The sequence below is a fragment of the Camarhynchus parvulus genome, chromosome 1A (genome assembly GCF_901933205.1).
Source record: "Camarhynchus parvulus chromosome 1A, STF_HiC, whole genome shotgun sequence".
Classification (NCBI taxonomy): domain Eukaryota; kingdom Metazoa; phylum Chordata; class Aves; order Passeriformes; family Thraupidae; genus Camarhynchus; species Camarhynchus parvulus.
In genome coordinates this window covers 19560070-19848427 of record NC_044586.1, presented here as the reverse complement: position 1 = coordinate 19848427, position 288358 = coordinate 19560070, and the positions used below count along the sequence as shown (strand labels likewise).

At 43.5% G+C, this 288358-nt stretch overlaps 4 protein-coding genes across 6 annotated transcripts; 1 reads left to right on the top strand and 3 right to left on the bottom strand.

The window, feature by feature from the left end:
- Positions 1-8952: 8952 nt before the first annotated feature.
- On the bottom strand, positions 8953-9519 carry ASCL4 (achaete-scute family bHLH transcription factor 4). The gene has a single exon (XM_030960814.1). It carries the CDS (start codon positions 9517-9519, stop codon positions 8953-8955), a length of 567 nt encoding a protein of 188 aa, XP_030816674.1.
- A 6317-nt stretch (positions 9520-15836) lies between these two features.
- Positions 15837-31918, top strand: PRDM4 (PR/SET domain 4). 2 transcript variants are annotated; one of them, XM_030960937.1, is made up of 11 exons: positions 15837-15900; positions 17437-17570; positions 18214-18399; positions 20402-21196; positions 24293-24442; positions 25603-25721; positions 26459-26544; positions 27505-27632; positions 28188-28502; positions 29621-29789; positions 30804-31113. In XM_030960937.1, exons 1-11 carry the CDS (start codon positions 15890-15892, stop codon positions 31111-31113), a joined length of 2403 nt encoding a protein of 800 aa, XP_030816797.1. In that variant the 5' UTR covers positions 15837-15889. The 2 variants fall into 2 exon arrangements, with proteins under 2 accessions (XP_030816797.1, XP_030816796.1); XM_030960936.1 differs by lacking the exon at positions 15837-15900 and having other exon boundaries at positions 17175-17570; positions 30804-31918.
- A 1683-nt stretch (positions 31919-33601) lies between these two features.
- Positions 33602-50238, bottom strand: PWP1 (PWP1 homolog, endonuclein). Its single transcript, XM_030960815.1, has 15 exons — positions 50106-50238; positions 49968-50026; positions 47659-47816; positions 47142-47227; positions 45459-45555; positions 43810-43920; positions 42919-43049; positions 42282-42352; positions 40083-40179; positions 39144-39205; positions 37320-37431; positions 35892-35982; positions 35401-35522; positions 34851-34956; positions 33602-34122 (listed from the first exon to the last, which is right to left on the bottom strand). Exons 1-15 carry the CDS (start codon positions 50169-50171, stop codon positions 34007-34009), a joined length of 1485 nt encoding a protein of 494 aa, XP_030816675.1. The 5' UTR covers positions 50172-50238; the 3' UTR covers positions 33602-34006.
- Positions 50239-63555: 13317 nt separating this feature from the next.
- On the bottom strand, positions 63556-231508 carry BTBD11 (BTB domain containing 11). 2 transcript variants are annotated; one of them, XM_030959343.1, is made up of 18 exons: positions 230551-231508; positions 137124-137273; positions 123663-123867; positions 113053-113205; positions 100911-101076; positions 97465-97554; positions 94207-94308; positions 93010-93103; positions 92762-92897; positions 90917-91137; positions 89323-89501; positions 82968-83039; positions 77660-77765; positions 76761-76863; positions 74918-74999; positions 73901-73969; positions 70866-70979; positions 63556-68447 (listed from the first exon to the last, which is right to left on the bottom strand). In XM_030959343.1, the coding sequence occupies exons 1-18, from the start codon at positions 231506-231508 to the stop codon at positions 68238-68240; spliced, it is 3210 nt and encodes a 1069-aa protein (XP_030815203.1). In that variant the 3' UTR covers positions 63556-68237. The 2 variants fall into 2 exon arrangements, with proteins under 2 accessions (XP_030815203.1, XP_030815204.1); XM_030959344.1 differs by lacking the exon at positions 82968-83039.
- Between the last annotated feature and the right edge of the window lie 56850 nt (positions 231509-288358).

Genomic DNA, 288358 nt, shown 5'->3' with positions numbered 1-288358 from the left:
TTTCCTAGTCTGGCTAGAACACAGAGCCACTGAGCCAGACCCTCCTCTTGAGTTCAGTGTTAGTGAGTGCCTAAATTCCTCTGTGCTCATGTGAGATGCTCAATGTGCCACTTGGCCATCTTTGTGTGCTAAGGGACAGAAGCTGAGAGAGCAGTGGTTGCTCTCTCAGGGTGGACCAGGGAAAGAGGCAGTGTTAGATGGCTGCTTTCAGTCAGGAAACATTCAGCAATGGTTGTCAGCACATGGGGTTTCATTTTCCTTTACTTCACACTTCACAGTCCTACCTGAAGAACCTCAAAAATCTAAAGATCTAATTAAAATGCTGCATGTCAGGGAAGAAAACATTCAAGGGAGGCCTTTGGTTTCAAACAAAACCCTTATGGATCAACCAGAAATCATTCTGTTCTTCAGCTACCCCAGTTTGCCATGGGAACTAGGCCTTAGTGGTGTGCCATAAGAAGTGAAGAGCCCTAGTCAGTGCCAGAGTCCATTTCCCCAGCCTGCAGGGCCTCTCATGACACTGTCCCCTCAGCTCTGCCTTTGCCACCTGCATCTACCACCCTCCCCTGGCTCCATGGCACCACCAGGGATGACAGGCTGGATTCACTGTGGTTTGTGTTCAGCCCACCTTTCACAGTGCCTGGTGGACCCATCTGCCCCCCTCCCATCTTTGGTGACTCAGCCAAAGAATTTTAATCTCCATGGTCTGTCTGTAGGTGTAAAATATAATACCAGTGGAATTGGGCTTTTTTATCCCGAAGCCATGAAACTGTTGTCAGAAGAAATTGATACACAGAGTGAGGGGAACAAAGTGCTGCTGGGGAGGATTTGACTAAAGACAGCACTTCAAATGGAAATTTCCCTGTTTGAAGTGGATACATCCTTCATCCCTACACCTTTCATTTCTGTTACGCTGTGGGAGCGAGGGCTCAGAGGGTCTGTTCACGGGAGGGGTGGCTCCTGCTCTGGCTCTTGTCCGCAGGAGGTTGCTGTCTCCTGGCTGTGGTGTCCTCACTGCTCATGGGAGCCCTGGGGAAATGGTTTTTTTGGGGGTGAAGGGGCTCCTGCAGCCCAGCTTGGAAGCACCTCAGCTACTGCCCTGCTGCCCCAGGGCTGCAAGCTGGGAGCTTTGCATGCCTGACCAGCTCTGGGCATGGGGGTCTGTCCATGTAAACACTGCACCTACCCAGGCACCTCAGATCAAATCACAGGGTCTTCCCCTTCCTTCAAAGACATCTGAAGCCTAAAGGAAATAGATCAAACATGTAAATTTGAACTGAGATTAATTATACATTTGCAACTGGAGGGGGAAGGGAAAAAAAGCCATTAAGGTTTGACTGCATTAACTATGCCTGTGGGGGTCTTTCTTTGTCTCTGCGTGTGATGATACTCCATGAGATACCAGGTCTGGTTCCACCAGATCTCTGGAAAAGCCTTAGAGGCTTCAGGAGACTCTGTAAATGTGTTTCAGCAGGAGGCAGACAAGGAGAAGGGAAGTGTCAGCACCGCCTCCTCAGAGCACTGGAGGAGCCTTTGTTGAGTGGCTGGAGGCTACTTCTCCACTCCCAGATTTCAAACGAGTCTAATTGTCAGTTGGATAGGGTTCAGGACACCGAGGGAGCTGCCAGATCTTTCATGAGGAGATAAGTTTGTCCCACTGAATTTAGGATTAAAAAAAAAAAAATCAGGAAAGAGGGATATAATTTAACCATGGAAGTGTTGTCTTACATCCATAATGAACCAGGTGGAATATCCTCCTAGTTCTATCTGGCAGCCTGGTTTATACACTCTTTTCCTTTAGAACATTTGTGTTGTAATATTTTTATCTAAAACCTGGCTGAAATGAAGAGGCACTGCAAATTTCACTGTAAAACCTATTCTCCAAAGAGCCCCATCCCAATGAGTCTCATTAAAAATTAGCATGTGATCTTCCAGAAGTCTCAACAGCTCTTCAAACCTTTTGAACTTTTTTTACTCTGCCCTACAAACTGCCTTTTCTTGAACTTCTCCAAGTAAATTTTAAGTAAGTCTAATGAATTTCCCATTCACATGTTTCAGGGTGTGGAAGCCTTAAGCCTTCAGATCTGCCAAGTCACTTTCCTAATTGTTGCAGTGAAGTCACTGTCAATATTTGAGCATACACTTGTGAACTTTGTTCTCAGCATTAAAAGTTAGGGCTAGCTGAGAGAAGGGAATGCTTGCAGAAAACAAAAATAAACCCAAAAATTGCCTCTGTTTTGTGGGCATGGTTCAATACAAATATATTTTTTACATTGTTTCCCATTATATTCTTCCAAACTGAAAACGGCCTCATTTACAGATTGGCAGAATAAAATTTTTCTTATCTGTAAAACTTCAGGTATAAAGTAAAACACACCATCCTGATGATTCCTGGACAGGGGTTGCTGCTGCCATTGTCACACCTGAGTCACAGGTAATAGCAGCTGACACCTGCCCATGCTCCAGGCCCCTGCTCTCCAGCCCCTGGTGCCTGCTCTCCTAGGTGCTCTATGGTGTTTGCCCCGCACAGATCTGTGCCTACACCTGCATGCCAGCCTTCAGTGCTACACTCTTTATCTCTTGCAATCAAGAACCATGTGGGAAACTCACCAGTGGCTTTCTCAGGGGTGCTCTTCTTACCCCCTGCTTCAGCCATTGGCCAGAGACCCCACTAGACTTTGTTCTTGGGAAAAAAATAATCCTGAGACTGTAAAAGTGCTCCTTAAGACAGTGACATCAGTGAAATTCCAGTAAAGTTTGCAGGAACTAACCAATGCTCAAAGAGTTTTGTCAAAAGTAAATTTAAAAATGTTTAAATGCAACATGTTTTTCAATCACAGAGCCAACTAATTTCACTCACCTCTGAAGGCACTGACCAATCGTACTACAGAGCAATTCAGCCGTTTCATGGTGGTGGCATTGCTGCTGTTCTGTCTTTTCAAAGCAAGCTCCCCCAACACATGCACCTCCAACTCAGCACCCTCATGAAACTTGCTTTTAGTAAAAATTGAACCAGCTGGTAACTGAATGAGCTTCTCAGGACAATATAAACACCACTTAATAACCTTATGCTTTATGGGGTTGTTAATGTAAATGGAAATTTTAAAGATCTCATTGTGCTGCAAAATGCAAAGCTATGGAGCACACTGCATAAACAGAGACAAATTCCTTGCATTTGTACTGCTTGTCATGCTGACAGCTTTGATCTGTCCTAACAGGGCCCTCAGGATCTGCACCACTGCTTGCAATGGGGCATTGCCCCTGTGAACCAGGGCTGCAGCATCACTCAGGTGTGTTGGGGGCAAACTGCTGGGGTTGGGGGGCTGAGGGAGGAAACAGTGGAACAAGGCAGGACTTTCCATGGCTTTTTGCCTGGCTTCAGCAATGGTCTGCATTAGTCAGCAGTGAAATGCTCATGGCAAGGAAGATGCCAGCAGCATTGTTGTTGTGACAGCCTGGTAGAGAGATTTATTTGTCCCTGCCCCTCTCACTGTAACTGTAATATAAAGGAATAGAATAGAATAGAATAGAATAGAATAGAATAGAATAGAATAGAATAGAATAGAATAGAATAGAATAGAATAGAATAGAATAGAATAGAATAGAATAGCTGCAGCTGCCAGCTCTGCAATACCAGAGCTGGGTAACTTGCAAGGACAGATTTTTCTACAAACACAGGAGCCCTGGGTGCTTCCACAGGAAACAAGAAACCCATGCAACCAGCTCCTAGTAAAGCATTACAGGGGCAGTCTGGTGATATTTTCCAGTGGGGCAGGATCTACTGGTGTTCCTAGCACAGAGGCAAGAGGTGGGTCACACTGTTGTTGAAACAGAGGCAAAGCCCAGGGCTGAAGTAGTCTGAATTTACCACTTGGCTCTTGATAGCAGGTGGGCTGAGCACTGTAATCTTCCCTCACTCCCCAGATAGAGCACAGCCTGCTCACAACTGCTCAGCACTTTGATAAAAAATACACTAGGAGGTATTTTGCAATGATGAACAAGAAAAGGTGAACAAGAAGTGATGATAGGTAAATAAATGTGGTGTGTCTGAGGTGCAGGAAAATATATTAAGTTGGTGAGGGGAGGGGGGTGGTTTGGATTTTTTTCCCCAGAACTAATCCTCCCCAAAGATGTCATATCTGACTTGTTCCTGTTTCCCTTGTTTCAGCCATGCAGCTGATATGGTATCTATCAGTGTGCTGCACCTCAAAACCATTTTCTTGTCCCACTCCCCTCTTCCATGCTTACTTATTTTCCCGTGCAAAAACACCACAACACCCACTCCTGCATTTGTACCTCTGGCTTATTTCATTTCCACATTACACAGTTTATTATCAGTTTCTCTGGTGAAGGCCCAGTGTGATTGCATGCCTCTGGGCGTGGGGACGCACACATCACCTCTGCATGAGCGATCCCTTGGGCTAAGCTGTGTGCAGCTGAGCCTGGACCTTCTTCAGTGCTTTGTGCATTTAAAAAGCTACATCAAGAGAGCAGCCTCACGCAGCAAAATGCTGCAGTACCTACATGAAAAGATGTGAAAATTCTGTTTATTTGTAACTACTTGTTCTCTTTGTGATCTCAGTGCAGATGGAAGAGATTGGTTAGGATTCAGTGCTGACATTTTATAGCCCTGGAACACAAAAATCTGCTATGTTTGCCCAGAACCACACCACATCAAAACAAAATCACGGGGACAAGCAAGCTGCTTTGTGAGCAGCACAGTAAATGCAGCTTGGCTTGGCTTTGTGCTATATAAGCTCCAAGGCTTCACTGCCCATTACCTTCCCCACATTTTCAACATTTCAGCCTCCCACAGACCATTTGTGTAGCTTTCCCCTTCCCAAAAAACCCCTTCAAAATACTTATTTGTTTTAACTAGCTCCAGTGGAACAGGCAAGAGGTGACACAAAGCACATGTGCCTGCTCACAGCTGGCTGGTGCCCATGGGCTGGCTGACCATCACGAGGGGCAGTGTTAGCTTTCCCCTCTTTAAGGACTCTACATTGGCACATTTTTCTGCTCTGGTGCCAGCAGTGCTCATGGACCATGTAGGAATTTCATGTCTTTGACACCTCTATCTACAGTCGTATCAGAAGTGAGCTGAGGGGGTCTCCAAAATTTTCAAGGGTGTCTTCACTCCTCTAACTTGTTCTCTCAGCAAAGGCAACTTGAAGAACTTTTCCACTGCTCTGTTAGTGGATATAGTCACAATAAGGCAGAAAAGAATTGTGTAAGGATCATGTGGGAAATACATGAGTGAGAATTCACAGTGGATTTTTACTTACAAGCACACCTTCAGGTGATGGAGAATGGGGGTTACTAGTGAGAAGCACCTGCTGAAGCTGTATTTGCTTAGACTATTTTGGAGAGGTTTACTAAGACCTTACTCAACTATTGCACTTACCTCAGCTTACTTCAGCAGGGCTCTCCTGTTACTACCTCTTCAGAGTCTCTCTTCAAAATGTTTGGATCTTGTTTTGCCTCCTGCCTAAGTATGCTGGAGACAAATGTTTTCAAAGATACTCTTTGTGTGTGTGTGTGTGTGTGTGTGTGCGGACATTCACTGCTCATTTACTCCAGTGAGATAAATTGGCCCTGATTGCTTTACTGTCTGAACATGACTTTTCTACCGGGCCTTCTGGTTTTCTTTGGCCACATTATTGACACTGGGTAATATAACATGAAAGGATTGAAGATGGGCTTTTACAAAGAAATAAGCTAAATAGCTATTAGAGGATTAAAAGCAATGCCATGGCCAGGATAACACATCTTAAAAATGCTGATAATATCAAGAAGCAAATGGATTTGTAATTTAATGGCAGCAGAGGGAAGACTTCAGATGTCTGTTTTTTCCAGATTTGATTGAAAGATTAAAGTGGCTGCTTTTGGTGTGCAAGGGTTGGATAAAACTGTAGCATGGTTGCCTACAGATAGCAGCATTCACCTTTCTTGTACATAGTAATTATCTCACGTGGAGAGAATTCTTCTGGTCAACATTTTTATTGAAGCTTTAATTTTCATGATGACAAGTTGGATCATTGTCTGCTTTAAAGTCTAATAATGATACACTTTAAGAGCTTTGAAAAAACCCTTGTCTAGACAGAAACAGCTTAATAAAGCTTTTGAAATGTGGCATTCACTTTAAACTTTTGCTGATGCCTGGACAAAAACACCAATATTTAGGAAATCTTGTTTTTTACTTGCTTGTGCTAAAATTGTGCAAGAGGTTTGAGTAACAACAGGAAATGTGAGAAATAAAATCATACTACTTTCCTCAAGAGAGGGGTTCAACCTGTGACAGATTTTTCCTACAGAAAGAATTTCCTTTTCATCCAGAAATTAATTTTATTTTATAAAAGTAAATTAAAATACATGTGGCATTCTGTTTTTTTGCATCTTCAGCATTGAAGTTGGATTGGGAGGTATTTTAAGGACATCTCCAGAGCTGTTAAAGAGATATAGTCTAAAAAAAAAGTAGCTAGACAGCCTAAAGCAGCGATGGCCAAGCACAGGCGCAGGGTGGGATAATTTCCACTCCACACTGAGGAACATTCCACCTGAGAGATGAAAAGAGGCAGAGTCACTGCTTAGTCACCTTCTCCAGCCAACTTCTCATGAGAAGGTGGCACAGTGCACCATCTCTGAGGTTTGGGAATCAGAGGGTTGAGGCTCCTGGATATTTATCTGTCAGGGTCAGACCACTGTGATAGCAATCTGACCTAAAAATTCATCTGTGGCCTTATTTGATGTGTCCTGCCCAGGAAGTAATGGTCACCCTGGCAATTTTTATTTTTAATGGTTTGGTTTGATTTGGCTATTTATTGTCATAATATCATTTATTGTCATTACATCTGAAGATGCTTTTTATCTTCAGAGTGCTTTCCAAAGAAGTTTCACAGAATTTGCCTCTGGTTTTTTATAGATAACAAAGATCTAATCTCTGCTTTGAGGGAGAAATGCAGTTCAAGCTTACTCACAGAATTACCAGCAGCAGTGCCACATTTCCAGAAATCTCAAAACTGAGTCAAAGAGAGAGACAGGTTGAATTTCTTGCCAGAGAAACACAAAGGAAAGAAGAAAAGCCAAGGAACAGTGGAACCCAATCTGACATTTGGACCCTTACCTTGCTGTCCTCTTCTTTCTTGGGTAAGAAATACAAACACTGCACAGCTGGAAATGAGTGCATTGGCTCTGGATCTGAACTGTCCAGGTAACTAAATCTCAATTTTTGAGTCTGGCAAACAGCCTCTGCAAAAGTAACAGCCCTTGGAGAAACAAAATAATCATTATAAAATGGAACTGGCTCCCATGTAAAGAGTAAGGACAGCACCTGTGACTGCCATGGACACAGGAGCTTAAAGTGTACAAATGTTAAGAATAGTCTTCTAGAAAGCAGCAGAGTATTTTTATACCAAATAATTTTTATTAGATGCCCAAAACACAAACCTGCTCCTTAGCTAAATTTTAAACTCTAGATTAAAAATTTATTTTTATAGGTGGAAGTTAATATTTAATCCCTTTTCATTTTCTCCATTTTTTCCTGAGAAGTTATTACTTCTCTACTCCTGCAACCAGAGCTGTCCTGTTATCAATTAAAAGCGAAAAAAGACACAGCCAGGATTAATTACATTTTTTTATTTAAAGGAAATTTATGGACACATTTTGAGGTATTTGATCAGTATTTCTTCTTACTTTTACATGAGTGTAAAAGTCAGGTGTTCAGTCAGCATGACACGAAGGAAAGACAAAATGATACAAAACCATTTCACCAACATAAGGCCAAAAAAGCAAAAGTTTGAAAGGTGTGTTGAAAGTGGACGAGTAAAAAGTTTACCCCATATTCAGAATGGGATTTAAGCCTTGGAGAAAAGCAGGTTTGAAAACAAATTGGAGAGAAATTGTCATTTTAAGTAGATGTAATCCAAATTAAAGATATTCCATAGATTTTCAGGTATTAATTTTAAAAGCAGTGTCCTTTGAAAAATACAATATTCTAAACTAAAGGAGAAATACCTACATTTTCATGCAGAAATACCTACATATATTCAACATTTCCCATTTTGTACACAGCAGTGCCTAACCATTACAGGTTCTGTTTCTAAGCATATCATTTCTGACCTGCCAAAGACACAATCAAGACTACTTTGTCCATGAACTCAGATTTCAGAAAAGTAGGGAAAAGGCTTTCATTTTTTCAGTATATTGAGTGAAGCTTTGCTTCTGAAGATGCAGTTTTACAAAACTCTGTATCCCTCTTCCTAGCATTGACTGGAATGTGTGTCCAGCTTTATTTTCCTGAAAATTATCCTTAGAATAATCACCAAATAGCCAGTGTCCAGTGTATGAGCTGTTTCTTTCACTTTAGAAGATGCTTTAAAAGAAATTAGTTTCAAAATATAGCTTTGTTTTTAGTCGAAATTTTGTTGTTTCATAAATAGAAGTATTTCTGTGAGTTTTCTGAAATATTCAGGGAAAGATATATATCTAAATCTTACCTCCCCCAGTCCAAGTGTTTGCAGTGCAGTGCATCTCAGGTTAGCAGTAAGGAAAAACAGACAGTAAAATTCACTGGACAAAGCAGGAGAAAGGGATGGGGAATTCCCCAAAACTGATTTATCTGCTTTTACTGTCTCAAGTGAAAGGCAAAAGAAAATAGCACATAATAAAAGCTGAATGAAAAGTAGAATGTAAATGTTGCTCCAATTTAACAGTACAAAGGAAGCTTAGTAACACAGCTGAAGCAACCTGCAAGATATGTTTGTTTACAAACCACATTTAAGTTTTATACAGCAAACATTTCAAGTCCTTTGACAGATTTAAAATACCTTTTTTTCTTGCCTTCCCTATCTGTTTTTCGTTTCCCTGATATTGATTTTCACCTGTAGAAAATTCCCCAGGGTTTGAAATTGTTTTTCAGCCAATCCTGAAGATTTCTGTGTCCAGAGAGGAGACCTAGCTGCCCATCTCCTCAAATTCACTGTAGGGGGATGACGCTGAAGAAGTTTTGGATTCTCCATCGCTGTTGCACTCCCGCGGGGAAGCCGGACTGGGAGTTCCCGGGCTCTCCTTGGCAGAGAGCGTTTCCTTACTGGAAGAGCCTAAGGGATGGCAGTCCAGCAAGCTCTGCAGGTGTTTGATGTAGCTTATTGCAGCTCTCAGGGTCTCCACTTTGCTGAGGCGCTTGTCGGCGAATTCCTTGGGCAGGTGCTCCCTGAGGCGCGTGTAGCCCTCATTGACGCAGCGCACCCGCTGCCGCTCCCTCTCGTTCCTCTTCCGAATGAAGGCAGGCTCAAAGGAATAGTCATAGATGCCCATGTAGCCAGGAAACGGGAGGTAGGAGACGCGACCTGTGTGCCCGCTATAGGCTTGCTCCCAGTAAGATGGGTCCAGTTGGAAGGGAACCCCAAAGGGCTCTCTCAGGGGTACCCCATGGGGGTGCATGTGGCTGTTAGCCAGGGACACAGACCCTGGAAATGCAATCCTCTTCAGTGGCTTAGCATCGTCTTTAGTGCTGTCCATGCTTCTTTTTCTCCTCACCAGTGGAGTATTAATTCCTGAATTTGGCTCCCAATGTATCAATCCAACATTTGTATAGGTACCCTGCCCCACAGGCTGCAGTTTCCTCCTGTGGTCTATAAAAACTCAGATCTCAAAGCAAGGCTAACAACTCATGAGGTCCACACTGTGCCTGGAAAGCCTTGTTGTTTTTATAGGTGTAGGATGCCAGTTAATGTACAGACAGGTTTTGAGGACAATCACTCCCCAGTTTCAACCCTTCTTTTCCTGTGATCTTCATATTTCAAAAGATAATAAGAGGGTTCCTGTGTATTCCTTTTCTCTCCACTTGAAATTATGACCATAAGAGTTAATGCCAAACATAAATAATCTTCCAGGTTCTAAACACTTCTCATGTATTGTAATCCATGATATCGTTTGATATAATTGTCTCCAAAAGATGGGTAATTTGCAAAGTTTATAGAGATCTTCAAAGTTTTGGCAGAACTCCTCACTTTCAGGAACCAAGGATCTTCTGTCATCTAAAAACTACCCAAAGGCTTTTCACAATGAAATCCAAAAGACAACTGCAAGCTTTGTTGTTTTGGCTGCTCTGGTTTAACTGAACCAGCTCACAGGCAGTTTGCAAAAGTTATATGGCATATCTGTAGCTTTCTGGGGAAGCTGAGACATCTTCAAAGGAAAGAGTGCTCTCTTGTGGTTGCAAGTCTTGTCAGATCAAGAATGTACTACGTGCAAGCCTAAAAGGAAAACTGCCTTCTTTGCCCTAAGAGAGGTTTTTCCAAGAAGTGTGAGTTTCACAAATTGAACATGAGCGTTTTCGCATTTTCAAACAGTTTTCAAGGTTTTGTGTGTTTCTGTTCATTGTAGGAATGTTCTGGTCATCCCTATGAGAACTTGCCTCAGATAAACAAACACAAAGGTGATGCCCTGATAGTCCCATGTGTAGCTATTACCAGATGTCTACATGGATATTGGCTTACCTGATGGACCCTACACACTGCTTTAATGGGAGAGCTGGAAGGCCCTCTTGACCCTGCCGGCTCTGTGCTGTGTCCTCCAGTTTGCCTGCAGCTTGCCAAATCAAAGAGGTGGACAAAATACAAGGACTTTTGGCAGTATAAAATCCTAATGTCCTTGTCTGTGCCTTTCCTCTGAGATACCCTGCTGTGTTAGGATCTTCCTCTGCAGCAAATTGACAGTCTTTGATTTCTCCCTTGTTGTTGTTCAAGAGCTCCGTTGTTACAGGGTTTTTTTGTTGAAAATACATTTTCAAATTAACTGAATATCCTTTTTTGGCCATCATCAGTTTGGGGAATTGCACGTTTGGTCTGGTAGAGCTGTGGGAAGGGACAAACATGAAAAGATACAGGTGTGTAGGCTCTATTAAAATTGTTTTTTTGCTCAAAGTGAAAGTATCCGCCCTGTTCAGTGTTTTATGCAAAACTGTCTCAGAAGTGTCAGTAACTGAAACAGCATTCTCCACTCTGAGAAACACATCTATGCCTCTGCTGAGTTAGAAACTAGCAGCAATGATGTGAGTAGCATGCATTTTTGAGTCAGCCTTTGTGTCTCTGCTGGACTATTCTGCAGCTTCAAAAAAACAGTGGTAATCTTCAAAGTACGATGAACATACAGGCAGACCACTCCAGACAGACATGAGTGAGAACACTCCTGGACTCTGGTTTATGTCAGGGGTAGAATCAGCACCAAAATGGCTCAAAAGCCTGAGCAAAAATTACTGGGGAATGCTCCATGGTATGTACAGCTCATTTCAGATCAAATATGTGAGAGTCCTTCTGCCTTTTAAAAAAATTTTGGAAACAGTTGATCAGGATGGACTTTTCAATATTACTTTTGCACTCTAAACTCCATTGTCCAGAAATGTTTTCAGAAATGAATGCTTAAAGGAAAATAGCTCCTTCACTGTAGCATAGGCTAAGCCAGGACTTCTACTTTTCTTAAAACAAAGAGGATGTTGATCTCTAAGCAAATACCTGAAGCAGGCAAAAGCCATTTGATCTGTGTTATCATTAGATTTAAAATGCTGCTTTCTGGCAGTATTCCTGTAAGGAAATGGAAGCATGCCTCTTGGGGGGCTCAGCTCCCAGATCATTTCACAGCTCTCCATGACCTTGCCAGCAGCCTGGCCATGTACAAAAGGCAGGGTTACGTTTCAGTTCTCTCATGTAGATGCACTGTGCCCTGCTACCAGACCTATTTTCTATGTTTACTGTAAATGCAGGCCACCAGCACTTCCCAGAGAGTCAGAACTGCAGCTGTGCTAATGACATCTCTTCTGACAGAAAAATCCATGTTGCTAATCCTTTAGAGAAACACATGAAGAAAAATTACCGGTAAATGTTAATTGTTGACCTGAATTATTGAAGCTGATCTCATATCAAATGGACTCTGAAGTCTGAATTTGTTTGTGTGGAGGAGAAATGAGAAAATATGCCACAGGCTTTTGATGAATATGGTATCTTGTTGACAATCTAATGTCACTTGCTCAGAAAGGGATTTGCCCCTGGGCAGAGAGCCAGAGCAAGGCCAACGCATCTCACATCCCACTGCAGGTCCTTGTTGAGAGCGTGAGCAGGATTAAAGCAATTTATCGTTCCTGTGCCGACTTCTGCACAAAGTCTCAGCATGTTTGCACATGCAGACACCGTGAAAGTAGCAGGATTGGACCACCAAAGGGAAAGGCTAATACAAATTCTTTTCCATTTTTACAGTAGGTTAAGACTACATTAATAATAGTCCTCTTTTAAGATAAGCCTTTGATCTTCTTTCTTACACTGTTTCTCCAATTAAATCCTCTTCACACCTTTGTCTGGATAAAGCTTTGACTCCAGAATGCAGTATCTGCCGTGCTGATACAAAGCAGATGGCCTGGTTTGCTTTTCAGGCAGTACAAATCAGATGTTCACTGCTCTACAATGGCAGATACCCATATTGTATGTTTATACTCATATTGTATGTTTAGCTTTTGCTTAGGTTTTTGGGTTTTGGCTTCATTGTTGTTTTGTTTTGTTTGTAAATACAAAGTCTAAATGGGAATGCTGGGAGACTCATACACTCCATCATCTACGCTATTCAAACAGGTTCTCTTCCTTTTCTTATACTTCACTATAAGCACCTAATTACCCAGCCTAAATGAATAGAAGTACTCTTGACATATCTAAAAATAAAACATTTAGGCATCTTCCTTCCAGACATAACTTAGTTGTGGTTTTAATTGCATATATCCTAACATGATATCTGTAAGTATGTAATTTTTGTACAAGAGAACCCTCAACATGTTCCCACTCCCACACGAACCATAACCATGAATAACAGTACTGACATTACAGAGTGAGTTTGAATTACTTTGAATTATTCAAAGAAACAGGTCCTCCTTGACCCTGTGTCCCTCTGTGTATGAAAAGAAAGTCATTAGTGGAAATATTGTAGTAGAAACACAGAGTCAGCTGAACATGTGCAAGTCCACTAACTTCCCAACAGAAGATGTCCTAGCTGTTTTATCTGTGAGCACATTACTGAAAAGGAAGAAGAAAATACACTGGGAATTTAAGAAGAAACTCTCACAACACTGTGCATTTCTTACATTGAAACTCTCATAATACTGTGCAATTCCTTACTGTAATTATGCCAAATTCTAGTATCTATTATACATATCATAGGTTGTCTAGGCTGCTGCAATTTATTATCAGATAGAAAAATATGTAATTAAAAAAACCCCAAAACCAGATTCTCTTGTTAACTGCTCACACAGAATTATAGAATAACTTTGCAGGAATACAGGATTGAGTAGGTTTGTGTCTGTCTTATCCTGTTTTATCCTTAAGCATGGATCATCTCTTTCCAAGCCTAGACCTAGAAGGGAAAGCTGCTCACAGACTACCTAGGCTTCCTACTGTGACCATCACCAAAATACTGGCCTGCAAAGTGCTGACAAGCCAATAAAAGGTGATGAGAAATTTGGATTTTTGGTGGTAAAATGGCTTTTTGCATAATCTTCATTCCAGTGTTACTCTGCTCGGTGTGAGAAAGAACCCAGGGTCAGGTTTGCAATAGCAGAAGAGAACTAATTGTACTGAGACATGGGCATGGTCCAGAAGGGACTTTGGCTCACACTGCAGGGAAGGACTGAAGCATGTTTACTGCCATCTCTTTCCCCTGGGGTTTCAGAGTCTCCCTTATCTTTCTGTGTATCTCGAGGATCTGAAGATGTCTTGAAAAATAGCTCAGCAATTTGTTCCTCATGCAGCAAGTACCGCTATAAATGTCAATAAACCAGGCTTTCAGGAGACATAGTGCAGTTGTCTTATCAAAACACTTCACATATAATGAAAGTGTTTGGTATATAAAAAAAAATATCTTTCCTTGCAGAAGAAACAGTTCCCAAATGTGTTTTATCACGATACCTTGGGCATGCAGCATACATCTGTGTAGACACAGATTAACTTCTCATTCAGTGACACTTCATATTATCACTGGCTTCCTTTGATACTTCTGCTTTAAACTGGTAGTTAAGATATCACTAGTTCAAGGGAGTAAAGTGACTACAAAAAAAGCTGGAATCTCAGAAGACTCATGCTTGACAGTAGGAAAAAATACTCTTATCTATGTATGACTACATCCAATCTGGCTCATAGGCTCAAAGTATTGCTTTCAGCTTAGATATTTGAAACAGCACAACGATTTCAGTGCCAGGGCACTCTGCTATAGAATTACACTATCAAAATTGAAATGAAGACAAGCTGAGGGCTTGGCATAACCTGGTATTTCAGGACAGAACTGAGATGTACTGAGTGTGACCATGAAGTTTTAAGGATGAAAAGGGAAAATGGAAGGTCTCCTGACATCTTCTATTAGGGAATGCAAAGTGAAGAGAGAGACTTTTGGGCTTGCAGTCATTCACGGTAGGTTCTAAGAAAAATGTGAAGTATTAGCACCAACATATGAATATGTGGGACTACACACACAAAAATGAAACAGACCTAAAGCCCCCATCACAGGATTAACAGTCATAACAACCTGAGGACTTGGTGAGTTCTTTTTTTGACTTGCTGAAATAATGTTTGTGGGCCAATTCAGATAGTCAGTCAGTCAAGGTCAGGTAAGGATTATTTGGCTTGGTGGAGGAGAGGTTGTGGGATATTCTTTTGGTCATGAATTACAGAGACTTGGACTTACTTTGCTGAAATGTACTCCTTTAGATGTTAGATATTTAGACTAAACCCATTATGCAGGTCCCAGTTTCAGGGCATAGACACAGAAAGGCAGCTCTAAAGGGAATTCTCACATATCTCGGACACCTACTTCAGGAAGAGATGAAGCACTCTCTGCAGCAAACTATTTCTCTCCTTCAGCTACAGAGAGAGCTTGAAAAACAAGTGTATACGAGGCATTCAACTTTCTGACAAAGCCAAAGGAGGAGAGTCTGTTTCCACCCCCAGAAGAATCAATAGGTTTGTACTGAACTAAAACGACTCTACATTTAGGCTCTTTAGATTATGGGATGATCCTTACAGATCCAACATTTAGGTTCTTTAGATGAAAAGAGAGCAGATAGAAAAATACTTTGAATTTCCTCCTGTGCAGACATCCTATCGAGGGACGGCTCATTTAATGAGGCATCACTTAAGTGTCAGGCACAAGCAAATTACCAAACTCCATTACAGTGCTCCAGGAAACAGCTGCTCGCCCCGGCACTGAAGGAACGCGGCGATTGATTCGAGCAGCGTACATGATGACTATCCACGTGTCGCAGGCGAAAAGCGAACTACAAAACCTCTTGCACACATCAAGAGATTCCTTTGCCATGTCACCTTAGCCAGAATTGCACATATGATCAACCGTAACTGAACGACGATGTCCAGGAGGCAGCTGGGCACGTACGGGCGGATGGTACGGCGGAGGACACAAAACGCAACACTCTCATGACAGCAGATACGAGGGTGTAATGAGAAAGCAGTGAGACAGCTGGGAATATTGTGTGGGAATACTGGGTGGAAAACCGGAGTAAGCAGCGCACCCTCCTGGAAGAGGCGGCACGGGAAGCCTCGGGCACGGTTTCGGGCACGGAGCGGCCGAGCGCCCGGGGCGGTGGCGCCGCTTCCTGGCTCCGGCTCTCGCCGGCGGAAGCGGCCCCGGCCCCCTCCCTGCGCCATCCCCGCCTCCCTCCGCCTCCCCCGCCCGCGCCGGGCCCGCGCCGCCCGGGTCCCGCCCATGAGGCGGCGGCGGCGGCGGCGGCGGCGGTGGGGGTTGCGGCCGGGCCGTGGCTGGGGCCGGAGCCGGGGCCGGGGACAGGCGGCGGGCCGGGGCGCAGGGCCCTGATGCGGCTGCGGGCGCTCCGCCGGCGGGCCCCATGCACCCCAGGTGAGCGCCGCGGGGCACCGGGCGAGGCGGGCGGGACCGCGGGGCGCACCCGGCCGAGAGGGCGAGCAGGGGAGGGGGTCCCTCAAGCGTTCGGCGCCTCCCGCAGGCCCCGAGGCTCGGCTCCGGGGCGAGGGTGGTGGTTCCCTTCCTCGGGCATCGCCATCCTCAGCAGCCGCCTGAGCCGGGGATGAAATGCCCTGCCCCGCCGGGCAGCTGGAGCCCTCGGCCCCGTCCCTGCAGAGCCGTCCCTGGCGGCGGCCGGGGTGGTAGGCAGTGCGTGGTGCCCAAGGTGGGCAGAGCCGAGGTGGAAGTCGGCGACTCCGCTTGCGGCTCAGCCCCCGGGTGGCAGGTGGTCTGCGAGGAGCTGCGAGTGGACTCGATGTTCCTTACGGGCCCCTTCCAAGCTGAGACCTTGTGCTGTTAACTTGCGTGAGTTTCGTGGATTCGGCGGTTTTTCCTGGATGAGTGGTACCTTTCCTTACCGGAGCGGCAGCCCAAGCTCCAGCTCTCCATCAGTACTGCAGCGCTTGGGCCTGCTGCTGGCAAAGGCCATGTGGGAGGCCTGGGTCAGCCTGGAGCATTGTGGCGTGTGTGGCTGCTCTGGGGGCAGTTGGTCTGGCTGGCCCCAGGAGCTGCTGGTCACACCTGGTGTGTGGGTAGGCGGGCTGGGGTGGGCACAGCATGGGTCAGGCACGGCTTGCAGTGTTTGACGAGTGTGAGTAGACTGTGTCTCCATGGTGTCCCCATCCCTGCGGAGTGGTTTGGGCTCATGTGCAGCTTGAGACCCCAAAGGACGTATGTGCTCCAAGCTGACATAGCTTCTTCTAAGGCTGAAGGTTTGGAGTATTGGACGGTTCCTGCAGCTGCTTGTGTGGTGTGTGTGTGCCCACTGGAGCAGTGCGGTTGATCACTGAAATAGGATGGCACCCGTGGTACCAGTTTTTAATGTGATGAGAGCACATAGAACCAGACTGAGGCAGTCTTTTAAAGCTGCTAAGGCTGTTTTGTGGTGGTAACTCTTGTCACTATTGGCCTGGTTCGAACTGGTGGGGAATTAGAGGTTGTGTGTCTGTTACCAGTTTGAAGTGATCTTTCCCCCAGAATTTAGATTTTGAATGTGGATGTGGTGTCCAAAAGTCATGAAATATAAATCAGGTGCTGTTGTCTGAGTATTTCTGACATTCAGCTTGTAAATGGATCTGTTTTCACAATAGTTTCATCACAATTGCTTTTATTACTAGGAGTAAGACTTTGTTTTCTGGATGGCAAGAAAGAAGCTGTGGTCTGATTTGTCTTTCTGAATTGTTTTTTAATCTTGATTATTGCTATCTAATATGATCAATATGTATTGATCATGACCGTGTGGAGTGGCTGATGTGTTTTATGCTTAGCTTCTTAAGGCAGAGTTTTTATATGCCAATATCAGATTTTGAGTTTGTTTGCTCAAACTTTCCTCACCACAGTACAGTCAGTAATCAGGAATGCTTTTGCATTCTCTTTCTTTTTCCTGCTCCACTCTATGTTCCTTGTCTCCAGAATGAATGAAATGAACTTGAGTCCTGTAGGGATGGACCAGCTGACCTCCTCCTCTGTGAGCAATGCCCTGCCAGTCTCAGGAAGTCACTTGGGCTTGGCAGCGTCACCCACTCACAACGCCATACCAGCACCAGGTAATGGGGGAGGGTCCCACACGGGGTGTTGTAGCTCCTGCTCTGTGTTCTGCTGTCACAGCAATGGTCCTAACTGGGCAGCAGTGCCTGCTCTGATAGCCAGTCATACCGTAGGTAGTGAAATGGTGCGGAGTTGGGGAAGGGGAAACCATAAATTGTTGCTTATGTGGGCAAAGCAAAAGGCACGAGTGCTTGTTGAGCTTATGCTTTAGTGGGAGCCTCGTTTGGTTTTAATGGGGTGATTTGCACTGTGGGTGAGTAGTATCAGAACTCTTTGAAATTAGGGCTGTAGCTGAAAATCTCTCTTCATCTATGTCTAATTTCTCTCAGGTGAAAAATCACTTGTATAACAAAACTGTTTTCATAGCTCTTCTTTCCAGGGGCCTGCACAGACAGAAGTCCATTACAATTGTCAAATAGAAGCAAGGGCTATAAAATGTAAAAGATCTAGCCATATTCAGGCATGCTTCTCACTTCTGCGATAACTGATCCTTTCTTTGATGCCTGGCACCTTACTTGGACAGTGCCATGCTGTGTTTCCTTAGGGCAAGAGCTCCTGGGGAATTAGTAATCTCTTTGTTAGCTTATGCGTTCATCAACTCAGGGAGTTCTGTTGAATTTAAATGGGCATTTTCTCTTGCAGGCTTGCCTGTTGCAATTCCAAACCTGGGCCCCTCCTTGAGTTCCTTGCCCTCTGCTCTGTCTCTGATGCTCCCAATGGGTATTGGGGATCGAGGAGTGATGTGTGGTATACCAGAGAGAAACTACACCCTACCTCCACCACCATACCCTCACCTGGAGAGCAGCTATTTCAGACACATTCTACCTGGTAAGTGCTCTGGTGCTGATGGATGGGAACAGTAAGAGCAACTGTTTTAAGAGCTGTCTGTTTCTGTCCTGAAGCAGGAATGACTGACAGTTTGACAGAGCTGTTGTTTCCTTGAGTTTGTCTGGAGACTGTTGTGCCATTTACACGCTTTATTTTCAGATATCTGTTTCTATATTTGTGTATGAAAAGAATTGCAGGGCATTTTCTATTTAAACCTAACCTTTGATTGCTCCACCTGCTTTGATTTTAGGATTAACAGAAAACAAAGCATGCCCGGTTTCTGTCTCCAATGGCTTGTAGCTTGGAATTTGCTTCTATTTTTCTAGTCCAGTAGTCTGAAGCAATATTTAATATGTGCATAATGGGAGGTTACAGGAGTTCAAAGTTCAAAGAGGGCATCAGCTGTGGTGTTGGGCACTTTCCCACCCATTTAACCCGTGGCACATTTTTTCTTCATTTTTCTTCAAGGTTGATTTCCAAAGGTGTAACACACTGACTTCTATCTTGATTCCTTCCTCACACGTGCTTTGGAGTATAAATGTAGAATTTTACATGTCAGTATGTGAAAACACAGACATTGAAACTTTAAATGTGCTCCCGGTTTTGTTTGGTAGCTAAGATTGACAGGGTGGAAGAGGTAGTTAAACTTCTTCAAGGTGACTCACTGAGTGTTGTTGGTTCAGCCTGGGTTAGGAATAAACTAGTGGGCCAGGTCTCCTGCAGCTACTTGTTGACTGATGGCTGAACTTTCCAGCTGCTTAGGAGTAACCTTTCCTACTGCACTGCATGCCTGCTGCTCAGTAGACAAGGAGACTGTGCACTAGGACCAAAGGTATTTGCCATTTTCTGAGCTGGAATAATCTTCCTGTGATGTTTTATACAGTTCTTCTGTCAGTCATCTTGCTGCCATCAAGGATCCTCTGTGTTCAAGCCACAAGGCAGCATTGCATGCAGAAATATTTCATGCAGCTGATTAAATTAAACGGTTAATTTTTTGGCTTCTTGTGCTGCAGAAAGAGTATCTGTGTTTGCATCCTTGTGATAACAAACATATTTGAATGGAAAACTCTTACGGAACAAGTGGCTCGTAGAGTTGAAGGCTAAAAAGAAACATGCTGAGTCATCTTGCAGAATCTGCAATATCTGCCTCTGTGTCTGCTGGAAATAATGTTTACTTGAATGTGCTGTTGCATTTCTTCCGAAGATTTTTGTTTGTTTGTTTTTAGTATGTAAACACAGTTTAGTGTTTCTTCATATCTTAAGTTTCAAGGTTGTTTGATGTTGAGAACCTTCCCAAAACTACCAGAAGAGATGGTAGGGTTTCTGATTTAAGTTCAACCAAGCTATTGTTTTAGGAGAAACAACATGCTTTCATGTTAGAAAAGAGAGCAGATGACTCATGAAGTCTGTGCGAGAACTTGTCTTTGTCCTCCAGAATTGCAATTGATGACCTCTGAGATGGACAGTTATGCCACTTAGTATTAGAGGAAGGAAGCAGTCATTGTTAAAACTTGAATACCTAAGCAAAAATTATGTGTCCTGGAGAATTGTTTCTGTTTCTAGCAAAGATTAACCAGGAATGACCAAATTATAGACTCCACTAGCAGTCCTTCATCCTTGTGAGCTATTTTTTGGGAATGAAAAATTAAGCCTAAAATGTGAAGAACCTCTTTCTCATTCGATCTTTGTACTGAGCAGCCTGGGTGGAATTCTCCCATGAACTTGGGTGTTCAGACTTTGAGAAATAACTAGAGACCTGCTCTATTGGGTGGAAACTCTGAATTAGTTGTCAAGTGGTACTTTGACAAGAGTGTTAGGCTGGCATGTGTTTGTAAGCCATATTTTAGAATCCATTTTAGTGGATTTGAATTGGAAATAATGTAGAGAACATTATTAGTAGTAGTCTTCAGGGATCTGAGTGTATCCTTCAACAGATTTTTATTCAAGATTTGAAAACAGATGTAATCTCACTCCCTTCTTTTTCTCCCTCTCTTCCTATCAGGTATCTTATCTTACTTGGCTGACAGACCACCACCTCAGTACATCCATCCCAACACTATAAATGTTGACAGCAATCCAGCATTGTCAGTCTCCAACAATCCCTCAGCCCTGGATCCCTACCAGCCCAGTGGGACCGTGGGGCTGGAACCAGGGATTGTCTCCATGGACTCCCGCACAGTGAACACACATGGTCCTCAAAATCTGCATCCTAGTGACAGCCACGAGGTAGCACTGGATACTACAATCGCCATGGAGAGCGTTTCCAGGGTAACCAGCCCCATCTCTACAGATGGGATGACAGAGGAGCTTACAATGGATGATGTAGCTGGGGATCATACACAGATCCCAAATGGCTCCCGGAGCCATGAACCTTTAGCCGTAGACACAGTGGGCAGTAACTTGACATCGGACGCTGTGGGACACGGTGCCGTCATTCCCATTCACGGTAGCACTTTGGAACTCCCTGTTGTCATGGAGCCTGACCACATTGCCGGGCGGGTGACAGGGATATCGGACAGCACACTAAATGACCCCATTCATACTGTGGCCATGAGCACCAACTCCGTGAGTGTGGCGCTCCCTACCTCACACAACCTCGGTTCCCTGGACTCAGTAGCCTTGCATGAAGTGGGCCTCAGCCTGGAGCCCGTGGCAGTGTCTTCCATAAGTCAAGAAGTAGCCATGGGGCCAAGCCATGTCGATGTGTCTGCAGACAATCTTGCCTTTGTACCATCATCTCTGCAAATGGAAGACTCCAATTCCAACAAGGAAAACATGGCAACCTTGTTTACCATATGTGAGTGGACATTTCATGCTTTTTTGGGCTAGGGTTTGCCATGTAGCTATTGTCTGGTGTGGCTGGACTCTGGGTGCTAGTCTTACAGATTTATGGTTATTTAACAAGTGCAAAATTTGAAACATTTGCAGTGCCAGGCTAACTGTTTTGAAACAACAGTAGTTGGAAGTAGTAGGAGACGTAGGAGGATGTTTTAGCATAATTCTCTTTGTATCATTTTCATCTTGCCATGAGGTTGGAAGCTGAATCTTGGTGAAGCTCTTGATTTGGTGGATATGCTTATTATCCTTTCCAATGAGACTTCTGTTTTTATGAAGTCACATCACAAGTGACTCTTCTTGCCCCATGAAAAATACAAACACCACCACAGGCCATACTTTCCATCAAATGGGTATAATTTTTGAGTATGACATTACATGATTTTGCAAAATTTATATTAAACCATGAACAATCATCATGAAAGTGTTATTCTAAATAGGAAAAAAAGAGCAGAGAGGGAAGGAACTTTATAATATTTCTAATTATTCTCATCAAAGGACTTTAGTCCAGAGGTTAGTAGATCTTATAGGAAGAAAAGAGCACTGGGTTTTGTATTGCCAGTCCTGTTATTATTCAAGGAGTGGTGTTTGAGAACTGAGAAGTTCTCATTTGCTGGGAGAGAGATTTGCACTTCCACCTGCAGGATGTCTGGCTTCCTGCTTACTGAAACATAAGGCCAGCTTTTATATTCACTTTTATTATCTGTGGTAGCATTGCTGAGTGCTGCTCTTCATCCAGTCTGGCCCTACAACTGCCAGAACCCAATGGCTTGCTTTGCCTGCAGAACATATTTTAAGAAATTGAAAGATACAGTGCCTTGGTTAGCAAGGGAAGAGATGCAGTTTAGTGCAAAGTGTCTAGTCAGTCAGACATTTGGATTGATTTGTTAAGATTTCATTCTGTGGGATAAAATACAACTTCAAATCAGGTGGGCATAGAACTATGATGAATTTACAACTCCTAGAGGAAGAGTTTTACAGTTGATGCACTCAGAGGTTCCTACAAGCATCTGTTGCATATTGAACAGATAATGATCCAAATACTGTGATATCTAACATGCTTGTGGTGAAATAACTATTCTTCCTCTCTTAAAAGTGAGATTTGATGTGCTAGCTTTTTGTTGTTATAGTTAGCATAGTCCTAAGCTGTTTTCCAGACGATGCTCCCCTTTGGTAGGACATTAAAATGGCTGTTGCATGCCTTGTGCTTGCATGTGATTTGCAAAATAGATTCTTGACTTGGAGAGGTTTAAATTTTAACTTTTTGTTGATGTTTTTAAACTTCACCTGAATTAACAGGAATTTGTGTCCAGACAGGTGACAGCAAGGACAAGGCGTTGTTTTAGATCCCCTTAGTGGTTTTTCCTCAGATATTAGGAGTCAGGGCCTTTTACAGAAAACTTTTTACTGTTCCTAAGCAGGAAATAAAAAGTGTGCCTTTGCTACAGTCCTGAATGTTTGCAAACGCTTTTAAGAAGCGGTTTTTTTGATCATCTTTGTTGACAGTTCTGGGTATCCAAATCAGAGAAATAATGACTAATTTTCTTTTTTTAATGATTTGGCATGTACAGTAATGGAAAGTATATTTAACTTTCTGCGGAATGTGAGATTTTTTGTTTTCCAACATCTTAAAAATGTATGAATGGTTGAACTTCTCCAAGTGGAAATGTCCCATGCCTAGAACTTTTCTTCCTCTGCCTCTCCATGGAGCTGGTCCACAGACCCATAGTGGGTGTGTGCTAGGCAATGCTTAAAGGCAGCTGTTCCACACAGTGGTTCTCATTACTCAGGTGTCGCTTGTTGCTGCTTTACTCCTACATGTCACCAGTGCACATGGAATAATGCTTACATAGTCTCTACCTAATAATTTTTTTAGTACTTTCCTATCTGTTAATGTGTAGTTGCTCAAACTGTATTTTATGAGGTCAAATTCTGGTGCCCTGGTATATCAAGGAAGTATCTGGAAAATATCTTAAAGCATGTAAGGATGGAACTGCTGTCTGAGTCTGCTGAAGGCTACTTCTGTCATAGGTCTTTTATACTGGAGCTGGGTCATCAAGAGGCCAAAGAGGGTCTTTGTGGAGATCCTGATTAATTACCTGAACATCTTTCTTCTTCAGAAGAAGAATTACTTATCAGGAGAGTGCAGAGTAGGTGTTGGTTGTTCCATCCACAGAGAATTCTAATGACATCCATCCTTTTGCTAGATTAAATTGTAATGCTATAGAGAGCATTTTATGCTGTACTTTCCCTCAGATTTATTAGACTGAAGACTTTCACTGGTTTCTTCTATAAGAGTACTTCTGCTGAATGACAGATTAGGAAAGCGACGCTACTGATTCTTCTTGGACTTTTGTTTTTGTTGCATTCAGTGGCATACTCATCCTGCATGAGTTTGCTGCAGTGAGACCTTCAAGAGCAGCAGTGAGGTCAGGTTTTTGCTACTGTGATTTACACATAGTCTGAATTTAAATGGAGGTTAGGGGATTTGTGGTTCATATTCGGAAAATTTTAGAAGGATGACCTTACTGGTTCATTTGCGTGGTTGTCCTTGAGGTTCTACATGCAAGAAGTGTTTCTGCTTAATTCCAAAAACATAACCAGTTAGAATATGTTTGGTTTTGTTAGTCATAGATTTTTCTGCCAGTAGAGTTCGTTTCACTTGCGATCAGAGTGAAATTCGCTTTTCCATCACCAGCACTGGGGAGGTTATCGTTCATTTTGCAGTAGCTTTGATGAAGAGTGGGCTCTGTCCCATTGCTCGATTCCCCTGTACGGATAATCTGGAATCTAGGTCATCAGTTTACCATCAGGAAAGTAGGTGGAGATCCTCACATTTGATCTGAACTGGATAGAAACTGACATGTATGTCAGTGCCCACCTGACTGTAAGAACATGGTCCATATTCTTCTGAGTAAAAGCTGATAAGTGGACAAGTTGAACATGACAGAAGCAGCCTTTGGCAGGAGCTGAGCTGAAGCACATTGGTAGGGAGCTGATTGCACTGTAGGAGCTGTTACATGTTTTTAATGCCTGCTGTCCCCTTCTGTCTCTGCAGGGTGCACGCTGTGTGACAAGGCGTATCCGTCAGACTGCCCGGACCACGGGCCCGTCACCTTTGTCCCCGACAGCCCAATCGAGAGCCGAGCCAGGCTGTCCCTCCCAAAGCAGCTGCTCCTCCGGCAGTCCATCATGGGAGCTGAAGCGGGTAAGGATCACATTACTGGGCACTTCCCTGCAGCACTTTAAAATACACTCGCTGCTGAAATCCAAAACCGTAGGGCGATTAATGTGGGAAAGAAACACCATGAGAGAGAGATGCTTCCCTCTTCTGTAATCGCCCTGACTTACATTATCCATGAGCTTCTTGTGGTCTGGTTACTGCTTAGACTTCAGCTATACCACAGGGCTGCTGCCATGGAGTGTGGCACTTCTTAAGGTTAAGCAAGGTACAGGTTTTTTTATTGTGCTAAACAGCCCAGGCACAGCTTTGATAAGAAAACAATGCTGCAATTGCGTTGGAAGCTGACAATTAGAAGTCATAGAGGAGAATTCTGTCTGCTTGTTCATGAGCTTGGTTTGCTACCTTCTGGGTGCTCTCATTGGAGTATTGATCACAAGTGCCTGTTTTTTTCCCCTCCTTCATTTACATTTGGCATGTAGACTGTGACCTTGCCACTGGATGTGGACCTTGAAGAGTACAGTGCAGTACCCTAAGGATCTGAAGGCTAGAGAAGAATGCGATTATTGGCTTGTTTAGTGATGCTGCTTGTTGAGAGTAGATGACATCTGTTCTTTTCAAGATGCACTAGTTTTCAGTTTATTCCTAAGAGCTATTCAGTGTATTCATGTAGACCTATATATATATATATACACATATACATATATATATATATATAAATGTTTAATAATAAATAATATACACGCAGGAATCCCTTTGCCTCTGGGGAGAAATGCAGAAGCTGCTTAACAATGCCCAGCAACAATTCTGGAAATTCCTGGGGATTAGGTAGGCAAAATGTAGTTACTGAAACTAGTATTTTCTGCTTCTGCAGAAAGTGCCATGAGACCTTTCATTGGTACAAGTGGCTAGGATGTTAGTTTTATAGCTTACTGAAAAATAAATTACTTGCTTTTGACCAAATAAATATTTGTAATGACACCAAAGCGGCTCCCATTAGTGTCATGTGGTGGTGGTGGTTCTTGTCTCTGGCATAGGTGTGTTTCACATGTGAAGTAGAAGCTTTGATGATCTTATGCATAGATATTACCTCTGGAGCATTATCTCATAAGCCTCCCACTTCTTTATTATGCATGATTAGTTATTTAAATAATTGATTTCTTCAGATTATGGTCTTCTAATGATAGGTGTGTGGACACGAGAAACCATTCCTGTGAGGACTTGTTTCGGACCTTTGATCGGGCAGCAGAGCCATTCTCTGGAGGTGGCCGACTGGACAGACAAAGCAGCCAGTCACATCTGGAAGGTCAGTGGTGTTACAGCTCACACAGCCTGCCAGCATGCTTTATCTGGTGAAGCTACCACATGACAGCAATATTAACATTATCATCTTTGCCAAAAGTCAAAAGTAATGCAGTTTAATTGTTTAATTCTTAGTATCAGCACAGGAGAGCTCTATACCAGTGTGCTGGTAGTCAGTCCTGAAGAACAATAAGCTTCTTTAATGCCTTCTCTTTTAAAGGGCCATATGTGGTTTCAGTATTTGTGTGGAATTGCTGCAGAGATTGTGTATGAATTACTAGGCAGCAGTTGTTTGTTTGTTTTGTATCTTTGTTCATTGAAAGTTCCCCCAGGTGATGAATGATTTGTTTTAGGAAAGTCAATTTAAAGCTTTCTTTTCCCCATCATTTCATTTGCAGAAAGTAAATCTGACCTATATAAATAAAACATGTACTGTTTGCCCAGATTTTGTTATTCACAAGACTTGGTTTGTAAGAAATGCAGCCAAATGCATTTCTGCTGGAAGGTAAAGGTGAGAAGGATGCTGATAAACAGGTTTTCTGGCCTCCTTGCCAACAGAGGTCAAGGTGCCTGTATGAAGAGGAAAGTAAGGAGTGAAAACAGGGCTGTGGTGTTGGCAGTGGCAATGTAGACTTCCTAGCTTGTTCTAGGTAAACACATCCTCTCCTAAAGAAAGAAGCTGGCTTTCACTGCATTTATTGCCGTGTTTTGTCCTAAGGTTGCATTTGTCTTTCCTGGTAGATCTATCACAACGGTGTCCTGGAGTTCTGTGTCATCACAGCTGATGAAAATGAATGTAACTGGATGATGTTCGTACGCAAAGCCAGGTGAGAGCCACCTGGACTGTGCTAAGGAGCTTTGAGTCTGAGCTGCAGGCTCGTAGAAAGCTGTACTGCAGAATGAAGGTTGACCTTCATTCAACTTAAGTTGACCTTGGTTGTCCTTTTGATTTTAATACTTTATTTACAAAGTGTCCCTGAGTTCTTTTGGCCAAGTTCCAAGCCCCACAGCTTGTGAGACCTGTCCATTTCAGTCTGTGATGGAAACTATCCAGGCTGGCTTAAGTATTGCTCCATCCATGGTCCACTGAGAAGGCTGAACCTCTCTTATTTCTCTGTGACACAAAGTAGATTTCTCCTGCAGTTCCATTTCATTGTTCCTATATGCAGGAGTCAAGAACTGTAATGTTTAATCTCCCACTGCAGTGGGGCAGACTTTTTGCTGGTTTCAGATACTGGGAACACACATATGCAAGCTACTGCTTCAAAAGATGAATGACCACGTCTTGGAACTGGTCCTCAAGAGGACTTTTTAAAGATAATGTTGCTTCCAGACATTACTGATATTTTTTCCATCATGCATTCTCTATTTCTTAAGGGATTTTCTATGTAAATGAATCTATGTGTATGAAGAATCTATGTGTATGAAAAATACATAGATTTTTGTAGTTTGTTAGGAGATCATAAACTCATTTCTCTCAGCCCACTCAAATATCTATTGATAATTTTCTCAGAAGTGTTGTGAGAAACACATCATTTGGTGGAGGACATTGACTCTCGAGGTTTAGTTTTTCTTTCCTTTAATAAAGAAGGACAGAAGTGACAGACATACAAGTTTTTATAATATACTGACAAGCGCTGCTGTTCCTATTACCTTTTTATAGGAATCTTTCCTTTTTCCTTTTCCCTTCCTTTTTTCTTTTCCATTCCTGTCCCTCTCCCTCTCCTCTCCTCCAAAAGTCATTACTTTTGAAGGGCTTTTTTCCTTAGCTGTTGTTATTGCTGTAGGAACCGGGAAGAGCAGAACCTGGTAGCTTATCCTCATGATGGAAAAATTTACTTCTGCACCTCTCGGGACATCCCCCCTGAACACGAGCTTCTCTTCTATTACAGTCGGGACTATGCACGACAGCTTGGTAAGTAAGAGCTCTTTTTTCTTGACTTTACAGGGAGTATCCAGCTTGAAATCCCTTTCAGTGCCATCTCTGGGCTCTGTGACTTGGGACTGCATTGTGTTCCTTTTCAGTTCCCATTGGTGCATGTCACAGTTTCCTTTAACATTTCATTACTACAGAGTACCATAATTTAAAAGAAACATTTCCCCACTTAATTCCACTGCTCAGAAGTAAAAGATTATGAAGATTTTTTTTTTTGAAGAAAAATAGTATTCTGTTCATCCAGGGCTAAGGGAATTCTGGAGCTGAAGATGGTCCTATCCTCCCCCAGCTGGGATTGTGATAATTTAGATTTGGGTGAGCTGTGCTCAAAACTGTTCCAGAGTTTGGCCCCTCAAAACATTTTAAATGACCTACCTGATACAGCTGGAAAGCAACACCAGACAAAGGTGAAAGAACAAAGGTGAAAATCTCTGCACCTGGCTTTGCTACCACAGACTAAATGGTGGTGGTCCTTGTTCAAGCTCTGTTAGGCTTTACTGTGCCTCATTACAAGTGATGTTTTTGTGCCCAAAGGTGTCCCTGAGCATCCAGACATGCACATCTGCCACTGCGGGAAGGAATGTGCTTCCTATGCGGACTTCAAGGCCCATTTGAGCAGCCATATTCACAACCACCTCCCCAGTCAGGGGCACAACAGCAACCACGGGCCAGGCCATGGCAAGGAGAGGAAGTGGAAGTGCTCCATGTGCCCTCAGGCTTTCATCTCCCCTTCCAAGCTGCACGTGCACTTCATGGGGCACATGGGCATGAAGCCGCACAAGTGTGATTTCTGTAGCAAAGCTTTCAGCGATCCAAGCAACTTACGGACACACCTCAAGATCCACACAGGTGAGGGCTTTCTACAGATGCCTGTGTGAGGTCAGGGGAGAGGCTGAAGGTCAAGTTACAGGCCAGTAGACAGTGTGGGTTTTTTTTTTCCACTATTCCTTATTGGGAAATCACAAAATTCTAATTAGAAAGCTAGAAAAGAAATAAAACTGAGAGTGAAGTGCTCTCAAGTCAAGCATAGGAAGCCAGGCATTTTAAAGGACTGATGAAATATTAATGTTGTATACACAACCACAGAATACTCAGTGGGGTGGGATTTCAAGTGGTTTTCAAACTTAGTCTGAACTCAGTAACGTGCTGGGGTTTTAAACTATTTTTGGCAAAGAATAACAGAAGTACTGATAAGTTGAAAAATGGGATAAAACATAGACGTTTTCAAAGGGCCACTGACATTTGTACCTGTGTGTTTGTTAGGTAAGAGAACTTGTTTTTGCAGACAAAAGCAATGCAGTGCATCAAATGTGGTTGGGCTCCAGTAAGGCATCAGAAACAATTCCTGTGGGAAATCAGTGAGGATAGGGGTGTACTAATATACAGTAACTAGATGGTTACCATGGTTACTGTTACAAAGGAAGCTACCATTGTTTTTACTGAAGAATTCTTCTTGGATAAGACTAGTCTTTTAAGTGTTTGCCTGAATCTCTTGGTGGAAAAATGTGCAGAGCTGCTGGGGGTATTTTAAAATCCAGAACAAGGAGGCACAGTTGGTGTGGACAAAAGAAGCACAAACCCCACCTCACAAGAAAGGCTGGCTGACCACAAGCACTGGAGAAACAAGCAGCAGTGTTTAGAAGGATGAAGTGCAGAAAGGTGCATCACACTTGCGCATCAGTGGTTTGAAATAGTATCGTGGCATTGGGGCATGGAATACGGGATGAAAAGCTTTGGGAATGATGAAGTCAGCTGTCTGGTTTTTTGCATAGCTAAATATAGATTGGAACCACGTAGGTCTTTATGCTGAGTCTGAAGGAACTGCAGGAGAAAACAAGTCCTGTTCACAAAAAATCTGCCTTTCATCACAGTAAAATTTAATTTTTCAGCAATGGTCAGGGTTGTTTGCTTACTGCATGTCTTGGGACACCAAATGTTAATCTGTGGGTGTCCCTGTGTACTCCTAGGTCAGAAGAATTATCGCTGCACCCTCTGTGACAAATCGTTCACGCAGAAGGCTCACCTGGAGTCGCACATGGTCATTCACACCGGGGAGAAGAACCTCAAGTGCGATTACTGCGAGAAGCTCTTCATGCGCAGGCAGGACCTCAAGCAGCACGTCCTCACTCACACACAGTAAGTGACTTCACAGGAGCTGTTGGACTGGCCAGTGCAAGAAATAATGAACAGTCCAAGACACAATCTCCAGTTTGCAAATAGTTTGGCCTAGGGAGCATAGGTGGGTTCATCCTCTGAAATGACAGAGAAGTCAGTTCTAGCATCTGCAGTATTTCCATGACACAGTAAATTCAAAGTGTGCTCCTTGTGTTGTGAAATGGCAATCTGGAGTGTCCATAATTTTGAAGAGAAAGAGGGGTTGTTTGATTTATATTTCATTATTTGCTGAGAACTGTTTCCATGTCCCAACGTGACCAAAAAAGACAAACTTCTCAATGCTATTGTCACCGAGGACCCTGTTAGTGAACTCCACCTGTTTGCTGTAGGGCTGTGGTGCCACCCTTCCCAGCCCTTTCCTCCCTTTCCCAGCCCTTTCCTCCCTGCAGGTCTCACTCACATGCTTGCTCGCTCCTCCTGTAGGCAGATTCCTATCCCACAGCCCTCTGCCAGGCCAGGTCTTTTGCTCTGAGAATCTCTCCATCCTGTACATTTATTCCCAAGCCAAGGTCCTCCATAAAAGCTGCTTGCCAAAGCTAGTCCCTTTGCTTATTTCATTTTCAGCATCTGGTTTTTGTACTCGCTTGGAATCCATTGCTGCTTCTGTCATGCTGCCCAGGAGCATGCCCAGGAGTAGTGCAGCCAGATGAGTGAGAGAGAGGCAGAAACACTGACTCGCTGTGCTGCTTGTTCCTACCTACCTACTGCTGGGAGGTATTTTGCAGTGTCATTACAGAATGTGTTGCAGTCTGGTAAGCTCCTCTGCATTTACAGACTGAGAGTTGTTAAAATGCAGGGGCCTTGTTTCCATACTTGTTCTTCCCTGCCTCCTCCCCACCTGCCTTTATGTAGAGGGGGAAGGAAACTTTTCATCAAGGGTGATATCTCTGTCCTTGCTAGAATGAGGACCTTAATCAGCATTTTAATACCAGCTGTCTTGTGGCAGGAGCAAACTCACTTTTTTATGTCTTGCAGAGAACGGCAGATCAAGTGCCCCAAGTGTGACAAGCTGTTTCTGAGGACAAATCACCTGAAAAAGCATCTCAATTCACATGAAGGAAAGAGGGACTATGTCTGTGAAAAATGCTCCAAGGCTTATCTAACCAAATATCACCTCACTCGACATTTAAAAATATGTAAAGGCCCCACATCCAGTCTGTCAGCCCCAGAGGAAGAAGAGGAGGAGGATTCAGAGGAGGAGTTAATAGACTCTGTGAGGACTGAAGACTGTAGGATTAACAATGGAGTCTATTCAACAGGTGGTGTTCTCTCTGGACACAAATGAAGAAGAGAGGGAAACTTTCTTGGATATTACTAGTAGCGAAGGAAAAAACCCTCTTCCTTGTTTCCCCAGTCACCTGTGTATGTCAGGTGAGGAGTTTTCCTTCTGTTTTTGTCTCCACACTACCACCACTTAATATAATCTGTAGCCAGAGCACTGAACAAGACTGGACCATGCACGTACAAATGAAGAGTTGCTAAGAAGGAAATGTGAGGCAAGATTTCTTTCACACACGCTGTGCTTACTCCTCTAAATCACTCAGATTAATCCATCCAGTGCCAGGACACGTGACACACCTCGCATAGCCCTTTGAGCAGAGAGCCACGAACCAGAAATGTAGCTGAGGGGTTGCAGTGACCTGTAAGCCAACTGTCCTTAACTGCTCAAGGTGTGACATGAAGAGAAACAAGGAAAAAATGGTGTTGGAACTTTTTAACTGAAGGATGTGGTTTGGCACAAAGCAAAGACTTCTCAATGCTCAGGTTTCCTTCTTAAAACAAAACCTTTTGGTTAAAAAAAAAAGGCCAGTGAAATCAGCACTTCCATACAAAGTATCCCACTACAGAAAATCAGACATTGGTTTTTGGGGAACAGTTATCCCATCTCCTCTTCTCCCTCAAGTTCACAGCCCAGAGAAGCAAGTGAAGAGATAAAAAAAGACTGTATGGACTCAGTAAGGAAGGGGCTTACAGATGATCAGACAGCGTTTACAGTATATGTTACTTATTGTGCTGTAAACCTTTTACCACCTAGAATGATGGGAGGTTTGCTGCTAATGTTATTTATGGAATGAAGATTATTACATTTGGTTGTTCTTTTAAAATAATTAAAAATGTGGCTCTTCTCTAATGTTCTTTTTTAATATTTACATATGCTGAAAAAGAATGTTCCTATTTCTGATAATGATGCTAAGAGAAATAACACCACCTTTTAATCATCTGCCTCTCCCAGGCTTTCCTGGGACATGGTATGTGTAGGAGCACCTCCATGAACTCTGATTTGCTCTGTCACTCCTCTGGCTGTGCTGCAAAAGAAGATTCAGCTGTGCTCTGTTCTCTGACAAGGTAATGGGAGGTTCCCTTGGAAAAGAGGCTTTGCTTTGGGCGCTAAATGGCCTAAGCTCTCCCTGTATGCTGTAGTTCCTAGAGAAGCTCCCAGGGTTCTTAAAATCTGAAAATGCTTGTCTCAGATCAGTATGTGACCAAAATGCTCCTGAGACAGGTGCTGCTATCTTGGTAAATTCAGGGAAATATGTGTTGCGTCCAGTAATGCAAGTTCTCCCCAAAACAAAAAGCAACTTTGAGAGCTACACTGCCAATTATATTACTAGGGGTAGAGGTAAGAGAAATCACTTACCCTCAAAGATCTTGTCACAAAGCATATATTTAAAATTAAAGCTTTGATAAACTTGGAAGTTTTCAATGGAGAGCAGTTAAAACAGCAGTGGTTCTCGTACATACACCTTCTTAAGTGTCACAAAAGCATTTGTTGTCCACACATCATTCTCTACTGCTTGGCAGAGACAGGATGGAGGCAGGAATCCCAGCACATCCGGAGTATTCTTGGTTCCTGCAGAGCCATGCTGAACACCTTCACCAGACTACAAATAGCTGAAGTAGTTTTAAAGCAGCCAGTTGCCCTCAAGGGATAGGAAGGAAAATTACAGACCGGCCTTTTCCCCTAGCTGCAGTTTGCAGGGACACAATTTGCCTGTTTTACCTCACCAGCATGAACTACAGTGAGTTAGGGTGAAAAGCAGTGGGAAGAGCTTGGCAGCTGTGAGTATGATCCTACGGCTGCTTTAATACCCAGGGCAATTTGCAGCAGGAACACTCTACAGGCACCTTCAGTGTATGCAGAGAGCAAGCGCTCAGTGGAAGGTAAGAGCATCCATTGTGTTCATGAGGTAAAGCAGGTGGATGTTACATTATAAATGCAAGGAAATTTTGTGAGTCATATCCCTTGATTAGGTTCCTGATTCTGCAAACAAGAGGCTTAAGTTGGTGGTTAAACTGATACTTAAAATTTTCCTCTGTGCCATCAGGTGTCAGGCAGAAATGACTGAACAGAGTTAAGAACATAATAGAGGTTTTCACCAGTAACAGTGACCAGCTGGGATCCCAACCCCCACTATGTGTCTGGACAGCCTCTCATCCTCCTTGAGTAGCAGCTCCTTATTTTAGTTCAAATTCTCTTGAAATACATCTGGAGTGTGAAGAAAAAAACCCCAATCCTATGTGCAGTGTCACTGTATTTCAGGTGCTGTGGAACCTGGACAAAGAAACCCCTAGTCTTGGTGGGATAGAGCTGGGTTATTTCTGGTTTGATACTGGTGATATCTGTGTTAGAAATACATTCCAGGATTCTGCTTGGAGACTCCAACTTGTTGCCTGAGACCTACTCTTAAGATTTAAAAAGTTACATGGAAGATCTGTCAAAATCTGTAAACCTAGCCTCAAATTAAGGATAAATTATTTATTTACACTTGTAATTTAAGTCAATTCAGCTTTTGTTTATTTATTACGCAACTGTTGTATGAAATATTTTTCCTTACGCCCTTAGAAGGTAGAAGATAAAACTCTTTGCAGTATTCAACAAACTTCTGTGGTCACAGAATGCTCTTCTAGTGACCGTTCCATTTTATGTATCGGCTTTACATCAGCCCCTGTTTCAGGGATCATTATCTCAGGCTAAAGCAAGTAATTCAGTCTTTCAGAGCTGGTAATAGAGGCAGGAGCTTAGAGCTTAACCACACCACCACCTTTCTTTGGCTGAGATGAAGAACCCTGCAGATTGCAAGAGTCGTTTCCATGAACTCTCACTGAACAGGGGCAGTTGCAGAATACACATTAGTTGTAGTCCCATTAATTACTTTGACTTTTTGATGTTTGGTCCATCATGATTCCATTGCTGTCTCCAAATCACTGCTGCTTCTGCTGGCTGTGGAGCTGGAAGCCACAGAGTTTGCACTAGCCAGGATGAGCCTCTCTCTGTTTCCAAAAACTTCATTCACTGCAACACAAACGGAATTGCTTACATGTTACTCTCCCAGAGGAAAGAGGAGTACAGCAGGGACAGCCTGGTGAGCACCATGGAACAGAAATCCCAACCTGCTGTGCTTTCAAAGCTCTTCCCCTTAGCCCAAGTATGGAGTTGAACCTAAAGGTCAGAAAATTGCCTGCCTATGATACTTCAGTTACAAGTTCTGTTATTTTTCTTCCAGAGCATCTAGAGGTTTCTTCTACATAATTCTGTACCTAATTACTCTAAAACTGATGAGGTTTGAAGACCACATCATTAAGTTTGAATAATTTATTTCTGGTTTTAGTCTCTGGTTCCCAATAGGCTCTTAAAAGCCTTCTGCAAAAAAAAAAACATGCTGTTTAGTTACAGGTAGCTACAAGTGATCAAAACCAGTCCTCACTTTTCTTCCCATAAGTACTCAAAAAATATGATACCAAATCACATCAAGACTATCAAGAAAAAAAACAAAACATAGGTATTGTAAGAAATAAGGTATTACACATCAGCTGCAAGAACATAAATTATGTCAAGCAGTTCTCCAATTTAGAAAAAAACCCATGTTTTTTGAAGCTGAAAATGTGACCACACATACAGTCTTGGAGTATTTAAAAATACTAACCTATGGTTTTCTGTCAGAGTCACAATGCATTACTGAATACAAATACACCCTGCAAGCAAGGGGAGAACCACAACATTCAAAGAAATTAGAACATTACCTGCAGAGATCTTGCTTATGTCCCAAACACGCAGCCCTTCCCGCTCTCCTCCAAAGGCAAAGACAAACGGGAAGTCAGGGCAGCAAGCTGCACAGAACAAAACTCCCTGGCAGGGTGGGAGACAAAAAAAGATAATTTTTTTTTAAATCTTAAAATTAATTTGTCATCTGAAAATGCTTTCACCAAGCAAGTTTTAACAAATTTAATTAAGTTTCTGAAACTTCCTTCATAAAAACATAAAATGAAAGTCAAGAGCTGCTAATTATAAACAGTTGTTCACATCTTTTTCTTGAATGTAGCAGATGCAAGCTGGAGCACCCATAGTTCTACTCAGAACATTGTATCTGGAATTTGGGACTCTAAGGCCTTAAAGCACTCTGCCAATTCCATATGGAATACTGCACTGTGATGAGAATGATTTACCCAGAATATGTTACTATTTTTCCCTATGAGATCTTAGGTAGAACAAGATTTAAACTAGACAGAAAAAGAAAAAGCAGACAGTTTATATATAAAACTTAGTAGAATCAATACATAAATATTACTATACCATTTTCATATCCCTGGAATGGACTAAACTTGGTCTGTCTCCCAGGATATCCCAAATTTTCACGTATTTGTCAGCAGATGATGTCACAAGGCACCCTTTGATCTGACTGCTTAGTTGAAGCCCTGGAAGATGAAGAGTGCAGCAGTGTGAGAGCAACAGGCAATCCCCATTTCACAGAGATTAGGATACATTTTGAAGTGAAGATACGAGAACAACCCCAATATGCCTCTCACACTAACTCCAGAACAAAGGAGCAGAACATTAGTGAAAGTTCCATGCTGCCACTTTAGTGAGGGCCAAGGGAACCATGCAGGCCTATTTTGCCTCCCAATCCCCTCAGCAGAGATTTGTTTCACATGCCTGCTACCATGATTAGCATGCACAACTTACTTGTTAAACAAAGAATCACTACACCTCAGTGCTATGGATTAAAGGCATCTTCCGGGTGTGCCTTGCCCACTTGGAACAAACAGGACACAAAGGCAATTTACCTGACACCTCTTCATCGTGAGCTTTCAGAGTAAACAGGGGCTTATCAGCGCGAGCATCCAGACAGTACACAAAGCCATCGTCCGTGCTTGCCTACGGAAACCACAGCATTCAAACAACAAACAGCCACCGTCACTCATCTGGGAAAAAACTGCCAGTGAAGTAACACCCACCCTCTGGTAAACCCCTCTGATCTGAGGTAGACACTGCTTCTCCCTAGGACATGTTACACTGTTCCCAGGCCTGCACCCCCAAAGTCAGGCTGCACCCAGCTGGTACCCCAGCTATCCTATGAACCTCAATTATGCTGCACCGATGACATGGAAGTTTTAATCCCATGCAAACGTCTTAAAGTGTATTTTGAAGAGATATGCCCCACTAAGTTTGGTCCTCAGGTCAGGCAATTAAATACAGAGCCTTCAGTCTCTTTACTGTCAGTTCAAAGTTTTGGAGCCATTAGTGGCTTTTGGAGCCATCAGTTTTTGTGATTACACCAGGAGAGATCCACATCATAAACCAACAGAGCTGAGCAGCCGCTTCTGTTGGCTGTATACACAAAGCAACAGAGAACTAGACAGCCATTGAGATAATAGGGAAGATTTGTTTTTAAATTCTGTTGCAAAGTTTTATTACAAAAGACTCAACAACACCAAGATATTTTTCCTTTATACTCAAGGTGGCTGTAGGTCTCTTCTCCCAGGTAATAAGCAATAGAACAACAGAAAAGTTGCACCAGGGGTAGTTTAGATTGGACATTAGCAAAAATGTCTTTACTGAAAGGGTTGTCAAGCACTGGCACAGGCTGGACAGGGAAGTGGTGGAATCCCCACCCCTGGAGGTATTTAAAGCCATGTCGATGAGGCACTAACAGACATGGTTTAGTGGTGGACTTAGCAGTGCTGGGTTAACATTTAAACTCCATCTCAGAGGACTTTTCCAACCTAAAGAAGTGGATCACTCCATACCAGCCAGGAGGACAGTGCCCTCTAGCGCTGACTTGAAACACTGAATTAATACTCAGGATCTTCGTTCTAATTAGCTATTTCTCAGCTGCAGTTCCTTCATTGCATGAAACACAACAGAAACTCTCTCTGCAAAGGAAAATGTATCCCAGCCACTGAACACTGCAACAACGTGACCAAGGCTGTCATCTCCAGAGTGAAAAAGCACCAGTGAAAAAGCAATAGCTTGTCTACTGTCGCAGTGAAGATACCAAGTAAGTAGCTGGTCTAGAGATACTTCTTGAAAAAACTACCTAAAAACATCCTCCCCCAGAGTGCATTATTATAATAAGCAGCACAAACTATCCAAATGTCCATCGGCTCCATTCTGATTCAGAAACATTATGAACTAAAACCTGTTCAGAAAATAGGTTAACACAGGTTAAATGACATGGCAACAACCAACCAGAACAGAAAAGCAGTACTCACCAAGAAATGGCAAGGTGAGAAATGATTCCAAATTACTCTCTCAACCTGACCACTAAACCGCCACACTCGATGGCTGTCCTGGGGGTTTCTGCAGTCATACAGCACTGCTGATCTAGGAGATAAAGGGACAGGAAATAAAATAAAAAAAAAAAAATCAGGGCAGAACACTTCATTACATAGTTTGCTTTCTCACTGACATCTACAGATGCTCCATGTAAACTATAATTAAAAAATTAAATGGAAACAACTTCACTACTTAGTCTTCTAATTCAGTAACAGATTAAAATCTTGCAGATAAGCGTAAGATTTTTCCATGTGCTTCAAAGTTTCATCTTGGTTACCAACAGCCTCTCTACAGAAACTAAGCAGAGCTTGAATTTACTCAATACATAAGATACTCATCACATAGCAGACCATAATTATGCAAATATATCACTTAATTACGAACAGACTTCAGTAAACTCAAGTAATGATGCATTAATTAGGAAATCATTTTGTCATACATATGCATACATTTTCAAATATGCTTAATAAAAAAGTAATCTCTAAAAATCCAACAATCTTAACAAATAGTTGGAGAAACAGTACTCCAGAAAGGAGAAAGAGTGGATGGCAGTCAGTGGGTCCTCTGGGATTCTTTACAGGCACATGCTCAGCTGAGTGGCTGCAGAATCTGTCCCAACTCAAAAAGCTCCTGGGTGCAAATGCAAGGGAGGAGTGGTCATGTCAGTCCAGCATCATCTCACCACTATCAATATCCTCAGTGTAACCCACTCCCACTCTATCATATAATTAAAGAAGTGTGATGTAGGTTTCCCAGGTCTTTTAAAGGCACTTGACACAACAGTTTCTTTAAGTCTGATTTCCAGGTTATGAAGGCATTGCCCAATGCTCACTGAATTGCCTGTGGTCCTGCAAGGCTTTGTAGGAAAAATCCACAAGGGCACTCTCAGTTTCTGGATAACACAGTAGTTTAGAGGTGTCCATGTATCAAAAGGGCAGCTAAAAAGGGATCAGCAGCTAGTCACTGCTTGGACTTAATGCTTCCTTTTATCAAAGTCGAGAGGGAAAAGACAGAAGCAGCTTCCTAACAGCAAAAGGTCCTCCTCCAATACTTCAGCAGATGCAGCAAGAACAAATAGAAGCCAGAGAACTTAAAGGCTTGGCTAAAGATTGGCAAGTCTATAAATTATTTTAACATAAGGACAAAGTCTTAAAAGCAGAATAAAAACCTCAAAGTAGGAAAATCATGGTGATATAATAAAATTTGAAAGTTACTCCATTGAGATGGGAGAACAGAGAGGGAGTTTTTTGGCTGGCAGGACTGACAAGAACTGGCAGCCACAGAGTAGACCAAGTGTGCAGACACAAACCATTTCCCAGCATCTCCAGGCTGCAATCACAGGAGACAGCCCATTACTCTTAGGCTGTGCCTACAGAGGCTGGAAGGAGAGAACTGGGATTTTAAAGTCTCTCGTGCCTCCACCCTGGCCTTACTGGCTGGCAACACTTGGGCAAATTTTCACAGGAATAAACAGCGACATGTTCCCAATGAAGAAAATGCCATAAGGCCAAATTAAGAAATAAATTTGGTTTGGAGCAGGCACAGAAAATGTCAGTCCAGATGGTTAAAGCATTTGCTACCCCTGAAAAAGAGGTAAGGAAAACTACATCCTGGCCATATGCAAACCTGGCTTCCTTGCTGGAAAAAATAACATTACTCAAATTGGCAGAGTTATTAAAAAAATGAAAGAAAACACAAGACTTAAATGAATATGAATACCCTCCCCAGGTGCAACATGTGAAAACATGATCCTGACATACTTATCAAACGATCCAGAAACGAGGGTCTGAGTTTCAAACGGATGAAACTGCAATGTCTGGACCTAGATAATGGAAGATTTTATGTAACACATAAAATACAGGAACTTTCTTGGAACAAAGCACAACCATCCCAACCCCAAGCTAGCACACAGCCCTCCCCAAAAAACCCTCCCATTAAGCTTGCTGATACTCAGATTGCTCAACATCAGTGCAAGACACGTGCATTATTTCAAACACCCCCACCTGGTGAAAACAAGATGTTGTCCAATATAATCTGACTGAACAGAACCCCATACCCCCTTTCTGCCCTAGATATTAAAAAAAAAAAAAAAAGCTGGAGGTAAAAGAATATCTGGTATCTGCTTCCAGTTTGGGGAAAAAATGCAGATGTTAACAAAAAATGAAAATCAGGAGTTTCTCAAGGGCAGTGACTTTGTTAGCAGCAAAATAAGGTTACAGCTATTAATAACTAACTTTTACATTTTAATTACTATGAGATTAATTCATTTCTGAAGTACCCATCACTACGGTATTTTAGTATCATTTATTTTAAACCTTTTCACCTAGAACAAACTGTAACTGACACTCATTGTTCCCTTAAGAGAGTTATAGTTTGACCTATGTTCAGACATCTATTTTTGTAGCTTATACCAGCACTATTATATTCCCCATCATTAGGGCCAATACACAAAGGTATTTTAGAAACTGTTACAAAGCTTTTTTAACTTGTTTAAAGAAAAGTTAAATAACATTTTAAAAAGCAAATACAGTGCTGTTTGAAAAAGCGACTAATTAATAAACTAAAACAATTCTGCACAGATGTCAGAAAATTAGAGGATTGTTGTTCTGAGGGTTCACTACCAAGCAGCAAATGAAAAACTGCAGTTAACATTTTTCTCTGTATTCTACAGTGGAAGAAACACAGTAATTATTCCATACCTTGTCTGTATGCAATGTCAGGCTGGCTGCTGGCTTACCCACAGCCATGTCCCACAAAATCACTGTGTTGTCAGCAGAGGCACTTGCTAAAACATTCCTAATAATGGAACAAAAATTAGTTTTAAAATTCTTTCTACAGATACAAAGAAATAATGGTCAAAAATCCAAAATACACACAGTGCTCAATTCTGAGAACAAGTACACTGTGGTCTATAGATGATTCCTCTCAAGCCTGAGGGATAACTCCCTAAAGGCAATTCTAAGTTTTAAGTAAAGATTATAAATAGGCTATATTACATTACATTATAAAACACTTATAACAATGACAGCTCTGCTTCTATTTCCCCTGACATTACTTACAATACCATTTACTCAAAGATTTCTCAAACAAAACAAAGTAATAAAGGTGTTGAAGCACATTCTTTCCTTTGACATTGAATAGTATTTTTAAACACTACCTATGCTACTTTGTTCTGTTTGCATATTCATGCAGCCAAGAACCTGACAAACCTGTTTGTGAAATATTTTGCTCTTTAATATCTGTTTATATTCCTACTGAAGACACAACACTATATCCTTTGTAGACTGTTGAACATAACCACTAAAATTTCAGTTAGTTTACAGACCCCATAATTCAACTTGAATTTGACCAACTGTGTTAACAGCAATAAAAACAGCTTATAAGTTTTATCAGAAAAAACAAATCAAAACATCCCTAAATGCCAGTCAAGCACACACTACATTTCCTATAACTGCTTCATTGCTCTTAAAATCACATTTATTACCTCAATATGTTGTTTCTGATTGAAACTGTTCCCTGTCCCCTTTTTATATTAAGTGTTTCTGACTGAAAGAGTTAACATTCTCCTGGAAATGCTGTTTTCCCAAGCAATGTTACAAAGGAAAGTTAAGAAAATGCATAGTGAAGGCTGTAAGAACATTTTACAGTAACACCACTATGACCCACAGGCAGAAAGTTATTTGTGGAGAGTTGTCACAACATGCCTTGCTTAAAACAAAGAAATGACAATAAAACATTTTATATACAAGCTGCTCCAAGGAGTTCCTTGTTTTCTCCATAAGCTGCCCACTTCAGGGCTGGTTTCATTTCCTGAAATACCTACCAGTATCAATGAATTTGTAACTCAGCACATTACAGAATTATGCATTTCAAACTTAACTACTGAAGCCATAATTTTTTTTCATCCTTGTCTGCATTATCACCAGACTATTCCTAGGTACACGAAAGCTCCTCTTTTGTAAGAGTGATGGACTGATCACTGTCACACTGTGCATATGTGTCTAATTTAAGAACACTGTACATTAAGAGTGCAATTTATATACATTTATTGAGGTCTGTGTGGGTGTTTTCTTCATCAGTATCTAGATAAGAACACAGTACAAGGGAAGGCTCACACCTGCTCATCAGAATATTCAGGGTTGTCTGTGTACATGTTCAATGGCAGAGGCATTTATGACAGAAGAAAAAAAAATCAGCCTGTGTCTAATTGAAGCAGTTTCAAGACCCCTGCTGAGGATCCTCTGACAGATGAACTGTTAACAACAACCTAAGTAATAAAAAACCAGCAGCATCTTTACTTCAGTCGGCACATTGTCCTTGACCTCTGCCCCAAGATGGGCCCGTTTTGTGTTGCTTCTATAGCAGCACTTCATTTCTAGTTAACTCAGGCAATTTTCTCTGCCTAGAGGCCAGAGGCATTTCTGTAACTGAGCTATTAGGGCTTTTACACTCTCTTTCCTGTTCACAGTTCTGGGGCAAAAGCCAGAAGGAAAAAAAAACCAAAACAGAATAGCAAGGACTTTCTTCTATAAATCTACTTGTCTTTGTTGAAATGGTAGTTTAGGCCACTGGCAGACCAGCATAGCTCAGGGCAGCCCTTCTGCTTCTCCAGCTTGAACAAGTGAAATGTAGACAATTTATCAAATGGCTCACACCCACCTTTGCCCTGCCCTCATCTGGACAACCTGCAAATCAAAAATGACCTGCAGCAATATACAAGTATTAAAAAAAACATAAATCAAGAACTCTAGTTAAAAAAAAAAATTAAAAAGGAGCGTATTTTTAAGAATGCATTAATTTCAGCAGTCCTTTCAAGTTTTTTGATTTTGTGTGAAAACTGTTCGCCTAATTGAGACTGCAATTTTCTAACACCCATTGTTATTCAAGTATTCTTTTACCTGCTTTGTTTATTCCATGAAAGATCAAGCACAGCATCAGTATGTCCTTCAGTCCCTTCTGAAGATAAACTCTGTGTACACACACAACATAAACAGACTTTTGAAAATTACAGCTTCAGTGCAAATCAAGCATTACTCCACATTAGGATGAATTCCCTAAAGCCTTCACAAACAGCTTCATATTAAATTACTCTCACTTGCTGCAACACAGCTTTTGAGAGAACCCTCTCTGCACCACCTGCACCCTGCCTCCTACCCCAGATCGCAGATTGCTCCAGCTGCTGGGTTTACAGAACTGGTTATTCCCTCCAGGCTAGTAAAAGAAATCTCATTATTTCCAGCTAATGTGCAACTTGTTCAGCTTCTTTCTAAACTCTCCTGGCAGTTCCCTCTCTCTCCTCCCAATTAACTGAGCTTGGGGCCTTGCAACTGCCAGTTCCTGCAACTTCCAATTTTAAATAGTTAAGATTCAAAGTTTACTGGGACACCACCCCACCCCTGTTCTGCTCTTAATTCCAGGCGTTAGTTATTTAGAGAACAATTAGCATTTTAAATATTGTAGGGAGGAAAAAAGAAGGCATTATCCCTGCAATAAATTTCCTCCATCCAACCAGGTAAACCTTTTTGCAACACTTACTTTCTTTCCTTTCTTTTTCTTCTTTTTCTCTCTCTTGCCTCCAAGAGAAAAGACTGGTTCCAAGGATTCCACTACATCAAGGTCCCAAATGTCAATGACTGGGGTCATGTTACCCACTGCAACGTAATTTCCTACAAACAAAAAACCAAATGCAACCACATTTATTTAGTTATGAAACAGTCTGTTTGGCAATCCAGCTGATCCTTATTTCTTTGGTTAAGTAAAATTTATGTGCCACAATCTTCTATTTGAATGTATTTATGTTTAAAACTGGCAAGGAGCTATTTAAAGATATCAGCTGACAGCAGATGTTGCCAGAAAAAAATTTACTTGCTCTCCTTCCCCTTCAGTACAAGTAACTGTTTAAACAAGCTGTATAAAGTTGCATGTTTTGTTTGTTTTTGAAAGGAAAAAAACAAACAAAACTAAACCATATCCCTGTACTATGGAAGAAAAAATATGAGAAACACAGGAAAATGTTACTAAATACATAAATATATAAAATATATGTAAATTTTGCTGTGGCTTACATTTAATTAACTGCACTGGACATAAAGAAATTTAACAAAAGCAACTTTTTGTTTGCAAACAGAAAATAAAGCAGATTTTAGAGATTGCTCAGGTCTGCTGACAATAACTTAATTGTTTGCAATAAAATCAATATTTTTTAAAAGCATTTGTTACAGCAGCATTACTGAGATGACTGTATCACCAAGCAAAAATACCTGATATTAACATCTTGGTTATCTCAAGTCATTATTATCTTGACATTAACATTGATTTTATTTCTTTGTACTGCAGGAAGAATTTATTTAGTGACAACATTACACTTACACGCTTTTCAAGCAAAAATTCTTTAACTGGACACTGAGAGTATCCTTTGTAATTTACCTGTTGATTCATCTGGACTAGGATCAAAATTCAACCACTCCAGACTCAGAGGGTAAGCAGGCAAGATAATGTCATGATGGACATAAAATGAGTCCTCTTCATGATTATAAACTGAAAAATAATTAAAGTTATGCAAGATATCAGTGAAGAAGGAAAGCAAAAAACTATGAGCAGGTCACTTCTACAAAAGGCAGTTGTGGAAAAAACAAAATTCTCAAGAAGATTTAGAAGGAAAATTCACAGAGTCTTCAGAGTTTTACTGTAGAGGTCAGACCCTCTACAAATGTTGTACCTCACAGAATTACACAAAATAAACATTCTTCTGTACTTTAGATAAAGGTGTGACAAGTTCAGTCAAGGTTCAATACTTTTACTTTGTTTGTAAGATCTCTTCATAATATGTGCTCCATATCCAGCACTTTCTGCATCAGGATACATTCATTTTACAGGATTAGCAATCAAAAAAAAATTATTCCAGATGAAGTTGAAAGGGAAATCAAGGTAAAAAGACAAACTAGAGGAAGGTGAAGAAGTCAGAAGTTACCTTTAGCAGATGGTAGCTGAGATACAGGAAAAGTTTTGGTAAAGCAGCCATTTACTAAATACAAATTCACTGTAGCCAGCTATTTTTCTCATTATAATAAAATAACTTACCAATTGGACAGCAGAGAAAACCCATTAATTATTTTAATAACATCCTATCACGCACACAAAATCACAGTGCATATGACAGATGTTCAGATACTAACTGAAGTCTCCAGTTAACTAAGTTATCTTAGTAGTCAACTAAGACAAGGTTACCCAATTTTAGAAACTGCAGAAGCCTTTGCTATTGTTCTGTAAGTTTATATTGGGTATAAACTTACAGTTAATAAAATTTGTAAACATCTCCAGACATAGAAAATGCCACATGCTGGTATCTGAAGAGATGCTTTCACACATTTTGGTCTTGTTGGCTGCTTACAGTGAAATACTCTGCCTACAGAAACACAGACCACAGCACAAGTGGCCAGAAACATTCCCAAAAAGAACCACAGTAAGCAAAGATGATAATGTCAGCACGTTCAGTAGTATTTATTGGCTGCAACAGAAAAATTTTTACACAGCAGAAGTAAACCTATTTCTAGAACAAGCAGTATTCAGGCCCTATTAGGGATTATCTCTCCTAGACCATGATGATAAAGGTGCTGGTTCTTCTAATCCCAGCAGTGAAAAGCCCACTTAAAGAAGCAAGGAGAGGAGAAAGCTAAATAAAAAAAAATAAACAACAACAACAACCAAAAAAGAAAAAAAAAACACCAAAACAAACCACTAGAGGATGCTTGCAGGATATGGAAAGTAAGACTGGAATGAAGAGCATATGTTCAGAGAATAAAAATGCCATCGTATTTCCTAAAAGTTTTAAGAAATGAAATAAGGAAATTTCTTGCTATACAGCCTGAAAGAAGCAAGCTATTCTTTAAATAACAATAACTACATAGGAAATACTCTAGTCCTGAAAAGTAGCTAAAGCACCATGATACAGACAAGGACAAAACACAAGGCAGAGGCGGAGAAAAATCCTTCTCAAAACCAACCCACTCCCTTTTCAACACAGCCACACGGCACATGCTAGGCAAGACATTTCCTATGTTCACTATTTTACTCACCATGGACCTCCAAACTACAGCAGTCTTTATCAACTCTGCCACAAAGGACAAGATTGTCATTGGGTTTAATCAAAAAGTCCTCCTGTTCATATTGCTCCTAAACAGCAAAAAGAGAAGACGAGGGGTGTTGAGCAAAGCACACAAAAGCATGAAACTACACATGTTCAAAAGCTGGAATCAGTAATTTTGAACCCCAGCTGAAAATACTCAAAAATCACACCAATGCCCACACATCTAAAACCATGTTATGGCGCTGAACAGAGAAAAGCAAGAACCAGACCCAATTCTTGGGAGAGTGAATAGTCCTTAAATTAGATTGAAGGACTTTATGTGAACATAGGTGGGTTTGTAGAGGTGTTTAATTATCAAATATAATTAAACAATATATATTATCAATATACACATATTTCAAGGCTATCCTGATGAAGCTGATTGCTGAAAGGAAAATCATCAGGAGTCCACAAACAAAGGTGATTTCCCTTGTGCTCCTGTGCCTTGACCACTTATATAATATAACAGCATTTTACCCAATAAGAATGCTGCAGCTGCTTCTCACATCCACGAAATACTTCCACTGTCTACTTCCTGGAAAATATTTCCCAAGAAGTACTGCCAACAGCACTACCAGGCATTCAGCTGTACCAGAACAGATGTAACCTCTTATCTGATTTTCATTGTTACTGAGGAATGGAAGGAACTTGGGAATTTTTGTTGTGAAAAATTAAGAACTGTACAGAAGTCAACAATCTTACACAGAGTACCATCCTTCCCATCTTCAACACATACAATTCTTTGTGGACTTCTCATTGTAAGCTTTTGTTTTGTTTTTTTAATTCACTTCAAGCATACTTCAATATTTGAATTCTATCAAGTCCTGCAATTCTTTGAATTCACTTAAGGTCACGCAATACATAGTCTTCAACAGTTCCAGTAGTAAATATCAAATGACAACAGAAAATGCACATTGAAGAACTTTCAGAATTTGGGCAAGGAACTTGAGCATAGGAAGAAAAGCTTGCTCTTCTTTTGAGAAAAAAGGTGTTCATTTTCTGTATGTCTACAAACCCAGCTTCTACAAAGATGTTCCCCATCTGACTGGAAACTAACACAGCCAGAAGCAGCCAATGACACAGTACTATTTAGATAGATAGATAGATAGATAGATAGATAGATAGATAGATAGATAGATAGATAGATAGATAGATAGATATACATACGTATGTACATACACACACACACACACACACATATCTATACACAGAACACTGATATATTAGACGCCTTGCCTGACTCCAGAGTCCACCTCGGCCTGATTCCTTACACAAACTGGTGGAAGGTGCAAGAGTCTTGTAATCTGCGAAATTTTCTAATTTTGGCCACTAGCTGCCTGAGACTTGTTATTTTCTATGACCCACTAGGCAGGTGAAAAACCACTCCATGTACAGAAGTGCATGGTTTAAGTAAGGAGCCAGTTCACCTTAACCTCCCATTTAAATGCAAAAGGCACAGAAAGAAGGGACTGCACAAAGCAACCTTAAAATAAAAGAGCACCATCCAACCAAAACTCTGGCACACCTTTGAAAAAGGACTGCAAGCATTTAAACATCCCAAGGCAGAGTGGAAAATTTAAGTGATTTTAAAGTTTGTGCAGTTTAAGATAATTAAAACTTTTAAAGTACTCACAGTGGTTTTTAGAGTGATGTAAGGATCGTTTTCATTGCTCCCATATACTGCCAGAGCAGCCAAAGAGTCTCCAAGTTTTAAATCACCTAGATGGGAATTTCAGAACACTTTTTATACATGTCTGTAATGGGCAAAGTTAGAAACTCCTGTACCAATACCTGTATTACCTATACAGCAAAATATCAGGAGTGGGCTACATGAACTTCCAGGTTTCAAACATAAGCATCTTGGTAAAATAAACTGCTTAGTGCTTTCAGGGACTTCTGCTGCTCTGCTCCAGCACTACAGCAGCCAGAGTGACCTTTCCAACATGCACTTGATCTTAGTGTCATCAAGGGGGACACTGAACTGTTTCCCTCAATAAATGACTTCCCATGATGGGACAAGCAAATCACTAAAACTGTGAATTTCTGAAACTTAACACAGTGTAGCCTTAGGATATTAAAGCGTTCAGTACAACAAGAAGTGGAAAGGTTCTTCACTTACACTGCACATCTGACACACAAATTTTTCTTACCCGTGTATTCCTCTGCATCATAATTGTCCAAATCATATTCATCCAGTTCATGATCAGACAGCTCTTCATTGTTTTGGGAAGACTTAGTGCTGCTGCCAGGCACGGGTGCATTTGTGTCACCTGCTGTCTGGCCCTCATCACTGCCACCAGCATCATCCCTGTGGAAAGATCACAGCCCTGAGAAACTGTGGCAGACACAAAGAACACTTCCAGGGGGCTGCTGGTGAGATTTCAGCACGCAGTCCCAGCTGCTCACATGGCTTTCAAGTCTTTATGCCAATAATTTCGAAATCCATTCACTCCTTCTAGAGCCTTTCCTAAAGTACAAGGCATCTGTAACTCTCAGGCTTTCAGAGGAAGTTTTCATGACAAAACATGGCATATATTTTCCTCAACAAGGTAAACTGTGTATGCAAGTCCCTTTCTCTTACATGTTTTTTGTGGATACAAAGCTCTCCACTTCTGTGTATTCCTTCCTTTCTTTTCCCCACTCAGAGGCATGGTCATGTGTGAGAATTCCCACATTTCTTCAAGCTTTTTAAGACCTAATTTCCTCATACTTCCAATACTTAAGCAAAGTAAAAATAACATAGATTAACATTCATTAGGTAAGGTCACACTGTGGATTCTTCTTATGGGGTAAACCATGCAACATCTAGAAAAATCATAAGTTTGTGGCATCAATTCTACATGCAAGGAATTCAGGAGAAGGAAATGCACACTAAGACTGTTTGAGAAGATATCAAACACCCAAGATGTCCCAATGGAGCATGTTCCAAAGAAACTCACCCCTGCTCAACATACTGTATTTCTGTCCTGCACACAAAATTCCCAAGCAACAATGAGCCAAGGCGGTTCTCAGATACAGCTTCTAAATTAAATATCAGAAAGCTAATTTTCCTAATTTGTTCAGTAAAATAAACACCTCACATTAGCAACACAGCTAGAGACGAATAACAAGGCAATTAAATAAAATAACTAAATCCAAGTGTGATTTGTGATCTTTGGACAGGGAAAAAGTGAGGTGTTGCAACAAATTCTGCAAAGTACAACAAATTATAAATAGATCAGCTGTTTCAGATGGTCCATCCTGAAGTTTATAGCATGCATAAAAAACAGCACCTCAAATCTTTCCATGCTTTTGAAATTGCAAGAGAAGGGAAATCACTCAGAAAACCAAAAGCTTACACATAGAAAGGAGGAACAAATAACTCCACAGAAAACAGAAACATTAAGCAGTTAAGAAATTAACACAATGTGAGAATCTTCCAAATGTTTAAGATTATTTTGGAACCATTAAATAACCAAAACCAGAAAAACCAGAATAAAATACATCCTGGGACAATACATTCTGTAGTGTATCAGTAGTGTCACTGATACATCCAACAGAAACACGGTGGACAATATTCATCAAACTATAAAAACTTTTTCTGCTACCTGTTGCATCTGTTCAACCACACACACTGTGGCACAACCACACACCCCACACAGCTGAAACACTCAGAAGCCTAAATCTATGAACAGATCTAACAGAAAATGGAATGAGACCTCAATCCCCCATTCTTTCTAGACAAAAGAAAGACATTTCTTTCTTGTCTTCTACTGTGTCTCCTAAATACGTCACTTCTTGCATTAGTTTTGTAAATACATCTTTCTTAGAAGCAGAGTGACAATACTTAACACAACTACATAACGAAGGGCTCTCAGTGCTGAGGGGAGAGCTGTGATGCCTCCAGTTTCACTGTGCAACATAAACACACCCCTGAGTGATGTTTTGCTTTTTTTACCAAAGCACGAATGCCCCGTCACTCTGATCTCCACTGTGCCCTCTCTGCCTAGACTGTCCTGTCCCACCCTCGGCATCCTTTTTCCCGGTCAGTTTGGGACTCGGTCAAAGTCTCGGTTTTGCCACACGTCCAAAGCAGCCACAGTTACAAACCCAGCGCCTTAATTCTCACTGTAGGCGGGAATAGGAGCTCCAGCGAGCGCCAGGCCCCGCCATGCCCATCACTGCCAGGGACAGCCCGCAGTGACAGCTGAGGAACCGCACGTCCACGACGGCAGCACCCGATGTTCCTCCCAACCTGCCGCACCCGATGTTCCCCCGCTGGCCCTCCCGGCCGCCAGGCTGCCCTGGCACGGTGTCTCCAGGAGGAATCCGCGCTGCCTGCTGCCGCTCCCCGGCCCTCGCTGCAGCCCCCGGGCTGCGCTTCCCCCATGCTAGGGCCGCCCGCTCCCCTCGCCGGCTCTCTGAGCGGCCGAGCAGAGCCCGAGAGTGGCGGCGAGTCCCTCCCGCTGCCCCGGCTCACCCCAGCCTGTCCTGCGCCTCCTCGATGAGACCCTTCAGCTCCTCCTCGCTCAGCTGCACCTGCGGGCGGACACAGAGGGGTGAGGGCGGTGGCGGGGGTGGGCGGGTTCCCTCAGCGCGACCCCATCCCCGGCCCCACCTTGTCGGGCGTCTCCTTGGCCACGCCGCGCCGCACCCAGGCGGCGCAGGGCACGGGGCCGCTCATGGCGGCACCGCCACCGCCACACGTGCGAGCGGCCCGGCGCGCCGCAGTGACGTCACGAGAGCAGCGGCCGCCCGCAACGGCGAGGAACGGGGTGGGGGCGGAGACGTCATCCCCGCGCGCCGGGCTGGTGGCGCGGCTCCGAGAGATGGGCGGGCCCTGTGGGGGCGGGGCGGGGCCTGAGGGGCGGGGCGGGGCCTGAGGGGCGGGCGGTGCCGCCTCAGGGGACGCGGGCGCTGCGAGTGCCCGTTGTGCGGGATTTGTGCGGAGTCCTGGGATCAGTTCAATTGCAATAAACCCTCTGAGAGCAGCGAGTCCAGCCTTCGCGTGCTCTGGGTCACGGCCTCCCTCGCTGCCCTGCCACCGAGATATCCCGGAGGCAATTCACCGACATGAGAAGTTCAGAAAGGCCTTTTTTGATATTGGTCGCTAGGATTTATCCAAGGAAAAGAAATCAGAGCGTGGAGTCAATGGCAACAGGGAGGGGCAGGGACTTGTGAGGGTCCGGCGTCTCCGCAGGAGCGGCTGCTTTCTGCTCTCCCACACGAGCTAACTCATTAAATCAGAGGAAATTAATTAAATGCCAGTTGGAACGTACAGGAAGGTACTCTCTTACTAACATGCAGAAATCACTGCTGTTCACATCACTGGAATCTTAATTCAGTGCAAAGTACAGTGATGGGAAGCTGAGGAAGGAGAATGAGTGTTTCTCAACTCAGTAACCAAACTGCCGCTGGGCAGATAAAATGGCCTCGTTATTCCATCCACAACACCACTGTGGCATTTGCATTATTTTTTTATCCTGATTCTTCTGTGGTTCTGGCATGAGAGAGAAATAAAAATCTACAAAATATTACTACCTTTTCACTTCCCCCTTCATTTCACCAATATGCTGTGTTTTTGTCTTAATGTAGGCATAAACATACCAAGGCAGAAGTTGGATCCTTCTAGCTTTTCCTTGTAGCAACCTGTGGCATGGACATCCTAGTCCTACCTGTAATCCTGCATTTTGGCATGCTTGCCTTTTTGCTGGGCTGTATTTATTTGCTTTGCTGGCCATCTTCTCTTAACAGTGGTCAAGAAATCCTTCTTGTCCTCCTGTGCGTTAATCGGCCACAGCGTGACCTTCAGTCTTCCTTCAGATTCCAGGGGAAGTTTTGTGAAAGTGGCTGCTATTCTCAAAGGATGGGCAGAGGGGAGTGTTAGGCAGCCAAGAGGAAGAAAGCCAGTGGCTGTGATTCCTGGATATTTGGAGGTTTTTTTCAGATGTATACATTTACAGCGTGGAGGTTTGCAGAACAAAGTGGGACCAGATTTGTTTTTACTGAAGCCATGCTCGGAGGGGGCACACAAGCTCTACCTTCTGTCCCATCGTGTACATAATCACAAGCTAGCAGTGCACTGTGGGGAGGCTCAACAGCAGAAGTACCAAAGAAAAGACAGCTGGAAAAGGAGGAAGGACGGAAAATAAGTAGCAATTGTGCACAGTGGATATTATAGCTTGGAGAGCTGCAGTTAGTTGTAATTATTTTTCTTCTAAGACCCAGTTCATAAATGCTGGGTGAGTCCAACACCTCTCTGTGTCATACACTTTCTGGGGGATGTGCAACTGTTTTTTTTTTCAAAAGAAAAATTATTCTATTAAAGGTATTAGTTTTCCACGGTGCCTTGGTAGTCACGGAAATGTGGCTGAAAGAGTGGTACCCCAGGCAGGAAGCTCCCAGCATATGGAACCAAAATCCACTGCAGCCCAGAACAGCCACAGCAAGGAATCCCCCAGGATGACTTATGGGACATTACACACCAATAAAAAATGGTCTTCTTGGTATCCAGTGTCCAAAGATGGCTCAGCCACAGAGATGGGAAGATTAGTGAATAAAGCAGATATTAATTTCTTCATTTGGATGGAATTCTGCCATCATTGGAGGAATTATGGGATGAGCCCAAAGAGCTATCCTAACTGGGAATGAGGCTGTACAGCTGACAGAAGTCTCTGAATCTTTGCTAGGTGGAAAAAATGGCTGCGAAGAAAGGTATGTGCAACAGCAGACAGGGACTCAAATGGCTGTCCCAGGAAGGGTGTGAGGACAAAGCTCAGATCCTGTGGAAATAAAAGAATTGTCATCAGACACTTTCACGACACAGCCTGTTCTGGACAGGCCTTAGACCTTTCCTAAAGATGATCTCCTGAAAGGATTCAGCTCCACTCCCCTGGCCCCAGTCAGAGGGTCAGACACAGCAGTGCCTGAATCTCTTAAACCCATTTCTTAACCTCTGACGAAGAGAGCTGTGATTCTTTTTATTCCTATGAATGTCCATAAAGGAAGGCAAGACTTGACAATAGCAATTTTAATTTTCAGTTTAGTCACTGATTCTAGTGTCAGAAACTTCTGCCTGTCTGAAGTGAAAAGCACTGAAACATTGTCCCTGTTTCTCGATCTGTATTTGACCTATCCCTGCTGCTTTTCAGTGCTTGATAAAAGCAAATTTCTGTTCTGCAGTGGATATACCAGGTAAAGAAAGGGAACCAGTGGGAAAAAATCAATGACTCCTTGAAAGGGAAGGTTCAGCTTCTTTTCTAGGGGACATGTCAAGGTGCCCAGAGAGCACCCAGAGTATTGTTCTTCACTTGAAGTCAGATGGAAGAGAGGAGAGCTGGGTGATGAAGTAATGTTGAAGTAGCTGGTTCCAGCAGGAGCTCTCCAGTAACTACTGGAAAACTTAAAGAGCTCCAGTGCCCAAGGGTCTGTAGAGACCTTGATATACCTTGAGTCATGAAAGTCTCAGAGACACTGTAGACATCTCATTAGTATGACAGCTGGAAGGTACTACAAGGCCAGGAAAAGATTCATTGTGCAAATCACACAGGCTGCAGGCAAGAAAACAAAGGGGATTTTATGTGTTTCAGAAGTTATTCTGTAGGTTTACAGCTGTGGTTAAGCTGACCTCTTCAGATGAAAAAAGGGGGAAGTGATCAATACACTGGCATCTCAAATTATTTTTTGTCTATTTTATCAAATGATCTGCAAAATACCAGTGTTGCAGTCCCAGGGATGCTAAACAGCTAGAAACAGGGACATAATCAAGAGAAAAAAAGAAAGAAAAGAAAGGAATAAAAGGAATAAAGGAAGGAAGGAAGAAAGAAAGAAAGAAAAGGAAGAAAGAAGTATTAAAAGTGACTTTGAAACACTAATGGCAGCCATCTAAGTCCTCAAAGTTACCTTTTGATTTTCTGTTTGCATTCCCTGTGTGTTTTTGTGAAACACAGAGCACACATAGTGGCAGGAAAGCAAAGAAGTATCAGCTCTCAGTAGGGCAGCATCTCAACAAGGGAGATGACATGCCCTGTTTGCACACTGCTGCATAGCCTGGGGGGAAGAACTCTTGAACTGATAGCTAAGCAGAAAGTTAAATTTTCAGGTGGTTAAACAAAGGCTGCTTTGGTTTTCTTTTATGCAGGATCTCCTTAAGGGGTTCTCTGGGAGACCACAGACCTCCTCAGTTTGAAAAATAAAACATCCTTGTGCTAAGGCTTATTCTCCCAGATCTTACTTATTGCTCTTGGTAGTCTCTGTTTAACTTTATGGAATAAATGAGGTCTATCACTTATCTTTTTGCTACATCTAATAAGTGTGATCTCAATGTGAACCAGATACATGTGAAAGACATTAAAACCTCACTGGGACACAGGAACTGCATTATCAGGAATGCGAGCTTGTGGAGCAGCTGCTTCCCCAAAATGTGTGCTAGAGAGTTTGGGAATGAAAATCCCATCATTCCTGCAACAACTGTTGTTAGCTGGACACCTCAAAACACCTGAGGGCTTGCACCTCTCCACCACCATGGGGGCAATGGGGGACATCAGGGCCAGTGTTTGTCTCAGAGGTGTCACATCTTTATTTCCTCCATGTCTTAGTGCGTTGTCCAGTGCTGTATGCTTCGAGTACTCGTTATTACTGGAGGACACAACAACTTCTTACACAAGCCATTGGCTTGTAGACCCGAGGGGCTAATAAGCTGCTAGGAAGGTAGCCAGGCTGCAGGGTTGTGCTGGGAATGGTGGCCTTCCAGCCTGCAAGGATATGTGCACAGGTTCTCAGACACCCTCTGCTTTGCAGTTTTACATCTTCATAGCAAAGCTTAGAGACAGCCAGCCCACACACTTATCCTGGAATATTTCCCATGAAAGACTTATTGGACAAAATAAAAGCCACTGTGGAAATGTTCTTTAAAGTGTAAGGCTCTGTCAACATAGAAAAATTTAGCTGATACTACCACACACCTAGAAATATATCTATATAAACCATTATGCAGATTTGGGAAAAAAATTCTGAGTGGTTTCAATGCTACTTCTATGTAATCAAACTGAGACACACAATGACTTTTACATTATACACATGCTTCTGCAGCTGATTCCCTCAACTGATCAACATCAAGCACTTCTGGCAGTGCTTTAGCCTCAGGACAAAACCTGAGCTCCTCTAGGTGAGTTCAACTTTGTAGCAGGGTGGGTTTAGACATCACTGTCCATTTCTGCCCTGTGGAAGAGGCAGTGGGCAAGACTAATTAGCCCAGTGAACGTGTGCCACAGCCTTCAGTCTCTACAGAAGACCTCAAGAACACAACTGGGAATGGAATGTAGAAAAAACATGGGTAAGTTTACAAAGAACCCAGAAGAATGGTGTGAACATTTCTGGCTGAACTTCCTTATTTTTATCAGTGAAGCATTAACTCAAATGCCCATGAAAAATGGTTTTATATTGTTTCAGTACCCACAGTTGGGAAAGCGAGAGAAATCATTCCAGTTTGCTACAAGTGAAGGCTTGCTTTGTTTTCTTCCAGATACTGGGGAGACAGGCAAGGCAGGCCTACATCTCCTGTAGAATTTGGATAACTGCAGGGTTCCCTGTGAGCTGCTTTTCAAAGTCCACTCCTGGACAGCTGAGTTTGCAAAACCTAAAGGCACCTGAGAGAGCCACCACCGGTCTGGGCAGTCACCCAGTGTGGTGTGAGTGGTGTCTCGCTACCACAACTTACTCCTACAACTTATGTAAAAGACATGAAAGGATGTCACCCTCTTTTGTCTCCTGAACTGACCTGTTCCTTCATAATCTGGAGAAAGATTCTAAATACAAAGAAAGAACTTGATTTCAAATCCACTAAAACATACAAGACAGAATACACTGGAAATTAATTTAAGGAGTAAAAGAGTAAAACCAAAAATATTTTTAAAACCTGATTTTCACACTCATGCCAAGGTTAATCAAGTCCCTCTGTTTATACCTGACTTCCCTTTGAGATACCCATTTCCAACTTATTTGTATGCACTTGCAGTAATGCTGTATAATGGAGCAAGCTTCCAAACAAGCCTTTCAGATCATCCTGCATCCAAACTCTGGCTCTAATGCACTTGCAGATGCTTAAATTTAAGTATCATGGAGCTCCATTCCCAGGTCTTATGTGCCCATTTTATGGCAGACCAGCACTCGGAGAAAGGTTTTTGGGAACCAACTCCATATCACTTCTTTATGTGCACAGCAAGCATGCTGATAGCAGCGTCTGTGGGAAAACAGCACCAGGACTTCCAGGTGTAAAATCCTGAACACGTGGTTTCTGGGAGATGGTTCTTGGTAGAAGCCCAGTCCTGCTGCTGTCTGAAATACATCAAGAAACACCTTAAGGGGACAAGAAACAAAAACACTCACAGCAGCCATTTCCTAGGCTAGAAAACAATGGAATTTTTATTGAACAGAGATGGCTCATAAACACACTCAAAGGAGTTCCACCTGCTGTTCAGCAATATTCATTGCTATCTGATAATAACCTATGGGGGCAGCTGTATAAAACAGGAATAAAATACTAAATTGCTTTATTCATTAATAACTTTGCCTTCCCAATACAGAACTGTAAGTATTTCAAGTCTGAAAATAGACCACAATTGTTAGCATTTAAACCAAACCAATCATATATTTATGATAACAAATATACAAAAAAAGGCAGTCAATATATTAAACATTTAAATCAATAGCATACATTTCTCAGAGGTAAACATTGAGCAAACAAAGCCACCAATGATATTCAGGAATCAGGTAAAAGTTTCACGGTCAAGCTCCAAACACTGTAGCTTTTCTAAAGTCGTACTGGTATTACACTTTTATCTAGCCCCTACATTGAAAACTATGTAGCATGAACATTTGAAAATATAACATTGGCTATCCAGCAGGCAACTGGGAGTTCCCTAAGTCCTCCTTGTGTTTATATTGGAGCACCTGTGGAGACAGAGGGCAGTAGGAGTCAAGCATTTTGTTTTGCAACGTTGGGGTTTGAGTTCTGTTCTAGATGAGCACAACAGGGTCCTCATACCAAACACAAATTCCAGCACTGATAAGAGAGTATTTGTCTGACAACCTGCATGAAGAATCAGCCTCGCAACTTGCATTAAACAGAATGGGACTTGCATACCCGCCTATTTACTGAAAGCCTGTGCTATTTCCACTGCACAGAAAAAGTCTCTTTCAGTAGCTGATCTAATGCCTGAGGTTGAAAGCTTGGGATACGTACATACACTCTAAAATAATGTGATAAATCTACTATCAACAACTAATAAAAGTTTGTATTGCCGTATTGCTCACAACATAAATGTACAATTTGCACAAAACATGGCTCTTCAACATGAATATTTTGCAAGCTACTATATATATATATATATATGTATATATAATATGTATAATTTCTTTTCTTAAAGAATTATATGCCAGAGTGCATGCAAAGAATTTCAAAGCAGTAGCACAACAGGAGCAATCACTTGTTTACAGGTTACTGAGACCATTCAATACAGAAACAGTGGGATATTAGATAACACACAGACAGGTTGGTAGATGTAGGTACACACTGCTTCTTCAGGGACCTTCCCGTGTGACACCTGAATCTCAGACCCCTTTGAAAGACCAAACAGGGCTCTGAAGGTTCTCACACTCTGACAATAAATCACTTCTGTTGGAGATGACAGCAAAGGAGGCACTTGTCCCTTAGCCAGGAGTAGAGGCAAGCAATCTTCTCCATAGCCAACATCTGTTCCAAATCCTGCTCCTGCATTTCTAAGCAGTGAGTGGTGAGCATCTATCTGTCCAATGTTTTAGCTGGTCCCAAGCAGTCTCCTGCAACCTTTACAGCTGGAAATCCAGGACTGAGAAGCCAGATCCCCTAAACAGCAGTGCACAGCACTGCCACCATTCTAGTCAGATATGTACAAGGAATGGCATGTATCCTCTGCTTTAAAATTTACATAGAGTATATACAAATAAAGCTATTCTATCAAGGTGCAAGTTTATTATTCTCTGGTGTGTTCCAAGGAAGATTTCTTAAAAAACTCTTTATACAGACCCACCAGGAGAGTTTACACAAAGTTGACATTTTGTCAAATTCATTATGTAGGCTTTCTTCTGCAAACTCCATCATTGGAACTCCTGTTACTTTCCCTTGGAGTTCTGCCTATGCACAGGGCTGGATTTGATAGACTACAGCCATGTCTAATATAATTTCCTTGATTTTAATACATTTTAAACTCAGATGAAGTGGCAGCATGTGTTTGTTTTTTTTCCCCAGGATGTCATCCATCTCTATGAAATGAGGCAGGACATGTAATTCGATGTTAGGGGGATTGTATTTAGTGTGCCCATTCCAGCTTCCCTTGCTTTTCATGGGACTGTGGTGTGTGAAGCTGGCACAGTTTGGCCCAATGTGTATGTCTGGAAGTCCTTGGTGCTATTTTACACTGGCTGATGACAGGCGATGCCCCCAAAAAAAAAAAAAAAAAGCCCAAATGCAATTTACTATACAGTAAACATCAGCCTGATGCACTAAACAGATGGATATGGAATGCAACTTGTCTAAAATTAGAATGGTTGTTTTCTTAGGCAGGTCTAAATTCATAAAAATCTTTCCCATCCCACGCAGACCTCATTCTGCAGCATGTAAATATATGATACTTCTAATAACAAAAGTCATTGGGAATGCAAAGCCTGTGATCAAGGAGGAGAAGGAAGGCCCGCCCTCTCCCATTTCTCTTCAGCAAAAACCTCAAGTAACATAAGTACACGTTTATGATGTCTGATGAAGAAGAGGGGCTGTGTGCAATGACAGCAGGATTTGGCCTTCAGCCTTCATGGTGTACCAACCACAACTGTGCAGATGACTGGATGGGAAATTACATCTGCTACTGCATTAAAAAACCATACAGCCTTGCAGTAACTCCCATTAAAAATTCCCACTGACTTCAGGAGAGAGACACAGGAAGAGAGCAGTCTTTAGCAAGTGCATGTTCTGCTCCACTGGAGTTATGTTCCTCAAAAATCTTTCTGTAATACCATTTTCTTCCATTTTGTAAGCTGATTATATCAAGGCATTCACAGCAGAGGCTTTGCACGTGTCCTCTCAAGCTAAGGGGAGCCTTTCACACTAGAAACAAAGATCTCATTAGTCTTTTTTCTTTTTCAGAGTAATGCAATAATAAAAATCAACTTGCTGGTTTCACATGCTGCAGTGCCTTTACACAGCCTTAACAAAATAAGATTTTTGTTGAGGCTGTTACAATGCATTTGTCATCTAGCAATGACAAATGAGTCGTAATCTCATTGGAGATTATAAAAGGATCAGCATCAGACAGACATTAAATGGTGTTTAAGATGACCTAAGGTGCACTTGGAGAAGATGCTGTGAGAGTACTTCAGCAATTAAAAAAAGGATTCAAAAGAAATTAAATACAAACATACCCTTTAAAATAATGTTCAAGTTGTGGACACAGTGGACAAAAGCAAACAAAGCTGCCACCTCAAATTATGGCTGAGCTTCTCTGTTTTTCATACATTCCCTTCTGCCTTGGTTCTGAGTGCCCTCAGTTAGTCTCTCCAGTGGAAGGGCTGGTGCTGGATCATTAACAGCACAAACCAGGCAATTTTCAAAAGCATCTAACACACTCAAGAGAATGACATCTTTGAATGAGCTACAGATGTCTCTCTGTCCTTTTGAGAAAAAATATTTGGTTCCAGAAACATTTGTATTTCTTAGCTATAATCTTTCTCAGTTGAAAAACATCTGCCATCCTATTGTCCATACTCTGACTCTGTTATTTTGTTTTTATCCACTGTAAATGAGTAAGCAAAGGGGAAGAAAGTTTCACCTGTGTTGTTAATTACAGATGACCTCAAACATGCCTGTGAAGCCACAAACCAGTATTTAAGCCACATCTGTGGGATGGAGGACAGGATCTCTGTGTTTGTTGATGATGGCTGTTGAGTTAAGTGAGCTTTCATTTCCTTCTCAATAAAAAGTGAAATGAAACCTTCACATAAAACCCCAACAAAAGATGACAGCAAACAAAACCACTTTGCTAGAAAAAAACCCCAAACCCAAATTTGTAACAACCATAACAAATGCAAAACAGTCATAACCATTCCTGGGTTTGTATTACACAAATTAGGAGTCTGCCTAAAACCAGCAAAAAATCAAGATCAGCCCAATGGTTCTGCACATCTTATTTCTGGCACATCCTTTCCTCTTGTTTTCACTTTTCTTTCCTAGCTTCCTGTTCCAAGACATCTCAGGGACTGGTGGAAGTGGATGCGAAGAGGCAGAAAGGAAGCAAAGAGCTGTCCCACAGACAATGCTCTTCTCTATTTACAGGATGCTCACACCAGGATTTCCTAATTTAGGTGTTGCTTTCAGGAGTGGATCATCCTCCATTTAAAGATCAAGACTGTGCTTTCTAATTACAGATATGCATTTGGCCTGCAAAGACTTCAAAGGTGACACAGTATGAAAGAGAGATGGAAAACAGACTTAATCCACAGACTAGAGAAATCAATGAAAAGGCTTCCAGCCATTTTAGTGGAGCAAATTTCATCATGCTTTCATGTTTTGGTTTGTGAATGATGTTATAGTAGAAACTTAACCTGTATTTTTTCATAGAACGTTCATACATTTTTAACATGCAAATTACTCCTTGAACCCTGTATCAAATATTTGTAAATGCTAAACAAGGTACAAAGTGAAACCCATTCGGGAAAGTGGAGCAGAGGGACGTTTAGCTGCACTAATGGATATTGCATTAATGCTTAGCGTGAAGGAAGGCTGACTGCCATTAACAAGAAATCTCATTACAAACATGATTTCATGCCTCATAACATATCCCGTAGATCTATTTACTGTCCATCTCACTTTCTTGACCATACACACAATGATAACTATAGACACAAAATCCAAAGCATTGCACATCCTTCATCTTTCCAATGAAAAAATAACCAAACCAACCAAAAAAACAAAACAAGCAAAAAAACCCCCAAAACCCCAAATCCCTCCCAAAACCAGCCAACCAACTCAACACCAAAAACAACAGAGAAACAGGAAATTCTCAGCATGGATGACTGGAATTGAATGTTTTACAATCTCACTTCTGCCATGAATGACTTAAGACGCTTTCCAGACTTTGACCTAATGCAAAACATGCTCTAAGGATAACCCATGTACAAATAGCTTTACAAGAAGCTTTCAGAGGAGTGGGACTGAAGGACACTCTAGCAGCCCACCTGTTACTGGTGGTGGGGAGGGCAGGTTGAGAGAATGTGGTATTTCCTGTGGGCTTTTCTTTTCCCTCCTCTCTGTGGTAGATGACAGAGCCAAGAGAGAGTGGGGAAGAAGAGCACTGATCCTAACTTGGGGCTGTAAACAGCAGAGATCCATTATTCAGCCTTACCCATAATACCAAAGAGATCAGTAGGAGGAATGTCCTGCATTGCAGAGAGTGGGATTTACTTATTTGGTGTCTGCATAATGCTCAGCACCTCTGCTTCCCACTGGCACAGCCCATATGGCTGCACAACAGCTGCAAGGCTCCAGAGAAATAGGGACAGGAAGCAACCTACTGGCCAAAATGCACTGATGGGACTTAAACAGGTCAAGTTTTTCTAGTACTAACTGGAACTTAGCCAGGAACATGAAGTCAAAAAGCTCTGAGATACATTCCTATAGTCCATGTATTCTTCAATGGAAAAATGTAACTCATAACTGAAGTAAGACTGCACATTTTACTGCATCCCCAAATGGCACAATTAGTCATTGGCTTAATAACTGCATGGCAAAAATCAGTTGCCAAGGTATTGAACTGACCGAGTTAAGCAGGGCATTTGACCGAGAGACTGCTTGGATGCTTGGGAAGCAGCTTTCACTCTGATGAGGCTCCAGGGGCTTCCTGTGCTCCTTCCTACTTTCTGCCCCACAACCAGCACTGGGGCACAGGAGGCTTTTGACTGTGCTGAGGGGCAAGTCCCAGCCTGCAGATGTGCTCTGAGCTCTTCAAAAGCTATGCAGAACAGAGAGAACCTGACTTTGGAAAGGCTCATCTGAAAGCCTCTCACGCAGTAAGCTACAGGATATTCAATTTATCCACTGCTGGGAAGGGGAAAGGGTAAGGCTGGACTCTCTTGAACCTGCAGCTTTAACAAGTCCAGATGTTTTGAAACATGTTAATCTGTCCCTGCTAGAATAAGGTGGTGACCTTAATTAATTAAAATGACCTCCTAACACACTGGATTTTCCTAAAGTGGCAGTCTCTTTTTTTTTTCTGAGCATCTCCCTTTTATTTTGTGACTTATTATTATATTTCAGCGAGGCTTCTTCCTTGTCTTTGTTTGCTTTAGAAAGGCAGTAAGAAAGAAGATTGCCTCTCACTGTGCTAGGCAAAGCCAAATAATGGAAGTTTTAATGGAAACATAGCAGCAGAGATGAGGGGGAGTGGAAAGACCAAAGTTAACCAGCAGCAGTGAAGATATTTGTAAGGACAAGAAAGTGCCACCAATTGCTTCAACTCCATGGCCATATTTGAGCATGGGACCAAGCAAACCCTCTGTGGGAGCACTGAAGAGACTGGAGCCAAGTGGAATGGTTGGGAATGCCAAGCAAGTGGTGGGAGATGGGGCTGTTTCTCCTCTTCCTGCTCTCCCCTTTGATTTCCTGGAAACTCTGAGTTGGGGAGCAAATGAATTAGCCAACAGTGGACACTATACCTCTGGAATCAGAGGGAAAGATCTAAGGTTATACATTCAAATTCTTTTACTTAATACTCTTCCCTTACCAAGGCCTCTTCATTAGTGTGCCATCCAGCATGGACAGAAACCCGTGCCTAAGCTAAGCATTCCCATTCACACAGCCTCTACAGGATGAAAGAACAAAACTGTCAGCTCAAAGAAAGGTGAAAAATGCCTCTGCAAAGGAAAAAGAAACTACAAAGTTGCTGTTCTGCTACAATCAAGTGGACAGATTTAGTCAACTAAACATGCAAAGCACAAGGTGTTTGTAGAATTTAACCTATCCAGCCAACACAACCTCTCTTGTAACTTGCTGCCATGTCTCCTGGGTGTTTTAGTGACAAGCAGTCCAAGCAAAGCACAAAACCCATCATCTAATGAGACTCTTGACTTTGAAGTGGTGAGATACCACATTTAAAGTCCTGTGCAGGCATCCAAGATAAACACACTCTAGGCCATTCATGGCTGTTCCATGCAAGAAGCCTTGGACAGAGCTGAAGGAATGAGAGCTTAATGGCAACAAAAATAAATGGAATGCCCTCTTCCTACCCACACTGAGCTTGCTTCCCCAGCTCAAAGGCTCACTGAAGGCAGCTGAGAAATTCCCATTAGTCTTTCTTTCTGCAGGTTTCCCGATTTTCCTTCTGCTTTGGGCACCACATGAATAATATTCTCAGGAGTGCTCTAATTGAAGTCATGGAGCATTGAACCACAGCTGAAGACTTAGCTTTGCTGTTTTTTGCACTTGAAGGCCAGTTACAAATAGCAGATCAGGTGCAATTGTACTGAAATGTGATCATTTGGTCAGAGTGGCCAGCCTCTGTTTTCACCCACTGAAGATAACAGGCCTTACCTCAAAATAAATAAAAAGTTAAAAAATAACATAATAATTTTGCTATAAACATATGGAAGTGCTGCAGGTTTGTTTGCTTATAGGCTGACATAGTAATATTATGTAATGTTCTCATCTATGGGATTTCAGATATTATCTGAGGGGTATTTCAAGGCTAACATCCTACAAACAAGTTTATTAAATTTTAGGCTAAATCCTAGGCAGTTCTTTTAATTCTTATAAATCTCAACACCTCTGTGCCAGAGGATGAAAGCAACATCAGGCCCCTCATTTCTGTAAAGCACTTGCAGAGCCTCACATGAAAGACACTTTGCCAAACCAACTAACTTAAAGTCTTTGGCTTTAGGTAACTCTCGTTCAGCAAAAAAACCCAAACAAACAAAACTAAAACAAAACACCAAAACCACAACCAAAAACAAACAAACAAACAACCCCAAATCCAAGCCAGTGGCTTCAGAGGCAGCTTTAGTGAATGCAAGTTTCAGGTTGTCATCTTTCAGCAGCATTTTTAAGACAGAGCCAGCTCCTAAGGGACCCCTAATATGTGCAACTGACTTCAATTAGTTCTGCAGGATTCCAGCTTCTCCCAGGATTTAATCCATAGATAGAAGCACTAGGAATGGCTGTGTTTTCTAGGCTGGCCTAATCCTCATCTTGAGTACGTGAATGTGTTAACATTAAAAAACCCCACTTAAAGAGGGTCCTGCATGCCTGGATCCCCACAGACCTGGCAGCATTCCATGCCGTTTACAGAAGCCTCCTCTGATTTTAGGCAGGTACAGCTGGGAAGAAGAGATGCCCTTTCTTTTTCATCACTGCAGCACCTCAGAGCAGTTTATTTCAGTGCAGACAGACAACTTCCCTTTTTATTATTAACCTTTAAAGAGCAGCACATTTTGCTATGCCTTGAAACAAAACTAGAATTTAAGAAAGCCCCCAGCACATCACACAGTACAGCCCATCCAGGACTTGTGCAATGTTTGGTATGAAGCCAGTGGATATTCAGTGGAAAAAGGCTCAGTGTCCAAAGCAGCATGTGGAGGATTCAGCAAGCAGCTCTCATTAGTGCCAATAGGAGCCTGGCTACTGAACCTTCACACCTTTTTAGAGATGTTTCCTCTGTCTTTTTTATGAATCTACTCCAGAGCTGGAACCAAGCAGGCAGAAGTTTTAGCTGGGGAAAAAGCAGTCTTAGCCTTTAGAAAGCTGGCCCTGTTTCAGAACAGAGAGCATCTGGCCACCAGCTGTGTTTAGAGGACAGCAGGCCTAAGGAATAGATCAGGGGAAAATCAGAGAAACAAGTAGACAGTGCTGAAATGTGTAATGAAAAGAATGCCAGCCTTCCCCTGTGATGTCCAAAACCTTTGCCCTCCTACATTCCCCATCCTTTTCTCTTCCCAGCTCTTGAGCCAATTATTGGAAAATCAACTATTCAGGACAACACAGATACCACTTCTGGGCTTGGGAAGGAATCCAGCAGGGCTCTAGAGTAAAAAACCTGGGAAGTGTGGAGACTGGAAGCACGTGAAGCAAAGTGGGAATGTGAGGAAATTCTGGAAACTAAGGGACAACCGTGTAGGGATATAAGGAAAGATCTGCCAAGGACAGAATGCCTGTAAATCCTCAAATATTACAGCAGTAGATTAGTATAAAAATGACAGATGGAAAGCAACTTCATTCATTAGAGGCTGGAAAATTATGATTAAAAAAGAAAATCCTAAGTCTTTCTAAGGATGTTGTATGTTTTTGCGTTTTACCAAAACTGGAAGCAATATTTGGCCTCAAAATTTGTAAATGATTGCAACTCATACAAGACTAAAAGAAGAGAAAGCTTTTTATTTTCTAAGATGATAACATCATGTCTGAAAAAAAATGCTAATAAAATGCTCTGTTGGAAAGAGCCTTATCTGATAGGGATGGTATTCATGGGCACCCACTGAAACTCACACTGCTTTTTAGATTAAAGTGACAAGAGCCCTTCCCCCCAGCCCCAGATTAATGGAATGAAGAATCCATGCATGAAGCCACATATAATAAAGGTTGGAGATTATGAAACAGGCTAGAAGACACGATCAGAATTGCAATTGATCTTGATGAAGTGGGGAAATTGCCCTGATTAGAGCAGAACAAATTTAATAAGGAGAAATTGAAAGTGTTATACTTTGAAAGGTGTAGTAAACAAATGCATAAATAGAGATGGAATTCCTGGGAAGGCAGCAGTGAATCCCTAAGGAATTATAAAACAGACTAGATCAAAGTCAGACATGGGATGTTCTTGCAGAAAACATCTGGGGATATATTTTCTGATATGCTTTACATAAACCACAGCAACAGTTTCTCTGCTTTGCTTGCTAATGTATAAAACTCCTGCTGAAGTATGGAAATTTGGGGAAAATGGGAAGCCATGAGGGGAATGACAGAAAAAATCAGAAAACACTATCAAAGGAACTAAGAATGACTATAGAAGTGATGTAAAGAGGGTAATTCCTTTCATACATAGAATAACTTTCTTGCAAGATCATCTGTTTTCCTGTCAATCAGGACTCGAAGGAAAAGTGGCTTGACTTGCAATGAAGAAATTCTGAAGTCTCTTAGGAAAACCTTCTGATTATGAGAGTGGTGAAGATCATGGATCCCTGTGACTGGATTTTTGAAGAGCCTGCAAACTGCACATTGTCTGGCGTGGCTCAGCTGGACCTCACCCAGCCTCACATCAGGAGAGGCAGACTAAAATCACCATTTCCAAACTCTGGTTTGTGGATCCACAAAGGTTTGCTGGCTGCTTCCAGGAGAAATGAATGCTAGGTTTACACAGGCTGGCTTTTCTGCTGGCAAAAGTCCTGGGGACCACTGGTCAAAAAAGAATTCAAAGTTATGACTCTTTTTTCTTAAGGTTTCCTTCAGCTATACATCTGTGATGTTTGGATTATCAGCATTTCCAAGAGCAAAAGTTATTCCTGTATAAATCCTTAGCTGCAGTCCCTTCCTTTATTAGCTCAGGGTGCCCAAACAGGTGACCACCCCATGGACAGCCACCAAAGGCCCTATTAACCCCTTTATTGCTGAAAGAAATCTAGTGAACTTTACCACAGACACCCTCAACTCAGAAGAAGGACTAGCATGGAGTTATCAGTGTTTCCCTCCCATTTAATACAATTATTATTTTTTAAAAAACTTTGCTGTATTAAATCATGAGGCTACAGGCTAAGGCCTGCTCTTAGCTAGTTGTTTTTGTCATACAAGGATGGGTTTCCATGGATGAGAAGGCACACCAAGCAACAACAAGCACCTCTGTGTGTTGCTGTTGTATTAAATATGGTCTTGCTTCTCTATGATCACAACATTCACTCAGAAGTAGCCATTACTTAAAAGTCCCAGACAACATCTTGTGTGAACATCTACTATGCAGAAAACAAGATCTAATTGACTCACATGCAGTGTCTCTGCAACATTAGTGGCAGTTTAGACATTTTGTCATTTGTTGCAGAAACTGTAGAGGCTTTAGAAGACCAAGCACAAGGGAGGATTTATACCTCAGAGTCATGAAACAGCTTCCTACTGAGTTGATAGCTAAAAACTGTGTTCTCTGAGCACATCAAAAGCTGGAACATGGAAGGGCACCTGATGTAGATGCTTCAACAAAAGAGGTTAACATGCAAACTTCTAAACTTCTTAGAATGGCACGCTAGAAAATAAATATATTAATGTCATTTTGCCATGGAGAAGGCAACATCTTTGCCTGCTTCTTACTGTGGTTTTCAGAGAGGGCATCCAGAATGCTGTGGCACATAGCAGATTTGTCTTGCTAACAATATGCTGCAAAATAAACAAAGCTGACATCTGACATTTAAATCACACCACCCCCACCCCACCCTACCCAAGCCCTGCATTGTAGATTACCTATACATTCTCAGGATACAGTGAGAAATCATTCTACAGTACATATTTAATTATAATTTTAAAAAGTCTAACTCAGACACAATCTCTGGCCAGTAGCAAAATATCCACACATCACTAAATTAAAGATCTGTTGTTATCTCTTCACTGCAACAAACAGAAATCAGCATCTCGAGAAGGAGCTCCAGGGGTATCATATTGCAGCCAATCACACCAGATAAAAAAATAAGCTAATTTCACAAATGAAGTTTGACAAGAAGTAACATTGCATTTGTCTTGGCAAAACGAAGCACGAACAGAACATTTCACAGGTACAGTTACCATGCAAAGGCATGTTGTTGAGTTTGTCATTGATTTCAACCCCAAATCACAAGTAGCATGCAGTTCTCCTGCCCCCCCAACTACTGTATTAGAGACAGTCTGGGTAATGTGCCTCTTTGGTGTAACCATAGCCTCTTAGGCAAGATTATACCACCCTAGGAAAGAATACAAGCAAAACTTGATCACATGTGTGTTTACACAATGTACATTTTACCATTTAAAAAACCAAAACATGTTACATAGATTCTCAAACACAACTCTGTTGAAAATGAAATTTTAAGCTTAAGAAATGGGTTTTAAACTACAAGGCCACCCCATTATTTTTATGAACAGTTTAAAAAGTTCCCACCCCTAAAAATCTGCCAGTATATTTCCTCAACTATAACAGTCTTACCCACTCTCTAATACAGCTGATCTTTGCTGGACAGCAGTAACAGCTCTTACATCTCTTAAATGCACAAGATAATGGACTCTGGGATAGATATAGTTCTTAACTGTATAACACTGGAACAAATCTGACTTAAATGATTAATTGGTCAATTCAGGTGTTCCCCAGCACTACTCTTCAGGCAGGGACTTCTGCAGTTCACTGATGTGAGTTCTGGCTTTTGTTGGCATCAAGCTCCATGAACAGGCTTGTGTTCAGAATGTGAGTACAAGGGCAATTCACTGGATACTCTGGTACCCAGCTTGCTCAAAACCAGGGAGGAACTTTGTTTTCTGTATTCTCTCATCCAGGCGGGGACACAGCCCCAGTGCAGCACCTTTGGCTGAAACAGAACTGTTGGGATGCAACGCAGAATTTTTTACATTTTCTTTTTTTGTAGTCATTTAAGCAATTGCAACAGGTTTGAGCAACTGCAACAGAAGACTTAACTTGCAGGGTCTTTGATTAGAGGGTTACCATCTTCCTCAGCTTTACACAATGGAGCCCTTTGAAGAAGACAAATGAATTGACTGAATCCTTGTGGCCAACGTCCTCTGTAAGTCCTCTAGTACATTCTGACCAGATGTTTCTCCATTCTTGTCATACAACAACTGTTTGAAAGCTTCATTTTCAATGAGGACCATCATGTTCTTTAGAAAGTAGCCTTCACAATAGGCAGATAGTTCTGTGACGCCGAGGAACTACAAGAAGTGAAATTAGAGAAAGATAACCATTCTGATAAAACCCAGGCAGCAAATACAGTGCGTAAGAGCTGCACACAAACAAATACACAAGCTAAGCCTTTTAGACAAGCACAGTCTAAAATGTGCTTACTTACAGATATAAATGCATGGAGAGGAAGGAGTTAATAAAACAGTATTTTATGCTGATGATTCTCATAATAATTCCATGTTAAAAGACCCTGGCTGTTGGGGAAACAAAATTCCACAGGCTGAAGCTTTGCTCCCTTGGAAGCTGATGGAAGTTTTACCACAGAGTTTACCAGACCCATGATTTCATGCTAGAAGTTACACCCTAAAACTATAGGTTTGGGCAAACATTACAGACCATGTTTCAAGAATGCTGTCCTTAGCAAGGATGGGATATATGATTGCAGAAAGCTGTCAGGCAAAATATGCTTTGAGGAGAAATGGAAATAATCAGCCATTAAAAAAAATCTCCCCAGGGCAGAGGTGGGCTTCCCAGTATTGGACACTTTAAGATTCAGCTGGGCAGGGTGCAGGGCCATCTTGTCTAGACCGTATTTTTACAAAGACAAGTTGGACCAGATGATCCTTGAAGTACCTTCCAAGCTGGAATTCCACAGTTCTATGAAAGCAATTTTAAAAATGGAATGCCCATAGGGATATTAATGATATCAGTACTCTCCAGTCAGCATTTGTTTGTAAATATGACCAAATTCACATTACAGAATCACAGAATATGTTGAGTTGGAAGGGACCCACAAGGGTCACTGAGTTCAACTCCTGGGCCTGCAAGGGACCATCCACCAAACTGTATCTGTCTCTCAATCTTGATGACAAAGGCTGTGCTCCACTTGTCTCTGGGCCAACCCGCTCACACATCCCCCTCTGGAAAGGTTGGGGAGGTCCTGCAGGTGCAGATGAACTTGCAAAGCAGCAAGGTCAAGAAAGATGTCCCTGACCATGGCTCTAACTAGATAATCTTTAAGGGTCCCTTCCAACACAACTAATTCCAGAAGTCAAAGATTCAGGCACAGCCAGGTTGGCTGTTGCTGCAGTGCCCTACTCACAGCACTGCCAACATGACTCTGGCTGTAAAACCCACCCAGGTACCCCATTTCCACTGCTTCCACTGGGAGGCCAGGCACAAATAACTTGCAGGTTGGGGCTCTTACAGGCAAACCAGGAGCTGGATTTAGCCACTGGGTTTGTTAAGTCCCAGAATGTAAGAATTTTCTTCAATGAGGATGTAAATTAACAGCCCCATTTCACAATTCAAAGAAAACATGATTTTAAAGCAAAATTATTGTTTTTGCTGACAGCAATACAAATTGAGAAGTTTGCACGTGAGCTACAAGACAAATCAAATATTTTTCAAATGATTCCTGCACTGTAATTTTTTTCCTCTTACATTAAATGGACCTACAGATACACCTCATTGCTTATTTTTATAGGTGGATCTTTGTGCTTTGTGCTATTTCAAACACTGATTGCATGTTATCTGTCCACGAAGACCCAGCATTACTATTCTCTGTAGGAAATACCTGATGATGGCAACGGAGGTCAGATCTCCAGGGGTTTGGAGCAATCTGCAGGATTACTCTGTTCAATCAAACCTCCATGTCACAATGCATCAGTTTTATCTTTTTTATAGACCATGCAAGTTAGACAAAAAATCTCTTAAGAAATGCAAGAAGAATATTTCACTGCACTTATTTGTGTACCATTTCCATCTTCCAAGTGAAAATCTAACTACTCCACATGAGGAGGGAAAAAACTGAAACTAATCAATGTGGTAACCACCTCCACCAATGCGTGAAAATAGGTTTTCTAGGACAAGAAATGCCATGCTTTTGTGTCTAATGACTTAGGCAACCTCACAAGCTAAGTATATAATTTGATTCCAATAAGAAACTCTCCAAGACATAAAATTCTCATTACCATCCTTGCAGGGCTCTGAGCCATTGCACTTACACAACATGGCATTTTTATATATTGATAAAGTGTCACCAGCATTGAGTGTATCACCCCACTGGGCTTCAGGCAGGAAGAAACAGGTAATGGAAATGGGAAAATGCATCTTGGAAGGTGAAAGCAGAGATGCCTACTTCACTTAGTGATTCCTGTAGAATCAGCTCACCAGTTTGTGCTGCCCATGAATAAGGGATAGATCTCCCACACAGTGGTACAGCTAAGAAGCTGCCACCTTGGACTTAGACTAACTAATTTTGGATTGTCCTATACCAGGTACCAATTTATCAGTCAGTCTCAGTAAATGAATGACAAATCTTAAACATGCAGCAAATGTACTAAGCATATGAGATATACATATATATATATAACTACTTATTACAAAACTGACCTACAAGAATGACAGCAGACACACAACATGCAAGCATATGCAGTTATTTTTACCTTGGCATGATTATAAATATCCACACAGTTTTCTGTATTAATGCTTTTTGCACAAATGATCTCACAGTGTCGTTGTAAAGCTTCAAGCTGGAAAAATTTAGCAGCGGAGAGAAGCTAAAAAAAAAAAACAAAAGGCATGGAAAAAAGAGTCAAAAACTGCTGAGTGATACAGAATCAGAGCTTGCTTCTTTACTGTTTCATTATACTTTTTTCTCTGCCCCTTCTTCAGTTAGCATGAAAGTACTGACAAAAAGTCAGAATGAGAAGATTGCTTGGTTGTTTTAACCCTCTGCAGTCTCTTCTAAATCACACAATGGGAATCTATACACAGAGGGACCACCAAAGGCTGCTCAGGTCCACATGCTGACTTTGGAATGGGACAAGGACAAAAAGGAAACAGCGGTTTGAAGAATATTTTGTCACTTTGCAAACTTGACTGCAATAAAAGACCTGCAAATACATCCCCAAAACTGAAAGTCCTGGTTCAACTATTCCCCAAGATCTTATAGAAACAGAGCACCTGGGCTGGATGTGAGGAAGTCAGCAGAAAGGTCAGGATCAAGTGTACAAAGGAATTCAAACCAAACGATGATGACCGTCCTGGGCAGTCTTAATCTAGAGAGACAATAAACTTCAAACCTGCCACCTCAGCAGGCTCAAGGGAGTGGAATCAGATCTCCATATGCTCCTTGTCCTAGCCTGTGAGCAGCTGTCAGGGGATGTCCACGCCAGGAGCACTGAAACACTGTCTGAGGTCCACGTTATTCCAAGGAACAAGTGCACAGAGGTGGGAACCAGCTTTGTGAGGCAATAGCCAGCATCTGTGTGAGTGTCATGTGTCGGTCACTGCTCTACCACAGCTCTTCTGACACCAGCAATGACCTCCCTCTTTGGGCCCGCATCTCCCCTGTGGCTACACTGCCTATCCCGGCACTGCCTTGGCATCTCTGCATGCCTATGGGGTGAAAATGGCTTGAATTTTGAGTACTTCAACTGATTTCAGCAGTGTTAGTATTTCCTCTATTGCCCTTTTTCTGTCATTTTACAAGAATGTAATTTAATTTTCTGGCTCTCCATGGTAGGTCATTGTCTCTGGCTCTCTGCTCTGCCTTCGAAAGCAGGTTGGAGTTCTTCATTGCTTGACGCCTTGCTGTAACCCAGCCAGACCTCAGATCAAGCTGTTCACGTGTTTAAATAGCACTTACTCAGCTATTCAGACTTCTACACAGCCCTTATTATTTGGGACTCATAACAAAAAGCTAACCTCTGCATCCCAAAGGGGCTCTCATGCTGCACTGGGGAACAAACAAAACCCTGAAACTTCCATGACATTATTCTGACTTCTCCTATGCAGTCTGCTCAAGATCTACTTTAATTCCATAAATAAATCCAAGTGCTGGAAATCTGCAGTGCTGATGTGACAGCAGCCAGCTGGCCCCAATTATGAATTGCAGCAAAGATTTCTGTGGAGTATTTCTGGCGCTTCTTGTTATCATATGTGTAATAAGGCAAGTTACTAAATGCAGTTTTGAAAGATAAAGCCAAATCCTATTCCAGTTGCCTCTGTGGCTCAAGCAGTCACGTGCTGGTTTGTAATTACTTTAAACTGTGAGGAACCATGGCCAGATCTGTTATCAAGAGATCAATCAATCAGTCATACATTCTGGAGTCTCAGAAATTTTGAGATGTCACAAAAGTAGAGCAAGCTGCCAGCTGAAATGCAGCACAAGCTTTTTAACAGCCTAGATGATAACACACACATCTCTATAAAGCCACAGCACTGCCTAGTCTAAAATTCTCTATTTCAGAAAAGCTTAGAAATTCAGGAAGTCTTTCAAAACTTGGAGAGAAACAGAGAATTAGGGAACTTCTCCTATACAGCTCAAAAAAATGATGTGGATATGGCTCACTTAAAAATCCACCGCCTGCACTAGAGAGGGGTAATCTCAGTCCTGATCAGTTCCATCCTCTGGCTGCCAGACTGTAGAGTTATAGGGACAGAATAACGCAGGCAACAGCAACAGGACACGAGGAAAAGGAAAGCAGCTGCACCAGGGGAAGTGCAGACTGGCCATAAGGAACAGGTTCTCCCCTGAGAGGGTGGTCAGTCATTGAACAAGTTCCCCAGGGAAGTGCTCATGGCACCAAGCCTGCCAGAGTTCATGGCACATCTGCACAACACTCTGAGTGATGTGGTTTAGCTTTACATAGCGCTGCAAGGAGCAGGGAGTTGGACTTGATGGTCCTTATGGGTCTCTTCCAACTTGAGATATTCTGTGATCCTGGTGGCAGACACTGATGATTACCAGCTGTTTAAGTAGCTCTGAATTCAGTATTTACTGACCTGCACTCTTTTTGGCTGCCTGAAAACTCCCTGAATGACTATCAAGAACTTGCTCAATATATCTTAATTCTGTATAGCTGGAGTGGTTTTGTTGATCATAGCTGACAACGATGGCACACAGTATTTGGAAGGGGATTACTTAACATCCATAAGGTTGTCGTTGCGTGGCCGGTGGCTGTGTGAAGGTTCAGTCAGCTCCAGCTGGCTTGGTTTGGCTTTTGCAAAAGGCCTCAACAGCACCTGGGCGTTTTACATCCAGCGAGAAAGGGGCAAAGAAGTCTCTCTATCTCAGGGAGCAGATTATGGTTTTATTCATAAAATTTGAGAGTCACATGTTTGAAATTGAACTGAACTGTGTGTGTCTCCAGTGGACTTCTCTCATGGTTAAAGCCCAGCACGTGCCCAAGACCTCTCCCATGTGACAAACCAAATTGGATGTTCTTAATGCTGCTGAGATAGGGAGGATGGAACACTAAGTCACTGGAAATTGGTTCCAGCTTTGCCTCTAAGTAGGTATTTGCAAAGTCTCCCAGTCTCCTGCAGGACTGCAGAGAGCCTGGGCACTCCAGGTGAGGCACTGCTGGCTCTTACAGGAGTGCTCATGTCTTGCCCAATGGCCACATGCCCTCGGGTGAATGGCACACAGATCAGTCAGCATCGCTCCCACTGCAATTAAATAAATGTCTCTTACCTCCATAATTTCATTATTTTTAATCAGGAGTGACTCTGCACCACCATAATAAAGATACTGCATAACCAGCTGTAAGAAAACAAAGGGAGTGTTTATAAAAACCAATCCAAGACATAGAGGAACAGGGGACAATGCAGGCAATACCCGAGGTTCTCCTAACACCACCACGGATTGGTAGATAAAAATGGCTCAAGCCTCCTGATTTCAAAGATATACTTGGTTATTCTCTCACTCCGCAAAGTTCAGTGTTTCCTTCTCACAGGTAGTCTAATGTCTCAAACCTCACCCTCAAATTGTCTGGATTTCCTGGTAAGTTCCAAACAGTTTGCAGGAAACTGATTAACTCATTTTGAACTTTCAGTGTATTTCCCAGTCTGTTAAGTACATCACTGATTCAGGCAAACACAGCATATACAATGGCGATTCCCTTATCCCTTCCCTGGCAAAGGCCACCTTCATCCAGCTGTGTGTGGGCATGCATGGAAGGTAAGAAAGAGAAGGAGGCTTTGCACTGTAATACAGGGCAGCTAAGATCCCTCTGTGGGGAGCCCAGTTATTGTGGGCAGCTGGGATTTATGTGCAGCAGTAGCAGTCAATACATGGAGCTGCCTGAGCTCCAGCTCAAAGCAAGGGAAGCACATCCATGCTACAGGTACAGAGAGCAAGCTCTGCCTTTTCATGCCACTAAATTGATTGGAGAGCACTGCTAAGGAAGGGAATGAAGTGTGTCTCTTCCAAACCTGTCCATTAAATACAGAAAGAGCCAACTACAGAAAGAAATGCCTTATGCTGACAGGCAGTGCTTTGTGTGCACAGCCCATGTCAGTGAAATGCTTGTTGCTGTATCTGCTGAGGCACATTTGTAATCAATAGAACTCTGCAGTGCTTGAACAGAGATGAAGCCTGTGCTTGTGAAACCACTGCTCTGGTTTGTCAAATACATAAGTACTAATTTGGACAGGGCATGCATGGTGCTCCTCTTACAAGTTCCATTCAAATTCAGTGTGGGGACTGTACCTGAAAGATGGGGTACTTCACATAGTTGATCTCAATACAAGTACTATCAGATGAGGGCTTGCTAGACAGCAATGCTTTAAACCTAAATAAAAAAGAGCAAAACTGAAATACCAGCCCAATTATCTCTGTGGAAAAATGCAGTAAAAACAGTACAGAAGTGCAATGGAATAACAGCATCAATTCTTGCAAAACCAGTATATTGAAATGAACGTATTTGTCACCAAAAAGCATCCAGATTTAGACACTAACATAAAGTTCAAACCAAAAGGAAGAAGCTTCTGTCTGTAAGATTTCAATTAGAAATTTCTGAAAAATACATATAAAATAGAGTAAAATGTACATCTGAAACTCAGATTCTGTAATGACACATATTACAGAACCGTTTTTTGTTTTTCTTGAAGGCAACATGATCTTATATGAAGATCTGCAACATTTAAAACCTGAATGTTTTCCTTTTTTGAGTGCGATAGATTTTGGCTTATGTCCATTACGCTGGTTTAAAAAATCTTTTGGAACAAAACAAAAAAAGACACTGAGACTTTTAATGCTCCCATGCATGCTCAGTATAACTGTGTGAGAAGAGGCATGAGAGAAACTGGATAGGTTACTGTTCTCTGATTATCATAACCTGAAATTCAGACACAAGTTTCAGGACAAAAAGCTCACATATTTTTAGTTAATTATTGCAAACTTATGTGAGATATATACATATGTAACAATCTACTTCTCAAACCCAGGTATTCCCATTGATCAGAAGGTGAAAATGGGAAATTTATTGCCAGAAACACCTGCCCTTGTACCTTCTCTCTTTGTTAATTCATCTGACCTTCCAGCAGTAGTTCAGAGCTCAGCTTATCTATCAAGACCAGCATTTGCTGGATGGTAACCTTTCCCTCATCATGACTGCATCTTGTTAATTAAAATACAGATAACAATTTACTTGCTTTCACTAGTGTCAAACTCTATTATGAACGCAATTTACTAGGCTTAAAGCTGGAGTTTGGAACGTATTTGTACATTACCAAGAAGCTCTAAACACCAATATCCATTTCTTAGTTGAGGGCACGGTCAGCTACTGCAGTTACTTCATTCAAATCTCTCTACTCTGTGATGTGGGTTGGCAGCTCAACTAGCATCAATTCCCATATTGCTTAAATCATCCAAACTCAGAGCTCTGTCCTTCCCACATCTCAAAATAAGCTGTTTTGGTGGGCCAGCAAGATTTGTTTAAAGGTACACCTTGAATTTTACAGCTGCACACAAATAATGTTCGTGAGCAACTCTTGGGTTTGGTTAAGCTGGGAAACTCACATTCAGCCTTCTGAGCACAGGAAACCAACTATAAATACTGCCTTTGGATACAGTATGGTATGTTTCACAGCTATTTAATTTCATTTAAAAGTTGTCGAATGCTGTCAAGAATTGTGTGATAGTAGCTTGTTTTTCCTGGAGACTGCTGAAACTGATGCAAGGCAGGATTTAACTCCTCACAAGAATTTACCACTCAGTAAATTATTAATAATCAAAGTATCATGCCTCCTGTATGGTTGAGAACTGAGTGCAGTAATGAGCACCATGCCAATGTGCCTCAGTGCAACAAAGTCAGATACATGGCCAGAAGCATGGATCATTCACTGGATGAAAATCTATTGACAGGAGCACTTGTTAAATATCTGGCAGATCAACCAGAAACAAGCTGTGGGGATGTTCTGATTAAGAAAAACTTGAAGATTGGGCCATTAGCCTTTAAAGAACTGGGACAGCAAAACAAACAAACCAACCCCACAAACCCATAAATCAAATTATATTTTTGTTAAAAACCAGAGATGTGTCTCTATTTTACCTTGGTGATGCAGTAAATAGCAACACTCGATGTGCATAAAATGGTCTTCCTTCCACCAGAAATGTGACATCTGACATCTCTTTATTGTTAAGAAAATGTGGATCTAGAATCACAAAAAGAAGGAAACAAAAAAGTCAATAACTTTAATTTGGAAGAGGTCTGAAACATACTGAATATTTCCCTGTTTTGATAAAAGAAAGCAATAGAATAGAAGGATATTGTTTTTAGTGAGTAAAGCCCATAAAGCTATTTTGGACAGCCTGAGACAACCACACTGAGTTCAGACAAAGGGAATTCACAGCTCTGAAGTCTGTGATGACCTTTGCTGAAAAAGCAGTCAGCCGTCCCTGCCGTGTGACACTGGCACAGCCTCCAGCTCTGCTGCCCAGAGCAAACTGCAGCTCAGCAGATCCTGGGGGGCCCTCTGCTCATTTATACTCTATTAGGCCACTCCCTGTGTGAGGAAGTCTTTGTCAAGGGAAAGAGGGTCCTGGAAAATTGATTGGCTCTTCTCACAGCCCCATGAAAACATCCTGGGCTCTGCTGACCAAGCTGGGAGGGCTGTGCTGGTGCAGCATCACCTGCAGCCAGCCAGGGTGGTTTGAGATCCAGACAGACACCTTGCTCCAGGGCCAAGGCTTGGATCCCAGCCTAATCAGCAACACAGACAAATCTCTGCAGATTTACGGCCCCACTCCAGTGCACCTGATGACCCTCCTGATGTCAGTGGGAGTTTTAGGCCACGTTTAGTTTGGGGCCCTTCCTTTCTCTAATTCTGTCTTTCAAATTTTCTGACTTTGAGATTTTTCTGACTTGCACCCTGCTCAGGCACCTGGCCAGCCACAGCCTTCCCACAGCTCTCCCTGGAGAGCCGACGAGGATCTTGCAGTGACTCTTACCCAGGCGGGAGGTCTGCTTGCGCTTAATCTCCACGAGCTTTGGAATTGGGTAGGGTCCATAGCAATGAGTGAAAATGACAGAGAGCTGCTGGCTGATCACCTCGTTCTACACAAAAGAAAACAAATACACAAAACATAAGATCAGTATGCAAAGGACATGTTACATTGTTCTCCACAGGCACCTGTTTTAAGATGAAAAGTGTGACTGTTGAAGCTTTATTAAAATAAGAGCTTACAATTATTAGCATTTGTTAGAAACTGCAGTTCTCATTTACTTGATTGCTGTGTCTCCTGTACAAATAAATTTAAATTAAGAAGTGTTCTCCTTGGATGACAAGTCTTTGCCTACAAAATGCCATAGCCCAGTCCCCTCTGCAAAAACAAAGTTCCTTTACAACAGTGAGTTCAATTTATTTGCAGACTTACTGTACTGGAAAATGATTTTTTTTTTGCTTTTTAGAAAATAGTCACTGATCATGTCTTAGAAAACCCGAGCTACAGACAGATGTAGCTGCACAGCCTGCACACATTTGGAAGTGCAGCAGTCTCACACACAGATCCCTCCTCTACAGAGTGACTGAGGCACCAGAGCCAGCCACTCATTTAATCCCAAATGTTTCTTTATGGGCTCTTATACCTCTGGCACCAGTGTGGGCACCACTGTGCTGTGGAAGCCAAACCCTCACAGAACCAGGTCTGGTTCCTCGCCTTTACCCTTTTCTGCCCCAACTTTGGGGGCAAGGCACCCATAGGATGCTTTCCTAAGCACCTTGAATATTTGTATGCCTAAGATGCAAGGGTAGTGAAATGTATTTAATGCTTAACTACCTAAGTGCCAGACAAAAGCAGGATTTAAAAGCTTTGGCAAATTTTATCCCACACTTTGCTGATAATCGGAGCAAGTCTAGACAAGTTCAGGAGCGCCACACTGCTAATTCATGGTGACATCTTTTAACTACCCTGTTGGCTGGTGAGCCTCTCCACACCATGAAACTGTGAAATGGCAAGACACTTAGACATAAGAGGGTCAAATGCCAAGGAAATAAGCAGGTGAGGGGCAAAACAAAAATCATAGTATAAAAATTTGAGGAATATAGTTGTTATAGTAAAAATATCTCCAGGCTTTAGAAGCAGAAATGGAAGCTTTCCTTGCTCTGAGCACATTTCAGAAGTCCTCCTTAAATCCCACGAGTGACAGGAGGAGTGGCAGAGATGCTGTAATGACTCTCTAATTGAATCTAATCAAACAGGGTGGGAAAGGGTAGAGCTGTTCCCTCACAGGCACATGCTGATGTCAAAGGAAATTACACGCACTCGCCGCAGGCAGGAGTTGGCTTCTATTACTACGTCAGATGTAGCACTGAAAGAAACTCTAAGATAAGAGAAACTCTCATACTGAGAGACACCATTTAGCAGGCACAGGGCCCAGCCCTCAGAGAGGGGCTCACTGCTGTGGCTCCGAGACAAGAAGGGCGTCTCACCCCAGGAGCATCTCACTGTTCCGTATCCTCCTGTCGGAGCTCTCACAAAGGGAGTGAATCACAGGCTAAAGAGAAAAGGAAGATTTAAGGCCAGATTTCAAGAAGGAAGTGACTCAGCTGCTGGGAGGGTTGGGAGGGGAAGCTTTAGACAGACAGGGCAGAAAGAGCAATTTCTTCTCTGCTTGGAAGGGCTGTGCCAAAGCGCCAGGGCCGACTGAGTCAGGCAGGGAGGAGTGTGTCCAGAGGAATGCTGATTACTAGCAGGGCAGCTCCCAGCTGGATCTGGCAGATGCTAGAAGTCAGAAAATACAACAGAAGATGGGGACAATTCCATGGTTAGAGTGGAGGGAAGCTTCTGGGGAGGAGAAACAATGCCCACCTTTACCTGCAATGAATAAAAGCAAAGTGCACTGAAGAGGAGAGCTCCTGGCAGCCCCCTCTCCAATCTGCTGGGGTGCACAGGTCCTGTCTGTGTCACTGAGGTTTTCATGGGTTCCATGAACTCACCACTCCCAGCCACAGATGTGCCCATGCAAGAGCTTCTTAAAAACACACACATGCATCAATAAAGACAATGAATCTCCTCCTTCCAGGGTGTCTGGGAATGTGCTGATGGAAAATCTGGGTATTGGCTTTGCAGTGCCTTGTTAGGAGCTGGAGGTCCCACTCACCAGACCAAACCACAGCACACAGACCAGGACATCCAGCTGCACTGAGACCAGAAAAGGACAGGCCAAACTCAGCCACCCAACTGGGAGAAGGGGAAGTCCAACTAGTAAGTCCAACCAACATAAAGAACCAGTCATGCCTGCAGGCAATCCCACGGGAGCCTGCCTACACGGGCAAGGGGCTGCCAGCTCCCTGGGTCACCAGCTCTGTGATGTGCAGATACAAGCCCATTACAAAACCACTTTGCCCACAAGCCCATGAAAACAATGGTGTAAACTAAGCTCTAATTAGCTCAAAACGTGATATATCCACATCAGAGATGCTTAAAAACCCCAAGACATGGAACAGAGATGGGACAACGAAAAGAGACCTTAGGATGGACACATCAAAGAAAGAGGGCCGTCAGACAAGACAGTGGCTTCAGACTTCCCATGCAGAACACTGACCTCATTTGGCAGAGAGGAGGCTGGAGAACCTTGGTTTCTACTGGTAACATTAAATACTTACATCTCATACCATCCAAAGACCAAAAAATGTGCTCAGCAAGAGCTGAAGCATGTGCTTATTTAGAGTCATTGCTAACAAACAGCAGCAAGGGAGAGGATTGGTAAAGTATTACAGCACACCAAGTTTTCTCCCCACACCCCCAGCACGTAGCCAAGCTCACAGGATTGTGGCACAGGATCTGCTCCCCACACTGCCTCTGCTGACTTTTACCAATAAACCAGGCAGAAATAGGAGAGGGAAAATGAATACTTCATCTGTAGCTGGATGGCTGGGGAAAAAAATGGCTTTTTTGAGCCAAATCCTGCTCTTGGAGGACTTGGGCTGCCTGTGAAGTGTCTGGGAACAACTGAGAAGCCCATGACCTGGGGCACAAGCATTCCTCCTGCAAACAGGACACGTTCAGCCTATTCAACCTTCACCTTCACACAGTGCCCACCACTCAGGTACCCACACTGAGATGCTCAGAAGCTCCCACTTAAGCACCAAGATGGATAATTCTTCCCTGTTTATCCTTTCATCCTATCAACCTGTGAAAGCCCAGCTGTAAGAGCTCACTGCAGCAGTTGTGGGCAGCAAGATTAACACTGGAGGAGCAAACCAAAGTTTGTTTTCTTGCTACAGTTTGATGTTGGAACACATTGTGCCAGGATGTGTGAGACTAGCACCTGGAGAGAGGCCAGCCTCCCTTCAGACACGGGCGTTCATTTGCACTCCAAGGGAGCCGACGCACATCTTCTCCTGTGGGAGGGGGAAGAATGCTTGGCACAGGACATAATAAAAATATTTACCTGGCCATGGGATAGTTTACAGATAGGAAAGAGGGAACAGGGAACAACAGCGAGTCTTCTGAGGGAGATGGTGCTTCCAGCAGAGAGCTGGTTGGTGAGCAAGCAACTTTGCTTTGTAGATACAAGCAGTCCCCTGACTTGAAAGCATTCTTCAGCAGAGATCTAAAGGAATTCCCCAGTCCTGCTGAATGCACTTGAACTGTGAGGGGAATTTATAAATTCTTTTGAAGCAAAGCTGGAGGCTTTCAAGTTGTTGGACCAGAGATGCCTTGTTGATTGATCTGAGAAGAGGTGAAGACCTGGGTGGGAAGGGCAGGGATGTTTTTTCCTGAATGTCCCTCTGACAAAGGTCTGTGGCAGGATTCATGGAAGTCTCCACCAGGCCTCAGCACATGCCCTGGGAGAGCTTCCTCCATTCCAGGTTACAGGGATCAATGCAGCATAGCTATTCTGGGATGTGTTCCTACAAGGTACTGGACACAACTAGGAAATACATAGCCAATATTCTCCAGTGCCTGTGCAAGACACGTGTCTATGCCCCAAATTCTGCAGGGTGAAATGTGTGTTGCAGACTGCTCAAATCCCACTGCTTAGTTCTTACCAGCCTACAGACACCCTACCATCTCCACGTGGCTGCCATGAAGGGTAACCTCTTGTTAACAAGTCAGGCTTCTTTCCTTTACCTCTGAAATCCCAAGCAGTGTTTTGGGGTTTTCTTCTCCTGATGCTACATTCACCAGCACAGCTCCATTAATGCTGTTTTAACCTAAGTCTGCCAGGCCCTCAAATTCCTCTACTACATAGCCCAAAAACCAAAAGCTCACCACATGAAGGCAGAAAAAGTAACACTTATTCTTCTGGGCTTGGTGTCTGCGTGTTAATACTCAACTCCCCAGCAAGCTGAGAAACCACACTGCTCAGAGAACAGGAGCACTGGCAAAGTATCTTCTCTCTCTGGTCCTGAGGATGCTTGGGGGACCCATTTCTCTGCTAAATGCCGAGTGGCAGAAGTGCTGTTTCCAGTCAGCCATCTCACATGCAGTCCCCAGCAGCCGTAGTCTCGGGATACCCCGAGCCCATTGACGACTTATCCATGACACGCTGGGATACCCTTGAATGAGTCCTCTATTCATGCTCCCCATTCCCAGAAAAAGATGATAAAGAATGAAGTAACAGAGAGGGCTTTTTGCTGTTCCCCATTCCTGAACACTCAAACTCTGAGGCCTTCTTTTCCATCTCAAAACTGTCTCCACCCTTGCACAGGTGATCCCACTACCATCCTCTTGCATAATTCACGCTCAGCAAACGCCTCAAAACTACATAAATGCCACTTCAGATGGTCACTCCTAGATGGTTAAGCAGCATACACAGAATTAATATCAGTCAAACAGCTGGAAAGGGAGGGAAGCCCCAGAGGTTGGAGCTACAGTTAGAAGCAGTAAACTGCACAACAAAATGGGTTTTGTTAGTGCTGGGCTCAAGCCCCTCCACTACAAGCACAAACGGAAAAGAATTAATCACAGGTAAGGCAGAAATGGACTCTTCCGTTGCTTCTGGGAAAGCTGCCAAGCCTCCTTTTCAAAAGGCTCTTTATATCGCAGCTGTGCATTGTATGTAAAAAGCTCAGATCCACGGGCACAGTCTAATCCCTGGGTGAGAGCCCAGAAAAGGGCAGGTGTCACATCCACGGCATTTATTTATTGTAAATGAAGAAGGCTTCTGCCTCTGGCAGGGGAACATTTTAGAAGGTAGCAGAGGGTAGGAACAAAATCAAACCTGTGTTAGTAAGTACCAAGCTGAATGTGTGTTATGAAACCATATGAGATGGGGTTAACAGTGTGTTATTAGCATGCCACTCAGTACCTGGCGCTCGCATCTCACACGCAGAATGCAGGATGTACATGTGTGGATAACCTGGCTCCGGCTTGCTCGGAACTGTTCAGACACAGAAGTGCTACAAGTGACAATGGGCAATGCTACAGATCACTGCAGTTGCTTGAGAACAGTGAAACCTGACTAACAAATCACAGCAAGTCCCAGCCAAAAGATGGATCACGGGGTGCGGGCTGGGCACTGGATGACACACAGAAGGACATCAGACACTCCATGGGATCCATAAGGAGACCCTTTAGCATACTGGATGTCTTCAGGGCTATTTTTAGTACAGGTTTTGGTGTGCCTGTCTCCTCTGTTTTTCTTCAGCTGAAGTATTTCAGTCGTCAGCCAAAATACTCCATTTTCAGGTGTTGATTTTTTCAAGAAAGGTAAAATATTTTGTGGGAAATAAATATCTTTTATTGTAATGAAACCTTTCATTACAATAAAAGCTCAGTTTTCTGTTGAAAAGCAGCTGAACAAGACAGAGAGGAGTCTTTTCTGATGGTGTCCAGGTAAGAGAAACACGGACAGCACTCTCCCAGGAGAAGACTTTCCTTGGGACATGATTATAACAGAGTGCCAGTCCCAGTGCTATGCAGGGCTCACCTCTCCTGTCTACCCTTAGCCCTTCCTGCAGAGCAGGGCACTCTGGCTTCATGCAAGAAATACAGCTTCACTCAAGCTCATCTGAAACATTCATTTCAGCCCACCACGAAGCAATGGGAAAAAGTTGAATTTTCTAGTTCCTTTGTCTTCCAGTGCCACTTTCTAGGTCATATGCATACCCGGGGGAAATAACTGATTTTTGCTGACCACCATGCCTGGACTTAACAGAACACACATATGAGCTGAGCCTGTTGACATTCTCCAACATTTATTTTATAAGAATCAAATCTAGAAAAACAAAGAAATCAATCCCAGCAACAGAGAAACTGAATGCTCATCTCAAGCTTCAGCTTCTGAAAGTTTTCTTGGAACGTAACAGCCAGATGCTTCATTCTTTCCTGCTGCATTCTGTTTGATGGAGACACGAAAATACTTTTTCAGTAGTTACTGCATCTGTGACAGAGGCTGTCTCTGAAAAGACATGTTTTAAAAAACATCCCCGAACCTTCCTTTTAAGAGATTTCGGTTTCCAAATGGAGAAGCTACTGCTGAAAGAGTACCTGAGCTTTAAACCATATAGGCTAGATTTCTCAAGATACCCACATGCCTGAATCCTTTTGGAATTTTAAAACTGGTTATTGTTCTGAATTGCTATTTGTTCTCAATAACTGTCAACACCAGACTGATGGCTGTTATTCAAGCAGCTCAGCCTTCCAAAAGAGTCTGTGCACTCCTGCACTTTTCTTCAGCTGCCTGTAGGTGCATTTTTAAAGGTTCGAAAGCTGCAGGAATTTTAAATCCTGAGAAAACATCTTTATAAAGTAGTTTCCTGCATCTTTCAACAAGCCTGGCTGCCCAACACCTCACTAATGGGCCAAATATTAAAATAAAATAAATAAAATAAGCATGTTATCATGGACAGAAATGGATGCGAAGGATGGAGAGAGACCTTCAGAACGCAATGAAGGTATGGCGGTGAAGGATTGCTCCTATGACTTCTCAAGCTGATTTAGTCTTAGATAATACACTAGCAGGAACACTTATAATCCTAAGCCAAGTTTTCCTGGTGTGAAGCACCTCTAGGAGCTTCAGACAATGCTTCAGCACATGTGCTCAATGCACATGTAGACTCACACATGCCCTTCAGCAATGCATGGCCACACAGGATCCAAAGAAATGGCAAAGAGCTCCTTTCCTTACTGGTCCTATGAGGGAAAGGGAGAAAGCTGTAAGAGAGATTATTTGGAATTAAAAGATTGTATATTTTCTCAAAAAAATAGGCCAAAGACAAGCTGATATAAATTGCTGTGGGCAGAAAAAGCAGTGGATGAAACTGGCTCGTGACCTCATCCCACTGGCAAAGGTGCTGGCTAATCTACATAGATGGATCTGGGTGATTTAATGACAATTCAGTCTTATGCAGAGCCCTGGAGTGCAAACCTAAACTCAACCTCCTCCAAAGGCCAGATGTGCTTAACTTCTGAGGTTGTGGGCTTCAGTCTGTCTTTTTAGGTTGTGGAAATGTCAAGATCAAACTGAACAGCTCCAGGATTTTCGTAGACAGAGGACACAGAAGCATCTCTGCACATTCAGCGTATTATCCTTAGGAGAATCTCTGCAAAAACGGAAGAGCTGACCTGCGAGCCTCACCTCAGGTACTACAAGCCCATGGACCTGGATACAGCCCCCACACAGCTCTTTTAAAAGCTTCTGTTTGGTGGGGGGCACTCCTCAGGTAAATATGGTCCTCTGACATGGGGCAGGTGGGCAATCCAGCTCAGAGTCAAGCTCAGGCAATGCAAACATCAACCTCAGCTGGAGGGAAGGGAAAGCTTCCAGGAGGGAGTTTGGGGGAGTTTTCCTGGGCCATGAAGAGCAGAACACAGATACCGACAGGCAGGAATTCAATTGTATCTTCCTATCATTCTTCCATTACAAGATCTCCAGCATCATTTTAATTTTGAGGGACTCAACTCTGCTCTACACAGCAGCTAAAGTTTAGCTCAGGGCTACTCACTCCCAGAAGTGACTCTCTGGCTTCTGCTTCACACAGCCCTGTCAAAACCACTTCTAGCAGGTTAATTTTGTGTGCTTGTCTTCTGAAGAGACTGAATCCATCCCTAAATGGTAGTGCCTTTCCTACCCATGCAGTGTCCCAAAACCATCATGTGTCATCGACATTTTTTAGGTTGTTGGGAGTTTTCCAGTTTGGGTTTTGCTTGCTTTTAAGAGAGGTGCCTTAAACTGAGCTCTCAATGTCTTTACCACAGATGTTGCTTTTTCCAGAGTGCCTTGACCCTGATCTTTAATTTGGTAATGACCCAAACTCACTGCAGGACAGCAGGAGCTGCAGAGGGAGCAACTGCAGATGGATTCTCTGTCTGTCCTCACAGCTCTGCCTCAGCAGCATGGAAACACTGCTACTTCCCCACTCCCCATGCAATTCTCAATGGTGTAGCTGATAGAAGACATTTAAAGGGATGAAAGGAAATGAAAGAGCTCCATCCCACTGGAAGCCACCAGGAGCTGGGTATCAAACCTTCAGCTGTGCTTTTGGAAGACTTCCTCCAGGGCTTCAGTGCAGCAGTGAATAACCCATGTGCAACCTACACACTGTTCTCCCCCACTGACTTCACAGCTTGAAGAAAGGCAATAAACCCAGAGACTTGAGCTCAGCCAGTTTTGCCTGACTCGCCGAGTTTTGTTGCTGTTCTGTGTTACTGCATCAGACTTCTGCAATTTTTAAAATTTGTTTCTACTGTCAGCATCCCAGCACATAGATGGGAATGGAGTTCCACCCTGCCACCCTACAGGTCACCAACACCAGTGCTAGCAGAGCTCCCACACAAACCCTCACATCTGTATCCTCTAGAAACAGGCATTTTATAAACCATCTGTAAGAAAAAAGGGATTCCTCATATCTGATACTGTTCTTGTAGGTATTGGTTAAATTTTCTTTAGTATTTTCATATCTATAGCATTTGGCCTTTTTTTTGCATGGCCTGGGAACCTGCAAGAACATTTCATATGACAGTGCAAAGCAGAAGGTGGGGGCAGAAAGTTTGCTTCCTACCCTGAGAGCTGCCCTTATGTTTCCATGTGATTTTTGGGGAGCTTCTCTGGCCAAATTACTCAACACTATGAATTGCTGTCTGGCTTATCCAGGTTATCACAGCCTCTGAGACTGGGACTGTCACTCCATGAGACACTGAAAATCTGCCTGTTTAATTACCTCAGTTTCCCTGTTGGTGAAGGGAGGATAAGATCTTCTTTCATGTCTCAACTCATTAATATTAGTAAATTGTTCTGAGATTATGGGATAGCTGGAACTATTTATAGGAACACAAAATGCCATTTCTACTAGGTGCCAGTTGCCATGCAATTAAAATATACCGAGCATCACAATATGCAGCAAATGGGACATCTTGTTTTACATCAGCAAAGAACTGCTAAGTGGCTCTCTGCTTCCTAGTTGCTTATTTTATACTTTTTTGCCCTGAAAAACTCATTAAGGAAATGTACTGGGCCAGACTGTGATGTTTAGCAAGAGTCATAATCTCTCTCAGAGTTTCCAGCCCACAGGGAAAAGCATGTCCATGTGGGCAAATCAAGCTCCTCTCTCCACAGCTCTACAAAATGCAGAGCTTTACAGTTTGCTGTCAAGAGAGAGGGATGTGAACCACAGTTATGGCCCTTCTGCACCTCTTAAAGGAGATTTCTATTCTATGGATATACACAAAAATCTCTGCTCTCAGCCCTTCCACAGAAGGAGAACAGAAGATCCTTTAAATCTCAGCTCTCCTCAGCTGCCTTCTATGGAGTGACCAGGGAGAACTTTTATTGGCTCATTCTCCTACAAATGAATTTATGTAGATTCCTTCCAAAGGGCTGCATAGTCTCTTTCCTCATTTCTGTCTGGGAGAGCTTGTAAGAGGCCATTTGGACAAGACCACCACAATAATTCATAACATTTGCAGACAATTTGTAAACCCTTACAGTGTCCCAGAATGATAAATTATTTTTTCTAAGACTATGAAACACTGTGTGAGTGTGTGTTTGTGAATATGCATGAACACAGGCAGTTCCCCCAGGCCTAGGGGCAGGCATAGAGATCAGCACAGATTTCTTCTTCATCATGTCGGGTTTTTGTGATACTTCAGTTTTTTGCCCCTCCAGATCTTAGGTTTCTAAGTGAACTCAAAGCAGAAGGTAGCAGTCTTATTTTTTTCCCAGGTCTCTTACAATAGACTGTGGAAGATGTAGATGTACTAAATATATAATCCTATGCAAATGATTTATTCTAATGATGATTGCTGGCCTTGGCTTCAGCCACCCAGGAGAAAAGTAAAGTCACCCCTCATCCTAAAAAATTACAAGGCCTAAACTTATTCTCTGTTAAGTTTTCAATATGATTAGCTTCATATCAACTTTCAAACCAAACAGCACTTTGCTGGTAGTTTCTGGATGAACATACATCAACCCAAGTGAGTACAGAACAAGAAATCTACAAATCCTAGGATCTGGAACAATTTCCTAAAACCTATCTCAAAATATTCTCCATAAATACTCATCCAATACAAACTAATTGCAAAGACAAGACTCATGGGAGCAAAAATCAGAACAATACTGGAACAAATATGCAGGATTTGCTCAAAACTCTAGTCCAAGCCTGCTTTTGCAGCAAGATAGAATAAATAAATCCATGTAGGCCATCATTAGCTATACCAAGTCTGGAATATCTAGTATTGAGTACCTATACCAGAACCTGTCCCCTTTTCACATTATTTAGGCTATTGCTAGAAATTATTTGCTCCTTGCTGTTACACATAGAGTTGGGTGATAAAAGTTACTTACTTTCAGTTTAATAATTAGAAGGCCATACCGACATGTATTGTGGAGTATGAGGAAAAAGAACACCAATCAAATAATTTTGATGCTTCTCATCACTACAGTGTTATACTGGTAACAGTAGACTGTGACTGGGCATTCCTTGGGAGTGACTGACTCTCAGGGGAACCAGTAAAGAAGAGACTATTGGTTATAACAAGTTTTAAATTCTTCACTAGGTAATACATTTCCCTCTCCTTGCCAGCTCCACAATCATCCCTTTTGCCATTATACTTCCATACCCAATGGTACCTCCTTGGAAAGGTTTTGTTATTCTGATTTGCTTGGCTAAAAAAAGGTCAGCTGAAAGAATAAATCTGGGGAACCTGCAAGTACAAACACACACACACAGAAAATTTTCTTTGCTCATAGAAAACAGTCTCCTCGCAAGCTTTAGAAGTCCAAATCCCACATGAAGGGAAGATAAAATCATGACAGGCTAAAAAAGTCCAATAAACATGAATATTAGCTTTGTTGTATGGCTCTGTAAAGCAAGCTGGGTGAAATTACTCCTTGGGTTGGCTTGGTTATCAACTACTCTTGCCACACTGCCATGACCCTTTTGACTTTAATTTCACCACTATGCACCAGCTTTTGTTGTCTCTCCAGCTTACTGTTAGCACCTGTGATTAGGCTGTTCTAGTAGGAGCAGTGATTAGCCTGTGTGTTTATAGCCCATGGTTCCACAGTGAAAAAACCCCGAGATACATATCAATACAGATAATAATAATCCTGTGTAGTCTAAACAACCTTTGGGAAAGCTGTTCAAAAATAATATTGCAAGCTTTTGTGACTTAGAGGATGAGAATATGGCTGATTTGCTTTAAAACACGCAATTTCATCCTACCTTGCTGGCCTTCAGTATCTCAAACATCAGAGGCAACCCTTGTGTGATGAGCTCCTCAGTGTACTCCTCTTCCTGAATGGACTTGAACTCCTTGAGCAAGCACTGGATGAGGGGCCGTCGGTGCTGCTGGAAGGACGTGCGCAGAGACTCCAGCCACGTGTGCAGCGTCCAGGGAACACCTGCACACAGAGGACACAGCTCATTCCCAGCTCCAGGGAACGACGTGCCCTTCTGCTTTTTTACCTTTACTGATATTAACATTTCAAGCGAAAGCTGCCAAATCATTCAAGAAATCAAATTTCTATTTATCCCTACTTGAGAAGGCTGATGGTTATCAGTACATCCCAGAGCTAATGCACAGAGGCTTTCCTCCAAATGCTAAGAGAAGACTGTGGTCTCTCAGCTCATCTAGCCTTCAGCTTCTCTGCAGAGACTACCAATTTGTGGTAATTGCTGTGGAATTCTGCGTTGCAAAAGCCTTTTGGAAACTAGATTTACACTAGCTCATTTGTTTGAATGTGGCCCTGGAGAGCCATTAAAAGGTGAAAAAAACTGATTTTGGTCCCTACCTACCTGGATTCAAATTGGTGGTCTTCATATTAAAACTTGCTTTAAAGTGATACCCCATGTCCTCTCCTGATCATTAGCATTTTCCCTAAAGAGCACTGAGCAAGTTAAGCAGATCAGCCCTTTCAAGCAGCTTGTCATGGCAGAGCCACTCTCCAGGAAGTTAAAGGGAACTGCTCCCATGCACTGAGCGAGAAAGCACATGGAGCTAATGTACCCCTGCAGGCATGAGGCTGGATGCGACCTACTTTCTGCTCTTATAGAATGGAGTGGAAGGAAATATAAGCCTGGTGTTTGGCAAGTGAAGGTTTTTCCTTCTATGTCAGAAAATGTCCAATGCCTGCAGAGCACCCCTGCCACTCTCCTCTCATTCATCTCCAGATCTTTGCCTGCACAGTCCACTGCACGCTCTGACCCACATCCTATGGCCCTAGGACTGGAGCACTGCCCCAGGCAGAGGCACACCAGGTACTTGGGTCTCTCTTTCTCTGTGAACAGATGAATGGGGATGGTAAACACACAGATCGATTTCCATCTGCGTCACACAACCACCCTACCCACAGGCAGAAGCAACTTCACAGGGGGATTGTATTATGTTCGAGTCCCTCACTGGCAGACCTGGCATACCAAGGAGTTCAGCTCCCTGCTCCTGCCTTCAGAGCCTCAGAAAATAAAGTTGTTTTAATGGTGGACTGCTTTAAAGCAGAGTGCAAAAGAGAAGCAGCTGGAGGTGGCCCATGACAGCTGAACACTGCCCCAGAGCCTTGCCTACACTCTGCCATGCAGCAGTGCAGATGGCTCCTGGTGGAAACCACTGCGTCCTGCAGAAAAAAGCCACTGGCCCCTCAACAGGTGTGCTGTGGACCTGGAATGGGCTGGGAACCTGTCAGATCTCCCACCGCCTTTTATTCCAAAAGAGTTGAGGAAGATGTGACCGTGGTTGGTTTAAGCAACAGCCCATCAAGAGGGACGTGTTTCTCAGAGTGGTCCTTCCCTGGCCGAAGCAGAGAAGGAGCCCAGCACTGACCTATGCTCCGGATGTCGATGGTGACATCCACGTAGCCGTGCTCGGCGCTGTGGTACATGGCTTCCTTCAGGGCCTTCAGCTTGGCCTTGCTGTTGCGGCTGGCGCAGAGAGGAGCTGCTGCTGAGTCGGGCAAGTCCGTGCCCTCAGCCAGGATCTCCTCCAAGGACAGGATATCGCTCTTCTCCTTCTCCGGCTGAGCAAGCAGCTTGCGGAAAACATTCCTGTCAAGCACGACAGAGAGGGAGAGAGGGGGCAGGAGAGGAGAGGAAGGGGAGAGCAGTCAGTGGCCAGGCTTTCACTGCACTGGGCTTACTTGCTGTGTGGCAAGTTAGGACACCTACCCAAGAAATTACTCCAGCTAATGGCAGAACCAGCTGAGAGCAGACCCAAGGCAAGCACAGCTCCTGCTAGCCCACCTGCACTGCCTGGGACATGTCTGCAAGTCACTGCTGTCGTGACATGAACAGCACAGATGTCGCATGAGGGGCGGCATCTTGTGGGAACAAAGACTCGTGAACTAAATGTGACTCAAGACTTCTTCAGCAACCAGGGAAGGCCAAGGTGCCTCTGGACAAGCTCTTGGGACTCCTACCATGGCAGCCACCTGAGAAGGGAGCTGCCTGGAGCTACTGAAAGCACCACCACTCGATTCACACTCAAAGCAGTCTGGGAAAGCTAGAGCAGCTAGACATTCAACAAGGCCAGTCAGGGCAGGTTCAAGCACAGCTGGGACTACTCTACAAAGCCAGTGATCCAGCTGGGCCATCAAATAACAAAACCCGAACTCAGAGACTTTGTGCCCTCAGGTTCACACCAGAATAACTCATCAGCCTCAGTAGTTTCCCTTGGTTTTGCAGCTGTGAGAAGAGAAACCAGGCCGGCTCCCAGCCCACCCTCCTTGTATGCCAGTGTCCCCCCCCTCCCACTAACACTGCAGCATGGTATGTCCCAAACAAATTTAGGGCAGAGATGGAAGGAAGGAGATGTGTGTGAGCGTTATACAGGTAGGAACACAAGAGTTAGTGTCTGTGACGTGGACAGCCAGCAGCCAAGCCACAGAGAGCCCCAGGTTCTCTTCAGGCCTGTGGTTTCCATTCACACTGAGTGAATGTGAGACCTCAACACCCAAAGTGTCCTGTCTGTGCCAGTGATTTCTCGCAGGCTCCAGATGGACAGAGCTGTTGAACCTGCCCTGACGTGCCGTGAGCGTGTTGTTAGACTGGCAGCTCATCTCTAAGCAAACACACGGTAGGTACTGTCTCTAACCTGTATCTATGTTCCTCTGGATGGCTACAATCAGAAAAGTAGGAGTGTGAAGATCATGATACTAATTCATTACACTGCAGTCAACTCCTGAGCGTTGCAATGTCATGCATGCCAGATGCTCATCTCAGTAGTTCTTTTTTTTTTATATTTGCAGCATACAAACAACATTAAGACACACAGGACTTTACAGTAAACATAGATGCAGAAAATCTATTCAACAAAATTAAGGCTGCAGCAGTACAGACACAATTCACTCAAACCTGAGAAAAATATCAAGAAATTCAGAAGGAGTGTTTTTGACATTCCTCTCTGCTGTCACATCAGCTGCCATTTAACAACCACTGCATTGAACATACCACAAGAAGTCCCCTTCCTTTTTTTTTTTTTACATCAGAAATCAAAACGGAGCTTGTACCACCAACTGGTTTAATTCACATGCTAGCAGAAAGCCTTACGTCTCTGCTCAGTTGGTGGCATGTTCAATTGTTCATGCAGAAATTTCACCCATCTGCTCAAACTGGACGCCCAGGCAAAAAAAGTAGCACTGGAAGGATGCCACTAGACTTGTTCCCACTCTACCTGTGTCCATGTGCAGCAGCCTGACTGAAAGAGTTCATGTCACCTTGTGGAGTCATGGAAATGCCATTCCTGTACATTGTTCCTATCATGGGGTCAGCTCCTCGCTCCAACAGCAAACTGACCAGTTCAAAATTTCCTGCAAGGCAAGAGATGCAATTTTAGTCCTTTTGAAATCCAGTATTTGCTCACCTAAACCACAGATCCCAGCTGAGGAATTGTTACAATGGGAGGAGGAAGAAAGTCCTTACCAGCAGCTGCTGCCAGCTGTAAAGGAGTTTCAGAGTAATTTTCCTCTCCATGCTCTAAGGAACCTTCTACCTTTGCTCCAGCATCCAGCAATAGCTAGAAAGAAAATTCACCATTTAGAGCATCTGGGGGTATCACACTCTGAAGAGTTCATGAACAGTGACAAATGAGAATCTAATGCTTCTTGTTATCTGCAAACCCAATACAATGGAGACACGTGACATGCAAATTCTGCCCATTGTTTCACAGAGGCAAATTCATTCCTTTTTTCGCTCATTTTACGCTGCCAAACATCAGAAGCTCCAGCGTCCAACTTCAGAGCCAAAAAAGTGTAACCCAGCATTTTTGATGGGAAATGGGATAAGGTCAGTGTTAGGAAGTAATGCACTGGAGATGGAAGAAAGTTATCCCGACAAGCATCCTTCCTTCATGGTCTTCTAGAAGCCCAGCACCATCCAAAAATGGATCAGATTTCAATTGTCTCCATCTTTTATATGAAGACATGGCCAAAAGAAAGGCAATTCTTAAGAACCAATTACAGCAATGAGTCCAAAAGCTGTGGTCTCCATCGGAGACACTTCCATGTAAGTAGCAGCAATGCTGAAAACAAAAGTGGCCAAAGAGAGCAGGATGGAGCCTGTGCTCCAGCACCCTCTTGGCCATTTCTGTCTTAAGGCCTTCAAAGTTTTGGTGCTTGAGTGTGTCACAGACACAGCTGTTTTGAAGAATAAACCTTCTCAACTTTTGAGATGCCAAAGCACGGAACCAGCACATCCCACATGACACCTGGATGGGCTAAGGAGAGTGAGGGATTCTCCTCCTCTGGAGCAGCATGAGAGCTGTTGTCCACCTCTCTCCCACCAAGGCAGCAGTTTTGTGTTTGCTAGAATATTACAGTGTAAGAAAGTGCAATGAATGAATAAACAAACATATAAAACAAGTGGTCAGGAAGGAGCACAAGGAGTTGTCAGACTTTCTTTGGTGCAACTCTGCTTTAAAATTGTCCTGTTTAAGCCTCATATTGGTTAAGTTTTGAACACCATAATCACTTTGTAAGTCTATCATGTATCAGTACACTCTTGAAGCAGAAGTAACCAATATGAGTATGACAAGAGGATGCTGGTTTGAGATGGATGTAATTAGAACTGAAGAGGAGAAAAAAAAAAGAATGAGATGCAGGTAGGGAAATACAATAATACCTGAACTACAGGAATATGTCCATGCAACACAGCAAATGTCAGAGCTGTCCAATGGCGGGTCTCAGGGTGGACGGATGGGTATTTATGAGCAGTACTGACAACCTATAAACAAATTAAAGTTATTTTTTTAAAGAGCTATATGTAACAAAATTCAACTTGCCCGAAAGTCAGGCATGTGAGGGAGTAAGTGAAATAGAAAACCTGGGAAAGGTGCTTTATAAAATGATTGGCTTCATTTTTTTCCTGCAAAATTTTTCTCAATATTAAAACTGTTTGTGCTGATTTGACAGCTTGATTTGAGTTCTTACCAAATGAAGTCTTTTACCAACTACTGTAGCTCCATCTAAACCACTGGCCACCAGATTCTTTTGCACAAGGGCAAAACATCCACAGCTGGTTATAACAGCACACACTGGGGAAGTAAGGATGGATCAGGACATTTACAGCTAAGGACCACTCCCACTGACTTCACCAGGCCATGTACCAACAGCCCTGGGTCTTGGGATTGCTCCAGGCCCAGCCAAGTTTCTTTGAACTTAAATCAGTACTTTTGTCACTGCTGTCATGAAAGACAACATCACAAGCCCTACCCTGGAGTTTGCAGGCATTCTTCCAGGCTCTTCCTGTCTCACCAGAGGAAAAAAAAATGTCTGAAAAGTGATGGGGCAGAGTGTCACTTCAGAAATGTTTAAGAAAATCTCCTTTTACTGCCTTTTCCTGTCTGAGTTGAGCTAAAAGTGCTGGGTGGTGACAGTTAAAAGAGATGCCAACGATATCCTTAAAAAACAAAATGCTATTCTTCAGGTTGCTCCTTCTATTTTCTACGCCTTAGTGCCTGGTGCCTCTAATGTAGACATTGGGAAAGATGAATAACCATTCTTTGCTTCAGTTTCCCTGAATTCCCCCATCTTAAAGATGGGGATATTAATATTGATGAGGTTCACAGAGCTGGTAGAATCTAATGAACATTTGCAATCCAAGGCTGCGCACTCAGATGGAGTGTGACACTAAAATTCAAAATCTTGTTATTGATCTTCAGAGGAGGACTAAAATCAGAGTAAAAGATGCACCATCTCTCACCAGCCAGCTCTGCTTTCGCTACCTTGTCTGAAGCACTTTAATCCATACAGGCGAGCAGGGCCAGTCATTAAATATCCAGTTCCAGCAGCAGCTCACATTTCCAAGTGCCACATGCAGCAGCATTTTGCTAGATGCAGGCCCTCAGTCCCAAGGACAGGGATGAGGGCAAAATCTGAAGACCCGTGCAGATCCCACAGCTTGCCAGATCTGCACCAGCACCTGGCTGTTACCACCCAGATTTGCCAAACAGAGAGCTCAAGGGCACCGCAAGGAGTGTGCTGGCCTCTGAACAAGGACACGGGGCTCCTTAGGGGCTGGGCTGGGTCAGAAGGAATAGGATTGAGCAGCTCAAGCCTTGGGGTTTGGGATGTGGAGCAAGAGCAGCATAGGGGAAGGATGGGCAGGACCAGGGCTCAGTGAATGCACCCAGCTCCTCCTCAAGCATGGTTCCCACCACTGTTTGGGGCAGTCCATGGAAAGCAGCAAAGAAAATGAAGTCATTTAAACTCCTTTGCTCCTTTTTGTTTTGTTGGTTTTTCATGGGTGTTTTTTTTGGTTAGTGGTTTTTTTTTTCCAAGTCAGAGTTCTCTCCAACACAGTGTTTGCAAAAGACCTGTGCCTGGATAAGCTTTTAAGGATGAGACTGGCTGAGCAGCTACAGGTCCCACTGAGTACAGAGCAAATTGCAGCCTCTCAGCACATCTGGAAATGAGTCCATTTTCACTAAGGGTGGGCAATCAAAAAGGGAGGTGCCCAGCATTTGAGGCTACTTTTGGAAACATATTTGCAAAGTGAAAGGGAGAAAATTATGCAGCACCTGACAGTGTATTTATTTTTGTTCATGGTTGATTTGCCTTTTTTTGCCATAATTGCCCAATTTGCACAGTTGGTTGTGGTGTGCACAAATCATCGTATAATTGCACGCCATAATTATTCACAGTTCTTGTCCAAAAGTGTTTTCATTTGATTTTAGAGCAAACACTCTACAGCAGTGAATTGGGGAGGTTCACATTCCTCACTGGAGTTATTCTCTCATATGTCAGCAGTTTCAGGAAGACAAAACTGTTTAAATTTGCATTTGATTCAAGCCCGGAAGATTACTGGAGCAATTGGGAGGACTGCTCCCAATGAAAATTCGTCCTAGGAACCAAATAATGCCACTTCACATCTGAGCCACAAGGCAGGGTTAAGGAAGAGATCAGCCTCCCTGCCCATCCAGTCTTTGGTCTGACTAGGGGTTCAATCGTTCAGTTGCTGCCAGCTTTGAGGGTCATGTGCTTGGCTGTGGGGAACTGAAATCACCAGCTGATTTCACAACATGGTAGTAACACTGTCAGTCTCCTATGGTTGACAGCAGTTTCTACTTTTTAAATTGGACTTTTTAAAAGTGCAAAACGTCTGTCTGAAGTAGTGACTCCAATTTATCAGCTCGCTCAAGTCCAAACAGAACAGATGGAACACAGATAAGTGAAGCAGACAGCTTAATTTACTCATGACCTCAACAAATTGAAACTGGAATCATTAACAAATAACTCTTCACGGATTTTCAAATGACTCTTAAAAAATGTACATACCTGCATTGCACTGGGTTGGACAACAATCTGCTTGGTGGACAGATTGTCTGAGTTTGTGATATGCATTCATCAATGAGACATTTATATTCTGGAAGCTTCAAGCTCGTCATCCAACAGTTTTTAGCCCAAGGCACTTCGTAAAACAAAACAATGGAACCTATATGGCTCTTGTGTGCTGGGGATGCTTACTTGGAACATCCATATGCATAGAAATGCTGAGCTTTGGCAAGTTACCAGATAGGCGTTTCTTTCACCTTCTCCATTTAAAGTCAGCTGAGATTCAGTGAGTCCTTGTAATAGCATTAGAGCTGGGCCCAGGGCTAGTGCCAATTAATGCCTGTATTCATTTGCAGTGTGCAAATACAACTAAATCACTGTTACCTGAGGGTTAACTTCGGTGACTGGACCCCTTCTGTGCAGTGAATCCCAGTGTTAACCTAATGCCATTTGATTTCACTGTTCATTTCAAGTGGTCCCAATCCCAGATAAAACAGATTTGTTTTCTTTTTCATGCTTGAGATTTTCACTCCGCTACATTTCCAGGGGGTAATTTAAGATGTAAACAAACAACAGAAAAAAGATACAACCAACAAAAAGTCCTCACCTCAGCATTCAGATCTGCTCCAGCATCTAGCAGCATCTGCACCATAGCCTCATCACCCCTGACACAAGCATACATCAGTGGAGTCATGCCCTAGTCATTTTTTGGAGTTAAAAAACAAAGGAATTGACAAATTTAACACAGAACTCTCTTTGATTTTTAAAAACAATTATTTAAGTATATATCATCAAGACTAACAGCATGTATTTAATGAAAGCCCATTACCTCTGCTACAAACATGCCCCTCAGACCAGTGAAAGTCAAACACTTTGGTAAAAATCTCCATTTTTGTTGTCACTTGTGCTTACTGCTTGTATTTTTCATGTTGTCTTCAGCATGGTGAGTGAAACTAGGCTTGCCAGCCTCACCTCCATCGTATACTAAACTGAGCACTTTTGTCTTTGGGGCCCCCAAAGAGACATGTTTTCACCAAAGCAACCATTATTTCCACTGGTATTTTAGAAAGACAAGAATTCTATTCAGTTTTCTATTATCAGAGTGTCTTAAAACCTAACTTTTCAATTACTAAAAGAGCCTTTAAAACATCTCAAGCTCCTTTTAAGATCAGTCAGATTTGAGCACAGCTTTTTCAACACGGATACTGTAAGGGGCTGGAAATGTCAAGGCTTTGTATAGCACTCCCTAGCAAACATGGACTTAATTTCAAATGAAATGCCAGACAGCTTTGTTGCAAGTTACTGGCTCTAGGAAAACATGGCCCTGCTTGGAGAAAAAGTGGATTAAGTAACCCTTCACTACAGAATCATCACAATGCAATTTGTATTAATCTGAAATACCTGCTATGCCTGATCACCATTTCCCTTTAGGGAAGTACTGCTGTGGCTGTGGTAATGAGTCCAGATGAAACCATGAACAAAATTATTAAACCTACTGCAAATTATAACAGCAAAAGCTGCTTATTAAATACAGTAGGGGGGGTTGACCAACAGCCACCAGTTGCTTTGCAGTAAATCTCCTGTACCTCTGATGCGTGTTTACAGCCTGCCTCGAGGTTCCCCAGTGAATCTGCTGTCAGACCACAGTCCATTTGCTCTTTAACCCAAGTGCTGCTATGAAGGGAAGTTATTTTCAGGGAAACTGGAGGTACCTGTCATGGCCAGACACTGAGCTGTGACACTGCTCTTCCTAGCAAGAGCCCAGCACCACTGTTCTTGCTGAACTACCCCAGTTTTCTTGTTTGTATGAAGGGCTAAAGGTAGTGGGTGCTTAGGTATGGAAAGGCTGCTCCTGTAGAGACAATATAAATTAATGTTTATGCCTGCAAGGTCCTTAGGTCCTCCCTGAAAGACATGGAGCATTTCACAGGATCCAATCTGCAGTGTACTCATGGAATAAGCACTTGGGTCCTCATGCCATGCTTGAGAAAAAAGAAGTTCACCCTAGGCAAGGGGAGTTCTTGTGTGACTTGAAGCTATTTGCAAAGAGAATTTGAAAGTACTTCAGCCACAGCCAGTGGCAAAAGATTTCCTTTGGCAGTCAGTAAACACTATGGGAACAAACAGGACCACGCAAATTACAAAAAAATTGTGCTTGGGCCTTGGAACATGAGGATGGGGTAGCAGCTTAAAATTAAATACATGTTCCTTCAAATGGTTTTTCAGTTTCTGTAAGCGGCATCACTGGATAATTAATTCAAGTGTTCATTGAGCACAAGGGGTCTAATCAGATCTGTAGAAAATAATCTGAAAACCAATCTGAGCCCCAGTGCTGAGGCTCCCCCTGCAAGACACAGCACGTGGGCAGCCACAGTGAGGAGTCCTGTGGCAACATCCGGAGCAAAAGCTCAGCCTGGGAACCACGCAAGAGGTCCTGACCCTGCTGCAGCTGAACGAGGACTTAACACTGACTAAAAGGGGCCCAGAATGTTATGCTGCAGTGTCAGGGTTTTAAAGAGTTAATGAGGATTTTAACCTCCCCTTCACTGGCACTGCTGTCCCCCTTGCTTTTGCTTCTGCCAGTCCCCCCAGGCTTGCCCTGCAGCTCAGCCTTCTGCTGCAGCACCACTCACCCCCCTCTCTGCACGTGGGAGGAATGGATTTTTAACGAGCCCATCATTAGTGTTCGAAGCACACACAGGAACAATGTGTACAATCAACACAAGGGGCATTTGGCTTTTGGCAAAATGTGAAATTACTGTCTTTCTTTCAGCTTTGTATGACTTAGGGCTCTGTCCTGCAAGATGTGGGATCCTGCAAGATGTGGGACATTTGATCCAGCGAAACATTTAAGCACAGGCTTAACTTTCACTCAAATAGGATGTAAAAGCATGTGTTCAGAGTTAAGCATATGATTAGGTACTTTGATGAATCAAGCCAGAGTGTTCCCAGTTTTCAGCCTGGAGGACAGAGGAAATATGCTGTGAGAAGTTTCCAGGTTCAGGCTAACTTAAAATAACAATAATTTTAAAAAGTATGAACCTTGGAATGAGCAGTCCAATACTATTTTTTTTCAGGAAGTATTGTCCTCTTCTAAAGCTTTTCTCAGATGAATCCACAATACTAACTCAGACTGAAGCTACTCAACAGCAATGTAATTCACATTCCTGGAACAGCTTTCATCTCAGAAGACCTAAACTCATGAACACTCCAGCTCTTGTCCCATGACCACCTGAGAGGTGGCAGCCACCCGGCTCCTGTCAAAAATGATGGCACAGCTCTGAGAACATGCAGCAATGAACTTTCATCAGGGGCACCAGAAAGGCCAGGGGACTCTATTTCAAAAGGAAAGGTTAGTATTCATAGCCATCATCTCCCTCTGGGAAGGGGGAACCACCTTGGTGAGCACTACGGTCAGCTGCCAGTAGGTAGCTGCAGAGGGCAGCTTTATCCCCAGCCACAACCACCAGCCTCATGGAGGGGTAACTCCAAGGAAATTTAGGCTCTTGAACTGGTGGATGTTGGCCACGATAACCAGTGGAGGGGTAACTGCAGAGATACTTTCACGTCTGCGAGGTTTAAACTGGACTGAAATCCATTAAACAGCATCAGCAATTAACCATTCACTGACAGGCTGGGTGGTGCACATGAAGTGGTGACAGATCCCAGAGCTGTGTGCAGTGCAAGGCTGCTCACCTCACAAAGCCCTGTCTCACAGCACTGTGCACGGCTCTGAAGCAGTTTTAAGAATTCAGCTCAACACTAAGCTCTCTTGGGATCTTCCTCTGCCTTCACTCGACTCAGTTCACTGTTAAGAATATTTCAGGGGATGCAGTCACCCTCATGCTGAGTTACCTCAGTACTGGCAAATCAATACAACTCATAATGACCTCACTTAATGTGGATGTTCACCTGGCAGTGCTTTAACTCAATGAAGGGGGGAAGCATTAGGGTCCTGTCTATGTAGAGCTGAAAGCTGGGGCTCATTTCCTGTGATAAGCAGACAAAACTCTCCCATTCCACAGCCGCTTCCATAAACGTCCATGCCGTTACCTGCTCGCTCATGCTGTTGATCCCATCCGGCCCCAGCAGGGATATGGCTTGCTTAACCAGATCCGTCCGGCCGCAGTTGAGCATCCGGAAACCCAGGTCTTGCTTGAACTTGGCCTCGGTGGCAACTGCATCCAGCTTCCGAGAGGCACAGAAACAGTCATCGATCCTGCGGGCGGAGAAACCAACTCCCTCAGAGGACAAGCAGAGGACAGACCTCCCGAGGAAAATAATACTGTGCCCCGCTTTTGAAGGATTTAGGTCACGCACGCATCCATTCTCCTTTGACCTGCATGTGCAAGGGAATTGCTGAATGGGAAATGATAATGCAAGCTAATGGGAGACTGCCCTTGGTCTATCTTTCATGGGACAAGTTATAAATTTCAATAAAAACTGGGGGAAAAAAGCACAGCTTTCACTTGATTTTGTTTCCCTGTTTAGGCAATGCACAATACATTCTCACCACAAGTTTTGTCTCTGCGTGGCAAGGTTATCCAATTCCCCTGATCCCTGAAAACTTCCAATGACTTCAGTAAGCTTTGAACTTACATCAAATGGATGTAAAATCGTTGACAATAGACCAAAGAGAAAATAATGTCACTCCAAACACCTTCAAGGATCTTACCAGCATAGTCCCAGTAACAGGGAAGCTTTTCTGGAGCACAAAGTGCAAGTCACAGAATCACAGGCTGGCTGAGGTTGAGCAGAACCTCTGGTCCATGTGGTGCAAGCAGGGCCACATGTGCATAAGCCCACCATGCAACTGGGGAATAGGCAATCTTGCCAGGCACTCATGGCAAAACACAAATCCTTGCTGGCTGTGTCTAACAGACAAGATATCATTCTTTTAAGGTCTTATTCAAAAAATCTTCAAACTGTGAACTGATATTAATTTCAAATGAAAGAAAGGCTAGGAGTTATTTAGCCAAGATGTCAATCTACAGCTCCAGAGAGAGCCAGGCAATTCAAATCTAATGTTTATCCAAGTTGGTTTCATCTTGCTAAAGGATGGATTTGCTTTTCTTTCATGCTGAGGAGTGTCTGGGGCAGAGGGTGGAGTCCAAATCCACAGCGCTTTTGGTGTGAACTTGGATAAAGGACTCTTTGGAAAAACACCGCTTTAAATCTGCAAAAATGCTAGGTCACAAAATGACGGGCTACTATTGAAGGAAAAACAAAATAGAGATCAAAAGTGAAAAAGTCAAGCATACATCAAATATTTGTTTTTCTATTTCATATGTAAAAAACCCCAGCAAATCAAAAGAGAAATAGAAGCAGCACATCACTATCATTTAAATTTCTTCTTCAAAGTGCTTTATCAGACCTTTATAAAATATATAACACTGCTTAATATTTAACAGCACTATGCAACACATACACTGTTTATATAGAAGCAGTGGCATGTAGCAATAGCTGCTGCTCTTCCTCTTTCAAGAGAGGAAGGAAAGTGAAATGCAAAATACAAAGGGTTTTGATCAAAGCTCCTACAGGTTTGAAGCCAGCATCTGATCTCAGACTTGCTCTCTGCTGTTCTGGGCCACAACCAGTCTGAAGGACACCAGGTGTTTTGTTGATGCTCATTCTACTGCTCAGTTTGGGTTTTGACTGATAAAAAAATTCATGTCCTAAGAATGCAAAAAAGGTATGCTTGGAATATCACCACTCAGGGGAACAAGGATGACATTCCATCACCACAGGATGCTGCAAGATTAATGCACAACACTCAGTCACAATAAACACACTGCAACAGCAGTAACAGATTCTGCACCAGCAACGTGCCCACAGCACAGAGGGAGAAAACAACACACAGCAAGGCTGGGTTTTCTGCAGTACTTTCTGACTGAGTTTAAGCAAAAAGCAAAACCAGCACAGACATATGCAGGGCTGAGCTCACTGACACTGAGATCCATGGGAGCAATCGAGGCTAAATGCATTCACACCACATGGCACATTTCTGACACAAGAGCTACAGCAACATTTGGTGCTTGTTGTCCCCATAGCATGAGATGCTGGAGATCATCTGTGCCCTCCTTTATGGCATGGCAAAGATAAAGCATGCTCAGAAGTTAGGTGGTGGGGGTTTTGGTGCATGGAGGAGAGACCTCCCAGCTGCAGATGGCACTCCCAGATGATTTTGGGCTGGAAACGAGGTGGTTCCTCAGCAAAGTGCAGCTATGGAAAGATTAGACATCCTCTGCAGAGGTGTCTGTTGCTATGAATCATTGCCTGTGTTAATTCACTGCTTCATCATTTGTACTGAGGTATGTAACATACACTGAATAAAATGGGTCAGACTCTGACAGAGTTCCACTGATGTCAGCCCAGCTCAGTGCATGAAAATGATAGCTGATCATCTCCTCTTCAAAAAAAAAGCCAAACTTGGACCTGGGTTGCACACCCACAGAAAGGAGGAAAGAGGAACAAGGACCTATCTCACCTAGCCTGTATGGGCTCCCCAGATCTCTACTCTGGCAGATCTCTATTCTGGGTTCAAAAATCATCAGGAACTCCTCCATGAACTGGCTCTGGTCTCCTGAAAGTGAGTCAGTTCACCTGCTTACTATAGTCAAGGAAGGAGAGCCATAAATTCCTGTTGATATTTAGTATCAGCAAATCAGTACTCCTCAATCAACTGGGGGGATAAGTGTTCAAGGGCTGCAGGGTGCTACAGCTGTAAAAACAATGCAACAATAACATGGGTGCAGAGGAGTGCCTGGGCTGCACAGCAGGTAGCACACCAGCGCTGACAAAGTCTGAGCTAGACCAAGTTCCACAAAGCAAGAAACCACAATTTAGTACCACTACAGGTGGCCCACTGCCTTTTTTATACCCCAAACAGGACCACTGTGAGTATTGCCATATGTTGACTAATAAACTGGATAGTGATCAAACTGGTGATTTTATTAGAACAGGAGCATGGCACAAAGGAAAGGAGCAGAGCATGAGGAGAGAAAGCAACTTCTTGAAAAGCCAGAGAGATTAATGAGTTAAGGAAAAAGAGATTTAACACATACTGATAAAAAGCAGTGAAGAGACATCAAAAAATGATCAGGAGCTACAAGTACAAATAGAAAAGCACAGCGTCACTTTTAACACTGGAGAAGGCCAGCTGGGAGGATTGCACGGCAGATAGACCGAGCTGTCACATTTAAAAATGAAAAGTGGAAAACTAAAACAAACCCCAAACGCAATCAAAACTCAAATCTAAGCCAACACAGCACTGTATTTTCTCCCAAGATCTCCTTCTTACCATTCATTGCATAATACTGATTCAAAAAAGAAGCAGAGGGTGTCTGCTCCATATTACACTGTGTAAGGGGACACTGCTCCATCGTGGACACCATCCAGAACCACAAGCATTAAAGAATGCAAGATAAAAAAAGAGGAAGTGAATATACTCCCAAGCTTGACTCACTCGAGACTCTTTCACTTTGGACTGAAGCAAACATACTGACAAGCTCTGAAGAGGTGGGAAAGGGATGGGAAAAAGCTTGAAATACAAGGCTGACGGGGAACAAGTAAAATCAGCTAAATATACAGGGTCACTTTTTAGAGTTGTGAAACTGTGCCTGCTAAGCAAGGGAACAGAGCATATGTGCATGCAGAGCTGGAGCCCTCCCCAGCTGCACTGTCAGCGTGGGGCCCTTTTGCCAAAAAGTCTTTGCGATCTTTCCAAGTGCACAGGAGGCTGACACCAGCCCAACAGCAGGATGTCCCCCCCAAGGCTACCATGGTTTGTTGCCAGAGTCTGCCAGCCATCAGCATTCACACAAGTCATCCTTTCCCCAAGACCTCGCCCCGCAGAAAAGGTGCATTTTCATCAAAGGGGCTGGGAAGGCTGATGGGAGGAACAATGCTCCAGGGATCATGGAGAGACAATGCTCTTCTGCTCCTCTTCTACCCAGGGACAGTCTCAGGACGGTAGGACATCACCACACCAGTTGTTGGCTGGGTCAGGCAAACTTTGAGGTCTCCCAGAGATGATACAGTGACAAAAGTAGGACTGACCAACATCCTCTGAGACTGATAGCCCCTCTCTACAGACACAGTCCATTCTGAACTTCCCTATGTAGCACCTATGGGGCTGGGCAGGCTGCTTGTCACCACCACCATCACCACCACATAATGCTCTCATTCCCAGAATTGAGAAATTATATGTTTGAATTAATAATACACACTTATCATAGGCCTTGTGCTCAACAGCAAATTCACTCCTGCAATTCTGGGGTTCAGTCACAGAGCCTGTCAACTCCCTTCCCTTCCCTAGTGTGAAGTAAGCCAACAATTGCCTTTAAAAACAAAAGGAAAATTAGAAACAAATGAAATTATTGCAATTTTTCATTTGCAGTAAAATTGTGACCACATTTTTTAACTCACAATGCAATACAATTTTCTCCAAGTTCTCTTTTAATTCCTGACAGATACTGCCTCTACAGCTGTTATCTTCAAGATCATCACAGTGTTGCCACTGCACATAATTAAATGGACTGTGGCTTTATATGGGGAGTGCCATGGTAACATTAATTATTTGCAAATGGTCACTGTCAAACACTGCGTGGTGACCATGACACTCCATCATACTCTGAAGTACTCAAACCTCTGAAAGGAGCCAAAGATAATCCTCTTCATTTGTAATGAGTCCTAGCAGTACGGCAAATTATTTTTCTTTTCCCAAACTCACATTACAAAAACATAATGTAGCGCTTCTACAGCAGTGCTTTAAACACAAGGGATGTTGGTTTTTTTCATTTTCACTCTGACTGGCTAAGGGGGAGTCTGTGCAGATCTTTAATAAGTTACTCATGGGTTGAATGCGTTTGGGAAAATGTATGATTCAAAGGCAAAGTGTTTCCATCGTAACTGGTAGACGCAGTTGATTCAAAAGAAATGGAGTGCAGCCTGTGACGAGCAGCAGGACAAACGTTCTCCGTGGTTCAAATGAGCAGATCACTGCACTGATAGCCAAGCACCAGAACCTTGTTTGTTCACCTGGGACTCCACCACCAGCCCATTCAACTGAAAGAGTGATAATCTACTAATAAGGCCCATCTTTTTAGCTTTGTAGAATTCATCCAGTTTGTCCTAAATATAAATGAGGTCTTGAGTCAGAAATTATAGTTCAGCTGGTTGGAAGCCTGGAAGGAGTCGTCTTTTAGGCAGCAATATACATGCATTTGCAATGCTGAATTTCTTGGGGTCATGGATCACCGTTTTGATCTGGCCTGCACAGCCCATAGCACAAAAGGGTCTTGTTCCTTGCCTGGGGCTCTTCAGTGAGACTACAGACACAAACAGCAAGAGTGGGAGCAGCAGACAATTTGATTTAAATTTGTGAGCACTTTTTTTTCCAATGTGGTGCTTTACAAAGGACTATAATGCTGATATTAATAGAACTGCAATATAAATACTATATTGAGACAATTATTTGCATTTTCAGTTTTGGAGAGAGGAAAATGTAGGCGCAAACATGTTGATCAAAGTGATGAAGAGCACTACTTTTTATTGCAGAAATAGAGTATCTCCATTTACTTTAATCACAAGCTAAATTAAGACAAGAAAAAAATACTCCAAATGTTTATTGTCCAAACTCTTATTCTTGTCAAAGGTCTGAGAATAAACTGGTTACAAATACTGGAAAATACATTAAAAAAGTGATGTGACTATCAAATCAAGACCCAAATCTGTATTTCAAAACACTCTTAATACTCCAGTTCTGTGTATATAGGTCAGGAACCATGTTCAAAACTAAATCTGAGCTCAGATTTTGAACAAGGTCACAGTGCCAGAGGAAAGTTTCAGTACAGACTCATCTTTCATATAAATAGATAGCACAAGTCTTCACCAATGAGTGGGAAATGGTGTGTTATCTGTATCCTGATTATGGTATTCAGGAATGTAGTACAGGGACATTCAGGAATGCAATAAAAGGGACAGAGCATATGAGACAGCAGCAATGATATTGCTTGCAATGGGAAAAAGAAAGCCGGATCCTAAAGGCCCTAAAAACGCAAGTGTATTCTCCCCTAAAATTGAAGGAGAATATGATGCCAAGGTCTTTCCCTTCAATAATTTTTTTTATTACTGCTGTCTTCAAGCAGACATTTGGCAGGACAGGTTGAGATTCACCTCAGAAAACTGTGCTCTAACTCTAAGTAATAAAATCTCCTTCATCTGCTGGCACCATCTGTCCCAAGGGACTGCTGGATTTTGTCAAGTAGCTTGTTCGCTACTGCTCACATTTTTGTATCTAATTACAGCAATAGCCATGGCTGGTGTTAAAAGATTAGTGAAAATTTGTAGGAAAAACAAGGACATTCAAGAAACTAGGCAAACATCAACCATTCCTACTTGAAGGTGGCTGCATCTAATTAAATAGCAGAATTTCTTGGCAATTTTATACTCTCTCTCTTTCTCCAGAAACTCAACCTCTTTATCCGACAGATTTTAAGAAAGAAGGAAGAGCAGTGGAAATATTTTTTTCTGTTTTCTAATCTCTATTTATTAAAGTCCATTTATATTTCCATGCTCTAGTACAAGCAGAAGATTTCCATAAATAAAACATTAAATGCAACTCTTCTGCTTTCACTTCCAAGTCAGAATTGTACACATGTGGTATAGTAGGAGGATGACACAGCAAATGGTATAGACTACTCCGAAACAACAAAATAACAAATCTTCCCTTTGCATCGCTGTATTTTCCCCTTTCCATAGTTTTAAGAAAGCTCTCTTGAATGAGCCAAGGATGCTCAAATAATATTTACTTTTGAGAGTGATAATCCAATTTTCCTAGAGAACCTTTATTAAGAGGGATGGTCCCAGACAGAAAAGCAGACTTAGGTATTCCCAGGGCAAGGCTAATTGGAAATTAGGACTGATTTTCAATTAGTCAGATTTTCCAAGGTGCTCAGACCCTGTATTTGCCTAGAGATCTTTCTGGATCACAGCTACAAATGCAACTCAGAGAGCTGGGTGAGCCTGCGAAGGGCAGTAGCTGAGGGAGCACATGGTTAACAAACCTGGCTCTGAGCTGCAGCAGGGCTTGGGTACATCTGCACCTTCAACCTGAGCTTAGTATGACTTGCTAATATCCACATACTTCTGTGTCCACGCTGACCTTTAAATAGTGTATTTTTCCTTCCAAAGTGTTTACTCCTGAGGTATTTCTGGACAAGAGCCACAGATTCCCTCAGCACACACTTTGCTCAGCTGAATGAGCCCCTTTTCTTCATGTTTGTCTCCATGAGAACATTCTGTTAAAAAACCAAATCATCCCAGCCCAGTTCTTTCTACCTGGTCCAAAGGGAATATTTTTTTTGACCGGGATACAGGATTTGTGCTTCCACATCACTTCCTACCACTTTCACGTGGCACCAATACTTTTCTGTTTCTACTGGAAATACCTCTCCCAATGCAAATTCAAAATGCATTTGCTTTTTTCATGGCTGAGGAAAAATCCACTTTTGTGGTTTACAATAATTCTGAGATTAAATACTGCTCTACAACCTTTACCCACCACTCTTCCAACACTCTGCTCTCAACATAGTATATATTAAGATGCATATATAGTGTATATGTTACATATACACTGCAGATTGTGTATTTTTATTTAAAAAATACATTTGCCTTCAATTTGTGGAGAACTGCATTTCCATTTGTGCAAAACTGCATTTCATCCCATTTATTCTGTCCCAGCCCTCAAGGTCATCCACTTTTTCCTGGATGATTTCCCAAACTTCCTCTGTCAGGACAATGCCTCTCAGCATCATGGCATCAGCAAATTTTAACTTCATGAGCTCACTGCTATGATTTGTGCCAAAACCCCTTCTGAAAATTAAAAATTACCAGTTTTTAAGAATGAGAGCTGAAGGTCCCTGCTTGCAACCCCCTCTCAGCCAACACAGCCCTTGCCACCTCTCTCAAAGCCAGCCCCTGCTCACTTTCCAATTTCCTAACTAACCCCCATCTTCTTGTGTTAATAGATCCCTGCATGGACTGTATCAAATCTTCACTCAAGTCCAAAGAGATGAAATTCTACTGAATTTCCTTGGGGTAGAAAATCAGTTATCTTATCAAAAAAGTTATTAGATTAGCCTGGCAAGATCTATCTTTAGAAAATCTGTGTCACATTTTATCCCATTTTTCCCTCAACAACATGTCTTTAATCAGTCTTTGCTTGAAAAAACATTCAGAGGCCTTGCACTAACAGCCTGGAATTTTCCTTGGATCATTTCTCATCCTTTTCAAATGTTGGGCATTACTATTATTAATCCTTAGAGTTATGGCATCACTCCAGGCTTTTTAAAAATATTTCCCTCTGACCCCCTAATTTTTTGAGGCAGCTTTTTCTCATCGTTGGAATTGAGGTTATTTGGTCATTCTGATTTGAGTGCATTAAGCTGCATAATTTTCTCTTCTTTTATTACTGTTTTTCCATTTTCATAACCTTGTTGCTATTATTTGTTTTTCCTTTTCCAACAGGACTTTCTCCCCCCAAACCAGAGGCAAAGTATTCACTAAAGTTCTTGAGTGATGGCCTCTGTTGGCACTGATGGACACATCTCACAGGTGTTCCAGTATCTTTACATCCTCCAGGATTGCCATGATATATTGCCACCCAAAATGAAGCCCCTGACCCTGATTAAAGGCACAGCAGCCTTTGAGCTGAGCAACACAGGATGTTCCTCCCTCTCTCTGTTTCTCTGCCATCAGCCTCCAGCCCCCAGATGCAGTCATGCACCAGTGATCCTCCCCACCACATGTCTAACACACTGGGGTTTGATTCAAACAAACATCCCACAGAATGGAGGAAGGAAAGATGTGCAAAGAGCTTCTTGTGTTTAGCTGGAGCAAGGGGAAAGGGACCCCTTGCAGATGTGATGATGAGGAGAAGCCAACATCTGTTTACAGCCAGATAGTGCCTGCACAGGCTGAGCAGAGATGCTAATTTTTTTCAACAGAAAGACAGGTCAACATAGTTTTTACCACCAGGCCCCTTTCAGACAACAAATTACCTTCATGCCTTCAATAATAAAAGGTCTAGAATAGGTAGCAGAGTACCCTATTCATGATTGATGTCAGCAGAGAGCCACATCAACTGACTACATCCTGCTGCCTCAGGTGGGTATAGGTGAGGCTTTACTTAAGTGTGCTGTTCCCAGTGTGACAATATCCTGGACACAACTTGGCTTTCTGTCTCAGTGAGCTGCTGTGCATCCAGCACCAAACCCATCTGTGAAACCCATCTCCTTGCAAAAGGTGGAAACAACTGGTCTGTCTAAAGCCTTCACTCCTGGGGGAAGGTGAGTGCTTACATCCCTGCTCATCTCCCAGAGCTGACGAGAGGAAGACATTTTCTGGCACATCTGCTGCTGTAAAATGAAAAGAGATCAGGAAGGAGACAAGCAGTTCCTGACTGATTCCAGCTTCCCTCACTCCTCTACACAGAGCAAGAGCAGCTCCTCTTTCAGAAGAGGAAAACATTGCAAGAAATTAAAGTGATGGGTTTTTTAAAAGGCTCAGAAAAAGGGCAAAAGAGAGGAATGAAAGGCAGGAAGAAAGAAGGGATGATTTTTAAAGCCACAGAGTGGGAATCTCACTGCTGGAGTATGTGATTGTGCCAGGAAGTGTCATATGGATTTGCAGGGAGACCTCCATGCTGTAGCTCAGATAAGAAGCTAAACATTTGGCTTTTATGCAAACTGATCCTGAACTTCATAGCCTTTGAGATCCTGCCAATGTCTCCCTCTCCCCATATGCATGTTTTTCCATGGAAGCTCCATGAAAGCTGATTTTGCTTTATGCACTTGCAAGGACAGGTTGTGAACCAACACTGTGGAATGATGCAGGGTCACCTGGGACCATGGGCATTTTTGGGTTCAGGTCTCTGTGTTTCAGGAACTAAAGAAGATTGCTACAAAAAGCCTAGAAATTGAACCATTTTCAAGGTTCTACTTAATAAACCTTTCCCATGGAAGTCACAAAATTTATCAAGCTAGCACTTAAAATCCTCCAGCTTTCATCCGTCATGCAGCTTACTTGGAAAGCCATCCCCTGCAAAGTTGTTGTATTCCCTCCATCAGTGTTAAAATTTAAGGAATTGATGCTCCTTGAGGAGTTAAGAATTGGGAAGTCACCCTCCCTAATGGGAAGGAATGAAGGGTTGGTGTTGGCTTATGAAACTCAGGAGTGCTAAGGGTCTGCTGAATACAAATAAAAAATTACAGGCTGCAAAGTTCCAAATTAACATCCTGATGACTCACATTGCTCTTCAGAAAAGCTCAGTCTTCCCTTTGATCTCAGGATTACAGGCAGCCAGAGACTTATTTGCAGCCACGCAAAGAACCTGCTGCACTACACCAGCAGTAGGCACAGACCTCAAAATAAAACCCAAGGTACATGAACACTCATCTGCCAGCAGAGCAGAGAGATTGTCATTTTGGGACATCAGTGGATGAATCCAGCCCCTGCAGTCAAATACAGGCACACTGCAAAGGCTGGTCTCTAAAATCTAGAATTTGTCTCAGGAATAGTTTTCCCTTTTCATTCTCGTCTGATCAATCTCAGGCCATGCTCTTCAGGTTCATTCCCACTTTTAAGACAAGCAGGGCAACTATCATTTGTATTCTTTATAAAGTTAATTCTTGATGGCAACTTTAAGTGCTGGTTTGTTCTCCATGATTAATACATTCTTCTGCAGTATAATACAAATCTCCACAAGTTCAAATTATTCTGAAACTTCCTAATAAAAAACTAAAATTGTACAACAGTTGATAAGATTTTTTTAATATATATGTGTATACATGCACACACACACACCATCAAAATAAAATTTTGGGTTGTCTATTGTGGGTTTTTTTTAACCACAGCTATTTTACTGTATCTACCTTAATTTTTAAGATAGAGCATATAGAATAGAAACATTACTGCCTTATTTGCAATCCTAAATACTTGGAGAGGTATTAAATTAATTTTGCCTTTTCAGAACCAAGTACCAGGTCTTCAGACAGTGTAGTACCTGTATCTGTTTGTCCTGACACTTCAGCAGGGACACAGAATGCAGCACTTCTGGAAACGAGGGCCATGGTGGGCACACCAAAGGAAAGCAATTACAGCCAAGGTTTGAAATCTGAAATGCTCATGATATGGCTTTTGAAATTCCATATATTTTTTCAATTAAAAATTAAATAGCTGTGACTATAAAAAGCCTATGTAGATCAGAAAGTGAAGTATTATACTCTCTGGTGAAAGAGCACGTCAAGGCCAGAGTCAAGAGAAGGCAGCTGCTCTCATGCAGGTCACAGCTAAACATGTAAATCAGCCCTCTGCTTTCTGTGTTGCAGGAAAGAAACCATCTACTGCTGTATTGAGAGGCAGACTGCTGGAAATTGGGGTTTTGGTACATATTTTGAATAGCAGTGAATCATTTCTGCTTTGGCAGATTCAGAATGCCTTTTCATACGAACATCAAAACCAAACATATTCCTGACTCCAGAACACTCCTAGAACGTACTTTTATCCAAGTGCATAATAATAAGGCAAAACAGACATTAAAAACATATCCTGGAAATAAATACTTTTAAACTTCATTAGAAAACCAAAAGGTCACATCTGATACATGAAAAAGTCAAATTATCTAGGCTGGCATTTACAAGTAATTTGAGTTGACATTAGCATGAAGAATACAATTTTACTCTAAGAAGTAGTCTTACCTGTAAGTTTAAATGTGCCCTTAGCATTAACGCTGAAAACAAAGCCCTGAAAAATATCTGCAGCCCTGCCAATTACATTTCGGTATTTTATAGCAAAGCAACATGAATCAGACAATTAGCAGAAGGTTTCAGCCCCTCATTAGCAAGCAGAAACTAATAGGAAGAGGGAAAAAAAAAATCAAACACCACCATGTAAGCTCTGATGAGCAGATTACGGGCTCGATCGAGCTGTGAGATAGTCAGGCACCCATTACTATGCAACCAGCTTATCCACGGATGTGAGCAAATACCAGGAGCTGATTTTGCAACACACACGGCGAGCGCCGGAGCATCCCTGCGCCTCCCAGCAACAACAGAGCCCTGTGCCCGTCCGCCCGCCGCTCCCCCGGAGAGACACATTCCGCACAAAGCAGCCGATCTGCATCCCGGGGACTTACTTCAGCTGCCGGGGCTCGCAGTCAACTCCCGGCAGCAGGAGCCTGGCCGCCTGGCGCACGTCATCGCTGTCCACCGAGAAACTGCGCCGGTGCCCCGCGTGAGCCACCGCCACCCGAATCCACTCCATCAGCGGAGGCAGCACGATGAACGGCCTGCGGAGCACACAAACATCAGTGCCAAGGCACACGAGCAGCATCGCAGTCACAGGTAGAGACAAGCAGAGAGCAGGGCGGTGAGGGTGTGTGCGTGTGCATATATGTGGGAGAATGTAAATATGTACAGAGAGAAGGATAAGGAAAGAATGGGAGAGCAAACCAGCTCAGCAATTTTCAAAGAGGTCTAAATCAAGATGTCTCATCCTGTCTCCAGGGCAGGACTATTTGGAGAGTGAGATTTATGAGCCACGCTCATCCATGGGGCTCTACGAGGTCAGCACACCCAACTGGCAAGTTCTCCTCCCATCCTTCACATGGTGTGATCCCAAAAAGAGGACAGGAGTCTGGCACAGGACCACATCCCACTCTGGCTGATGCGCAGGCCTGGGTAGAGAGAGGGGATGCCCCAACACTGAATGCCAAGGATGGAGAGGGAATGCCCCAGGAAGTCTCCAGCATCTCCTGCCGATGCAATGGGCACGTTGTGCTCAGTGCTGAAAGTGGGGGTTTTTGCAGCCAATGTGAAGGTTAGCTGTGAGCGAGGTCAGAAATCAGAAACCAGACTGCTTGGTCTCACTTTAGCAGTATCAAACTGCTACACCTTCGGGTGTCAGCTGTTCTGCCAAAAAAACATACAAAAGTGCCCCCAAAAGTCAATGTTGGGATTTGGGGCCACACCCTCACAAAGTCTGGGCACTCTCAGAGACATGGTCCTTCACTCCACAATACCTGGACAGCCCCATGTCCCAGCAAGAGCTGTCCAAGCTGGAGATGAAGCATGCAGCACATAGTTTGCTCCATCTATGCTAAGAATTATTTGGGAACCAAGAGAAAGATGCCAAACCACAAGTAAAAACCATAGCTTCAAGTTGTGTTTCAGAAGAAAACTAATAAAATAACTGAACACCTTGAAGGTCACTGCAAGTCTCTTGCTTGCCTTTCCTTCTGCGGTCCCTTTTCATGGAGGAATGGAGAAAAAAAGCCTGCATTAGCTGCAGAGTAGGCAAATATTTTACATTTTAAATGTACAACTTTACCTCAAAAAGTTATACCCTGAGAAAAATTATTTAAGAAGATGTTGACTCTGGAATATCCTTTTCCTATTTATAGCTCTTTATGCATTTATTTCCCTTTTTGAGAACTTGGCTTTACATAGCTCTGATATTAATATTCTTGAGGGGGGATGAGAGACTTCAGAAGCGCCGAAGGACAGAGAAGCCCTGAGGCCACTGACTCTCCCTAGAACGCTGGGTTCCCACATCTCACAGGCAGGTAAATGAATAACCTCTTTTTGAAATATGACATCTTTGGCTGAGTTGCCACTTCTGTAGTTTTTCTATTCCAACACATCACTGTCACCTCAAGACCAGGCTGCATTTGTTTCCAAGGCTTTTGCTCTCCCCAGACCTGCCACGGCCATGTAAGGAGGCAGATAAGGACAGAAGATCATCTCCCACAGCTCACAAAAAACAATTTCCTAGCCCAGCTCATTTGTCATGAGAGTGGTGGGAGCTAGAGGAGGAAAAGGAGGGAAGCAGGGGTGTATTTGTTCCTGGAAGGTGACTGCTTCCCAGGTCATCTTCAGAGCAGAAGGGACCCTCTTTTGAGGCACAAAATACCTGGGAAAAAGTGATCAGTGAGAGTTTTTTCATCACTTGCTGAGTGTCTGAGCAGAAGGGGAGAGGCAAATCACACTGTAAAACTGCACATAGTTAGAGATATAATTTGGTTCTAGGAATACAATTAAAGGAAAACTCAATTCAAGGTTATGTTTTGCATGAGTGAACACAGTTTGGATCAGAGAAATGAAGACAGGCTTGTACAGTGCCTTCCTGTAAAATCTGCTGGGCAAACAGAAAAGCAGAGAGCTGGGGCTGAACAGGGAGCTCAGAGGTTCACACTTTTTCCTCCTCTTGTGCAGGACAGAAACTCAAAAATCTGCCCCACCACAGTAAGGAGCAGAGCAAATAAAAATATTTACAGGAACATATAATTGCACTATAAAATTGCATTTTTTCCCCTTCTCAGTCTTGCAAATTTCACCAGAGAAATAGAAATGAGCATGGCTATTTGTGCAATAAATCCCAAGAGGAAAGGGAATCAGTGTTCTGCAGAAGCAGGGAAATTTTCTATAAAGTCCAATTTCAGTCCCTAGATGAGGATATGGAGTTTGCTCACAACATATTACATTCCTTTTTCCAAGGGAAAAAAAATCACCACTGCATATCTCAGCATGTCAGGAAATTTGTATTTTGAGAAGAGAACCAAATATGGCTGAGTGCAATAGGTTAAAAATACCCTCCAAGAATCTGTGCACCATGTGAAGGGCTGGGTTTTTTCTTTTAAATACTGCTTGTGTGCCAAAGAGGAAAGAGGAACACAGAGTTATAAGGGTGTGATAATCCACAAGACAATGTGACATCTGCAAGAAATATTTCACTTTTCAAACAGCACTGTGTGAAAATGGGTTAGCCAAATGCATCACATCACTGGCATATACACTGATTTATCTCTGGTACAAAGGCAGGTACCAACCAGGAGAATTCAGTAATTTTGTGTTCCAGAGCAGACACAGAGCACATAAGTCACCTAGTTACATGCTTTGGAAGCACATGCCTTAATTAAACTAATCTAACCATGGTGCTCAGCTTGATTCTGCCTGAAAGATACAGGAAATCAAGAGTAGCTCAGCTGCTGCACAAGCACCTTACCTGGGCTGCAGGTGAGTGAGTGCTCTAACTTCCTCCTCCAGCCCTTCTCTGTACCTGTGCTTAACTTTAAATGCATGCTTCCACCCTCTAATTCCATGCAGTTTAAAGTTAAGTATGGGCTTAAAAAAAAAAAGAAAAGAAAAAAAAAAGCTTTTTGGCACAGACTTGTATTTTCCTGAGCTCACATCTAAATGTCTAAATGGAAAAATATGCCAGATCAGGATGCAAGGAGAGGTCTCTGCACAGAGCAACTCGCATCCCACACACAAGAGCTGGGAGGTTGGGGAGGGCTGGGGGAGGCCAACACAAAGCACATCCCCCAAGGCTTGGACCCTTCTGGGCCCTGTCTCCCTGCCCTTGGCAAGGGGGCAGCTGGCTCCTCTTGGGGTGTGCCTTCTTCTCTTTCACCAGAAAAGACAATTACAAGTGGCCCACCAACCCCTGCTTCCTCCTCCCAGGCAGCATCCTCCCCTGTTCCCTCCTGCCACTCAGCACTCCTCTCACATCTATTTTTGAACAGCTCAAGGTCCCATAAGCTCCTATGCCTTGAAGACATCTGCAGGTAGCAACACGCTGCTGGCACTGCCCCACAAGGGACAAGTCCTCACTGTGCTGGCTATCAGAAGTCCTTCTCCCCACTGCCTTCACACACTGCAGCTCCCTGGCAGCACCCTCCCTTTAGAGTGGGGTAAGCCCTCCCTACCCCATCAGACCTCAAACTTACCTCAGTTTTGTGGGGCGGATGTCTCCAGAGCACTCTGAATTACAGAATGACTCATCAGAAAAGCAGATGTTACAGGGGGGAGCCTAAATTTAATGATAAGAGGGGTTCCCTAAAGCCTGCACTCCCTCCAGAGGCACACACAGCCTTCCTGGGCTGCCCACCACTCCCCCTCCCTGGCCTGCTGGCACACTGAGGTATTAAAAATCCTGTCATGCATATGCAACAACTCAGGCTTTTCCCTTATTATTAGCAGTAGTAGTAGTACTGTTATTGTTGTTATGGCAGCAGTCTACCTGTATGTAAACAGGAGAATTTGTCAGGTGGAAGACCATGAGAAATTGTGCACCATAAAATGCAATAGGATGCTTCATTATTTTTGCATGGGTCTGTGAGAAGATGGATGAAGCTCCTGTCTGGACACCAGCTGCTGCAATGCCAGATTTGCAAAGCACTAGGGCCAGCACTCTGACAAATTCCAGCTCCAAATAATCTCTGGCCCTGTTTTTTCACAGTTCCTACCATCTTTGCAGGGTGCAGAATTCCTGCTGGCTGCTGACCAGATTCACAGTCCACCTTCTGCCCAGAGCAGGGCCACTACACACAACCACTCTCCCCTTGATTTCCAGCAGTTCTTCCCCTCACCAGCTGCTCCCTCTCCCGTACAGAGAGTAAGAACACTCATCACCTTTGAATGCTCCTAACACAAGCTCACAAACCCTGGATGGGCCGTCAGCCCCTCGTTCCCAGCAGAGCCTACAGCATGCTCCAGGTCCCAGAGCTCATCAGTGCACATGAGAGATTCCCAGACAATCAGAGTGCTCCAAGGAAAAAAATCATCATTTCAAGTGCAGCACAACAGCCTCTTTATTTCCAGGGGCACTTCACACTGCTCTTCTCCAGACACCAACAGAGCCCTTGCCCCACACATGCACTCATTCACCGCCTGTATTAAATCAAACTTTAGGGAAAGGACTGGCTTTATAGTCACAATGGGAAGAGAGAAATCCCCGAGGCATAATCCTATTGGGATGTGAATTCCCACAGCTATCTCCTGTTGTCCCTGCCTCAGCTTCCCAGCTGTGAAGGGGACACAGCTGAAAGACCGGACCCTGCTTTAACTTGGTTCAATTGCTACAATTGCTTCAGACGATGTGTTTGCAGGATCCTCTGGCTACTGAGGAGGGTGGTGGTGCTGTAGGTGTGGGGCTTCTTCTCTCACCCCAGCCAAGGATTGCTGACTGCCAACCTTTATGGATACAACAGGCAAATTGGTACACAGAGGTCGCTGCTGTTTAAATTTGCAAAAGCTACCAAGTAAAAGTTAAAGATGCTTCTCAGAAGCATAAGGCTGTACTTTTACACAAAAAACCCTTTCTAGATAAAGGTAGGGAGATGTTTTTTCTTGCAGATATGAGTCAGCAACTTTAACATTGTAAAAAGCTCTTTATATTTGTTTGGGTTTGTTTTCATGGGTGGTTTTTAAAGAAAAACCCAATATATGAATTCAAAAGCATCCTAAGTTCTGACAAGTTTTCACTAGGAACATATGATGAAAATATATATGCAATGCTAGTCCATTTTTAGCATTATTGAAAGATAGAAAAACACGGGTTTTTCCAATGTAGAGCACGCATTTCAGATGTGTTTCGGGGGTGCAAAACTCATTTATAGTTACACCATAAACTACTTGTCTTCAGAGAGAGCAAATACTTTTTGATGCCCTCAAAAAGCTGCCAGTCCAAATCCTTCCCAGAAACTCAGCAGTGCCAGCTGATGCTCCATGTGAGTTCATGCAGCCACTCTATGCTAGGCAGCTGCTCGGCCACCCCAGAAGCCCAGCTAAGGGTGACCTGAGCAGCAAGTTCTGCATTTTGTTCAGGCTGAAGGATCAAACCTCCCTGCTCTCACAGGAGCCTCACGAGACCTGCCTAGGCAGAAGAAGGATTTATCCTTTGGCTTTTGTGCACCAAGACATTGGTGCTGCAGTCCACAAACGGGGATCTGCAAATCATCGGCTTTGAACCCACAACCAGGGCTGGAATGAGCTGTCCCTGTTACCTCTCCTGCATTAAAAAATTTAATGTCCAAGACTTGAAACACAACTGAGTCAAAGTGATGACTCAGCCAGCAACCACAAAAGGCAAATATTTCAGTGGCAGTTTGGACATCGGATTTGACACGACTGGCAATGGCATAAATCCCTGAGGACACACAGCATTCAGAGTGCAGCACAGAACAGCCTGGATACAGTTCTCACAGGGCTGCATGCAGTTTCCTCTATTTAAAAAATCCTATGGCCATCCCATGGACAGCAGAAGTCCAGCTTGATAAAAGAGGTGTAGAATACAGACCCAGACCAGCAAGGATATTGCTGCGTAACAGCCGAGCTACAAATAATGCCTGAACAGTTTCTTGTAACATGTGCCATCTCACATGCTGCAGGCAGCTCCAATAACATTGCTGAAGGGATTTACAGGAAGTGGGAAGTTTGATATTTAGCATGCAAATCTAGAGGACTTAAGTAAGGATGCATTGGGATTTCTTTTCAGTGGTTCCAAGTCCAATCAACCCTGCTCTCAATTTTGACTTCAGCAAGGCTACAGCTTTACTGTGTGAAGTTTCCAATCAAACAGTGGATAAAACAGATAGGGTTACATGGGGCTATGGCATGCTGGCACACCAAGCCTATGTAATCCCTTCTGCATATACAGGTTCATTCAGGTTTCACTGCAGGGCTCCCATATTCCCAGTGCTTTACTTGTTTTTCATTAGCATTCTTCACCACTCTCTCCACTCTCTTCTGGTCTTTGCTGGAGACTAACCTAGCCAGGGATTCTGTACCACAGAATAATTTAAACCAGGGACACTTTTCCCTAGTTCTCTTACTGAAATTTTTCTATAGGTATAATCTGTATAACTGCTGTAGCAGTTACAAAAATGCTCTGAAAGAGTTCAAATTATTTTAAAAGTTATTTTAATAGCATGGAACACTCCTCTCATTAGAGGAGCTGCATGACATTAATTAGCCAGCTACACCAATAGCTACTCAAAGCAAGAAACAAAACTGAGGTAACCCAAACTCTTTCCATTAATAATGAATGACCACAGTCTACAATTTGCAGGTGTATGCATGTGCAGGGAACATATATCTTTTTCTCTGTGTGTCCATGTGAGCGTCCAAGGCAGGCAGAAAGATGAAAAGTAAGCAATAACAGCCCATGGAAGTTTCCTAAGGGACTGCTCCCCACAGAGGGAATAATAGTTAAGGTAAAGTGAAAAGAAGGTTAAAACCAGACACACATCCATCAACTCAATTAAGACTGGAGGAGAAAAGCTAACAGCTGCCAGGGGGTACAATGCTCCTCCAAGGTGGAGCAGCAGAGGAAGCACTGGAAAAGGGACTTGGCTGCCTGTGAGCAGAATTAATGGGAGGTTCTGGACCGGCTGAGCTGCTGAGCCACAGCTTCTCAATGAGCTGTTAATGGCGAACACGGCAAGTTAGGAAGTAATGAGGACTTTGTCAATACAGCTGCGGATAAAAGTGGGTAAGGAACCACTTAAGGAAAAACAACATCACACAAATCTGCAACTACAGATTCTGCACTTTCCAGTGCTTAAGAAATTACTTGCAATAATTTTGGAAGCATTATAGGGGCTGACAAGCCAAACATAACCACGAGACAGATCTTTTTATTAAGCTAGAAGCTGCAAGAAAGAAATCTTAACAACAGTACCCTCATCTACAGTTCTTTTTGGTTTTTTTTTTTAATTCCCAGGAAAACAAAAGAATCACAAACCTAAATAATCCACAGCCTCCTGCAGGTGGAAGCACTGGAGGAGCGCTGCTTTTGTAGGCAACACCCAGCACAAGATAAATGGCTCCAGCACATCCCAGCTGGGTGCAATAGGGAAAGGGGACCCCACAAAGAGGTCCTCCCTCTCCCTGTACCCCCATGCCCGACAAAATAGCCTTCTACATGGTATCCAGGGTCAGCAGAACTGGCTGCCAAAAAAACAGAGACTCTCAGCCAAAGTGGCCAGATTGAAGGAATATGAGTTTGGGGTGGGAGGGGATCACACATCCATCTTATGGTTGGGTTTGTCAGCATTTAGGAAGTGGGGAATATTTTCCAGGTTTCTAAGCAATTCTGGCCACTCTCCGCCCCTCCCCCTCCCATGAAAGCAGTTCCCCCCCCTCCAAGAGTTTCACTATATAATAATTTTTCCCTTTTATTTTCTGTAAAGATAAACACGATTTAAAATATACTGCATTCTCATTTCTTTAATTCCATTAAGAGCAAACACAGAGACATGCTCCCTAGAAACGAAGTGCTGGATTTACTTAAAGGTAAAAATCCCTTTTTATGTGTCCCCCAAGGCTCTGAGGGAGGTACTGCTTTCTGAGCTGGAAAGTGCTAAGCCAGGCAGCAATGCCACCATTCTGGATTCCCCTCTCATACCCAGCCTCTGCACAGGAGATCATGTACAGCCTTTGCAGCTCAGCCTGATTCAGAGCCAAAATCCAGGTGGGCTGGAGATGAGTAGGAAGAACAGGATGGTCTCATGGTGCCATCAAGCCTTGAAAGCGCTGTGAGAATTCTTTGGCTGCATCACACAATCCTCTCTAGCCTGGGCTTGCACTGTCAGGGAGGAGGGGGCCAAGACAGAAGCCAGGTTGGCTTCACAAAGAGCCAAGGACAACCCCTATTTCATGAAAATACTGCCTCTACAGCCAGATCCACACTGTCCTGGCTTCCCTGCACCAGCAGGGACACACAGAGGCCAAGGATGAGGAAAGATGCCTGGACCTTCTTGCTTCCTTCTGGGCTTCTTACAAAATAAAAGCAATTGCTGCAGCTGGAGAGCAAATACAGCAACAGATATCTTGCAAATATTTTGCACGTAAAAGTGTCATGTTTAACAAACCCATTTCCCTGCAACTCACAAAACCCCATCAAGGAAACCGAAACCATCAGAGATACATCATGGACCACAAAGCATGACTGCCTGTAAAAACACAAAATATGGGAAATGAGTAGGAAGGCTCCTCAGAGCACTACTGATAAGTCAGCCTCACTGTTCTCCTTCCCGAGCAGCACAGGGTGGTTCCATCCACCTGGTGAAACTCCAGAGCTCAGCTCCATGGGAATGTCCAGGCTCACGCTCAGCCCCTGCACCGCTCCCTCTCCAGCACTAAGTGCTAATGCATGTTTGATTAGGCAGCAGGAGATGTATCTGCTCCTTGCCAAGGTGACCACAGGCTCTTGGCAATAACACCGAGTACTTGCTCTGGCCCTCGCCGCACGCCGCGCTCAGCCACTGCCCTGCCAAGCGACGGCGCCCTGCCAGAGCAGGGTGCAGAGTAAAGGGAAGAACAATCGCCTTAAATAATCAGCATTTCTAGCGCTCTAATGAAGAGGACATGTATTAAGGCAACCTCAGAGAAAGGAAAACCTATTACAACAAATGCTGAGAGTGATTTTCCAAATATTCCTGCCCTTTTTCACTTTTGCACAGCAGTCTGAAGAAATCTTACAAAATCAGAAGCTTAGCTTTATTCACCCCTATATTTCCTCTGGTTCCAGTGGCATTATTCCCACAGATGAGAACTACAGATCAGGTAAGAGTATATTCTAATTTTCAAAAAAAATTTTTGTGCATACTAACCACTCCTGGACATGAGTTAGGCCTTCCAAAAGAGCAAGACTAGATGACAAATCACGAAATTAAAAACAATTTAAAAAATAGAGAAAATTCTGTATTCTTGTCATTTCCTTTCTGGTTTTTTTCATACTTTGGAAATAACAGAACAAAAAGTGACAACATGCTCACAGAAAAACCCAAACTTGAAAAGAAACAAAATGCCATCCAAAGGCAAATGGCAAAATTCCCAGTAACATCATTAATGCCAGAATTTCATTTTGTATGCTCTTCTGCAACTAATAAAAAAGTATTTCAATTAAGATATCATATTATATACCATCTACAAGTACACACACAATGAGACCCTCAAATACTGCTTTTGAGATGCAGACCTCATCCTGCAACAATAGCCAAGCCCCATATGTGCAGATCAGAGTTTGGCTCACATGTATACTGCCATACCTACTCTGGGATGTAAATGTGGAGCCCAGCCTGACAAACCAGCTTTGCATTTGCATCACCACAATACCCATCCTAAAAATTCATATCCAGCAAACCAGTCACTCCTCTCATCTCTGTACTGAGGCTGCCTGGTTTAGGGCTGGTGAGAGTGTGGCAGGGAAGCAGCAGAGTGTACCCCGGCACACAGCTGGAGACATGTTTTAAAAGAGGGTTTGCTGGGCTTTTCTTGGGAGATGGATTTATTTTCTTGGTCAGCAATCTGTCACCTGGGCTGGCCACCCAGCCTGCCAGCTTCAGAGGCGTCTCCTTCTCACCTTACATCAGACCATGAGTCAGGACAAGGCCAGAGGCACAGCTCCCTGGCCCTGCCCATCCTTGGAGCAGGGACAAGAGCAGCACAGCTGGCACTTGCCACATCCCTGGCCAGGGCAGCCCCGAGGTCACTGCTGTGCCCCGTTACTCAGTGCGGCAGGAGCCCAGCAGCTTTAATGACTTCTCCTTTCTACACACACTACTCTATTCATTTTCCACTTCCCCAGTCACAGCTGTTGAGCCCTATTAACACGCAGGGGAAAAAAACACATTTAAACCCAAACCTGCTAGGCCAGAAATAGAAGTTCTCATTTTCTTTTCCAAAACACAGAATAGCTGAGCAACAGCAAAAGGAAATCTCTCCCAAGCACATCTGGAACCAATTTGCTGTCTGTAGCCACTGGGTGTCACTTTTGATATATATTGGTTCAGCCACGCAGCACTTTGGGGAGAGAAGCGGATTTCAGGGAGGTGATCCCAAAGCAAAGCAGACTGCTCCACGGCCTCTTGCATGCAGGCTGTAATTAGCAATTAGCCAGCCAGGCTGATTTATTAATAAAACATCCTCACCACAACACCAAGCACCGTGCAGAGGCTCTTACCTCTCAGTCTGAAGTGTGACTTTCGAGGGCTCCACGTTGGGGTTTTCCCACTCCATCTGTGGACAGTGCATGAAGTAGCAAAGGGTGTACAGGGCCTCTGGCTCCCAGTAGAAGGATCCCTGCTTCTGGTGCATGGGTGTCCCATTCCCGTGCTGCTTGGCATTGAGGGGCTGCAGGTGGTGCATTGCTCGAGACACCAGGTCACCTGGAAAAAAGCAAGAGCCAGGTGAATGCCAGGCTGTTCAGCTGCCTGTCCTGAGTTGCAAACTGAAAGGCAGGCTGGGGTGGTCTTCCCTTCCATTTAACCTCACATATGCAAACAGCAGAGGGTAGGACAGGATTCTGGGCGTTACTCATCACCAGGCTGAACTTTTCCTGGTGGTTTACGTGGTGTGGTGTGACATACCCAGGCTGCAGACAAGCCCACAAAGGCCTGCAGGAGACGTGTTTTTGCAAAGATGCTGGTGTGGGCAACATCAGGCTGGCCCTATCTCAGCACCACCATGAGAGCTGGCATGCTGAGCCAGGATCACAGTTACCTACTCAGCAGCCTTTGGAGGATGCCAAAACTCCACAGCCCCAAAAAATTACCATGCAGTGTGCCACCAAAAGCTGCATGCTCTGGTCAGAGGGGCAGTGAAATCCAGCCCCTTGGAACAAGGAAGGAGGCAGTCAGATAACACACAAAGCGCTGCAGGAGGATATGAATGAGCATGCGGGTGAAGAAAAAAAAGGGGGAAATATTGCTAAAAGATAATATAAAGAATGTGCAACCAAAATTAATTTTTAAAGTCCAGGCTAGGCCTGGAAAACTTCATGTTAGCAGAAAAACAAAACCTATGAAGTAGGCTCACCTGGCCCCCCAGGTTTCCAGAGCACAGAGGAGGACAAAGAGGAAGATTCTCATCATCCCCCTGCACCAATTTAGTTTGGGGCACTTCCCTCACAAGGCAGATATAGGAACCTAGCCACAACATGTGGAATGGGATCAGCAAAGCCAGCAAGTGAGATTACCAAGCAAATACATGGGCAAGCAGCAGCGCAGTCTCTTAGCACAACACCGTTTGTAACTAATTAACTAAAGCACCTCTCTCTGAGGTAGTGAATTTTATGTCTATTGACTAGTGACCACTCTATCAAAGGCAGGGAAACAACTGTGGTTTAAACTGCCTTTTTTTCACATGTTCAAATCACTCTGAGAGTGCTTTTGGGGGAAATAAGGATCTCGAATCAAATCAGTTGGTTTGTTTTAAATTAAAATCTGAGCAAGAGTCCTTTGGGTCATTCTTAAGCTATACAAAAGCAAGTGATGAGAAAAGGAGGACATAATTTTCCACTGTTAAGAAGTCACACACTTTCTCTTACTTGTTTTTCCCAAGTGACCACTGAGCAGAAACTTGGAAGAAAAAGTTTAAGATGTACACCAAGGTAGGAGCATAAAACCAATTGTGGGGGGATAAATAATGAACTCCTGGGCAAACTTAAAGGAGAACTATGTGCATGACTGAACTACAGGTTTTTGCAAAGTCCCACCCCTTTGAACACCCCTCTCCAGCCTGACTCACACACAGAAAATGCTGCTGCTGCAGTGATAATGTGTACCAGGGAGAACAGAAATGTCTCACTTAAAAATCTCAGCCCAATCCTCCAAAAACATAGCCTTAAAACCATGAAGAGAAGAAAACCACTGGCATGAGGAAACTGCAGTCCATGATTTCAGGGTTTTGACACATATTTTTTGCTTCACTCTGCAATATTCTTCTGATTCAAAGCTTTCATTTAAAAATAGCTTCTGTCTTTTCCTTCTGCCAGGAAATTGCCATGATAGGACCAATCTTGCAGCCTTGCATGCTCATAATTTCCAAGAGAAACTATCCATGTGGAAAGTATGCAGGATCAGGTCTGCAGAAGAAACAGACGTGCCTCTGAGATGACTCCCCAGTCCTGCACAAGGCTATCTGCAGACAACCAGGAGCAGCAGGAAACTATGGGACCTCCTTCTCTCAGCTCACTCTAGTCACAGCAAATGTGCACTACCAAGTCTAGCACAGGCCAATTTAACTGCTAGCAGCCTTGTTGATATTAAATTTCCCCCTTTTTCTCCAGAAGGCAAAAAATTGCATAGAAATGTGGGCTGCAACATGCAGCAATAATAGCAAAGGCAGAGAAAAAGGGAGACACACTAAATTCAGCCTTTCAAACCCAAGCCATTACAGCACTGAAGAACATGCGTAAAGTTTAGCACATAGGCAGTCTCATTTCAGTGGATTGAGACAGCAGGCTCTAGAGAATGCCTCTGACTTCTGTCATGAATGATGAATAAAAATTAGGATGAAATTTTGGCCAAGATTCTGGCAGCAGCATTACTTCATCCCACTCCTCCTCCCTGAGCGCTGGGGTGATGTGACCTCAATGACACGCCCAGGACCAGAGGAAGCTGCACAGTGAATAAGAAGGGAAAGCAGCAGCAAGAATGACGTGAGCAGGACAGGCAGCTAAGCATCACTGCTGACGCAAGGCTGGAGGAACTAAAGCCTTGCTGAAAGGTGAAGCTCTAATCCATATCAATATGACGAGCAGTTCATCCTTTTATGCTGTATTTCCTCTAGAGCCTCCTAAAAAATCCAAACCAATTCATACCATTAAAGCTGAATTAATGCTTTTTATATTTGAGTCTCACTTAATTACATTATACCAAGAACTGATGGTTTAGATCTTTCTTTTGCCTTTGCTATGCTTTCTCTGGTCACATTTGAAATAATTTCTACATTAACAATTATTGTAACATTTCTTAACCAATAAGTTGACTTACTACTTCAGGTCAACTCAAAGCCTAAATAATCAATACCTGTAAAACACTGAGCTTCACAGAGAACAGTAAGCAAGCATAAAAAGCCCCATCATACTGGTACCCGCTGGGCAGAGCTGTAGAGGAAGGACAGGAATCACTGCTCTGTTCTATTCCACAGCAGAGCCTCGAACAATCCGATACATGCCCTAGTGCCCTTTGCCTCCTTCAGCCGCATCCAGTTACAGCAACAATTCTCCAGGGCAGAGACCGTGCCTTAGCATATCTGTTCTCCAGGATCAGGGCCAGGAAGGCATGGGGAAGCTGACAGGCACACACACACACACTGCACACCAGCACTTAGGCAAACTCTGTAAAATGTAGCACAGTGCAACATCTGGTTCTAGGTGTGTGTGTGCGTGTTGTCTTGAACCCCTACCAGGTTTTGCTCCTTCTATTGCTCCTTGTTAATATGCTTTTGCGTCTCCATTTCCTTCCTAAGAATGTACCAAGAGTTGAAACTCTCTTTGATTCCAAGGCACACCAAAGCCCACAGATGTGAAATCAGCTTCATGATGGGACTCACTGGTCTGCTCTCCAGCAATCGGCCAACTCCAGCCTCATCTGGGAAACCCAAACTACACATGATCTCCTTGCCAGCTGTAAAAGCTGTGCTACATCTGAACAATGAGGGCAACCTTGAATTTATGGCCAAGCACAAAAAGATAAGCCCTCTTCACAAGTCTGTGCTATCCTTTCATTAGTGTCAACCACCTCTGCTGTTCAGGGCTGTGCTCAGCACAGAAAGGCTCTGCAAGGGCAGGTTACCTGCTCACAGCACTGCTGGCTTTTCTGCTATTTTTTTGGCCCTGAAAATATGTCTCAGCTGTATCAGCTGAACACATCTGAAAGGCCGATAAATTCCTCGGTGCACCATTTCCAGAAAGAGTACATCTAAAATAAAATTCCCAGCAGTTGCACTGACCTTGTGACTCCATGAATGAGGTTCCTGATGGCTGTGGCATCAGGACCCAAGGGGCTTGGCAGGGATCCCTGCCTTGCTCTCCACTGATCAAATTCTCACCCTGTACCACCACCTGAAGAACAGACTGGGGAGCTGATCTGCCTGACATGAGAGCTTGCCAAGTTTATTTTGTTTTAAAATTAAACTCAATGAAAACTTCTGTAATTTATGCATCATAAGCCAAGTGAGCCAACGCACAAACTGCTTTGCAGGCACAGTCGGGGAGATGAAAACATCACATTGTGCAGGGTAAACATAAGAAAAAAGAAAAAGAACAGCGAAGCGGGGGGACATTTCAGGACATTTTTGTTGCCAAAGCTCGGAAGCCACAACTAGAGGACAGGCTCCCAGAGGGCAGCAAAGGCAGCAGCAAGCCCCAGGCTGACACTGCCTTGCAGCCCTGATTCCAGATGGGGAAGGGCTCCAGGAGTGCAGATCCATAGTGGATCTCATCAGCCCAGAGGAGAAAGGCTGTGGCTTGCACACCAGCTACCAAAAACCCAGGAAAACACCTCTGTACCACAGTGTGTGCAGAGCCGCCACTGCAGCTGCCAGCATTTCCCCCTGCCTGTAACCGAAGCGGGGCTCACCCACTGCTGCTGCTCTCAGTTCAGCACAGTCGGTGACTGCAAGGTCCGCATACGTTTGATTTAAAGATTGAAAATATTATGTAATGTGCATGTTGTGACATGGGCCTGGTTTAAGGCAACACTGAATATTTAGGGAACAGCTTCACTGACTTCAAGCCACAGATATGATGTGACAGGCAAAGTAAAGCTGCTCCCATCTGCATGGGGGTGCAATACAACATATAACAACAACATACAGCATGCAAGTGGACAGCTTCAGCCTAAGTCCTCTCCGCAGTGACCAGTGAAGCTTTTTTTTTTTTTTAAACTGTGTTTGGCTTCAGTATAAGCTATTATCACTGCTTTTACTATGTTAGAGCCTGGTGTTCAAAGAATAACACATCTGTTTCCAATTTTATACTGGGGAGGGAGGGCAGAGAAAGGCAAAAAAGAAAGAAGAGAAGGAAAATGACAGATACCCAATGCCCATGCCTGAGAAGCTTCCTGTGGGATTTTCCAATCTATCATGATGAACCTGATGATGCTATGCTGTCCCACCTGCCTAGGAGCAGCCTAACTACTTTCAGACTGAACAACTGCCAGAGCCAAAACCATTCAGCTGAGAGTATGCCTGCAGAGCCACAGCCCTGACGTGAATGACACAGACAGATCCTTACGCAGCCCCTCTTTATGACACCTACCTCATGTTTTTTCTTGTTCCAAAAGCATGTCCTAAAACTACCAGAACAACTTAGCAATGATGTCTTTGTACACTGAAATGAGCCACACAGTTCTTTGACCTGTGTCTTTCCTTCAAAACCCAGGGGAGAGAGAGGAGCATCTGTTCCTACTGCAGCTGTCTTCCCACCAGGCGCCCTGCTGGGGCACTGTGAGAAGCAGCAGGAGACCATGTTTTTAGCACGACAGCATTGTGCAGGCAGCACCCATCAGTTTGATAACGCTGGTCTGGTCATCCTTCCAGCTGTCCTTGACTCCTACGGGTGTAGTCTGCATTTGGGAATCATGCCCTGCAGTGGGGGTGTTAATGGCAGCAGCGCTACTGCCTCGCTGGGCTTCCTGGGTGAATATTTACTCCTGCAAAGAGCAGGCCATAGCCATAGGCAAGAGTTGTGTCTGTCTTTCAGAGCCCTTAACAACCTCCTGTGTCCTGTCCAGACCATGAAAAGAAGGAGTATGCATCAGGGAGCTGCATTCTAGATGCCAACTTCATGTCATGGTCAGTAGATTTCCCCCTTACAAGCATGTGAGCCAGGTGCAAAACTAATTTTCTTGATCTAGATTCATTTCACACTTCAATACAAAAGTCTTGGATCTATGGTTTTGCTCACAACCAGCTCTGGGGAGACTATTGGAAACACGAATTTATAACCCTGACAATAAACCATGGTCTATTTAATCAGATTGCTAGCTGGTAGCCACAGCCATTCTGCATCCTTCCCAAAGCGTAGCTGTCTCTGCCCCTCTGGTTTCCGCACTGAAGGGGCACACTGGTGCACACACCTGTCAGCACACCACTGCAGGTGAATATGAGCAGCTGAGCTGTGTCTCCCGTGCCAGGTCACCCTCAGTCACCCAAGCCATCCCTACACCCTCGATTCCAGCTGCACTGTTCCTCCACGTTCCTCTCTCTCCAGGGGTACATCAATCTCCATGTTTCAGAAGTCAGCTGAGCCAAAACTGCTTGAGCAAAACCTGTCCTCAAATGATTTATTGTGAGCTTTTCTATTGTTAACTGAACACTACTCATCTATACCAGGAAAGGAGTGTGCACAGAGATAGGGTGGCTGCACACTACATAGTGTGCAGAATGTATTTTACAGTGTGCACGCTCCTAGCACAAAGTATCTCCAAACATAAAAAGTTGTTCTTGGCACACCATATATTCCAGATTTTATTCCAGCTGCCTCAGGCTGTGGGTGTGCTTGGGGTGCCATAACCCACAGTCAGTGGGACATCCAGTTTGCAACAAATTCATCGTTGAGCTCACCTTGCAGAAACTTCCCCAGCTCTGCCATCTCTGCTGTCCCACGCTGTGCCCCTATCTACTACCACAGGCAACCTTTTCTTCTCTTAAAAGCCATTCATCTCTTCCACACAAGAGCAAAAGAAGGAACTATGGCCTCAGACTCAGAACTGAGAAGACAGGACCAGGATGCAAGCAGCCCATTTTCTGGCAGTGACTTCTATGTGGCCTCCCACAGATAATTTAATCTTTTTATCTTCACTTACCCCACCATCACAAGAACCTTCTATTTATATTACAGAGTAAGTGTTTGCATGCAATTTAGCGTTTGCAAAGCCTTTGAAGACTGATAAATTAGGTCTGGATATATCCCATTAAAAAGCCACAATAATAATTAAACCCTCTCAAGTTCACATACCTATTATAACAACACTTACACGTTTGGACTCTCCAATCTGACACGGCAAGCTTGATGTTTGTGTCTGATTCCCCTTAAGCCACATCAACTTCAAATAAAACAAGCTTTGACTCGGATGAGCTATTCATGTGCCAACCTAATGCAGAGCCTTCACTCTGCAGAACACCACTGCCTTATGGACCATCATTCCTGGATTTTCTTTGGCCCATGTCCTTAAACAAAATTTGAGCGCCCCAATGGCGGAGCAGGCCAGCTAAGAGTGCTCACCCTGACCTGACCAATTGCCTGTGCTCTGCACAGCAGGGATGAGGAGGACTGCAAAGAAAGGAGAATGCCATGTGAATCCCAAGTGTGCTGTGATGCAGGGGTTCAGAGGGAACAGGAGTCTGTACCTCAAATGTGGCGTACAATGGGCAGTTCTGCAGGAGTTCACGTTGGTGTACGTGGGTATTCACATTGGTGTGCTGGGGAAGGCAGGTGGAGGTTGGAGCTCCAGCCCTCCCCAGCCACCACAGCGATGCCTTTTGCCACTAAGCATCAAACCTGAGTGGGCTTAAACACAAGAGGTGGAAGCCCTGGAGGAACAAAGCCACCCTGGGCTTGTTCCCAGGAAAGGCAATGGTGGCTAGGCCTCACCCGTGGAGGCAGACAGAGAACTCCCAGAGGAGCTCAGGATCCAGACAAGCAACAAGACAATCTGCCCTTGCTACCCAAGACAGAAATCCACCCCCTTGGTCAACAGGGCAGTCAAAGGGAAGATAAAGCCTGAGTAGGGTGTAACCTGGTATTTTCAAATTATCCTCTCTCACGCTTCATCTCACCTGATAAGTAAATGTATTGTTTTATGGCTGATGACAGTGGGTATCAGGGGGAAGAGAAGAAAAGCAAGATGTTGTTTGGGACTATTAAGCAACCCACAACCCCTCCTGTGCACAGATGCAGACAGAGAATGGAGGCTGTAGTCCCTCACTCAGAAAGGGCAGCAAGGAAAAGGGGGTAGCAGCTAGGGAAGCGTGCAACCAGGCAGCCCTTAACAGCGCCAAGAAAATACCTACCATTTAACCACTGAAGCACTGCATTCATCTGCCTTCTGTTCTCTGCTGAGGGGGGGGCTTTCTCTGTTGAGGAAACTCTCAACAACTTCTAACTTTTACACACAGACTGGATGATGTGTGGATATCAGGAAGGAGGAGTTGCTAATTAGACACCCAGAAAGTGGGTGAGTGAGGACCTAGAGACCTTGGGCAATAACCCAGCGGAGGCCCTTGGAAACCAGGAAAAGCATCACTGTATCTGGAGAGGTAATACGCAGGCTGTGAGTCCACGGCCAAACACTATGCCGAAGGGAGCACTTCCATCTGAATGGCAGGTTTGGGCTAGTACTCTGCTTAGCTCAGCACTGTGCTCCATGAACCAAACCATTCACAGGGAATAAGCATGGTCTTACTCTACAAATGCTGCTTAGTCTGAGAAATACATCTAACAAAAAGGGCTTTTGTTCTGGCAGTAAATTAACAGACATTCCTATGACAACACTCCTTCAGATGCCACCCTTCCAGCAAGCACCTTTACCCTGGCATTTGCTTCTAAGCCTAGGTTTAACCTCTTCTTTAGAGCACACGAATCCATTTGTATGACTCCTGCAGTGCTCCTTCCTGTTGGCTGCAGAGGATTGAGACTAGATGAAAAGGCAAGGTAGGGGATGCAGACTTTCATCATCTCCTCAGCTGAGGCTGCGAGGAGAAATGAAAAACAGTATCAGTATGTGCAATCACATTCCTACTTACACTTGAGCAGTAACCCTTCCTTTCATCCCTAAAAGGGTGCCAAGATCCACTGCGAGGCTTTTATTTTGGAAATATATACATTCAGCACTGTGGATGCAAAAAGAGGATGCTGTGTAATGAAAAAAGGGGATAGAGGGTGGCATTTTTCCAATGGCAAAAAGGAAAACCTTGCTGAGACCTGAGTGGTGACAGGAAGGAAATACCAGCCTGAACATCACACCTAGGGACTGCTCTAAGTTAAACACCATTCAAAAGCAAAAAACTGCTGATACTAGCAGTGTTAAATCATATCTTCAGATTATCACAGTTTAAAATGAATATGATTATTCATTGTGGTTAACACTCACAGTGATACAAGCACCAGTCACTGAGGTTTGCACAAGTCTGCATGGCAAACTTCTCACCCAGGAAAGCCACAGGAGACTGGCCATCTTTGCACCCAAAACAAGCCCCTAACAGTTTTTTGCTCTAACCTGAAGACATATACTAAGAGATGTTTTGGATGACATCCTAAGCCATGGTTTATCTCCCTGTGCTGCCTGAGACACACAGCCTTCTGCAGCCCTACAAACACACGTCAGCACAGGGTGGTTGTCCCACATCAGACACTAATACCTTGGCAGTCTTTACCCCAAGGCAGTGAAGGACAAGTATTTCTTGGGGCCAGGATTGGTGCCCAGTGCACTTTAAGGCTCTGCTCTGCCTTCTCATCACCTGCGTGCACACTCAAGAGAAAGAGAGTCCTCCTTCACCCCAAAAAACAGCAATGACCTTCAGTTATGAGCCTCATTCCTTCTGCATTTGGTCTCCAAGCCAGCAGCAGTATTTTTAGATGGATGATGAATAGATGTCTTGGAGCATTATGCAGTCAAATATAACATAAATTTTTGTGGATTGCAAACATGCATATAAAGAAGTTAGGAAAAATATTCAAAGGTCAAAACGTGGTATCATGGGATTTCTCCACAGCACAAGCTCTCCCTAATGTTCCTGTCTTTTTTCTACTCAGTCTACTTATTTTTTTTTTACATCTGAAAGGGAAGAAATGAAAGAGATGAACTAGAAATCTAGGAGAATCCCAAAAACTTTCTGAAAAAAACCCAAAGAGATCTACTCCTTTTCTCCGCTAGGCTTAGAAATACAAGAATCTTCAAGGAAAAAAAACAGGGGGAATAAAAAGAAAAGCAAAAGTCCTGTGAAATATTTTCTCTAAGATTCAACAGTGTAATACTGTCAGGCTACTGTTTAAAATCCTATTATTTTTTGCTGTGCTTCAGTTCTTCCCAATGTTGTCTATATAATAAGCATTTCAAATGAAATTATGTTATTTTAAAACACACCGTAGTAGGCAATTACAATTGCTGAATACTAAATGCCAATATAATATAGACCAGATTTATTGTTGTTCCTTAACTTTCTGCCATGTTCATTATAATTTAATGAATAAGGTCTCACATTAATTTTTTAAGCCTTTGTCTTGGAATCACACATTACTGCTGTAATTGTGGTGCAGAATTAGGTGTCTATTTACATTCTCCTCCTAAGGAGACAAAACCTCCTTTTTTTCCCCTAAATCAGCAACATCACCTCTTCTTCCTATTTTCTGGAGAGAGCCCCATGACCAGTGGCACTGCCTCACCTGGCCACTGCCAGCCAGGCCATGTCCCAGTGGGGACCAGTGCCTGCTGCCTGCTGAGCTTGGAGATGAGAGCAGAAGCACCAGGCAAGCAGGATTTGGCAGGACCAGGGCAGCACCCATGAGTCCAGTTGCACCTGTCTGACTAGGAGGACTCTTCAATGGCAGCATAACCAGATGGTGCCTGCCCTCCCCATCTGGTTGTATCTGCCATCCCACCTTTCCCCAGTTTTCTCCTACCTTCTGTCACACCCAGGGAGACCCAGCTTACCTGAATGGTTTTTTCTAATACACTGACAATACATGAAAAAACAAAGGGTGCAGACACACAAGGACCATCATGGGTAGGGCAAGGTAAAGGCACCATATGATACAAGGCTTTTTACCCTGTGAATCTCTTCTTCACCTAGAACAGACTGTAAAGAAATTAAGAAGATGTGAGCAGAAATACAGGTGCTGGGCAGAACACAGGTCTCATTTGCAAGCTGTTGTCCTTCCATGGGACAGATTTGATTCCCTGGTCTCAAAGCCTCCAGCAGCTCAGCAGCTGGCCACACTGCTCCATGCAAGGATGCTGGGTAGAACTGAGAGCAGGGGAAGCCTTTCCTCTGCACGCAGACACTTGGTAATTCCAGTTATTCTGTGTACTTACAATACTTTAATTATTCGTGTCAATAAACTATAGGAAATCTCATTCAATTAGAATTGCTTTTTTAAATATTTTTTTTCCTGAGATAAAATTAAATTGCTTTATTACAAGATTAGTCTTGCCCTTGTTTTTGTGCTCTTTTGAAGAGAACAGAAATGAAATCCTGGCTCCTGGGATATTGCAAGCTGGTGGGAAAATGCAGACACATGCCTAGGGACTACTTCCTCTGCGGGTCCATAAGGCGAGTTTCTGTCCTTGTCATCCACTTCTGGTTGCCATCTCTTCCTTCCTCCTCCTCATGATCCTCTTCTCAAGAGCTATCCTCTTAATTCCCTCCTATCCAGAGAGTCTCCCTCATCACCTTTATTCACTCCCTCAAAAGCAGGCACTTTTCCCTATTCAATCCTCCCTCATATCTCACTTTCTCCATGGCGATGCTTGCCATATTCTCTTTCTTCTCCACAATGTCCATCCCACTCACACCACCAGGGCAATAATAAATCCTCCTTTGCCTTCTGCCTTCATGCTTTTATGATCCCCAGGTGCTCTTGCCATCTTCTCTCTACTGCTCTGCATTTCTGCCCCATGCTGTGGTTCCCCACCCACCTCCATGGCAGAGGTTTTGCTGTGACCTCTGGCTCACAACCACTGCTGATGCCAGAAACAGACACACAAGCACTGAACAAAGAGCAAACCAACTTGTATCCCCTCACTGCTCCATTTTCCTCCCACTTCATGATTTTTCCTCCAAACTCACGAGCATTTTGCCCACCAACATGCTGCAACTCCTTCCACATTTCACAGCTCAGTTTTGAACTCTGCACCAGCACTGCTCCACAGCACAGATTTTCTACCCAACTGAGCATATCAAGCCTTGCAAGCTTTGCCAGTTACTGCTCCTCCCACTGCTGCTTCCCTGACATGCATCTGCTTGCAGCAGCCAGGGAGGATCCCTCGAGTTGGCCACAGGGCTTTTTGGAGGGCTACCAGCCTGCTGGATGTGCCAACCTCTCTGACAGCTGCATCCAACTCCCACTGGCGCACTCTGTTCTTCCAACTGGCCACCCTGAAGAGTGTTTTGCCTCTGTTTGCAGTCAACAGATGTACCAACCAAGCATTTGAATCTAAGGTAGGACACTTAGAGGTCATAGAGTTCAAACTGTAAAATGGGATGAGGTGCTCTATCTAAGAAGTCTGGCTTTTTGGGTTAAGTACAAAGGTGCAAAAAAATCCAGAATAAAAACCCCACCCATCATGACATACCCACAAATTACTTATATATTAAACCCCAACCATATGAACTGTAAGAAAGAGAGCTGTATCATGCATAATTTAGTTGGCACACAGACAGTACTGTTGTGGGTTTCATGCACGTGAAATAAATGAGCATAAATTACTTCATTTGAATAACACCAAACACCTGATTCCAGAGACAGAGCAACACTTCACACTAAGGATCTTGGCTTGTTGATGCTGCACCAGAGCAAATTAAAATTAGCAAGCTGAAAACAGAAATTCACCTTGTGCCTTACAGACAAACATCCTTGGTGCACGCACATCATGGTCCATGAACAGAAGGAAACTGAACCAAGATGATAGGATGGAGCTACAGAGGAGACTCCCATTGCTACAGGAAGTTTCAAAAAACGTACACGCAATTCATCAATAAGAACAGCAGTAGGTTGGGTAGGCTATATCTTCATGGATTTGAGTATTTTCGATTTCTCCCCAAAATTTCATAACAGACCTCAGGAAAAGAATAGTTGATAGTATTTCTCACAAACCTCAGGAAAAAAAGACCACTTTTTTTTGTCTGAATGATTCTGTTTTCCCACACATAGCTTCCTGTATCTAACTAGACCACAAACATGTGATTAGAATGCTTCTCTCATAAGAAAAAAGAAGTTTAAATAAAGCACTTCTGGTAATTTTACCTCCATGTCACATAAGGATGCATATGACCTTTGCCTCCTACCAATTATTAGTGCCAAAAGCCAAGTTTTCAAATTTTGACAAGTATCACAGATTCCTGTATTTCTCAAAAAGTTCTTTGATTAATATCAAAAAATTATTCTTTCAGGAGTGAATTCCTCTGCTGTAGGTTAGAGTTGTAGGGCTGGAGAAGGAAAGGCAGATAAAGGATCTTCTCTAACAAAGGATGAAGTAGATCTGCCTTAAAGATGTGACAACATTTCCTTTACTTTTTGTAGCCTTCAGCTTTCTGCCTGCCCATCATAAACAGACATTCCACTGAAATGAGACATGATACCAATCCAAGAGATACTTGCAAATCTGGCCAGGCTGAGAGGTGCTCTCAAATACAACACAGGGAAGATGGAATAAAGCATCTTTCACCTTTAAAACTGAGAGCAGTGTATGCAAACAAGCCATAGGCATTGCTACGAGTCTGCACAACACTTCTTTCCTCCTATAGCTTCAGCCTCCTGAACTAACAATGGAGCATGAACACAGCTAGATCTGCCCAACATCTCCAACATTATGCAGCCCCCTCATCGCTCCTCAGCAGAACTGGGCAATGCACTTTGCTTTGCTTTGCTTTACTTCAAGGAAAGAAATCCAAACATTCTCAACAGCCTGGTACTTACTGAGTTCAGCGATGCTCCCCACGCGTGTGGCAAGTAGAGACTGTTCGATGGTCCTCAGCTCTGACTGGCTGAACATCTGCACCTCCCCGGGCTTGTTTGACCTTTGCTGGTCCTTGTGAAGGTTCAAGCTGTCCGGCAGGCAGAGAACACCTACATTGGATATAAATAAAGGAGAAGCCCAATATAATTTCAGCTAGTATGGTAACTTTGCTGCCACCACCACATCGTTTCGGGGACATTCCAAGATACAGGCTGCATGTGCAGAGCTGGAAGACAGCCAACATCTGTAACACAGTGTCACCGATGGCTCATGCAGAAGTGGCCCTTGTTAGCCCTTCTGAATGTCTTCAAGCTGATTACGATGTCACCTCGGGATAATTTTTACAGAAAAACCTAGGAGGACTGCTTAAGATGGAGTTCAAAAATTTCAAAGAAGCCTCCAAGAAACTACTCTAAACCTACACAAAATTATTATAAAATGGTACCTAATGGTATCTCAGAATTCCTAATGATTGGCTTTCAAATTATATAGGAGACAGACAACACATTTACAGCTTTTTCCTGCAAGGGGATTTCACTGTCAATTGCCAAAATAAGGGACAGCATCAAGATGCTGTAAGTGTCATTGATGGCTGATTGAGTTTCTTTTGTAAATACAGCTTCCAGCAATTGAACTGCTTGGGCTCCAAAAGCCCATTATGCAGAAGCCCTTAGAGCAGTGAATTTTTATGGTGCAGGGCAAAAGTAAAGCTACTGACATAAAATGATTTACATACACATTCATTCAGGCACAAAAGTCACTTTCTGCCATGACATATAAACCCTCAGGAATAGATGGAGGGCATCTATTTATTCACCAAAATCATTGTCATGCTAAAAATCAGAATGTATTTACAAGAGCAAACACTGCCTTACCAGCCTTGGGCAACAGCTGCATTGGTCCAGCTTGGAGAGCAAGCTCTCCTCCCTTCCCAGGCTCTGTGTAGAGTCAGCTCTGGCTATGCTTTTCACAGCATCACATTCCTAATCCCTCTGGGACATATACAGGTGGAGAGCCACTGGAGGCAGTGGAATTGTACCTCTTTATGATGATTAAATATCATCTCATCTCCAAATATTACCTTTGAAAACAAGCTAGAGTAGGAAATCTATTTTTTCCATTAGCTTTTACTACTCCTTTCTTTAAATACAGTGTAGGTTCTGCCCTTATGGGCCAAGCAGAGTTTGCAAAACCCATTAAGGAAGAGGCACATATTTAATGTTTTTCTTCAAGGGAAGAATTTGCTTCATTTCTGAGCTCAGTAAATCTTAGACACCTAACTCTAATGACCAATAATTCTGTCAGTAGATTGATAGAACTGTCAACTGTTGGAGCACTGCAAGATCAGAAAATGCACCTGAAAGGAGATGCTTCTCAGACATCTTGTTAGCTTCACCAAACCACCTTAGATTCCCTTCCTCACATCTATCTCCTCCCTGCAACCAATTGAGTCCGCAAGTTGTATTTGCAGCACAGACCTAGAAACATCCATCCTGGGAAAAGGGAGGTGACACAGGTTCAATGAACCCATTCCGAAGAAAAAAGCAGGGGTATACCCTGGGAAAACCAAGACCAAAGGTCCACCAGAGCCTTAAGACAGAAACCTAAACTAGGATCATCCTCTGCACGCAGCAGTGGCCCCAGAATAAAACCCCCAATAGCCTGTTCGAATCTTGGAGATGGACGAGCGGGAACAAACGTAATTCCCAGCCCCTGGCCCTGGTCCAGGCTTGTAACAATGCCATGAACGTATAGAAGGTCATGAGAGAGTAACACAGCTCGTAAGAAAGTGCCCTGGAGAGAAAGAGCAGGACACCTGACACCGCACTGGGGAGGGAACAATTTGAAGCCAAGAGGTAAGGAAATAAAAGCAACAACAAACAAGCTCTTCCAATTTTCCTGCCATCACTTATAAACACTTGGTGCACTGATCAACATTTATATTCCGTGGATGTACAGAGTGTGGGAAGTACAACACCTGCATTTAAAAAGCAGGCTTGCCTGCATATTTTAGTAAGTATTCTCTCTCATTTTTTTTAGATTCTTCTTTATCATTTTAATGGATAGAAATTAAGACCAAATTGGAAGAGTCTTCCCTGCAGAAAACAGATGTAAAAATGACCTAATATTCTAAGAGATTTCTAAAAACAAGAAATAGAGCACAATCAGCTTTATGGCATCTTTAAAAAATGAATTGGATAATTTTTCTATGAAAACATACCGTAAGTGCAGAGTTAAAAATACTGTTTTAAGATAACTTTATAAATGAAATTCAAATTGTTTAAAATTAAAATTATATACAGAAGATATTTCTCCAAGTGATTGATGCAGTGGGATATAAAAATTTTATTCTCTACTTTGCCTATGATTGTTCCCACAACTACGCCTTTTCCTTACAAACAGCCCTAATGATTAATTACTCTGGTCTTTAGTGAGGGGAACATATTCTTAGGCTCTTGGAGAGAAAAGCACCAATGAAATGCAAAATGAGCTATTGTTAGAAAACTTAACAAATTATAGGATATGTCATGCCAAAGGGTTACACTTGGGCTGGAGATTAGCAGAGACACACAATAGCCAAACATCTGATTCTTATATCAAAACTATAATTGACCACAGCAAGTGACCAGTGGGGTGATGGAAGATTTGTTTGTAACTCATAATTTTGCTGGATCAAATCTGGTTTTCACAAGCATGGAGAAAGTGAATTGTATGCTTTGGGCATGCAACTCAGCCAATCTTCTAGCTTCAACTGTTTCCCCCAAAAATATTAAAGCAACTAAAATGCTTTTTAGAAGAAAAATCCCCTCTCTTTTTATCAGTGTTTGATGTAAAGCTCAAATTTTCTGATGAAAGGCTACAGCAAGGAAGAAGAGAGCACACCAAACTGAAGGGGAGGAGAAAAAGATAAACACTTTGTGATTGTAAATATCTTTTTTATAGACAGAAAATTCTAAAAAGCCACCATCATCTTTCACTGGTTTGGCTACAGTTCAACTTCCTTATTTTCATTCTCTGCCAATTAGTATTATTCACTTGCTTTTTCAGCCTTATTGTGTTGAAGGTGAGGACCTCAAGTTTCCAAAGGCCTGAAAACTAGGAGTTTTTCCCCGTTCCTTTTCTGGCTGTCACTGCCAATTCTATCTGTCATTCCACACCAAAGATTTCTGTGCAGTATCTTCAAAAATGAACAGTGGTACCTGTCTTTTCTCTCAACTGGCACTGTTCAATGTCCTTCCTTTCTGCATGGTTACTCAACCCTGTGCTCTTCTTTGCCCATGATTTTAGCCCTCTTCTTGCCCGTGATTCCCTGGAATGGCAGTGAAGTAGTCAGCAGCTGCCCGATGAATCCCGGGCCAGACTCCATTGTGCATCCCTGTCTGCTCTGTGCCACCCAGCAATGTGCAGCCGCTATAGCCCAGCTGCTGTGAAGTGCTGGAGCAAGCACAAAGCACTCCTGTGTATTTGGATTTTGTCACCTCTTTTGGTGCTTCCCCTTGTCTCTGTACCCTCCTTGGGGCATGGATCTGCCCAGGACTTGATTGCATGGACACATTCAGAATGGAACCATACCCAACATTGCTGTATTCACTTTGCCCTTGGCCACAGAGTACCCTGCAATCTACAGGTGAAAGACTGAAGAGAAATCATACATTTTAAAATCAGCAGGATGCCAAAAAAAATCACAGTGATAAGCTCCTAATACTCCCCCCACCAAATCTCTAGAGAAAGGGCAACATCATAGAGAAAATTTGATGCACAACTAATACATTTCACATTTCCCTGTCTTCTGGGCTCAGCTAAAGCACAAGCCAGAGCTCAATCCCTAAGGACTTAAAAATCCCAAACCAAAGTATTGCACAAAATGAAGGTACCCAGACTTTTTATATAAAAGGAGCAGTTATTTTAAACCTTCATGCAAACTCATCCACAGACTGGGGTACCTGTTAATTCTTACAGCTTCCTCATGCACAGTCCCACCTCTTGGGCTTAGCTGATGCACCACCCTGCACTGCAAAGCAGATTTTGGCACAAAAATACATGCTTTCCTGCATACTACTTTCAGAGCTTGCCACAGAGCTGACCAATGCTGTCCTTGCAGCGTTGAGTGCATCACACAAATATCCCAAACTCAGTGCCCAGCAGCAGTCCCAACAGAGCTCCTCAGTGTCTCCCCAGCAAAACAGCCTGAAGGACCTGAGAGCCAAGAGCAACCCCAATGCAAGACACAGCAGCCATTGTGTGACCTCTTACAGCCTTTCAAACCAGGAGAAATACAGGGATTGTAGACCAAACTTCACCTAAATACAGAGGAGTCATTTTTAAAACCATTTTTTAAAATCTAAGCTTCCTCTACTTCTTAATTTAGACAGATACCTGCACTTATATACCAGCTCCTGCCCAAACAATTCCTGAAGTGACGGCACCTATGGTGCCCATACCTCAACTACTGTTGAATTTATATATATATTTATATATATATCTGTACATAAAGGCATAGAACAAGGCAAGTAAGAAGTGTACCCTGACTATATTTATGGGTCTGCAATATCTAATGTCATCCAAATCTCAAATTCTTTGCCTCCTCCCTCTCCTTTAGTATTCAAATCCCATGATCTAAACAAAACAAATTCTCAAAGGCATTAAATTAATAAAAACGTCCACTGAACAATGTGATTCAAATTGACCTATGGATGAGTAATCTAGCAGATACCTAATACAAATGTGTTTGCTTTCACTAAAAATATAAGTGCTGTAAACACCAAAAATACTTTTTTCACATTTCACCATTCATTCCTTTGGAAAGATTGCCAGACTTCTTTATACCAATTTAAAGTCTGAATAGAAACATGAATGCTTTGCTGTCTCTTGTTACTTTTCTTTAAGTGCTACTACCTTCAAGAGAAAGTAATTCAAATAATCTTTTACCTCCCTCTTTATCTATTACATCTTAAGCAAATGTATATATCTGGAGAAGAGTTAATACTCCCACTGCAAGGAATAGCTGGATCCTACTAAGAGTTTATAGAATTTACGTGTGCAGGAGAGATGTAAGGCAAATTGCTATACAAAATGAGCCTGAAAGTGGTAGTTAACCCTGAGCTGTCCCCAATACGTGGTGTTGCATATTACATTGCTAAGGTAAATGCCAACCTTACCCAGGAGGACTACCTTCAGGAGTAGAAAATCCATGGGAACACAGGACCAGAAAGTCTTTAAGACCAGTCTTCTCTCATAAACATGAGAAGTTCAAGAGCTCGCAAAACATCAATAATAAAAAAAAAAACAAACCAAAAAACAAAGGGAAAAAAAACCCAAAAACAAAAAAACCAAAAAAACCAACCAAACCCACAAAAAACCCCCACCACAAACAAAAAAAAGCCCAAAAAACCAACCAAACAAACAAAAAAAGCAAACCAAAACAAAAAACCACAAAAAACCACAAAAAGACCCACAAAAAATCCAAAAAACCCCACAAAAAACCCCACCACGAACAACAAAAAACAGCCCCTTTTCTTCCACAAGCTCATGTACTAAAATACTTTCCAGGACCAGAGGGCATTCCTGACATCTATATAAAGGTGAATGGGAAAAAATAAAAGGGTCAAAGGTATTGCCAGCTGCCTTTGCAACAGCAAAATACTTGACTAGGTACAAACCCCTCTTGGCTGGTATTCCAACATGCAGAAAACTCTCCCAACCCCACACCCTGCAGTCGTGGCGACCAGGAGTACATGAGGAGGACGCCAGCCAGGTGCTCAGCAGATTTGGAGGGATGATATGGGATCAGCAGCACCCTGAGCTCAGCACCTTCACACCAGGTGCACAGGAGCTGGTGAATGTAAAGTGACACAAACTACTACAGTCCAAGCTCACACCTGGAAAGAAACCCTATGGTCTCCATTGTTTTAAACAACCTGCGCCATCATTCCCAGGCTCAGCTTGTCCACCTGATGGGCAAGGCAGATGGAAAACATTCTCCTTACAGAAATGAGAGCACGGGGAAAACTTTAAAGCGAATCATATCAGCCACTGCTTTCAGCCAACAGACGTCCTGGAAACTATTCAAGGCAAGAAGAGCAAAGTGTCTTCTTTCCACACATTCCAACCCAGTTAAATAACAAGGAGTGGCTTTGCACAGAGAAAATGCAAAGCACTTGGGAAAGCTAGGTGGTGAGATCAAGTTTCCAGAATTGGAGTCTTACAGTAGGCAGAGCAGCCCAAATGAGGAAGGGTGGAGCAGGAACAGGAATCAGGAGACTAAAGGGACACTGCCTTTGTGTGTCTTTAACACCTAGTACCCAACAACATGAAAAGGCATTACAAAGCTCTATACTTCACGTCAAGATGCTGGCATTATGCAGGTAAGGTAATATTTATATCTAATATACAGAGAAAGTGCAATGAAAGAAGAGAAAGTGAAGCACAGGAGAGTTTAGTAACTGATTCAAGGTGAAATAAAGAGTGTCAGAGAAAACCAGGAAAAGACCATAAGGCCTCTAGTTAACGCACTTTAACCACAGGAGATTACCATTTCTCCCCTGGAAAAAATAGGAGAAGAGCACATGAATAATGCTTAAAAATTACAGAACGGAGAGCCTAACTAAATCACCCAAAGCAGAGAGCACCTCTCTGTGACATACCAGAGCAGATGCTACAGGAAGACAAGATAATAGAATTATATTACAAAATGCAATGGTGACATCTTTCATTGTAACAAAGTTCCTTAGCAGAGCACATTCTACTTAACTGGGATGTCCTCCCTATTAGGATCCCTCTAAGGGCAATAGTTTTTGCCTAATGACAATGTGTGGCAATCACTGCTGCTTAAAATGGCATAGAAGTAACAATTCAAATAAATTAGGATATATTCTGCTAGCACCAAGCAGTTAAGTGGTGCACAACCAAGTGGAATGTGGGATGGATTTCATTGTTCAGGCTATATATTACAAAACGAAGAAGAATCAGAAAATTAAATCCCCCTAAACATAGAAACTGAGCTCCCAAATCACCAACTACAGCTCTACATTTATTTTTATGAGGATATAGGGAAAAGAAGATCTTAAGTCTTGCCAAACTGAATTGCTCAACTTCAAAATTCTCAAAACCACCACAGAAACAACTACAAAAGCAGTAAAGATGGAGCAAGCCAGTCCGTGAGAAGTAATGGAGGTCCATCTCCTCATGCTTATCCCCAAAGTCTTGCCCTAGTTTCCTGAAGCAGTCTTTGTGGTACTGCTGAAGATGCTGTTTTCTGGTGTGCATCCACAGGCTGGACAGCCAACACGTGGGATGACAGCACAGCGAGGGGCAGCTGATGCCACAGTGAGGGCACTGATGGGCACCCTGTGCCTTCACCTCACTATGATTTTCACTACTGCTCTCTCCCTGCTGGCCACAAAAGGGCATTTTATCAACTTTGGAACAGGAAAATTGCACGCTGGCACTCTGCTCAGTCATGCTGTTCCACTGTCACAGTGACCATAAAAGTTCCAGTGAGAGTTGTGATTTTTTTGGCAGGGAGATGTTAGAGCTGACATAGTGCATTAATTTCATGTCGAGCACCCATCAGCTTGAGATTACCCTGATCTAAGCTATGCTGCCCTAGAACTCATGATGTCTGGGAAAAAGGTTTTGTCTTTTTGATAGGAGGCATTCAGATACAAAAAAAAGGGGGGGAAACAATTAAAAATGCCAGTACCATCTTCCTTCTTTGCTACATGCAAATAAATATAACACATTCAGCCCTCAGTGTGGTGACCCAAGAAGAAGCCGAGAGGTCACGGGAAACCTGATGGGAGAAATGATCACAATGAATGTGTTGGCAGTGGCAGTACCAGCAAGTGAGAAAGTTTGAAGAAATGCAGATTTGATGGCACCCAGTCGAACCATGAGAGTGCTCTTGCAGCAAGACCTAAGACACATACTCCAGGAGGAAAGGATGTGCTCTGGTAGAAATGTGACCCTAGGAATGTGCAGGAGTACTAACTCATGCAAAAATGGGTTTGGCTAAAAACAAGCACAAGTCCCTCTTAGACTGGGAGTTCAAAGAAGGTCTAAGCCTTTGAGTCACCAAAAATGACTAAGAATGCATTAATGGGTTTTATTTTACAGACAAAGACCTGTCAGCTGATAACAGCAGAATGAGAGAGGATTCAGTGATTCATAGCTATAATAGGCTTTCCCAGAGCCTGTAATTTCCTTCATTCATTACCTGGCCCCCTGAAATGCCCAGCCTGGAGTGAAGCCTTCCCCTTCAGAACCATGATACGGGCACAGCCTGAGAGCCCCACAGTGCTGATACAGCGTCTCTCCTGACCCAGCCCTGTCTCCTCCAATGTTGGACACACAAGGCACCAGAAGATCTTTGGGCACTATCATGTATGAGCAGTGAGCTTCGTGTAACAATGCTGGTTTGGGCTTCTTGAGAAGACAGACTGAGGCTCAAACTGCAAATGAGTAATCCCACACAAGGACGTCATCTTCTGTTTTTGCAAGACCTACAATCCAAACAGGCTCATGTTCCAGGTACTGCAGCTATAGTAAAGCAGCACAAAATGCCTGGTCCAAAAGAGCATATTTTCCATTGCTTTCTCTGTGTGCCACCATCCTTTTGCCATCAGATGACTTCAAGGGTCAGGCACATCATTCCAAAAACACTCATGTGCTTCTGTTTCTGAGCAGTTGCACTAATACTCCACCATACACTTGGCAAGAATACTTTGAAAGCCCTAAAAAACTCCTCTTCCATTTGCTTCAATATTTGCAAAGATTAGTATGCTTTTTACAAGAGAAGGAGTTGCTTGCCAAAAAGACCTCCTTTCACTTTGGAACACCATCAGCTTATCCAAAACTCTATAAATAATACACAGCAGAGCAGACACACAGTGCTGAGACTGAGCACGGGGCATTCCCATTGTAGGTACCAACCTCATCCTTCCCATTTCCTGGGTGGAAGCAGCTGGAAATGGGACTGAGGTGAGTGTGACAAAGCACCTGTGGTCTATGGAGCAATCACTTGCACCTGGGAGCCAGTTACATATGCAAGAGGTGATGCAAACCTGATATATACAGCAGGAATAAGGATGGTTTGCAATTCCAACTAGTGAAAACACCTGACCATTCAAGGGTGAGGTGACTGGTTGATGGGAGAATGACACCACTTCCTGCAAAGCTGGGTGCTTGCTCTTTGCTTTTTAAGTCACCTTCCACGAATGCCAAAACCTTGGACTCTGGCCCAGGCAATGCTACCATAACATCACAAAGCTGCTAAAATCATCACCATCCTTCAATTTAAACAACTAAACAATCAGTCCTAAAGGTTTCTGGGAAGACACCAGGTATATGTTTTAATGAAATAAATATAAAATAAATAAAATTAGTTAAGTCTGCAGTCGGTAAGCCATCAAACCTGAAAACACATGACACATAGGGGCTGCAAGGAAACCCCATAACCTATGAATACATGTGATCAAAACTGTACTACGGCCGCATGTTTCCATGCCTCACCAAGAAAATGCAGGCAGCTCTGACAGAACTCTCACTGACTTAGGGTCAGGATGTTAGCCCCCCAAGGAATAAGTTTTGGGTAAGCTGGAGTTGTGGAGCCCACAGAAAAGTGTAACTTATTAGTCATCTGTGCAAGCAGTTGAAAGGAAATCCTATCAGATTAGCCACTCCACCCTCACCATGAAAGCCCATGCTTAATGAAAGTAAATAATGATAAGATGGTTTAGAAACACAAGCTGCTATTTACTGGCTTTAGGGCAGTATCCCATCACTCCAAGAACTGACTATATTCCCTCCCACCCTGCTAAGGATGCACTAAGCAAACAGATTATCACAGCAGGATAAAAACCACCTACACACAAAGTTTACGATGCAGGATTATGGCAATCTCCTGAACTGCCTAGAAGCCTTCAGCAGGACATGCCCCACAGCCTCTGTGTGATTTAGTACATCACCTGGGGTATCCCTGGCAGTTGAGATGCCCCCACCTGTAAACACTTGAGCTCAGGGACTGACAGCCATGACCCACATGGGACCAAGGCACCCATCCTCCCTCAGGAAAGGAGAAACTTCAGCATGTGCTTCAGTGGGGCTTTGCCATGTATTTAAAGGCAAATACTCACCTAAAACTTTCACTGACTGGAAACCCTGGATACCAGCCAGATGACAGTCCTTTCTAAACGTTACCTTTACATTCTTCCAAAATTCCTCCTGGCTTACTAAATAGAAATTGCCTGTTAATAGCACGTGTTTTACCATTCAGTCCTTTCATATATAGACACCCACAACAATAAATCAGTTCTGATCAGTAAAGGTTAACCTATTATACATACATATATATGGCAAAATCATTACAGACAATGAAAAAAATTTACAAGAAGAGAGGTTAGATTATGCTGCTAGCACACATTTATGATCACTTGCCCTACAGATTGCCTGGCTGAACCCATTTCAAATTCAGGTTTTATAGAGCTGATAGACACACTCTTCCCTACCCAGCCATAATACAAACTAACTGTGTTCATGTGCATGAGCTCATTACATAGCTACTGGTTTTTCCAAAAAAGACTTAAGTTTATTTTACAGACATCTAATAGTTCCTTTTAATCCATGCAGCGTAAGCATCCCTACATTCTGGATTTTACATGAAGATACAGAGTTTTACTCCTAAAATAGCTAACACATTTTTTAAAATTATGCCCTCTATTACTTTTCCCAGAGAGAAATGGTTGCACATTTATTCTCAAAGTGGTTAAAGGTCAAATGCAGTTTTCATTTATGCATAATCTGAAGATTTGAACCTTTGCATTATCAATCTTCTCCTCTGCGTCACCTAGGAACTCACAGATCATCACAGACCAACAAACACCAAAAACCCTGTAGTAGAGGAATATATGACCATTTCTATGTCAGAGCCTTCTCCAGAGCACTGAACAGACAGTAGTTAATGAATAAACACATTCACTTTTTTATCTTTGTGGTTCAGTGTGGCTTCCAGCATGACTTTGACATGACACATCTTATCCATCCTCAGCTTTGAATAAATGCCATTCCCTGTGGGCTCCCATCTTTCCACTGGTGCCCTTGCAGAGACTGAGACAAATCCTCAGCAGTGCCTTGGGTAGCCAAAGTTCTGTGGAGCTGCTTCACCGCCAAGCACAGCTCCACCAAATATTAAAGCACCAAAACCAGGCTGAGGAACAAACCACAGAGCAGTTCTGCTCCCACAGCCTTGGTTTTAGAAACAGCTGAGACAACTCTGCTGAAACTAAAAAGAAAACCCAAACAAAAAAACCCACACCACGCACAAAAAGCCTGCCAGTACAAAAAAAAAAAAAAAAAAAAAAAAAAAAAAAAAAAAAAAAAAGAAAAGAAAAGTGTTTTTAAATCATTCTGGGGGAACTGAGTGCCCTAGAAAAAGTTAAATACTGCTGGACCATATCAGAAGCAACTGAAATCAGGGACACACAACAATACAGGTATCTGTAATTGCCTCACCAGCTACATCCCATCTGATGATTTTATCTAGCCTTCTCACTTTGAAGCAGACTGAAAGAAACCAAACAGTGTTTGGAAACTTCCAGGCAGGGCTTCAGTGGGTCAGCATTACATAACTGATTGGCTGACTTAAGCAGCACTATATGCAATGAAGGACACAGAAACTGAATATAACGCTTCAAAATTGATTAAAGTAAAAATCTTAGATAGGAAAGACACCAAAATTAACTGTTAAACCAGTAACAATAAACTCTATTTCCTTCACTCAGGTACAGTCCTCAAACAAACGTGTCTTTGTGGCATGACGCAGGTGGGTACAGCTCCTAAACTAACAGAAGTTGTACCTATTCCAATCACATTCTCTATGGATAGACACAACAAAATGCTCCCTGGTTTAGATTTCTTAATACTAACAATTATACGAAGCACAGGGAATTATATGAGAATTATGAAGTTCATTTCATTTGGGAAAGACATGGATTCAATGAGAACTGCTGTTTTGCAGCATAAAAGCACACCATGAAATTTAATTGCAATGCACAACACTACAAGCAAGTTTTCATTGCCTCAGCTGCACAACAGAAGGAAAAGGAACAAAAATAGACTAAATTTCCAATCTGAAAATACAATAAATTTGTAATTAGTTATTTTATTTCCGTTCTAGTGAAAAGGCTGAACCTTGCAGTTTAAATCATTTGCAGATTTGTCGTCTCCAGCCGTGAGAGGACAACACACTACCATTGACCCTAGCCACAGGGACTGCTACACAAGGCCAAGAGTGATCTATGAGCTTCATTAAGAGATTTAAACAGAGTTCATATACATATATATATAAATATATGCGCACATACAATGGGAAATTAAAGCAGGCATTTGTATCCAGACTTCCCAGAGAGCATGCACTGTTGAAAAATTGTCACTTACTTTGAGTTCATTTGCTCAGAAATATGTAACCAGGGAAGCAATTCTTGCTGCTAAGAGCTGGAACAGGAGTAGACTTGGCTGTGCAGAGAGATGCTTGGAGGGCCTCCACATACACCCCCCCTCTTGGTGGGTCTTTGCTGCAGCCAAAGGACAACATGCAAACGAGCCATCATGCCCTGTCCCCTGTTTATCTGTGCTTCCATTCCACCTCAAAAGTTAACAGGCCATAGGGTCTGACTCTTCTCCTCAAAGCATTTTGAGCAAGGGCTAAGCCACAGTACAGGGCTAAGGACGCTGCCCCAAAGGCACCTGATGGCTTCTGAACATGGTGCGCAGAGCACCAACCCATCAGCAAGAAAACACCTTATTAAGTAAATCAGTGCAATTCCTCTTACTGCTGTGGTCTTTTAAATGAAGTTTTAACGCGCTCAGAGACCAAAAATTACTAACTAGTCTGTGCACAGGCAAAGCTAAACTGTTCATGTTAAATGGGAAACTATCATTTTCTCTTGCACCATTATAGATGTTACACAGATGCAACATGTGAAAGATATATTGCACGAGTCATCTTTTCTGATGCAAGGTTTGCATAATGAGAAAGTTCTTTTGTCCAAATTCTTCATGTTATGTCTCTAAATGACTAACAATGGATTTAGTGGACACTCAAAATGGTTTGTTGTGTAAGCAAGTTGCTTCTAACCCTAGCAGATGTGGAAGGAACCTCTCTCCTCCCCAGTTCTGCCAGTATGAGAACTGAAAGATTGCATTTAATTCAGAGGAATTTTGACAAAAAAGGTGAGCATCTTTTATTTTTCCACATAGAAATTGTCCTTGGTATTTCCATGGCACAGGAAAGCAGTGAAACGCATTCACTTCAAATATCTAAAGCTCCTTCCTTGGGCAGTTTCATCTTTGTTCAGTACTCAGCTGGTATACTTTGTCCACTAAACTTAGCTACGGAATTTGACACATTTCTATTTGGTTTTTGAAATCAATTGTGTGAACACACCACCCGTACTGACTCACAACCATGGGCTCTCTCCCCAGTCTGCTTAGGCAACCACTACTTGAAACTTTGAATTCAGAACAAACTTTATGGCCAACAGAGAGGGGAAAAAACCTCCAACTCAAGTGATTTAAAGCAACGAGTGTAACAATCATAGCAAAAGCAATGACAATGTAACAGTTCGAAAGCCTTCAAAACCAGTGCTCAAAATTACACACACTGGGAATACAGATTTTACCCTCCACTGAACCCCATAGAGAGCAAAAATTCTACCAGCTCACGTTTATGGATCCCCAAGAAACCCTGACTTTGCCCTGATCACAATGTGAACAACTGGAACTTTTGAGTCAAGTTTTTCTTCAGAGACAGCTGGACAGACGAACTAAGGATCTGTCCTTTGTGTTTGGTTATGGATTGGTTTTAAAGCTGCCACCTGGAAATTCCACCACTGGAGTTCTTAAGCTAAAAAATGTTTCAGAGGAGATCTGACTCAGAAAGGGCAAGTCCAGCAGCATGGCTTTCCCCTGCACACTCTGAGATAGGGAAACAAGATGCAGACGTAGACACCAACTGCCCTGAACTCATTTCTCATGATCTTCACAATCTGAATTGTTCATATAACAAACAATACATTCTGGGGCTGGCACATCATGACAGGGGGTGAAGTAAAATATGACTGCTACAGACAGTGCTTGAAGATCTAAGAAGAAAATGAGGAAAATATTCTTGTGATGACTTCAGAATCATGGGAAATAGGCAGGATGAAGGAATGGCTTTCATGTGCCATTAAAGTATGATTAAAACGTCCTTAGGCACATAACTCAAGAGTCAGCACAGACCAATATAATGTAGAAAAGAGAGATAAGGAGCTCGTGAACTCTGGTTTACTGATAGGACATAAAAGATTAATGCAAGCAGCAGTAGAGAAGGAAAATAATAAAACCATAAATGATGGGAAATAATCCTTACACTAACCCACTTTGCATGCTTTTGGGGAACGAACTGACAGCTGAGTGTGTGATAACATTCACATGATCTACCATCCTCATACCTTTCATGAGTTAACAGCTGCTCACTGGGGTGTGTGGCAGCAACATGTAAGGACAGCTCTGTTGAAACAAACACCAGTTTGCATTTCATTTCAACTGTGCAGCACACCTTAATTCAGGTACTTCAAAAGCAGACTGACCAAGAAATCAGTCTGAAGCAAGCAAGGAGAGAGATTCAAAATATGTAATACTACCACAGAGACAGATAATGCATCCTGCAAACAGCCAGAACATGCAGACCTTCTTTGGATGAAGGCAACGTTAAGGACGACAACTAAGGAAATGTCTCATCTAAAGGCCAGAAATATGTTAATTGAGATGTACTACATCCAGCTCTGGGGTCCTCAACACATGAAAGACATGGACCTGTAGAAATGGGTCCAGAGGAGGCCACAGATGATAAGAGGGGAACACTTCTAAGAAAACAGGAAGAGTGTTGGTGTTCTACAACCTGCAGAAGAGAAGGCTCTGGGGAGTCAAGGAGAGTTGATTTAGGTTAGATATAAGGATAAAATTTGTTTATAATGAGGGAGGTAAAACACTGGCACAGATTTCCCAGAGAGATGGCAGATGTCCCATCCCTGGAAACATTTAGAGTTCAGACTGGATGGGGCTCAAAGGATTCTGATTGGGTTTAAGATGTCTGTGTTCATTGCAGGGGGTACAAATGGATGGCCTTTAAAGGTCCCTTCCAGCCCAAACTATTCTGTGATTCTATGAATCTAGACTGGGTGGAAACATGTTTTTGTCAACTTTTAGCTGGATAATGGCAGCTTATATATTCACCATGAGGCCTTCAGGCCCTGCCAAGCCCCAGCTTGTGCAGCCCATCATCTCAGCCACACAAACCCCTGCAAGCACCTAAGCCACCACATTTCCCCCTGAACTAGGAGCCCCATGGTGTCCCACCTTGCAGTCCAGGTGCAAGATACTTGACTAGTAACAACTAAATTGTTTGGTTAACACCCTGTTTTGATATTGAATGCAGAGTCACACCGCTGCAAAAGCTGCCGCTAAGCTGGGCAGACCCCAGAGTTTTGGATGTGGAAGGCGACTCCCACAGGCCTGCAAGCTGCCTGCTGCGCTGGAACTCAGCTGGTGACACCACCAGTGAACTGGCTGCCTGTGGAAATCCTGTTCCAGCGACAGCTCCCCACCGCTGCGCCTGTGCCTGTGCCAACACCCGCTCTTTATTCAATTCCCTCCATTAGTTTTTTTTGGCTGCTGACCAAATCTCCACACGCCACAGCCTACAGCCGGGAATCTGTGAGGGTGGCCAGGGAACAGCAGGGAGGCTGATGACACTGACACACCACTGCCAGCCCAGGAGAAAGGAAACCAGCACTGCCCTGAGCTGGGCTGGCTCCTCATTGCTGCAGGAGGCCTTTGCAGCCACGCCAGGCCATGAGAACGACCTGTCCCCTGAGGGACGCACATGACGTCCGTAGGTGCCGTGTGGTTTGCGGGCTGTGGCTGCAGGCAGGAATGGAAACGGGCTCGGTTTTCAGCTCATGCAGCTGCACGTGTGGGGGAGCATCCTCTGGCTTAGGGGAGCCACCAGCACAAAGCAGCCCTCGAGTTCATAAAGCACATTGATGGGTTTGCTCTAGCACCACAAACTGAGTGCTACTGCAAATGACTCCCATAAAATGAGATACATTGCTGTAATAACGGAAACAATATTTACCAAGATACTTAGAACTCTTATTTCAATATATATCTTCAAAGCAATTAACTAATATTAGAGCATTCATTTTCCTCAGGCCTCCATGACTCCAGTGGGTATGGTTAGACCTCTCAGTTTACACAATTAAGGTGTACTACTTCTAATTTGCTGCCTTGAACAGGAGCAGATGTATCAGTACCTGCAACAAGACCCCAGCTCAGAGGACTTAATCCACAAGCCCAACCCTGCCTGGCCTCCAAAAATACCAATGCACACTCCTGTTTATCCCTGTGTAAAACTAGTGATGCCACAGAAGCTTGTTTCAGTGACATTTAGAAAGCACCCTGAGAAGCACTATGCCACATAAGCAGCTCCCTCAGTAGGTTTTATCAACAAACCAATTCTCAACAAAAACTGAAAATAGGAGCTTCATGGTGGCTCATTTAAACATGGGCAGATGATGGCCTCAGTAGCAGAAGGGCAAAGGCTCTGCTCCTTGGGGGCATTTAAAAGATTACTTGGCTATCAAGAGGTGAAAATGAAGTACTCGTAAAATAAAATGCTCCCCTCACCCATCACTGTGACTTTAATAAATCCAGATGTATAATATTTCAATTCTTAAAACTGCGCCTTGTAAAAAAAAATTCAAAAGAAAACTGCAAGGACAAAAGCACACTCTGTATTCAGTAAAGAGCTCACCAAACTGTACAGCCTACCTGGGAGAGTGAAAGGGGGGAAAACCCCAAAACCAAAGTACAGACATTTCAAATCATACAGAACAAATATTCAAGGGCAGTGAAATGTTATGAAGTGGTTTAGTTGAACTGTTTAACAGTCTCAAAGATATTTTAAAACATTTCATTACTGGGAAAACCAAATGTCAAAAAGCCCCCAAAGTGGCCTAAAAATAAAGAAATTTTTTATGAGTAAAACTGGAGTTCTTTCATTTGCTGCTTTATTTCCACAACTTTCAGCACACACTCTGCTCTAGTTGTCAAACTTATCTCTTCTAACAAGAAAAACAGAAAACACATTCTCTTGCATGTCAGAGCAAAAGTTCTCAAGAAAACCCAGGAATCCAAGAGCTGGAGCTTTAGGAAAACTACCAAACAGGCAGAGAACTTTACTGACCACATCAGACATGGTTCTTAACTGGATCCTCACTGGTATCCCAGCCATTCAGCCTGAGATTTTTAGTAGCACCTTTCATAGATTTACAGGCAATAAATCTATCAAAGCCTTCTGCTTTTCTTTCATCTTTCCGGGGGGTGGGGGAGGGGAAGATAAAGAAGAATGCCAAAGAAAAGCTTGTGCTGTCTGCTAGGGAAAGAGAAGAGTGAAAATAATTCATTGCTACAGAAATGAATCTGGAATGACAGTTTATAAAATATGGAGTAATACACATATAATTCATGCAGAAGTCCCAAAACAAGAGATTATTTCTCACAAGTTGTTTCATGACCTTACCATTATTTCTTAAATCACTCCAACACTTTGAGCTTTAGAGATATGAAAACAGAAGAGAACCCTGCAGGTTTGGGGATAGAGGCAGAACCTGGGGGCCAAATGCCAGTGCAGGGTCCCAGCATTTCTCACTGCTGGAGCTGCCTGGTGGGACTGGAGAGCCCAAGTGCTTTGCAGAACCCCTGTTTATGTCATGCTTTGAATGCAAACATGCCACAAAGGACTTAATAGAAATTAGTAATTGTATAAACCATGGTGATTTTAAGTATAACACAATTTGAAACTTTTGGCTTCGATGTCACAGCAGTTCCTTGGTTTCAGCTATTCCTATAAACATAAATGCATCACCCTTTTGTTCTTAAGAGAAGTTTAATAAAAACCCCAAGAGACAGTGATAAATGACTTTAACACGACCACAGATTCAGCAGAACATTCTACACCAGATGAAGCCTGCAGGAAACAGATTTCAGACAAGGCAAAACAAATACTGATTTTATCATCAGCACAATAAAGATTAGTGATGGTGGGACATTTTTATTTGCCAACTCACCTGCTTTTTGGCTTTTTTAAATCCTACCATAAAAATAATATACCAGTTCAAATTCCCCATCACTACAGTGATAAATGAGAAGCAACCGAGTCACTGAGATGATCACTGAGCAAAACACTTGGGAAAATCTGATCCCCTCTTTCTTTTTTGGGTATAACTAGATCTCATCAGCAGCTTGCTAATCACTTCCTTCCAAAATCCCAATGGGAAGTAGTGTATGTCTGGAGAACTATCCAGAAGGTGTGCAACCCATCCAAACAATAGGCAGAACACACCTCTGCAAAGCCTTTGTTTAACCACCTCAGCTGAAAACACATGCAAAAGACAAGTAAATTTACAAGCAATTTAACCTAAAATTCATCTGGAGTTTGTCAGTCTTTGATGGAAAGAACATTTGGCAGCCATACCCAGCCTCAGTGATGGGTACTCACAACAGGCTGGAAGATTTAACGTAGTTTGCTGGTAATATTTTAAAAAATGTTTTTCTCTGTCATTTTATGTAAACTTTGCATCAAGTTCCATAAGCTTTTATTTACTGAACTCAAAGAACTGATTTTAAGAAAAAACATGAAAGAAAAATATCCATGAAAATCTGAAAGAGGAAGGGAGTGAACAGTTCGACCTGAGAGCTCATGTGTTGACCAGATTTGCACTGTAAGGCTAATCACTGAGGAAATCACCGAATGGCAAAATTCACTCATCATAAACTTCAGAGATTTCAAGAAATCATTTGACAGACTCCATCACTATTCACTCTGAAACATCTTGAAGTGTTAGGCTTGCCAACAAAAATAATTACATCATCAAGCCTTTATACCAAGCTGCAGCTTGAAAACTTGGAGATTTAAGTACAGGGTTCAACACAAAGGCTGGTGTCAGATCAGCAAGAAATCACACACTTCTATAGCTGGGCACTGCAACAGACTGTATTAGGAAAACGAGCATAAGTGTAACAATAGAAGGTTTAACAACAGTCCTCTTTAAAATCTGGCCATTGCAGCTGTCCTCAAGTCCTCCAAGTGTACCCTACCCAACACACAATACTGATAAAGGCCAACAGCTGGGTCTAGCACAGGAGGATGGTGAAGTCAGCAGGCTGCTGCAGAGGGAAAAGTGTAATTAGAACACAACTTCCACTTTCAAAGTGATCCAGTTTATACAGTAACTGTGAGTGATTCACAGTCAACTGGGATAATTTCACCAACTGAGAAGAGGGCATTTCTACTTAGCATCTTAAATGGGATTCACTAATTTAAAAAAAAAGTTACCAACACCTCAAACTCTTGAACGCTACAAGTCTTCAATTCAAAATGTTATTCCTGCTTTGATATACAGACAAGGAAGCTGCAAATCCGTGAATGGTACAGATAGATCAATGCTGTTAGAAGCAAATGCATCACAAAAACCTGGGTATAGCATAAAATGAATTGATAAAGAGGTACAAGGATTTACTCCAAAGGCTGCCTCTTATCTGTAGGGTTACCCAGAAAAGAGGGTGGAAACATTTGGCAAGTGCAGTGGGGATTACAAGAAGGAGGCAGGGGCAACCTGGAGAAAGTAGAAATTACACTGGAAGTTCTGCAAGCACAGGTGACTTTTGGGAGTAATTCCTTCTAATCTTCAGCTACAGAAGCAGATAAAAAGCTGCATCATTAGATCCTGGCCACAGCAATACAGAAATACCAAAAAGCTGCAATTTTACTCATGTAATGGAATCTACCCTTGGGGCTTTATGCTGGTCAGGCTTTGCCAGCTGACAGCCACACCAGCAGGACTTGGCAACTCCAGCACAGATCCAGCCTGCCCTACGCCCATGCCCAGCAACCACGGGGGGCCACTGCGCCATCACACATGTGAAAATACAACCCTTGGAAAGAATACTCATCAAAATTGCCCACAATCAAGTATGTGGGGGAATGGCAATAAATCTGTCCCCCCATATAACTGATCTTCACTCAAAGAGAAAGGTTTTATAGAACTGCAGAAGACATGAGGCACTTACCAACTAGAAATGAGATGTGATGTGAAGGGATTCCTTCTTTTCTGTTCTTACATTTTTTGTTTCTCTAAATACTTTGCACACACATACTATCTTGTCTTTGTTGCAAGGTTGTAAAATATAAAGGCTTATTTTAAAAAATGACTGATTTTTTACAGCAATGTACATCCCTCTAAATGCCAAAAGAAATCTATACCTTACAACATACTGCATCTACTAACAATCCACTAGTGTTTAAGTGATCAGTGTGAGCATGACCTGGACTAAAACTAAACTTCACAGCGCAGTATTACATGGTTGACAAAAATTGCAGATATTTTAAGATACGCAATAAATACAAACCAAAAAATCCTAAAAACTTGGAAAAAGCCACACACACAGAGGAAAATGATTGTATTCATCAATATATAGGTAACAAAATAAAGAAACAAACCAATACTTCTGGGTTGATAATTCACAAATTTACAGGAAATTCCACACACAGCTCAATCAGAAACCATAACATAGAAACAAGTTAATTACTGTATGTCCAAAGGAAAATTAAAGTCTCAAAGTCATTTATTTCAGAACTAAGAACTGCCAGATTAAATTTACTACAGCAATCAATTTTTTTCTCTTGTGCATGCACTCTGCCACACACGGTTTTATTCCACTGCCAGGTTTTGGTTTTGTTGTTTTTGGGGCTTTTCCACAAAACTGAGAGAGACCGGGAAAAACTACTGTAAAGTTGGAAGAAAAGCAGAAATAACAGGAGATTACAGTGATAAGTCCCTCATTCTAGAGAAAAACAATAGCAAAGAAAGAAAAAGTAACCAAAACACCCACTGTGTTTCTTTGTCCTCCTGTCACCAAGATAGATGGCTTCACATCGATGTGTTTGCAATGTACACTTAGCCACCCTTTCTCTGGCTGAACAGTTACAATGGTACCTTCTCCTGGGACAAAAAATAAAAAACCATAACAGATTTTCCATCTGTAACAGGTAATATTCCAGGCAATCTGGAAACACAGGACAAATCTGCTTTTGTAAAATACTGCTTTGTAATGCCAGAGGTTTTGTTCACCTTATTTTTTTCCTGTCCGGCTGTAGGACAGTCAAACACACAGTAAAACCCAAAAAAGGAAGCATCTGAAACTACATCTCACACTTTATTTGCTCAGCTTTAAAACGATATCCCCTTGTTAGAGAACCATCTCATTAAACAGCCCATCTGGGTCATTGTGCAGGTTCTCTGCTCTAACAGGCAGCACAAAACCCCAGAGAATTCAGGGACGGCTGATGTCCAAGAGCTTTTTCTTTGCTGCACTGAGCAAAGATTTGTCTGCTGTCTCTAAGGACCCTGATGCCAAGAGGTTGGGAGCCTTCAGTTTGTTCTCTCCATCATTAAATCGCCAAGGGGAAGCTCTGTCTTTCACTATCAGCATCATTAGCACTTCCTGGTGACTGTGAATTCAGTTCCTTGAATCATCTCTCACAGCTCTACTGCTAAAATCCTCTTAAGGAACTTGCTGACTTCTTCTAATTCACGGTAAAAATGTTTGTATTACTAAGTTATTTAAGAGGAACTTTACATAGCACAGAGAGCATGTGTTTCAAGGGTGAGGTTCACCAACAGAACAGGATGATGAGCATTACAGCAGTGCAGCCATCTTCTTTTTTTTTTAACACCTGAAGGACCACTGTGTGTCCATACATCCCAAATCTCACGTTTATTTGAGGTCAGAAGCAGGGGTGACTGAATCTAGACTGACATTTCTGCTCTCAATGGTGATTCTTTGGTCATTTAATGATCCTCTCTGACCTTCCCACATGATCACTCACATGAACTTCACTTTGCTAGAACAGCTACTGAATAAATCAAGAAAATCTGAGAAGGTGCAAGACAAGAAAACAAAATGTCCTAATGGCATTTCTCTCCCTGAGCGCCACCTAACACAGAAAAAAGGACCCTACTTGTAGTTCCAAAGGCAACAGACATTAAAGTGCCCTTCTGATCACCTTCCACATATTTCCATGTGAACTCCCAAGCTCAGGAACTCTCAGCTAATATTGACAACAAACCAAGTGAACATTTAGGGCATCATAACCTTCAGAAGGTATATGCTTCCAGACCAAAAGGGGGTTTCAAGACTGCTTACACCACAATAGACATTTATGGATGTATTTAGAGCATGCACATAGTAAATAAACAACCCCAAGTGTCAGACAAACTGTTGATATAAGTTCTGAAATAAAGAGGAGATCCTGGAGTTCACAGTTGCCCCGTGAAACAGCAGCTGGATGCTGCCACAATGCTGGCACGCATGCTTCAGAACATCAAAAAAACCAAACCTGATACCAACAGCTTTGAAAGCAGGAACAAAACAACACACTGCTTAAGTAGACAAGGAAGCACAACTTAAGAACTCCAGCCTGAGATTCAAAGCATCTTAATAAAGCACCATGCATACATGTAAAAGCAAGCTGTTCTAAACCTTAGAAAACACCCCTTTCAAAAGTCTTTATTTTGTTTTCTAGAACATGTACTTTGACCCTCATGTCTTGTGCCACCCTACTTTGTTTTGCTGTTTTCTATTTCATTCAGAGAGGAATGTGAGTGGCTCAGACTTAAGAGAGAACTACCCACATTGATGGTCTTTTTGCACCTCAGCGGTGTACAAGAGCCAATATCCCAGATGTTCTCCACCCATCCCTCCCCTCAGAGACCATGCCCTCTCCTAGCTCCAGATGCATCCTCAGTAATCCAACCACCATTTCTCCATCTGCTCATGGTAGCTCCCGGATAGGGATGGAGACAGTCTCCCATCCACACAAACAGCCAGGCTGTGGAACCATCGTGGGCTGGGGAGCGGGCAGGCCAGCCAGGCCATCGACAGCTCTGCAGGGGGCTGGCAGTTTTGGGAAGGTGCTGTGAAAGTACCAGGGCAGCTGGCACAGGGAAGGGACTTCTGCCCATGGCCTGAACCTCTCAGCAGACAGCCACCATGTTGGCTGTGACCGCCTGCATTCAGGGGTCCAAGATCATTTTCTCCTGATTGGACTTGGCACGATCCCAGGGGAATAGCTGGCCCATGGTACCTGCGCTTCATGAGCTATCCTGAAGTGAGAAATGTTACAAGTCAGGCCTAATCCTCCAAGTTGAGAGCTGTTTTTCTCAGCCCACAGAGTACTGAGGAGGTAATTCATTAGCTGCAGCCTTCACCCATTAGCTTTGTAATCTGCAAAGGCAAAATACTGCTGAGCACTCACATTAGCAGGAAGTCTTAATGAGAGTAAATGCTGGGAGCATGCCTCAAGAAAACCAATTTCCTAGCTTAATTTGGACAAGGTGAACCTGACAAGATATTGCAGTTATACTTAGTCTGTCGTACATATAAGCTTAGGGCAGGTGGAGGCTGTTGGCTTCAAACCTGGAGGTGCTACTTTTACAAGGAGTCTACTCCAGTAGATATCACTCATTTTCCAGCAGATTAGGTTTACTCATCCCTCAGAAGGAGGTCAGGGAAAGGCAAGATACAATACAAAGCACAATCCCACACCTGACATGCTCCTAGAGGAGTGATGCATCTTCCTAGTACACAGCTTACAGAAATGGGCTTTTCCTAACATTTACAAAATTTCAATCAACTAGAGAACAATTTTACATTTCAACCTCTCTTTTTTTCCTCTTGCACACCCAAACCAAAATAATTAATCTGACAACAGACATAATTTGCCTTTATGTCTGCAGTTGGGCATGGGGCTTCTACTGGCACAGGTATCTGGTATCTCAGCCAAAGGTAACTCAAAGTTTAAGAATCTGGTAAGTTTAGCAGAAAAATGCAGCTGATGCAAGACTGAGAAACTGTGGTGCAGGCTTTAAAGGAATATGGTCCTGAATTCCTAAACACTACCTGTCACACACATTTCCATCATCCTTTCTTTTTTCTTCATGTACAGAAAAGTAACTTGAATCATCAGGAAACCTGTTTTCAATGCAAACACAAGGCAGGTTCACATATTCAATGAAGAATGGCTTCGGAGTATTCTGCCTATCAAGAGACATGGACTCTATTCTCAACTTGAATAAACCCTAAACTTTCAAAATCAACCTCACGAGGAGCACAGTCTTCCACCTTGAAAACACATGCATATGTATATCTTTGCTTAATTGAACTGTTATTCATACATATAGCGTTTGTAGAGCTGAGGCCTCTACCTCTTTGTATTCAAGTTGCTTGACAAGTAAAATGTAAATGAGGTGATGTGCTGAAAATGCAAATAATGTATTATTGATAAAAAGTCACCATTCAGCACCAGGATATAAAGAGAGAATACTGATACCTATACTGAAAGAAAGGAGTTTGAAAATTAGAGAATTTAAAAAATCTTTTATATTTTCTATATATTTCCACCTCTTCACCATTTTTCTCATTGTTATCCCTCAAATGGAACACCTTGACTTCTTTGCCAACTTCAGACTGCAGACAGATGCTGAGACACTATTCTGCCTATCAAGATGTGCTTTTCTCTACATGATATTAAAAAATTCCCACAGAAGGCACCAAAACGGGGCAATAGCAAAGAGATGAGAGAGGGAAGAGAGACTGCTGTGCTCAAAAGCTCTGTTGTGTTCAGCCACATATTTTTCTCATTTGTTTAGTCTGAAATTCCTCCTTCAGCAACTCTGGATTTGTTACTTTTTCAGAAGGCATTGAGAACATCTGGACTCCATATGGCTCACACCTACTCTTTGCCAATGAAGCTATATTCTGTTTTCTAAACCCTTTCTTTCTCCTAGCACTGCCACCAATTGGGTTTTAAATATCTCCACAACAGACTACAACATAACCTCAGAATCACTCAGCTTGTTGACACAAATTCCACGGTGCTGCATTAACTGTGTCTGGGTTTGCCAGCACGTTTTGCCTTATCTTCTTCACCTTTTTCAAGATTATGTACTGAGAAGGCAGTTCAGCAGTTATGCCACCTGCACTCAAAAAAGCCGCCTCACCAAGATAAAGGAAGGAGACAGCTCATCCTGATGGCCCTTCCAGAAAAAAATTGCACTTCTAGATAAAGTTAAATATTTTCTTTGGTCTTTTCTCTTCCAGCTCTTCATGGAGCTACCCTGAGTTTTCTTTCAAGAGGTTAATGATTTTCGGAAGCTCGAATCCTGGGGAGCACATTATTACCTTATAAAAGTATTTCCATCTCCCTTGGCTAAAAAAACCAAGAAATGCAGCTCTTTTTTGCCCCCTCCCGCTAGACATTTCTGCACTGCAGCCCCTTACAGGCCTTTCTCAATATCCACTGCTGCTGGGACTGCAGCTACTGCAGCTGGGGCTGAACTCAGGTTTCTGTCAGTCAAACCTACTGACCCAGAGGTTTGTACTACCTTAAACCTTGACACGGGGTTGTTTTGCTGTTCCTTGCTCTTCAGGGGGTTGCAGAAAAACAGAAACACCCCACTGATTATTTGGATGCTGTTCCAAATCCAAATAGGATTTGAAATATTGTTTCCATTCTAGAATACTTGGATATCTGTATCTTTTTCCTGCTCTACACCAAGTTGATTTGGAGGTGTTATTCTTAGCAAAAATAATTGGCAACCTGTATTTTTTCCTGCTGCCCACATGTTTGATTTAGAGGTGTTAATCACAGCAAGGAATCCACTCAGGTTCATTATACTGAAGGAAATACCAAGCCCTGGATCCCAAAAACTACTGTAATGCACCTGTCAGCGTTAGAGATGTCATGCTTTTCCCTGAACTACTACATTTTGCTTTGTCATTAATAAATGCCACCTCAGTATTCAGGCAGTAACCTGAAATGGAAAAGCCTGGGGTCCACTTCTACCAACTCCTCAAGGGGCCTGAGACAAAGCAGCTGTGACAATGTCCAACCTCCAGTCTTCTCCCACGCCACATCTGCCCACAAGGTACTGGGTTTGCAAAGAAGGGAGACGGTCTTTCTGAATGCAAGAAATATTCCTACCATAATGCAACCAGCAGCAGCAAAACCTTCGGGATAATACAATAAAATCAGTGATAGTCACACTACCCCCAAGGTTCAGTTGTATACAGACTATTTTCAGTGTTATTGGTGAGACGCTGGAACAGGTTGCGCAGAGGAAATGTGGCTGCCCCACTCCTGAATGTGTTCAAGGCCAGGCTGGATGGGGCTCTGGGCAACCTGGTCTAGTGGAAGGTGCCCCTGCCCTGGCAGGTGTGTCAGAACTAGATGATCTTTAAGGTCCCTTCCAATCCAAACCATTCTGTGACTCCCCAGTTACAGGTCAAAACCCCAGCTATTTAACCCAGCATCACAAACACGTACAGTTCAAGTAAAAGCCACTCATGCTCCAGGTCTGAATTTGCTAAGGCAAGTGTTAATCTTCACAAATATCTCTCTGTCACTAAAGACATGTTTAAATTCTGCAGTAATTTTGGCATGAATCTACTGATGTACAGAAGATTGCAACTTCCTTTTCTTCCAGGCCAAGTATTTTCAGTGCTATTAACCTCCTTGCTGATTAAGATAACAGTGCTTCAAGAGGTGTTTGCAGACAAGACTATGTATTTATAGCAAGCTGTCTACACAGAGGTGTAGCTGTTCTACGCACAGCACAAGCGCTCACATCTCCCCAGGCGTTGTGCAGCCCTTCACGTAGTCACAGCAGTGGCAGCGCAGCCTTCACAATGTCACAGAGAGGTCACCCTAGAGGTGAATGCATGCACCCAGGAGGGTAATGCACGCTGTCACTGTCACATCAACTTTCCTACATGTGACGAGAGCAAAAGCTGGGACGATTTCAGCACCTTTTTCTTCCCAGCTCTGTCACACACCAAACATGGGACTCATGCTGCATGGCCAGGTGCATAGGCAAGTGGGGCTGTGCTCCCCCCTCCACTGCAGATGATTCCTCTTGCTCTGGTACCATCCAGTGAGCAGCCCAACAGGCTCCTGCAGGGCTGCCCACAGCAATAAACTTCTACAGAATGGAGCCCTTGCTCCAAACGTCCACTGACTCTTTGTCATGTATACTGCTTGTCATGCGCTGCACAAGAAACTTCTTTACCTCCACCACTTTCAACACCCAGTCTCCTCACCTGTGCTCCTGGGGCTCAGACCTAGTAGGTGCTGAGTTATCAGGCTGTCATCCTGGGAGACACTTAAGGCGCTCCTTGACTCACCCGTTGCTGTTCACACCATGTGAGTTTGAAGTCTTTGCCAGGCCAAGGCTGCAGCTCTGACACCCGGTGCACCTCTTTATGTCCAGCCACGTGCACACAGGTGATGTGCACTTCTCTCTCACTCACTCACAGGCACAAACTCATCCCCATCCCTCCAAAGCACAAAGCAAAACACAGAGCTGTCCGTACACAAACATCCCCGAGAGGAGGAACCACATGTGGCAGATGCTACTGCATTGCTTAATGCATCATTTAAAGCCTTTTGGGGACTGTACCGCCGTGATGAGTAATTTGGCCAGAATATTGTCCAGAGACCATACTGTGAGAATTAGGGCACTCTGAAGGTCACTAGCTGGGTTAAAAACAAGAAAACTCTGCAAAAAACTAGAGCTTACCCATCAGCATTTTCATTAGCAATGAAAACGAGAGCAGAAATAGGCTGTGTAATGCAAAACATTTCTTTCTTTCGCTGCTGAGCCTCCCTGTGTATAGCCTGTGTATAAAACATGCTGCAGATCTGCTGGAAAGCAGAGGCTGGCAGAACACTGCCTGCTGGCATCCACACTCAACCCCAGCTTCAACTGCTCTGCCACTTGAACTGGGTACAAATTTAAACCCAAGGAGATGAGCAATCATAAACCACATCTCTACCACAAGCACCTTTTCCTGCCCCACAGCAATGCAAACGCCACATCTGTAAATGAGATGAGACAATCTTAACTTATCTTTATCAAAAGGAGTCTCAGGTCAACAGGGACTGCAACTGCTCAAGTGCCACCTTGATTTACACAGCTGTAAATGCTGGCCACTTATGAACCCAGGCAGAAAAGCAAGTTCATGAATTATGAACAAGTACAGTGTGTCAAAACATATCAATCATCATCAGTCATGGACAAGCAAAGTTATGTTGACATTTGCACAAAACTTTATACAAACAATCAATCTGAGTCCATGGCTGACTGCAAAAGGAGATGTCTGGTTTATGTTACTTAATACAAGACTTCTCACTGAATGAAAAATGCTGAAAGACTTTAAAATAAAACTAATGGAGAGTCAGAGCTTTAGTCAAAAGTCAGACAAATGGTTTCTGACTACTAGAGAAAATAGATTGATTCACCAGCTAATTCTTTTCTTCAAAGCCTGCACTGTCCTCCCAAGGAAATGCAAGGAAAAAGCTGTAAACACAAATGTAGGTAACAAATGTTTTAAATGGCTACAACAATGCTGTACAAATTACACAAATAGCCAGAAGTTGCAAGCTGTCATACCTAAAAGTAGCAGGAGCAACCATATTTAATGAGCATAATGAGTTTTGATGAAAAACTTGCTTATTGGCATGTCTTCTTTAAATTACTATTGTCAGCTACTTGGCGCTATTTAGCCTCATTTTAGGACTACGGAGGGTTGCATTAAGACAGCTGGCAAAATGATCTAACCTCATGTGTTTTGTGCTACAAACTGCAGAGCTTCCAGCACTTCTCAGGCAGGAACAAGCACTTTCTGAAAGCACGTTTTGGGCACAGTACATTGAAAGAAGAGGAAACTTCTGTGGTTTTCTTTCTCAACTGACACACAAAAAGAACTTCCTTGTGTTTGAGATAAAAAGGGAAGACACACGTTCCAGATAGTCAAGCAGCCTTTGCTGTAAACACAAGGTGAATGTGGCTCTTGTTCTAAAGGCTGTGCTATTACCGGTCACAGTTTTTCTTGAAGGCTTTTTAGAAGAAGCTGCCATTTATTTGTTGCAACAGTTTTATGAGGCACCTTAGCTCTGTCACCACAGCAGGGGCCAATGCAAAAACAAATGCACCTGGCGAGGTGCACAGTTCCCACCAGCCAGCAGAGCATCCCCAAACCACCCAGAGCAGGGTCCTGTGCTGTTGTCAGAACCACCTGACCACACAGATGTAAAGTTGTGTGAGCACACAGATGAGATAAAAGAGCATCAGCAATATTTGCTCTTTGGCCAGAAGTGCTCTTCCCTTCCACTACATACATATAAAATTGGGCACTGATTCAGCCAAGCACAGAAGTATACACTTACATTTCAGACAGTAAACACTGATACTAGCTGTAAGATTTCCGTGTATCTCGGGGCTGTTGTATGAGTCCAACCCAGCTAGCTCTGGACTCTGGCCCACACGGTCATACATGGACAAAAGTAAAAGACAAGAAGCGCTCTTCTCCACGTGGGGACGAGTGTCCTGTTTATTGGCTTGGGACTGGACACTTCCCCCTCTGGCGACCACCCAAGTGGAAAAGAGGGCGTGACATACCTGCAGTGGACTTTTATACCCGAGGAGGGGGGCAGGGAAAGAGGACCGCAGCCAATGGGATACCATTGAGGAGGGGCAAGGGGAGGGGTAACCAGGGAACGGACCACCAGGGTTTATAGCAGGGAGTGCATGAAGGAGAGACCATGTGACAGGAGAGGGGAAATAACAATCCATGTGACATGCCATACTCAGTACAAATTTCCCATCATCCAGTGCAAACAACAACAAAATAAACTATTTAGTGCAATACAACAACTAGCCACAACACAAGAATTGTTGCTATTGTCAAGGGGAGGCCCAGGATTAAATGTAAGTGCTTTACTGGATTGATGTTTTGATCTCTTTATACTTGTATCTAATCTCATGTCTGAGCCAGTCCATAAGACCCTAAACATGGAGAGAAAAAACACCCTTTTGTGCCCTTTAGCTATAATACACAGAAGAACAGGCATGTGAGAGAAGGGTTAACTATTTATGTAACACTGGATACAACTTCAAGTTTCACTTCACACTTGTGGTGAGATTAAGAGCAACTCCAAAATAAATAAAACCTAAACTGTCAGATATTCTCCCTCTCCCTGGGAAAAACTAAAAAGGTGGAGTCAGGGGGAAGGCAAGGGATGTGCATGTGCTGGCTAGAGCTGAACAATTGGCTGGTGTTTCTGAGGCCGGGACAAGGCTCTGGGAACCTCACAGTTTCCCCGTTCCACATTGCAGCAGCTGTGGGACCAGTCAGGCCCCACTCACCCATCTCCTGCCCTGGCTCTAGGCTCTGCCAGGACTCTCCTCTTGGGGGCTGCACAGCAAATCCAAGATGCCAACAGCATCTCCCAGACTTTTCTTTTCCCTGGGATGTGGGACCTGGCCATGTCAATGCCTGTGAAAACAGCCACTGCCCTTTGTCACAATGCCAAAGGCCAAAAGAAAAGCTCTGGGTCAAGAACTTTCATCTGAAGGGGAAGGAACTCTTTGGTTTAGCAGTTAGACCACCAATATCCATAATTGCTGCAAAAAGGAGCGGTAAAGAAGCAAGTTCTGTGGGACACTGAGAGCAGCCCTTCACTACACCCAGCCTCAAGACAGCAAGTAATTAGTGCATTTCAAGGTCAATACACTGCAATCGAATTTTCCTTTCACTTACCAAAGTAAACTGGGAATAATTCCATCACAGTTGATGTAAACATTAGTATAAACCAGGTTTAAGTCAGAAAAGCACTGGGTTAAATGAGTTACTATACTGAAAAGTTGATTTCAAAACAAATCAACTTTTAGTTACTTCCTTGTAACTATATCTACCATCAATATAATTTCCATTATTATCTTTGCTCATTCTAACGCCATTGCTCAGATTCAGACTGTCATAGAAAGCACTCTCAAGTCAAAATTCAAAGGCCCATAAAAATCCACAAGCTTCCTTCTCATGTGCCACAAGTTCTACTTCTGCAGAACACCCAGGCTGAAGGCACATCCAGCATGCTGAGTGACTTCATACATGAACACCATTATCCTCTCCACCTTTGTGCTTCTCCCTCAACAGAAATGGAAGTGCTTCTCCCATTTTATCGAAGGATAGCCGCAGAATCTCTTCTATGCATGAAAGAGGGTTTTTTTCTGATTAAGGTACGGCCTCACCAACACTGACATCCCATAAAGGAAGAGTGGATGTTCCCTACTAACTATAAGGGAAGTAGAGGTCCTATGCCACACCCCAAAAAAATTGGCGGCTTAAAATGTTATTTATAAAAGGAAAGTCTCCAACCAGGATCCAGTGTTTGCCTTTTGCTGTATGATAAACTCAGAGATACCCTGGGGTCCTGCAGCAAGGAGTGTGGAAAAGGACTCCAACAGCAACTTGTCCTGCAGGACTGACAAAGCCTGGGTTTAACAGCCAGTCCTCACCTCCAAAGCAGCAGAGAAATTTTCTAAACCACCCCAGAATAAAATGAGAAAAACTTCTTGGTGTACTTTTAAAAGGAGATGGCAGATTTTCCTGACTGCTCCTGAGCAGAGCTGCGGCGTCTCTGCTATTTGATGCCCAAAGCAAGGGGCTGTCTGTTCTGTGCAAACAACATCCTGCCTCTCACAGCCTGGATTTATCCTGCTGGAAATTTACACAGAAATGCTGCTGTCAAAAGTTTAAGCCCACAGTTGCCATGAGAGAGATTTATTCTTCAGAGATTTCTAAAGCTAGTTGCTATTTTCCCCAAGCATACAGACAATAGATGATCACAACACTTCTTGTTATGATCACTTTATCATAAATGTTTAACTAAACCTATCCATTGAGTCCTGAAGAAGACAAAAAAAAGCTTGAGCTCTCTATTTGGGTCAAGTTTCTCTCAGTTTAAACTAAGTACGTAAAAGCATAACAATGCTATCAAACGCAGATCCAAAGCTTAGCAAAACATTTGATTCTCACACCAATTATTATCTCTCAGTAAGCCAACATCTGTGAGATCACTCCTGGGCCTTTTAATTTAGCATGTCTTCTAATTAAAGAAAGATTAACTGTACTTCCAATAATTGCTCCTCCTACCTCTGCCAGGCTCAAGCTTCTGTCTTCCTCCCAAGCTCTGAGGGAGGGGAGCAACCTGAAAACGCATCCATGACAGTCCCTCTGCCATCTGCAGGGTAGAGTCCAAGGCACCTGCTCCACCACAGCCGTGGCTTCCCTGGAGAGCATCTTCTTCTGAGGAAGAGACTCTCTGTGGCAGGACAAAGACTAGATAAAACCATTTCCAGATACAGACTTGAACCCTGCTGCTTCTCACAGAGTTGGTGATAGAAAATTCACTTCCTCCTTCCAAAGCTGTGATCAAGTGCCTGAACTTAAATGGGACAAATCCTGGTGCTTGTGCTGAACATTGAACAGGCAGTCTTGGATCACCCCACAACAGACCCATAGCTGCTCAAGAATAATAAAGATGCCTCCATATGCAAAAAATAGAGCTAGGAAAGGTACACCTAGAGCTCATTTATCTCGATGAGGGAAAGCACTTGGTGTTAAATGAGTTTCAGTTCAATGAGTGGTAAAGAAAAGTTCAGCTATCCCTTAACCCTGGCACAAACCCCACTCCTGCTAACTTCCCACAGTACTGGATTTTCTGTCACGTCCCCAACACACCATCCCTTGAAGACTACGGTGAGGGGACAGCTGGAGCCAACCGAGAGCAGCCATGAGAGGGGCCTGCTGAAATTCTCATTTGTGGAAACATCCTATGAAAGAGCAATCCCTTTGATACAACCTTGGGCCACACACACAAACCTTCCAGACCAGTCTCTCCCACAAAGTACAAATATTCAAGATTTATCTGCCTGCCAGTGTGATCTCTCATAGGTGGTGCGCACAGAGAGAAGTGATACACCTGAGAGATGACGGTTCACTGTCCATCTATCTGCCTGCAGCACAGAGATGACAGACAGACAGGCAGCACAGGCACCCCCATATGCAACAGCCTCAGTGCCTGCAGATGACACCCAGCCTCCTACTCCTGATTAATGATCAGGCTTTTAACACACTGCCAAAGGGCCAGGAACACATTTGCTGGGCTCAGCCTGCACCCATGCAGCTTTTTGCAGCCCTCCATCCCACTCTGCTCCAGTACAAGGCTGTTCCTCAGTTCTCTGGAAAGTTACTTCCTCCCCAAGAAGAGCATAGAGCTGGGAAGAATCTAGCAAGAGGATGTTGGAAAACCTCCTAATTACAAGCAAGGAGCTGGAGCCTGCATGATGGGAGCAGCTGTGTGCCCAGGCAGGCCTTCACTCTGAGGTAGTGTGAGTGCAGCAGCCCCAGCAGCTCACACCATGGGATTTTAGCAGGCTCGCTCCACCCAAACCTGCTGCACTCTAACCCACAGGACACCGGGCTCAGCCGGTGGCTGTGCTTGGCCCCGCCCCTGGCATCCCCTCACTGTGGGGACACCAGGCTTCCTTGTACCCAAGGTGTGAGCTGGTCCTCAGTTACCTCCCCCCATCAGCAGAGGCTCCCCAGGCACAACCAAATTCCAGCGCCACTAAACTCTGCAGGGCTTCTGACGCACAGTTTCCCGAGACGAGCAATAATAAGCTACAATCAAAACATATTCAGAACTTTTTCCACATATGGCCTACTATGAAAACAGTGGCTAGACAGCCCAGGTATAGTAGTTGCCCCAGAAGAAGGGATGTGAACAGATCACTTCACCCTGTGCTGTATCAAGCTGTAGATCAGTACTGACCACTAACTCCACCAACAGCAATAGACCTTATTCCCACGGAAGCACATCAAAACGAGCGACACATCCTTTCTGCTCAAGAGAATTTGATATCGGACATTTTTTAATTTCTCCATAAAAGACTCTTGCTCACTCTCATTTAAAATCTAAGAGCCACTTCATCAAACGCTGCTTCTCCTCTACAGACAGATTTTGCAGAAAGCAGAGGGGGTTCATGTCAGATCTGCTGCAGACTTTGAGCGTGATACTGGCACTCTCACTGATTATGGGTGTCCCATTTGCAAACCATGAAATAGTACCTTCTCCCCAGCACCCCCTTTCCATTCCCATTTTATCTGTAGCTCAGATGCAGTGACTTCACTGTCGCGTATCTCCTGGGCCAGGCAAACGCTCAGTCACAGCAGCAAAGGTGGGCTGTGACTCACTCCTGCCCCATGTGGAACAAGACTTCATTCCTGCTCTTTTTCCTTCTCCACCCATCATTTCAAAAGGCCTCTCCATATAGTACAGGAGGCTCAGTATAGCCCTGCTGCTGGCAGGACCAGTCCTGAAACATAGGTTACCTTGGCCCACAGATGATGCTCTGTGAAGACGGGTTCCTCCACGACACTTTAAAAGCTGTCTTTTTCTGGGTGGCTCCCTGAAAGCTCAAGTATGAGCCTTTCTTATGTGGGAAAACAGGGATGTTTCTATGCAGACAGCCCCTTCCAGGGCATTTTAATTAAGGGCTCAAGCATGTTCCAGCTTGTACAGGAACAGCTTGAAAAATAATCCTGTATGACACCCACTCACATACCCATCCCAGTGCAACAGTGGGACAGGGACAAGGAGGTTCTGCATCACTGCAGCTCCCCACCAAGCTCTTCTCCTGCATTACCCTGACAAAATGGAGGGGTGTGAGGGGCAGAGCTCAGGGTGGGTCAGCCCTGTCCCCAAAGCTGTTTCATCCCAGGGACTGTCCTGTGCTGCCACAGCCCACCTGAGTAGAGGGGAGACCCTGGGAACCCACTCCTCTTCCTTCACCTTTGCCATAGCTCTCCAGCACCTTCAGTCCTGCCTTACATGTGGTGATGGGCTGGGAGAGGGACATTCCCACAAAAGACTCCTGCACAAGCCACCTTGCTCCTGGCAGAAAGGGGAGGCAGTTGAGATGCTCCCAGGATCACCAGCAACACCACACCATTCCCATGACCCCGGATGCTCAGGTGCCTGACAGGCCTGTGTTTGTGACAATCATCTCAGCATGCCCTTCTGCTGGGCCTAATGAACTTCTCCTCAAAAAAAAACCCAAAAAAAAACCCCAAAAAAAACCAAAAAAAAAACAAAACAAAAAAAAACCCAAAAAAAAAACAAACCCAAAATATCCAGTCTAAAAAAAGGTATTATCAAGGAATACAACTTCTTCTCTCTTGCTTTTTTTAACAAACAAACAATCCAACCCCCAAAATATTGTGCAATGCCATGTTAAAGTACCACACATAACATTTAAGAAATCTGAGACTGTTTAAAGGGAAGGTTTTACCCTACAGGCACAGAATTGGGAAGGGTGGGCAAGCCAGCTTCAATCTACACCCAGGTGTTGCTGCAAACAGCATCACTTGTACCCAGGGCATCACCTGCACTAGTGCTGGCCAATACTGAAGTCAATACCCTACTTATTTTTTTGAAAGAAGGGGAGAGCAGCAAGGGGAAAAGAGAAAGGTTCATCTTACCTTGTGACTACTGGCACAGAGCTTGGGACCTTCATCACACACATATTAAAGTCAGCGAATTCATATTTACAGGACAATTTTCATCTTCTGACTCTGCTCAAAGCAGAATGACTCCTCCTCTCTACCCCTTAGCAACTCCTACTCCTCAAGACCTAAATCAACCTGTCTGATTTTTCTTTTCCTCTGCTTTTTTTAATTTTTTCTTTTCCCTGGTCTTGGAAGTTTGAATGAAAAGACAAAAGGAGAGAGTTGACAGAAAGACTAAATATGGAAACATGCAACCTCGCTAATCAACATGAAGAGCTCTAAGACATGAAGAAGTTCTGATGAGGGGACCTGTACAGACTCCACTGTATTGCTTCAGACATCCTGTGTATTTGTGTATCTGCCTGAGTGGTCTGATGGGGCCCATACCCCACATGAACACCAAGGTGCCATTCCTGGCCATGCCTCCTACCTTCCCTCATCTCCCACAGCTGGACTTCCCTGACAGCACATTTTCCCTGGTGCTACAGCACCAGGACAGAACGTGGCAATCCCAATCAATGCCTATTTCTCCATATGGCACTTTTTTTTTCACCTGCCTGAACCTTCAGTCCAGGAGAAAAGCACAGATTATAAAGCTTTACAGTGGAAATCTATCCCTTAATTGTGGTAATCTCCCCCTGCTCTGCCTTACTTGCTCTTACCCATAGCCAGACTAAAACACAATCATATAAAGATCCAAAATCCTAAACCAGGACAAGGGCAAAGGCCACTACAATTGCTTCGGTGAAGATGAGCTAAATACAGCCTTTTATTCTGCATTATAGCATTGCTTTGTCATTCACCAGTGGCCAGAAATGATGCTGCTGCTTCCCTCAGAAACTTGTCCCTAACTGAAAATTGTGAAATTGCAAAATCCTTTCTGTTCTAAACTGCCTGAATATAGCCAAGTTTCACTGTGATGTTCAATCCATTAGCTGATTAAAAGCTATAGATCACGCTGTCTTGGACACATTCAGGCCATTATGAATAAGACCTGTCAGAAAAGCTTCTGGCACAACTGGTATCTTTGAAATTGCTAGGGCTCCAGTTAATAAAACTTCACGTTCAATCCTTTTTCAATCCTGCAATACCAACAGGCAATGAAATTTATGGTGTTCTTTGCAATTACACATTTAGAAGTGAGTTACAGGTACAGAAATTTTAATTCCTAAACAACAACAAAAATAGGATCCCGAAAGAATACCCAAGCCATTCTTGCATGCCAGAGACAGTCTGCTTATGAGAACTGTAAAAAAAAACTTTAAAAAAATCACTGATTAATTCCAGTGCCAGCTTTGGACTTGCTTCCGACAAAGGAGAACTTTGAAGTTTCTCCACAGACAACTTTCTTCATATCTATCTATTTATCCCCATCACACCTAAAAAACATCAAACACCCCTCTAACCAATGCATCTATTATTGACTGCTCTTGAAAGCCACCAGCTTCCCAGAGCTGGATTTTAAATTTTACAAAAACCAAATCAGGAAAAATAACAGAGTTTTTCAAGGTTTGCAATAAATGCTGCCTGCCAATCAGCAACTTCTGGTTTTGAGTGTCACTATGTGTGTGGAGCTCCATCCAACTTACCCCCACTCCATATGCAAGGAAAGCCAGGCCCTGGGACTTCCATCACACTTAAAATTCAGCTGTACCCCCAAGGATGGAGTGGGAACCTACACTTGTCTCGGAGGCCCCATCTTTCCTGTGTTAGCACCAAAATGCCACTACCTGTAGGCAAATTAGGCAAGCAAATTCAGAGAATATAGATGGATTTTGAACACCCCCCAAGCTTACTGTGTTGTCACTTCTGATATCAGTTCTGTCCGTCTGTCTGTCTTGACAGAGAGACAAGAAGACCACTATGCCTCCTCTGCCCAGGTAAATTTTCCCTCATTTCTGCCAAGGGAGAACTCATTCCTTATAAAGGCACTCTATAAATGCACCTGGACATGCTGCTGTCTTTTGTGTCAAGGCAAGCCGCCTATTACAGGAGACTTACAAGACATTCTAAAGGCTCAGCAAACCTTCTCACTTATTTTAAAATCTGTACGATAAATAAGTCTGGATTTTTCATCTGCACATTTCAAGGACACTTAAACACTTGCCTCTTAGAGCAGCAAACCTAAATCTTGTCCAGTTGCCAGCTGTACATTATTTACCTAAATATTTACCCTTATATGCTTCAGATGATCTTCAAAGAGGCTGTACAGGTTCCTGCGTGTTCAGCATTCATGGCCATGAAACAAATTGTTTATGCAAATATTTTTAGCTCAGTTTATATTTTCCTGGTAGCTGCTGTGTCCCAATCCCAAACTCACCAAGGCAAAGAAAAGACCCTGCAATTATTTATTACTCCTTCTTCACCTGCCATTCTGTATGAATGGTACCCCGTGAGTATTTGCAAGTGTTCTGTGACCTTGTGAATAATTTTATTGTAGAATGTAGAAAAGTAGCTTTTCAGAGTGACAGGGAGTCATTTATAACGTGCATAGTCTGGTAAATGATTTAAGTGCAACTCCACACACATATCAGTGTTCTTCACATGGTATTATTCTTGAATGTATGCTTATTGTGAAACATCCTCCACTCAAAAGAGAAAAAATATAGGGAAAAAATTTGTAATTATGGCTATATTCACTTTAGAAAAAAATTCTTATCCCACAAAATACTCTGGGCTTTACTACCCCATTTAATGAAAAGCTAACAACAAAGTTATGAGATGTTATTTGTTTTGAACATCAAAGAATTTAAATAATAGTAGTCACCCCAACTGGCATATCACAATCAAAATATCTAAAACTGGTTTTTTTTCTGATGAAACTGAGGTTGAAGAGAAGTGCTTCTCCAGGAAAGGGGCTTAGAGCCACAGAATATTAACAGCATTTATTTACTTTGAAGAGGGAAGGATTTCTGGAGCAACGAGAAGGGTGGTTTTAAACACTTCACTTCCTAAAAACTTTCCAGCTGCGCCACAGATTCACAGTTCAGTTGACAACAACGAGAATTTGCAGAGACCTCACAGGTAATACACTATAAAGTGCAAAAGAGAGGTTAGAAATTACTGTGCAAATGGGCTGGGAAGCAAAGCAACCATTCAAGTAAATACTACAGGGAACAGGTCAGGTAACATCTCACTACCATAGACTTGGAAGGAGAATCCAGAGTTTAGTGGACCATGTGATGTTTTACTGTTTCAACTGTTTCCCCTCGACTTGCCCATGATTTTTAAGCACAAATACCGTGATGCACTTGCTAATAAACTGCTGTCATCTGTAACTGGAAAGAAAACACAGCATTTATCTCAAAAGGAAACAAGTGATCAGAATATTCCTAGAAGCCTTGACCTTCAAAAGTAACAGCTTGATTTCTTAGGGCAGCAAGACTGTGAAAGAAGGACATGAGAAATTAATAGAATGGCAACTTGACTGATAGCACCAAGTCTATAAAAGACAGTTTTCAAGACTCAAGAGCTACTTCAGTCAACCAAACAGAACTCATACATATCTAAAAATCAGTGTTACCAAAAAAAACCCAAATCTGTGCCACCTGCATTTGGAACAAAAGATCAGCTAACTAAAGGAAAAATTTTGATGAGGAGAAGAATAGTCGAAGGTCTAGACCTGTGAGAGATGAGTGATCAGATTTGCTCTGAGGTCAGCAAACACATCAAAGGTTGGCACAAATAGAAAACCAATCTGTTCTCCACAATGCTAGTACGCAGAACAGGAACTTATGGACTCAAACTGCAGCAAGGAAGATCTAATTTAGGCTTTAGGGAAGGCTTTTTTCCAATGGTAACGATAACCTTGGGCAGGTTTGCTGAGGGAGCTTGGGGAACTTCCCATGCTAGACTTTAACAAACTGAACACGCAAACTCTGCCAAGCATGGCAAAGATAGTCTAGTGGGTGTAAGGAGGTAGACTCCTGAAATAATTCCTCAAGCTGTTCTTATGAGCATATGACACATTCCTGGGCTGGGAAATGGTAAATGTCACTATCAAGAACACAAAAGTTCCTCCTGTTATTGCTTAAGCTCAAAATGGAGAACTAATGGCTCTGTTATCACATAAATGGTTAACCCATAATATATATGCACTGCTTGTTTAGTGCTAAACACAGACACATCATTGGTGAAAGAATACAAACAAGGTTTTATCAAACACACAGAAAACAACTCGAAAATCCTCATGTGTCAGGACTCAAAGTACATCAACCAGGCTCCCACTCAGGGCAGTGACATCCCCACTTTACACAGAGGTGAGGCAGACAGAGCTTGGTTTTCCATCTCCAGTCAGGTCATGGTGATGGGAGGTACAGACACCCCAAACAAAATGCTCATGATTTTCCCATCCTCCCAGCACTACTTTAATTGCCATGAGATTTCCAGCTGATATAAACCCACTGACTTCTTAATGACTACCTGAGGTCACAGAGCATTTCACCTAAACTGAAGAATGGCAGGGACTCCAGAGGATTGTGAGGAGTGGAAAGTTGGGGGAAAGCGTGGGTCTAAAACTATCTGACAGAGGTGGCTACCAGGAGCTCAGCAGGTCCTCAAACCTCATTAGCTTCCAGATCATATGTCTGTCTCTTTGTTTTTTCCACTAAAAATAGTTGTTTAGAAGACTAGAAAGCCATCATTGATGAACATGAAATCTGAGGATATTTCTTTTTGACCATGAGATAACATGAGCCATTTTCAGCCACCTCTGTCTGCCCTCTGTTTTGCATTAGAGGGCATTGAAAAAAAAATGAAAAAGAATTTGGTATGTAGGTGTATTTACAAACATCAAGTAACATTTCACCCAAATGTAATCCTAAAATCACAAGTACATTCCCAGGTGAAAAGAATGACAGCACAGTTGCCTTTGCAGTAGCATCTGCTCCAAGCACTTGCTTGCATTGTTTGCTGTCCCCAGGGAACAAGACAATACTGCTTCAGTGCAAACAGAGGCTTGGAAAAAGAGATAACGTCCTAAACCATCATTTCTCAGGCTCTCTGAAGAGCTGGTACAGATGTGATAAACTACTGAAACTCCTTGACAGCGGTCAAAAAGAAATTTGTTCTTGGGGTCTCATTCCCAAGTTTCTGAAATAATGTTGGACTAAATAAGCCAAAAATCACACCTTGCATACTACCAACACCTAAAAAAAGCCCACCATCATAAGCAGCCAAGGACACTCACTATGTGGCTTCCTGCTTAATGAGGACTTTTCAGACGATCCAGGGTAGGAGCCTTGTCAGGAGAAGCTTTATATACACTGTGCTGAAGAAACACAGAACCAGTACATTAGGTTTGTCAAAGGGAGATGGGCTTGGCAGCATGCAATGCATGCCTTGTGCAATGATGCTCAGCTCAGAGCTTCTTCTGGGAGACATCACTTACACCGGGTACCACTTTCCTACACAGTGCTGAACACAGATTTTGGCGGGATCTCGGTTCTTGGGGTCCTACCACCAACCAACAAACTCTCATTCAGCCAATCCATCCAAGTCTCTGCATGCAACCTGACCACCATCCTTCTAGGCAATCAGCTTTCAGGTTGGCATCTCACTCCTCAGCACCACCTTTCAGCAGTAGGCTCTCAAATGAGGACAGATTTCTGCCCTGGTTTTAATCCCTGAAGGCTTAGATAGCCTCTGATGTCTTTATTTATAAGCATGCCCATTAGATCTTCAGATTAGCCATCTGAGGACATCTTCAATATATTTCAATTGCTAGATGGCTCACAGAGTTGTTATTTTCCTATCTGTTTTAGCTGCTGGAGTTATTTGACAACATATTTATCTAAAACCTTCTCTGATCTAGGAAGATTTTACTATGTGCTGCATTTAGTATGATACAGCCACAAAATAAGGATTTCTCTTAGGTTTCTTCTTCTCACCCAAGGGATCACTCCTGCCCACATGGTAAAAGACATTTTCCCATCAAACCACTGAATAGGGATACACCAATACTATACTCAGGGCAGGTTCCAAAGTTTCCAAGCAGCCTAAGAAAGAGCAGCTGCTCATTAGAATTTTTTTCCCCAGGAAAAATACTTTCTCAAGCTGAGAATTAGATTTACTTTACCTATTTGGGACCTCTCTGTGCCTGGTAAGTTGAAAGCTTTACAACAGGCACAACTAGCAGCAGGGAAACAACTTGGGACACAACATATTTTCTATTTCTCTCCCCTTTCTCATCCTTCCTCACCCCAATACACCTCTTACAACCTCCTTGGAAGTAATGGGTTGGTAGATGATGAGGGAGGCATCCTGAGTCTCAGAATTTAATATAATGCTCTGGAGACAAAACCATCTCAGGAAAATGGCTCAGCTTAAGCATCATTAATTATTTAGAGAAGTGCCAAAAATATTCCAGTTAGACTCAGTTCTATTATCCTCTTGCTGCTGCCTTTGCTGAGGATTTTCCAGAGCTCTGTACTCCAAGGACCTCAAATCTTAAAACTTTTCTACAAGAAAATGAGTAACAAAAAAATACCTATGTGCCTGTCTGAATACTGAAGCTCTGGACCACCTACAAAGATGTGGCACTTCGTGCCCTGTGGCTTTTCACTTCCTCTCAGTTGCATGCATACACCAAATCCAAGAAATTGATGTACAAGTTTGCGTTTTCCATCTTTCTTGCTCGTCTTCTTAAGGATGCTGCAGTTACATGTGCCGGTTTTGGATACCCACCCAACACGACAAAGAGAAAATATGCTGACAGCTAACGTGATTAAAGTTTTCATCATCCACTCTGACGGAGTGGATCAGGTCTTCAAGTCTGACTTGCAGTACAGAATGTGGTGACTCCCAAACCTATTCCTACAGCCACATAAAGGCCGTATTTTAACTATGGCGATATTAATACTAAGCCCACTGCTACCTATTGAAAAATAAAAGCAATATACTGAAGAAAGCACCTCTGAGCTAGAGGATATGATATAATCATCATGGCATTTTTCTGAATGACAATTCAATTGTCTCTATCCTAGAGATACACAAGCTTTGCTCAGGTCAATCAATCTGTTATCAAACATAACACAGCTATTTAGAGTACCAATTAGCAATGAAGATTAGGTGAGTATCAGTTTAGCTTTTTATGTATTACATATAATTAATTTTCATGCAAAATGTTACTGGATAAAGAGATAGTTTTATGAATGCCTCCTTTTTATTGTTTTGCAAGGTGCTACACCTTGCTTTTCACTCATCTAACATAGATTTACTGAGTGCTCAGGCACGCCTTTGCTTACTTTGAATGCAACTATTTCTGTTAAATGTTCATTTGAAGATGTCTCCTACAAAACCTATAGACCTGAAGCAGGTTAATCAATGTACAGGGTAGAATCAGATAACACCAGTTTTTCATAGGCTTTTCTCAGTGATTTTCTTGGCTACCCTCCTAAAACAGAAAATACCACCAACATAGACAAGATCCCAGACTCTAACAAAACAAAACAATGCAATGTGTCTTATATTAAGAAGCTGCAAAGCTAAGAACAGGCCAGAAGAGAACCATTAATCTATTAAATCAACAGCAGAAGATACTTGGAGAAGGTCTGTTGAGTATTGCAACATTATGAGATTGTGCCTCAACTTTAACAGGGTTTCTCTACAATGTCACACACTAAACTGCTACCAGCAAGAGACTGGCAACATGACCCATGGCATATCAACGCTAATTCCACACTCTGGAAAACACTACCCATCCTCAAAACCTTCAACTGCAGTAAGGTAATGCCAGGTACTTCAACAGTAGCTAAATTCTTAAGAAACACAGCCTAACATCACCATTACCTAAAGCTCTTCCCTTCAGACATCATCTATTTATACACACTTGGGGATCAGCTCTAGAAAGTAAATTACCAGCTTCTGCTTGCCACAGTGGGGGGCAAAAACAAAGATGACTGAAAGCATGTTCTGATTTAAAAACCTGTATTTTCCTGTTTTAACGCAGGAAATTGAAGGAGAAAAAAAAACACGGCCATCAGCATATCCATCCTGCCCCTGTTCCCACATTCCATAGCTGGGGCACCCCAGCTTCTGCCCCACAGGGTGCCCAGGCAGATGGTTCTATTCCAGCCTGCAGATAGGACCTTCCTGAGGCGACAGCATCATTCCTGACCAGCTCTCCCCTGTTTGATCCTGAGCTATCAATGTCCTCTTGAGAGAAAATGCCTTTACAAGCTCCTCCAGCCGGTCAGTTTTATGCCTTTGGGATCAGTTCTTTGGCTACAGACCACAGCAGCTCCCCTTTGCACCTCCACCCTGCCACGTGTGCCAGAAAAGCTGTCCCCACAGACTCTTTAATAAGAACAAGCAATGACTCATTGAATTAAAGCACCCTTACTCGTGGTGGTTACAAATTTAGCACACAACTGCTAAGTTTTTGGCTGAGCTTCAGCATGCCCTTGATTTTCAACCAGTCTTGCAGAGAAGCATCGCAACCCGAAGGGGAAAGGATGCTTCACCCCACACCACCCTTGTGGGTGAGCAGAGGGAAAGGCAATGGGAGGAGGCTCCACACAACCCCGCGGCTCAGCGCAAAGGCTGGCCAGGCTGCTGCGAGAAGGAAAGGAAAAAAACACCCCCTCCTTCATTCACCAGCTGGGTCCCCAGGGCTGCCTGCAGCCACAAAAATCACTGCTCTGCCCCCACAGCCTCAGCCCTAGAAGTGACATGGTTACAACGGCCCCAAAGCCCTTCAGTCCCACGGATCAAGGCATTACCCTCTGGCAGGGTCTCCGGCTCCCATGCCACGGTGCTCAGCTGCTCTTCTCCAGGCAAACGCTTCCATTTCCTCATCACACCCCAATCTCCCCTGCAGTCATTTCCCCAACAAATGTGATTAAAGCTACACATTTTCTCACATCCTCTAAATAAAGAGTGGGGTTTTCACACCCACAAGGCACACTCCTATACGTTTGTTTATCCAGCTATTTACATTGGCAAGCAATCATCCTTGTAACTATTACAAACTAACCACTGGCGAGACCGAACCAGCGCGCTGTCCTGCAAAGGGCCACGGACCACTAGTCCTGCTGCAATAACTGGCTTTTTACACATTCTCATTTATGCTGACATTCTCCCCAGCAGTTGCATTATCCCAGCTGTCAGCCAGCAAGTCTGACCCCCCTTGGGAAAAGTCTGCCTTCTTGATTGCCTCGTTTCTTTGACCCTTGGCAGGTCTGGTCCTGTCTGCATTCAGCCTCCCCCAGGTCATGTAAAACGAAGGGGGGAGCAGCGAGGTGCGGGGGGAACCCTACAAGAGGTGCAGGGTTCCTATACAAGTCCCACATTAATGCTTGATGTCTGATGGGTGTGGGCAGCACTGCTGCAGGGCAGGCTTCAGGCAGAAGTAGGTGTGTGGGGCTGAGAGGCATCTGTGCTCCTCACTAATGGTCTTCAGGCAGGACATTCCAGCACCTCCAAGGTGACCCATTAACGACTGGCAGCATGCAGTAATGAGTACAGGACAAAGAAAACCACACACGCCTGGCAAGGCCGGCATCTGAGCCTGCACTTTGAAGAGAAACCTCAGAAATTAGATAATTGCTGGCTTAATAGTACTGGGACCAGTATATAAATGTCTTTTCATACATTTATAGACATTTTCCTCACTGCTACCATTGGTCTGAATTACACGTTTCCCCTCAATTTCCCCGACTAAATGGCAGAAACCACCACTGATACAGCTGTAGGAAGCCTATAAGGAACTGAATATGTGCTGGGTTTTAAATAACACCCAGTTTGTGCTGTCTATTAAATCACCGAGGTGCTTTTTCACAGACCCATTTTGCCAGTCTTGCTCTTTGTTTCAGCAATGCTCCGATCAATTGAGAAATCAAGAAAGTTAACTCTGGGATCAAGGAATTACTTCAGCAAATGGAAAACTGGAATATGACCTGAAAATCAACCACCAAAAGGACCTGAAATTCTCCTTTAATCACTCTTTTGATACTGTGATGCTAAGAGGCTTATTTGTACCTTGAAAGGTTGAATTTTCTCAGCCCTTTTGAGAAGCAAAGCATAAGCAGCAAAACAAAGAGTCTCAAAACTAAGTATGAAATGTCACCAGGAAAATATGGCACAGTTATGCACAGATAAGCAAAAAGAAAATACCAGTGATAACAGGTGTGTTTGGCAGGGAGGGCACTGTTCTCAAACTGCAGAGAAAAGAAATTAGAACTGTCTAATACCCCCACTACTTTCAAAGGGGCTAGTTTGTTTTGGTTTTTTTTTCTTCTTCTGAAATGGGGGCAAATTTTGCCAACGTTCAAAACAAGTTTTTCTGATGCTCGTAATGCTTTCCCACTGGAAACAGAGGGCAGGTTGCTCTCCACCAGCATGTACTCAATGGCTTCTACTGACACATGTAGCACACATGATGCATCCTGCTCTCATCTAAAGAAGAGGTAAGAAAGGTTCTTCCCTAGATAATCTGAGGCTCACTGGGGAAGCCCATGTATTATTCACCAAAACCTTTAAACATCCATTAAATTATTACTTAATGTCAACGTTTAATATTCTGCACAAGAACAGATCTGTTTTGCTGCCCTTCAGAATAAATGTTTGCAGTAAAATCTCTCTAAGCACAGGTCCCCCCCCATGAAGAGGAAGAGTGAGCCAGCTGGGCAGGAACCTGCCCTCCCCCCTGTTTTCAGCCATCAGCTTTAATTTTACTGTTTTAATTCATCCCTCAGTGCCTTATAAAGATGTGCGTTATAAAGAACGTCCTTGACACAACACAGCAATAGTGAGACTGGCTGGGGCATTCTGGGTTTAACTTTTCTTCAGAGAGGAAGGGGAAACCTCTCAAATAGCAAAGAAAGGTTGGGAAACCCCATCTTTCAGCCTGAATTACCAGCTGGAGTGAGTCATCTTCCCAGTTTCACATCCGCCATCGCAGCCCTGAGGTCAGCAATGTCGTGGATTTTACACACAATGATGCCAAACACCTCAGGGTTGGAGTTTCCTGGGGGACTGAGCCTGTTCCTGTCATATACACTAAGGGGGCAGCAGCTATGGCATCCTCTATAAGGGAAAAACAGCCCAGTCTCAGTAGTTTCTGCTCCCCACATCTGTGGTTACAGGAGACATGTCCATGCAATTCCATACAAACGTTCCCCTACTTCTTTTTTAACTCCTCATGCTGCCAAAGTGAAGACTTTCAGCTATGCGGTGGTTCTTACGATCTCTGCTCCTTTTCTTATTTTGTGGAGAACACAGAGATATAGCATCCTTGCCTTAAGCACTCCTTTCAAAGAAGAAGCAGAAAAAATGCCTCTGTCTCCCAAGGGAAGGACTTAACTCAGCATCTCACTGCAAGCATCCTACAAGGTGATGCTGACAATGGTGTCTGCAGTTAACACAGCTGCAAGAGCTTATAGCTATCAGCATAGGTACCCAGCTGGAAACAGTCAAGGGGCATCAATACCAAACTCCCCAGTGCTGGCACTAAAATTTATGGCTGGACTACCTCCTGATTATCAGCATGTACACATTGCCTGAGATGGGAGTATTTGCCATCATCTCCCAGTCAACAACTCTTGCTCCTGCAAATGTAGTACACTTAGAGTAGGACCTATGCAGCAAATTTTCACTATCTATTCCACCCTTGATAGAGTCTATAAATTACTTGGAGAAACCAACTGTAAAATTGCTAAATTGCTGATGACATGAAACTGAAGGGAGTAGTAAATACAAAGCAAGTACAAGAGAGATCCAGAGGGATTCGGATCACTTATGTAACTAGGCCAATACACTGAAAATTAAATTTATTGCAGAGCAAACGTAAACTATTGCTCAGTTATTGGAAAAGTGCAGAAGCAAAACAACTGCACTTCTGAACTGAAGCACAAGAGAACAGGACCGTGAAATAGCAGCAGATGCCTATCAAAAATCTCTCGTGAAGGAAGAAAGCTAATCCAGCAGAGCCACTGCTGTGTTGGGATCTGTGGTAACTGGGAACAGCACAGCCCTGGCAAGGGGCTGAGCAATTTGCTGATCACACTCTGCTCAGAGACTATAGGGCAGCAATGAGAGCAGGCTGCACAAGGAGGCTGCAAATAGAAAACATCCCTTCTTAGCAGGCAGAACTGTTGTTTGATTGTGAGCCCAGCCACAGGCAAAGCGAGCTGCTCAGGAACGGGATGAGAAGCTCCCAGATTGCAACAGCCAGCAAGGAACCCCAGGCACCTGAGCCCAATAAAAGCTCTGAACTGAGAAATACATTGAGGCCAGGAAATGCATGAAGGGCTTGGGGATATAAATTATGGCTTTCCCAGATTCTCCAAGCAAGGACTCATTTGTCTCAAAGAGGCATGCAACATCTGTGTGTTACTTCATACATCTGTTAAACCCAGGAGAGTTCAGGGAGAATGGGAGCACCATGTAGCAGCCAGGTAATGCCATCAGGGGCAGCTCCACCACAGCTGTGACACCACTCAGGCAATGCTGTAACAGGGACATCCAGAGCTGAGGGAGCACGGCGAGGGCACCTGCCTGCCCCACGAGTCCAGCAGCAAGGGCTGCCCCAGCAGGGATGGCCACTGCCCAGCAGGATGGAGGAAAGGGAGACACTAGCAGCCAAATCTGGTCTAATTCCAGCATGGCATTTTCCCAAGGATTTGTAACTTCACCTCCTTTGTACAGATCCTTGGGAGGACGTGGAGGAGGTGTGCCTGCCACCAGGCAGCTTCTCTGCCAGACTCCAAATCCTTACTCTCACAAATATCTCACCTGGGCCAGGAACTTATTTCTCTTAATCTCACTCTTGGAAATATGTAGGCTATTTTGGATGTAAGTCCCTCCCATTCCAAAATAAATAAAATATGCAAAAGCACTGCTTTGGCTGACCTTCTTGAGGAATTTCAGTGCAGAGATTTACAATTTGGCAACTCACAAACAGATTATTAAGTCCCAAAGTACAAGAAGTCGGTCAAAAGACTTTGCAGAGTTTGCTACCTGCATTGCATACTCCATTTTAAAATTACAGAGGCAGAGACAGGATCCCCACTATCCATATGTAAGAAGTTTCTAGTGGATAAAGAGTGGTTTGTGCTTCACTTTAACACAGCAGGTCACTGGGTTGATATTTCTGCCTCCAGCAGTGAGCAATACTTTACGTTTACAGCAAAAGGGGACAGTCTCAGGCTCCTGTCCTGCCAGGTCCTGGGCAATCCTGTAGAAGTGCTGCCAGCCTTCACAGGGCACACAAGGATGTTCAAGCTTCCGTGGCCATTTGCAGGACCAAGGCACCCAGGCCACTGTGCAATGCGACAAACCATCCCTCCTCATCCCCAGACAAGCAGCTGTGTCCCACAGGATAAAACTTGTTTAGTTCTATTTTCATGTGAATAACAGAGTATCTGACATAAAATTACATAAGCTCTATAAATACATACATAAATAAATAAATGAGTAGTTTTGATGCTTGGCTCGACAGCACCTAGTAAACATGAGAGACGAAACTTAAGGAAAAGATTAATTTTTAACTGGAAAATACAGAATGGTCTCAAAACCATTATGATAAAGAACAATACTTAAAGGTAATTAAAATGTTATTAGACACAGTTTCAGGAGAATAGAAAATAAAAAAAATTAACAGCATTGATAAGGCAAATCTCCCACCTAATGTGAAACATTATTGTTTGTAAATCTGGACCACATTTCAGCATACATTATTTCCTCCAGAAAAGCTCATGTTTTTAATTTTCCACTTTTTTCTCATAAATATAATATAGTTAGCTGATTGCATTAGCTCAATCATTGCCTCTCCATCCACACAGAAATTTCCCTCAATGTTCTTCCCCACTGTGCCCCTCAGGAGCAGGGCAAGGGGTCTCATGCCTCCTGGCTCCCCTGGGGTCCCTTCTGAACCCATGACTACCCTTCGCTCCTGTCTGAGGGAGAAAACAAGGTTTCCAAAATGTCGAGGCTCTCCGAAATGAATGAAAATTGACAATGAGACACAGGGTCAGAAGGAGCCAGCGGGCTCACTGCCTCTTGTCTGCCTGCAGCACGGGGGATGGCAGAGGGCTGGATGGAATCTGGGAACACAGGGACAAATAGGGGACATGGGGGGCTTGTCAAGGAAAGATTTAGGATTTCTGTGCTTGGGTAACACAGGCATGCACGAATCCATTGAGAAAGCTGCTTTTAAGAACTAATCAAAAATTACTCCTTTTCCATCTAAGGCTCTGCTGGGTTTTTTCCCCCTCTGCCTGATTTTAGCTCATAATTCCACTACGCACCAAGGCTTCTTCTCTAGGATCCTGCTGAATCACAGTGCTAAACTGGGAAGTCTCCCAAAATGTGTTTTCCCTTACAATGCCTATTGCACAATTTCTACCAGCAGCATCCAGTGGTGAAAAACAACCCAGTAAGAAAATAAAGAAACTTATGGGTCTGTTTTTTTTTTTTCCTTCTCCTCCCATCCTGATGAGATTTCAAAACAGACATCAGTTCATGAATAAAGAAAGGTTGTTTTGTTTTTGTTTCCAAGACAATGAAGTATTGTATATTTTAAGTGCCAAGGAAAACAGATACAGAAGAAAAGGAATTAAAACAGCATGGGTGCTGTAATTTCCATTTTCCTGAGCTCCATCATTTCCAGACTATGCTTCACAAAAGGAAGGACTGGGTCTTCCTGGGTGCACAAACATGATTTTATGCTATACTGAACTCAATGGGACAAAGGCACGTAAGTTTGAACAGCCTCTGAAAGACCTTCACTCAGTCCAGGGCTTCCTTTTGATGGGAAAAATTCAAAACTGAAGAACTACCATAGGACCGTGAACTACATCAGCAGATGGGCATTTAAAAGCTCTGCAGAGGAGGAACAAAAAAGATGGTAGGAGAGGGTTAACATCTGTAGAAAGGCTTGAAATGTAGCAATCAGAATAACTGCATTTGGATGAGAAATGCTGAAGATTGAGAGCTTGCCATCTACAGCAGTGATCGGGTAATTGAGTCTTGGTTCTTTGCAGCTTGCAATGAAACTGAAGAGAAAGGCAAGATGGATGGTAATTGCCACAGGTATGAAGTCAGGGTGCAGCTGCGAGCACACCGGGTCAATAGTGATAAACACACCAATCTATATGGTTTCTGACATGAGGTGCTCTCCCTCTCTGTTTGCTGAAGCTGAATTACTGCCATCTCTCACCCATTCGTTCTCTTCCCAGAAGGAGCAGCGTGCAGAGGAACACCTTTGTCTAAACAGGCCTGGTTTGTTCCAACACGCATAGCTACACAGCCCTAAAGACACGTTCCTCAGGAAAACCCAAACTGACCCCACAGCACTGAACAAGTTCACAACTCTTCCACAACCAAACTGGGCTTTTAGCATGGTACCAACAAAATAAAGTCTACCCCAAGAAGCAAAGGCATATTTAGGATAATAGCGAACACCTTTTCAAGTCAGATGTCTACTCAAAAAGTATCCTTACCAAAGGCCTGGTCTTACCACAGCTTAGTACACCTAGCTTCAAGTGAAGTCAATATCTGGTCCCAGGCCCATATGAGACCTCTTTAGCTCATTCAGATGACGGCATGTGTGTGGAGCTACACTTACAGAAAAAAAGAAATGCTCAAGAATGGAACTAATTATGTCTCTCTATCACTAGCATTTTCCTCACCATCGACCACATTAACATCTCAGTATCTATTTATATCCGTGGCACCCACGGATTCAGTCCAGAGACATCAGAAATAACTTCCATCTCTTGCAAACCACTCCCCCTCCTCTGCTGACTACTAGGTGATTCCAGCTTGAGGGACTTTAAATACACAGCTTCTGCCTGACCTGGAACTAATGCTGCAAGCTCCAGCTGCCACTGGAAACATCTCCTTCAGTGCTCTGGGTTCATTTTACCATTTAAAAACTTACTTTGAAATTATCTCAACTTATGAAGAGTTACATTTCTGGACAAATGTCACCTGGGCCATGACTCAGGAAAGCAGGTACTGAGCTCCTGCTGCCACTGGCAGGACTCCAGCATGCACCTCAAATCCAGCAGGCGCTCAAGTGTTTCCTAAATACCAGGATCTGGGTTTAAAATCATTTCTAGCCCTTGGGCTACCCATGGTGGTACCCACTGGCTGTGCCCCACAACAGGCAATCCCTGCCTCCAGAAGCCTGCAGCATCTACAGTGGAGGCTCTGTGGCCCCTCCTGAAGCAATCTTCATCTTTTTCCCATTCATTCCACCTATTTTTTCCCCCTGCTGCTTCATTCATCACTATTTATATCCCAACTGACTGGAAATAATTGATCCCTGCCTGAGCCGAAACTGTTCTTTATGTACTTGTAGATATTGTGTCTTCTCAGTTGAATCTTTTCACAGAGCTCATCCTCAGCCTTTTTTATTACAAGTTTTCTGCTTCCAAATATTTTTACGGTTTCTTTTGTTGATCCCCTCTGACTATTTTCTAGAATATCCATTTAGATTAACAATGGGACCCAAAAGTTAATACAGCACAGGAAGCAGCACTGGCAGCAAAGCATAATAAATTACCCTGCTTTGCATCAGACATGCCTGCTACTCACTAGAGACCAGCGACTGTGGATGCTAGTTCCAAGGGAACTGGGAGAGGTCTGGCTTTCAAAAAGCACAGTTTGTCACCTCCCAGAAGTGCAGGGTGTTTTTTACTCAAAAAAAGTATCCAGTATCAAGGATCACTTCTGAAATAAAAGCAATAAAACAAAAAAACCATCTGGTTATTTTAAGCAGACTTCTCACAGCTGGAGATGGAGGTTCAAGCCTCAGTCCTCTCTCTGAGGACCAAGACATGGGTTTGTACAGCAGGTTGCTAGTCTTAGAATAAATGTATTTCATGTCTTTGATTACCAGCTACTGCTGTTTCTCACTTAGTAAGAATTTGGGAGAAAAAGGGAGTCAGTAACAAATGCAACCATATATATCAAGAAGATCAAGCTGTGTTTTGGTATTTCAAGTAAGAGTTTCAACAGCACACGAATCCTTCTGTCAGCTGTCTCCACCTGCATTAATTTAGCACTGACATATGTGGGAAAAAGGTGTCCATGGAAACCCACATCTTTGGGTGATGTGGCAAAAGGAAGCTTCTGCACAGATCTGGTCCAAGACAGCCAGGTCTTGACAGCCTCTCCAGGCTGAGACCAATGTAAAATCCACTCAGCAGTTACAGCATGGGCAGGAAAGTCCTGCCATATCCCCCATGTATTTTCTCTATGACTTAAGGACTCAGGCAAATAAATCGAATAAATGGTGACACTCCAGTACATCTTGGATCAGTTACTCTTTGAGCAAAGCTTATGTTTCAGAGGAAACTGTGGCAACAGCATTAGGAAGCTAAGGTTAATTATTTAAATAAAAGACAGTTTAAACTTCATTTGTAACAAAATGAGAAATTCATTCATGTTTAACATGTTCTCCAACACTTCTCCCAGTGTGCTGTGCCTCCCTGGCTAAAGCTTCTTTGACATGCATAACCAGTACACTGGGGTCAGGGGCTCAGATCAGCCAACCACAAAGTTTTTTATTTCATCTGCCAGCCACCCTCTTCCCCCCTGATGTGCAAATGGCTGAAAAAGCCCAGTGTATATATTTTCAAACCATAATTCTTTTTATTTGCTGTCAGCTTTCTGAGTCTCTGGAGCACACATGCTTCATATTTTTAAAATCTTTTGCACAGCCTCAGCATGTTAAAAACTGATGTGTGTGGTGGGGGTGGATTTTCAGAAAAGGAAGAAAATTAAATAAGCACAGGAATTCTTCTGAAATCTCTGAGCAGTAGCTGGGACTTCAGAGGAAGTAAGAAAACAACCCCTGAACGCAATGAAATCACAGAAGCTGGCAACAGTGTCACTATTCAACATGGTCACATGCACCACCTCAGTGAACTGGTGGTCTAGATTCATCATCCCCAAACACCACTGAAAAAGAAAAAACCCTGCAGGTTATATACCAACAGCAGCACGTTTTCAGTGCTTCTTCTTCCGCCAGAAAAGGAAGCAGATTTAGAAGTCACAGTCAAAGACAGACTTTGTGGTCGCATTTTCAATCACACCAGTTCTGTCCCCAACATCATTCAAGCTGATGTGAAACAGAACAATGTCAATCTCTTCCATCTGTTTAGCTATTTCTTCTTACTCTGAATTTCCAAGTTCTCCCTTGAGAGGCCAGGAATAACTGGTTAATCAAAAACACCCTGTGGTTTGGGATAAAAAAACACTACCTGATTTTTTTTTCTGGAGTCTAGCATTCCTGCTTGCAATTCACACTAACCCCAACTTTAGTTACATGATGGTATCACCCCGCTTTGGGTGCCTGAAGAACTTGGATTTTCTTGTTTATGAGCTGATATTCTAGAAATAAAAAAATATTTAAATCCTTCCTACACAATGCTTTTAAACTGCTACTGTATTAAAAGTTACATCATTAAATAAACAGTTCCCATGGTCCCAGCTAACCAGTGCTTTCCACTGAAAAATTCTGCTTTTTGTTTTGGTTTGATTTTCAGGCTAGTATTTAACTAATAGCTCTTTGGTTTATCCTTGCTTTTGAGAAAAGTTGTTTTAAGTAACCAGATTAATAATGTTGCAACTCTAATTTTCATTTTCATGGGAAAATGATTTACATGCTTCCATTGTTGAAAACTGATGGGAGATATGAACCAGCGTCTCTTTCAGAGCTGTTGAATATGCAGAACCTCAATAGAACTGGTCTATTTGATTATATATCAATTTAAGTTTATGCAAAACTTAATGTGAATGTATCTTTACCTTAAAGGCAATAATCTGTTCCTTGCATATTGCATACACACTTCATTCTGTTATTGAATGCCTTGCCTAATGAATAATTGCAATAATTAATTTTTATAAAAATGTTCAGGAAAACTCTCAGGCTATTTTTAAACCAGACGATTTTATCACATAAAAATGCTGCAAAGAGAACTGTTCAGCTTTACAAATTGCTATTAAACGCCCTGTAAAGCAATGGAACAGCTAACTCCCTGCCCACCCTTTCGGGCAATCTATTTCTGTACCCTCCACATCCTTCATGCAAAAGAAAGCAACCTATTCCTACAGGAGGAAGAGAATTCTATAAGGGCTTCCCCATACTTCAAGGGTCTCTGTCCATTCAACATCCATGAAAACCTTATTATTTATGTTTTTTCCCACAAGGAAGGAGGTCTCTGGAAATATAATATCTAAAGTACTGTTTTAGAGGAAAAACAACCAAAAGACTACTCAGGATCACAAAACTCACCTTGTTTTCATTCTATCGCAATGTAAGGAGATTCCTGTGTTGGGAAAGAACCCAACAACCACACAAGTGCTACTGACAGCCAGATGTGCAAAACCTAATTCTCTGAAAAGATCAGATCCCCTAGAAATAGCAGCATGAAAAAATTAAGTATGGGAAATCCTTTCATAGGGGGAGAGAAAAAATAAATATTGACAGAAGAAAAGCTGAATTAGTTGCTTTTTCATAATGTATGGTTTTTAATTGTTTTTCAGATTGTAAACAAAATGCACACATAGTAGAAAATGTAGATTGGATAAAAATGACATTTTTTAAAGATAGCAAAAGCCAATTATTAGATTATTTTAAAAAAACTTAGATGCATAAATGAAAATTTCTGAGTTACAAATGTTCTAGCCCAAACTTTTAAGATGTCCTTTTTTACATTTTTTTTCCCTAACAAATTCTTAGTCTTTCTCCTCATCAGACCATGCTTTTCCTTCTATTTTCTTGCTTAAGACTCCCCTCACAGAGCTAATGTGCAAGTGGCAGCCAACATCCTGCCACATAGATTTATAAGGGTGACTCTGATATAAATGAGCAAAAAGCCATTCAGGCCTGCACCATCATTCCCTGGTCCTTTTTGCCTTCCCTTGCCTGTCTCCTCATCCCCCCTTTTCTGTGCTCCAGACTTCTCCTTTGGTAAGTCCTCTCTGTACCACTAGCCGCCTATAAATCCATCACTGTACCTCGAAAGTCGACACCCAGATGGGACAGACTCAAGTTATCATTCAGTTTTCTGTCTCTGAACAAAGTCCAGGGATAAAGAGAGAAACGAAGATGAGCCCAGCAGGCAGACACTGGATTACCTTCAAGCACTGCCCACCTGCAGGTTTTTTCATGCAATTCCTGATGGACTAGCTGGTGCCTCAGCTCTGCAACCTCCTAACAACACCTCCCTCCTTCAAAGGGCTGTTTTGCAGCAGAGAATAACACCTTCTGTGATGAAAAGCACTAAATCCTTGATGAAGGTCAAAGTCACTGTGCCCACGATGAGCAAGCTATTTGCATGACCTTTCTCCAAAGCACCAGAAAAACAGTGACTTCTTGGGGTCTTGCAGGTGTTACAGCCAACTTGGACACTGTATGTTAAACTCCAGCACTACTACACAGGCACTGCCTTTCCTGGGCTCCAAAAACTAGAATGAGCCCCGGTCTGGCAAACATGCCCTTCCAGGACCCATTCTTGGTGCCTGCAACACATTAGAAAGCCATCATAGGCAGAGAAGCAACTTGTGTGAGCAGAGCTGTGTTTGCATCTGCAAGGCCACTAACAGGTGTGGAAAACAGGGCACATGCTTATTTTGAGGTGGCACAAACTATTCTGTACATGCTGCAACATTAGTGGAACTGCAGTTTTGCTATAGCTGTCTCAAGTCATCCTCCCTCGGCACATGCAGAGCAAATACCAGCTGTTACCCTGCAACACCACCAGCACACACATGCATTCCTCTTTAAAGCACTGCCCAAACACTCACCCATTAATCCTGCCAGCACTTCTGAGAAGCAGACACGTCTGTTATCCCCAAATTACTGGCTGGGACGCCAAGGGATGGAGCTGGAGGCTGGAATATTCAAGGGGACTGAAAGGCACTAAGGGCAGCATTCAGCTACCTCAAATTCCCAGGTATGTGTGTATGCAGACACAGGGGGATCCAAGGATCACACTTTGGAATGAGCAGCCCCCAGCCTCAGCCTTGTGCTCAGGACCAAACAGCTGTCCCCTCTCCACACCATCAAGCTGCAAAAAAACCCCACAAACCCAGGCCTCTGCTGGACAGACACAACAAGGCACCAAGATCAAACAACCAGGTGAGAACACACCTGTCTGAACTCATACCAGTAAATACAGGTTGCACATCTTCAGAATTTTAACCAAAGCAAAAATGTGAAAGCTCTTCCCATGGCCTGAACAATTCACCTACGCTGGCCAAAACAGTTGAATTACATATTTATTTGCAGAGCAAGAACACAGGTTCTTTTTCTTGCTCTTTCAATTTAACACACTTGACTGGACCGCCCTTGAGCAAAGTGACCTAAATTTGAAGTTGGTATTGCCTCGAGCCAGGTGTTGGACTAGATGCTCTCCAGCAGTCTGTTCAAGGCCCAGTCCTTCTCTGGCTCTCTCCAACATGGCACTGGAGCACTTTTGGCACTGGTGATTTGCAATGCTCAGAGTGCAGTGCTCCAAACCATGCAAATGTCCATACCCCACACCTCCCTACTGGCTCCTTTCTGGTCTTTGACCCCCTTTAACCCACTGCAGGGAACTACTCATGCAGGTGACTCTGCATGGGGGGGAACCACATCTGAAGGCAAGCCAGCCTTTCTGAGGATCGTCTTAAACCACCACCAGGTGAAAAGCTAGTAACATGATGTATTTTGGAGAACAATAGAACAGGGGCCACAAACACAGGAAGCTAGAATAGCTTCAGGCAACATGGCTCACAAGCAGGCAGCAAACTGAAGAGCATTCAGCTAGAAGGAAGGCAAACAGAGTGCTGAGAAGGGGGAACAACAAGACAGAAGGAGAGAGAAGGGAAAGAGATTAAGGAAGCAGTGGAGAAGAGTGAGGATTTTCCCTGGTCACTCAACAGAATAAGCCAGATTGGCAACTGGGGCAAACTGGTCAGACGTGTCTCCATCTGCAGAGCTGGCTGTGCTGGGGATGGGTGAAACTCAACTCTTGGTGATGTGGCTCTAGGAAGGAAAGCTGTTGGGGCACCTGCTGTTTTGTCAGCACACACACCCAGATGCTGACAATGCTGACTGTGGAACATCCAGTGCCGTTTTCTCCTCTTCCTTATTTAACAGTTTCTACAAGTATTTAAGTGCCTGCTTCAGAAGCCTGTGGTGAGCACAATACATAAGTTTTTACAGCAAAGAAAGGAAAAAGAAATTACATGGAAGATCTTTTCTGATCCAACCTTTCCTTGGGCTGTGCCTCTCACTGCCAGCTCACACAAATCGCTGCACCCGAAGCTCCGAGATCTGCTGCAACAAGCTTTCTCTAGTCCTGAACTAGTTAAGATTCCCAGTCTCTGTGCCTAGTGACACACAGCCACACTTGTCTTCTCATATGGCACATAACACGGCAGGCAGCCACTCCTTAAACCACTGTACCTAAATACAGCTGATGTGGAACAACTATGAACCTGTAAAATCTTATAATGGAAGAACTACTAGGCCCTTTTAGTACAATTCCAGAAACGATAGAGCTCCTTCTTCCTTCATACACTAATTGCACTGAAATTGCATCCAATGAGTCCATGCATATTTAATCAGGTCTGGGGCTGTTGAACACACTGCTATTGCATGGGGTGCTATCAGCCAGAGCCATAAATTATTAACTTTGCCAACTAAACTTCTGCTGAATAATTTTAGGTTGGCGGTGCGTTGTCTGACTGAGGCAAAGCTTGCTTTGTGTATTCCCTTATCATTAATATTCTTCCTGTGTTTCCTACGGCACCGAAGCGCTGGGAAGGGTCACTGCTCAGCTCAAGACAAGGCCCCCAGGGAGGATGTGGTGCCTCAGACAGACTGTATTATATGCCATCGCTGAATATTTTCCTAAGCAAAGCACCTCCTCTCGGGTCATGTCTAATCTCATCACTAATTATACATCTTTGTGAAGGCCAAAGAACATATCTGGTAGTCATCTTTATTAGGCAAAGATTAATAAATAGACACGATCCTGCTTTTCAGCCTTCCAAGTAACACGTAAAGCACAGCTAAGCACTAGGAAAAAAACACAGGGAACAGATCCAATAAAAGAATCTCTGCCTTCCCAAGGCTTTGCTCATTAAATAAAATGAGGTTGTTGAGAGCTCTGCTCTGGGTACTCTCCACAAGCTCACAACCCATAGCTTGTGGCAGGATGATGCCAAGCACACCAGCTTTGTCCCTACTTCGGCACCACCTCCACTGTCCCCTTCCTGAGCAGCCCCACCATGGCCCACTTGCCTCCACTCCTCCGACTGCTACCCCACCAAAGAGCACCCAAGTTCTGTGGGCAGCCAGCAGGCATTCCCAGGCAGGGTGCCAGCTCTGGCTGCTGCCAGGGGTGCACCCCAGGGCAGCCTCATGCTGCTGCTGGGGACTGGGGCTGCCTGGGGCAGCGAGCACGTCCCACCTGAGCTGTGCTCTGTGGGAATAGCAATGGATCTCTGCTGACCCGTGCAAGAGCTACTATAATAGATGTCAAGCAAGATCCACAACAAGCAGCCTTTTGTGGGTAGAAGGGGCGCTACCCACAACTTGCTGTTGCTGAGAAGCAAAATTGCCAAGCTCTCATTTCCATCTTTCACACACCTTTTAGGCAGTAGTGGGGTTAAAGCCATCAGCTCCAGCTGAATCAAGATTTATTCCAGGTTGCTAGCCCACAACTATATGCATTTCGAGACTCTCAAAAGAAATGCATTATTGACATATAAACTATCTTTATCCAACCTTAATTATTATTAATGCTAATTACTCCCTAACATGCAGTGCTCCCCATGGAAGATGCAAAACACAGCCTTAGCTGTCAGTCTGCACAACAGCTGGTGGAGCTGAGAGAGGCAGGCATCTGTTTATCAGGGCTTTTTCCTGCTGGGGGCAGCTTACAGTAAGGATCACACCTCACATTACAAATCAGTTAACTCCCAAGAAAAAAAATGGAGATTTTGAACCAAGGAACAAAGCACAGATTGTATGCAGGCCAGTATTTGCTATTCATCAAGCAATATGTACCAGCTCACAGTTGCTATACCTCCCTCTAAATAGGCATTCTTTCCCAAAAAGTGAAGGCAACCAGTGCTATCAGCTCTGTTAAGTACCACACAAAAGCTGTGCCCAACCTACTGTTCAGTCAACTGATCTTGGTGGAGGTACTGTGGAAATTGGCACCCTGGACCACAATCCCCCATGTGCATTCCCATCACTAGATTTATAGATCATTTGTGTTCCAATTCAAGGAAACCAGCAAAAGGAACCACCCTACCTCAGCTGATGCAAATCTCCTGGCCCAGGCAGCTCAGCAATACTCACATGAAAACTTAACTGGTTTGAAGTCACGCTTTAGGTTAACCAGAGGGTAGGAACCAGCTTCCACCTGGGCACCCAAACAATCCCACTGACCTTGGTGGAAATCTCACACAGGAGCCCACCAGCCCAACCCTGGCCCTGGGTAAATGCCATATATGGGACCACTTCCAGCCAAGCTACTGCTACCCCAACCCACTCCATCCGCAGGTAACAGCAGAGGCTTGCTATGCAAGAAGAGCATAAACTCACATTTCTGGCACCTAGTAGCCAAAAAAAGGGATCCTATTGATTAGAGCTGCTGTGCAGGCTTGTGCCATGATCTCTTTTTCTCTCAATGGCAGCCATTCATTGGCTCTCCCCAAGAGTCAAAGAAGAAACCTAATCTTATTTGTCACTCACAAGATCAAAGTGCCAAAGGACGCTGGCAGAGGGTGTAGAGTGGTGGAAATGCTCCCAGCAGCAGCAGCCTGAGAGCCAAGTGCCCTGATCACGGGAAGATGGCTCTTTCCCTTCTGGCCCTCTCTGCAGCAATGTGGGATGGAAACGAGGCCTTGGGGTTGGAAACAGAGCATCCTCTGTCTCCAACCCCAAGGCTCATTTCCATCCCACATTGCTGCAGAGAGGGGAAGAAAAGCTACTGAAGAAAAGCTACTGAAGGAAGGAAGGACATGAAGCTGCAAACTGCTGCAGGGTGTCACCAACCAACACCACTGTTGTCCTGGAACTCCGGTTTCAGCTGCAGTGCTTCCCCAGCTGTTTCCTGCATCTGAGATGTCACCCTGTTTGGAGTTGCAATGGCACCTCAACAGGCGCTCTGAAACAAACAGATCTCCGTGCGACAGGACCCAGTGACAGCCCTGTGTCCTGATGGGCAGCTGCGGCTCATGGCCCCAGTGTCTGCGCTGGGACACAAGATCAGGAATGCACAAGTACTGCTGCACCAGAGGCTGGATTTTGCAAAGTCATCACTGAACACAGACTGGGCAATTTGCACCACTGGGTAGTACCACATTTTGCACGAGTATGTTCACGAACACCCAGTCAGAACAAAAATCAGCATTTTCAGTTAAGGAAGGCTGAAGGCCGAAGCACAGGCAGGAGCTGTGAGGGGGTGAGCAGTGGAAAGGTGATTAACTGGAAGCATAGGGACAGCAGACAGGGAGCTTGGTGAGGAAGCCAAGAGGAGCCATCATGACAGAAAAGACAGTAGCTGAAGACCTACAGCATACTGATACTGAAACACAGCAGCACACTTTCAAAATCACCCTTGGATGGAAGAAGGGGAGGGTTTGAGACAGCTGCAAGCAAGAAGCACAGAAACTGAGCCGAAGCGATCGAAGTACTCTTGGTGTAATTTTCAAATACAACTGTGCAATTGAAGCACCTCCCATCTGAGGCATGTAGTGAGAAGCCCAGCCCAAGCCCACTCATGTGGTTCAAGAGGTCACCAGAAGCAGCAGCACAATTACATCCTTCTGTTGGAGCTACTTATTACTGAAGCACACCACATCATGTTTTCTCTTGGCTCACAAGTACTGGCATTTAAAAAGCCCTACAAACATACTGCTACTTTAACAACTTCTCAGAAAAAAAAACAAAACAAAACAAAACAAAAAAAAAACCACAAAACAAACAAACCAGGGGAGAGAGAACGATCATACTGTCCGTCTTATCACTTTGTCTCCAAAACACCTATCTATGACATAGACCCCAGTTCCTGTGCTCCTACACTGATTTCCTTGGAGTGACACAGGGTGTAAGTACATCACAACACTACCGTTTTATACCTGTACTTCTCCTTTCAGTTTTTCAACATAGGGATCTGCTTCTTCAATAGCCAAAGGCTAAGCTTGATGAACACAATGATTTTAGTCCTGAATTAAAGATACCAGACAGATAGGACATAAAGTACCATGGTGAGCACCAAGACAGACAGATCCTCATGGTCCCATACAGGAGCAGCAGTCAGGATCCATCCAAACAAGTCCTTGAAACAGTAAAAAGAAAACACTAGAAGGCAAGCATGAACACGTGGATAGAGGGGCTTAAGGGATAGGGTGCAACTACAGTTATCTGCCCAGCACAACAGGCACATCTCCTCTGTGACTACCCTAATCTCCAAGCTGTCCTGACACAAGAGATGTGAGGCTCTGCAAGTGGAGCCAAACAAAGACAATGGCTCAGGCAGCACAGACCTACCACAAAGGTTACGTTTACAGACATCCTGAGCTGCGCACGAGTGCTGATCTGCTGGAGGACAGGAAGGCTGCACAGAAAGCAAGCTGGAGAGGTGGCACAAAACCACGCCCACAAGAACATGTGAGCACATCATAGAAGCTGCAGCAGAATGACATGACATGTCTCCTGAGCTGCAGCTTTGTTTTGAAATAGGTATTTACCTCCACTAAGCGCAGTATGATGATATTTGCATCCCCCAAAAGGAGTAAGCGGGGGATGGGGGAGCAGAGAGGCAGATGTATTTATAACAACTTAGAAAGGGGACAGAGGGAAGTTAGATTGGCAGTGACAACATAAAATGCTGCACAAACATATACAAATAGCTCTTTTCTAAAATGAAAGAAATACATGCTTTGCTCATGGCCACAAAAAGCACTGCACTCAGCATATTTATGGTCTGCGTGTTAGTTTTCCACATTAAGATGACTGCCAGTGCCTTCCAGGACTCTGAAAACTTAAACTCTCACTGGAACCCAGCTTCTGCTGATTTATGTTCACATCATCTAACCTCTGTGAACCTACACTGGTATAAATGACTAAACTGTTCTGAAATAGGATTATATCACTTCTAGCATGAGCAGTGTGTGTAAATATTGGACTTAAGTTTCCAGAGCAGTCTAGCCAGAAAAAAATAAACCCACATTTAGCCAGCTGGAAGTGGAAACAACATGTGCTTTTTTTCCTATTTAATAATGCAAAAAATTAACTGTCACAATTTGCTAAATTGGCATAAATACATGTGTTGCTATACACATTTTAATGCATGCACATGTGTTTACTGTGTTTTTATTATAAGAACATTAGGGATGCTTATGACCACCCATATCTATATCTTCAAAACCCTTGCAATGCCCCCAGTTATTTCCTACAAAAACCAACTTCTGCCAAATAGGAAAAAAAAAAAAGAAAATCACATCACAATAGCTTCATCTTTCAGTGCAAAAAAAAATTTGTTTGCAATCACATTCCAAGTGTGTCAGCCTGTTGAATGCAAGTCTATATAAAATCCATTTTTTGGAACTCAAAGTAGTATCTGGCTCCTGCAGTAGTTCTTGATCTATCGGTTGTCCTTGGTTCTGCAAGGAGAAGGAGTTTGCCAATGGCCACAGAACGCTCCTCGGAGATTAGACCTCTGGGGTTCATCTGATTCATTGCCTGACTTCTGCCCAGCCACATCCTCTCCACAGGTCCATCAAAAACCACTTCAGGCCCAGAGGCCTTTTCTGCAGAGCTGCAACACAGCATTCATTCTCAGCTCTCCATACCTGGGTCCTTCTCTCTTGACCTCTGACTTTTCCAGCTGGGCATGGCTGCGTTCATCTCCACAACCATCACACTCCACGCTGGGACTGAGAGAGCAGTTGGTTGTGTACCTTCCATTCCTGCACTATTTTGGTAAGCTTGCTGGGACACTTAGGTATCAAGCAGAGAGCGCACTATATATGGGACCATCTACTAATGCATTCAAGTCTTCCAACCCATAAGAAGCAATCTGATCCTATCCCACAGCATCAAGAGCCAGTAATTGTAACTTCTGTCACAACAGCTGACAGGCTAAAGCACAAGTAATGGCACACCAGGCAATGGGATCCCCCAGCAGGTGCTTTCCCTTGCCAGTTGTTGCAGGAAGGGCAGGAATGTTTCCCTGGCCCCAGCACTGCCGGTGAGAGAATACTTCCCATCACCCTCAAGAACGAAGCATGCAGCACGGTGTTGGATGTCCAGCTAAAATAGCTCATTTCAGGGTGGAGTATTAGGTCCCATCCCTCCCCACACGCAAGTAGCCCTGCAGCATCCTGAAGTGGGACCCCAGCCAGCTCCAAAGTACATCAGCAAGAGCTTTTCCACTGACATACCTGGGAGCTGGCTTAGACCACAGGTGACCACAAATGCTGTCCCTAGAGGCTGGAAGAGTAGGTGGACATTTGATAGGTCAGTGATGACCAGCCAGGATGACAGAGACCCCCTTCCATACGTATCCAAAACATGCCTTGCCTGTTTTGACAACTGAGGTTCGGTTTCAGTTACTGATAACAAGGAGGTAAATGCAATACAGGATATTAAGTAAAAATGAAACAATCTTTTCTTCAGATCTGCATTTGATAAATTTTTTCCTGTGAAGTGGAAGGAGGCTAATTTTCACTTCATGTGGGAATTAAAAAGGCATTGCATATTAACACTTTTATTCTATTTTCTTGCCACAGCTGCCATTTCTCATAAGCTGTATTAAACCCTAGGCTCCAAGTCTGAGAAGATGGTGCTGCTCAGTGCTGTGAAAACAATAAGACTGTGCATGTTGCTGAGCAGCATCCCCTGCCCTGCTGGAGCTAAGTAAATTATAACCTTCACTACTTTCAGAGGAACAGTCCCAGCTGCAGAGAAATGATTCTCTCAAATGACAATATAAAATGATACAGTCAAGCTGCCCAATTTCATTCCCAGAGAGATTTTCTCTCAGGATGCAATCTGGTTCGAAGTAGAGGGAGTTATCTGAACACTGCATCAGAATGCAGAGGATAGAGCTGTCAGCAGTGGTTTCAGCCTCTTGCAGAGAGCATTCCTCAATATACGTGAAAACACTCACATATAATTATTGAAAAGGGAGTCACCTCAAATGTTTTTCTGTGTCCCTGAATGGCGCCCTGAATTAATAAATATTCTTTCATTCTGTTTCAGCTGTTGCCACTGCAGTAGGCTCCAAGGGCAGGATTTAAACTCAGGATGAAGGAGCAGAGCACCCCACCACAAGGAAAATAAAATGTCATTTCCAGTGTTTGAGCCCTGAGGAACTCAAGGTGGGCGCTCCATCACAATGTCCTGCGAGATGTAGTCCCCACGCCTGCCCTCTATGGCTCAAATGCCCTCTACGGCCTGACTGCATCAGGCCTTGGTAACCCAGGAAAATCTTCAAGCTGTCCTACAAAACCCTTCAGTCGAACTGGGATGGCAGTCCTATGCTTCGATCAAAGATAAGATCAAGGAGCTTAGAAAGATGGTAACAGAAATACTCACAGCAACTGTAGAAAATGTTGGACAGCAATATAGTGTGGAGACTGGCTGAAGGAGCCAGTCCCAAGCACCAGGTCAACCTAAAAGAGTCTCAAGGTGCAGAACAAACGCTGCCCAGCAATAAAGCCCATCTTGCAGCAGAAGAAAAGCCCACGGCTGATTTGAAGAACTTTGGGTGCTGTTGATGATGGCTTTTGTTTATTTGGTTTTTTGGGGGGTTCGAACTGTTAAAAGAAACTAAGCAAAAGGACACTCTCACAGTAGCTGGTTGCCTCACACAGTTGCAGGTTACCTCGAGGTACTACCAGGGAGAAAGCAATGGTCCCTCTTGTTCCTGTGCACCAGCAAATTCCCTGGTATCACTGCCAACAGGCTGACGGATGCTCAAGGGGCAATTCTGGCAAAACAGGCTGATAATAGAGAAGGATACAAGTCAACTAGCTGATGACATCTCACTCCTTTATTTATACATTCATCAAACTGCTCTTTGTGTCAAAAACCTCCTTATAGTCAGTGGGTTTGCTGGAATAATTTGGTAACTGCAAACCAACAAAGCAATAGTGCTACAGGTAGATACTGAACATCACCTCCTCTTCTGCTTTCCTGGTGCTTCAAAACATGGCAGATAATTAAGAAAAATACCACTGCCAAAGTGATTTTAGTTTTAAGCTTCTTTCATGACAGAAGGACCTACAATAAGTTTAAGTGTGATTTCCAGCCAAAGCTTGCTCCCACTGGCACAACCAACAGCAAGAAAGAAATCCAGGTTCTTTCTCATGCTGCCTCAAGTACAAACCATCTTATTTTACCCCAGTGCACAGGAATGCTAAGCAGGTCCACTTAAGAATGCATTATTTGCTCTTGGACATATTCTCTTGTAGTCCTGGAAGGCAAATAACATTTGCTTTCTGCAGCACATCAAACTGAATACTCACATTTGATTAGCTAGTTATGGGAGGTATCCTCAGGCTTTCTCTGCTCCTCTGCATTTTAATAATCTCTTTTTAATTTCTGTCTGATAGTTATTTTCACCCCTAAGTGTATTAGTATCTCCACACACCTATGCTAATTCCAGCACTGCAAGGAGCTGCCCATTCTTCTCCATTGCCCTGGTCTTCCTACACTTTTCCATCTCACAGTTGCTGCTGCCATGTAAAAAGGATGCCCAGTTTGCCATCTTCAGATAACTGAGTATTATACACCTTACTCTTGCTTCACCCAGGCTGCTTGTTAATGCATAGAAAACTCCAAAGAGACACTGTCAATATTCTTTCACACAGTACAGCCACGTCTCAAGATTTTTCACAGCTTGAGCATAGATCTGCTCAAATTATGTAACCAATCCATTAGTCCCATACAAAAAGCAATTTTTAAATCTTAACTTTCTGCAGAATGAAAAATATAATGCTAACCTTGAAATAAAATTATTATTTGTACTTTAATTTTTTTAAGTATGTGAGTATTTTTTCAGATTTTGTTTTAAGCCCCTGTTAGTGCATGCAATTACTTGAAGCATTCTTATGTTAGACCAGAGGAAAGTAAACTGCATTTATCCCCTGCAGAGTCAATTCTCCACACCAACAATAAACACCCTAAGCCTGCTTCTTTTAATATGTAAAACCTGGACCTCAGATATATATCCAAGGTTGCTGCTGGCTTTAATGAAGACAGGAGCATATTTAAGGGCAAAATTTGGAGTAAAGTCTGGTTTTCCTCAATATTTCATATAACCACTCCACCAGATTCCTAAGAGCCTTTTTACCCAGGCTTCTGTAATGAGCTCTTGTGAGCTACACCTTCCAGTAAATCCCTTTCTTTCTCTCCTGACTCCAAATTTCAGAAACCTTAATTTAACTCTGCATATAAGCAGCAACCCCAGAGACTATTTCAAATCCCACATATTCTTATGATGCCACTCCATAGCACGTTGCCTTTTCACAGCCTTTGCTCATCCATTTGCTGCAGCACACTCAAACAATCCCAGCCAGATGTTCAGCTCCCCAAGGGTCAGGCACATAGGAAGCCTTAGGGCATAGAGCAAAACCACAGGTAAAGCAGGAATTCAGGGCAGCAGCACATGACACTGCTCTTAGGAAACAGTGGAAAACCTTGGCTCAGGTGATGTACCCATGTCACAGGTCCAGCCCACCTAGAGAGGTAACGTCACCCTAGGACCTTGACACCAACCAGCAAACATAGTCCCTAATGCATGCAAGTAACCACAGATGCTGAGTTTTGGGAAATAATAAATCAAACAAACTAAACCGGTCAGATATAATGAAGCCTCTTTCCAAAAAGAGGCTCCTCCAAAAGCAGCACTGTTGGATTTATGCTCCTTCACGAATCAAATCCACGTTCAGCCTTATCAAGTTCAATTCTACACCTATGCCAAATACCCCATTCAAACAACAGAGCTGAACACAAACCAACGATAATTAACACAACCTGGAGTTTCCTCTTGAAGGCAGTAAGCCCAGGGTGGATGGAGGCAGAGGCCACTGTCGTAGGATGGAAGCATCCCCAGCAGGGTCCTCCTCGCTGCCCACACCCACAGTGTGATGAGGCTATGGTTGCTCAGGGGAGACAGCAGTGCATCCTCACATCTACTTGCTTGGGTCTGTAGCACAAAGTCCTGAGGTTCACCAGCTGCCTGCTTTCTGCCTCCTCCCTTGTTGGCTGCAGCTCCCCAGGGCCTGGGCAGGCAGTTCTGGGCTCCAGGCAGTTCTCCCAGACATCAGTTTCAGCCCCTCACCCTCGCCCAAGCTCACAGCGAGCACAGTCTCTCAGGGCATTCACCAATGTTCTACTCCCCCAGACTCCCAGAAACATTCTCCTCCTCCTAAAGCACAGGAATAACAAAGCTTCACCTGCTCACTCAGAGCAATGGCAAGAAGGCAAGACAGGTTTTCCCTAGCAGCAGGGGTCAAGGGGAAGCCCTGGGACATGTCCCAGGCATAGGTGGCCACACACAGGTCCAGCTCCCGGGCACGGGAGCAGCGCTCATCTTAGGAGGGATTTGGGGCTTTGCAGATGCCTGCTGCTGAGAACACATTTCTGTTGTGCAGAGGGTGGGACAGTGAGTAAGAGCACTTCATCACCCAGCACAGCTTTGCACTACTTCCCTGTTTTCTGGGTGGAAGGCCAAAAAGGGATAAACTGGGCTGCATGACATTGTAAGTTATGACAGTGGCATTGCAGAGAAAGAAAGGTGGGTTGTTTTTTATTCCTCCAGCTCCCTGCTGTAGTTTCCATTATGCACAGAAAAATTCAGCTAGCACAACCATTTCTAATTCAAATGATCCTGCTGTGCCCTCACCAGGACAACTCCCCAAGGAGAAGTTTCACTATCGCTGCTGCTGGAGATTGACAACAAGAGGGCAAACACTATATTATCCCATTTTTAGGTGTTCAGCCAGATGTTTACCTAAAATTAAAACTCCACCACCTTTTTCCAAAATGCTTATGATCTCTGCATCTGATTTTGCATATGCTTCTTGAGATGAAGGTTATTTCAAAGACAGACATTCCAGGAATGGTTGCAAGTGACAAGCTATCTACAGGGCTGCTTGCAGAGGTTAAAAAGAGCAGCTGACAACACAATGCAACATTTCTGTCAAGTTCTCACAAAGCCAAACTCACAGGCAAGTTAAAGAAAGATTTAAAAAATGATACTGGATTACATATTTTATTTCATTATATAGACCAAATCCATGAGACTGGGACACACACCTCTCCACATGGGTGAAGTGGACATGATTACAAGAAAAAAACTGAGTACTCAACTACTTCTTTTTTCCAGGAGCCTTAAGCCTCCAACAACATTGCATTTCAACTCCAACAGCGGCCACGTGTAGAAAATGGTGCTGGAGCTCCCTGTGCTGAAACAGATGGACATCCTCAGTCTCAGTGCAGCCACCACACAAATGTGCTCGTTTTCATCAACAAAAAACATAGAAAATAAACTGGATAGAAATAAAATAAACTGGATAGAAAATAAACTTCCAGTGCCAAGCACGTCTTCTGGCTTCAGGGTGATGACGAATGCAAGCCATATGAAGGACAAGCTTTGAAAATAATAATTTTAATTCATAAATAAATGAGCACACCAGGGACTATTTGAAACCATACAAAAGGTATCAAGCAGCTGGATTTCAGGAAAGACCTCACCTGGAATTCAGCAATCTGCTGTACTGAACACCAGCCTTCCCAGGATAGCTCTTGATCCTCAAATCTCATCCCACCCACCACTAACGACATTATGTACTGGCCTCTGGCATGGCACTTAGTTTACTTTCTTTGAGTTTATCCATCTATAAAGTGGGAATAAGCACTTCTAATTTCCTTGCAGAACTGTTATTAGGGTTAATTAGCTAATGTTTGTACACTGCTTTGAAAAACGCAGGAGTATTCTCTCTCCTCTCTCACTTTCTCTGTATATAAATATATGATGTCCTATTATCTTAACCGTCTGTGCCAGTGGGAAATTTTAATTGCTGAGCTAGCTCTTGGGAAAGACCTGCCATTCTGTAATATATAGGTCAGAGGGCGTTGTGAACTGTGAAGGTAACGATAACACATTTCAATGGGAAATGCAATGAGACATGAGGTAATGCTAAATTTGGTTCTAGAAGGAAAGTGTTTACTAAAAATCTAGAGGAAAAATCTTGGTGACCCTTCTAGGTGAACCAAGTACTAAGGAAAGGACTTGCAATTGGTCTTCAGGAAAACAGATTTATCTTCAACTAAAAAAACTGAGAAAACAGTGACCTGCATTTCAAAATGGAGAGGATGGGATATCCTGGCTAACCTGAAGAAATAAATGTGAAAGCAATTCCATTGCTAGAGAGAAACAAGTGGGTCAAAATAAATGGCTTCCCCTGGCTCTTGGCATGAAGCAAGCTCATTTCTCAAATGAGAAAAGAAATGAGAGAGGAAAGGAAAGAAGTTAAAAGTCTGAATATATGTGGAGGTAAAACATTATATGGTATAACGTTAAGGGAACAAACAGTAGGGGTTTTGTTTTGCTTTTAGCTTGAAAGAGTAATGGGAAACAGGTATATGTTTTTATAAATATAACCAAAGAAAATATAGGGGAGAGAATGGGTCCATTGTTCAACAAGGCAGGGGGATCACATAACAAGAATCCAGATGGATGAAGCACTCAATAGTTATTTCCCTATATGTTCTCTACGAAGGACACAAATGTATTTAACAAGAGATAAAATATATGATTTAGAGAAGCCTGGAAAAATAAAAAAAAAAATTAAAAAAGAAGAAATTTGAAAGTATATCCATTTAATCAATGTACCAAATTCCTTCTATAGCAAACATCTACTGAAGTCAATGGACTTCAGGGATAAATTTAGCCTACTACTTTACAACTCAGTAAGACCAAATCATATGCACAGAAGGGAACTAAAGAAAGCAAATATACACCAAGGCCATAAAACCGCTGTTGAGCAGTCTTGGAGCTCATATGGAACCAGCAAGATACAAGCACTCTGGAGATAAATACTTTGTAGAAAAGAGGTACAACACAGAGATGGGCTAAGACACAGTTAGGAAATTCCAATCAACTGCTTTATTAGAAGAAATAAAATTCACAACATAAACCAGCACAATGAGTAAAAGCAAAGTTCAATAAAGAAAGATTTTGCCCAGAAAAACGTGAATGTCTTCCAAATATGAAGATGTATCGGAGGGAATTAATCCCAGCTTAATTAAGCAATCTTTACTTCTTATTCTTATGGGATTAGAAACATACATAGAAGAATAGATAGATTTCAACAAAAGCCCCACAAATACAGAGGGAATGGGGAAATCTCTGCTCAACTCTGCCAGTGTAAACCTGGATAACATTCCCCTGCTGCCATGGATTTAGCTCAGTGGAGCTGGAAGCCAAGGCTGACATGTACACCCTCCCAAAAGCAAAATTTTGTGTCAAAGGTTGCAGGTTTAGGGAGATTGGGGGGATGGGAGTAGGAAGACAGGCACAACTGGGGAGATGCCACCACGAGGATCATCAAGTTCAGGAAGCACAGGGGCTATGGGGAAATCTGTTTATAGTTCAGGGAGAGAAGAGCAAGTGAAGACAATTCACGCATAATTGAAAAATAGCAATATTTAGCAACAAGGCAGGGAAGGGTGGGGTATAAAACACAATAGATGAAAAGTCCTAAGCAGCTTCAAATAAAGATTTCTACATGTTATGGTAAAATAGTATCAGACCGAGCTGCCAGGGTGCAAGACTTCCCAGTACTTAACCAAACAGCTCCTCTGTTGGCACCCTACCTCAAAATTGCTTTTTATTTGACATTGTCTGCACTGCCTGCAGAGGTACTTTGTAAATAAACCATCCCTAATAACACACCAGCCAGCAAGAGCTCCCTGCAACATGATTATTATTATCCCTGCCCATGGCAAGGCAGTCAAAATAAGATGCTCTTTAAGGTCCCTTCCAACCCAAACCATCCTATAATTCTATAATTAAGAACTGTTCACTTGAGAAAACTCCCCATCACACCCAGCACATCCTCTTGCCTCACAAGTGGGATTTAACATACACAGGAGGGGACTGGTCGGGCACACCATCCCGCCCTTGGCTTTGAAGGGACACACTGACAGCAAGACCAACATCTGGCATTTCCCAGAGCTAATGCGTGACTTGCTCAATAGCTCTGGCAACTTCCAGGGGATTTCAAAGCCTGGCCAGGGCTGCCACAGCAGGTCCGATCAAAGGGACCAAAACACAGTCATTTATGTTCCTCAGAGAAGTAACTACAAGCGCCAGTCGTGTACTTTGTGTTTTTAAAAGGCAGATTACCTTGTTGAGGCAGGATCAGGAAAACAAGTTTATTCAGGCTCACCCATTCTTTATGGAGTTCACAGCCCTCATGAAAATACCTCCATCCCTCACCCTGGTGCTCAGAGGTGACAGGCATTCCCACTCTGACAGCTGGGGGGGGATTGGCAGCATGTCTACCCTTAATGTGACTCCTCCGGAAGTCCCGGGCCTTCCTGAGAGGCTATTCCCAACTGCTGTATCAGCAGCGCCGGGGACCAGCCTGGTGCCAAGTGGCTTAATTAGGGATTATCAAAAGCTGAGCTGTTCCCCACATCTCTTTTTAGCTGCCTTTCTCCATTGCCAGTGAAGTCCCTGGAACTCCTGCTTCTCCAAGAACGATCATCAAGGGTTTTTCCCAGGTCACCGGATGATGCAGGCCTAGAAACAATGCCAGGTGATGCACAAGACACTGGCCACACGCTACGAAGAAATCCCTGCATTGTGATGCCAAAATCCAGGTCCTTTGGTGGCAGGGAGCCTCAGCATTGGCTGTCCTACCAGTCACAGTGCCAATGGAGCTGCAGGAGGAAGGTGCCCCACCCCATCAGTCTTGACCTATATCCTATAGTCTTGTATCTTTGCAAATTTCCAAGGCTCTGGTTAACACCAGGGGCTCGTGCAGGGCTGGGAAAGCAGAGCACTAAGAGGAAGGAAAAGTGTTTGGAAATATGGTTTTAATAACATTGAGCCTGTATCAGCATGTATCTTCCAGTGACAGCACACGGACTCTCAGGGTGGTCACTGTGCTCTTTTAACCAGCTGCTTGCTGCCATGAGGTTTTGAGTTAACATCACGCACAACATATATTCAGCAACCATTTATGAAGCACAAAAGTAAGTAAAAGCAGAGCCAAAACCCAGTTATCCTATTTTCATCCCTTCCACTGGTGCTGTAGTGGTGATCTGCTTTTTCCTTCCCATCCCAAGCCTAGACAGATGTTAGACATGTTAAAAGTTTATGTATAACCTCTAAAACCATACTTAGCAGATCTAAGTAATCAGAAGCTTTGTGACCACAGTTAGGAATAAACTTTTGCAACTCCCTCCCATCCCTGCAAATGTCAAGTTTCATCCTATGTGAAGGACGAGATAAAAAGGACATCAAGAGAAAATTAAGGCAACTCAACCATCAGAAGCCAAACTGCAAATGTTAAAAGCTATTAAATGCTATGGACACATTTTGTGTCATCCCAAAGGAGCAGAAGCAAGAGCATCTAAAGAAAAAAACTATTTTCAGCAGCACTGATACAAATCCAAAAATTGGAAAACCAGACTATGGAGTGCATCCGCTTGGTTTGCAGGCCCATATGGCTACAGCAACTATCTCCACTCAGTTTACCTCTCCACACACTGGAAAAATAATGGATTTGGAAAGGATGGAAAAATACTACTTAGAAAGAGCAACACTTCTTCTAAAAGAGCAACACAATTTCTAAAAACATTTCTAGACATATTATCTCAAAAGGATATGAAATAGCATTATCATAGCCCACGTTAAACTGTGCCGCCTCATAACACACTATCACCATCACACAGGATCTGTATGGGATAGATCAATCAGCCAGCAGGGTACCAGGGACATCAGGGCATCCCAGGACACCACAGCACAGTGGGGACAGCCCACTGCTGTTGGTTCCAACAGCTTCAGAGGTTTAAAGAAATAAATTAAGTATATGGCTAAATGCTCCCTTTCCTGTTGCTGTTTGCACATTGTTAAAGGGACAACTCCATTTTTACAGCACTTTACAGGTCACATTGAAGAATTCACCATTGAAAACCCACACGAGCTTTCTATTTTCAAAACCTCTTTTAATACTTGATAAGAGTGGACTGCACTGCCTAGCTGTGGGAACTCAGCACATCCCTCCGGATGTCCAGAGTTGCCAAGAACCCCATCGGGGGGCTCGGAGACCCTGGCATGCTGCCCGGAACACCTGGTGGCTTGATTTTGATCTTTCCAACGAATTGCCAACTTGGTATGGGGATGTGAAAGCCACACAAGTGTGAATGGTGTAATAATAAAGTATTCACAGGGTGAAAATGTAGATTTTCGGATTTTTGGTATGGGGGTTATGGGGACAAAATGGAGGAATTTAGGGCATGTCTAGTCCTCCTCCTTTCTTCTTCTTGTTCTCCATTTTCTGCAGTGACGTTGGCACTTTGGGATTGGTCTAGAATAGCAGTGCACTGTCTAACATACGTGATAGGTATTGGGAATTAAAAGTAAATATGATATACGTAGTTTGTAGTATAAAAAGATGACACCGCCTCGGGGGCGGTGGAGAGTGCTTGTGGCTGCCGTGCTGAGCAGACCTCGGCTGGGCAGAAAGAAAATTTTGTAGATAAGAATTAATAAACAACCCGAAGACCAAAAAGCAAAGAGTCCAGACTCACTCTTCAGAGCGTGGGCTGCTGCACAACCATCCCAGCATCTCAGGGCAGAGAACAAAACAGCCAACCCAAGACCTAGCATTCCCAACTTTCCTTTGGAATAGGTAATGATCCACAGCAACACTGGCTGCCTGTAACTCTTCACAGCTATGCCTGTAGGCATTTCACACTGAAGCCAGGAAAGTGAAACTTCGGGGGAATTGCGGGGAGGTTGGGGGAGATGGATGGTTAGATCTTCTTTGGGAAAAACATCACCTTCTGGTAAATGTTTACCCTATGGATGATACATAGGGAACACCAGACACCACCAGCAGTACAGTAACTCCTAATCAGCAACAAATGCAAGTCAGAATATATGAAATGTGCAATGTACAATAATTAGTAACACACTGCACCAGGCATGGTACATGAGTTACACGGTCAACTCCAACAACCTCCTGTTTGGTGAAGCAGGCACAAGGTTACACTTCCCGACACAACAAAAACTTTCTGTTTAAGAAATTTATTCGAAGGATGCATCACAGTGACAGTCAAGGAACATTCGGCTGGATGTTATGCCTCAGGCAAAAATCCCAAATCAGCCCCACTACTTTCCATGCCTATGGAAAAAGCCCGTGGATTTTAAATGAAACCACACAATCCAAAATCAGACGTGAAGCTGAACCCTTGTGAAGAGACCCCTCCCTGGGAGAGCCTGGGAGTGCTGCCTTGGACTTCACTAGGAAGGTGCACAGCAGTGATGCAGGCAAAAGGCCATGCCACACAATGCCTTGGAGGAATGACTGCAGAAGAGACATGGCCACGGGAGCACTGGGAGAGGCAGCTGCCGCCATCGCTTCCACTCAAACGCGCGGCAGCTCCCGCTACCGCCGAGTACAGCGGGAGGCATTCTGACATGATTTCTGCACCCACTAAAAGCTTTTGGACATTGCTCTTGCCTCCACTGTTTACACTTCGAAGCAAGAGAGAGGTGCTGGGAAGACAATTAGCCTGTAGAAATAAATGTCTGCCTTTCAGAAGCCAACCTTTTTGCTTTCTTGTAGCACATAACATGTGTCACAGACATTTCTTTTATGAAAAATCCTCTCTAAGGATTTTCCTGCTGAAGCTGAGAAGTTCAGCAACCAGACATAAACAATAGGTTATCTGCTTCTGTGGAATGCAACAGGTCAGTTCTGGATTGGCCCAGATTGAGTGTTTGGAGATAGTGGCCAATCCAGAACTGAGCTCTCTCGGACACAGTCCGAGAGAGCAAGGTTTGTTGATTCATTCTTTACTTTCTATTCTTAGGTAGTTAGCAGCTTCTGGAAACTCTCCTTTTCTTTTTCTTTTTAGTATAGTATAATAGATGTATATATCATAACATAATAAATCAAGCCTTCTGATCATGGAGCCCATCTCGTCTCTTCCTTCACCCCGAAAACCTTGTGGCCAACCGGCGACAAACATGGATAAAAATAAGCAATCAGCCTCGAAAACTGTTGAAGCTCTCAAACACTGAATGGATCTGCTGCAACCTTCCTGGGCACCATGCAAAGCTGATCCTTCCCTCCAGGCACCCTTAAAGGAGTGGGAGGAGAGCCATGCAGCAGATACACTGTGGGGTTTGACTACACTGCTCCCCAGATACATTACATTACATATGGGGGGAAGGAGTTTATCCCCCTGTTCTGTGTTTCAATCTCAAACTCAACCTAGCCCTGACTTATGAACAAGGAAAGGGAGGAGTGAACATGGCTGCACCTAATGTTGTATCACCTGCTGTAGCTGCACCTGCAGAGACTTGTAGCCAGCCCAGCACCGTCCTGTCAAGAAACATGGGATTATCTGACTCAAGATTCAGCCACTACTTGAGGAAGAGCAAGGCAGAGTGGGAAAATAATTCCCATGGAGTTCAGTTGGTGCAAGGTGACAGAAGGGAAGGACTGTAAGGAGCCTCCAGAACTCATTCCACACACAGGAATTCAGCCAGTGTTTTGTCACAGGAACATTACTTATTCTTTCCTGCTTCCCTTGTCTTTTGTTACAGAACACAAACCCAACATCTACAACAACTGAAATACTGCAAGGACAGAACTATTCCAAATTCACCTTGCACCCTCACTGCCTGCTGACAATTGTACCTGCTACAGGCCTGACTCTGTACCAGCTCACACCCTGCAAGGGGGTGGAGCAGCACTGCCTCAGGTACCATCAACACCTTGCAAACCAACCATGGTGGCGGATGCTGAGCCAGGTTTTCAAATGTGGGCAGCACAGTATCGTCTGCCAAACCCATGCAATGAACAACTGCATATTTCCCTTTGAGGTACATCAACAGCTGGCCCCACTGAAGAAGTGATCTAAAACATCTGCTACCCACATTTTGCAGGGGGTGCTGAGTCAGTATGAAAGCCACTCACAGCAGTGTTCCTCAGCAACCAAAACTGAAATTCAATTTAGTTGGTCAAACAGATCTCTTAATTTCCACAGTGCTGCTGGCTAACAGACAGCAAGCAATCAAATACAAATGTGGACATTTAAATTTCAGTCAAATTTGGATCCTTGTAATGCAAACATACAAAAGGTACATACCCTTCATCCAGGCACAGGCACTTTCCAGAAAGGAATAATGACACATTGCAAGGGGAGAGTCTGCCTGTGCTGCTGCAGGCATTGATCCTGACACCTAAATGGCATCATCTCAGGAAACCAAGGTTGTTTCCCTTCTCCATGTATTTTTTTCTGGATAGATATCTTGGCCTGAAATGTTGTTCAGATTCCAGATATGTTTTGAGGTTCAGTGCACGTGTGCAAGAACAGAAAGGGGCAGTGTCCCGTGTTCCCACAGTATGGTAATTACTATTCTTGCAGGGATCCACCCTTCTTTGCCACTTCCCTTAACTCTTACTTTCTCAAGCAATCACTCACGTGCAGGACTACACACGATGCATCCATCTCCCCTCAGTTTCCTCCAAGTTTAGGCATTCAATTCACACAAGTCAGAAAACACATTTGGCCTTTTATTACTTTTATTTAAAGACCATAAATCCCTCCTTCCTTCTCTGGAGGAGCCAACAGGAATTGTTAAGCCTTCTGGTTCCCTCTGCTGCCGTAAAAAGGTGCCGAGTTTCCAAATGTGACCAGCTGCTGCACAGAGGCCCTGCTACAGTCTTGGAAAACATCCAGAGTTCACAGACCTCCTGAGAACCTCCCATGGGATGGTGCCAGCCTCCCTGCACTGCCGAGCTGGGGAACGTGGTGCTGTGAGCATCTCTGAGCAGAGAGGCTTCCAAAGACCCTCCTCTTGGCCCCAGGTCTTTGGAAACAGGCTTCAGAACTGACTGGCTACACAGTGCACAGGGCTAAAAGGAGAGGTCTGGCTCTGTCATAGAGATCAAGAAGTCAAAGTACTTAAGCTTTCAGTTTCTACTAGACTTCCATGATACCATCTTTGAAAAGATCAAAGCCAGGCATCCTACTCACAGAGACAGAGAGCTAGACAGCAACAGAGCATCTCCTTACCAGCCCACTGACATCCCAGACTCACAGCTAAGAAAAAGGGGAGCACAGAGACCCCAACTCCCCAGAATCTCTGCATGGTTGCCACCTGGCAGAGCCCAGGGCTGGTGCAGGGCAGTGAGCCAAGTTGAGCATGTCAGGAGATGTACCATTTCCATATGCAAAGGCAGCACCTACCCCTATTTTACATCCCTTCCAGCTTCCCAAGAGTCAGGGAAAAAGCTCCCACAGTTAGGCAGCTCTTGCTGCGCCAAAATGAGAGGCATCAAACTCCCTCCCTAGATGGTTACAGCTGCACTTGCCACTGCTGCTCTCCTGCGTGAGCAGTGAGGTGACAGCAAGCCTCAACATCCCCAGACTGAAATAGCTGCACAAGTACAAGGTTGGTTGGTACACGCTCCTGGGAGGTGGTGTTTCCCAACATTACATTGACACATGTAAAACAGAGGTAAATTGGCACTAGCTGACAGCTTATCCAGCACCCTGAGGCAGCAGGACTGCCTCAAATGACTCCCTGTCAGAAAATCACTTGCATTCACCAGGAGAAGGCACTGGGCAACCTGATGGAAACAGACTGTAGAGTATTTGCTGTATAGGCTGCCCTTAAAAATGGGTGGCACGCCAAAGCAGTGACATACTATGTCCTAATGTCCCCACCAGCCACTGACTTCAAGAGCTATAGAGAGCCTCCATCGACAGCTTCTACCAACAGCTTCCATTAACAGCAGTGCTTCAGACACAAGGGCTGGTATCACTGAAAATTGTCTAAGGAGGGAATACTGTACAAAAGTTCAAATATAAGATGCTTTTCTCCAACAAGCACACTTCAGGAGGAGAAACCGCAGTAAAACACAGTGACTAACACAAGTATGTACATCTAGATCAGCTCTCAATAACTCGAGCAGATACCAGGTCACAGACTCATTTGGTGGATGAGCTCTTTCTTTTCTCTTGTTTTTTTAAACACAGTTATATTGACTTCAATGAATTTTTCCCACTCTTCAACCACTCGATCAGCCTGATGATGTATTTATCTAACTGAAACTGAAGACACTTTCACACTAATGATAAGACTAAGAAAGATCATTGTAGCACACCACCAGATATTAAAAGCAGAAATTTTAGGAAGGTTTACAGTAATACTTGAGGCCATGAAATGAAACTATGCTTTCATTACCAGCTGTGGAGTTTTAGGCTTGGACCTGCTGCTCAAAGTCCACAGAGAGGGTAAGGGAAAAATCAGCCAGTATTTCCATCCTTCTCTGTAATTTGAAACCACTGAGACATATCTCAGGGTATAAATCACACAGCTCTATAAATAAAATAAATTACAATTCTGTACTCTTTGGAAGAAAGCTGACACCCAATTCATGTAGCAAATCCAAGAAGAAATAAGCCTGGCCCATGGCCCAAGCACATAAGAAGCTCCCCCTTGTTCCCAGGGAGGAAGCTTCACCATCACCATTAGTTTGCCATTCCCCAGGGGACTTACAGCTACAGGTAGTCTACAGTACCCTAAATATCTGTCTCTACATAGCACCTCCAGGTAGAGCTAAGTGTTTGTTAACAGAACATGCTACCAGCAAAACTCCTGCAAATCCCTGTGAAAGGCTGAACTCCTCTTTTCAGGTAAATAAATGGGAAGTCTTCCCAGTTAGTGCCAGTGCCAAGCTCACAGCCCACAGATACCTACAACTGTTTCTCTCTGCTACTTGCAGTGCCCCATTTTTTAAACACTCACTGTCACTTGTATGACCCAAAGTATGACCTCTTCCTGGCACAGCCTTTTTAAAGAAAAGCTGCTACATACATATTTAAAAGCAAGTAACCCGCTACCAGAAAAATACTTAGTTTTGTATAAGCCAATTATCCTCTGCGGTAAAAAGATCAGATAAACACAGTTTTGAAAGTGTGTGGTTAGAAAATGATTAAATGTATCATTTTGGCTCTTTTGTAACAAATTAAAAGATGAGACTGACAAATTCTTTCATTTCATATCATTAAATAAATCTTCCAACAGAAAATTGTCACTTAAATTCTCTTCATAAACACCCTATTCAGTTTCAAAGTGGGGAACAAAAGTGCATTATAAAGTACTTTGAGAAATTTATTGCTTCTATTGTCTGTCCCCGCTCCCATCCATACTACATAGCAAAGAAAGTGGGAAAACACCTTGGAATCCACCAATACAAAACCAGCCAAAGCTTTGCCTGCCAAAGATACCAGGATCCTTGGCGGCGCCTATAACCCATCCTGTCAGGAGCCAGAGCTGCAGTTCCTGTAAGCCTCTGTCTTCTGCACATGACACAAGCATGACTCTTCAGGGAGTTTACAAGAAATATGAATGAGCACAAGCAGACCCATTTATCAAAATCCTTGGAAAATGGGAAGTTGCATTTCCTACCTCATTTCTAATAAAATGAGTTTTACGTGGTAGCACATGCCTACCTGTTCCTCCACCATCCCCCAACAACCTTCCAGCTCAGGGGCAGATTTCCACTCCCTCTGGACAACAACTATAGTGCTGTGGATGGCCACTGACAACTCCAAGTGTTAGGGAAACTAGAGATTTAGGAGAGATTACATCATTTTCCCCCATGGAAGGGAAGGCTGGCAGCAAGCTGTACTTTTGTCAGGCATTGGAGAAGCAACACAGGACTGTGTTGAATGACACAAAGATAGAAACAGCATTCATCAACCCAAACGTGTAGCCAATCTCCACCTCTGGGTTTTGGCCACAATTGAATAGAATATGGAGACTACTCACTGTCTGAGCAGCCCACCCTGCCTCACGGCTTGCTCTGCCTTTCCCCAGGGTCTCCTCCCCACACCATGCCTGGATATCACAAAAGGGGCCACCAGCTGCTTTTCTCAGTGAGATCAAACCTTTCCCTGAGGGTACAGCACTCAGCCAAGCAACACCAACCTCTCAGACAAATCCATCAGTGATGTCAGAAAGATGACAGATCTCCACTTAGACTTCACTCCTGTTTTCCACAATCCCATGGGGAAACACACGCAGGCAAAGCCTTGAAGTCCACAGCCCCTTCATGGCACTTTTCCCCCAGGTCAGTCCCCACAGCTGTCACAAAACATGGGTGTAAGAAAGCAGAGCAGCAGCCTCTGGCACACCACTACATGATGAACATGGAAACCCACTCGCACCATGAGACACATATTTTTATTTTTCTGTGGATAATCCCAAAAGAGTAGGGACAAATGCCTTGGACAGAGGAAGTTGAGCTCAAATGCCCTACATCCAATTTTAACAGAAATTGTTTGCAGCACTTAATTGCAAGAAAGCCACAATTAATTGTGCTACAGTATCCGTAAACACACTGGTCACATCATTAGAGCCCATTATTTTTCCCTCCAAGAAATTACATTACTACATTATTGATGCAACAATCCAGTGTAATGAAGTGGTGCTTTGCATCCTTTTTTCTGCTTTACACTAAGTTCACAGAGCTATAGCCCTGATACCAAATTTAGTAAGGGTTGTTTTGGTTGGGTTTTTTTTTTTCCAGTAGGTCAAAAATTCCGGTCAACAACCTAAAAAACAGCTGCAGAAGAAGTTAAAACACCTGTCCCTAATCAACTGCAAAGGCTTGGGTTTCTATTTGATACAACTCAAAATTACAGCTATTTTTCTAAATACTCTGCTTCAACAGCGAATATTTTTACCTCATATTTTTACTTGGACAGACTATTTTCAGAAAGGCATTTGAGAGAGATTATGCCAGAAAGCAGTAAAATAGCAAGCAAGCTGCTTATGTAAATACTGAACTTCTTTGAACTTAAGGGGAAAGAAAAGGAGCAGCATCCAGAAGGTCAGCACTCCTAATGAAGAGAGCACATATGAAATGCAGGGAAGGAAAAGTTGCCCATGCCAAAATGGCAAAAGAAAACCTAGAGAAGTGATCATGAAAGGAGCTCAGAACAGCAGAATACTCAGTTCTGAAGCTCTTACTCATTCACAGGGTTACTGAAAGCAATAAAGGTTATTCCTGTCCTACTGCAGGAAGCAGCCTCAGTTTGCAGCGCCCATCAGCAGAGCACGGCTCTGCAGCACAAAGGGCAGCAACACCCACATCGCACATCTTGTGCAATGCCTACAAAGGCTGCCCAAGCAAAGCTTTGGCTAAAACACAAACCAGTACTTCCTCTGCAATTATTAATATAGGATTAATATAATCTTTAGAAATAGTCTCCATGTGCATAACCCCAGCACGGTGTTTCCCAGCCACTCCTTTGCAATTATACCGTTCCACAAACCCCTGCTATGCTGGGAAAAGGAGAGGTCTCTTTAGAGTAACTTTAAATTTACTCTTTCAGTCCTGCATCTTGGCTCTCCGCAAAAAATTCAGCAGTTGCTCAAGTTCCCACTTTGCCACTCAGTCCCTTGCATGGTGCAATCACAGAATCCCCAGGTGCCTTCTTTCTGGACCAAATAACACCACTGTGGTTGACTATCACTGTACAGAAACAGTCCCCGTGGACTGTCCCCCCCCCAATTTCATTATCTTTTCTGCTGTTTGTTCTGTTCTTTCTCTTTTTGGAAATCAGGCTATGAAACTGAACTAATTACTCCAGGCTCAGAGGATGTTTTATGTGGTGTGCTGATTTGTTTTAATTTTTCCTTTTGCCATGGCCAACATTTGTGTTTAAATATCAACAACTTTTTCTGCATATCAGTGCAATGCCAACAGCACTGCAAACCTCTAAAGGAAGAAGCAACAGAACTCACCCCAATGATGCTTCTCAAGTCACAGTCAAGGGGAGAAGTAAACTAACAAGTCCTCATTTCCTTAATACCTCTTCCCTCTAAGTGATGTCCTTGCCCCAAAGAGGATGTTTCCCAGGGACTCACCCAACTCAGACCTTACCAGACCAGAAAATGTGTAAATCCCAATGCTAAAGACCCCAGTGTCTGCACTCCACCCTCTCACTCCAGACAGGAATGTCTTACCAGCACTGTCAGAAGTATGCAACATGGATTGCACAAGCAGTCAATGCTACAGGTTTAAATCTGCTCAGTAGCCAGTTTTGCAGTTGGGATGTGTCTGCACTGTTTGCATGAGAAGCACCTACTAAGCAGGCAGCAGCAGCCTGGCTCCAGGTAAACTTCCAGGGAGTCTCAAAACATAGCCCTAGGTTGGGCAAATCAGAGCCATCTGATCTCAGGCTGACAAAGGTGGCGGACAGGGTCCCATCCAGAGGAAAAACTTGCCTTGCCTCCTCAGTCAGTGAAAAAAGTCACCTGCAATAGTGGCTGACACCTGAGCATCCAGCCCCAAACCTCAGAAAACACTTTGTGACTCACCAGCTCCTGCCTCACACAGCCTGTAATCAGAACATCACCAGCCCTGATAAAGCAGTGTTCTCCCACCCATCCACAACCTCAAGGTCCATCTCGTGCCTTTCTTTCCCCATGATATCCCTGGTCAGAGGAGGCAGAGGCAGCAGACATCAGCATCCCCATCTGCTCTGGTGGTTTGAGGGCTCTCATCACCACAGGTCTCCTTATAAAACCTGCCAATTATCCCACGCATAGACAGTTTCTGTGCGCTGAAAAGAGGTGACAACCCATATATCCTTCCTGAAGATCATTTAGACTATCTGTACACTTAAGAAGGAATGAGTTTTGGCTAGGGTGTTTTTCTCTTGTATTTAATCTTGCTTTAGAAGCATTCAGCCACCACAGTCTAACCGCTGATGCATGTCAGACAGCGTCACCAACTTACTTATCTTGGCTCCCAGCATTCTGCTGCAAGAACATTGCTGCCTAAGCTCATCCTTTGCATTACACTGCTGTTTATGCCATTCCTACATTTAAACCTGTGGAATATTTTAAACTACTCCTCCTTGTCTTACCCATCCTCTACCAAACATGCTCTTTAAGATGGAAGCAAGGCATTATATGCATTCCCACAGGCAGGTATTTTCCATTAAAAAGACTCTGCACCTTCCTGCTGTCTGTCCCTGCACTCAGCTTGCAAAACTGTTTTCATTCTCCAGAAACAGTTGATGCACTAGGCAATTCTTTTCTGAGCATACTGGTATAATGAAGAACTAGTTAATAGGTAAAGCACAACAGCAAAGCAACAGCAGGTCCTAACTACTGAGGCACAGCTATGCTTGGGGTGAGGGTTTTTTTCCAGGTTAGAAAAATTGCTTATTTTTAAACTCCTCCTCCTTACTGAGAACATGCCAGATAATTAAACTGAACCTCTTATTTTTAAAATCTAATTTACTTTTGAAAACCTACACTGCTGGACTATTTTTAGAATTCTTCTTATATGGGCCAGTGGAAATAGGCTAGAGCCAGGCAGCACAAGGCCTCACAGGCTGTGCAATCTTCAAGCTGAACACCATTAATCAGTGAAACAATGGGAAAAAAAATCCTTTCAAATTAGGAATAACTATCTGCAGTGAGGTACTGATACTCATCTTCAGTTTTGGAAAAGCTTATCTTAAGCAAAACTAAGCCTGGCCTACAGCTTTGACTCCGGAGTTTAATTCTTAATTCTGTAATTTGTTACTAAATGCAAGAGCCGATCTTAGTGTTTGACAGGCTGTCCTTACCACCAAAATCAGTGGGAATGTTGCCCAAACAAGGACTACAGGACTGGGTTTAGCACTACCTTTGGAACAGCCTGACTCACACAGCACCCCACACAAGACATGCACTAGAGAAGTTAAATAACACAAGTAGCACAGGGATACTTTTTCTGAAGTACTGTGTTCTGTGATCCTTAGTTTATAAGCTCCTAGGGAAATAACAGCATCAGAGGTACCTGCATCTAGCCCCTAGCAGCGTCTCTGCTATATGGCAACCCAGAGCAAAATGATAGACCTACTCAGATTTACAGTGAATGATTTAGTGAAACCAATTTCTGTGATATGCTGGCATGCAAAGACATGCTCATGTAGTACACCAAAAGCGAAAAAAAAATCTTAGTATTCTCCACAAAAAAAGCATCTCAGTGGGTAGCCAAAATGACTATGACCTCTGAAATCTCTCTTATTTCTGCTGGCAGCACTTCCCACCGAAGGTCTGGGAGTCCAGCATCCATCCCCAGGCATCTGGCCCACCTCCCCAGTGGCAGATTGCCTTACTGCTAGCCACATTCACTTCTTAGAGGTGACAGAGAACTCAAGATGCTTCACCTGGGGTAAAGAACCTGCAGTCTTGGGAGTACATATGGCCCACAGCATCACAACCTCTGTTTTTCCAAATCCCTGCTGGGTAACATCCCAGAGAGAGGCCTGCAAGACTTGCTTAGCTCTTTGCAAGAAAAAGCCAACCTTCCCTGACTAGCAACTTAATCACGGCCAAACACAACACATAAGAGAAGGCACTACAGCCCAACAGTGTTTATCCAAAACTACCATAGGGCCAGAGAAACTGCAAAACACTGCAGGATGCAAAGTTTCCTTCAATTATTTAATTGCCTCAAAAATGCAAATACATTCAACATACCTCTGCTGCAACCCCAGCCCCGCTCACTTCCCCCACCTGGGAGCAATATTTCATAGCAGTGCAATTTAAAAACAGGGTGGTTTTATGAATTTTAAAGCCTCAGACTCTTGCAGGTCCAGGTGCTACTCCACAGCACTTGAAGACAGAAATCTGGTCCCTGAAGAGGCCTCTTCTCTAATCTTTTCAGGGGTTCCTGTTCTCCTGCTCACTCACCAGCCCGTCCCAAGACGTTTACGGCTGTGTGAAGTCCATGTGCTGTTCACATGAGCAAGGTCTATGCACATAAGAGCTCTGGAAAAGCCACGTAAGGCTGTGAATTTGCTGACCCAGAAGTATTACCAGTCCCTCGCGGCTCAGCTCTAACGCCTTCGTGTGCTCCTATCTCCTGGCGAGCATCCCCCCGCCTCCCACACATCCTGCAGCACTGATCCCTCCCTGCACTTTCGCTTTCAGCTGCCTTAAACCCCCACAGAATGAGCTTTACCTGTCTCCTGTGCTTCCATGTATTGTTCAGAAGATCCCAGTACCAATATCTGAAGCATCATGGCAGGAAGAGCGCAGTCCCCAAGGGTCACACCAGCCACGTTCCCACCAAGCATCAACATCAGGCAGCCACACAGGGATTTACACTGCCCACAGGGATCTACACCAGGTCTAACACCATGCTTTTAAGTGGCCTGGAACCAACTGGGGTGAACAAGTCCTTCTTCCCTTATCCACCTCTGTCAGCTTAATTCATCAGGCACACAATCACCTCTCCTGAGGTCTCTTGGTACAGGGTGTCTAATTTTTGTCCTGTTCCTTATTAATCCAGTATTGTTTAAACCAAATCAAAGACAATTTCTTTTCCGTATCAGTGATGAGCCAAGAGAATCCCTGTGGGAAACTTTGAGTCTCTTGAGCACCTTTTCAGCCTCCAAGCTGGCCCACATATTTACCACTGGATACCCTCTCACCATACTATAAAATCTCTTGGGCTGTTTTTAGGGGCAATTACACCAAAAAAGGGTACTGTGCTTCCTATGAACTCAGCCTAGGAATCAAGGAAGAGGATGAAATACCATCAAGATGACAGGGACCTCTTCAGTGGAGCCCAAGAAAATGGTCATGTCCCATAAGCCATGCTGTAAAACTTTCTCTTTACCCACAAACTGCCAGAGTAAGGAAGTGTGATGATGCAAGATCATCAGCACATCAGGTTAAATTTAAGTAAATGAGACAAGCCTCAGCAAGGTGTCAGCGTGCCTGTGCCCCATCCATGCTGCTGAACTGATCCACACCAACAGTGGCTCCTTCTTCAGCTGCTCCCAGTAACATGCCCCTCACTCCTGCTGTCAGAACAAGGCAAGAGCTGCCTCCCCAGCGATTCATTTCACCTGATCAGTGTCCTCCTCTCTTCTGTTTTTACAAGACAGAAATGCAGCCCTATGGAAAGCAAAAGGAGTGACTTGACATCAGATTTTATCTCCTCACATCCTTAGGATAACTATGTTACCTTCTGGGAAAATGGGAAGCCTATGCGTTGCCAGACAAATGTGGCCACTGATTGAAACTCTTTGGTTGTAGGAAACCCCTGAAAGCAAGGGCAGACCAAGAACCAGCCACATGTGACCATTTAGCTATCACAGTCCTTCACAATGCCTGTGTTTTTTTCAGGCTGCCTAACTGAACACTTCTGGCAAAGTAACCAGAGGGTATTAAGCTGGCCATGCAAGTTCTGGGGTAATTTTCACTTAATGTCTTTTGAAATCTTTAAAATACTTATCAGGTACATAACAATTGTAATTACAGATTTCTACAGAGATGGTACAGTAGGTTGCTTTTGGTCAGCAAGTAAACAAGGACAAGAGCAAAGAAAGAAAATAGTCCCTACTTAATTTTTATGCCTTGCTAAAGCCTCCTATATGCTGGGCAAAGGAACACAGCCTGCAGACAGAGCCATGGGCAGGAGTGCTGGCACAAAGGGACTGGCAGGAAGGCATCGCTGTCAGAGCTGGACATGATGACCCAGCCTGGGAAACTGAGGCAGCAGGAATCTTGAAAGTGGGAGGAGACAGGGAAAGTGAAGAGGCACTGATGTGATTTACCATCCACCAAGCATCCACTTCAGCCCCCACGAGTACACAGAATGCCACCCTGCTCAGGGACATGAACGGTGGCAGTGCTGCTGCTCATCACACTCACTGCAAGAAAACACAGCCTGGTGATGAACTCCCTCATCCATCCCCTCCTTGCTTTTCCTGTACATCCTTTGCTGGGCCAGCAACAGAAGTATTTTGCATGAAAGCTGCTAATTTCAGCAAACCACTTGAAAGGAGCCCCTCCCCCCTCTTTCTGCACTACACATTGGCCATAAGAAGTTATTCCCAGCAGAGGACTTCATTCCCAACACCCATGTGCTACAGCAAACAGCTCTCTCCACCTCTGGTGTCATCTCATAGAGCAGGGCTTTCTTCTTTCACATCTGCATTAGAGGAAAGGTGAGGAAAAGACCATAAAGCTTTTTGCCTAACTTCTGAGATAGGAGAAATCAACCCCTAACGAGGCAGGGGAGAAAGGGTTCAGGCTGTAGATGTTCCCAGCTGCTGCACTACCACGTGTTTACTCTGGACAATGTGGAAGGTTTGTGACAGACAACCAACTGCTTGGTATGACACACACTGCAGAAACACCAACACACTAAGAGTGGTGTCTTTTTCATTTTTATTAACTTTAAGTAGTGGAAGGGAGAGCATTTGCAGGAGCACTAGGAAAAGGCATAAAGTTGTCCCTAATGTTCACCTGCACCTTATGTCATCAGCTCACAGGATGGCTGAAAAACTCCATGAAGCATGTCAGCACTCAGCAAAAAAGCCAGGAACCCAATATACTGCTAAAACTATACTGTTACTCCCCTAACATGCTCCTTTGTATACACAATCACAGTTCCAATCATCATTCCAAAGCCTCGTTTACATCAGAAACTAAGTAATGTAGATGCAGCCTGAAAACTCCCTAGCGTGGCCAAGGCTATAAATGCTATTAAGGTACTTTCCAACATGACAAAAACAATAATCATATTGGCAAACATAAGCTTTATGATTATCCTGGGTGCCTCCAGTATAACCAATTCTGGTATTTTTTTAATTTTTTTTTAATGTTAGACTCATAACTGAAACAAATTACATGAATCAAAACATCCAGAGGGGAAATAAACCTTTATTATCCAGTGAGTCAAACCCTCACCTCCCAATGGGTCTCTATTTCCCAGTCCTACCGTTGCTTGCTTTTCAAGGTGTTCTCTTAAGGCAACAGAGGTTTTCAAGAAGCACACACACACACTGATGATCCTTCTGTTCCACTCCTGCTAACACCAAGGGTCAAAGCAACCCACCCTTCACAACAGAGAAGGAGCATGGTTTCTGCACTGCCATCCCAGTTCCCACCAGCATCACTGGCCACAAACCACAAACAGGCAAAACCTTCTGCCCTTTGGGGATTTGTCCCCCTCTCCCCCTCCCACCATGCTTGGAATGGAGAGGAGACAAACTCATAACTTGTTCAAAGATGGTGTGGAAGTTTGCTTGGGAGACTGTCAGGTAAGAGAATGAAGCAAAACTACACATCATTTGTTGCACCACCACTCATGCCAACCTCAAGTGCCCTGGAATAGATGGTAAAAACAAAACAGCAAAAACCTCTAAGTATAATATACTGGCACATATAAGAAACTTCAACTATATTACTTTTTTTTAAGCAGCAAAAAAATACAACGGAAACATAATGGGGGTGGAGGGGGAAGGATATTCTTGGAATTAGAGTTTAAAATAAGGCCAAAAAATAGCATAAAATTCCATTTTGTGTCCAAATATTCCCTATCATCTTAGCCGAAACAAGTTTTAGATTGATTTTTGCACTGCCCCTCAGGCCATAATGGCATCCTGAATGGCATCCTGAATGGTTCAATTACAGCAAAAAGCAGAGAAGTAACAGATAACAGTATGCTTGCCAGTAAAAGGAGGGTATGGTCTCTGCGTGCACACATGTATGTATACATATGAATCAAAATTGAAAAGAATTTATTGATTTGGTTAAGCTGTGCCTATATATTGGTACTGCTCATTTGCTCAGAGTCCCCCTAGTTCGCCTGAATTAGGAGAAGAGGCTGAGGTTACCCTGAGGTTAGCTGACACGTGTCAGCCAAGCCTGACCTAATCCTGGGTTTCTAACTAGTTTGATCTTCTTCTCTAAATAATATTAACAAGACGAAGGAACCACAGGGATGTAGCTGGGTTCCAAATGACTATTTTTAGAAGCTGTACACAAACAGACAAGGCAGAGTTGCACATGCTGACTCCTCCACAGAAAACTCCACCCTGTGATCCCCCAGCTCCCCAGCTGTGTACCTCCCACCAAAAGTTCTGTCACAAAGACACGGAGATCCCCAAAGACTGAAACAGGAAAAGCCAATTTTCTTAACTATGTATTAATTCAAGTGTTTTCTAATACCATCCTTCCTCCCAGTGAAAGAGGACCTCCATAATACCAAGCAGGTGACTTTGAGCTACTTGGACCTGCCATCCAAGCTCCCCCATTAAAACAACATATATGGATTTACTCCAATGATTTGCACTGGATCCAAGACCTGGGGAAACTTCCCATTCATCTCAAAGCATTTCTCAGATCTGGCATAAAAGTAAGGGTTTGATAAGCAATAAAGAAACTACAGTAATATGGCTTAAACCACAGAGGTGCCAGCTCTTACTGCCTTTCATTGAGCACACAGTATTTTTCTCCCCCTGTTCCAAGGGAAATAACACTCCGTGCAACTGTTATAGGATGTAAAACGTGCACTGTGCTGTTGAGATGGAGCTCATAATTGAAACATTTAAGCGTCAATGAAATCCCAAATGTAAAGTTTTTCATTTTCATTCAGCCATGGAGTTAAAATTCTGGGGGGAGGAATGGAAACTACTATCTCAGAGTGCTTTTAAGGTCTATTTTTTCTGATATAGTAGTCAGAAAGATAAGCTCAGTCAATATGCCAGCATTGCTGCCATACTCCAGTAGCTCGCTGCCGACAGCATCACCTGCTTTGCCTTTGCTATTCCCACCCTGTCCCACACATGAAGTTATCAAGGGGCTTATCAAGGACACATGGCCTGCTGCCTGCAACACATGAAGGAGTGCCACTACCTTCATCCACAGGCTTTTGAGCCTGCAAGAGCAATGAGCAGGCTCCTGTTGGAGAGTGGGGCTCCAGCTGAGGCAGCTGTGCAAGCTCAGGCAAACACTCCCAACAGGAGCCCAGCAGGCTCAAGGGCCCATACAAAGAACCGGCTCAAACATCTTTGTCTGAAGGCACATGACCATCATTTATAGGAAGGAGAAGGTTATCTTGCAATACTGCTCTTATTCAGCAGCTTCCAAGATGACCAAGTATGACATCAGGCTATAAAACCTCAGCTGAAACCACTAAACACTCCGTACAACTTATAGGGAAGCCCTGAAAGGCTGGTTTGTGTCTTGCAGATCCTCAGACCATCTTCCCCAACACTTGTGTTCACAAACACTGTCAGAGCCATCTTGGACTGCATCACACACAAACTCATGTTCTTTACATACTTGCATCCCATGCTCTTCAGGGGTTGCCTGTTTCACAGTCCGGATGAACTTAAGGGTGTTGAATTTCACCTGGAAGTTTTTCAAGGGTTTGACATTTGCCTCCCAGACAGAGGCACCTCTCCCCACAAAAACTCGCCTGCAGATAAGGAACTGCTACAGAGTCTGCTTCTGCACTGCTTTCCATCCCCAGCCTTCACTCAAATCACACTGGCCATGGTACGTCCAGAAGGGACCCCACCACTACTTCTTATCCACACCTGCTGGACCAAATTCACTGATTCCAGTGCTTGTGTGGTCATGTGCAACCCAGCTGGGAAATGACACTCCAACTTATAGAACCTCAAGAGTACAAGACATGTCTCTTCTCCTGGAGAGGTGCAAAGAGATGTGAGAAGTCTGCTACCTGTTCAGTTGTGCTATCATGGTGTTTCAAGTACTGAGGATGGAGGAAGGATGAACTTGTGGTTAGGCAACTAAACAGAGATGCAGCTTCCAGCAAGCCAAGCCTTCTGCTACAGACGGCCCCAACAGTTTCAAGCCGGTCAAATAATCTCTCACACCAGATTTCCCCACCTGTTTTAAGTGCCTGAAAAGGAAACATTTGCAACCAAACATGGAGCACTCAAGACATCAAAATGGTGAGGACTATATAAACAGATACATACCTCACTGGTGAAGAAACAGACTGTGTTTAATGGTTTATAATGCCTGGTTAGTTACCTTGAAAGTACTTAAGAGCAGGCAACACACCCTTGGATTAAAACTAAATAAACATTTACAGCAGTAAAAAATGGCTTTTACTGTAGGGAGGCCTGGCTCTTGCTCTTGTAATTCTAAATATATTTAACAGGATGCCAAACTATGTATTAGAAGAGGCTAAAAAGCAAAACAACATTATAGATATCTGCATAGAAAGCAGGTAGGCATAGGGAGAGAGGCAAAACAAAATGGATAACTTGCTAGGGTCTGATTCAAACATCTTAGAAAAATGCTATTTTCTCAACTAAGGACTGAGCTACCAAGGAGATTTGTGGCAGCTAAAAAAAAAAAAAAAAAAAGGAGATGAAAAACTCTGTTTTGTGTCCCTAGAAGGGAGATAAATGAGGGTCAGAATGAAGTTCATTTAAATCCACTGAGCTGATACAGAGGGAGTTAGAGAGAGCCGCAAAACAAAATGAAAGGCTCAGTAGGAGCCTGCACAGCCAGTGCTGCAATGTCAGAAACACAACACAGGGCCATCTGAAACCTACAGGCACCGTAGCAGGACTCAAGGAAAAAAACAACGGTGGCACTCCTGGGGAAGCCATGCCTGCCTGCACCAGCACTGGAATAACACACCGGGGTCCTGCAACACAAGCTCCCGAGGTCAGATGCATTTTGAGGGGTGGTTCAGCAAAGCCTCTGGGGAGGACATCCACTGCTGGAGTAAAACCACCAGAGGAACAGAACTAAGCAACATCTATTTACAGCAGAGAGGAATATCTGCTCCTTTCTTTCGCTCCCACTCAGCGTTCTCCTTTGGGTCTCTTATGGGATAGAAGGTGCCTTAAGACAATAGATAATTAGCTGTAATGCATCCTCTGTGGCTTTAACAACTTAACAAGGCTTATCTGGAGAGTGATCTAGGCTTCCAGTTACCCTCGTTCTCCCAGTTCCCTTCCTCTTCCACACCCCCCTCCCCAAATATTTGCATCTCAGCGTGACAGGTATTTTGACTTTAAGCTTAATAAAAGTGTTTGCATGTGTCTGTGCACGCTTAGGAGAAGCTGTGAAAAAAACCACCCTATTTTAACTCTGCCTCCCTGAAACACGTCTCGTTCCATTTTCACTTCCCTGACAAACAGAGGGAGCTGAAATAAGGAACATGAGCTTTGGAATGCCACTCTACCGAAGGACAACTTATTAAAAACATTAGATTCATCGTTTAAAAAACGAAGGGAAAAAATGCCCAGGAAGTTGATGCATCACGGTATTGCATTTGTGTCAAGCTCTGAGTAAACATGCAGCAACATGAATGAAATCTGTCCAGAAAGACTGCATTTCAGCGCCAACCACGCAATCGCTGGCCAAACCACTGCATATGTAACAAAAGTTTGATCTCGCCTGCAAGCGCTCAGCTGCGCTTCTGCCATTTCCTGTGGAAAACTGAAGCTCTGAACCACTGTCTCTCAGCCAGCCCTCGCAGACACCCAGCCAGCTGCCCCTGAATTCACGCCCATCACGCCGCGGCAGAGCCGTGCGGGGGATGCTCGGCAGCTCCCCTCCAGCCCTCCCCAGGCCGGGCACCGCCGCGCAGGGGCAGCCGCGCCGCTGCTCCCTCCCCAGCCCCCCGGCCCCGGCGGCAGGTGCGGCGGCGGCGCGCCCAGCGCCGGGGGGCGGACGGGGCCCGCCCGCCGCAACAGGTGGTCGGTGGCGCCCGGTCCCGCCCGGCGGCCGCACTTACCGCTGGCGTTCTTTCCGCAGATGAGGTGCTGGTAGGGCTGCAGCAAGCCCCAGAGCTCGGGGTCGTTGTTGACCGTCTGCTCCAGCGCCTCCAGGGTGAAACGGGGCGCCTCGGCGCCCTCCTTCTCCTTCTCGGCCGGGGCGGCGGCGGCGGCCGGGGGGCGGCCGGGCGGCGGGAGCGGGGCGGCGGGACCGGCCAGCACCCGCGCGTGGATGTCGCGGAAGAGGCTCTCGGTGCCGGCGGTGAGGTAGATGGCGGCGTGCTCATGGATGCGCAGGGCCACGCGGCTGTCCACCATCCAGCGGTAGAACTTGCCCACGGAGAAGGCCAGTCCGCACCGGGCCGACTTGCCGCGGCTGAAGCGGTCGCCGCCGCTGCTGCTCATGTTGTAGAGGGAGAGGGCGCCGAGGGCAGCTGCCGTACAGCGGGCCGCCAGCGTCCAGCCCAGGACGATCTCCATGGCGCTCCGCACCTCGTGCTTGGTGCACTTGGCGAAGCGGAGGCTCAGTCGCTGTGCCTCCCGAGCGATGCGCACCAGCGCCCGGCTCACCAGCGTCGAGAGCCGCGCCGCCGCATCCCGGCTCCCGGGGCTGGCGGCGCCCGGCGCCCGCGGCTCCCGGCGCGGCGGCGGCGGCAGCAGCAGTGCCTCCACCTCCTCCAGGCTCCAGGGGACCTCCTCAAGGTCGGGCAGGAGCCGGGAGCACTGCTGCCCCGCGCAGTCCAGCACCTCGGAGTCTTCCGCTAGGACGGTGTTGACGGTGTCGAAGCTGTTGTGCCGACTGTGCATGGAGTCAGTTAGGTGCGGCCAGCAGCTTCCTCCATAGGGGTACGCGGGGTGCGAATCCGAGCAGCACAGCGACAAGTTGGAGGAGCGCACAGAGTCCGCCGCACCACCATACCCGGAGTCCAGCGTCAGGTCTTCCAGCGTCCTCACCGCCGTCTTACCTCTCCGGGCCATCGCCGCACTTCATGCTGCACCCGACGGACCCGGGCGGGGAGCGGCTCACGGGAACGCGGGGGGAGAGAGCAGCGAGCGGGCACGGCGCGACCCGCCGGCCGATTCGCTTCGCCCCGCTCCGCCAGACGGCAGCGAAGCGGCGGTGCTGCCTGCGCCCTGCTCCTCCTGCTGCCGCTGGCCGAGCCCCGCTGCCGGCCCGGCTCCGGCTCCGGCTCCTGCACTGCGCCGCGCCGCCGGCCCGACACCGCACCGCAGCGCAGCACCGGCCAGCGGGCGCGGGGGGCGGGGCCATGCAAAACGCCGCCGGCTCGCAGCCAATGGGGTGGCCAGAGGGCGGAGACATGCAAAGCAGCGCTCCCGGCGGCCAATGGGACGGCGCCCTGCGGCAGCCCGCGCCTCCCTTGGCCCCGCGGGGCCGCGGCCCGTGCGGGGTCCGCCGGGGCTGCCCCTCCGCGCGAGGCAGCACCTCTGGGGCTGGGACTGCGCGCCGCAAAGCAAAGATATGTTAATGCGGGTCTGGGCCCGCCGGCAGCCGCGGGAGTGCGGCCATCCGTGTCTTCTGTCCCCGCGGCTGGCAACAGCACGGCTCTGATGCATGCATCTACGCCGTTCCCCAGGCGTACGAACTAGAGCCCCGCTCCAGCCCACACTGGGTTTTCACACCAGCAGTTCCCTGACTTTGCTATAAACAAATGACAGGGAGCGCAAGCACTCACACATCTCATCAGACAGACAAGATGTTTTGAAATCAAGCAGAAACTGCCACGTAAGAATTCCAGCCATCACTCGAGTCAGGAAGAGCAATTTCCAAATAATTAAAACAAGTACAATAAAACCCTTTGACATTCTTGACGTTAACCCATTAAGTATCGTGAAGGCTTTGACAAGTAAGAATTATACTGGGCTTAGGGCACATTTTCTATGCATAGTTAGATGGTTTTTGTGCAAGACAATTTATCCTCCACTAATGTATTTTAATCTCACATTGCTAGGCTTTAGCTTTATTAGGAGTTGCCTGACTAATGTCCCAGGCAACAGACTGAGAACACGTATATGTTTTTGTGCTCTGGTTTTGAAGAAATCTTACATCCTTTTAAGCGTAAAATACTAGCAAATTTCTATCCCTTTAAGGATAAAAGCCTAGCAAACACATTTCTCTATCATGCCAACAGAGGCAGCCAAAATTCTTGGACAGACAAGGCAAGTCATGTAAGCGATTTCCCCATCCAAGCAAGCCTGGCACTCCTTCAACATCAGCTTCCTAGAGGAAGGGCAGGAGCACAACTACAGGTAGGCTCATTTGTCAGTCAGGCTGGGGAGAACTATGACACCACCAAAAACACCAAAAGGTGGTGGCTTTCCAAATGAAGCCAAGTGCTGGCAAAAAGTGCTTTCTCAGCATACTCTTGGCCCTTGCACAAGATGCAGTATGCACAATGGGTTTCCACAGATTTCCCAAACACCACCATATCCTGATAAAAGGTAGAAGAGCTGAGAAGAGGAGCAATCGGAACTTAAGCCACTGTCACAAGTGAAGTAAGATGCCGAGGCCCGTGCTGCTGGCAACAGCCCGTCTCGGGGCTGGCTCACCAAAAATGAGAGCATACCTCGAGAGCAACATGCTGTGGACTTTGCAGCAATCCAGCAGTACGTCTGGCAGTAGAGCCCTCTGGTGTCTTCAGCACCTCAGTGCAGTTGTTGCTCAAAATTCCCCTTTTCATTTGGTAGGAGAAGGATGGCACCACCAGGACTAAACCCCTCAGGATAGTTTTTTTCTTAATCCATTTACCTGACTCTGTCCTTAGGCTCTCACAGAATGCCACAACTGTGCATGCTGAGCATGTGAGAGCAGATCAAACTCAGGGAAAGTTCAAGATGGGGAGGTTTTCTAGTAATTAGTTTGTAGGGCTTCGTAGAGACACAAGGTAGGCATCCTGGGAGGCTGGAACAAGAGAAGTGGATGTTTTGTTCGCTGGCCTTTGTGAAAAATGGTGCTGCAGAGGTCAACATTCCCCTTGGGCACTGCATAACTTTTAGGCTACAACATCACATTGAGATGAATAGGATAAATGAAGAGTGGACAGTTGTCTTGAGCAGCATGCAGACTCAGGCATTTCTATTGTTGACTCAGAAACAGTTTGGACTTCTAAAGAAATTGGGGTTTTATTTTTTAATTCAGAAAGCAAAATATTAGGTCTTACTAGAGATTTTGTAGCTGCAACCTTGCTCATGGCAGTTTGATTCCCAGTCACACTACCATCTCAAAATATGTTGCAATACTGAACACACCAAAGGCATGTCAGCAGCACTAGACTGGTTTAAACTTTCAAAAGTGGTAGTAAGAACTTCTGACTCATTTGTTCAGAAGACTAATTACCTTTCCATTGAAAGGGCTGAAGTTCAAATAAGTTCAGTGTGACCAGGCTGGATCTCTGGCAATCTTTTGGTACCCAAAGAATTTCACTTGCTCAGGTGCGGATATGCTGGCTGCTGTGTCCTGAAGTGAGTTTCAGCATTATTTGGAAAGTGCTCCTTAGACAGGATTCTTTAAACCACCCTCAGAAAAGACAGGATCAAACAGTTTGGAGCAAAACACACTCCTGCAACATGAATACTGCCTACATGGGATGAGATCTGGAGACAGTGCTTAGCTTTAATCCAGAAAGGGCACCACACCTCTCCTTGCCTGGGAGGAAAGGCAGGTGTCTGCAGCTGCACTCCATTCTGCAAGCCTTACAGCCAGGGTCATTTGCCTATGAGACAAGAACACCCACTGCAGAAAACAAAGTCCCTTTATATGTCAAAGGCTGGGTGGAAACAATTTTCAGCTTGTTGGAGACAGGAACATCAATTATCCTCGCAGATAATTCAGACAGGGACTGATTAAGTAACATACCAGGATGACAAGTGCCAGCTAAAACTCTGAAAGAGGGAAATTGAACCACATTTTTAAAAAGGTGCTTAGGGCAAATTTAAGTAAATGGGAAGTTGGCATTTTTATGGGGAGAGCACCAAGTGCTGCAATTCTTTCCTTCCCCACCCAATCAACTGCCTGCAAAAGGCAATTTTTTGACAGCAATAGGGAAAAACATGACAGCAAACAGGCTGCCAGAAGAGCAGGAATTCACCTAGGATAAGGCCACTCCATGTAATTTCTGTATTCAAAATTCAATGTGCTGCACTGCAGTAATAGCTCAGATGAAAAGCCGAATTTGCAGGATTTCCCAGTGTTATCTCCAGCTGCTAGGAACAAGCAGTAAACCTTAAGAGGTCCTTGCTAATATTGCTGGGGAAGTCGGCATGCTGGTGTTTCTAATCACAGAAAGAGGAGTTCATTTACAAAGCAAGGCTGTAATCCTGTAGCAGTAAAGCAGGTGTGAAATGCACATCCCTGGCAGAGGAGCCTTTGGGGCTGCAGCATGTGTACAGTGCTGCAAAGAACACACCCTCAAAGGAGCCGAATGCTGGCATCAGGTATCACGGTCCCTGAAGGACCACTGGGAGACTGCTGCCGACTGCTTTGACAAGCAGGCTCAGGGAAATGACTCCAGTGTTGCTCCTCAAACACATGCAACTCCAAAAGCAGTGGGAATGAGTGATGCAATGAGGCCACCGGCTTGCCAGCTGGAAGGGAAGCACTGGTGGTGTCTCCAGCATGAGTGGGAGGGAAGAACACGTGGCAGGTGGATGCCACACCACCCATTTTTTCCTGATCAGCTCCATCCTGCTGATTTCAGCAACAAGCTGAATTAAGATCCCTGGCTAGGATTCAGCAGGAACCATTGCCCCAGGGAGAAGCAAGATTCAGCTGATCAGCTTTCCCTCTTGCAGACACTAAGGAACAGGGCTGCCCCTATATTTCAGTTGACTATTGCTTAGCCAGGGGCAGCCACCCGCCCATATTCCTCTGCTGTGCAAAAGCAGCCAACTTCCCACTGAGCTCACAGCCCTTCCTGACTTTCTTCCTGCAGCCCCCGTGCCCCCATGTGCTGAGAATGGAGTTTTGTAACAGATGTGTAGACTTGTGCCTGACATGGAAGGGAGAGATTACTTGGGATTTCTCAAAACACACAAGCCAAGGATGCTCTGGGAAACTGCCAGCCTCAGCCAAATCTCACCTTGTATAACAAAGCTGTGGAGCCCAAGGCATATGCAGCAGCCAGCATATCCACACCTGAGTTTGGAAACGAAGAGCACAAATTATTTCAGAAAGAGATCTGACAAATTCCTGGAGGCTAAAGACACCGGTAACTATTAAACACAATGGTGCATGTGCAATCTTCATCTCAGAACGTTTCTCAACAGCTGCTTGCCAGAAATGGGGAGGTTATGCCAGGGGTCAGAGGACTTTGTAATTGCTCAGTTACTCAATGGGTCTGTCGTTGATGGCTGTGCAAGATGAGATACTTCACTGCAGAGACAGGGCCAGAGCCCCCAAGGCAGTTGTTTGGTTTAACACTTACTTCCACACAAGCCAAGGGTGTTACCACCAGTTCACAAGTGCACCTTGGTTCTGCACAGCCAACGCAGAAATATTTGCTATCTTTACAAGATATTGGATCTTGTCCTTTGTTCTAAGACAGGATCAACTGCAATATCTACATGAATCCTGACAGGTTTTAAAACTTTTCTTCAAACTATCCATGACAAAGTCTCTAGAACTTCCCTGGATGCTCTGTTTCCAAGTCCAAATAGTCTTACTGCTTTAAACAGCCTTCCTAACACTGACCTAACCTTTACCTTGCCACAAATGGAAAAAATAAAAAGATGCTAACAAACCTTTATAGTGGTCTGGACTAGCATCTCTGTCTGGTTTACTCTTAGGCAGTGTTAAAAGCATATAGCGCCAAGCAGAATACAAGATAGCCCCCAGCCAGCAGGTATAGGTTCTTCTCACATTGCACTACACCACTCCAAAAAGCATAACAGTGTTTGCATGCTTTATGTGCAGTAAGATTATACATTCATACTATGTTTTGATCAGAACTGAAAGAAACAGGAATAGAGGACAGATAGAAGGAAAGACTGTTCAGCCAGTGATAATTTTTATTCCCACCCAAAACATGACAAACTTGCACAAGGGATATAAGTATGAGTATATGGGAAAACAATTTAAAGGTGAAATCTGAAGTGACAAATATGCTTGAGATCAGCAGTGGCTGTTGAGTAAGCCAGCCCTTTAGTCTTCCCTTGGGGGAGTGTCCAGCATAAAACTGTTTAAGTAATTGCCTCTCTCTGCCTGTCACCAGTGAAATCCTCTTCCTACTTGATAGTTCAGGAATGACAGGTTATCTCCTCAAGGTGCAGAGTGCTCAGACTTGCTGCCTCTTTGCAGGGGTTCAACCTCACAGTGTAACCATGCTTGCTGCATCCTGATGCTGTGAGGAGCTGACAAGTGGCTCTGGCGCTCACTAGGCCTGTGGTGTGTCATGCAGTACATCTGAATACAGTCCCTAAGGAGTTGTAGTCATTTGTTTGCAATTTAAAAGTCAGTTCTGATTTTAAAAGGAAATAAGTATTTTGTAGGTTTTAGTACTATTCTTCATGGTACTGTTGTCCATGCAATTTTAGGAGGAACAGGTTCTACAATATAACATTTCCCTCTGGCATCCGTGCAAGAGGAAAGACATAAGCCATGCTCTCCATTCTCTCATCTCCCCACTCATGGGGGCTTCTTTTAAAACAGAGGGGTGGGAAAAAGACCAGAGAAGGTTATCTTTAAATCTATGCACACCTCTGCTTCTTGCCAGCACTTCAGGCTTACTTACATTTCTGCTATTAAAAAGGTATGGTGTCTTATTCCAAGACAGCATTATTTGACGATGGAAAATCCCAGGTAAAAACTTTCTCAGTTTTCCCATTTAATGCTTCTATTTTTAAGGGTTCCTTTGCAGGTAGACAAAAACCTTGTCATTCAGCAGTTCTCCTGTGCACCACAAGCTCCCATCTTCACTGTGCACACTGCCACAGCTGAGTTCTGCTCCCAGCACCTCTCTGCATGTGGCCTCAGTACCACATCCACTCATGCAAAACAAGCAGGCCCAGCCATCTCAGCAGGGAACAGCTCTTACACCATCACCCTCCAGGCCAGTTCCAGGAAAAGGGGCTTTTGCAAACAGTTTCCCTACATCATTCTTATATAAGTAGGCAAAGATTTTTTTCCCCCTTCCCCCTGCAATAACTGGGGAAGGCATTAGTGAGCTGCAGGCCTACCCTATTGCAAAGCATGATTAAGGTAAGAGACTAGTAATTCCCTGATATAAAGTGAGGTATATAAAGTGCTTTCTATTTGTAGGCAAATCAAAAAAGAAGCCATTTTAAGATGAAGCTTTTTGGTTTGGTTTTTTTTCCCCCTAAAATAAGAAAGCAAAACATAGGGATTTTGGCATAAGATAACATTTAAAGGACTGAGCAGTATAATGTAGTGTCAATCCCTTTCCTTTGCCCTAGCACTTAAAACTTCTTTTGTTTGATTTCCCTTCAAAAGTTGATCAAAGCTCCATTTTTTTAAAAGATTACAGCATTCTGTTCATTCTTTGACTGACCAAAAGCATTGCTGAAATGCTCATAAATAAATTAGGAAGAAAGAAAACAAACTCTCCACCCAGCTGGCATCAAATCAAGTAAGAGCCAGCTCCATGAAAACTCATATTGCTGAGAATACTTTTCCTTGAAGAGATATCACATCACTGCAGTCTACCAGGTTCAACAACAATGGTACATGTAGCAACATATAATGCAAATATCTTTTTCTAAGATTAATAGTAATTTTTAAAAATTAAAAGTAGAGAGCACTAGGCAATGAGAACTGACATTTCTGAACTCTGTCATGAGCTGTGTGTCATCATCACATGGGGCCCTGACATGGTGAGGTCCAGCGCAGATCCCCTGGTGAGTCAGAAATTAAGGGATGGGAAGGGGAAGACCAGCTCTCTGCCCTGGGGAATGCACTTCCACGAGGTTATGGTTGGTTTAGGAAAACTGAGGACTCACCCCCACAAGGGCAGCAGCCTCCAGAGGGGAGCAAACATCTCCTGTGAACCCACTGCAGCTTCTAAGTAGCTGTTTTCAGGAATTGGAAAGTTATTGTAGACTCCCGCTTTCACACAGGCTGAAGGTAGGAGCAAATCATAAAATGTTTGTGGGAAATCATTCCCTCTAATCAACCCATAATCCTCACTTTTCTCCATCCTCTCCCGCTCTTTCTCTCCCATTACTGGGAGTAGACAAACTGTTTATGGTGCACACAGAGATTATGCTTTATCCACTTTATCCAACCAGCTACCTACTGGAGTTTCATGTGCTTTAAGAAATATGAGCTACCAAACTGCCTCTTCCAATTGTTGTCATTTCAAATATGTTTTGCATTTACAGATGCCTAAAGGCTGGGAAACAAACATTGCAGAAACAGTGAGAAGGGCTGGAAACTGTTTCTACCTCACATCACAAGCTCTCAAATGACCTGCATCTCATTTAGAAACCTGTAGAAACACCTCTCCAAACAAGCAACTTTTTTCTCCTCTCATAGTCGCTTGTTGTAGATCATGAAATACCTCAAGGCTGATGTCAGTTGCAAAGGTAAAATAACATTTCCAGTACCTGAAACAGGAGCTGACAAGGGCTCGCACTTGACAGCTGCTGGGTGCTTGAAGGAGACTGTGAAAAAAGGACAGGAGTTTAGCCCGAGGCCGGGAGGAGGTGCGGGCTAAGCACACACACAGTTTTGTGCCATAGTTGGAAGCACTGCGGATGGGAAGGGCTGAGGACACACCTGGCCCCGCTCCTGCCTCCCGGGGCAGGGCGTGCGGGCAGTGCCTGTAAGCGCTGCTGAGCGTCCCCTGCACCAGCTAGGTGCGGCCCGGTTCGCAGGCACAGATGGTTTAGGCCTGTTAAAGACTAATCCTGTGATTGTCTTCAGCTGACTTTAAGGCAGTGAGATAAGATCTCCATAGCCTCAAAATGTCTGAATTTTATTACCCCCAAGCATAGAACCTCCGTGGTGATGGTGACAGCCCATTGCCTAGATCTGGACTCAAATCTAAATTTCAGTTTAGTCTTAGGAAGTCCCTGAATCCTCACATCTCATGGTGCTCATGGACCTGGACAAATCACTTTGTGTCTCTGAGCCTATACTTTCCAACAGTTAAATGGAGATAATTATATGAACCTTCTTCATAAAATGCCTTGCAAATGCTAGACAACAGCTAAGTACTATCATGATTATTATACAGAATAATCCATTATGGCCTCTGGATGCCAGAGAAGAAATGAATGATGGCTGGAGTCCACATAAACACTGTGTGAGATCAATGCAGGCACTATTACAGCATTGACTTGGTCTCCCAGTGTGTGTTCCCACAAATCCACATGGGGATGAAAAATCCAAACATATCTCTTGGCTGACAACTGACTGAAGCTATGTTACAGGGAGGAAAGAAAATATCTAACCCCATTGCATTACCCAAACTACATAGTTTCTTCTTTGACCACAGAAGGAATAAAGTTATTTTGGCTCAGTTTTCTGCATATGAAGAGAATTGTTTTCAGTTTGTTTTGGGGATTACTTTTGCAGATGAGCCATCTGAGTTTGATATGAAGAAGGCACATTTAAATGTTTAACACTCTGTCAAAGTGAGGCACTCATCAGCTTTAAAAATTAAAAATTGTCTGGGAACAAAAGCACTGTCCTGTTCACTGACAATGTGAAAGAAAAATCCCAAACTCCAGGCAAGCTCAAAAGAACATCATCTGTACTCCACTAAGCAAAGAGGAGAATGAATTCAAGGTTTTTCTAGGAAAGCTTCAGAAGAAAACAGCTTAATTCTATGCTGTGCTAACAGCCCATCCAAATTCACTTGTTACTTCACTGTTGAGAAACTGCTTCTGACCCTCCCTCTACACAGTCATCACCAGCCAGTGCTCATTAAAGCTTTAGAGGAGCTACCTCCAAAAGCAAAAGACACCTAGCGTACTCAAAGAGAAGTGCATTGCTTTCATTCTTATAATGCCCCAAATTGCTTGTTTAACCAGGGTGTGGGACAGACGTGCTTCACCCACTGGTGAGCAGAGAGCAGTTGTGTGCCACAGGCTTGCCTCAGGTGGTGGGTGCTGTGAGCACCAGCATCTGCCATGACCCTGTACTGCCCAGGAATGGAGCTGCAGGGATGGTAGACACTACTCGGCCTTTTCCAACGTCCTACAGTGAGGAAGAAGAGGAATAGGTTTATATGGATATTTTCTTCTAAAAAGAACTGGTGGAAAAGCTCTGCAGTCACAGGATGCTGCACACACTGCACAGCCCTGTTGGCTCAGGCATCCAGATCAGCATGTAGGAGCTGGACTCCCTGGGGTCACCATCTGTACAGCACATCTGTGGTATCCTCACCAAGCACAGCGAGGCTGGCACGGTGGCTGTCTTTGAAGGACAAGCTCACCAGGTCCACACAACATTGTACTTCAGGGAACACTCCCAGCTTGACACAGGCTGGTTCCTAAGTGCCAGGGTGGTTATTAGTCCTTCCCAGGGCATTTCAGCGGCTACCTATGGCTTTTCCAGAGCTGCAGAGCACAGCACTTAAATAATCTAATTACAAGCAGAAGCCTTTATTTTAATGTGATTCCTTCCTTCCATATACTCTATGCTTTAAGCCTCATGATGCATTTCTCAGGGAGACTTGTTGCTCCTGGTACATTCTCATTTTGTGAATGAAAAACGCCCCAGTGACATACCAGCAGACAGAAGGAATATGTGTCTCAGTGACGCTTTGGATTGCAACAACCTATCACTTTAAACCAAACAGCAATAGCCCAATCATCCACCAGAACAACAGGGGATGTGGGGGCACAAGCCCAGGATTCAGATTTTCAATCATGTGACCTAAAATCAGAGGTCCAGCCTGAGGTTTTGTAAAAGTATCACATATTCCTCTTGGTTTCAGCTGTGGTTTAGAAAAAGACAATTCATCCCAGGAAAAAGCATGCACAGTATTGGAGAGTTAAAACCTGCCACACTAAGAAATACAATGGTGTTTTGTCTGTACATATCTGAGCATCTCTGCCCCATGAAGGCACCAAATTCCTGCTCAGGATGTGTAGAATGAATTTAAACACTGAAATAATTTTCCTGCCATAGCCCAAGTTTCTTATATAGAAAAAGATGACATTTATTCAGTTGGTAAAATAATCCAGCAGCACATATTGTGCCCCTCTCACAGCTTCTGGAAGAAAGCCTAATATACACATTCTTACTGGTATAAAAGCTTTTCTGCAGCCACTGGCAAAAATATTTGGAAAGGGTTTAAAAATACTGGTATCAGCAAGATGCATATGCCCGATTTCTGTTTGCATGGCTCCAACTGCAGAAAGTCATGTAAAGAACTGGTAAAAAGGCCTTTAGTTCCATGTTAGAAAACAAAGTGATTGCAACAGGATTTAAAAGTGCCTTTGCTAATGGGAACCAGGCAGCTAATGTCAGTCCTTTCAGTGTTTGACAATAGCTAAACCAAGGAAGTTAGTTCCAAAGGCAAATAAAATAACCAGAGTTTCACACATCCACCCGCAGGCACAGAAAATCTTCTGTTCCCTGGAGTGTGTCCCTGCCCCAGCACTGTAATCCTCAGCCACACTGGGGACACTGGTTGCACCACAAATGGCAGCAGAGAACTGAACTGGTGGGGAAAATAGCGTGGAGAAAGCAAAAGGGGAAGGGGAGGGCATGAGCTCCACTCTATGATAGAGTTCAGAGCTGGGTCAGCCTTCTGGGTGGATATAGCCAGATGAGGAGAAGGGGGGAGCAGGAGTGAAGGCACAAACCTGCTTTGTTGTTAAAACCAATGCTCAAAGCCTCAGCACAGATGCTTCTTGAACAGCCATAGCTGGAGCACAACCTCTTTTTGCAAAGCTGTCATCTCAATACAAGCAATTTTGTCTCTCCTCTGATTTTCCCAGGTCAGGCTAGACCATGTGCTCAAGGGAAACATTGCTCACATTCATGGCTGTACTTTTCAGATCCTACTGTTACCTCCATGCGAGTGACTGTGGTAATCACATGTCCTCTGAACAGAGAGACGTAGCTCTCTCCCAGAATTTTCCTGGGAAGCTGCGAGAAAACTCAGAGAAAAGAATGAGAAACAATTCTTATCTCCACTTGCTGCACCTGTTGTTGTGCACATGTGGAATGTGTTATGGAGATTTGTTTACCAAAGGGTGATTTCTTAATTGGACTCTGGTGATGGTGTTTTGGATTCATTGACCAATTGGATCCACTTGTGTCGTGACTGTCTGAAAAGGGCAATGGGTTTTTTCTTAATGATATAGTATAGTCTAGTAACAATGAAGTGATTGATCAGCCTTCTGCAATCATGGAGTCAATGCTCATTATTCCCCGTTCAGGGGCTCGCTGCTACAATAAGCAGCCACATTGCTAATGTAAAAATTCTCTCTCCATAACCATTTATTTCCAGATGTTGCCACACCAGCAATTTTTTTTTCCATTAAGAGGTACCCCTATCATATTGGCTTGAAGCACGACACCATTTAATTGAATATCTGATTTCTGGCAGTGTCTGATCTTGTATTCTTCCAAAGTCTTAAATATGCTCTGTAACACATGCTACTGGGCAGCAATATGTTGTGGAGGAAGACTTTATTTCAAAGATGACTAGAGCTCAATATGTTTTTGAGTAGATAGGATAAACGGTGTAATTGTGCATTTATTTTTCCTATGTGTCTCAAACTGACATTTCCAAAATTTAAACAATCTAAGCAGTGACCTTGGGGCAGCTAGGAAGAGCTAGATTTTTGCAATTTTCTCAGCATCAAACATCTTTTGGCAGGCACTTCTACAAATGAACGCACATGAAAACCTAGAGGCAAATTTTTTAACAACTCAGGAAAATGGCCGAGGAACCTCTCCTCACCTCTGCAACGCCTCAGAATTATTTCTTGGTTTTTTTGAGGTGAACTGGAATATTTTCAAGTCTCATCCTTCATCAAGGCTTTGCTCCTCCTTGATTTTGTATTAAAGCAGAAAGTACTCAGTAACATTCTCCTTACTGTCTGCCGTTTGTTCCTCCCCTTGTTCTTGACTTCACAGCCTCTGGTTTTCATCTTCTGTTGAATTCTACAACACATTTTACCTGATATACTAATACATATACATCTCTCTATCTATCTATCTATCTATCCATCCATCCATCCATTCCCCCCTTTTTGCATGATCCTTCTCATGAGGAAACCAAGACAAATGCATATTCAAAGTAGTGCTGATTTTCCAAACAGTATTTAGTTTCTCTCCCTGTACTGTGACCAAGGGATTTGTTTGCTTTTTGCTCTAATACAACCACATGCTCTGTTTCCAACACTGACATACCTGTGTTCTTCCTGGGAGACTGTCACTAATTCCAGCACTGCCGGAGGAGACAGCAGTGAATATTATTCCTGACAGGGTTATTACTTTGTACTTAGAATGCTGAAACATTTAGAAAAATTATCCCAATTTCAGTGTTTATTCATATGGTACGACATTACTGTTCCAGAAGCAACACCACACTCTGCCATTAATCCTGTGTGACAGGGCTGCTCTGCTGTCCATGCTAATAGCATCTGTATGAAAGGAAGAACAGAAGATCAAACCACACATAAACTGACTCCAGGGCTGAAATTAAGAATAATCCTTCCAATGAAACAAAAAAGGTTTGGAAAGGGTTGACATTTTTAATAATGTACTGCCAATAAGACAAAAACGCGACAAAAACTTCTCAGTTCAAAAATATATGAAGCAATGCTGAAAGCTGTAATATGCTGCTAGTTTAGATAATCCATGAAGGATCCAGCTGCTGAGAGAGGAGGTTCTGGTGAAGAACCTAATTTTTCTGCTTAAACAATTTTCAGTTCAGAAAGTTCTGTCTCCAACTTACCCAGATGCTGTAGGGAGCCAGAGCAGGGTGAAGAATAGATTTTTAGCTTGATGCTAGCTCTAAAAAATAAAAAAAAAAGTAGTTTGTGGATGAAGCAAACATTTTGTATTGTTCAAACATTTTGGCATTGAGCATTTAAAACTTTCAAACTGAACCTGAAGAATTTTGATATAAAGTTGAGGCAAGTCAGAAGATGTTGAAAAGAATGCTCCAGCTGCTTTGAAGTTTGGGCGCTTGTTTCTCCCCCCATTTTGTGCATATGAACAATTTGACTAAGCTGATAATTACTCCAAATGACTCCAAAGTAACTTTTTTTTCGCCAGAGAACCTCTGGCTACCAAAATGTCATCCCTCTGCATAGCAAGCAGATACAAAGAGAAAGGTCTCCCACTTGTGTCCCTTTAAGTTGCATCAATACTCCTTAAAAATGTGAGATATGACACCTAAACCCCATCATTTCAGTTAAAGTACAGACAGTGAAAGCAAAGTCACAATGACTGCTTTATTCTGACAGTAATTTCTGACTACTGGTATCCACTTGCTGAGCTGATGTGGAAAACCCTCATGCTCCAGAAGGTCAGTTCAGTATAAAGTTCTATAAAGATTAATTCATAAAAAATCCTCCCTTTCATGAAAGAAGCTTCCTGTGAAGTCTTCAATGAAGAGAACCTATGAGCAGAACAATTCCTGCTACAAACACCATCCCCACTCCATCCCATTCCCTCTTGCACAGCTCTCTGCACCCTGGGAGAGCAAGAGATGCAGAGCCAGGCTAGTGCAGCCACCCCTCTCCTTGAGGAATGGGGAAAAAACAGGAAAGTCCCTGACAGGGAGAGCTTCCTGAGATCCATCTAACTGTAGGAATCGTGTACCTCCTGGCTGGACGTGGGCAGAGGTGAGGCAGGCACACAGCTGCTCAGTGTACCTTAAATGAGCACCGCTGCTGTGCCTCACCAGTGACAGCCACTGCAGCACCTGCCTCCGATGTAACAGGCCTGAAAGCAGCCAAGTGACTCTATTTAAAACTGAAGAGGAAAGTACAAAGCTTTGAAGTCAGAAGGCATATAATGAATACAGCAAAACTTTATATTTCAAAGACAGTTCTATTTGCAGAAGCCATCTGCCCAGAGAAGAGCTTGAACATGCACCTCTGGCAGGAGTCAAAAGAGTTGAGGGAAACAGATCTCATTGAGGATGTTTCAGATCATCCATTCCCACAATATCTGAAATGTCACTTTGTAGTGGAGCAGCTTCCATCTTTATATCAATTACAACATTTACATCCAGCTCCTGCAGTGTTGCTGGCATTTGAGGAGACTGTCCAGTCCAGTAGCTCCCAGCAATTTCTAATTAGATATGCCAATAAGGCATCACTGCTTGTTCCTCCTAACGGTAACTGTGAGCTCTCTGAAGCTTTACCTTAAGCTACTGTCTTTATCCCTCCAATGATCATTGACCTTCCTCTGTCCCCTTGCCAGCACTCAGCTTTTAAGCCACAAATCCAGAGATAGCTCCATCCAGAAGGACAAGGGGTAGTGTGATGTGCAGCCCTTTCTTTCACAGGGCAGGAGCACAACCCTTGAGTCAGGTTGTCTTCACAAGCAGCAAATGTAAACCCACCCTTGGAAAGAACCAGCAACAGAGACAGCTTTTCCCAGCACCTTCTTCCCAGAGCATCCATCAGCCAAACTGTTGTGCAGCATGCTAGGGCTTATATTTTTACTGCAGGCAAAAAACATTGCGTAAAACTCAAAACAAGTCTGTTTAAGAATTCCCTCTGATGTCTCTGGTCTTTCATATGACCCATAAGAGCCATTAAAATTCTGTCTGATAACTGGTTTCCTGAGAGCATTAGAGCCAGGCAAGACCATGCCAGCCTCAGATTCTACCAATATTTCTCCTGGCTTAAAACAGAGACTCAGATAAGCCTGCAAGTCATCTGTGAAGCCCACCTATGTATTAGACTTTGAAGATTATTCTCTTATTCACAAGTAAGCAGAGAAAAACAGAGGTTATTCCCCTGGGAAAAGGTTGAAAACTGGAAGTTTACATCGGCCAGCAGCTGGGGCAGCTGAAAAGAGCTTGGCCATGGCCACTGGTCCTAGCAGAACTTGGAACTGTGTGAATGCTGACTGTCCACAGGCAGAATCTCCCCAAATCTCTCCCCAGGTGCACTGCTGGCATTTACAGATCTTGTAGGATCATTGCTGTCTTTGATAGTGAACAGTGACCCTAATAGAGGCAAAAGTTACCATGGAGAATGGGGAGAGTATAAGCCAGCACAGAGAGATAGTATGACTGTGTAAGCCTTATTTATTAGAAATAATCTTAAAAACAGTTTCCTCTCATTCCCAAAATCTTTACTTTCTTTTAGTGCTCACTGGATGCCATCTATTGCAGATGTATACAGTTCCCAGTGTTGTAGTGTTTCAGCTCATCAGAATATTGAGTGTATTTCACTTTAAGACATTCCTGTCAAGTAGCTATTTCTTCACTCATGGGTTTGGTTAAGACATTATCAGCCTTTGCTCACCTGCAGTCATATTTATGCCTGTGGGAAACCAGGCCCAGAGCCCTGCTGCAGCACGTCACAGAGCCCTTCTAGGAAAGGCTCTCTAGGATGGGGAGGAAGCAAAGTGTAATATGCATCCTTGACAGCCTCGAAACAGGAGCTTTTAGCCTCTGCAGCTTTGTCAGTCCAAGAGATTGTTTTTCTGTGCCTGTAGCTGTGGATGAAGGTGGGGGTAGAGCAAATGTATGACAGCAATTCAGAGGGGTGCTTCAGAGCCCCTGTGCCACAGATGACACACAACAGTCCAGTGCATATAACCAAGCAGCTGAAATTAGGTTGCAACCACTGGCACGCAGTCCCACCTCTGATCTTACTGTGACTCCAGGAAAGGAAAAAACCACACTGACACACTGCTGCCCTGGCTTCAGCTGGGCTCTGTCTGCATCCAGCTCTTCTTGGGTCAGTGCCTGCACAGCAAGAGGAGCAAGTCGTCCAACTGAACTTTTTCCTAGTCTCAAAATAGCTGCTGTTAAAGAAAAAGCAGATTCTTCTCAAGCAGTGGCAATTATTATAATAATAATAAAAACCCACAATAAACCCACTGGTATTCACATAAAGAAATTCCAACTGCAGCTTTCCATTAATACTGCCTGAATTAGCATAGCATCCCAACAGGATTGCAGACCCTAACTGAGCCACATGACACATTCTCCAGCTGGTATCTGTCAGGACAAACCCACACAGGTACAATCACCTCTAAAATGCTGAGGCTCAGGTGCTTCTCACTGTCTCACAATCTCTATGTCCATCCTGCTGCAGGACCTCCCAGGAGCTGGTAGAAAACCTGCTGAATTGCTGCTGATGCCTAGTGAAAATTGCCCACAGAAGAGGCTGCTTAACACAGTATTATCCCCAGCCCTTTATCTTAAATTTTTGGACAGTAATTTCTTTGTTGTTGTTCTCAGTTTTTGGGGGGCTAATTTATTATCTGGACACCTTCCCTCAGCAGGTTACCTCATTCCCATTTTTAGGCCAGCTGTTGTCTTCAGAGGCACTGGACAGCCAGATGGACTGAGCGATGTACTCACCTGTTCGACACTGCTCTGTCAGCACTGCTTTTGGTGAAGGGTAAGACAAGGATTTGGCAAACAGCAGTGCCTGTTTTTTTCCACTTTTTCGTTTTAAAATGGCAACCCCACACATATTATGGGTTTATTCCAAACTGAGCATTTTTTATTTTTCCTTCTCAGAAAAAACCTGTGGCAGAGCAAGCTGAAGCATAAATTGTCATTCTGGCAGTTAATGCATTACTGGGTTTTAACGCATAGAGGTGGGCACTGGAAATAGGTTCCTTTTGGTTCTCGAATTTTATATGGAAGGATGGGAGAGGGAGCAGGAGCATAAAAACCTGAAACAATTTCTGAAGGTGTAAAACAGTGGCAAGCCCCAGTTCAATAGTCTGATTGCAGACCATGGCTGTAAGGGGCAGAGGACACTTTTCCCAGGGCAAAACTGCCTCACCATGGAGGCCAAAATGTTGGATTTGGAATCCAGAGTACTTTTTAAGCACATACATCGAGGAGTCAAGCAAGTAAAACCATAGCTGACAAATTATTTGTGTTCCAGCAATATACAACTGAAGTGCTAATACGTATCAGTTGTACCTACATGTCAGCTTTTTTGAAACAAAGGCAATTTCTTTTCTGTACCACGAGAAGGAGAAGGTCAACAAACACACATTTAGTCCAGGCTCTCCACTGATAAGAGGTCTAGTGCAGGCTGCTCTTTCCTGCTTCAGAGTCTGAAAAACCAGGAGCTGGACTCTTCTTCAGCATAACCTGACATTAAAATGGCATTCTTCAAAAAGTGTCTGCAATAAACCAGCATTTTATTACTGAGAAGGTGTGCTCCCAGAAAGGATCAAGGTCATATCTGCTGAATTTAATGACAGAAAATGAGCTTGTGACATATTACTTGTGCAGAGTTAACTTGGCCAAGAGATAATTAATGGAAGATGTATAGTTGAGTCCCATGTGCTGCTTTGAAAGTCTCAGGCTTTAATTGGTACCATTGGCTTTTGTAAAATAAACTGTGCTTCTGATCCAGCTCAGAAATCAAAATATGACATTAAAAAAAAAAAAAAAAGAAAAGAGAAAACAAAGTGTTTTACTTTAGGAACTGTCCTTCTGATAAAGTGTTTTAAAGTTCAGAATGTTTTAAATGGGTTTCTGGCTTCCAGAGCTGTTACTCTCCTCAAAGTTTTGATATATATTCTCTGATTTCCCTGCCACAGCTCATACTTTATGTAGATGGTGACTCTTGATGATGCATTTTGATGCACTCAGCACAACCACACACTAGCATGAACCAGAGCTCACCATATTTCTGGCTGTGGAGCTTGAGTAAACATGGACCTGTGCCCAGACAGAGTTGGCGGTGGCTGGAAAACCAATACTGAAAGTCTAACAAGAACTGGCAAAAAATCTGCTCTGCTTGAAAACATGGCACTGGAGCAAAGCTGTCATCTTTCAGTGTACTGAGGGCTTTCAGGCAGCCTAGTTTTGGTGTTGGGAGCAGGCACTACTCTTCTCAGTTCCCTGGCTCGTTCCCACTCTTCACAGTCACTCAGTAGCTATTTCCACAAATCCTACTTGTGCACACAGATAAGGCAGAGCTGATAAGGAAGAAGAGGAGGGTCTGATAACAGAGTGTCTCTGCTGCTGACTCCCTGTGTGGCCTCATCACACCACGGCTCAATTTATCTCTATAAAATGACTAACAGCACTTCCCAACCTCCCAGGGGAATTGGGAGGATAAAAACAGTGACAGCCACAAAGCACAAAGTTATTACAGCCATCCGTCCAGAGCGACTGTCAGCTTCAGCACATAGGCTGCCCTCAGACCCAGCGCTGACAGCATTCCCAGCAGCTGCTCCATTGGATGGAGCACGTGTCATGCTTCTCTGGTATAGGTGCCCCTAGGCTCAGAGGGTTGAACCTCATACTAACTATATTCTGCATCAGAGACAGTAAACCTCTTTCATTTGGTTTCTTATTTTCTTCCAGGAGAAGACAGCAAAGGAAACCTCTGCCACCCTGGACATGCTGGGGAAAACTAAGCATGGGATCGCCCCTGCCCTGTGACAGCCTCCTCCCCTGATGGGAGAAGCTGAAAAGCCATACTGAGAGCCATACTGGCAGCTTCTGCTCCTCCCTCCTCCACAAATGCAACTAGGTGTGGAAAGACGCTGTCAAACCCTACACCACATCACTTCTTGCCACAAGTGCTCTCTCACTTCTAACCACCCTGAAAGGAAGCATAGTGTAAACAGTCTAGTAAGATCTATTCCAGATGCCTGCTGTGGTACATTAGGAGATTAACATATTAACTCTTAAAAGCCCTCTCATTTTAAGGAGAACTCTGTACTTAAGCTGAAAGAAGTTTTGCAGAGATCAGCAGAGTCCCTCTGATGGTAAGGAACCAGGGAAACCTGTTAACAGCAGACTCTATGGATAATTGAGAAAATTATTCAATGCTACTTTTAAAGTACTTTGGATTACAATATTACATAGGTCGGTAGTACTTTTCTCTTAATCTTTTCAAGTATACATTTGCAATGGTTTGTTTATTGCTAGGTTTTGCCTTGCAATCAGATAAACACAGGTTTTGCTCCAACTGGAGCTCCAACCAAGCAGAGCAAGCCAAGTCAGACATGGCAAGAAAGACCATGGACAAATACGTCTACTTGATGCAACAGGTTTGGGGGAGGGGGGGTTGGGCAGTGGTTTTGGGCATATTGTATTACCTACAATCTGTCATTAAAGTACTACTCTGTTAAAGAAACAGGAGACAAAACAAGTAGCTCAAAACTGAACAAGGACCTGAGGCGGATACCAAAACGGCCCATGGGGCAGGGAGAGGCAGAAGCAAGGACATGATAGAGGTCAGCACGGTGCATGGGAGTGATAAACCTTCTGAAATATCCAGGACTGGCACCATGCCCAGTATAAACATCCTGGAGCCTGGCAGGCTTCTCCTAAAAACAAGTTTCCCAAGCGACACTACCTCAGTTGGACCGTTCTGCCACTGGGGCTGATTAAGGAGAGCAGCTGTGACCAGACTCCTCCTCCTGGCTGTGAGCAGCTGCATGCTCTAGGCAAAGAGGAGGAAGAGGCACGTGTTACACCTTTTGCACCACAATTGATTTGTTTCCATGTCTTCCACCATGCCGTGTACATACTCTGACTGAACTCTGCAGATATCAGCAGTGACAAGTGCACTTTCACAACCAGCTGCTCCCATGGCCCCTTCACTTGGCCAAATAGACAACATATATGTCTTTTTAATTATCAAGGAGCACTCACAAACAAATGCTATGAAAATCTGGCCCTGAAACAGTGCTCAGAGCAAAAATTAGCCCCAGAGCAACTGGATGTTTAGGCATGTTTCCCATTTTTTCATCTATACATACTAAGCAGCAAGAAAGCTGGTAGAACCAGAGAGCTGAGAACATCCCTGGTGGCGCAAAGATCTGGCTGCTAGGGGTTTGTAGTGGTTCCTCTGGAGGACCTTCTTCATGCTTCTGGGCAGGCAGTGCTGGAGAAAAAAAACACACATCTAAGGCAGGTGAGGCTGTCAGGGAGCCACAGTAGGAATGGCATGACATGGCTTGCAGACACCAGAGTCCCAGCTTGCCCCAGAAACCCTGTTCTCAGCCTGGTGTGCATCTGCCCTCATTTCTGAGCAGCACCACATAAAGTGTCCATGTGGGACAAGCACCTCAATTTAAAAACACAAAACCCAAACCAGTCAACAATTCAGGAAACCAGAGCTGCTGCTTTTCCTCAAGGTGGATTTCTTTTGAAGCCAACTATTCATATTTCCTCCCCAGTCTTGTCAACATGGTCCAGGCAAAAGCTGTTTGGGTAAAATAGGCTGCTGTCCTGGTTTTGTCCTGCTCCTTTCACCTTTACTTCACATGAGGACAATGCATATTCCATTTCACATAAGCCCAGAAGTACACAAATGATTATGTATGACCAGCTACATATATAATTGTCTTAGATGTAGGCCTATAAATGATTCATTAAGATCTGTATCAGCTGATTATTTAATGTGTTCTACTAATTAAAACTTTGTGATAAACTACAGCTCTCTGTAATTATGCCTCTGGACAATGCAATGCACTTCCAACGAGTATTTGAAATCCTGGGTGTAAGTTGACTCCTAAAGTAGGGCAGAAAAATATAGGTTAACTACTGCTCTTAATTGCCCTTCATTACTAAGATTATTGTAGAATTTCATTGTACAACTCCCTGAGACTCTTCTGCGTGGTGCACATTACAGTCACCGTTAGGTGACAGTGCTGTACACTGCATTATCCTTTTGTATACCTGAGAAGCTTGTGGGAGGGGATAAAAAAGGAAAAAAAATGACTATTTCAGCTGGAAGGAATGTGTCTGGCTTGGCTCATCTGGAAGGGAGTGGACCAAATAAATGTTTGAGGAAATGCAGTGTTTTACCCTACATGATCAAATTTGGCATTTCATGCTCAAGCTACAGATCCTGCTAGGCTCAGTGTAAGCTTCTCCTGAGTAAGGCCCACAGATCTGTGGTCACCATGTGCTGGATACAGCTTCCAAAAGAAAGAAACACAGTGACTCAGAAAGCACATTAGGCACTATTTTGTTGGTCAAAAAAGAAGTTTCACTAAGTTTATGCCAGCATTAACTAAGCAGGTCTAACTCAGTTTGGTTACAGTCTCATTCTCTCAAAATATGTTTGATGTTGAAGGGAGTAGGTCTATATATGAAACAGGTAAGAACATTAAAATATTTTTTGGGGATGGCTATCAATGTAATAAAACATCAGTAACAAGTGAGAAATTCTAAGTAAATGATGATTTTCCTAAGCAGCTTATGCTAAGAATATAAGTCTTGCCCCACTACCAAAAGACTACATTAAGTAGAAGAATTAAGAAGAAGAAATCCTTCTAATTTCATTGGGAGCCTAATATCACCACTAGGACACACATTAAGATCAGTCACCTCAGTGGCTCTTCCACTGCCATTTCTGCTTGGTTAGACAAATGGGAGGTGACTGCCCCTGTGTCAACACTTGTCATCTCCTGAGAGGATGCTCAGCTGGCTCCTGTCATTGTCAGTCCAGGGCATGTTACACCCAGGGGAATGACTCAGGTATAACTTGTTGGCTCTTGTTAGCCATAGAACATTGCCTAAACCCTGAAGTCTGCATCCCACAGGAGCAGTGCGCTAATCTAATCTCTGGTTAGTTTCTATAAACACTAATTTGTGAAGACAAAACAAAAACTATGGAAGATGTATTACTCAAATGCCTTTTGGTCCCCAAAGGTGACCTGGTATAGTCCATACCACTATGGCCAGTACCATTAACTCACCAGTGAAGCAGCAGCAAGGAACAAACTCCATGCTGACCATACATGCTTTCTTCTCCCTGCAATCTTTTTCAGCTTCTCATATCCAGCCTCATTCACGTGGTACCACATCCACAAAAGCTACTGAAGGAAAGGGCTAGAATGCAATAGGTAAAGAAAGTCTTTAAATCTAACTTTGCTTTGGTTATCAAGGTTTTTACTGACTGACCTTGTGCCTATCATAGCATAGGACTAGTATGTAAAAACCTTGATTATATTGTACAAAAAATCCTAACAAAGTCCAGTTTCCTGCAGATCTGTGTCTCAGACCACCTTACAGTGCCTTCTCTATTCACTTTTCTGTTACTCTCATGATACATTGGATGTGATTAGTCCTCAGTCACTGTTGTCTCATCTTTTCTTTGCCATGTGTTGATGTCTAAGTTTCAAGTTAAGCTCTTCAGTCATTTCTGACTGCACTGCTGATAGCAGCCTCTGGAGATTACTCAGGGGAGCACTCACAATGTACCTTTCTACACTATGGGAGCATTTCACAGGAGTTGTCTCTCCAATGATCTTTAATTAAACTGATAGAAACTTAACTCTGGTTGAGACTCCTGCCGATATTTTATCAAAAGTAATTCAGACTGGTCAGTCTCAAATAAAGAGGTGCAGACCAAGTGAGTGCTTAAGTCTCAAATTTCCCATGACACAAACAAGTTTACAACAGGATAACTCCGTGTGTACCAGCTCCAGCCTGTGATGGTTGTAACAATGCCAGCACATTGTAATAGCTTGTAGAGAAGGACTCTGGGCTTAAAAAGCAAAGAGATGAAGCTGAAGCTGTTCAAGAATTCCTCAGCAAGCATCAGCCTTGCTCCTGTCTTTGAAAGATGTCTCAGATAACTTTTTTCTTAGGAGAATCTTGCAGAGTGGTCCCCCTGACCAGCAGTATTCCTAGCAAGAGAAATGAGGTAGTGGACAACACTCAAAGGGTTCACCTGTACACAACTCAGCGCCGTTTTCCAAGCTATTTGTATGCCCACCTTAGCAAACCACGACAGACAAGAAGCAGCTTCTCTGGGGTGATAAAATCCAGTCAAGTTCACCCTGACCTGAAACTATAAGGTCAGTCAGAAACTGTAAGTACAGCTTATCCCTGTCAAGCCTCACACTTGAGCAACACTGTAGAGCAGTAGGTGCCAGTGAGTGAAGGGCAAGCACACACGAGGCTCAGGCTTACCGGCAGTCACAGGTGTGTGGCTGTGGCAGCACACAGACGGAGTACAAACAGGGTGTGCTGGCACCTGGAACAGCAGCAGGAACACATAGAGCCTGAAAGGACAGGGAAGAGGACAGTCTGCCTGCTACCCAACAAGGGCCACTCACTAGCATGGACATATATGCAGCCCTGAGAGGGAAGAAGGGGGATCCTAACATCACTTACTAAGCCGAGGGCTCAGTGAGCAACTCACGGCTGCAAACAGCCTTGGTGCAACTCAAGACTTGCTGTGCTTTTCACCTCGCATATTCCCTGGCTGCAGCAGTACTGCTGGAAAAGCCTCAAATTCCTGTTGCAAAACCATTCCATCAAACAGCAGAGGCACTACTCAAACAGGGAAAATGCTGGTTCCCACTTGTGCTGCAGCATTTACCTGCAGCCTTTGAGTGACATCATCCTGGCATTCTCCTCCAAAAGCAGGTCGTTATAGACATTGACTGATGGTAGGAAATGAGTTATCATCTCCCCTGAAAAGATATGGAAACAGAACAGAATTAGATGTTTTATCCCAAGGGCCATGAGAAGAAATGGGGTCTAATCCAGAATTAGAGTGAGGGTGCTCTAACAATAGGCTACAAGCTCTAGGTCTGTGCGCTGTCTAGCACAATGTGGCCATAATCCTGCTGAGGCCTCCAGGCAGCACTGCAATATGCATCATCATAATAATGAGTTTCTAATCCCAATCAAGTACCCAACCCAGGAGGCACCGCCTGACTCACAGAAAGGATTAGCTGACAGATGTAAACAATAGTTGTGGGAGTTGCTGTGTCCATTATGCAATCCTTTCATGCTGAGTTCACAGAAAGAGCTGAGAAAATTAGGAGCTTCTGCTGAGAACATAACTAACTCAGATTCTCAAATATATATAATGGATAATCTCATTCTTCAGTCCTAGGGATAACCCATTGATACAGTACCATTTCTACCTCTTGAATCAACCAGATTAACAAGGAATAGAGACTCATGTTCATACCATGAGACAATAAAGACAAGGTACTTACAAGATGATTCTCTGAAGCACCATGCCTGCCTCTTCACAGGTCCTACTTTCTTTTACCACAGAAGCACCTCTGTCACAAGTTGGAACATGTGGGGGAAGCAGGGGGTGCATGGGAAAAAATCAACAGAAATTAGAGAAATTAACATTTCTATATGAGAATGAAAAAAATTGGAGATAAAATAGATGTTTTGCTATTAAAATGTGTGCTACTGGTCTAGAATTTAATTCCAGGAATAGATGAGAGACATCTAGGAGACAGCCAGAATTGTTTGAGTTACTGTAACACAAGAAGAACTCGTCTGAGGATAGACAGGTCTACTGCAGACTACACTGAGAGACCACACTTAGCTTGGCTTCATCATTCACCTCACAAGGGTGCTGCTTAAACCCTCTCCCAGTTCAAGTTAGAGTGAAGATGTATTAAAAAGGGACAGTCTTCAGGTCTCACTTTTAGATAATTATGAAGGAAACAAAAAAATTGTTTTTATTAATTTCTCTCAGTATTCAGCTTTTGTAATTTATGATGCTTTCATGTTCCTAATTTTGCCAACTTTTCTATAAGAAAAACAAGATATATAATAATAAATCAGACCTAACACTTACCATTCCAGATTTTTTGGTTGAGGAGACAAAACAAACTCTTAGAAACAAGGGTTGCTGCTAACCTTGTCTGCAGGCATAAAGAAAATCAAGGGGAATTATGTGTGCTAATTTTGTTATCTTTCTAAGGTCTGTGATCTCAAAAATCCTCAGGGGTTTTTTAAGATGCTCCCTCTCTGTCAGTTCCAAGTAGGAAACATGCTCCTTGTGTATTCCTCAGATGAACAGCAATTAACAGTGAAACAACAATTGTGATAAATGATGAACAATAATAAAACAATGAAAGGAGCAGCAGTTCCTGCCTCTCTATTTGTCTTTTATGCACCATCACAGCTTACTCCTTTTTTTGACCAAGCAGGACAAATACTCCAGCACAACTGAGGGCAGAGCACTTGTGCTATGGACTTCAGCAGCAGCAGGACAGGGGCAAAGCAGAACTAAGTGAAAGGATTTCAGTATGATCTGGGGTCTGTCGAAGAGCTCCTTGAGCTTTGCATGCTGGGTGATGCTGGAGTCACAGCAGCAATGAGCACTTTGTTGGTCACATAGTTGTGGTCATGCCTGCTGGATTTGTGTGGGGGCTGCTGTCCTCAGCATCCTCACCAGCCTCTGATCCATGCGGCAGCCCATGAACAACACAGCGGATACTAAACTCAAACACGCACTGCCAAGGCAACAGGGGGAAGGGCTGACAGCAGTGCTCTGTCTGGGGAAGTGCCTCACCACTCCGCAGAATGGACCAGTGTAACTGTAGCTAATGGAATTAGGTATTGAACTAACATAAACATTGCTTACTATTACAACACACTGAAGTTAATATTGCTTTGGGGGAAAGATTCAATTTACTCTTTGTGCTCAAATTTTCACTTTTCTCATATGCTCACGTGGTCACAAGACAAGCTTTACATAGCTGTCTGGTTTTGGTAGGTTTCAAACCACGGGTTTTTGTAAGAGAGGTGTAACAAGCCAGAAACTGCTGTTTAAAACAAGTACTTTTGCAGAACAGAAAAAAAAAAGCTGCAGAAGCATGAGCTCCAGTAGCTGTTGCTGCATTGAGCTGTTGGTCCTACTCGACCCAAGTCAAAGGTCGCTCTCAGCCAGTCCAGTACAAAGCCTCACACTGGCATCATGCTAGGCTCAAGTACACAAGGGTTGCTGAGAACACCAAAAGAAAGGACAGAGGTTGCTCATAAAGGTCTGGAACTAATATGCCTAAAATAACCTAAAGAGTATTAAAATATGCCTAAAGAATAATCAAGTGTGCTGTAAGCATCTATCAGACCTGCAGACCATTTTCATATCTGTAACACCAAGAGAATAATAAAGGAATTTTGTCTTTAAACCGTGAGGTTTAGTAAATATTTCCTTTGCTTCATACTGAACAATACCAATGATTTAGTCACACATGAAAGAAGAGAGGTTGCTCCTTACATACAGTGCTGCCCCAACACAATGGGTACTTTGACCATTCCTCTGTACACTAGAGCATCCTGCAATTCATTTGTTTTCCACAGAATGAAGCTGAAGGTTGTAACCTACTCTGCAGTTTATTATTCCCTTTGCCCTTTTCTTTTCCCTGTATCTTATTTTTAGATAAGTAATAATATAGATTATTTTTCCCATTGCTAGAGTATCTTTAAAATGCAGCAAACTGAGATCCATCCATACATGTTTGGTAAAGCAGAAAAAACCTTTAGAAACAAAGCAGGGCCCAGTGGTGGGAAAAGCTGAATATTTAGCTCTGATCACAAGGCTGCAGAAAGTCAAATAATTTGAAACAAGACTCCAAAAAATGGTCCTTGAGCAATGCACAATAACAAGACAAACCCAAACTTTGCCAATTCACCACATGAGGAAATTCCTTCCTATCCCAAACATAGTCAGAGCTTCAGCAGCATCTCTGGGAGCAAATATAATTTGTTTTTATCCAGGCGTGACACTGGCGCTCAAAAGATGATATTGGGTTTTGATCTCACCTTTCAACAATTACACAAGGAATCTCCCACGGCAAAAAATTCCAAATAGTGATTAACCTTCTAGGGCAAAAGCCAGACTTTCCATGTGTTTGATCTAAACTCAGTTATTTTTTAATTTCCAGGAGTGGCTTTTTTTCTTCCTGTCACTACTTAGTTCACATATATTCAGGACCTTGTGTGGGACCTGAAGATCTCCTGAAGACATGTCAAATTCTAAATAGAGTTCTGAGGTTCAGTGGGGGTGAATGTATTTAAATTGCGAAAACATGTTTCTGTAAGTGGCAGCACAGCTGTGAAGAAATCTTGAATATTAAGTAATTTCACATACAAGGAATGTCTTGTGGTTCTCAAAGGAGTCAGGTTGTTCTTTTAATTTCCATTCTTGGGGTGGTAGTGGCTGTTCCCTAGCAGGGAGAGCAGTGTGGGGCTGTTACCAGATGGGTCTCCCGGGGAGTCACTGAGCTTTCAAGGAGTGCAGCTGGAGTTGAGGATATTCAGGCACTACAAAGGATCTGGCCTTTCAAATGCTTTTCACTGTTGCAGGCCAAAGTAATAAAAAAATCAGGGGGTGTCTTGTTTATATATTGATGTTTCCCATGTCCAGGCACTTTATGATACTTACAATGGTCATGTAAACTGCTCCTAATCTGATTTGGCAAACTGGTCCAATGATTCCTGCTTCTGATTAAAAGTGTTTCCATACTTGCTGAGTGAAGGCTTAACTCCAGTTAAGCCCTTGCACTGAAGTGACGAACAGCAGACCCAAGAGATCATTTATAGATTCCCAAACTGGTTGTTTAGTGGTACTTGGCAGAAATCACCTTCGCTGGCAGCAGCCATCTGCTCCTTACCTCTCTGGATCCACCTCAGAAGACAGCAACTTTCTGGAAGCACTGGTTGTCCCAAGAGTGTAGGAGCAGCAAGCTGGGTCAGAAATTCAGTCTCCATAGTCATGAGGTGAAAAACTGGGCTCAGTTCTACTGAAATAAGCAAAAACAAAAGAAGCAGCATTCTTCAGTCTTCTTGCAGTTCATCAAGTAGCCTGGCAGCACTGTTCTGTGTAACAGAACTTCTCCCAAACCAAAGCTGCACTAAGGTATAGCTGAAGGGAGACGGTTCAAAACAGCATCTCGAGGTAAAAAGCTACAGACACTGCAATAATCCAAAATCTAAGTATTAGATGTTCAGCATGAAAAGTGCACTGAGAAATAACACAAAGCCTGACTGAACACTGAAATAAATCATTACTGCCATCAAAATACCTTGCTGCTGTTTTAAGATGGTTCAGTATCATGACCATGAAACTAATCTAAAACTTTGGGCAGGTAAATGTGATCAGAGCTACAGCTGAATTATTTTACAAAAATTTAAGGTTTAAAGATGCAAACATTAATAAATAAATGCAGATCCTGAACATTAGCTAGTAGATCAAAGCAACATTACCCTACAATATATTTGTAATATACTTTGACAAGGTTCCTCTCCTTTCCCTTGTTCCATTACCTGAGCTAGTGTATTTTCTAATTAAAAAATAAAAAACTGGACTCTGATTAAGTCCTTAGGGAATGAGGAAAGCGGGACGTGTGAAAGGGCAAATCTGCTTTCCAACATATTTTATTCCATTCTTGATGCCAAATATCAGTGCAGAAATACATAAGTATCTGATCCCTCATCATATTCACTATCTAAACAACAGTTTGGGTGGAAAGGAGAGAGCAGAATGGAGCCTCTGCCTCTTACATGAGGAGCAACTCCCCTTTATGGAGTTGTCTGGAAGCTGGTAGGAAAGAGATGCCCATGGAAAAACACATCCTCTGGGGATGGCACTAGCGCCATGGCCAGCAGCAGCATGGAGACAGGAAGGAGAGGGGAACATCAATCCCTGAATTGCAAGAGTGCAAGTAATTGCAAGTGTTGCCTCTCAAGTTCTCAAGTGCGTCCTGGACCAGCAGCTCCTTAAAACCAGACATGCTGAAAGAGCCACAGCTCCCGTGCTCTTTTTGCTGCTCTGCCTTCTTGCCAAACTCCCATATATGCTGAGCTTCTGCATTTGCTTCTGCATTTGATGTCTTTGCTCATCATCAAACCTTCAGGAGATGGGAGCAAGAGGGAACTTGATGGCAAAAAAGCTTATCACAGCTGTACCAACATGGTCAACATTGGTGATGCTGAATCTGCTTGTTGCATACTCACTTAGCCTCCTATGAGACCTCTGTGTCACATTTAGGACATTGTCCTATTTCAGCTTAACTTCTTTGTTTTCCTTGTGCAGACTGGTGGATTTTAAGATCTGGGAATACTGCAAATAGTACCCAAGATCCTTCTGCATCACTGGAGTTCAGACATAGGGGAAATCCTTTCCAAGCTATGGATTCTTCCAATCTTTTTCACTATTCAGAAAGGAATACATACAGAGCTGAATGTTTTATTATATGCTAAAACAGAAAGTACATTAGATACTTAGTCTGTGCTCTAGGATTCATGAATTTAGTTTTATCCCTATGCCGTCCTTTGGAGCCAGCCTGCCTTGTTCCTTCCAAGGCTATGAGCAGCAGTCAGGTCCTGTATGGAATCCTGGTCTCTTGCACATCTTTTTTACCTGGGATCATTAGATCCAGGAACTTCAGCCTCCCCAAGGTGCAGAGTCCTTAGATGTTCATTTTTAGTTTAACTATCTGGGAAACAAGCAGGGAGATTTGCAAGGACTTTTAAAAGCCTCTTCCTAAAAACAAAACCAAGTTGCTTAGAAATGACAACAAGGAGGTGTGCAGTCATGGAAAAGCAGGACACTGAGCACATCTTCCTCCCACCAGGTACCCATGCTGCCATCACGTCCCTGATACTTGCAGGAAACCCAGGGACTCCAAGTCTCCTACTTGTGCCTCTTAGTCCAGAGAGTCCCTGTTCCTTGGTGGAAGCCTTTTCTCTCCAAAACAGCTAGCCTGTGGCACTTCTGCCATTGCCTCTCTCCTAGGATTTTCCATGTGCCAGTCCTCAAGTGGAAACACTGACAGAGCTATTTTGAGTCAATGACTACGCGCTGCTGCCAGGGATTTTGTCAAGGTGGGTGTGCCTTGATGGGGTGGGGTGGGCCTTGCTTCAGTGTCTGAGACTGAACTGGTTTCCTGGTGCCAAAACCCTCACAGCATTCTCCAGAACAGAAATGAATTCATAGGCTGCCACTATGTTCTCAAAACCCTCGCTGTCTTTCCAACTTAGGTAATGGAAAATGGAGTTGTTCTCAGAATCTGCCTTTCCTACACAGGGTAGGCTGTGTAGAAATTGTACCTTACTAGTTTGGGATTTAAAACCCATTCTCTTCTTAGTTGAAACCCTACCAGTTTTCTATATTTTATGTGTGAGAGCAGTTTTTGATCAAAGATGCATTCCCAGTAAATCCCCCCCCCAATACTTTCTGTGGGTACCCAGGGTGGTATGAATCCTCAGTGTGTGTGCACTATAAATACAAAACAGTGGAAAAAACCCTGTGAAGGAGAAGTTAGTACTTAGTTTATATTTAGAGCTAGTATTTCATGTAAGCTGTGATGTTACCAAGTCAAGTGTGTGTAGTTTTATAAAGACATTTCTCCTTGCCCCTTTGTATATAGCTTGACAGAAGCAAGAGAAAGACTCTGACAGATGCTGATGAAACAAGCTATCTGGTTACAGAGCTGAAATATTTGGAAAGGACACAAGTGAGGCAGAATTTATTGCCTTTGTGAAAAGGGGATTTAATTTCTAAACTATCCACACGTGGCAATGAACAACCTTGTCTATGCCCTCTGATGACAGCCTGCAGGCACTGTGCAATTATGATTAAAGCCTTTTATTGTTTTTGTCCCAGATTAGATTAAGTTGGTATTTAAAGATACAATTTTCTAATTGTGTTGTCACGTCAGAACAGAGTTGTGGTTGTCTGTGCACTTTTACTGAGGAACAAGAAAGAAATCTGAATGCTTTGAGGTAAACATGGCTAGAAACACTCCTAATTTCCAGGAAGAGCAGAAGTAGTAATTATAATTCTTCTAGATTATTATTAATTCTTAGTGTTCAGTTTAACTGGGAAAACAATTTTGAATGAGTTCACACAGCCACTAAAGACAAGGCAGGGAAGAGAAGGCCACTGCTCTGTGCTTCTAGTGCTGCTTTCAGCAGAGATCCTCTCTGTTCCTGGCCACAGCAAGGTCAGCATCCCTGCTCTCAAAATCATGCCACCTTTGAGGTAAAAATAAATCATAATGACTTACACTAATCTGGAAAAAAATCATACTGCTAATTCCAGTATTCCAAAGCCAATGGGTCTGAGTGTGAGACAGACCTAAGAAATGCTGTTGGAACAGGGAAAAGACGAGAAGGAACTATGCATGAGTATTTCTAGGTATCTAACATTTCCTACTTTTAAGAAAAAGGACCAAAGTTGACAAGAAACAGCTAATTGTCTAAACAATTTCAGAGATAAGGGTATGAAGGAAAGAAGAGACAAGTCAGTAAGGAAGTTGAGACAAGGCAAGGCATAAGAGTTTGAAACAGAAAGCGCAAAGGAAATATTTTTATCAGTCCTGTTTAAATCCCTCTTCCTATTCCAAAAACGACCAAATGGCTTGAGGATTTCTCTAGCATACCATGTGCCAAGTAAGGACCAAGGGATTCCGAATTCTGTCTTACAGCACTTACACCCACTTACTGTGGGGATTTTGTATAGGAGGAAGACTTATGATTTGTTTCACAAGTTGTCGACAAGGAGCTCCCTGATTTTTTTTTTCCTGTATGGATACAGAAAGTTTCCTAAGAATTGAAAATAACACCTTGGTGCTGTGAAAGCACATGAAAGAGTGGCAGTCATGTTTCAGTACATGTTTATCAAAGTGAATGAGAGCTCTGCCAGCAGTCACGATGGTGCCATGTAACAAGCCAGCTCATGCTCATTCAGCAACAAGAGACCAGAGCAGCTATAGGCTTGCTGCACATGGAACCAGAGGCACCAAAGAGCCTTACATCAAAAAGCTTTGGACAAGATTAGAGGTTTGCTCTGGCTTGCATGTGCTGTTGTTTTCAATCTTTTGAGATTGACTGTGATGCTTCCTACACCCAATACTTTCACCCCCCAAATTGTGCCAAAAGAGCATTATGGCAAGATATCAAATCTAGTGTGTCATGAGCAGCACCTACAGCACCAACTGGACTCACTGCCTGCTTACCCAGCCTGTGCAGCCACAGTGCAATGTCACTGTCACTGCCCAGATGACATCACACTCAGGTTAACTTCAGCTGTACTGGCAGCAAAGCAGTACCCCAAATGTGGAGCTGGCCTGGATGGATACCAGTGCCTTCTGCAGCACAGCCCCTCCAGAACCTGATTATTTCTAATTATACTGCCTGGCAGATGTGCAGTGTTTTGGCAGAGTTTGGCGCAGTGTTTTATATTGCTTCAGATTGACTGAGAAAAACAAGTGCCACCAGCTGAGCAGTCACTGAGGCATGTCCATCAGCAAAAGCAATGCTCTCCAATTAGCAAATCAGCCCCAAACTTTCTACCAGGAAGAGGCTGAGCAAGAGCTCCTGTGCCTGCCCCCACTGGCTGAGCCACAGCGAGGTGGGTCTGTGCAGGAAGGCAGCTCTAGCAGAGATGCTGGGCTGGGACCAAGGAAATCTCTGCTGCTTTCCCTGCCTGCACTACCAAGCTCACCAGTGCCATGATGGGCCCTTCCTTACCCCCAGCACCCTTCACCTTTTATACCTGTGGGAGGAGATCCTCAAGGCAGACAGTGCCTTTAATATCAGTGCTTCCAACCAAACCTGTCTGATAGTGCTTTCAAGGAAACCCAATTTCAAATAGAGCTCCCATGTACTGTTACACAACCTATTATGATTTACCCAACTTAAAGTGATGCAGAAAAAGACCCTAACACCCATCTTAAAGAGACAAATGGGTTACAGGTCCTATCCTGCAGCTTATAGTCTAGGCAGACCTGAGTGACCTGCATTTGCAGGAGCAGAGCATGTTTACTTGTTTTTAAAATATAAAGAACAAACATTTTGTGGACTATTTCAATGTCGTGTTTCAATCTCTGATTTGGAAAGTGGGTTTGTGCCATTTTTAAATATAAAATACTTGAGTTGTTTATGAGATGTTGAGAGTCATATAACATGCAGAAAATCTATCAAGTCCCCATAGAAATTTGGATAAGTGTGGCTCTACAGCATTTTTTAAAAGGCACTTGAGAATAAGACTTCATAACAAGCATTGCTGAGAATCTGCAACTGTCACAAAAGGGAGTGAAAATACATGTACAGTCTTAGAAGGGTCTCTCTGACACACTTAAGAAATAAAGTCACAACAGCTTCTTCAGGGTAATATCTCTAAAAAATCTAACTGGAGAGATGCATTTCATACACAGGCAGAACATTCAGCTTCTCTCCCCTTCCTGGGCTCTGGAAACACTTTCTTTAGACCTGTCTGGGAATTTTCCTTCTACTTCTTCAGCTTTTACCCGATGACCTTCTCCTCACATCCAGTCTTATTCATTGGTTGGCCACCCTGAGGTTGGCCACCCTGAGCTCTAACTGGGCCTCTAATTATTTTTTAACAATCTAGCAAAAGGATCTGAGAGAAAAAAAAAAAAAAGTGAATTATGAATAAGAACACCAAGAGACTTACCACATTTAAGAATATTAATGTCATGGCTCTAATGCATTTGTCCTAATAATCACAAGCATCCTAGTAATGATTCCTCTTCCTCCTTCTCCCCCATCCTCATTTAAAAAGCAGTCAAATTAATAGAGTCTATGGTTCCACAAATGTACATTTTCTGTTTCCCAACAATCCTCACCATCCCAGCAATAATCAGTTCCCACCCTCTGCTTCCACTGCCATATGGATGGGCAAGATACTGGATCTGCATCAGGTAGACTGAGCTATGAGCATGGACCCTCTTGGTGAATCCCTGGCTGGGCTCAACTTCTTGATTTAATGAACCTCTTCATAGATCTACTGAGAACATATAATTAACTTTGAGATGCCTAAATTTCTCTCAAACTCTGATGGATTTGGCCAGTGGGATCAAAATTTAATGGTAGTGTCAAACTGCTAAGTGTTCCCACATCCTTTCACCTCCTTCTACTACCCCTGCTCACACAGTGGTCACACTGCTCCTGCAACAACTCCTTCTGGGAGGCAAGGAGGACTCGGGGCAAGCTGTGGGCAGGGTGGCAGTGGCAGTCTTCCTTGGGGTGCTATTCCCGCTTGGTATGCCCTTCCCTCTCATGCTCTCTGAGTCCCACAGCCCATTTTTGAGTCTCCTGACTTAATTGGGTGTGCTCTAGGTGGCAGACACCTGCACAAACCCCAGCTAACTACACTGCAGAAATAAATGCTCCATCCAGAGAAAATAAAGGAGGAAGGAATTATCTCATCATCCTTCCCAGCTCTATTAACAGGGTATTTTATAAACACAGGGTCTCTGGAAATACCCCCAAGCTTCAGGGCAATAAAGTAACCTGTGTATGACCTGGAGGCTACTCAGCTGCTGACAGGAAGCACCAGGCAGCACCTTGGATTGCTCCAAGCTTTTTAAGTGGAAAGCTGTCCTGTTCAGCTTCAGTTAGAGGACTTTCCTCCATGGGAAGAAAATCTCCCTCTTATCCAGGGTGAGAAAGGTCTATAAGAAACTGGCCATGGAGGCAATCCTCCAGGATGACCTCCACACTCCCTAGGCTGTCTGACTGATACCCGTGCACCTCAATATCTAAGAGACATGCCCTAGGGTTGTTCAGAGTTTACTCCACTCTTGAAAAAGCAAACCCATGCTTTGTGCTACTAGAGCACAAAACTTCCAGCATTTGAGAAGCAATTCAGGAGAGAGCCCACCCCACAAGGCTGAGTGGCTCCAGTACCAACCTGGTTTGTGTCTGTCCTGGGGGAACAGGCCTCTTCCCCTGCCTTCTTCTCTAGCCACTGAACTTCCAAATGTCATAAGACAGATGTAAACATAAAAAGTCATCTGAACAACTATAGAGAAAGAGGTTTTTGGAGGAGGAAGAACAGTACAGAGGAAATGTGATACAATAAATCAAGTTTTGCAATATGAAAATTCTCAGATTTTTTTGGCAGATAAAGAAAACTTTGTTGTCTGAGAGGGAAGAAGAAAGGTGCAGTTTTAGACATTGCCAATCCCTGCCCAGGATGAAGTCAAGCACATAAAAATTCTTGAGGTATTTGGGACAGCAAGCAAAAGCCTTACCTGGACACAGGTTTGGAGGGCAAAATCATTGTGTACACAGGTCTAGGGCTGAGTGCTTTCACCACTGGTCGCTCAAGCAAATGGTTACCAAAACAGGCAAATATCTGCAAAGTGTTTCAGTGAATTGGCATCTCACAGCAATACAGGTTGCAGAGGGCAGATGAACTCTAGGCCACCAGAGCTCACTAGTGGACATGGTCCCCTCACCTCACAGTCTGCAAAGGGCTCCCAAGAGCCTCTACCTGTCCAGTCTCAGATTTAGAGCCCAAAAACTGCTGCACAACCTGCTGCACCTGCCAGCTGCACTCAATAAGCTTGTCCAGGCACCTTGGGCTCCAAAGAACTTCAAAGGGGGGAGACCGAGACTGCAGACCCATTAATGAGAGCTTCAGTCACCAGGGATGCTCAGAAAATCTGACTGTTTTCTCCCCACAACAAGAAAAAATTTGAAGCGGTCACATCAGCTACAGAGAAGGATGGAAAGAAAACCTCAGACAGCAACATCCATCCTAGCTGAACAAAATCTCTCAGAAAGTCACCTGCCTGGGAAGGGCATGCGCTGCATGTGACACATGTCAGAAACCTGGTTTTGCCAAAGAACAAGGACAGCAATTCTGGCATAAGCTCAGACATTTCTCCTTTCCAAGGGCACTTGCTTGGGAAGCAGGGCCTGATTGGTAACATAAGAGAGAGAAAACAGGAGCAAAAGTGAGGGAAAAAAACCCCAATACTTGCAGTTACAGAGACAAAGCATAATTATGCAAACACACACTTTAATTATTTCATACCCTTAGAATAGGAAAAGGCTATATTCAAAAAGATAACTTCCTTTTAAAAAATTGAAGCATTATTTATTGTGGTTTTGTTTTTTTTTCTGATTTCAAGGATGCTCTTTAGAGGTTCCAGGACTGTAAAAGAGTCTTTGACTTTTCTGTCTCTTCCTGTCTTTGCCTTCCACAGCTGGGAGAAAAATCTAAGGGCCTTAAATAAGTTTAAATATGAAAGTAAAAAAATGGCTTTGAAATAAGTTGTGAAGGAACATTCTGTATTTGAACTCCACAAAGAAAATTAAAATCAAGGGGAAATGTAGAGCTGAAACTGTAATACATCAAATTTTTACTTGTATTTATACATATATATGTTTCAATCAGAGGACTCAATGTCTCACAGTTTTCAATGGGACTTTTGTTTGTGTAGAGATGGAAGAACAGAGCTCTGTTTCACCATGGCTCTGTGCTTTGTCTGCTATCTCCAGTCCCCAGATTTTTACTCCAAACTGTGGTAGGACACCGGTCTCTCAGAGCAGCTGAGCTCGTGTAGGATGAGAGTGTTCTCCTTTGTGTGGCACCACCAGTGTCAAAATCCCAGCTCTGCTGAAATCAGTGGCAAAACTTCTCTGAGGGAGTTTGCTTCCCAGTGCCAGGCACACATGGCCACCTTGCTGACTGCCCAGCACCCTGCCCCGCCATGGGCCCCTGCCTGTAAGATTAGTGCTCGTGCTCACAGGTACTATGCCTTGGTGGGCTTCCTCACCCAGGGATGAGACTGCTCTTGCCACAGCCTGAGCTGCCTTTGGGCTCGTTTCCATCACCCGTCAGCCACAGAACCAGGCTGGAGGGAGCCGGGCTGAAGCTGAGTGGACACAGTCAGGCAGCATCCTCCAGTGACTGCTTTTTCCTCCTCACAACTTGTCTGCTGACAGCTGCATGAAGGTCTCTGTGGCAGGTTTGTCATCCACAGCCACACCAAGGTGAGTCTTCCCTAGCAAAATCTGGTGAACACCAGCCCCCACAACCCATGTTCCCTGTCCTTCAGCACAAAGTACATCCCATAGTGCAGAAGCACTCCCCTGCAAACACCCCTAACTCAGCTACAAACAACAAACACACTCTACAGGTTTTCTAACATATTTATGTAGCCTGCTTCCTCAATCCACTGACTTTTAAAATATGGCCCATCACTGCAACATCTAAGCACAAGACTAGACATGGCGCATGCTGCAGTGCAGTGTTCTCCTCTGGGGTCAAGGAAAATAATTTATAGGCAACAAAAGATTGGACAAAAATTGAGGGAACAGATAATGTTTCCCAGTAACTCACAAGCAGAGGAAGACATACCCTGCCACTTTTACTGTTGTGGTTTGTAGGAGCAATGAGGAGGATGGCTGGAAAGAGTCTATTTTAACAACAGTACTCACTAGCCAGAGAGAGGAGAAAATTATTGAAGCTTCAGTCAGCATTTCACTGCTTCCTCTGTTCCATGTGCAGGGCTCCAGGGGACACAGCAGCAACTGTGCATCACAAAATATTCTTTTTCTCCTTGTTTTTTCTCCAGAACCTCTCCAGCCTCAAAGAAAACTCTCACCTCAATGCCATGGCTTTGCCTCCAGGAAGAAACACAGTACCCACCTGCAAGGACCATTGTGGACTCCTCTGCTCACCAGGACTGCATGGATGCCAAGTGCCTAACTGCAGTATTTTTCCTCTTTTGAAAGGCAATTCTTGTTCTACCTGGATTAACTTTCAGAGAAAGTGAGGGACCTGCTTTCTGTCCTTGTCTGTATCTCCTCCAATCATAGACAGACCATGGCAGTGCCTTTTGCTTTTGATTAAAAGAACCTTGGGTATCCATTAAAGGGCACTGACCCAGTTTTTATCATCTCATCCCAATGGTAAAGCTCTCTTTTGAGAAGCAGCATCCCTCAGTGGAGCTATTACAGCATCCCTGCAGCCTTGCATCACCGGAGAGAATCATTCTCCAGAATAAAAGCTAAATGATGGAGTGAGACAGAGTGGGTGTCTGTGTACATAAACATTAGAATTTGTTTACTCATGCAAACAGCTCTCAGGGTGAGAGGAAAATAGCAGAAATATTCAGTTAAACATTTATCTCAGTTAAACATTTATGCAGGATTTACATATGATGACATACACAGAGATGGTGTTTGCATGGCTGACACTATTGGCAGTGTTGGATTTTTTAGGGATGCTTTCCCAGAGCATTTTTCTTGCCAGGAGAATTTTTAGTGAAATTGTGCAAGTGTAACAGATCTATCATTCATCTACAGAGCTGTGCATTTTTTTTTTCCTTCCAAAGAACAGCTTGTTCCTGTATTTACAAGGTATTAATATAGGAGGTGACACTATATTATTCCTGACACTTGGATACAGCTTCTCGGTTTCCCACATGGGTTCAGATCTCTGCTGACGTAACCAGTGAGGTCAGCACATAAAATTGGAGAGAAGTTAGGAGGCAAAGATCCTTCTCTTTAAACAACAAAAATGCTTCTTCTATGTACATATTCCCATAGAAAGGTAACCCCCAAAGCCAAGGACTCCCTTAGAGCACTTACTGCTGCTATTACAGCACTGTGCTAAGGGTGCAGAATAGAAACATTAAATTAATCAGAAGATCTGAAAAAAACTCCAATAAAGCTTGAGTTTTACTTTTCTCAATTGAACTGAGATATAAATTAGATAAATAATACAATTATCAAAACTGAGCAGAATCCGAATGGCACCTCATCTTTACTAACTTACATTTTCTTTACATTAAGGTGTTCTGATAGGATATTTTGCCCAAACAGACCCTGGGGTAGGATACTTCAAGAAAGTTAGGTCCCAAGTCAGTCATGGACTTGAGGATTATACATTCCAGGTGTGCATTTAACTTCTCATCAGCTATGCAAGTCACCTGCATAACTGAACTTACAGCTCTGAACAACAAGGCCCTATTCTGCTGCAACATAACCAACCTCTGGTCTCTCAAATTTATGACACAAGGATTCCATAAAAGCATTTGTGTGATAAGTTTACTATGACAACATGAGACACCTTTATATACCTTCTCATGCCTGAGTCCTAAGGGTCTCCTTTTTCATTCTCATCCACAGGTAGAGGGAGAAATTCTTACCTCTTTTCTTTCTGACAAGGACAACTGAAATGCAGCAGGGCTCTCATGAGTCCAAGAGCTGCAGCTGTAAAAAGAAATGCACAAACAATTGAGTGCACACATTGAAACCATGAGGTCATTGTGAGAAGTGCCATTTTTTCTAGTCCAACTGCAATTAATTGGAACATTGCTACTGTTTTCCAAGGCCAGCAGGACTGCCTTTTCCTGCCTGCTGCGCTCTGTGGCAGGTGAGTTTCAGTGGGATGAATTCCAATTTAATTAACAGAAAACAATTTTCTTAAAGAGACAAAAAAAAAAAAAAAAGCCTAGACAGCAAACTGTTCCTACAGTTCTCTCAAAATGAATATATACATATTACAGAAAATAAAAAGGTAATACAAAGAAACTTGGCTTTCTTCCACTCCTGGGTGATGCTAGAAACCCATTTGATACTATGTTTTAGAATACCATTTATATTAGCACTGGATACCTTGGTTGGAGGACACCATGATGGATGGATATTTTTTCTCTCATTGAAGAGCATCCATTTCCTCTCTTAGGCCACAAACATAAATATAGAAATTTATCATTCTGAATTGGTCTGTTTATTATTACTTATTTAATGGCTAACCACAGTGTCTCGAACTACTTATACATAATTTAAATGTCTCACAAATACAGCACTTGGTTTTCAATTCATTCTCTGTACATATTAAATAAAATGAGCATGTGAAAATAACAAAGGAAGTGAGGCCTCAGTTATCAATTCTGACAGGGTTCACAGTCCTTCTAAATGTGTCTTCAAGTCATTTTAGCTTGCATTTGAACATAATTATCATGACAGGCATGGCTTAAACTGAGCCAACAGAGCTTTAAAATAAATACTGAAAGCTGCTTGCTCAACGTTGATGCAAGGTCTGAGTCCCCATCTGGCAAACATCCCCATTTCCCCCAATAACCCCAGTCCTGGCATGGCCTGGCAGGCTGAGGATTCTTTGTTAGCCATGGTGAGGGCCACCAGAAATGTCTGCAGGAAATAAACACCCAGCCTTGAAATTCAGCTTTTGTCATGCCTCCACTTCTCCCAAAGCCGATCTGGATTTGGGGCCTATTTTCCCTCTGTACAGGGGTGAACGTTCCTGCCGTGCCCCACCCCTGGAGGAGCAGGACAATTTTTCACGCTTTCTGCTGAAGTCCCACAGCTCCATCTGTGTAGCCTGTTCTGCAGTTTCAGTACTTATGCTACTTTGCATGTGAAAACATTGCAGCACACATTTCACACTTACACTAATTTAGGCTTTACCAGGGGATCCATTTCATAGTGCAATTAAAAGCTACTCTAACATGCAGCAGTTTAAGAAAGAATGGACCTTTAACATTCAGGTATACTGTATCGTGCTGCAGGAAGTCAGATCTTCAATGAAATCTAGTCTGCTTTGATTAATTATTGATGACATTTTTGCATCGGAAAGAAAAAAAATCCCAAAGACACTCTTCCTATTGATCTGAAAGACTCAAATAAATGAAACAGATTCAAAGTTTTGCCTATGTTTGTTAACTATTGATAAAATGTCAGTAGTGAGCAGAGGAAGTCACATGCAAATGTAAGGATGGTGATAGAGAGAGTTTTAAACTGCATCTGGTTCAACTTCTTGGAAACATCATTTGATGTTGAACAGAAAACCTGTGTATTCTGACAGTACAAGGTTTTGCATATCTTCTATAGGTATTGCAATGTATGCTAACATTCAAGAAGTAGTGGAAATTGTGCAGGCACTTTAATGACAGAAAGATAAAGATTTGGGGTCAGATCTTGAGCTAAGAAGTAGTTTAAAAAGTACAGTTCATTAGTCTGACCTCTATCATGTACAACTTTTTCAAACACATATTGGAGAAAATAATAATGAAGATGCAGAAACAAAAGGAGGCCAAAAGGCAATGTGATTTTAGGAAAGATAGATCACATTAGACTAAACTTGTTTGGATAGGTGCTTGTCTTGATCAGAGAAAAGTGGTAGATCTAATCTTTGGAGTTTGCTTACATTTGACTTAGATTCATTTATCTGTGGAGCTGGAGAAGACGTGGGTTGTTTTTTGCTTGTGGTTTGGTGAGGTGTGGTTTTTTTTTTTAATTTACTGCCATTGCTCCAGTTCACGCCAACAGGAGACTAGTCCTCTTAGAATTTCAACAAGTTCCCCTGAGTTTGTAGGTTGGGACTCTGAGCACTGATAAAGGCAGAGGGTTTTCTTCAATCAGAAGTTGCCACGGGTTCCCCTGTGGCTGACAGCAGAACCAGCAGGGTCTCAGCAGCAACTTGGGCTCAGCATCACCCGGTATAAACCCAGGAAGCTGCTGGAAGATTTGCCTGGGCAAGAAGCAGAAGTCTGCTCCATTTGATCTGTGGGAGAAGTTTCAGAGTCAAGGTGAGGGGATTCTAATTAATCAGCAAGGATGCACTGGGAGGGCATTTCCAAGCAATGAATATTTGATTAGAAGAGCTCAGAGGCAAAGGCAATCTATAAAATAAGACTGATGAGTCACTGGCTGTCAGTCTGTGCCTTCCTGTGCATCAATATTTCTACTGGAAGTTCACAAAATTAAAAATATTAATGCGTCAGATTTGGCCCCAGAAGTTTTGAAAAAAATGAGTTATTTCCACAAAACCATTTTCTCTTTCCAGCTACATTTAGCTAGTGGCAAGTACTGCTGTTCTCCACTGGTTATAGTGCTTCTTCCCAAGTTTAAATTTCCCTCTCAGACTGAGTGGCGGGTATTTGAGAATGGCTCATTTAGCGTCCACAAACATTTATAAAAATGACCTCCTAAAGAATGCCACTGCACACAATTCTCCATATCAGGACTACAAAAAGGAACAAGTCTTGTGTGAGAGACATTAGATACTGTCAGAGGGAGAGCATGTCAGGATGAAGAATGACATCAATGAATCCAACTAGCCAGAAGCATAGCCCCTTCAAGGCTTTTTCCTTGCATTTCTATGTCAGGCTCATGCCTACTGCAACACATCAATGGTAGAAAGCAAAACAGAGAGCAGATTTAAATATATAAAATGAGTCTGGTACATGAAAACCAGTTAAAGTTGACACTGCTCAATTGAGAAGTGAATACATTTCACATTTTTTTACCCTTGACTATAGCATTGCATGGGACAAAGCTGAGGAAAAAAAGCAACAGTTTCCATTCACCAGAGATATCATTGGGAAGGACAGGTATCCATTCCAATACCTGATAAGTTAAATGTCCAAAGATGATCATCTTTTGACATACCATGTTTTCTTTTATGTTGGATGATTTCAGCCTGCCGTTTTACACCTAAGAAATTATTCTGGGTAGAGATGCCTGGGCATCCACAGGTCGCTCCTTAAATGACTGATATGAGAACTACCAGGCTGTGCTTTGGTTTTGTGGAGTTGGTAAGTCTGTTAAATCTAGTGATTTCACACGTGATTGTGGATAAGGATTTCAGATTAGAATCTCTGTCTATGCTGTGCCAGGGCAGGTGGGAGAGGGGTGTTTCACACTCCTCACCACCCTGTAAATACAGTTACAACAAATGAGTTAATCCAGTGACATCAAAATCCATTAGCATTTTATACTGACTTTAGTACAGACAGGACCAGACTCTCTATCACCTTACTGCCTATAACCTACCTTACAAAATAAAGAGTTACAAAATATTAACTAAATCAGTGATGAAACCCCTATGCCTCTGGAGGCTTGGGAATAAGCCTGTGGTGTGAAAAGCCAGCAGGATACCTTCTGCAGGAAAAGCTAAGCAGAATTGCTTTTCCGTCAGTAAGCAGTAGAAAAGCAGCAGCTACTAAATAGCCTCTCACAAGCTGAGTGTACAACTGAATCAATACTTTCAGTTTTACACTCTTACACGGGCATTGAATGGAAAAGTTTATATTCCAGTCATGATATCTGATGGCTCAACAACAAGTGCTGTTAAAGAAAAATAGAAGAAAACCCCCCAAACCAGAAGCATTTAAAAATTCATTGGGTTACAGGGAGTACCGTGTAGGAAATGTTTCTACTAAAGAGACTTTAGCAAAATTAATTAGGTCATCAGAAAGGTTTACAAGCTACATTCACTGAGATAGCAATTTTCATGAAGCAGTCTCTTGAAATAGCTAGCTAAACTCTATAAAGAAAAATCACTTGCTAGGTATATCCCTGCAGATTAAATACACTTGGCAGAAGGAGAAGCACTTAAAAAATTCAAATTAGTCTTCTTGAGAGCAGTGAATGAAGAAAAGTCCTCCCATGCCACATCCTGAACTTTAAACACGTGCAGAAGCACTGTTTAGGGCACTGAGAAGCAAGTCTGCGCTTTGAGCAGCTCAAGCTTTTAGAGAACGGGCTGTCCAGTGACAGCAGGGCTTGCCCTCTAGACACAGGTAGCCTGTGCCTTGACAGCACTTCTGGCTTAATGCAGGGTAGAGGAGGCTGTGGCACCCTTAGGCTGCTGCAGACTGCAGGAGACAATGTGGGACTCAGCTTACAGCCAGCTCGGTGCCAGTGAGCAAAAAACAAGGGATTTTTGTATCATTTATCCTATATTATGTACAATTCAGACTGGTGGTAAATTGTATAGTTGCACGTCTGTTGGTGACTGAGGGGTTACAGCAGCAACCCAGCAGTGCCCTCTAACACCTGCTTAGATTTGTCTCTAGTAAATCATACACATGTTCTGCTGCACCCCACATGCTTTTCTACAAACCCCTCTGCCAGGTGAACGAACTCATTCTGCTAAGAACACTGCATTCACAAGCACGGTTTAGACTGGACTGCTCTTCCTCTGTGCTCTCAGAGAGAAGGACCATGTACAGCCACTCCATAGTAGATGAGAGTATAGCAGAAAGTAAACACTATGCACAAGAGCACCATCTTCAATGAGTGTGAAAAAGGGACATCTTGTGGCCCTGAATGGCAGCACTGCATGATGTCCTATGGCTTTACAAGGTGTAAATATGCTTACCTTTTCTTATTTTGGCAAGCATGTCCCATTTTCAAAATTAAGTTTCAGTGAAAGCCTTTTACAGTAGCTATGTAATTTTTGAGGATGTAGTCTGAGGACTCCATCATTTTTGAAAACTGAACTGAATTGCTCTTGAATATGTGAATGTAGAAAACTGGGCAAAGGCCCCTGAGATGCAGGTTAGTGCCTTATGTAGGCACAAGCACAGGGATCCTGCTTCAATTCAGAAAAGTGCTGCCATTCTGAAGGTGAACCTTTGCAGTTTGAAGCATGTCTGGTTTGTCTACAAAGAGCAAAATGTGTAATTCTTTAATGCCTGAAACTGTCTGCAGAGTAGTCAGCAGACCCCAGTTTTTCACAGCAGCTGACAGCTCATCTCAGGGAGCAAGCAACTTCAGTGATATCAATGCTTGACTTATTTCCAAGGAAAAAAACCCTGTTTTACAAAACACTGATTAAAAGTAGACTTGGGCTCCTAAACTAACTCAGCCCAAACATCAGGAAAAAACCCAGGTGCCATAGATTGAAAACTCTGACAAAGCTGCTGCAGACCAAAGTAAAGGCAATTGAGCATCAGTATTTCAGTGACTGGCTTTCTTGCATGGGGAGCAGCAGTAAAACAACTGCCTTATACAGTGCTGTGCTGCATAACATGGAAATACTTTCAGCACAAGTGTCCAGTGATTTGGTGATTGGTACAGTGCACACACTGCAGTACTTACACACTGCAGTAAAATAAATACTGAGCAGCAAAAGGGAAATCTGATGGCTTTTTTTATATTGCCTCTCTTCTGTGTACATATTCTTCCCTTTGGAATGTGCTGCCCGTGGTCAGGACTGGCCTGGAGAGCCCATGTTACATGACCTACATTTCCCTAGTCAAGTCCATAGGCAAGACACCAGGTCATTTCACAGCACCTACCTCAGGTTCATGTATGACCATGTCTTCTCTTAGGTTGTTTGTCTGTGACACCTGTGAGCTAGATGTGCTCTGAACTTCCAGGAGAGGCCTTCATCTTGTCATTTTGGCAGGGGGGAAGGTAGCCCTCTACACTCCACACCTTTCTTGCGCAGGAGCTGCAACTTCCTGAGGGAGCCTTTGCAGCCACCATGCACAGCAGCCTTGCAGCTGGTCCCACATTCCCACAAGAACAGCTTTGACACACTTGGGAGCCCCAAGAAAAGGATTTGTGTGGAAGCTCCTCTAAGACAAGACACCAGAACCCATGCTAGTCATAGCAGGCAGAAAGTAGCTCCCTGAGCTGCCCTGTATTCAGGACAGCTGTAAATCCTCCAAGTTCCACAGTGATATTAGGAAGGGCTGAAATCTATGAAGTGACCCCAAGTATCTGCTTTACTTCTAGGCCCCCAGGTCCCCTGGAACCATCCTACCATATTAACTCTATCTAGATGGTATCTCCTGGCTGTCCCCAAATGTGGCAGATTTCCTCAGGTGAGTTGGTATGTGGCCAGAAATACATTTCTTTCATGCTGAAAACCACCACATGCCAGGTGCCATCACTTCTTCCACACATGTGGCTCACCCTGTGGCAGAGCACAAGTACATTTAACACCAGCCATGACGGTTCAACCCTTAGCTAAGGCATGTGGGCAAGTGCTTCTGCAGCAGCTGCTCCTGGTAGTACTTACTGCTCCTCCCTTAAGGACCAGGGCCTCTCCATGCCCAACGCCTTGGTTTGTGTTACCACCAGCAGTACAAACAAGGTGTCCCAGAAGACCAGGGATGCTGGGCAGCCTGAAGCCAGAGCACACAATTTTCAGTTTGCCTGGCACCACCTTACACTGCTGGGGAAGATTTTTTTCACTGCACCACAGAGCCTCACACTGAAACAGAAAGGAAAAGAGAAAAACAAGACCCACAGTTTTACAGCTACCACGGGGAGAAGGCATTTTGTGCCCTGCCTTGGCACACTGACTCAAGGAGATGGAAGAAGAAAGGCAGAACAGTAGACAGGATTCAGTGCTGGATAGTGGATCAGCTAATGGAGGGAAAACAATTTTCTGAGTAAGAAGACTAAGATGATTATAGGACGTGGAGTGTGCAAAGGAGGGTGATAACTAGAGGATAGTGGAATGGAAGAAGAGAAAGAGGTAGTAACCAGGACAGAGATCTGAAGATTTGGACAAAGTCTTTTAATTACAGAGCAGAGAGAAAATGCAACACAGAGCTGAGCTAGAAGAAACAATAAGCTCAGGAAACAGAGGCAGAAATTCTCACAGGATTGGCTGACATTCTTTGTGTACTGCTGGTACCATGCAGACATGATCCACAAACCTGTCATAAGGCAAGGTCTGCCCCAAGATCACGTGCTGCTCCAAGGGGAACAGCAAGCTTTCTGTGGCTATGCGTCAATAACACTTTCTCCACATCTTGACATTTCTGCCTGTGCTGCAGCACAAAAGAGTTGCTCACCCTCCAGCCCTCCAAGGCAGAAAAGACTTTAGAGGAGAACTAACATTTCCCTCCAAGGCGAGAAGAAATAGGCACTGTGCTAGTGGATACTGGTGTTGTGCCCATGGCCAGGCAGAAACCTCTCAGTGCAGCGTGGTGGGTTGTGGAGGAGTCTGGGAGAAGAGGTGAGCCTGGTTCTGGTGTGGGGCCCTGGGCAGTGGGGTGCTCTGGAGAGTCAGCTGCACCCTCCAGCAACGAGGTGCCAAACAACCACTGCTCCTCCCTCCAGATGCTGAGGGGGGAAAAAGCCTTTGAGAAGAGAGTTAATTATAGGGATTGCATTCCATTTCCTACAATTAAGGGAACCCATCTGTAGAGATTTCAATTAATGTAGATTGTATGGGGAGTTTCAGTTTGGCTAGAGGGTTTTACTGTCTCCTTGGTATTTTCTGTAGTTGTGCAGTCATTAGCTTTGGCCATTAAAGACAGGGAGACGGTAATAAATGAGGAATGGACAACACAATGATTTTCATACATAGCAGATGGACATATTTGCCTCTTTCCCTGACTCCCACCATCTTTCCCTAATTAGTACAACCACTAGCTACAAAAGTCTTCTTTTATTAAAAAAAATTAAATGGGTGGATGGCACAATTCATGTGCATGAAGCTACTCTTTAAAAATTAAATGAGGACATTTCACCCTATATAATGTATCAAATATAAACAGGCATAGGGTTTACAATTCCAATTCTTACATTAGTAATAATTATCTAAATAAACTATTTTTCTATCTAAAGCATTTTCATTCAATTTTTTTCTGTGTGCTACAATTAAAACTTATCAACATTACCATTGATCTGTTTTTTCCCAGCTTCCTTTAGACATAACCCTCCTCCTGGGATAGACTTTTTTTTGTTTAACTTACAGTGTGTCTCCTAAATGCATCTCGAAATGAGCAGTTCTTAGAAACAAAAAGTAACTTAAATCATGTATGTCATACTTAGTATCTGCCTAAGGCACCACAATGCACTGAAGTTTGTGCAGCCATGAGTGTATAACCAAAAGCTCAAACCACTGGGCATCTCCTCTTGCTGCAGCGACTTTGGATCTGGCATATGCACATTCCTTCATTCACAAACTGACAGACAGGTACGCACTGCTGGCTCCTGCTGTAGACTACTTAGGTTTTGCTTGCTTTGAATTACTCCTCATGCCCTAATTATTACCTGTTTCCCCAGACACAGCTGAGGGCTGGGAGCTGCCAGGCTTGCTGGCCAGGCAGGGTTGGTAAAGCCCTGGCTGAAGTGGAGAGACTGAGACCTCCTGGTTCACCCTGCTTGCAAAACAATGTCCTTGCACAAAGAAGCCACCTGGTCACCCAGGCATGACTGACTACCCTTTGCAAAAATTCCATCACACACTGCCTCCAGCTGCATCTTGCCTATCCTAAGATACAGCAAAGGTCTGGGAGTGAAACCCCTGCAAAGCAATAAAAGCAAGTGCTCTGTGGTTTCTAGACCCTGCATATTGAATGCCACAGCCCATGTTCACCTGTGTTGCAGCCCAGTTCAGACATTCCTCCTGGGCCCAAGCCTCAGCTGTGTGGGAGAGGCTGCTCCCTCTGGGATGGTCATGGAGCTGGAGGAGGCCACTGCTGGGTGCTGTGGTTCCACAGATGCAGCTGGAGTAGTTTCTCCACTTATATGAAGGTGCTTTGACTTCCTTGCTGCCTGGATTTTAGTTCGGTTCTTTCCAATTTTTTTACCATTTTCAGAGACCATTTTTCATTCGCTATCTGTAACGAGACATTCATTCCACAGCAATATCCAGCTCATCAATCCTTCCTTTCAAAAGCACTGCTGATTTTACTGATCCTCTATTTCTTTTATATACAAGGCCATATACACACACACTCATATATATGTGTGTATAGAGATTTCTTTCCTTCTGTCTTTTTTTGCTTTGCCATGTTTAAGTTGTTCGCAATATTCTTACAATTACCCGGTCTTTGATTACCTTACAGATTTATTGTTGTCCCCAATACTCTCTCTTTCATGTCTCTCAGGAAAAGCATTAACAACTTTCCTGTTACTCCCTTTCTATGCCATTCCTACTTGCTAGCTGTCCAGTGGGATCCATCTACTCATGCATAATTTTCTGGTGAAATGTGCTCTGCAGCAGTGAAGAATACCCATTCCAACCTTTGGAGAGTTAGTTTGAGTCAAAGGTGGATTCTTATTAACCTCAGATTATCATTTCAGAGGCTTTGCAACACCTACCCTCCTAACAAGGTCTACAACATTGCTCAGAGTCCCAGCAGACAGCTCTGCTTCCTCTCCTCTTCGTGCTCATTCAGCTCCCAGTGCAGTCATTCCCAACGTTTCAAAGCCAAAAAGCTTTACATATTGTCTCTTCTCTGTCTCAATGCCTGGAACAAGCCGTGGTCACCTTCACTACATAGTCAAGTATTACTGAGAACACCTTGTAGAGACAATATGCTATGCAAACCATCAGGCCTTTGGGGGTTTGAGGCAGGGAGAAAGTCAACTTCTCCTGTGGGAGCAGTGCAGAAAAACAGACCAGCTGTCTGGATTGAAATCATGAGCAATTAACAGTCGTTTCAATTAACCAGAACAGAACTTTATAAATATTTGCAAATTACACCACCCTACCTATTTTTGCATGAAGAGTGGCAACCCATGAGGGAGCTCTCCCTAGATCAGAGGGATGTCATCTGAGGGAATTCTGAAGGTCAAGGATTCAAGAGATATTTTGAAATTATCTTCTTAATTAGAAGCAGCAAAGTCTAGTCTGCTGTGTATAGATGGGCACAAGAACTGCAGATTACAATTAGAGAGGGAGATTGGAGGGAAACTCAGCCAGCGAGTTCTCATCATAAGACACAGCATGGCAGGGATTCGGGCAGGAAGAGATCCCACCCCGGCCTGCCTCCAGCATCCAGTGGAGACACCACAACCATCAGACTGCAGTTAGCATCGGAGAAAAAAGGACCCATTCATTTATACTTGTCTCGGGAGAGGAGACTGGCTTGAAAAATGAGTGCTCTTGCATACTAGAAAGATTTCTTTGGGTGGGGGTGGGCCTAGGTTTCCTTTTTCAGGCACTGGATGCTGAAAGAAACTTATGGATCATAATATTTACCACATTAAAATGCATCATGTCATGATAGCTGTAGAGACGGAAACTCACCCCAGATCATCTGATAAAAATAGTTACATGGGAAATAGAATCTACCACCACCTCAGTGAAGCCACAGGAATCTCTTTCCATTGTGAATACGCTCCATATGATGATGCCAGCTCTCTCAGGAGCGATAGTAAAACATAAATCACACTAACTCCTAACAGCACCCATCAAACAATGCAAAATGGCTACAGATTGAGGCTTGGCTCTGCCTGCAGAGAACCGTGTCTAAACTTGGAGCATTTGCTAGGGCAGCCAGAGAGGCTCCAGGCTCTGCTCACATCATGGGGAGGAAGACACAAACCTGGGACACAGACTTCACAGAAAACTCACATTCCTGTGTATTTTATTGCTATCCTGCTTGTGGGGACATTGTTAGTGCTCAGTGTGTCAGCAGAGGCCCATGTAAAGACTACTAGATTGAATTTGGGTGGGAGCTACATACCCAAGGCACCTGTGTGAAAGAGGCTACGTGCCTATCAGTGTCAGATGAGAAACTGTTAGCTCAAAACCAAGACTCTGACTACATTTGGCTGTCATCAATTATTTAGAAACCATCGAAATCTGATTTAGATCCTGATGTCAGGTCATTTTCAAATTTGAAAGTCTTAGCGTATTCCCATGGCTTCATTTCTGTCAGGATTTTCACATATGTTAACAACAGCAGTAAGAGGAGAGTGACTTCTTTCACCAGTGCACATTCTCCCAGCCCACCAATTCCAAGGGATGTACATATGTAGCCTGAAAACCAGCCCAGGATGGTTTTTTTGGTGTTTACTAAACTGTGATTTAAATGAGAGCTCATCAAGCAGTGCTGATTTCAGGGGCTTAAAATTGCATAATTCTTTATCTGGATCCACAAACACAGGTCTGATTAGGCCTGTAAGTACATGACAAAGTGCCTTGCAGTACAAGTACTACACATTCATAAAGATTACATCTCAATAATTTATCATTACTTTGGGTGACATTTTATGGTATGGAGGGTAAAACTATAATAAATTTTTTGGATAGTACCTTCAAATTTGCACTAAGGTGATTCTGCCATTACCAGTTGTGAGTTGATCTGAGATTTTTACATGCTTGTGTTATGCTTTTGGTATTAAACCAGAGGATTATACCAGTGCTTTCCAAAGTGGGACCATTTACAGGCTTCTAAGTCTTGTCTGGAGCCCGCTAAGAACCCTGTTAATGGAAAGTGTCTCCCAGCAAGCTGCTGGTTTGCTCAAGACCAGGCAGCTACAAGAAAATAAGGAATGGTTCTTGATTCTCCCTATGGTGACCTGTGTCACAGACATCTCTTCACTAAAAATCCTTTCTTAGGATTTTTCCTGCTGAAGCTGAGAAGTTTCAGCAACAAGATGTAAACAATGGTTATCTGCTGCTGTGGAATGCAACAGGTGGATCCGTGATTGGTCTCCTGTGGATGTTTTGGTTCAGTGACCAGTCACGGCAGAGCTGGCTCTCTCTCTCGGTCCAAGCCAGCTCCTTTTGTTATTCATTCTTTCCTATTCTATTCTTAGCTTAGCTAGCTTCTGAGAGGAAACCTTTCCTTCTATTTCTTTTTAGTATAGTTATAATGTAATATATATATCATAAAATAATAAATCAAGCCTTCTGAACATGGAGTCAACATTCTCGTCTCTTTCCCCACCCAAGAACCCTTGTGACCACTGTCACAGACCTGGGCCACAGGGGGGCATAGAGGAAAACCATAGGGAGAATTAAGAAACATTCTTGGAAGCCAAATTACTCTGAGTGACTACAAGGCGTTTCTGCCCTGCCAGTGGCTTTTGTTGCACAGCCACCTCAGTGCACCCCTTGCTACTCAGGAGCTGCATAATGTATTTATATTGAACTCTGCCAAAATCACAGAACACCACAGCCTCTACAAGCATCAAAAATTCCGGCTTTTTCACCCTCAACACACGTAGAGAAAAAGCCTCTGATGAGCTCCAGCTTCTCAGGCAGAAGTCTAGCAACAGGAGCCACAGCAGAGGAGGGATCCCCTCATCAGTAAATGCTGTAATTAGTAGCATTTGAGGTCACAAATAAAATCAAGGCCTGACTGTGCTAATTACAAAAAAAAATACACATATGCAAACATTTTGCTTGAGGCAAGACAGTCCCTTAAGTCCCAGGCAAGCTCTGCTGACTGCACAAGAGGGATGCTGAAGCAGCCGGGGCAGCTGCCCTGCAGGAGGGATAAAAACCCAGTGCGCTACCCCAGAACTCTTCTTTCCTGGAGGGGCTGGCAGTAGAACTGGGACCAAACCATAAAAACTCACAAGCACTTGGAAACAAACCCTATGCAATGCAAGTGTTTCAGAAAATTATAACATTGTGTAGCACCTAAAATACCTGCAAGGATTATATCCTCCCTTTCTTCACCCCTTTAAAATAAAGGTTTATGTTATAACAGAACAATTATCCAGTTAGCCAAGACATAATGGATGCTAAATGTATCCATAAATCCTTATCTACCAATGGACCTTAATTTCTTACTTGTTTTTTCTTTGTTTCCTTCAGCTGGCAACTTTCCTTGCACCATCCCTTTAATTTTCCTTCTTCCCTCCCTAAGACTTCTGCAAAAATCCTTCCCTAGTTCCATCATCTTCCTTCCATCCATTTGCCAAGCTCTCTTGACATCCCCTGTTCTCGGGTGTGTAGCAGCCACTCTGAAGCCTGAATGCAGTATCATTGATGTTCTTTGGTGCAAGCCATTCCTCAGAACAGGGATGTGTTTCCACCACTATCAGGTAAAGATGACTCTGCTTAAAAAAATTCCTAGCTTGGTCAGGGTAAAATGCATTTGAGAAAAAAGTATGGTCCAGATAATTATAGACCTTGTGATGACCACATGGTCTGAAGCTCTAGAAAGCCAAACAGACCTGAAGAAAATTCTACCTCTCTGCAATTGCTGCTCATAAATTGTTCTTATTATTAACTGATGTGCTTATTGGTTACTTCCAGTCAGAATAATCATAGCTAATAAGATTATTTTCTTGTGTTTTGTGTAATTAGCAGGAGTAAGAAAAACAGAGAGAAGTATAATTTACCTTGTATTAGGTGCACAAGCGTCCACTAACCACAGATTCTTGGATGCAATCCTGCACATTGGCTGCACTTTGGCATTTTGCAGTTTATCTTTAACAGTTTTGGATTCTGAAATTTGCAATAAAACCTCCTGCAAGCAAGCAAACCAAGAGCATCCCAAAGAAAGAATCTCCTTTTGGGTCTCTTTTCCATTTCTTTTATGCCTCTTTTGTCTTTCTGTTCTGCAGGCAATTTTGTAAAAAAAATATTGAAATCAACTCTATTTACATTCTTTAGTTTAATATTGAATTAATTTTGGATTTGTGGTGCACACTATTCAAAAGCAGGCGCTTAGATCCCTTGAAATCAACATTAAAATTATTTCTCTATGTCTGCTTTAAATTTCCCTATGCTTTTTGGATCAATGCAAATTTCGCCTCTACCCAGAAATTTTCACCACTTTTGAAACTTTAAATTTCTAGGGGAAAAAGCTGCAATAAGCATTCAAGTTGAAAGCTGAGGTAGCAAGAGTGTGAGAATTTCATTTGCTTAGTCCTTCAAGGGCAGTAATTCTTGCCTAAAGAACACTTTCTATTTGAAATAGGGAGCACAAAGAAGAGAAAGGAGGCTCTCTTTGCAGCCTGTTTAATCTAATCTAATCTAATGCAGAACAACACGGCTGCAGCAAGAGCCTGTGCACGAAGGCTTTGGGAATGGGGAGAGCTTTACCTGAGTCTGGTTGGCAGCTCTGCGATGGAGCAGACAAGAACCTGGATCTCAGGTGTCCTGCCTCCATCCTCTGGTCCGAAAAGGCTCCCTGGCAACAGCCCAGTAAACATTTCAAATAGGTAAAATATCGACAATGCTTAAAAACTGGCTTTTGGAGACAATCTCTAGTCCAAGCGCATTTGAAAAAGAGAATCTACGTCTGTGCAGGCAAGCACACACGGCAGTGTTCCTGAAAAGCAACTTTCAGAGTAACAGAAGAGGTTTGGTTTCTGACCGGGAAGCACAGGGTAGCTATTATGCAGCCACTCCATAACTCCCAGGTATTTTCCCTCCTCCGGAGCACCGTGTCCCCCGAAGCCTCGGATGACGAGCAGCAGGCCCCGCTCCGTGCCGAGCGCCGGGCTCCGCCTCAGGGTCGCGCCCGCAGCGCCCCCTGCGGGCCCAGCGCCGCTCAGCCACAACCAACCCGCGCTTGCGGCACGAATCCAGCCCGGCTCCGTGCCAGGGACTCCGGAAAGAGAGACATTAACTCTGCCCCAGCCAGCGCCGGCACGAACACACACCGCGAACCTCAAGGGTTCTGTGTTTTAACTCCTTTTGTTCCCCTCTTTGCAAAAACCTCTGTAAGCAGGTAGCTCCAGTACACGACGGGTCACACAAAGTTCCTTTGCAAACGCTCAGGTTCTGAATGCTTGAAGACACTTAAAACTATTTTTTCATCCCAAAGATCCCCTAAAGTTGTTCCTGTATGCTTCCAGAGTACATTTTTTGGTTTTCAAAAAACTCTCCTCTCCCCATCTCCTACCAGCTCAGGGAAGGGCCAGCTAAATCCCTTGGGAACAGAACATTCTTGAGGAATGTTTTAAACTCCATTTCTAGAGGAGACATCTAATAAGCAACAATAGCCTGGCCCTTATTCCATACTGGATTTATAGCACATGTCCAACCCCTCGAAAAATCACAAGGGGGTAGTGGGGGTGTGGGGAGAAAAACCTTGTATGTGCAGACAAAGCCTTCACCTTTTTATTTATTTATTTTTGTGGTCAGAGCACTTAGATTGGAGGGGATGAATATGAGGCAAAGGGCTTTTATGAGGCCATTGCTAATCTGAAGGCAACTTGTCCCCTCTTTCACACTGAACTAATCACAGACTGTTTTTTTCACCACAGTCCTGACCAGAACTCCTCCAAACCAGCATACAAGTCAAACAGCATCTCCACAAATTTTCCTTTGCAAATCCAAGGATTTGCCTACACCAAGAAGAGGAATACTCTTTTCAGCACTTAAGAAGGGGGAAATTAACTTACCATAAAAATAAACTCCTTGGGAAATTTCTTCTTTCACCTATTGAACTTCCAGACTGGTTGGGAGAAGGTAGTATTTCAGCAGATGAAGTTTCTCTGTGGGAGCTTCATAGCTTAATCATTCAGAAAAACTAGGTGGAATATTTAATTTAGATGGTATGGTATTTTAATATAAGGTTAGCAGAAAAATTCAGCATTATCTTGACAGAGTAAAATATGTCTTAAGGCAGTCTAGGCCTATTTTTTTTTCTATGTTCAGAATACTTAAAAAAAAATTGCTTATTTTTCTTATTATGTATGTCTCTAGGGAACCCCTCCATTTTATTTGGACTGATCTGTGGAAAATAGCATCTGCTTCTCTATTCTCATCACTGAGTTTTTTCGTCAATTTCAAACATTCTCTGCCTCAAGACAGCAGACATACCTCTATTTTCTTAGTAATGCTTTTGATTTTGCTATTGCATACAAATCAGTATGCAGAGATATTTACATTAACAACTATAATCTAAAATCTAGTACCATGGTAATTTATTCTGCCACAAGAGCCCTGCTGAATACATTGTTGCAAAAATCTAATCTAAATTTTAAACCAACACACAGAAGCATCCACTGTCTAGAAGTCACCAATGTAATACTAAGAACAAGATAATTAACTCCTCTCACTTTAGAATTAATTAATAATTAATACCAACCACATGAAGTTTAACAAAGGCAAGTGCTGGATTCTGCACCTGGGATGGGACAATCTTGGATGTACAGACAGACTGGGAAATATGATGTTGGAGAGCAATGCCATGGAAAGGGACCTGAGGGCTCTGGTTCATGGCAAGTTGCACACGAGCCAGCAGTGCCCTGGCAGCCAGGAGGGCCAACCCTGTCCTGGGGGGCATCGGGCACAGCACGGCCAGCCAGGCAAGGGAGGGATTGTCCTGCTCTGCTCTGCACTGGGGCAGCCTCACCTCCAGTGCTGGGGGCAGGTTCGGGTGCCAATATAAGAAGGATCAGAAGCTCTCAGAGACCCCAAAGGGTAGCAGCAAGGATGATGAGGGGTCTGGAGGGGAAGCTATATGAGGAGCGGCTGAGGTTACTTGATCTGTTCAGCCTCGAGGAGACTGAGAGGAAACCTCATTGCAGTCTGCAACTTCCTCATGAGAGTAAAGAGGAGGGGCAGACACTGATCTCTGTGGTGACCAGTGACAGAACCTGGGGTACTGGCCTTAAGTTGTGTCAGGAGAGGTTTAGGGTGGACATTAGGAAAAGGGTCTTCTCCAGAAGACAGCTGTGCAGCAGCGCTCGCCTTGCTGACAAGCGTCCGGGCTAACAAGCAGCACTGCTAGCAGTGCCTCACCCACGGCAGCACTCAGCTCAAGGGGCAGTGCCTAAGGAGAGCCCCCACGTTGTAGTGGAGAGCCGTCTCCTTTGGACAGGCTTGGAGTCTGCTGCAGCCAACAAGAATAAGAAGCGTCCCTTAATCTGTAGCGAAGTCTTGGTTTATCGTAATTCAAGGGGGTGCAACAGAAAAAGGGCACCGAGGGGCGGGTGCAGGGGGTTTTAAAGGGGTACAGAGCTTAGGGGAAGCACCCGTCCTCGGACAAATCAAATTACAGGTACATATGAATGACATAAAGGGAAAACCAACAGAAACTAAGTGAGGGAAGGAACCCAGCCTCTGAACCAATCACTTCCAGCTCTAAGGAGAAGGTTCCAGAGAGAAATGCGGGGTTAGAAAGTGATTGGCAGAGCACTGGGGGGAGAAAACCAATTAAGTGTCATGGAAACGGGGGAGGGGTGCAGGGAGAACCAAGGGGAACCAATTAATTGTCACAGTAACCAAATGTCTGACAGGTACTGACCATTGGAAAATGCGGGAAGGCGAACTTGGGCAGAACTACTAACAGAACATGAAGAAAGGGGAATTGGAACAAACCATTGAAACCTGAACACACCACAACACGGCTGGGCACTGGAACAGTCTCTTCAGAGGAGTGGTCACAGCACCACACCTGACAGAGTTCAAGAAGCATTTGGACAACACTCTCAGGTACATGCTGCCTGAGATTCTTGGGGATAGAGCTGTGCAAGGCCAGAAGTCAGATTCACGATCCTTCTGGGTTCCTTCCAACTCAGGATATTCTAGGATTTTGATTTGGGCTCCCATTCAAGTAGGAAACTGACCTAGTCATATGCAAATTCACATTGCTTCTTCAGAGATCTTAATGCTCTGAGAAAACACTTAGATACAACTTCTCTAAAAATTTGAGACAGTATTGACTGAGCATTTCAGCAAGTCTGAAATCAACATCCTCAAAAAGCAGCAAATTAATACATTGCAGGACTTTGCAGTTATCAA

Coding starts and splice junctions, on each gene's coding strand:
- ASCL4 (XM_030960814.1), bottom strand. CDS start 9,519: ATGGACAGCACTAAAGACGATGCTAAGCCACTGAAGAGGATTGCATTT.
- PRDM4 (XM_030960936.1), top strand. CDS start 17,420: ATGTTCCTTGTCTCCAGAATGAATGAAATGAACTTGAGTCCTGTAGGG. Junction 24,443..25,602: donor CATCATGGGAGCTGAAGCGG/GTAAGGATCACA, acceptor TTCTAATGATAG/GTGTGTGGACACGAGAAACC. Junction 26,545..27,504: donor ATGTTCGTACGCAAAGCCAG/GTGAGAGCCACC, acceptor TTATTGCTGTAG/GAACCGGGAAGAGCAGAACC.
- PWP1 (XM_030960815.1), bottom strand. CDS start 50,171: ATGAGCGGCCCCGTGCCCTGCGCCGCCTGGGTGCGGCGCGGCGTGGCC. Junction 45,556..47,141: donor ACATCACTCTAAAAACCACT/GTGAGTACTTTA, acceptor TTTGCTGTTTAG/GAGCAATATGAACAGGAGGA. Junction 34,123..34,850: donor CATAAGCAAGATCTCTGCAG/GTAATGTTCTAA, acceptor TTTGTGTTGCAG/TGAATGAAGTTTTTGGAAAC.
- BTBD11 (XM_030959343.1), bottom strand. CDS start 231,508: ATGGCCCGGAGAGGTAAGACGGCGGTGAGGACGCTGGAAGACCTGACG. Junction 94,309..97,464: donor GAGCAGATCTGAATGCTGAG/GTGAGGACTTTT, acceptor ATTTGTTTATAG/GTTGTCAGTACTGCTCATAA. Junction 77,766..82,967: donor GTGTGAGATGCGAGCGCCAG/GTACTGAGTGGC, acceptor TCTTTTGTGTAG/AACGAGGTGATCAGCCAGCA.